The following is a 275,833-nucleotide window of genomic DNA, read 5'->3' as shown; positions in this document are numbered from 1 at the left end:
GTTTATTTTTGCATTTAGATTTTTTCCGGTGCTCTCCAGTGGTGCATGTGTTGTGGTGAATTAAAAGGGAACTTTTTTGTTATTTTTTCTTTGCTTTTCTTTCGCTTTGCTTCCACATTTAGAGAGGGCAAAGAGACGGTCGCTCTGTTTGCGTGAGTTGGCGAAGCTCATTGGCATTCGGGGCAGGCGCGAAACGTGCCGAGTCTTCGGTTCGCGAGATCTCCTCGTGTATTTGCCTAATTGATTCGAGATGCTTTTAAAGGCCGGGAAAAACAAGCCATCTTTGATGCTGCCAGCACTCAAGGGAAGCTTGCTCTCGTTCGAGTTGCTCTGCGTGTATAAATTGTTGCGAGCGCCAATCAAAAATCAAACACTGCACGCGCCGCCGAGCACTTATCGAGGATTATTGCCTTTTTCCATGTAAATGTTCGCAGTCTCCTCCGTCTTCAGCTTGAAATGATTGAAGATTTAAGGTGGTAGAAATGTAAGACTGCTATTTTTAATCTTTCAATTTAATTTAGATATCAATGAAATTTTGATTTAATGAAACAAATTTATGAAAAAAAAGTGATGGCTAGTAAAAATTACCTGATTGTGAGAATGAATTTGATTGGTTTTTTGGTGCCGAAAGATATTTTATTTGTTTAGACTGACGTGTTATTTGTGCTCGTTGAAAATGAGAAAATTATAAAATTTGGACTTCTTGATTTCATTTTTTGTTTTGGTGGCATGATATCAATTCAAATAATATTGAAATAATAACCAAATTTGGTCTTATTTGTGTTTTTATTTGTCTTTTAATTGAACATATAATATGGAAAAGTTAAACAAATTTTAACAAACTATAAGTATAAACAATGTGATATTTTAAGTATTTCAAGATGGGTTTTACTTTTCAATTTATACAATCAATAATTTAAATATTTGAACGATTTGAATTTGAAAAGAATTGATATATGTATCTGCAAGAAGCATGTAAGAATTTATTTTTAATTAATTAAATACCATGAAAACTTTTCTTCTACATTTTTATATTATTTTTCTGAGAAGTAGAAAAGAAACAGAGTAAGAGAGAACGATAAAATTTACAAAAAAAAACTCTTTATTCAGAATAAATTATTCTGCCAGACACTTTTGAAGAAGCATCAACAAAAGGGGATGATTAAATAAGCTCAATATATTAAATTATTTTCAGGCTTAGGTTTTGAGTTAAAATAATGGAGCGTGTTTAAATTTAAGACATATTGCTTTATTTGTATAGTAACATGTGCTATATATTTATTTTGTATACCCATTATAGCTATTTGATTTTTAAATTCATAATTCCCATTATTATTTTTATAATTCCCCAAAATTGTTCTTTTGATCAGTTCAGTTAATTCACACGTAGTAACAACAACAGCTTAGTAATTAATTCATTTTATCAGAAATCGTCAGTTGCAGTATCAAAAAATGTTATACAGTAACCCATGCATTTTGAGGAACACTTTCACATTTTGAAGTTTCTCTCGCTGAAAAAAAAATATTAGATACACACAAGATATAAGACACTTTCCTAAATAATGAAAAGCTGGCTCACAGACTTAAACAGAGAGCATTAATAGATATTTCTTTCATCATTGTTGAGATCTCAGTCTAGTTTGCGATGAAATGCGCGGATAAATTCCTTATTTTCACCATATTTATTTAAAAAAAAATACCAATTCTACTTGAAATAAACTTTGGAGACATCTTTTTTATGGCAGCAAAATCATCAAGGCGCAGACAACACGAGAAAAATAATGTGTCAAGAAATGTGGTGCGCACCACCACGCATATTATATTAATAAATTAATTCAGCTGCGTATAATTGACGCTCAACAGGCAGTTTTCGAGGCGCTATTCATGTATACAGAGGAGTGTTTTAGCGACAAACGTCGCTGTCAGCGGCACACGCGACGTCTGGTTGCGCGAGGAAAACGCGTCCGTTCGCACACGCACACAACTGGTAGACGTCGTGGGCGGCGCGTCCACCCTGTCCGCCACCCCTGCTCACCTCTCGAAGCCCCGGCAAGAACACGTTGGCCGCCTCCAGACGCACCTGAGTGGCAAAATTCGAGAGAAAGGTCAGCGGTCATTGAGGTTTGAGGTCAAACTCACCGAGCCGGCGACAGACTGCAACTTCAGGTCTGTCAGACAACTGGCACTGATGTCGCCAGCGCGCGACTCTATCGAAACACCCTGAGGCGCCTTCACCTGGAGGGACCTTGTGGGAGACTCGAGTCTGAAGATTCAAGAAAAAATTTCTTTTTGTTATTTCCATCTTATATTATGTTACCATAAAAATATAATTATCCTTTCACTTCATGCATAAATAAATTAGAAATAATTTTTCAAAGCAATAAACACAGACTAAAATGCTAGAATCAAATGGAGAATCTAGTATTGCTTCTAAAATTAATTTTTAAATTTTAATTATAATTCAATAAAAATATTTTTAATAATAAAAAATTTAAAAATTTTTAAAATAAAAAAATGATATTATTACTTTAAATATTATTTTTTTTTTCGATAATAATTTCTAAACTTTTTTGTGGTAAATTAAGATAAGTTATAATAATTATTTAATTATATTATATTTTACTCACCTTAAATCATAGCCTGAATCAGCTCGCACTACTGGCGTTTGGACGCTGCCCTCAAAAACTGCTCCTCCTGTGACTTTTAAGCTGTCTGCACCAACTTCGACTCCTTCCCTTGTAGCTGAAAAGAGCACCTCTCCTTTGGGATCAGTGACCTGAAAACCTCGCGCCAGGCACTCGAGCTGATCACTCCCTGCACCATAAAATAGCAAAAGGGACCAAATTAAATTAATTTTAAATCATTTATTTTTCAAATTAATACATATAACATAATAAGGATTAATAAAGAAATGAAAGCCTCATCACTCCTCAGGCAGCTAAGTATCATATTGGCCTGAATGATTTTAATTTCTGCTTTTTTTACCACACCATTTGTAGAGTTAATTATTGTTGATACCTATTTTTTTTTTTTTTTTTTTTATAAACATTTCTCCTGTTAGAATTTAAAAAAATCTGTATGAATTTTATAAAATTAATGGTAATTTTTGCTAAGTAAAACAACCCAATTGAATTGACAAAATAAAATACTCTCCACATTCGCGGGTCACGCTTTAGCTAAAGTAAATTTAAAATTTTTTTACCTAGAACAAGTCTGCTGACTGTTCGACCTAGATGATCTCGAGCACTGACCGAGAAGTTGTGCGACGAGTCGATGCTGATCGGCGCCCCTGGCCGCGAACGGATGGACGACGCAATCAACGCGTCCAAGACCATGGCGCGGCCCCGAAGCTGCAGGCCGTCCTCGACCACTTTTAATCTGCCCATGCCCTCCTGCAAGTTTAGAAAGTCACGTTTAACATTCACTTATAAATAAATGTAAATCTTATATTGAAAAAAAAGAGACACAATCATGCAGAAAATTGACTTTGGTCTCGCGAGAGACTTCTTGTGTTGTGTCTCACAAGAATGCACAAAGCGAGCGCGAGTCTCGTGTCGGCCAGAAATATGAAGCCTCAGCGGATATTCTCTCACTGCACAGGGCCATTACTCACTCACTGGCGCCAAATATTAATTACGAGGGGCCTCAACAACAGAAGTGCCGCGCGCGATATACTCATGCCCCAGTTTAATCTTGCCACTGGCAAATGGGCATTCCGCCGGTTTTACACGCCTGCGACGACTCTGATGTGATGAACCAAGCACAGCGAGGGGTCCTTTTGGAACAGATCAGAACGTATATCGTTGGAAAATTATTGCAAGTGCAACAAACGTCTCCTCATCACATTTATTCCTTTCATATTGTTGAAAGTGAGACGGATGTGCCCAAAATACGCAAAAGTCTGTGATTATCAAGTGGTTGTTTCTTCAAGTGTAAATTAATAACTAATATATAATAGTTACTTTTCATGTCTTATGTATAATGTATGAAAAGATTTCTTGATTTTTATTATAACAGAGATATTTTAAATTTTTCATCAATTATTGGCAAAACCAATTTGTACAACTCATGTACAAATATTCAGAATTTATTAAAATTTCATTCTCAATTTAAATTTCCTAAATTACAACTAATCAAATTGATTATCTGTGTTGAAGGTTCGTGTTTATTAAATTTTATCTACGCGATTCATTATTCATGATTTGTGAAAATTTATAAATTTATTATGTGGTCTTCTTGATGTTTAAGTATATAGTACAGAAAAGAATATTGCAGAGTATTGTTCTTTTCTTTTGTAATTAAACATCAATAGGAAACAATAATGATACAATTCCTAAACTTCATCCAGGAATCGCCGAGTTAAAATTAACTATTATTTTTTTTCAAACAACGAAACATTAATTAAACTTGGCAGACTTCTAAGGAAAACATTTTCGCCCCTGGAAATAGCTCCTTGAGAACGACTCCAGATTGGTTTGAAACTTAATTAGCACTGGTAAAGCACACCAGTAGAGGAAATGAAAAAAGGGGGTAGAAAAAAAGGAGGCAGCGCTCCCGTATTTACGGTTAATTTAAATGGGACAGGTGAGCAAATTCACTGTTAATTAAGCAGGTGCTTCTTCTTTTTTTTACTTTGACAAGTGTTTGCTTTCGTTCGCGTCGGAACTCAATAAGAGTGCGCAAACACGGGCGCAAATTATGATTAAATCGCGCTGCGGTCTTTGGAGCAGTAAAAATGCTGTAGAGGGGCCGCGAAATAATCGTGAAAAGGCGTAGTATCGCATCACGGCTATTGCTGCCATTATGATCTAATTTGGCCTTTTTGATCTTCCATCGAGGCGCGAATAAAGTGGATGAGCCAATAAAAGCGGCAACTACTATCACTCCGCCACTCTGGCTGCCGAAAATGCGAACACGCAGGGGAGCATAAAGCGTTGGCGCGTTTTGCGGAACGAGCCGCTTTCTGCTCTCATTTCTCTCAACCCCTGAAACGGCTGATTCATGCACTCAAGCATTCAAAATGCCACTAGGTGCTCCGCTCAATTTATCTGTCGAATGTGAAATGCCCTTTATTCGTCTTACCTGGGCAGTGAGAAATCGACTTGAGTATACACCCGCTCTCTCTCCCTTTCATACATTTATAACCCTTTTATTGAGTGCTTTTCCTGCGCTAAAGAGCGCTACAGTTTCTATCAAAATTGATGTTTTGGATAAATCTGATATAATGCTCTTAATGTCTGCTTGTTTCATTGGATTATGTTAAATTCTCTATGATTATTTTTTTATTCTTATTAATTAATAAAAGCTCTCAGCAATGTGTTGAGATGTCTTATAATCATTTCCAAACTTCGAATGGAAGAATTGGGATTTTTTTATTCCGATATTTTTTCTTCTTTGCCCAATAATAGACGAAATTGGGGAATTTCGGTAAGAGGTGGAATAAACAGGAAGTTTTTTCACTTAAAGGAGATTTTTGAGTAAATAGTAAATTTAAGTTAACAAGTGTTTTTTTTTCTTTTCAAAATATATAAAAAATTTTAAATTTTTTATGCATGAACTTTAAAATAGGTGATAAGGGTGGACAACCCCAGCTTACAATAAGGACATAAGGGCTTCTTTTATTGATTAAGAGAAACTGACTATGAAATTCGGCTTTCAGTATTTTATTTATATTTCCTTCTCTACTTGTGTTGCTTTATAATTAGACGGTTGTTTGTTTTCAATTAATGCAACGAAGAAAGCGGAAGCCTGTGTTAATGCGTGTTTTTTTTTTTAAAGATTAAAATATCCTCAAACAGAAGAATTTCGAGCAAAATGTGGAGTAAAAAACACATTTAAAAAAAGTGAATTTGCTCTGTTTAAAATTACTGCGTACACTGTTTTTGCGAGACTTGCTTCACAAAAAACCTTGGTAGCGCAGACCTAACAAACTATTAATCATTGGAGCAGTGTCGGAGGTGCCAAATTTACACACTTTTCAGCACAAGCCCCCCCTTTGTTCCGTCTCGAATTCACGCGGCCGGTCTGCAAGACAATGAAAAACCGCCTGCCCGTTCTAAATTTGCCCCTTCAACTGCCGCAGTTTATTTTGCAGAGAGCCGCTGATGTTTATTTATAAATAAGTTATTGATGAATGAAAACAACCAAGAATTTATGCGCCGGTCGGGCGTGCATTAATTCACTCACTTTGTTTGGACTGTGTTTACACTGATTCATTTTGTATTAATGCACCTGAATTATTAAACGTACACCACCGTCATATCATCGCGGCATTTACAGCAAATGAAAATGTAACACACCGGCCGAAGTATATGCAAGCAGCGTTTTGCATCAAATTAAGTTAAAATGGGTCAGTTGAGCTGCAAAGGGAACTTATTTTCCGGTCGGCACCAATATAACATCCACTTTAAAGGGTCGGTGCTGGGGCGCGTGTAATGTCATCAGGAGATATTTAACACGGGCCAATTTGCGCCTCTCATTATTGATGGACCACACAGGCGCGCATCAGCCTCCCCTCCCCGTCCCATTCGCATATATTGATAATAATGGCTGCTGTATTATGCGGCCTAATGGTTATTTTTGACTCGGTGCTGGAATACACCTATAATTATCACCGCGAGCAGGCTCTCACATTTCAGCTCCAAATTTTATTATTACAGCCCCCTTGCCTCCATGCAAAACACAGATGTCATTTTGAAGTATCGCATGTCTGTGGAAAATTAATGAACACCTACGTGGAAATGGGAGAGTGACTCAATTTCCTTAACAAGCAGCACTATCAATTTGCAAAAAATAGCAACGAAAAGAAACTTTGTGAAAATTAAATCTCATTAATTGAATCAATAAGTACCTTTTTGAATAAAAAATTCATTAGCATATTATCAAATATTTGTATAAAAAATTATTTAGAAATCGGGCAAAATCAACTTTTTTTTACGATGTTTTACATTGAGAGTTTAAAGTTTTCATTTATTTAAACTTAAAATTTAGATTTTTCGATTTAAATAAAAACAATTAATGCTTCACGCGAAACCTCACTAACTAATTTAATTAATTTTTGTTGCGAAGATTACAAATAACATGAATTATTATTTTGCGTAAACTATGAATTATAAATTATAATACAAGTCGAAAAATAATATTTAAATTTAAATCTTACCGATGAGAACTGCATGACTTTGAGCAGCCATAGGGTAAGGGATAAATTGATGATCACCACCGCCACCAGCACGACAATCAACAAGTAAAGGCATCGCTTCCGCCATCCATAGATGCCCACCGAGCCCCGGACACCCTCGCTGGGGCCCATTGCTCTGAAAACAAACCGAACACACATATTAACGCTTTCAAAGGAAAACCACAATTTTGTTGAATATTTTACACTCGGTTGATGACGCAAAAGCATAAAAACTAACTGTCGTTAATTTGGATAAAAAATATTAATGAATGTGCAGTTGTCAAATCAGGACATTGATAAATTAAGATGAATCTGAAATTTTGGAACTTGAAATTAAACACGAAAATCTATTTAAAAAAAAAATACGAGCGGATTTTTACAGTGTGTCTCGTCGCCATCAACAATTTCCAATTAAAATTTTTACACATCCCCATGTCATTAATATGCAAAATCCAATTTTTGGGAAGGAGCATGTATGTATATAACGCGACTAATCAATCATCCCCAGGGATGGCAAGCAAAAATGATGTCGACCACAATGGCAATTTACCACACCCAGCATCACAACCGAGAGCTAATTAATTGCTTCCGCGAATATCGCAAGAGCCAAAGTGAGTGTTTTGCATTTCAAAATAGGCCGCGACGCCATTAACCGAATAATTATTATTTAACGCGAGATGGCTTTAAAAATGGCTTTAATATAATCATATAATGTGTTTATCTATGTTGTTGGCAAAAAGCCATGCGTGGTCAAAATGAAATCTTCCTAAATCTTCTTTGCTCTTGTTTACGATCTTTTAATAGATATAATTTTTTAATTCATCAACTTATAAGCCCAGCTACTTTTTTTAAAATGAACGTTTGATGAAGGCTGATTCCATGACTGAAATTATGTTACATTTTGGACACAAGAATAATATAAGTCTTAAAAAAATGTTGTTAAACTGATATTTTGTTGAATAGAATTTGGTTTTTTGGATTTTTCATATCTCACCATCACACATTAACTTGTTGCAGGAGAAACGTTTGAGGCACGAAATATAATATAAATTTCTTACGTTTTTATTTTAATAATTGGTCTCACAATTATTGAAAATAGATCCACTAGCAATTATAAAATGCATATTACATGAAAATTAATTATTATTATTATTACTTGCTTACATAGGAAAAAATTGCGGAAGTTGCAGTGAAAACTGCTAATAAAAGCATATAGTGGGAACCAATGCATAAATGCAAATTTACAATTGATTTGGTAAAAAGTGCAATATTGTTTTGCGAAAAAAGCTGAAAACTAAATTGTATCATCCCCAAACACAAATATGACAACGCATCTTGTCAACAACATACTACAAGTCCCTTGTGTGTGCAAACTTGAAACTAAAAGCAGCATTATTATGATAATATGCACACAGGTTCAATACCGATGATTTTGAGCGTACCGTACGTTCATTCGCGGCTAATTATCCGCGCGTTTTATGGGCGCGGCTTTTACGAGGCCGTGAAGCCGGCCGCGGATTTTACTGCCGGCCGTAAACACACACACGCTCGCATCCGAAAAACCCCAATCGGCTTCTCTTCTCTTCTCTCCAACATCGGCCATATGGATTTCTGATCGCGGCGCGTGCGGGTGTAATTAAAAAGTCAACAAGAAGCTCTGTCTCTCTCAGTGTGTGCCATTCTCTCTTATCTGCAGCGAGACACGCGGCCTTAATCGCCGGTAATTGCCTCGGAATTTGCATTCAAATGTCTCTGTTGCGCCCTCTCGAAATAATTATCTCGCTCGCTGCAGAGTTCTGCTCTCACTCGCCGCCGCCGCCGCCGCCGAATATTTATAATATCGAGAGAAGTAGCAAGAGACTTTTTACATGCATGTGAGAGTGCTCTTGCGCTTTTGCTGCGGGGGTAGTGGAAATTTCAGCAATTCGCCCAGATTAAGACGGTGTCTGCGTGCCAGAGTGATATTTTTCGCGATTAAGCTTGACGACGACGCGCGTTTTGCATGGAAATTTTCGTTAATAATGAGTATTTAAGTTTAGTGTGTGGAGCTTCCGCGTTAATCCATTATTAAAAGTTATTTTATACTTAATCTTTCCTATGCGATTTAACTTTTAAAAAATTCAGCACTTTTAGCACTCGTTTCAAAAAATGGGTTTTTTCTTTATATATTTATGCCAGCAAAATTTTGATTAAGAAATTAAATATCAACACATGTCCTTATAAATTACACAAAAAAAATAATGGTGAGGCGAAATTAGAATAATTTTCAGGTATAACTGCTAAATTCATACTAAGCAGGTTGTATTTTTTAAGAAAAATAGTTGAAGTGTAAACTGATTTTTCAATTTCTTAAAACTTTTACAGTTTTAATACACACTTATACAAAATATAAAATGAATAAAAAATATTAAAAAAGTGAATAAAAAAATATAAGTTCAATGGAGGTACATTATGTTGGGTTATACAACAACATTATTAATGTTATAATATTTTTAAAAGGCAAATATTTTTTAATTAAAACATAAGCTTTAATTATTGTATGAATATATCGCCAAATTTGAAAACATCGACTTTTTCACTTAGGCAGATCAAAAGCATTTCAAATTTTTCTGCCCTGCTAATTTTATTTGCTTTTAAAATTTGCCTTGAAGTATTTGCTTTGGTTTCTCATCAAATAAAATACTAAGTTCAATCCAAAAATATTAATTTATGCAACAACTGGATTTCTGCAATGGGGCAAATAATACACCTTTCTTTTTACATGGGCCCTCAACCTAAAGCAAGAAGTTGGAAAGAAAGAAAAAAACTAAAAAATTCACTAATTGAGAAGAAATTCTCAAAATAGTTCATTGAGAGACGGGGTATAACTATAAAAAGTTATGCAATACATAAAATAAATCTCACGTTTTTAATGTCCTCTTTTTATTTGAAAGGATAATCAAGGATTTTTTTCAATGAGATGAAGTTGTGTGACATTTTTTTCAATTCTTTTAGTGGCACAATAACAAGTAGTTTATCAAGGTTATTAATTTTATTATACTTGCAATTAACTTAACAGAGGTTTGTAAGAATATATAAATGAAAAACTCTATAGGAGCTGCCGCAAGTTAGTCGGCGGGCACAGGCGCGCGATTGTGCGTCCGTCAAACTCGCGCCCCCTTGCCACTGCATAATATCCAATAGACACAATAATATACACAGAGAACATTATGAACAGGGGATTGTGTGCGATTAATTCGAGGGTGTGTGGGATTGCAACTGGATCTATATATTCATGGGGGTCGATGCATATCGCGCGATTGATTGTCCGAATTAAGCGATTTCGAGCGTCACGAACACCTTTTCCTGTCGCTCATTGTTTCTCCCTCCAACAGCTTTATTGCTCGCGCGAGCTGTTGTTCCGCAAACATGCAACCAAAAGAGAGCTGCGGGGAATATTATACCTGTCCTGATGGTGGCGAGACGCCATTATTATATAAGTGAGGGTGTGTTTGCAGGTCTCATTGTCACGCCGGTGTCGGGAGTAATGAAATTCCGATGCCGCCATAATTCACACACGCGGCGCCTGCCTGCTTTCGCGCGCTCACTTTTATCCGAGGAATGTCAAATTACCTCGAGGAAATATGCCTCGCCTGTCACTGCCCCTGTCTCATTATCTCGCTGAATTTTTCAACGTGCCACCCCCGTTTCCTCCAGATCCTTTTCTCCTTTTCCCGTGGCAAACCCCTTTCGCTTTCTGACGGCGAAAGCAGGTACGTGCGGAATCCAATTCGCTTGCCCACCAGCAAACGAACATTCGAATATGTTTGACTATCATCTAAACACCACAATAGTGTCCCTGGCACATTTGTACCAGTAGGTCAGAAACAAGGAAGCTAAAAAAGAGGTTTGAAAAGTGAAATTAAAGTGTTTTTTTTTAATATATAGATCGAAGAAGAAAATTGATACTCATTAGCTATACTTTTAAAGTAAAACCAAGCAAATTATTTTTGTAATAAACTCTCACCATTTTAAATTTAATAATACATAAAATACTTAAAAACATTTTATTTAATAATTTTTAAGAAGTAACCTAAATACTATTGATGTTTCTCTTTGTTCCCTTTGTCTTCTTAGTATCAAAGTAAGTCTGTGGAAATGAAATGAAATTCCATTTCAAAGCCCAATATATTTTACTAATTGTAAGAGAACTTCAATTAAAGCACGAAAGAACCCTCTAAAAAGTGATCACGTCTCCCCACAAGCTTTTTTATATGCAACTTTAAATGTATTAAGAAAATCAAAAGTACTCATCAACAGTTTCCGTTCTGCGGCGAATAATTTGAATACAAAAGCGAAAAAGTGAAGAGTGTATAAGAAAGAAGGGAGATCAAGGCTAATAAATCACGGAAGACCATGTAATTGAGATGAAAAACAAGGTCCACGCTCTTGAAACAGTCGATTGGCTCGGCACCGCTTTGAAGAGGCCACTTTTGTACTTTATTTCAGGCATATTCGAGACATTTTCCGCTCCATAAATCCTGATTGCATGTCGCTCGCATTTGCTTTTCTCCCCGGCTCGACGGTTATATGTGCACGAAAAAAATGCAAATTAGATTTTTGCCGGGGATTTGTCGGGGCGAATTAAAAGTCACAAAGGATAAGAAAATGGGCGGCTGATCGGATTAGAGCTTAAGAGGATCTGATGGAAAAATTAGAATTCGGCTTTCTGTCGAAGCCTCTGTTCAAAATGCGTTTTTTCACAAGAATAGGGAAATTACTTGAATTGCAAATTTAAAGCGGTTTTTAACCAAATATGTTACATGGGAAACTCATAATTTAGACACTTTTTTGTGGGATGATTTTGATTATTTAATTTCATTGTTTTTGTGTACAAAAATGTAACAGGTTTCTTTACTTTTTCCTAAGCAATAATAAGATTTTGCAGCTCTTTTTATAAAATAAATTTTGAATTTCAATTTGCAAAGATCAGAAAATGACATTTTCGAAATGTATTTTAGAAGAAAAAACTGATCTTGTTGAGGTTTAAAATTGGTACTAGGTCACAAATTTATTTTCACAGTATTATTCACTACATTATAGACTAACCACATACGCAGTTTGTTTTTTAATTATTTGGTGTTTGCTGTTTGCGAATTATTTTAAGTTTTAAATTTATGATTATTGAACGCGCGTCAGAAGGAAAATAGTCACTCTCCAAATGGAGTATTTGCAATTCCAGAAATTACTTTTCTTGGGTCAAACTAAATAATTCAGCGGTCAGCCGGACAAACAAGACGAAGTGGACGTCGTCGATTGCGCGCAGAAATTAAGCCGCGCGCAAATCAAACACGAGAGAAATGGGGAGCAGGCTTGTTTTTTGATTTGTCGTCGCATCTGCTACCTCGTGCCTGTTCAAATAAGACCCAAAGAGAGCCAATAAAATAAAGCTCCCGCGTGTGTTGTGTGTGTGTGTGCGCGGATAGATCGAGCCGCAAAAGGACGGACGACTCCATCGCATGTTGTCCCAACGACCGCACCAGCTCATTGATTCCTCAAATCCTCAGCAGACCGACGTGGAGCACACAGACTGTCTATATTTGCATTCACTCCGATAACCCAGAAAAACAATCCTCTTCGTCTGTAAGCATGACTCGGATCCGATTTTATTTTAATTCTTCGACTCTCATTGATTGATTTTTCACTTGAGGTATGTCTCAAAGCGTGCAAATAACAAATATAAAATCTAGAGATAATATAAAAATTGAAGTTTTACAATTTTTCTTTGAAAAATCCAGTACATAGATTTTAATCAAATATCACCAAGGAAAACCTTTCATCAAATTACAACCTGAAGTACTAAAATTTAACTTGATAATTTAAAACTGAACTATTTTTTCTGACTTATAATTATTTTTCATGTATTTTAACCAAATTGAGCTGAAAATACATACTTAGAACAATTAAAACTAGAAAAAATATTATCATAACTTTAAATTTATTAAAAAGGTTTGGTTTTTTAAAATAAATTTAATTACAAATTAAAATTATCAAACACATAACTTGTAATTATGTATGGACTCAGCTGATCTGAGCTGATCATGGAAAATAAAAATTAAATAAATTTCACATGACGGAGTCAAATGAACATTTTAAATTAGGTACAGTGTTGTAGATTTTTTTGTGCGTGGTGTCGAGAGGTTAGTTATACATTATATTAAATTTAGTATGCTGAGATGCGGCGGCCGTCTATCAGGATATTCATCACCGTACCAGCATTCCATAAATAACCTCAAACAAAAAATATGCCGCGCGCCGCTCTAGCCCAACAATGAACCCTGCCATCTGACGTCCCACTTTTTCTATTTCACTCTCACGCCGGTGCCTATTTTACATACGTATAAATAGGTTCTGTCCGCGAGATAAACCAAAAGCAAGGAGTCGATTCCGCGAGCACACACCAAAGGGCGACGCGGCAATAATAATTTATTTTCCCGCCCCGCTCCAAAGAGGTAGTGACGAGTTTGTTAAATAAACTGTTTTCTTTAACTCTTCGTAAATAAAATGCAGTTTGAAATGGCCCCGCTTTGTATAAAAATAAACAAAACAAAAAGGAACATAAAAAATTCGGAAAAATTGTTTCTAGCCTACGCTGAATTTTATAACTAATATGAAAGTGAACTCTTGCTTGTTTTTTTTTAATTTTTGATCCGAGCTCAACGAATGAGGGCAAAGATATCCATAATTCAAATAAAATAACTATATTGTTTGTCAAGACCACCATGCACCATGACTTCTAGTAAATTTCAGTTAAAATAATTTCTGAACTTCAGATTCCAAAATTACATTACCATTAATTTAACCACGATTTATTTAGAAAATAAAAGCATTCCAACAGAGTTCAATAGGAGCTCTTGAATGAAAAATAAGCTTGTTTCGAGTGCCATACTCTCTGTTGGCCCGCAATTGGAATGTTGTGCCATTTTTTGCTACGCAACTCTGCCCTTCGAGTGTCTTCGAGTACCAAATTCCACATAAGAAATATGTCCTAGGTTATTTTAATTATGCAAAATAACGTAAAATACACACATAAAATTGTGTTTCAACACGAAGCAATGTCGCTCTTTTCTGGGAGCTATCAAATGGAGTGCAGAAGTAGCACTTTGTGTGTGACAAGTCTCGAAAAGTCCGCGTGCGAAGTGTTTTTGAGCGTCTGCCACACGAGAAATAGCGAGGCACAGCTGAGTGATGTGAAATATTCCGGATTTAGTCTAGTTGGCCTCGGCCCAGCCACCCTCTCTCGGCTCTCAAAATAAACCCTCTCGAAAACCCTTCCTGCCATCACTGCCTGAGAGAACGAGCAAAAAGAATTGCATGTTCCCAACACTTTGGTGAAAAAGAAACACACCTCCAAAGGACTGCGACTTTTTCTTACCTGCGCGTGGTCTGTGCTGCGTGTCCCTCGCAGACGCCGGACTGCTTGCTGGCCGCCGACCCGCGCCACACTCGGTGTCTGCGAATTGGCCGACGGCCAGCCAGGGTGGCCAACTCACCGACGCGCTGCCCCTCTGGGCAATTTCGCGCCGGAAATTGGGCGGAAGAGGACCATTAATTGGCCCAGACGGACGACCGGCCGGTCCGACCCCTGACCTGCTCCTGCTCGCTCACACCCCACCTGATGCGCCAAAGGATGGAAAGTAGCGCCGGCCATAATGAGCTCCGAATTTCTTTTTACAATAATAGGGACCTCGGTTAATCCTTAAGCATTTTAGTTCACAGATGCCACTCTTGAAAATAAAGTGGACTTAGTTTTTCTTCTTCTCTGATTTGACATTTTCTATAAATCAAAATAAGATTTATTTTTTTCTAATTTATTTTAACGCTAAAATTGATGACTTCAAGTTCCAATTTTCATCATTACGAGTCTTGTAAATGAAGGAAATAATTTCATAAAATTTAAGTTTGAAAAATTAATGGAATTTGATTTTATTATTGTTTTCATAATTATCTTCGATGTGCTAAAATTCCAGAAATTAAAAAAGCTACATTAAGTACTATGTAAAGCAAAAGAAATTTAATTTTCATGAAGTTAAAATTATCATTAAAAAAGAAACGGTAAAAACATTTTTAAGTTTTAAAATATAATTGTGTACATTTAATATTAGTTTCAGCACTGCATTGAAATATTTATGATATATTTATTATGTAAAAAAATAAAAAAATAAAAAATAAACAGAAATGGTTAAAATTGGGTTGGAAATAATTAATTTTTACAATTTTTATATAATTAATGACATAATTTGTTAGTTAATATTACAATATAAACTTTTTTAAATTTATGTAAATAGCACTTACTTAAAATAATGTTTATATTATATTCCGTAGAAATTTAATTGTATTACTGTTTGACTTATGTGATAGAAAAACAAATTTCCTCAATATATTTCCGCACAAAGCTGGAATCTAATTTTGCATACACAATTTGCACTCGAAACGAACCTCGATACTCATTTCCTGGGGGGAAGAGCAGGTAAATGCAATTCCTAACCCCCAACGGTAAATAATGAAAAAAAAATTGTTTCCAACTCGAACTGCGTCCGGAAAACCGGAAACTTCACGTTCGTCCGTCCGGCAGGAGCAGTTTATTAAAAATTGCTGAGTTTTTTCGCAGCGCGTGGTTGAAGTAATTTTTCAGACGAGTTGTGTGCGGTGCAAGCGGCGGGTCTCGATTGGCCCATAAATAAGAGCAAACCGCGGCTAATTTCAACGAGCCAAAGTCCCGCGAGAGAGAGCGAAAGTGCAATTACGTCGGCAAAACATTCAAATTCCGCACGTGGGCGCACGAATTGCGTTGTCCCCGGGTTGAGGCAGAAAAAATTTCACTTTTTTTACACGCGGAGGAGCAACAACAACAGCAGCCGGCAAAACGAGTTCCATTCGTTCAGCGCGCGTGAAAAAGTTTGGGAATCATCACCTGAGAGGGCATAAATCAAAGCCAGCACCTCTGCAGCTCTGCGTGTGTTTTTGCAAAAACAACTCCGAGTCGGAAAGAGAGAAAGAGCAGCGGTGGTAAAAAGTCCCCCTCGCGCTACTCGCGCCGCATGAATATTTGTTGCGGCGCGCTGCGTTTTTACTTCCAAGCTGCCGTCGAACGGATGCCGCCGCCGCCGCGTCTAATATGAATAACAAATTGCTCCCTATGAATATTTACACTTACAAATTGGAAGGGTTATCGTCGTACCATCAGCAAATTGAAAAACGCTCCCTTTCATTCTGTCATTGACAAAAATTAATAAAGATAATTTTCAGAATGATCCTTTGGATTTTGGAGGATTTTTTGTAATTATTATGTTAAAATTAAGTCAATTTAACAAAAGTTGTACATACTTATTGAAATTATTTAATTGAGTTTTGTATACTCAGGGAGAAAGATTAACTATAACCAATGAATTTTGTCCAATTCAAGTTTAAAAAAAAAACTAAACTTAATGTATTTGAATTGTCATTTTTATGTTCTAAGATAAGTGAAACAATCAATCAAAAGAAGAAAAAATATCAAGAAATAAACTGTTCTTTAACTGAAGAAAATTGAATTATGAAATATTAATGAACTATAAACTTTGATTAATCATATCATTTTGCATAAATAAATAAATACATTTCGTAAACAAGTAGAAATTTTTATTTGTACGGTCACATGAATTTAAAATAAGAAAAAGGCTAAATTGTAGAATTTGAAGAAATGATTTTCAAATTGAGCGAGCAGAAGAAGGCACAACTCCCCAATTTTACTTTTAATCCGATTAGCACGAAAGTTTTGCTGCCGAATGATTTGCATGGCACCCACCTACCTACACCTTTTATTAGCAATTTATCCAATTTGGAAGCGCGTCCACCCCGAGGGTGCCTCAGGGAGAGATAAATAAAATCGGGCGTCCCGCTGAAACACATCCCTGGCACACGCGGCAATAATAATACTAATAATGATATTTCGCCCATCTGCTGCGCCGCTGCATTCGAATATATAATATCGATTGTTGACTTGGAATTAAAACAACCAAACAAACATCTCGCCGGCCATAAATTAATCGCGGACCAAACTTTGGCCGTTCATTACGCGCAATATTACACGAGTGAGCAGCCGGGCATTATTACCCTCTGCAGATACAGACTGGGGGCTTCAAATTCGCACCTGGGCCCGCAGGGATAAGATTTGGATCGCTCTAATTTTGATTCAGTGCGAGCTGCCGCCGATCGCGAAACTTTGATTGTAATTTTAGATTTGGACATGGAGCATAGGAGGATTTCATTAATTGCTAAACACGGTCGTCTGTGAGAAATATTTTACACATCTCAAAGGTTTTAAGTTTAAGCATTCAATTTTATGTGTGACATGCATCATTTGTACAATATTAATAATTACTTATACAATCGAATTATTGGCTTGCATAAAATTTAGAAAAAGATACAATTTTGAGCATTAATAAGGGCAATTTTTAGGTATATCTTTCAGTAAAATATCAATATATCATTATTTTTAACGTTTATTACAAATAAAACTTTAACTGACAATAACTAAATTGTGCCGCATTTTTTAAAGATGCGACTAATTAATAAATTAATTTCAATTTTAAAGACTCAATATCACACTTTTTCTCCCATACTTATAGAAACATTCTTCATTTTACTCCGCAGGTTCTGGCACATTTTCGATCAATGTGAAAATGTATTAACAGCTTTACATACATAATTGTCGTTATTTTTCATCAACAAACCTACTTTTATATTAGAAATATATACATTTTTAAGCCAAGATTTCCTCCCTTGTTTGAATTTTGAAGTCAAATGATCAACTTTATTTAAAAAAAAAAAAATTGACATGTAACCCTGCTCTGAATTATAATATTTTTAAAAATCAAATCTTTTACTGAATCTTCAAAAACTATCCAATGTATCAATACAACTAATAATGGGTTAAAAAATTATATTCTAATTAAAACTTTTGTTTTATGAAAAAAAAAAATAATTTCAACCCATTCAATTTTTTTATGCTTCAAGTGGAGTTGTTTATAATAATTAATTATAAATATATAACATGATAAAAAGATCCAAGATCCCATGAAAGAACTCAAGTCAATTAATTGGAAGGTTCTCAACTAGCGTTTTCAGAAACTGGACAATATTTATTTGATTATTGATTTTAATTTTAAAAGACATTATTAGTTATCAGCATAGTATTGAAAAGGATTATAATTAATAATACATTTAAACAAAACAATAAATTGAAAAAATATATTTAAGTTTTAAAAAAATAATAAAATTAGATTAAATTTATAAAAAATGTTAGTAACATATTAAATTGTGTGAAAATTATATTGCAATATTTTAATATGCAATTTAATTTGTTGTAGTCAGCAATTCCGCAGCAACATCGTGCATCAGAGCTAGGCAGCAGCAGTGATTACTGCATTAAGACGGGACAAGCTCGTGTTGCAGACCATTAGGCAGGCAATCAAGCTGCACGTGAGAGTCTGTGTGACGTACACGTTGGAGCGTATTTGCACGAGGCTTTTCTCGTTACTCGCAATCGAATATAATCTCATGAGTATATGCTGCATACCAACTTATTAGTTAGGAGTGTGTGTCGGTCTGCTGCTCGTCGCGCGAACACACACACGCCAAAAATTAAATCCGTCCTGCTCTCTCCTTGTAAATGACACTCCTGACACTTGTGACATTAATTTCGTAAGAAGCGCTCGCACACCCATTCGCCCCAAATCCCTCATCTCTGCTGTCTCGGTTTGACTTCAGGAAATTATTTTCACGCGGTGCGTAAGACAGTGATGAATTAATTAATTTCGGGAAAAACGGAAAATGCGATTTTGCACCGGTGAGACACTGTTTCAAAATGAGATAAACGAGGCAAATTTATCTCAAACGGTTCTTTAACTTTTCATCTATATAATAATTTATAAAAAGACAATTTTATAAATTCTTTAATTTTATCATTAGTTTGATTTGGACTTTGGAGGATTATTTATTTAAAATTTACTGGCCATAACATAACTTTTCTGTCCTTCAATCAATTACTTTGTATAATTTGTTTAAAGGAAATTAACAAAAAAATTTGTGAGGGGAAAATAAAAGTTTTATATTTAATTTTTTTGCCAGATTTCCCTATCTTATTGAAAAGCAGAAATCGAAGACATTATTAAAATTATGTTTTTGAGAGAATAAAAATATATAATACTGCTCAAGACTCCCTAAAGATTCATTTCAAAATGATTTGTAGTAAAATATTTTAAAGATCTGATTTTCTTTTTTAATTTTAAATCTTTTTTGTTCATCCTATTATTTAAATTCATATTTATTAAAACTGTAAGTATATTTTCCAAGCAATCATTTTATTTTTCATGAATCTGTGTCCTTGTCAGATATTTTGCAGTACAACATCATATAAATCTGTCCCTTTTCAAATGTCTCGACCTTTTTCCTAAAGTGTTCACATCAATTCATGTACAACAAACCGTGCTTATCTGTTAAAGGTCTTTTAAGGCGCGAGAAAACGTCAATCAGATGATGAAATATATCTTGGCCAGGAGTGAATTATTGCCCTCTTTCAATCTATGGGTGCATTTTAAAGAACGGCGGCGGCCACATAAAAGCAGGTGGCGCACATCGTGCAGTTTTGTGGCCGGCCTGCGTCGGGGGACGGCTCGCTGCGGACGCAAATTGAACTCTGGATATATTTATGACCGGTTAGACGACCGTCTTGAATAAATTATCCGCGATATAGAGGGGCTGGCTGAGGATTCGCGGCGGCGACTCAACTCGGATTAAATTTATTCAGGAGAGCAACACCAAGTTTGCAAGAGCCAGAGTTGCAAGGAAAGTTGATTAGATGTGCCATTAATTTTAATAGTGTTATTAATACATTTCCTTGAAAGTGAGGAAAGAGGAAAATAAACTTGAATTTAAGTTATAGAAGAAAATATGTTTTTTAAGGAAAGGAAAGTCAAACATTTAATCTTATAGGATGTTAAAGAAATAAGTGAAATAGTTTGTTTATTTTTGCATCAAGATGTTTGTAAAAAGGACCCGAGATTCAAAATTTACAAGTTAAACTTTCGGAAAGATAGAATAGTTCATAAATCATAATTATTTGCACTTCATTAAATATGTGGCTATTAGACGCAATTCATGTACAGTAACCAGGGCCAATAGGTTAACTTATGGTCACTTATTGTGAACTTTAAAAATCAACCTACGCTCAAATCAAATCTAAAAATAACAAACTTGTCTTAAAATTCCTTCCAAAATATTATATTTTGTTGTTCATTCTAAATAAGTTACAAAACTTTAAAATAATGTAGACACTCAATATCGAAATAAAAAATATGCGTCTCCGCTCAATGAGAACATCGAAAATAATATCCAAATATATGTATAGGGAGTATGTATGCATGAATTTATAGAGCGCCATAGGCATTAATAATAGTTATAAGTACCTAATTTATTATTTATATACTATATTCTGCACTATTCTTGTGTTCTTTTCATTTATTTCTAAAAACTGCACTTCTCCTGAACTTCCACACTTACAGGCTTCCTTTGTTTTGCTACCGTCCAATAACATTATTATTGCGTCGAAAAAAGCGTCTTATAAGCGTAAAGACAAAACGACAACATTTTTGCTTACGCGACGCACAGCAGCAGTAGGAATAATAAATAACCACTTTGGTCCCAGCAGAAAAAGAAAGAGAGCAGTCGATTTGGTGGATCGGATTTATTTGTGCTGACTGGGTTTTGCTGTTTGTCGATGCAAATTCATTTCGCGGCCGATAATTCGAGCGGCAAAGCCGGCCGGCGACCACTCGTAAGCGGGGGCTTTTTAAAAGGAATCGGGTTCGCTTTTGCCCCTGGGGGCCGCGAGTTGGGCTTTTTGCCGAGCCTCGCAGACAGGTCGGCTGCATAGCCACTAGGGGCTCCAGTTGGAATTGGCGGACTGATGAAATTTGTCGCCGGGGAGCCAACGCATTTGCATTTCCTGCCGATTCAATCACTTTTTAATCCGTTTCCGTGTTTGCGACTCTGAACCGGATTAAAGGTCATTACCCGAAGTTGCAAAGAGATTAAAAGTATAAGAATGGTTTTTTTAAGTGTTATTGCTAATGCTCGCGCAGACAGAGAGTTTTGAGAGTTTAGAAAGCAGGTCATTCTTTGCTAGTGTGACGAGGTCTGGGAATGAGATTTTTTATTTTGATGATTGCATTAACTCGCTAATAAGTATGGTGCGTCTGCAGTTGGAAAAGTTATAATTAGTAATTTGAAAGTAGGTAACAAGGAAAAAGTAGGATAAAATATTGTAAAAAAATTTGCAACGTAATGTTATTAATGAAATGGAGACAATCAAAAGATTTTGAAATAAATCCAACCATTTATTTTGAAAAAGTCTTAATTTCGTTCAAATTTATCATAAGTTTAATGAGAAACATTTATTTTTATATTTATTGTTTGGGGATTAGAATTGAGATTAAATAATTAAAATCATTAACGCAATTTGTTATTATTCAATCTTAAATTTAAAGTATTCTAAAAACACTTTTTTAGTTATTCATCTGGATAGTCTATAAACTGCAAAGCTCCATTTGGTGCTTATCTGCTAGGAAGGCAACCAATATTTCACGATAATTAAATAATAAAAATAAAGCACTTCAAATTTCATATTTGTATCCTGCAAACTTTTAAAAGGGTTCAATGAGATTACAAGTAAAAAATGTATTTAGATATCATTTCTCATTTATATCTACTTTTAAGATGCTAATTAAAATTATATCCGAAAAACTCGAACCGATCGTAAAATAAGTTATCATACAACACCTTTTTAACAAGTTTCTGAAAATATCCCCATTGAATTCGTTCTTTTATTAAAATTGTAAAATGATTAAATATTTTTGCAACCATTACAAAAGGGTTTTGACATGTTATGGTCAATGAGGTGCTTTCAACAAAAAGGTCATAGTCATTGTTAATGGTCACTGCACTTCTCGTATTGTACGACTGCATCTAGAACATCTTTTTTAATCTAAATTTCTCTGGGTATTTTTGAACAAATTTCATACATTCGAGTATGTACAGGCAGTATGCTGGTAAAATTGTGGTGAAGTAATATTGTGTGATAAATCGAAATATTGATAGCAATTTTCCTAACTAAGTTTCGAAAGCAAAAATGGAGAAAAAAATAATTTAATAAAAAAAAATATATATCAGACAACGCATGGTCTGTAGTGATAAATTTTGTGCCATAATTTATCTTTCAAACAAGTCAATTAATTAAATTTGAAAAAACGAGTTTCTTGGCTTACCTCTCGTGCGTGTCCATGGCGGGAATTGTCGGCGCCGCATGCAGACTCCGCTCCGGGCGGCGCTGCAGGAGCCACTGGGTGCTCCACCCTGGTCCTCGACGGTCCGATGTTGTTTTAAGGCCCTCCTCCGCCGCGCGCCAGCCACGCGGGCGCACACACACTAAAACAAGCACACGATGCATGTAGATCAGCGTAAATTGCAATCGCATGCTCCGTGTGTATTCACAGCGTCTCTCTCGCCCTGCAAGCTGCTGTGGGCTTGAAACTTTGAATGGCAAGATTTAGTCCTAAACTCTGTTAAATACCAGCTTGAGTTTCACTAAAGGTTCAGCCAATTTTAAGTCCCAAAACGGGAAAACTAAAATAATGAAAATCAGAAAAAAACAATATTCATACTTTTGTTATTATTTTTTTTAAAATTTCAATAAAAAAAATGGATTATTGGAATTTACATTGGAAATATTATATATAAAAATGTGATTAAACTTAAAAAGTATTAAAAATGACAAAAAATATGGGACATTATATTATTATTCACTTGAAATATGAATAAAAATATAGAAAATAAAAGTTGTTGATTTAAAGTTGAATAAAAATTTAACGATTTTTAATTACATATAAATAATCTGATAATAACGACGCAGCATGCATCTCCGTGGAAAATAAAAAGGAAATATATATCTTCAATAGTTTTTATTAAATTAAATCTCTTTTTCTTGTGAAAACTTTAATTTATTTTACCTTTTTGAAAACAGAAGACTAATTGAAATAAGGAATTTTATCACACCTTTCCGAATTTTGAGGATTTTTTTACCTAAATGTATTTTTAAAAATTAATATTTTTCAAAAATAGCTTACAATCGACTTTTTAATTTCCCCAGATTCTCCTATTAGTAATAGTGATAGTAAATTAGTTAATTCATTTGATCTTATATTTACAATTATTTTTTCTTTGAATCTTAATTCTTACGAGAAGCAAATTGTAGAGAAGTCTCGCACGCGATCCCTGAAATTGACGCCAAAAGTTGCCAGCAAGAGTTATGGTGTTCGCGCCGAGAGCAGATCGAATAAATTTGCAAGCGCGTAGAGCCGCACGTGTGATTTACGGCGCTGATTGCACTTTGATGAGCGCCAATTAAGAAACGGGGCGACATTCTCGCATTCTCGTCGCCGGCCGAAGATCCCGAAATCCAACTCTTGGCAACTCCAGTAGTCGAGCAATCGCTCACACTCAAAATGCAAATGGGCAATAACCGTTGTCGTTTTGCGCCAAAGAGAGGGAGCGGAAGAGCGCGTACAAGATTTTCGTCGGCGCAAAATTAGTCCAAACGGGCCCTCTTCAGCATTATAATAATAATATCACCCGACGCACGCATGTTGAAGATTAAATTTTGAATCGCCTACGACCTTTTCAAATTCAGTAAATTGAAATGAAAGCAATCAAATTAAGCGAAGAGAATCACAAAGTTAAAAACGAGCTTGTCCTTACTTTTAAATTATTTTTTCTTCTTAATTAAATAAATTGACAAAACGGGCCTTTTTAAATACAAGCAAAAAATTATTTGTGAGGAGTTCAAAATACCACTGCAGAATAATACATACATACGCACGTCATTAACAGAAAAAGCGTTTTTTTTTCAGAGTGTCACATCGGAATAATGTCCGATACTGAGATGAAAAGTTTGCTGAGTGCTTATTTTTATTTTAGCGTCAACAAATGTGGAAATGTGACAAATTCTGAGGTGTAGTGACGTGCGTTACAGGCGAGGTTAGCCAAATTTTCAGCTCTGCCGCTTTTAATAATATCAAAATATTGCACAAGGGATGTTGTTTTTTCATCGGCGCTTTTTATCCCCCTGCAAACACGCGGCGCCCCATATCGTTTTTTCCTGTTTTAAAGCAGAGACTGAAATTTGCTTATTTTCCACGCGAACCGGTGGGAAATTTGGTAAATTAAATTTGCCTCCCTCAATGTTGAATCTCTTCAGAAGGCACTCGCTTTATTTTCTGCGTTGTCGTCTCGTACATGCGTTGCCTGCCATACCTGGTGAGTGTGTCGCGCAAACCGCAAAACCGCCGCCGCCACTTTGATTCGAGCTGCACCTTATTGTAATAACGGAGATAATCACGGGCTCATAATCACGTGGCGAAACTGCGAGCTCATATTGCTTCGGAGCTAATCGAGAGGTTGTACGCAAATTCCACACAGCTAACTAATTACATTCTGATTGCTGACTTTGTGCCGGATTAAATTAGGCCTCGCGGTTTATTGGCTTATTGAGTTTGGTTTGCCTTTCAACCAACGAATCTCAACCAAATCAAACCGCAGTTAAATTGAATTGAATTAAATTCAAGTTAATTTTAAATTTTAAGATACGAGTTTCAGTGAGTTTTTCACTGGCACTGTGTGCTTATTTTTCTCCCTGCCATTTTTTGTAATTGATTTTTTTTACTTATTTGGAAAAAATAAATTAATTTATAATTAAAAGTATTTTTATTTGTTTATGAAACATTGGAAAAAATATTAGTTCTATAAAATAAAATTGAAATCACACAAATCAATTCAATTTTACGCATCTAAATTTCACAAGGACTAATAATCACAGTAACAACAATTTTAACAACTCAATTTTTTTGTATATAAATTAATAATTTTTATGAATAATGCTACAATACTTGTTTTTTATTTTATTTTTGAATTTATTTTAAGACCTGCCCTCAAGTCAATAAATTTTATCCTAAATTTGAAAGAACTCCAGATATTATTCGTGAAATCGAAAACGTGACTGTCAATTTTTACTTACTGACAATTACCGACAAACTCATAACAATTAAATTGTTATCCCAAATCCGTTTATTCAAGTAGATTTAAAAGAACAATCGGGATCATATAATTATATAACTTTTCGGAACCATTTTCATATTTTACACAACCCTTCATGAGTTCCTTTTCTTCTTCTTAAAAATTCATTTCCATGAATCTCTATGAAAAAAGTCAAAAAGAAAGTTAACATTAAATTTTTTTAACCAGCTAATGGATACTGAAAAATTGAAACAATTTAAGAATAATTTTTTTAAGTTTGCAGTCAAGTATATTTAACATCAAGAATGATTTAGTTCCCAAATATCCACTTTGTCAGTATTAAATTTATGCAAACTAAACCACAGATAATTTTAACCATATGAGAATTTCTCAGAAATTAATAGTTATTTGTTTATGTTTTCAACTGCTAAAAAAATATCTCTTATAATCCAAACTTTTATGCATATATAAAAAACGGTGACTTTTTTCCTAAACCATGCCATACTTATTGTTTGCCGTGATCTCGAGATCGCGGCGGCAAAAAGTTTTCAAATTAAAATTCTCGAGGAGCAAAACTGGGTACGGGAAATTATTATATTGCCTCTCGTCAGCCTCCTCGAGAAGCAGAGCACCCAATAGCACATGCAGAGACAGAGTCGCTGCTCCTTTGCTCATTTGTGTGTATACGTACTTGCACATATTAAAGGACGAGGAAGCCAATTTTAATGGCGGAGTAGATGGAAGTAGGAAAAAAAGAAGCCACTTGTTGTGGCGGTATGAGGAAAAAAATAAAGCACCTTACTTTTTTTATATTGGCGCAGGAAACAAGAGAAAAAGGCAATATTATTCTTGACGATTTTTTTCCTTGTAAAAATAATTTACTAACTCAAACGAGATGAAATTTTGTCTTTATATAAATTAAGATGTTTCAATTTCAATTCAAGGGGCGGTGGTTGTTGGAGTTATAAAGCCCTGCTGTTTGTTTCAGCACGGGGGACTTACTTCGGGCAGAAGGATTTGATCGAATCCACTGCGCTCGCCTACTGATTTGAATATTTTTTATCTCCTTGCAGGTGCTTGAGGGGAATAAATCAAACAGGACGGGCCCTTTATCCAATAACACAACAGTTACAGGCGCAATCTGTTTTGTGCTGCAGGTTGCACATCAAACCCCCCAAACAAATGGCACCACGCCACTGAACATTAAGTTTGTTTTAGGATCCGATTTGTCCTGGGAGGGTTTTAATTGTCTACAAAATTCCTTTCGTGTCTTCTCTGGTCTGCGTTTGAATAGCATGTGTAATAATAATTTGAGCTTGAATAAGTCATTTCATTAAACACGCATATAACCAAATTTATAATAATTTCAAACTATGTTCCTATAATTAGTGCAACCAGGTTCGCTTGGTTAAATTTTCAAAAAGTTCACCTTGAGTGGAAGCATTCAATTTATAATTAACAAAAATCATAATTTTTCTGTTGATAACGTTTAAAAATAAAAATATGTTTGTTTTATTTTAATTTAATAGCAAAATTTTTCAAAAATTTCTGGCACATTTTTAAATTTGTTCAATTTTAAACTGTATAATGCGTTTCTCAAAATAACGTGTTCATAAATATAATAATGCTATCCACACACCAATTCATGTGCAATGATAATGAGGGCGATCCAAAAGGCAAACTTGGCCCAGGCTAAATTAACCTGGCCTGGGCTAATTTAACCTGCCATTCAATTTTGCTGGTGGGCTAAGTTAGCCCAGGGCTAAGTCAAGTTAGCCTGGGCCAAGTTAGCCTTTTGGATCGCCCTCAATGTCTTCAGATAAAAACTAAGCTAACGCTCTGTCTCTTTATAGGAATATACATATATATTGTTAAGAAACATTTTCCTCACCTTTTTCTTTGTAGTAGGTTTTGAGCGCTCAAGCAAAAATTTTTTTACCTTCAATCCTAATGATTGAGGGGATGTCTCTTGATTACACTTTTCCGCGCATTGTTGTCGCACGCGGACTAAATTTAGGAATCCATTTTTGGTCTGTCTTTTATACTTTTATAGTCGGTGTAAATGTAGACATAGATGAGGTGCGTGCGTGTGTGTATGTGGGAGCCGTGATAGGCGGCGGGGGCGGCCTAGCTCCCTGTGCACATCACAGCGCGGCGTGTCATCCATCATGCTCAAATGTCGCCTCACATTGTAATTTTCTCCTTGGCGTGCCCGTGGAAATCGAGTTGCACCGCGAGACAAACGAGATTACGCCGCCTGTCAAGACACCCTTTCGCCGACGCCGCCACCAAACCCATGTATATGGCATTATACCTGCAACTATGATATGCACCCCTGCGTACACGCGTTATAGTGTGTCACAATGTGCACGGAGGTGAAACCACTCTGCGATGACAATTGTTGCAAATAGAGGAATGTCCACAAGCCAAACCACTCGCATCCAACAATTAACGATAATTCTTATATCTAGATTGTACCGCTTCAAATTTCACGTGTGAATTAAATTTAAATTTCTTAACCTTTTCCTAAAAGCTTTTTCATAGGTTTTCTCCTGCAATTGATTTTGAAGTATTACTTAATTCTTATATAGCATTTGTAAGAAATGTCTCAACTTAGGCAGAGATCGTCTTTTGATACACCAGTAAACTTAATTTGCTGCCAAATTTAGGAAATCTTATTTGCCTTTATTGAAAGTGTCATAATATACCTCGTGTTTGCCAATAATTATAATAATAATTTAACATTTAAAATACCAGTCGGGAACCAATAATTTTTGCAAATTATTCAGGAAAAAAACAAGCAGAATATCCAGGAAAGTACCTTTACTGCCTTTCAAAATTAAAAATAGAGTTAAACCGAACCTAAATAAAATTTAGTCAAAATTATCATTTTTCTTCTTTAATTTTTTTTTAATAATTCCAAGTTTTTGCCTGAAAATGCTTCTGTGAAAAAAGGTTGTGTTCAAGGATAAAACTATTTTTTTTTCTATAATTTTTTTCACAAAAGGGACTAGCCGCGCCTTTGTAAGTGGATTAATTTTATCAAAGCACACTACATCTCACACTATCATACCTGGAAGTTAACAGGATTGCGAGCGAGCGTCTCTGTGTGTGTTTCTCTGTCAGGCCTAGCTTTTCCCCGCAGCCAGCTCGGCGAATATTTGCATGCGTGTGTGTGTACCTGTGGCTCTCTCGTGTGTCAGAGGGACTGCAGCACGTAGCGCGTGTGATTTTCAATCTGGCAGCCGGAGGCGGCAGGCGGTCTCCGGGGGCGGCCACCACGGAGGCCGTTCTTTGACGAACACCCCCGGGGAAATAATTGTGCGTGCCGAGAGCTCGAGCGTCCCGGCGGCGCCTTTCGGCAAACGCGAAAAAAGTGGTATAGTTTCGGCACGGGCCAGGGGGTGGCGGGGGGCGACGAATAATTCACACACACGCAGGCCGTGATTCAGAGATGTAATTATGGCCGTACATTTAGGCCTCATAATTATTGCACGCCGCTATTGTGGCGCGCGGCCGGCGCTCAATTATTCATTTGGCCGCGCGCAACTAAAAATTCATACCTACGCACTCGCGCTCGCTCGCTCGACGGATATCGCACCCCGACACAATATTGTAATGTGCCCTGCTCAAAGGGTGCTTTTTGTTCGCTCGTCGGCGAGAGAGTGTTTGTGTGCAGCCACTTCATTAGCTCGGATTGTTGAAGGAGAACTTTGCCCCTGGTAGTGAGACTGTAATTATGTATGAGTATAAATTGTAATAAATGCAATGATTTCCATCTTTGTTTCAAAATTTAAATTTTATATGCAAATTGTTATAGCGGAAGACTAGCAAATTTCATTTTTTGATGAACTCTAAGAAAATCAAAATTGTCATATTATGTAATTATATATTTTTTTCTTTTTCTTTAATTCATATATTTTAGTTAATTAATATTTAACGGAATCGAAAAGGTTCAGTTGAGCTATGGAACTTATTAATACCAAATTAATGGTAGAAAAGAAGTTTGCTGGCCAATCGCATTAGAGACTATAATTTAGGGGCCAAACAAATAAATCCAATTGCCATCGCACAATAATCGGATAACGCGCGTCCTTTCAGGGCTGATTGCGATCGAATCAGTGGTCGCCCTTCCTTCTTTTCCCCGATCTCGTCCAGCGGCTTTTTGCTGTGCAAAAAGCAGAAATATTTGCGCGGCTGTGACGAGAAGCGATTGAGCGCTGCACGCTCCTCGGCGCTTCTAATTGATTTTGGGAGTCCCGTGAGAGAGCGCGTGTGTTTTTCTTCGCCATTCTTTTTTCTCCTAGAGAGAATAGCATAAAAAGGCGCGCAGATAAGCCTGATGGAATTGGCAAAACTTGTCAACGCAGTCACGGGATTTGCTCACGCGATCCGCGCGCGCGGCCATTTAATTGCGGCAGGTGATCTCTCGGGGGAAATTAATTGGCCCGATGGCTCGTGCAATGATTGCTAATTACGTGCGCGCGGCCACCCGCCCTTCACCCTTCTTCTTTTCTCCTGAGGAGAGAAAGCAACATGCTGCACCCAAATTGATACGCGCGTGTGTATCATTATTGCACATGCTAACTGATCACAATAAAATTTGTAAATGAAGATTGATATGTATTGAGATTAATATAAAGATTTTTTAGGCGAATCATACGAATTTACTATAACTTTTTAAAGTTGCACAGTTCATAAACCCTGTTGATGATTTTTGGTTGATTTTATTTGGATTACTTTTGATTTGGCAATTATTTTAAATTTAAGACAAAATTTATATATAAAATTATTGTTAAAAAGAAATTTAAAAATAAAAATATTAAGTATTAAATTTAGTAATGAAAAAAATTAATAAAAGTTTGACAACTTTTTAACAACATTGAAATTTATAGTATAATTAAAAAAAAAATATATTTACCCTCAAACTTAATCTTATCCTCAAGTCTTAAGTCGAAAAAAATGGGGTCAGCAGACAAGGGCGAAATCGCGAAGGCTGTTCTGCAATTTGTATTACAAAGCCCAAGAGCAGCTTTTCTTAGCTGGTTCGGAGTAGCGTTTCCTTTTCCTCGAGACAATCAGAGAGCGGCATTTGTAATCATTACGCGGCTAATGGCCGAATTAAAAGCCGTGCCGCTCCGCCAGTAATTGAGTTGTGGCAAAAAGCGTTCGTTTTTTTTCTCGCCCCTCGCTCCGAGCCCGACGTCCACCGCCTCCCAAAAAAATTGAAAGCGGCAGCAAAACAAGCGCGGCTGCAAAGGGTCGCCGCACTTATTGCGTTCCTCTATATTGGAAACCGCTCGACATGTGCCACTGAAATGCATCTAAAAAATATAACAGTTCAAACGTGTCTCTCTCTTTTAATGTCAATCCCAGATGGACGTTTTGCGATCTTGCACTTTTTGCCAGGTATTTATTTCTTTTCCTACGCCAAACGAATTTTTGCGTGTGCATTTTTTTACTCTTGTTCAGGACCACGAGAGGAGATCGATTGAGTGAGTTTTTCAGTTCGCTGACTGAATAATACATGTCAAGTGTGTGTCGACAAATAGACAAATATTGACTGAACAGCAATGCTGCAGCGCCGAGCACTCAATCAGACGCAATCAATCAAGTGATAAAGCAAAACAAACCACACCCTATCCCAGTCGAGCATAGAGAAATCAATTTATCCCGAATACCTTAAACAGTATATAAGGCAATCACATGTGTGCCATATACACAGGAAAAGGCTTCAAACCTAATTAATTCATTTATTTCCCCAGCAAAAAAGAACAAAATTGGAAAATAAATTGAAGGAAGGTATTGAATATGAACTTAAAATTAAATTTTACGATAGTGTTCTATTATTATTTGTATATTATTTAAAGAGAAAATAACTAGAATAAACTAATTTTTTCTAGAGAATAATTAAAAAACAATAATAAATTGATTTTAACTTGTTAGTTCCTGTTGTATTTAAAAAAATGTATTGCCTATAGACTGCAAATTTAAATTTATTTGCGGCGGCTGTGGCGACAAGAATTTAATTTAAAAAATATAATTAGGAAAAAAGAACTTAAGAATAAAAATATCTCAAAGTGGTAAATAGTTTTTCTAGTGAATTCATATGACATTTTTTTAAACATAGAAGTAAATCCTTGGGTTTTGCAAACGAGGAGAGTGACTTTTCGCTGCGGTAGCATAACAAGGAGGGCAGAAGTCATCCGACGTCCTTATACATGTGTGTGTTTTTTTTCCATCTGCCGCTGCTGATTTCCAGACCATTAAGCATTCGAGAAACTCACCAGGCGAAAGCAATTTCAATATTCCACGACGATAACCAGCCGGCGAAATGGAGCCGCGCGCGCCCACTTTTGAACCCTTCATTCCCCTAATTGGCCCCTATCATCGCATTCTAGCGCCCCAAATGAAAACACAAAACGAGAAAGGCGCGGGAGATGGGTTTCTTCTTCGATGGAAGAAGTACGTGGGCGACGTTGACCTCGTTTCCTACTTATTCTATATATGAAGAGATCAAAGTTTAAATACCACGTCTTTTGCCATGAAAATTAGCTTAAAATTTGTTACTATTTTATCATTGATGTACTAAGTTACGCTTTTAATAATAAGCAATTAATTTATTTTATGCCTAGAACTTGATTGGAGACAAAATGAATCGTTTACGAAATTTCTGGTAAATCATGGTAAAATAATGCAAATAAAATTATTTTATTGAAAAAAGAGACTATGGCCTTTTATAAAAAAAAGCAATATCATCAGCATTTTAAAATTAATTAACTTTTGAACGCATTATTTTTCTAAATTAAAAATATTCAAATTTAGTTATTATAATTTTATCCTGTTTCAAATATCTACCTACTCAGGATACCTCACTCTGTATTTCATGGAGGAATTAAAATTTACATTCAATTGAATTCAATATTTACAAAAATTTCACATGCGAACTATAAGTTATCTGGTTCAGAGATAAAAATTCCGATTACATATTTTAAGCGAAAGATTTTGTTAAATTTTATTTTATTTGAAATAAACAAAAATAAAATAAAAATTTTGAAATTTAGAATTTTAAAATTAAGGTTCAACGTGGTATGTAAAAGTGGCACAAACAATATTTGATTAAGTTTATCTATATAAACTATATAAGACAAAAATCTAATTAATGAATAATTAATTTAAATAAAGCATTCAATTCGAAGTTACGTGCTGTTTGACAATGGCAATGAAAAGTTTAAAACGCAAAGCACCCTCTCACGCGGTGGCAGCTGCTGCGCCTTAACGTTAAATTGCACACCGGACGACTTTTCCAGAGCAGCAGGCAAGAGACGGGAAACGGAAAGGCTGCACGGGAGAGAGAGGCACTTTTAATCGCAGCCGTCGTGTGTTCTTTCTTATTCCTCCCCTGTTCTTTGGGTTGGCGACAACGGGAAAGGTGTGTCCCCAGCTCCCTTCACTTCCTGCTCTGGAAAAGCGGAGGCGATTTTCCTCAAGCGCCGTCTTTTGAGATGAGGTCGAAAGGCACTTTTATCGCCGAAACAAAAGCCAAAATCCAAGTTTGCCGCACGCTGGAGTGGTTTTTGAATTAATTAGTCCAAGTGGCGTAATTGCACCTCTATTCCACTTTGACGAGCCGCGGCTCAATTAGTGCCGATTTCCAAAAGTCTCCCTCCCCGCGATTGGTGCTCTCGTCGTGTGTGTATTTGAACAGTGCCAAAGTTTATTTTCTCTGATTTATCGAGATCGCACCTGCCGAAAAAAGCAGAGGACTACTCCAGTGCAGTGTTTGGTTTGCACAAACAGCCAACGGCACTTCCCCGAAACACAAATAACTCGCTGGTAATCACACTAGACCATTTCCACCCATGGCAGAAGAAGGGCAAAGACAGGTGTTGGGAATTAGAAAACATTGCCGTCTTCTTAACAATGTAATTTCACCAGAAAAAAAAGTGAAAACAAACTGAATTTAAACATTAATGTTTTACAATTTCAATTATTCAATCTATTTAAAAAAAAAATGAACATATTAAAGTCAAAAACTTTTGTCTTTAAACACTTAGTAAATAAGTATAAAATTTTAAGTGGCAAATATATAATCCAAAAATAGTATTGCAATAACACAGATTAAAGTTTATGTTAACTTTAAAATAAATTTTTTTCCTAAAACGCACGAGTGTAAGGCCTTAGGCACGAGTGTACGGCATGGCTGACATAAATAAGTTTTTCTTTAAATTTGTTAAAAACAGTTTAATAAATATCTATATTTTATTTATATGATGCATATATTATGGAAAGATTCCCATTAACCGTTTAGAAAAAAAAATTGGTACCTGATGCGCGTTTTGGAATAAAAAATAAATTCAACATTTAATTCCACATTTACTTCCAAAGGCAGAAGTGCAACATTTTTTTATTACTATTAATTTAAATTTATATCTGTACCTCTATCTGTATATCTATACCTGAAAATAATAGCGTTATTTCAAAAATAATAGAAATGCAGTTGTCCCAGAGCTTCAGAGCAGCCATTTCAATTTAGAAATTTTCTAAGATATTTGCAATGAAAAGAGCTGCTTGAAAATAGTCTACAAACATCTTTATCGATAAATACCTGGGGGGGGGGGGGGCAGGGAACAATGACTGGACAAAGACAAATTCTGTTTAAAAATATAATGCACGGCATAAATTTGTTCATCAACTTCATTTTTTACTGTCAAATTTTGTTATCAGGGTAATTTCACGGCGGCCGACATATTATTTTTGCGGGCGGCGAGACGACGCAATAAATTTCAATTTGCGAAGCATGATAATTTCTGGCTGGCTTTTTGGCACCAGGCAAATGGTGAAATGGTGCTCGCGCGCGCGAATTAAGAAACGCGGCGGTCGCGCGGTGAGCGATGGTGCGCAGGTGAGGTCAGTGTGCGGACATTTGTAATCGTTAGCGCGCCTAATGGGGTTGGAATAATAAATTTATTGCGATGTAATAATGGAGTCACACGGGCTGCATTATTAGAGGGCCGCATGCTGCGATCTTCCGCCAAAGAGAATCAGAGGGGGAGTCGAAAGGGAGAAAGGTCTTTTATTTTTTGATATTGATCGCGCGGCATATTGTTCAAAGAAAAGAGATCCTCTTACACAGGTAATCCGCTCAGGAACCCATTTCTGTCCTTCTTTAAAGTTGTTTTCTACTCGAAAACACCGCCTAATGCCGACACACTCGGAAACAGTCCTTTCTCTCGGCGCTGCTTTCAACCCTCCGCCGCGCACCCACCCTCCAATCCTGCACGCTTTTTATTTTATTGAGCCCCCTTCGACGCGTCTTTCTCTCTCTCGCGCTCTAAATATTCAAATTGCATCCACGAGAGCGCCTAATATGCGCACGGGAGCGAGGGTTGTTTTGGGCTAAAGGGGCTTGTGATGCACGTTGGGGATCTGATTTGGTTGCAATTTGCAGAAAATGGTATTTTTGCCCTTTCAGAAATAAAATGCGGTGGGAAGAGAGTGTCGCGCTAGAAATTATGTGAAAATAATGGGAAATTCTCCCGAGATAGCATTGCTTTAAATGGGATGATACCTCAAGTAAATAACCTAAATATAAAAACTATCAAGTAAATGATCATGTTAATATTTTTTTTTTAAATTCATGAAATCACAGTTTTTGAAATTCGTGAACTCATATTTCTTAAATTCATGAATTCATTGTGGAGACACATTTTTTTTAAAAATTCAATAAATTACGTTTTTTTATTTAAATTCATGAAATCACATTTTTTTTTGTCATTCCGATTATGTAAAAATATTTTTCAAAATTGAAAGTAAAAGCAAGTTGTTGTTGAAACATTGCATTTGCAGAAAAATACTCATTCTTATCATTATCATATTCAAATTCTCAGAAGTTGCTTGATTGTAAAATTTCTCAGAAGTCAAAACTGCTTCATCAAATAGTCCTACAGTGAGGCAAAAAGATTAAAAAATCTATATAATTGCATAAAATATTACATCTAAAATTTACATTCAAACAGTGTCCACCTTTTTGGATTTTCAAAATTTATCGGAAATTGGAAAATTCTCAATTTTTTTTCTTCTTTTCTCTCCATCATGAGTTCCCATGTTTCGGAGGCGAACAAGGCTGATTTGCAAGAAGGGCTGGCGAGACTGCAGCCTCGCCTAATGAAATTCCGATGCCACCATAATTCACCGGCATTTATGAAAAGCACCGACGACGAATTCCTCTCTCTCACTCGCCTACATGTGCAACAATCGTCTCTGTGCAGCCTCCGCCCAGCTCTTGGAACGGAAGGCTTCTCTTGCTACTTTGTCTCTTCGGCTGATCGAAAATATTTTATGCATGAAATACCAAGCCCGACATACAAAAAGAAAGAACAACGACCGCAATTCGTCTTCCTGCACGCCGCCTCACAAAATTTATTATTTCTACGCGCATCGAGCGCCGATCTTGTGAAAAATGAAGAATTGGGGTCAAAAATGCTAATTTGGGTTGCGGGTTTTTTATTTATGGCACGTCTATCTGCCGCAAAGACGTTAAAGTGGCTTATCTTTCCCTTTAGTCTAACAACGTATTTAATTTAATATGTCAATTGAGGATTATCTGGAAGCGATTAGCGTCAAAGAATCGACAATTTTTCTTAGTTTTGCCATTTATTAACAGAGACTGCAATTCTTTGTACCGATCAAGGTGAAAAAATATGTGCGTCAAGCCAATATTGCGATTTAAAGTCTAACAATAAGGATGTGGATTTTGTTCAATTGAAGATAGGATCTTATCAAAATAATACTGCGTAAAAAATAATTCATCAGAAAAAATTAAAAATTTAAACTATTAGAAGTTTATGCTAAAAAGAGATGACAGGAAATATTGCTGTTCTCTGTTAAAAATAATGGGGCTAAAATTGAATTTTTTACTACCTATAGTCTAAATCTTGTTCAGCTTTAAAAATTAGGAATACAATTTATTATTTCCATATGCATAATTAAAAGTAAAAAAATTATTTTTAATGAAATTTAGGAAGCGAGAACAACTTAAACTTTCTGTTCTGCTTCAGTTATATTATATCCTTATATCTTTTAACCTACTCTTTAAATAATTATTATGATAGATTTTGTTGACTGTAAAAAGTTAAATTAGATTTTTATATTATTAATTTTAACAACTCTTATTAAAAATTATTGTCCATAAACTCTACTTTAAAATTGTTGTTTTCATTCTTAGCTCTACGTCTTTGCAATATTGACAAGACGAGTCCAGTAATTTCACCAGCATAATTGCCATAATCAATAAATCCAAATCTATCATGCGCTGCTGTTTTCAGCAAAACAATCTATGAATATGAACTCGCTCTCCACGTTAGCGAAATATCAGATCGAATGCCTCAAATTTCACTGCATCCATCATGCAAAATTGCTTATAACAATCAATATTATCTAATATCTGTGTAATTGCACAACAGAAATCAATTTGATCACCTCTTCATTCCTATATGGCAATACAAGTCAAAACCCTTTATCTTTTTTGTAACCGGAATAACTGGATTGCAATTTCATAAAGATTTTTAACCTGATTAAATGCAGAGCAATATACAAAAAGCGGTAGGGTAATCCCATTATAAACGATCAAGATTAATCAGCAAACATTGATAATCTGCCGGCTTTTATTACTTGCAATATGAATTCCAGGAAGTACGCAAGTCTACTACATTTTTATTCGTTCTGACCTACAAATGAATATTCCTTTGCAGTTCTTATCTCTAGACAAGATTATCTTCTGCTTAATAAATAGAGTTAACCGAAATTAAAATTAATCCATTCACGATTGAAAACTCCGTCGGTAAACTTGAGAACGATGAGAGCAATTTTTGCCTTGGTTTTTATTTTTGCAGTGGTGTCCGCCTTGCCAAAGAGAAAAGAGGGATGTGCGGTAGTTACCTCAACAACCACCACTCCAAGACCAACGACAACCCTAAAACCGGAAGACGTGGCTTGTGATCTTGAAACTCCTTTGGTTCGAAACGTAAGCAACATAACTTATTTAATAATTAAGTAAAAAAAAATAATAATAAAAAACCTTTAGAGCAATGCCGTAGACTGCAGTATTTCAGGTAAGGAGCAAAAATAAATTAAATTCCATAACAAAACAAATAACTATTTTTTAACAGGGAAGAATTTGACTTTGACAACCATGAAAAGTGGAGTGTTCCACTTTAATACAAGTGTAAAATTATTAAATTACATTAAATAAAAATTTTATATTAAGTTTATGGTAGGTTTGGATGACATGGTGTGAGGCTTACAATTTTTGCAAGGCCAACGACATGCAACTGGCACACCTTTACAACAGGACAATGCTGCGCGATGTGTTTGACAATTATTCACGTGGTGAGGGCCAGACCGTCAGAAATTTATGGTTGAATTTCTAAAATAAGTAATTAACAGCTTTCCACTCTTGGATTGGGTCCTCTGACAAAGGACGTGCGGCCGGCGACTTCAGATGGACGAGTGGCGAATTGGTGGATCCTGCTTTGTGGCTCTTTGGATATCTCCCTGACACTGTCAACTGCGGAGCTCTTTGTGCACCAAGCGACTTGCATCCTTTCAACTGTATGGATCGGAAAGGCCTCATCTGCCAGGTGCCACCGCACTGCTTTTAAACTAAATGATATTAATGTTGGTTCTGTTTTAAGCGTCAGAAAATGCAAATTTTGCCATTTATTTAAGAACTTGATAGATCTTTGTGAAACGCTTTGAACGGTTTTTAGAAAACTATTTTTGAACAAAATTTTATACAGTTATTGACGTAAAAGCTTGTTTGGCTGCCGTTTGAATACTTTCATCCAAAAATACTATTGTAAAAAAAAACCTTTGAGGAAATTCTTAAAAGTCTATGAAGGATCATCATTGTACATATCTTTTTATTTTTCAAATCCGTGAGCAATAATTAGTTTCACATGTTTGACTGAACTTTTTTCCCGATAATTTTTTAAAGTTGCTTGAGAAATTTGATCTTTTATGATACATCTATTTAACTTAAGTCATCCCGAAAAATTAATTTATTAAATAAATTTTGGTCTAAAACAAAATCTTTGTTTTCATTAATTCTTTATCCTGCCTTTAAAAAGAGAACAAAGAGAAGTTTATGAAGAAACCTTCAAAGCAATGCTAAATATATTCGTAAAAGAACTTAATTTTGGGAGCGCAGCTCAAATGGCCTTTGTTTCCGCCAGCAGTGTTGAATGAAATTGGAGCTGACACAGTATGACAGGGTTTTCAATTTCACTCTCCGGTCGGCGAGCGTGAATTCCGACACTGCTAATTGCACGGCCCATTTTGAGGCTTAGTTTTTTGGCAAACGGTAATTGGAGAACGGTCGGCGATTTTTCATCCCTGCTTTGTTCCCTCTCGCTGTCCGCGTGCTTTGCTTCATTCCACTCGGCACCAGCATAGTTTATCAAAGATGAAGAGTTGTGTGAAATATGAATTAATTATTAACTCTATTCAAACGGAACCTTACTTCAAGGAACGTATACAAAATAGAAAGGATTTAATCGATCTATAATTGAAATCTTTATAGTATAATATTAATTAAAATGTAAAATAGTAAAAATTAAAAAAAGAGGGAGATACATTTGATTGAACTAATTATTAATTGTGGTCAAGAGTTGTTCGTTTTCAGAATTTGAGCAGCGTCTTTTACTCACTCAAGTTTAAAACTTGCCATATATTTCAAATCAAAGGATTAAAAAAAACTGAAAGGTTTATTGGAGCAGATTTTATTGATCTGTAGACGACCAATTTTGAAAAAGCGATAAATCACAAATTTTTTCGCACCCTAAATTAGCCGAATTGCCAAGCAAAAAGACATTTGTTGAAAATAAGAAAAACGATACAAACAAAAAGCGACCTGCGACAATTTTTGAATTAAAAAAAAAAAATCAATAACTGATTAATTGGGTCGTGCATTTTTCTTTGGTTGGTATGATGGAATAATCTATTAAATATTTCAACATGCCAAAGTTCAACAGAGCGAAAGGACTTTTGATTAGATCTCAACTATGATGAGCAAGTGCAGTGAAATCACTAATCAAATTCACAATTACTACGGGTGAAAATTAATTAAATTACGGGGAAGAAAAGCACACACACTCGTGCATTGCATAATACATGTGCGAAAATGCTAATTACAACAAGACGGAATACAATAACGGGGCGAGCAATAACAATGTACACGAGGCACAAACAAGCGCGGAATTTGCACAAGGCAGGTATACGTGCATAATCGGTGGGCGATGAATGAGGCGAATGAATGAGCCATCGGGCCAATCAATAGGCAACATCAAAGGGCGCGCGCGTTCACGCTCCACCTGACAACTTTAATAAATTTCACCAGCACCGATTTTTAATTAAGCTGAAAGTCTAGCGGATTGAATTATGGCGCTATTGAAACATTATCGCGGCTGTCTTTTTAATTGCTTCCTGCCGCGCACAATAAATTCCCGCTCGGAGGATCTTCTCCGTCGACATTTGCAAGCCAATTGCTCCCCGGGGGCGGCTCGTTGCTTGTCTTTCTGTCTCGCCGAGATGCACCCAGAAATGGCACTTAAAAAGGTTAACTGCCTCCCGGCCCGATATCGATCGACGCTCGATTTTCGACTGTAGTCGTACGGCCGCAGGTGAAGTCTCGAGAAATCGCATTTGACCCACTCAGACTTGATGCGAGCGGAACTTTGTTTTGATCAAAGTGACTACTCTCGCGGTGTCATTCGATTTTGGCACCTGCGACGTTTTAAGTCGAACGACAAAACGGGGTAGAATTTAAAGAATTTTCGGTATTACTTCTGCTTGTTTTAAGTTTGAAGTGAACTTGCGAGTACTGTATTCATTTTCTTGGCAGCTAACTTTTTACTTCTTAAAAATTATTGGCAATCCTACTCAAAAATATAATAATATAAAATTTCCAAAATTGATTATTGTTGTTGTTTATTCTTCACAAATCAAGTCAAATGGGAAAAAATTACAAAATTTGTGCACCAAACGACTTGCGTCCTTTCGACTGTATGGATCGGAAAGGCGTCATTTGCCAGGTGCCACCGTACTGCTTTGAACCTATCTGATATTTTGTCGCTTGAATTTTAGGTATTAAAAATTGCCTCTCCCACTTGATTGGACTATTTTTTTTTTCAATATTTTTTCTCTTAAATACAATTGTCTCACTGGTCTCACTACCATCAATAAAAGATGATATAAGGTTCAGTAATAAATATTATTAATTTAAAAATGTGAATAAATTAATTCATTACATTGAAATTATTTCAATCAAGATAATTTTCAATCAATTTAGAAGCTACATTGCAAAATTTTACGCGCATTAAGCAAGAGAAATTCATTTGTAAATTATTTCGCCATTATTTTTATGATTATTTATTCCAAATTTACCAGACCACCGTCTTATTCATAATCTAATAAATTAAACTAACAAAGACACTTTGAAACTGAATTAGATTCAAATTCCTGGTAATTTTCTAATTTTAAACGAAGCACAGGGCCATAAAATAAAATTACCCTCAGGACCATAAGTTTGATCTGCGCCTTAACCATTAATATAACAACGCAAGGTATGCCAATTGCAGGCTAAACATGGTAACTTTGCAAATTTCCGCCGGCCTGCTCGCTCTCCGCGCGCCGAGACACGATAATAAATACATAATTCAGCAGCCGACCATAAATTAGCCACAAGAGGCGCACTACACAACACGAGAGCGAGCTAAGTAGGCGCCGTTATGCAGCATGCTCGACCGCCGAGTACAACCGGTTGCCTACTCAGCGCCTGTAGATAAATCACCCCCGAGAAGCCAGTGAGGTTTTGTTGGTCGAGGTGTAACAACCATCGTTTGATGGCACATCAAGAGTTGATGTAGAGCACTTCATTTTTTTAACTACTTGTTATCTATAAATAAAATATAAAGTTTAGAATTTTTGCAACTTCTAATTAGTCATATGTATCAATAATTTCTGACTCGCTGAAAACAATTTAAAAAAATCAAATGCAAAATTTGCTCCAAATGTTTTCTCCAAAAAAACTCTCAATCTCGCTCGGCAATGCTCTTTCATAATGGTTTGCTTGTTTCAGTAAAAATTTAAAGATAAAAACAATGTGATATTCGCCGCATAAACAAAATATATTCAAAGAGTCTACATCATAAATAATCCAAAAAATTCAATAAGTTAAAATTTTGTGTTTACCCACTTTTTACGTGATTACACCTGAAAAATTTGATTTCAATTATAAAAGATACAAAAATTTAACTTTGAAGTGCATAATGAAATGAGGTGCGTGTCCGAGTAGATAAATTACTCGCACTTTTGTCAGTGCCAAAATTTGCGATTCGTGGCGCGTGCCGAAAGTAAAGTGAGCCTCATTTCCGGCGTGTCCACGTGAGCGGGGCGGGACGGTGGTCCGATTGGCCCTGGTCGCGCCCGCGTGGCTCTCAGGGTGCCGCCGAGGGTGGAGCGGCAACTCTTTGATGTCTCGTGAAGCGTCAGTGGCAGCCGCGGCGCCGCACAGAGCGCACACTGCGTGCGGCGCCACACTCCAGCAGCCCGCATGGACTCGCAACACAGGTGAGACAACACATCACGCCTCACATAACACCTCAAATTTGTGGACGTTTTCATATTCTGATCAATATACGATGCATCGGATTAGTCAATATTTTTATTCTAAATTGTTTATAAATACATTTTTTAAGTTCAATCCAGCTCAATCAAAAATTAACATATCACATTATTTCTAGTTTTGTGGTGGCTTGAAAAAAAAAACTGAAAAAGGTTTCGGGATCTATCATATTTTATAAATGTAAATTTATAGCAATTTTTATAGGATATTCCTTTGTATATTAGTAAACATAATTGTGAATTTTTCAATTCATATTATCTCTCATTAGTCATTGTGTTGATTTCTTCTTCAAATATCATTATCAATGTATAACATGCTTATCATCGTAAAAATATTATGTAGTTGAAATGCTGGTCTTAATTATCTAGCAGAGAATTGGCATTTTTAATAAATACTTTTTTTCTTTTAAATTGCCAAAATACACAAAAATGAAGCATAAAATTTGAATAAAATTTAATGTTAAATTAATATATAGCATTAAATGCATTAACTCTAAAATTAATTTTTAAAGTAACAAATTATTAAAATAAAATAATTATTTAAGCTGTTTTTAATATACATATTATACAAATTGCGTGCTAAAACTAAAAAACTTTTAATTAGTTTCTTAATGTGTAATGTCATCGAAAATATCGAAATAATTGAAAAGGTGGTTTTGTATGCTATTGTAAGGAAAAAAGGCTTTAGTTTTCTGCAATTATAGCTGGAAAACTGGCCAATTGATTTTAAAAATTCATCAGCAAATTCTAGATTTTGAAATGAACATATTTTACATTATAATATATTAAGATAAAACAAAAGTGTTATTTTAATTTACTCAGACTAAGTGGATCATTTTGTTTCTTAAAATGATTTCAGCACAGTTTTGAAATAGAAATTTGTTGGGTTTTGGTAAATAAAATTATTTGCAACCAAAAGGCAAACCAAATTCTAACAGAGTTAAAAAAAAAAGGTAAATAGGTGGCTTTTAGCCAAAAGAGTACACAAGCTCGAAAGTTTCAATTATAATTTCAATGGTACAAGTTTCAGCATATATTGTTTATTTTCACTTATGAGTGCAAATAGATTACTTCGCTGATTACCAATTTTCCCTCACCTCACCTAGCTTCAGAATTGTGTAAATTGCTCAATAGCCTATGTTAGCAGAAAATGTTGGTTTGGTTCAACGATGCTCATTTTGACCGTGTTCAAAAATGAGTGACAAATCCTCTGAGCACTTTTGCGACACTAAGAATGAGAAATATTATATCGTGCTCAGCTATTTTGCCAGATAAAAAGACACTCGTAGAAAAAAGCAAAAAGGTGTCCCGGTTGATTTATTCTGGAGGCAGCGCTTTCAAATAAAAATGCTAATGGACGCGACACACACATACACACGCGGCCTTTATTTACGAGCGGCCCTTTCTTTCCCTTTTTACCTGGCGCGTCTCGTTATTATTTGCAGCTCGGCCTGCGCTGCTTAATTCCATCTGTTTTGGGCTAAACTGCGCGGCGCCTTCCGCCCCGAGTCGCCTTTAATTTGCCCTCACTGCCGCGCGCCTCCACGTACACAATGTGCACTTTGTCTCTGCAGACAATTATCGCTGCCGTAATTGACCCGGCTGCCTTGTTCCGCACCGAAATCCCTTAAGAACGTGCGCTTGATTTAGCCTCCGTGTTTTTCTTGCGCTGAATTTATTTCCTCCTCCTGTACGACACTAAAAAAAATCTAATTTGTAGCATCGCTTGTGATGGAATCTTTTCTTTAGTTTAAAAATTCTGCTCAAATGACGTACAATTTTATTAATTTAAGTAATAAAAAATAGATTTAATGTTAATGTTAAACGACCAAAATCACCAAATGAAAAAGCACTAATCAAGCATTTTGAAGCTGAAAAATCACTAAAACAGACTTAATTATTCAAATTATTTATGGCTTTTGGAATTAAATTTTTCCACAGTTCTGACTGAATTTTCACAATTTTTAACTTTTAATGTTATCATGTAATGTAACAATTTTCTATTTTTTGCCTCACAAAAGCACACCAATAATCTCAAAGATACGTTTAGATTAATTTAAACATATCCAGGTTTATTTGTACGAGATGCAGAACAATCTAATTGTAAGTGTTCAAATTCAAGCAGGCGCTAATCTTGCCAAAAAAAAAACACTCTTTGCAGAAATTCACATTAATGAAATTCGGGGTTTCCTCTTTTATTAGCTACTTTAATTCTGTAGCCAAATAAAGGCCTAAAAATGACAAAATAAACGAAAGAAGACGAAAAAAAAAATTCTCTTATTTTTCCTACAAAACTGAATGTGATTTCAATTTCTGCCTGGACCAAAAACCAGAGTTAATATATCCCTGTAATTTTGAATTTAATAATTTGAAGTTATTCGCAATAAAATTTTTCTTAAAATTAGACGAAAATAGAATTATAAGATACATTTCCTCCAAAGAGTTGTTGATGTTCCTTGCAAAGAAATCAATAAAAAAACTGCCCCATCAAAATTTATAAATATTTTTTCCATTAAGAACAATTATTATTTTATTTATTTGTAAATTTTTCCTCGGCAATTTTTATTTTTTTTATTATTCTTGCTGATTAATTTAATTTGCAGTCACAATGATTCAGCAGCCTGTCATCACTGGCAGTCTGAATGTCAAATACGCAATTCATCCGTCCAGTTGCACCGCCTTAATTAATGTACATAATTAACGCCCCGAGTGCATATCGCGATCAGCACTGAGGCACGCACACCGTACGTATAATTGCGGGCGTGCCTCGAACTCTCGTCGTCGTCTCGAACCGCGCATTTATACTCTCGCAAAGAAAATGAAGCCGCGCCGCGTCCTCTCGCTATGCTGCATGTACTGTTAAAAGTAATCGTGTTACACGCCACGTTAATAATTAAAACGCTATTCGGCGACGACACACACACACCACGTAGATCTCTCGCCTCGTCAAATGAGCCGCCGCTCGTCTCGCGCTAATAAAATAATAACCCGGCCTAGGTTATTCGGCACCACTCAAACGTGTGATGCGAGAGAAGGAGAAGCGCCATTCATGTGAGCGGGGCCCTTTCACTCGGTGATTGCAAATGTACATGTGTGCGAATAAATACACACATATCACGTTTGTATCCATCTCTATACTCCGATGGTGAAAGTCTGTTTGTATCAATTTGTAAACACAGCCGCAAGGATATTTGTTCTGTCTCGTTTCCATTTAATGAATGAAAACAATTATAAATTTATTTTGTAAATTTTTATACGTGAGGCTTTGAAAATAAACTAAGCATACTTTATTCCAAATTTAATGTTTCGTAATTGAATTCAGTTTATTCATTAATGTTTGTTGATAATATCACCGCGTAATTTCATCCCAAAGAAACCATTCATAAATTAAAAACAAACGAGAGCGAAAAAAAATTAATTTAATTGGTGCATTAAAATTTTCCTGCAAGTTTTGAATTAAAAAATCTATTTTATCTTCAGATTTTATATCAAATAATATTCATTTTAAACTACAAACTTTGATCACATTTTGCTACTCCAAACAAGAGTTTTAGGATGTTATTTTATTTATAAAATAGGCGAATATGGTTACAATTGAAAATTTAAACACACATTGTTAATTCCGAACTTTAAATAGCAAAAATGATAAATATTTAATCACTAATCGTTGCACACGCCATAATCAATTTTCACAACGCTCTTTTCAGCTTTGAACGTATTACATATGACTATTAATTTTATTTTATCTGATCATGTTTTACTTTTGAACCAGAAACCTTAAGTTTTCTTAAACATGTTAATAATTGCAGTGTAATAAACTTGTTCAAAACTCTGACGTTCGTGGCCCCCTCATCGCTTTTCTGGCACACACACCATTTCACCCTTCCTTCCCGTAATATCAAACAGCTCGCCAACACGTTCACTTTTAAAAGTTGAAAATCGAAATTTCCACGCGCCACTCACGCAAAATTATTTTTCCGCGCTCTCCTCTGCAAACGTCATATTTGGTGGCGTAAAAGACACCCTCCTGCTAACGACGTACAAGAATTAATTAAACGCACGCTATTTAGAAACCTATTTTCACATACGATTGGAGAAATATTCTGTATAAATAATTTCGAAGGCAAAAAGATGGGCGGAAATTGCTCCAAATGAAGCGGGAAAGCGAGTTCCGCCACGAATATTGCGAAATTGTTTTTCAAGATAAAAGCGAGGAACGTTGTTTGCTGATGGCAATGTTTAAATTTGCTCTCCTGTCACCCAATTAAAAGCAATTAGAAGCGACGTCTTCGTTTAGCTGCAGGAATATTCTTTCATTTTGTTAATGGCGTTTATCATTTCCTCCTTCTTCCTTATTTTCATTCCAGGAATATTTACCCAAACACAACATTGGACTAAATTCTACTTGTTTCATTTCTTTTCAGCCACTGATAAAATGTTGAAAATTATCAAATGATTATGAATCATGAAATTATAAGCCACAATTCAAAATTTTTGTGGAAATCCACATTAAATAAATGATTAAAAATTTTAAAATTTTAGATACCATAAATATATAAAAATTCTTGAAAAATTTAAACGTTACTAATATACTCATAAGTGAAAATAAAATTAAATAGAGCTTCTTAAATTTTCTAATTCTAATGAATTTCAAAATATCCGTCGGGGATTTTCGTTTTTAGTTTGAAAACTCTAATTCATATATTAACAAACTAAAATGTTTTAACTAAAATCGGGCAGTATGAGGAAAAGTAATTTTGGTTCATTCAAATGGTTTTGAATCAGGAAATTTGTTTGAGGCAAATACTTTTCGCTGGTGAATGTCATCAACGATCAATCAGTAAAACTTTGCATAATTTAATATTAGACTCACTCCTGTGTGCGTCACAATTAATATTTAACGAATTTTCACTTTGCGATAAAAGCATCTTTCGATTCAATTAAGAAAATGCGCGAATTTTACACGCTGCACAAAGTCTGTTTGCTTTTTAGCCGAAAATATGGTCGGGGTGTCCCTCTCGCAAAACTGATAAATTATTCAGTGGCGCCGCACCGCAAGTGTTTCAATTTGCGCTAATCACTTTTAGCACTCTCTCAAATATGTATCTCTGCGGGCCGGCAAGAGGCTCCAGTGAAAACTTCTTCCACTCTTGTCGTCTCTTGTCCTCTCATACATGAGAAGAAGAAGAAGAAACGCCTGAGTTTTATTTCTGCAGCCGATTCTTGCGCCGTAAAAGCGGCCGGCGATAAAACAAGACAATTAAGGCGAATTGCGCCACTTTTATTGCGCGTGCACTCGGCCCGATTAACACCAAAACGCTCAAACTCATCATTCGTCGGATACATCAGCTCGAATCAAATTCAAAATGACAAAAGCTTGGATCCTTTGAAATCACGTCATTTAAAATCAGACCCTTCAACAAACTTAAATTATTTTATATTAACTTTTAAGATATTTTAAAATTAATGTTGAATAAAGAGTTTTTGTAGCATTTAAATTTTAATAGAGGGGCTCTTCAGATGCATTTTAGTTTATCGTCTTATTTGAATTCGTGATTCTAAAAGTTTGAATAAAAAATGTCTGACTTATTGATTTGAGAAGAATTTACAGGATTTTTATGAACAAAAATCATGGTAGAAAATAAAAAAAGTATTTTGGTTTGTATCCTAAAAAATAATAATAATGAACTTGACCAAATATTTGAAGATACTTTTTTTCCCAAGTAATTTTCTATTTAAAATTGGTTTGAAATAGCCCAGCTGTTGTAAAGAATTTTTCTATTAATAGATAATAGTAATTACTGATCGTAAGATTTTCGAGATTTTCCTATGTTTGTGACCAAATACCATAGAACATCAACATCACAATTTCGTTAATAGAAAATTTCAAGGTACATTAAAAAATTAAATAAAAAGTTGTACCTACCACATAACTACAAAAAAGTTTCTTAAATTTTTATGTCTCTGTCAAATACTAAATTATTTTATTAGTAAAAATTAATAATAAAATTACGTTTGGGTTTGAGAATCTGGAAAACTATTGAGGAATAAATAATTTAATTTCCTAATTATGGACGATAGACGTAACAAAATCGGAACCTGATTAAAAAAAAGATAAGCAATGCTACACAAGACGGAAAAAGCGAGCTAGTTAATAATTTCGTGTAAATTAGAGATATCTATAGACAGATACCTCAAATTAATTTAGATCTAAATTTGTGTATTTCCAAAAAAAAGCACACATTTATAAAGCACAAATTTTTGCAATTAAAATTCGTATTTCTTGAGATGAGTCAAGAATGGTCAAAGAGAAAAAGTTTCGAATATGATTTAAATCCAGAAATACGCCGACTACAAATTAATTAAACATGAATTTATTTGACTCCTCATAAATATAAATTCAGGGCATGCCTTTGAAATACACTTTGCATTCGCGATTCGGGTTGAAATTTATGCGACCGCCGGCGGCAGCAATATGGAGCGAAGGGGATCCCTGCGGCTTTTTTCAATTACGCCTCTCGTCGGCTGCTGACAATCATCATTTTTCACGGCAACGCACAAACAAAAGTGAGACGTCGCACGGCGCGCACACCCGAGTCAACCTACCCAACACGGAGTCACGCGAGACGGAAACGAAATTATTATTATCATTCACCGTCACCGAGACGACAGCAGCAGTTGGCACCGATAATGCACTCGCAGGAGGGGTGTAATTTTGAATGCACGCCCGGGACCCGACGGCCCTCGAATGGTTTGTCAACCGGCCGGACGCAATACAATGTTGCGTATTGAAAACATGGTTTTTGTTTTATTGGTGTTTGTCGTTCTGCGGTCAGTAGGTCCAAAAATAACCCTTTAGGTGCGAGTTCAGCTCACGTTAAATCATGTTTAAAAGCCAAAAACCTTTCTCTTTATGGCAATATCTGAATTTAATTTCAGTTATGGTAAAAAATTAGAAAAAAAAGAAAAAAGGTAAAATAAATTACTCTTGGAACAGGATTAACATTTTGCAAAACATTTCAAAAATTGGTTATCAAATTCACCCAGAACTAAAATGTTGAATTTTATTGAAAATTAAATACAGGCAATATTGCCAAGATATTAAAAAAAAAGTTTTTTCCTTAATTAAAATGGTAGTGGGAATTGAGTTAATGTTAATTTCTCTTGCTCTTGAGTAATTAACGCAAGTTTCATAATCTGGTGCCGCGTTCGCAGACGACACGCAGACACACGATTGGGCGGTTTGTCTGTCTGCCTGTCTGTCGAGCCGTTTTGGAGCCGCTCCAAGAAGGAACACGATTTTTAGCAGCGCGGCGTTTGTTTTATCGCCGCCCCCGGCCGCTCCAATAAAGGCCAAATCGCTGCAACCGACCCCAAAGATCGCAGCCAAACGCCAGACACTAACTCATTCCGCAATCGTCCACCGCTCTCGCGCTAATAACCGCGCGTAAACGTTGCTTGCTTTTTTTAAATTGGACCAAATTTAACATACAGAGATAAAAATCTAACAAACGGTTCAGTAACACAAAGATATAAATAATTAGATTTTACGTACGTTACTTGATTTAAGTTATTATGACAATTTTATAGAACATATGAAAAAAAAATTTAAATAATTCTTATAAAATTATACATTTTTTTAGATTAAACATTGTATTAGAACCTCATATTGTATAAAGTAAAATAAAAATTGAATAATTCATAGTTTAACAATTTCCTAGTAAAATCTCTAATTTAAATAAATAATATCAAAAGAAAGGAATTTTTAATAATCTTTATATCTATGGAAACAAAAATGACTATATTTAGCTTGATTTGAATTCACTTTTGTTTGACTTTCCACTAGAGTTGTCCTGTTCCAATTTTTACTGAAAACAGCTGCTGAAAAATCAGGTGCACGTCGAGTAATTTATCGTTTGCACTTGGTGATAAATTCATCGAGAGACGCGCGCGCGACGAGCAAACAGTGCGAGATAATTTAATGTGCATTCAGCCTGTCGATTCGGTGATATGCAACCTGCCAGTCATTCCGGCCGAGCGGGCTGCATTCCGAGCAAATCCTCTATATTTCCACGGATGCATTCAACTACTTTTTGTAATGCAACCGGCACGTTTCATGTAGCGATATTTTGCTCTCAAATACAATTAATTACGTGACCTGTATAGAACGTGTGCGGCGACCGGCGGATGGATTTCATGTGTGCGCGCGGCACCAACAGAGTTTTCTTTTGACCTGACGAGTCCGTTCGTTCTCCGCTCTTGGAAAATGCATAAAATGGTATTGGTTTTTTGTGATATTGTGCTGCAACGATCGAGAGCAGCCACACATATCGAGAAATGAGACGGTAGAAAAATAATGGAAGTTTAGACGCGTGCTATGCTTCTTGCTTTTCATGTTCAGTCACATAACCATGAATGAAGAATAAAACAATGGTATCTTATTAAAAAAAGAAAATGGTTAAAATGTGTTTTTGTTAACTCAGTAAATGATTCAATAAGTTTAATATTATTCATTTTATTGTATTAAAAATTTTAAATTTATATTGAAAATTTTAATTTATTTATGTTTAATATTTGCCCATGCCCATAACATTTTTATATTAGATGCGATTAACATTTATCTATATTTAGAAAGAAAATCTCGAATGTCTGATTAACATTGAACTGTCAAGGTGTTTACAATTATTTCAGCTGAATATTTAATATTTTGGTTATAGAGCGTGCACATCTTTATTGATTTTTTTTTTAATTTTAGATTTAATTAAAAACATTAAATGTATACCAATTTTTTGTGTAATGTTTACCTTCTGAAATAAAAATACTTATTTCAGCGTGCTTTTTTAACGACAAAATGTCCCAAATGAATATATTTGGAAAGTGAGAGGACCCGTTGTTAGTGTGACGGTCGTAATTTCAAATTAAAACGTTCGCGTGTTTTACAACTCGTTGACGTTTGAATCGTTCATTCACAACCATAAACGCTCTCCGCCGTCGTTAAAAGCGTGCAAAGTCAACAAGCCATAAAAATCTGGAATTTAATTGTTCTGTACATCGGGCATATTGTATGAGAGAGATATATTTAGAGAAAGGGCGAAAGTTGACGGACAATAAATATGCGTTTAGCTAATCTGCGTGTGCGAGTCATTAAGCACCTGCGTCCCACTGTCACTGTAAAACCGGTCACGCAATAAACAAAACGATTGTTGCGCGAGTTTTGCGCGAATTAAAAGGCTGCAGAGTGGAAAAGTGAGGAGGGCAGGTGTGCCGAGGTCACGCACTCACCCACCCACCCTTAAGCCGGCCCAATAAAAGAACGTGTCTGCACGTCTGAAGATAACAGCCGCAACGGTGTAATCCCCTGGAACACTTTGGCTGCAGGCGTGTCGGCGCCGGCGATGATTGCGGGCCCAAATAAAAGGCCCGAAATGAATTTTTAACCGGCGCGGGCCCCTAATTGATAATCTCGGCGCGCGGCCCGGCCGGGATTACGCCGTTCTTGCTAATTAACTTTTTATCTCTGTACCCTCTCGACGCCCCGAGGACTTTTGTGTTGTCTTTTCACACTTGACGGCCTTTTCCTCTTTTTGCCGCCAGCACGTGAAATTGCGCATTTCGGGCCGAGACCGTTTAAAATTAGGCTTAACGCGCGCGCCGCCCGGGAAAACAACGCGTTTCCCTTTTTCTCTCTCTCGACGACACGCGGACCTAACTTTTTTCAATTAAACTTGCAAAACCTCTTAAGACACACGGAAACCCGTGATAGAAATCGTCTCTCAACTAAATTTTTCAAATCCTCTATTCTCTTCGTTTGCGTCGGATTTAGAATCGGTCTTTTCAGTAGAAATTGCTTGTGCACCTTATTTTCCACCATCTTTATAACGTGTTCAATTTTCGACCAAAAATTTTATGTTCACAATGTGTAAATATTACATTTAAAACATTATCTATAGATTTTTCTAATATTGTTATCTTTATGATTTTATATTTTTACAATTTATTAATTTTTTTTATTGAAGTTTTATGCTTTTTTACCAATTTTTGTACATACTTTAATAATTTTGATCTATATATCGGTGGTTAAGGTATTGTAATACATAGAGCTATAAGAGTAATTAAAACAACAATAAAATTAAAAACAAATCAAATTTTTGCTAAGGAATTTAATTTTAATAAGTTTCAAATCATGCTTATGAATTAAAAACATAAAACTATTCATACCGTTCTAGTATTGCTTTGTAGAAATTACTGGATAATTAAAAAATAAACAAGGACCATCCGAAAACTGGCCCAGGTAACTTTAGCTTTTGGATTGCTCTCAGATGGCACTTGGTCAGAGCTTTGTGCTTTAACAATTGAATTATTTTAATAAAAGAATTCTCATAATTATTTTATGATCAGTAAAAACTTTGATAAAAAAAAACTCCTAAATAAAAACCAAGAAGAAAATAAATTGGTGGGAATCAAAAATTTGTTTTCTTCACAAAATCAAATTTATCAAAATCTTGATAAAAAAAAAAAAAAATAAGAAAGTTAATTAATATAACAATCCATGTTTTACCTTCTAATAGAGTTATTGTTGTTTTTACATATTCATTTGTAAATAATTGTGCAGCTGGGAGACTCGCATCAGATTGTTTTGTGATTTTCCATTTCAGTGAGGACGCAAGAAGCCCAGGGGGCCCGGTGGGCATCTATGGGTGGCGGAAGCGGTGCCTCTACTTGTTGATCGTGGTGCTGGTGGCGGTGGTGATCGTCAATCTGTCGCTCACCCTGTGGCTGCTCAAAGTCATGCAGTTCTCGTCGGTAAGTCCTGAAATTTGTAGAGAGCTAAAGCAGAGAGTGGAAGAGTTTCTCTGCTCTCAAACCCTGGTAATCAAATTAGCCGGCGCACAGCCAGCCAGGATTATTTCATTAGCACAGTTGTCGCCGTGCCGGGCCAACTTCTCCTTGTTTCCGATTAATTAATGCCGAATCAGAATAACAAAGCCTTCCTGCCTGCCGGCCACCGTCGTGCGCGCACGCCAAAGAAACATGCAAATGACCTCGCAGAAACAATAACACAATAATCAGCACAGCGTCTCGCCGCGCGTCCCATTCAAAGGTGCACAACTTTGCTTATTTGTCACCGTGACGGAGCGAGACTTCTTGTGCTGCATTCTTTTTTATTGCCAATTATAATTCAAACAATCAGCAACCAGCTTCATCAAGCTATATAATCCCAAAAAATATGTATATTTTGAGCTTTTTTATAAGCAATTTTTCCAAAAGAAACAAAACTTCTAACAAAATAAAATTCAAATCATTGTTTAGTTTACCAAAAAATACATCAGATGTTTTAAATTTTATAGCTATTGGTATTTAGCGTGAAAAATGCAAGTTATTTATGCCTTTTGTTATTATTGTAGTGAATATTTAAAATAAATTAAATAATGACCTAATACAGATAATGATACATGTTACAAAAAAAAAAGTTCTACGATATTTTTAAATTTAGAAAAAATAATTGAACTTCAAAACTTTTGCTTTGAAATTAGGTTTATTTCATTCACTGTTGTTGAAGTTCCAAAGTTATGCTTTGTTGTAAGCCAGTTTAAGGTTTTTAAATATTCCGAAAACATATAGTACATGTGTTTGCAAGAACAACTGAAATATAAATCTAATGTGTTCAATTTTGTTTCTTATATTCCTGAAAACTGACTAAGAAATGATATTATAACAAGGAAATCAAACCGGCAAAATTTAATGATTTTTGTTTCTCAACCGATTTGAACCATCTTTGTGCTTTTAAATTTAATTTAATTCCAAATTAAAGTGAGTAAGTTCGTGAAATCGCAATTTTTTTCCCTTTTTAATTCGCAGGAAGGCATGGGCAGATTAAAAGTGGTCGATGACGGTCTTCAGCTGCAAGGACGTGCGATGGTGCTGGACTCTTTGATAGCGTCAACAATTCGTTCACGTCCCGGGACACCCATAAGCATAGACTCATCGCACAACTTCTCGGTCAACGCCAGGGACCACTTGGGTCGCACGGTCAGCAGACTTATACTAGGTCAGTTATATTTTTTTAGAATAAACTTGATATTTAACCGTGACTGGGAATTATTTTAAAAGGAAGCGACCAGTTTGAGTGTCTGGCGCGGGGATTCCGAGTCACCGACCCCAAAGGAGAGGTGCTTTTTTCAGCGACGAGAGGGGAGGTTGAAATTAGGGCAGAAACCCTGCGAGTCACCGGAGGGGCGGTTTTCGACGGAAGTGTCCAGACGCCCATGGTTCGGGCCGACTCTGGTTACGAATTGAAGTGAGTATTTAGAATTAATTTGAATTTATTATAGAATGTTTGTTAAAAAAATATACACATGTGTCCAAAAACATGTCATTTGTAAGCTTTCGAATATTGCTAGAAAATTTTAGGCCACACACCAAATAACATTTTGTTCACATTTTTTAAAATTCGTATCCTCGTAACTTGCAATTGTTGTCAATGAATTCTCAGGTTGGAATCTCCAACAAGGTCGCTTCACGTGAAAGCACCTCAGGGTGTCTCAATTGAAGCCCGTGCAGGTGAAATCAGTGCAAATTGCTTGTCGGACATGAAACTCCAGTCCGTTGCAGGCACGGTGAGTTTTCTAACTTTCCTATAAATATTTAAAGGGTTTGAAATCTTTGGAAAAATAAAAATTACTCAAAATACATTTTTCTATCAATAAATTCCTTCAACAATTTATAATTCAATAAATAAAAACATTGTTTTCCTAACGGAAGCCATCGTTTTATGAATAATTTCTATTAAGAAAAAAATTGCATATTGGGTATCTTTTTTAACGCAGGTGCGTCTGGAGGCGGCCAACGTGTTTATGCCAGGGCTTCGGGAGGCGAGCAGGGGCAGCGGACAGAGCAGTCGCGCCACTCAGGACGTCTACCAGTTGTGTGCGTGCGCGAACGGACGCGTTTTCCTCGCGCAACCGGACGTCGCGTGTGCCGCCGACAGCGACGTTTGTCGCTAAATTTCTGCAGCTTACAAACAAAGACCTCTTCCGTCAATTATTATATCAAATGCAAAAGATGCCTCTTATGTGAACGGCTGAAAGAAGTGCAAGTTCTGAAGTGTTTTAAGTCTGGATTTTTTTATTTCAAGTGAGGAAACAAAGTTTTTATTTTTGATCAATTTATTTAAGTCTAGTGTGTATGAATATAGACTGAATTTATTATTAACATATCGTTATATTATCAAAATCATAAATTTGTAAAAATAATAGAATTTCATCAATTTATTTCTTTAATTTGTTAATCTTTGAAAGCTGGATATACATATTATAGAGTTTAGTTTGTTGATGTTTTAGTTAGATGAGGACTGTCTTTCTACTGAAAATTAATTTTGAAATGTATTAAAAAAAGATGGTGCTTAACTCTTCTTTTTTACTGATAAACCTATAAATATTTCCATTTCTCTAATAAGATACACGTTATGTGAAAACTAACACGACGAACCGCTTGTTTTTATGTAAACGCTCGCAATAAATGGAAGTTTTACCAGCGGCAGTTTTCAATATTTTACTTTCATTTCGCCAGCGTGTTTTCTCCTCCACTGGAGCTGTCTGTGTGTTTGCGATCGGCTTCTTCCTTTCTTTTCTTTCAGCCCTCTCCGCAAAATGCGTTTTCTCTGGCAAATCCGCCCGTTCCATTACCAGCGCGCGGTCCCCTCGCTCCTTAAACATTTTTCTCCGCGCCGCCCCAATCAGAGAATGATCTCGTGTTTGCCGACGGGATACGTTTGTAAGTGCCTTGGAACACTTGTTTAAAAGCATCGGCACGATCAATTAGGAAAATATTCCAGCGCCATCCACCCTACGGAATCGTTATAAATATATTGGATTTTCAAAAAGGAAGATTTTTTAGCTTTTAATATTTATATTGTTTCATTAACATGGCTTTCCTATTGTAAATATCAGGTATATATTTTGAAAAACTGTTTTCAATTTTTTTCGCCTTTCTTTTAATTCATGCATCTGTCAAAAAGAAAGAAACTTCAATTGCATCTGAATAATGGGTTAAAAATTTTTGTAATTATGAAAAAATAGCAATTTTTTACACTAAAGTAAAATTACTTAATGATTAATTTTAATCATATTTTCGTGCTAACAAAGGAGCATTAAAAATTTATATTTGCAACAGAATTGCAAAATTAATACTTAAGATATTTAAATCTTTTTTAAGTTTTTAAGTAAAATTTATCTTATTGTTAGCCAAGCAACGATAAGTCTCTTTTGGTGAAAGTCTTTAATTCAAATTTGATAATGCGTAGAACATTTGTTTGTCTATAAACATTTGGAGTGAAGCCAAAAAGGAGCATATGACACCAGAAAGGGTTGTTTACATAGTGATTGCCCACACAAGAGTACGTCGTGTTTTTCGCGCGCATAAACCCCCCAATTAGTTAGAAGTGGCTCGAGGGGTTGATTCGTCAGTGTCCGGCTGGGTCGGATGGCCCATTTTTTGCCCTCGGCGTACGACTAATTGCCTTTTTGCGGGCAAAAAGCTCAGCGAGACAGATCTTTGGCGGAAAACGAGAGTCGTCGGCGGCGGCGGCCTATCTGGGGATGTGTCAAGAGCAAAGCAGCAGGCCTTATCGCGTGAGGCAGCGGCCGTGATTTACAACTGGGGGCGTAGCGAGCCGAGTAATGCGCGGCTGATTGCACTTTGACGATTTCCCTTTTGTCACCGCGCCCGGCGCACCACCAGCAAGCTCCATTTTTAACCTCACCTGACAATTAATCTGGCTCGCGTGTCACCCCGTTTTATTCCTTCGCGTATATATATTTTATCTCTGCCGGGCGTGTTCCGTTTTTCGCACCATTGTCAGAAGACGCCGTTGGCATTCGCGATTTTTTCGTGCAACTTCCTCAATGCGTTATTGATGCTAAAATAAGAATTCCAACTCAATTTTTTACATTATGAAGTTTAAAATAAAAAAGAGAACCTCTTAACAACTTCCTACAATTATTTGATTTCCTGTTCAATTAAAATTTCGAGAAATTGTTAATTTTATGTATTTTAAAACCAATTAAACAGAAACATTCCATAAAACAGGCAAATTTACTGGAAGAATTAACTTTTAATTAGAGTAAGGTGTAAGATTTCAAAACAACATGGTGGATTATTGTATTGTAAATAAAATATTGAAATTCATGGCTTCATGGGAATGTAAAAGAAATATTTAAAGAGCAGGGTTTCTCTTCGTGTGATACAGCATAAAGATACAGACATTTTTTTTTTGCTCATTATTTATTATAATTTTTGGTGAATCATAGCCCATTACAGCAAAATATTATGCATAAAATTTTAATTATACTCATTTTGTCTTTAATATAACAGAGAGTGAGGCTCTTAAAAATTTGCTGAAAATTTAAAATAAAAAAAATGACAAATAATTTTTTTTAAATTTGAATTAACATTTTATAATTTGTCGAAATATATTTAATTTTGCATAATATTATTTTAGGTTTTTTTCATTATTTTTTTTTTTACAAAAAAACGACCATTAAAAATTGATTGACAGCATTAGTGCTGGACACACGCAAGAAAGAGCAATTTATTCAGCCAGTTTGAAGCGAGAGCGGAGGCAGATAACACAATAAAATCCTTTTGTCAAATGAATAGAGTAGCGGAATCGGGGCTACCAGCGGCGATGCTTGGGCTCTGCTTTCTCTCTCAAGCCATCGATATCTCTGCGAGCTAGCGAGCGAGCGGCTCTCAACGGAACATTTGATAGGGCTTGAAGTCAGCTTAACAGGTTTTGCCGGCCTCTTTACAAGATGCTCTCGACAGAGAGCCCCTCGAGGGGCGAACCACCCTCACCATCCCTTTCTCTCTCTTACTTTCTCGCCTGCGTTTTTTTCTATATACATTTTTTCCGCAAAGAGGCCGCTCGCGTTAATCTCAATAATTCACGGGGTAAAAATCAGTCATGTTGTACTTTTGCAGCTCCTTGACCGAGTACCAGTGACAAAAGTCTGCGCGTATTAAAAATGCAAGGGTGGGTGGGGGCGCCGTCGCGGTCGGGGGTGTTTTGGCTGGTGAAATATTCACGGCGAGGACAGCTAGGGCAAAAGTGAATTTGCCCGCCGCACATTATGCATGCCAACGACACACGAGGTGTGGAAATATTGTGATTAAAAATTCAACACCGCCAGGTGAAATATGAACACACGCCTCGGGCGTTGCATAATTCACGCCGCTTCCTTCGTTCTCCACCGCCGATGCGCCGGCGGCCCGCCGGAATTCCCTCGCTCTCACGCCTACGACCTTCTTATCGCTCGCCGCGATTCGTCTCTTAATTAGTGCCAAAAGTCACACTTTTTTTCATTTCAAACTCGTTCAATTTTTAATCTCAATTTGCATTCAAAAGGGACTTAAAAGTTATTTCATAAAATTTAGAGTAGTTGTTCCAGCATTATTTTGGGAATTGAAATCGCTCTTTGCAAAATAAGAGCTATCATAGGAATTTGAAAAATTTTCCTGTGGTTTTAGAATATTTAATTCTATTTCTAGTTTTTTAACTTAAAAATATACCAAATTTTAATTTATTTTCCCGCACAAAATTTTTCAACTGAAGACAAAGTCAAATGCAGTGGAATAGATTATTCGTTAAATTAAAAAAATCAAATTTCAGTCCTTTCTAGCGCACTTCTGGAATTCAGTTAGAAGATCATGCAACCTGCATATTGTAAAAAAAATATATATATAATAAAGGTGAAAAATCGAATCGACTTTAAAAATAATTATATCTGACAAAAAATGTATTTTTGTATTTTAAATGATTAAATTAATTTCTTTCGTTCCATAATAATCTCTTTAAATAAAATTAAAATCTTTCATAACATTCTCTCCTCATGCAAATCAAGACCCTTTTTTTCTGCCACCCCATCTCATTAATGAACAATAGGCACCTCTGAGAACTTTTTCATATTTCAGTTTCCCGGAGCAAATCTCAACCCCGCTGCGCACGTCGGAAAACTTTTCCTTTTTTCGCGCTTTAAATGACAAAATCTAGTTTTAATGAGGCGTGTGCTTTTTGAAAGAATAACCTCAAAGCGTCTTCCTCTTCTCTCGCTCTCAAAGCACATTATGCCGGATTAGTTGGCGCGCTACACATTATTATATAATCGCGCGCGGCAGCATAAAAAATAAGTTTCAGATGCTGTCCTGCTGCAGGTTATTGTCGCCGTTGTTTGGAGCGGCTAATTAAAAGAATCCGGCGCGTGTTGCTGCTCTCCGGCTGCAGGCTAAATAATTAGCTCCACGACTCATCAACGGCGTCCAATTTCACGGGCTGAATTAAAAACCTTCGCGAATAATAATGAGCAACAATGAAGACCCTTTTTTGAGCATAAAGAAAAATGTCCTGAATATTTTTGAGCTCAGCAAAAGTTTTTCAGGATTTTTGTCCCTTGTCCATGTTTGAAATGAAATTATCTTAAGCTATTTTCAATCTTAAAATCAGGACAAATAAGACATTATTAAAACGGCTGATTCATTTTTTATATCACTAATAAAAGCATTATCATTCATACAAAAAGAAAATTATTTAAGTGCAATTTGTGTAAGAAACTAAAACATTTTGTTATACCCAATTTTCTCTTTTTTTTGTGAGCTTTAATTAAAAAGATCTTTAAAGAAATTTTCAAATGCGTGGCTGACATGGAGTTTTTGGCCGAGTTAAAAACAAGTAAATCAGATTTAATTGTGTAGTGTAAGCCTCGAGTAGGACAATTTTCAATTTGCAAAGCGAGAACGAGAAGGGAACTTACTTTTCCGGCGGCGAGTCTGACTGGCTTGCAAGCTGCTCTGCCAAGTCACTTCGCTGCTGCGCTGACTTGAGCCCTCCTTCGCACGTTGTATTTCGGCCGATTTTCGCCTATTTCAGGCCAAATTCGGGCTAAATCTTGATCCCGGCAAGACACGATGTTCTTTGTCAACAAAGAAAGCCAGTACTAACAATAAGCATAATTGGGCGTGTCCTGTTGTCTAAATCGGCAAGAACGAGTTTAGCAACCCGACAAAGATGTCCCGACGGAATTAATCAAAATATCGCTTTGATTGAAAGTTTTAGATTTTTGGCGATTGAAAATTTTGTATTTACAGAACAATTAAGGCATAAGGAAAATTGTCGCGTATTTTATTTTTTCGATCCGAGCAGCCATTGTCGCGCTTCGCGCTATGAGCATAATTACGAGCCGGCCTCTGCCTTTCGCTTTTTTAGAGTAAATTTCCGTTAATGCCAATCAATTTAACTATGAAAAGTTCTTTTTTCTAGATTGTTGTTGTGGAGAAAACGGAACGGGTTTGATCAAAATAGAATCAGGAAAACGTTTATGACCTTTCAATGCAAATTTAAACGTGACCGATTTTTCCAAATCTCGCACAACAACAAAGCGTGCCGTTCTCTTTTGCTTTGGCACATTAGCGGAGCGAACGGGTGGCACGAAATAATAATGGATGAGTAATTGAGGCGCGCGGGCTCGCAGTCGAATTGGCAGTAGTAATGAGAGCTCGCCAAAGACACTGCACGCCTCACTGGGTGGCACATTCGTTCGTTCTGTGTCGCTCGCTCATTATTCCTACCGACCGAGATTAATTAGAAAGGGTGACTTGTTTTGAGGCACAGAAATGCCGGCGGCTGCATTTCCAGCTGCAGAACGCCGCTTTTCGGGTGATTAAAGCCGGGCTTTGAGTTCAAAGCACGCGTGCGGATCTGATACAAATAATCATAACCATCTCTCGGTCGGCTGGCTGGCTGATTACGTTTCGCCCAGTCAGCGCGCGAGAGAGAGAGAGAGAGAGCCGGCACACAGACTGCTTTTTCGTCTCTTTGCGGCTCCACTTAATTTGGACCGAGCCGGAAAGCTGCTCACGTCAATCGATTTGCAACGACGAGAAACGCGATTAAAATAATCCCCTAGTCGTGGTTTTGATCTATTGTGCTTATTTTCCGCCCAGGAAAATTTAATGCTATTTTTTGAAACCTTTTGTTTGGTGCGCGGGTTGATGGTATAATATAAACGGTATTATACATGAAAGTTCGATCAGCTGGAATAATAAAAAAAATATACAATAGGCTCAAAAGCCTAAAATCTTTACAGAATTTAATTTTCGGTAACCTATTAATGTTTGGTCAATATCTGCACAATTAAAAGATTGGATTTTACAAAAAAAAAAAAAAAAACTGTTTATTCTGCTCTTTTGACAAATATTTAAAATTCGTCGTTTAAATAATGTGAATATTCTCTGCTTTTTACGTTGCGAACAATACAGCTCTTTTACCGGAAAAACGGAAGAAAGATGCAGTTTCCACCTTTCCTCTTGCGCGGAGAGCACACTTGGGCAAGAGAACGTAGTGTGTCACATTTGCAAGTAATGGCAGTCTTAAACATTTACAACGTGAAACTTTTCGCAGCTTCTGGAGAGCGGCAACGCACTCGCTTTCCACTGAAATTGAATGCGAAACGCAAAACTTGACACTTGGCAGCGACGTAGCAATCCGTTTAATAATGTTTTATAAGTGCATTCCACATTCAGCCCGCATACAAACGTGTGCTACGCGGAGTTAACTCGGCCGGGATGATTTATGCAACCTGCCCAACACGCCCGACTAGCCGGATGCCTATCCTTCGCCCGACTTCTAATATTCGCTCTTTGCTGTGGCGGCCCTGCCTGCTCTCCCTCGTTATTGTTGTTATTTATACTAAATAAACTTGTTATTATGCTGCGGAATTACGTATTGCGAGCATGTATATTGTTTGCCATTAGTTTTCTACTACATATGGTTTGTATGTGTGCGGGCAACCCGGCGAGCGAGCGTTTGTGATTTAAAATTTCTAATTCAGTGTGCTGGCCGGACGCTCCGCGCTGTATTTTCCCATTTGCTCCTGGTGTGCGATTAAACCGGATTTGGATCATCTGCGATTCATGGCGCACTCTGAAAGTTAATGGCCGCAGCGAAACCGTTCTTTTCAGCTTGAACTCAAGTTTATAATTTGGTAATCTTCAATCTAGAGTGCAAAATTCAGATTTTAACACTGCATGGAAAGACACACTGTTAGTTATCTAAACAGTTTATGAAGAGAAGTGTAATAAATTACTAGGATCTTCATTTCAAAATTTTCTGACCCGAATATTATAAAAATAAATATAAATTGTTTATTTTTAATAATTTGAAACCCCTTAATCACATTTTAACAGATAATTGATAAATTCACCTCCTTTTTCCTTTAGGAATTTTCCCATTTTAAATCTATATATAAACTTTATATTTTACAATAAACTAGATATTTTTTTAAATATTTAAAAATATTTTCAGTCTTGCAATAATTGCAAGTAGCTGTTTCAATAAATTATTAATCAAACCATTGTGAGTTAGTAAGGGTTATTTCGTAATGATCGGAACTTGTCAGATCCCCGAAGTCGAAATCAGACCGGCGCCTGATGCATATTTAATGGGCGCTCGGCAATAAAAAGCGGGTTCATAAAAGGCTCCTCTCTCTCGCGCGCGCGAGGAGCGAGCAAAGCGAAGATTAATTCTATGCTCTCTCTGTTCCTGCAAACAACTTAACCTTCCTTTTCAGGTTTACGGGCATGTTCTACGGAATGTTATTTGCTTGGGTCCAATCAGACGGAACGATCGCGCGTCATCGGATAGAGAGAGAGACTGCTCTTCTCGTCAGAATCGAGCTGCAATAATTCCGAGGTAATAATTAAAGCCGCGGCGGTGGCGGAGAACGGCTTTGAATACTCATTTGCATGCCTCCCCTGCCCTGCAGTCTTTTTGTGCGGCGCGGCACATGCAGAAGCAGGCAGGGGTGAACGTCGAGAGCTAAAGGATTTGTATTTGTGTTTCGCCGAAACAAGTGAGACTCTCGCAAAATAAATAATGACTCCCCTTCGTTCTTTCTCTCATTCCCTGATAATTGAGCCAAACACACAATGAGGCTGCCGCGGAAAATAAAGAAAGCGCACAAAAGAACGCTGATAATTTGATCCTTCCACTTTTGCTCGCCTCCAGCCTGCTTTGCTTTTTTCTCTATAATGATTTTACCATTTTTGTGTGAAAGCCTGGCATTTTAAAAGCACCCTCATTCGATTTTAATGAGAAGTGCGTTTCGCATTGTGCAAAAAACTTATTATTTTAAACGGTGTTTTATACAATCAGAAAATTTAAATGCATTGGATTTGCGAAGGAAAAAATGTATTAGATTCAATCAAAAGTTACATCTCTGGGGATCAAATTCATTGCTGCATTATCAAGATAACTTTGACATATATTCAAATAAAAGTTGGCCGTAAAGTGAGCATCCTTGGCGCCCTCAGTCATGGGGACGCGGTACAGATTGAGATTGACGCCGTTTGGAATAGCCTCCAGTGCCTCCACTCCTTCCAGCACGCTTTTGGTCCTGATTTTCCCCACACCGGCTGGGACTACAGAGTCCTTTTTGATGCTGTCTCGGTCGGGCAGCAGCCGCGGACAGGGGTTTCCACCTTTCGGAGGGTTGGCATCGATCAGCACGTGGCCCGTTATAACTTCTTTGGGTTTCTTCACCTGGTAGCCGACGTGAGGGCCGCGTGGCCCCTCTCCTGTATATCCAACAAAAGGACTGTCCAGGTCGATTTGCACTTCAACACTTCTAAACGTATTCGCCTGCAAAAATGTTAGAATAATTTATTTTTATTTTTACAGAGGATTAAATTTTTGTTTAATTTTGATAGAATACAGCAAGATTTTTTTTAATATCCACCTTTTCTTGTATGTTGACCGTGGCTTTCATTTCAACAGGAAAAGCAAGTCTCCTCAAATTCCCGTTGTTGTCTTTCACCAGAATCGCATCCATTCTAATGTAAAAGTGTAAATAAGCATTTCAAAATAGTCAACAACCTTTGTAAACATTTGGAGATAACAATAATAATATTTTGGAGTTTCTCAGAAGAATTCTTCACTCTATTCACTTTAATTTTTAATTTCATTTTTTTCTTTATCTAACTTCTTCACCAAAAACACTTTAATGCATTAAATTTAAAAGTAAAATATTTATTCCATTTTGACTGACCTTAAAGCTTGATAGTCTGCGGAGGAAATATGATAGTCTCCAGCTTTCTTTTGAAAGTTTCTGCCCGAAATTAGGTTCAATTCGCGTTCAATTCGTTGACGGGCGACTTTATATGCCCTGAGCACCTTGTAGAGGGTTCCCTCTCCAGGATGGTCGCCAATAAGATTATAATCAACATTAGGCTGGAATTCCCAGCCCCTGAAATTTCCAATGTTTATTCTTAAAATTTTTTATCTTCCCAACATGCTGTATAGTTATATATAAAGAAAAAAGTGTTCATGAAACTCCACGATTCAAAGCATAATTGTAATAAACTGAATATATAATCACTTTGTGAGCCCGTCATCTCTTAACCACTCGTATTGGCCCAGTGCAGGCGGAGCTTTCCCCCTTGCCGCCAAAACGTTGGTGCTTGAAAGTGTAATCGCCATCATCACAATACACATATGAAACCTCCATCCTGAGAAAAAAAACTTGTGGTATTTCATTTGATTTATAAAATTATTTGTTCATTTCATCTACACAATATATAATGGACCTGTCAAACAAACCTGTTGTCCTGCACCCCATAGACTAATAATTTTAACATTATACTGAGAACATAATATGACTTTATAGTACAAAATTATTGATATTAAAAACTAAGTTGTCAATTATTTATTCTCAATTGACGACCTGTGAATCCTGTCAACATTATGATTATTTATTTTTCATTTTTCTTTTTTTTCTGATTATAAATTATATCCAAAAATTTCTTTATATCAAACTTCAACAACTGTGTATGAATCTTTACTGTATATGTCTTTTTAATGAACCAGTCACCTTTTCTGAATCTAAATATTAATTTTAAAACAACACAAGAAAACATTAACAAACGCTTTTCTTACCTACGTACTGCCATTTTGCTCTTTCCGGTTTGGCTTCTCTCAGAAGTCACGGCGCGGAATGACTTGAGTGTTATTGTAATGCAGCATTCTCATCTTAAATACTTTTCCAAATAGACCATATAAACTTTTTGTTGTAAACTTTGACCTTGTCACTCATTTCCAAGCTGCTCAAACGCCTGCTTATCTTGTTTGATAACCTCTGCAAATTCAAGCTCTGCAAAATAATGATTTTTTCCCTGTTAAGGTCCACTCAATTAGGGAAAACCAGTGCTTCTAGGCCATTCCATCAGATCTTTGGGGATTCTCACAAGCACCAATTGATAGCTCTGGAGTTGACTGCACTTGTAACTTCTTTCTCAAATAAATAATATAATTTTTATCAAAAAAAAAATGGAACCTAACAAATTCAAAAGAATACAATTTGTAACCATAAACTTCTCACGCGATTGCTTACACTTATTGGATAAATTGCAATACATGGACTATATTTTTTTACCTATCAAGTGAAGAAGCAGTTGGCACTCGAGGAGACGTTCATTGAAGAGCGGGGTTTGTCATTGTTAAAATTTTTATTCATAAGTAAGCGGCGCAACCAGTTCTGGTAATTTTAATTTTATGAACCAATCGCTAAATAAAGATTACCTTTCCCAATCAATCCATCTTGAGCTATCTCATGTGATAATGTATTCTTTTGTATATTACTCAGCGAGCAGTGCGTTTGCTCTAATGAAAGAAATGGGTCGGTTCTGAAATTCTGTTAGTTTTAAAAAAAAATTCCGTTTTTTTTTCTAGAATTGGTGTTCCCAATTTTGCTGATTATTTTTTGTATATTTTCTTGCTTGTGATCGCTCGTTATATAAGGTCTCAGACTGTGACCTGAACTGATAGGGCCGTTTGTTTTTTTAATAAACTGGCCCAATATTAAATGAAGTCCAATGAGCCGGGCGCCAAATTTTACTCTAGTGAAGATGGTACTTTTTATTTGCTTCCCTACGCTGCGATTTTAAAAAGTTTTATTTATCATCAGTAATAATATTAAAAATGAACGTTGTAAAATTTTAGTGAAAAAAAATGATTGTTTTCTTGACATTGAGGTTCTCTCGTTGAGAAAGGAAACTCAATTTTCAAGGAATATATGTTAACCGTCGACAGAAAAATAAATGTGCTGAAAGTCGAGTGACACACGCGCGGTGGTAGACTTTCAATTTGCATGCATTTGCCGAGATGGGTCGCGCGCGATCATCACCACTCGCCATATGGCAATGCATATTCCAGTGTGTGTCGTAAAAGAAAAAAATGATGCGGCGAAAAGGCCGAATGTCAGCCAGGGATCAAACGCGTAATGTTTGGGGAGCATTTTGTTTATTGAGTTTGTTCAATCAAGCCTGCAGCATGAATAACACACTCGCAGATAAATCGCCTTTCTGCCTGACATGATCGTGTTTCGCAAATTGAATTCGGCCGAGCGCAATATGTCTCTCTCTAGATAAGCAGCCGCTGCAAATAAATGTGTGCAGCCTCTTTCCTCCTCCTTCGAATTTTTTGCCTTTTCCAATCCGTTTACGTGGCGGGGCGAGGTGTATTTATTTCGCGACCAAAATGCGCGCACGCACCCTTATAGTGCGCCCACCTATGCTGCCACCATCCCACTTGTGGCTCATTTTTTTGCGCTTCAATCGCCACTGAAAGCACAAAGAGCCAAAAGACTCTCTTGACGAGGATTCGACTCAAAGGCCGCGGCCGGAACTACTTCGACATCTTTTCCTTTCAACGCCAACAGACTCTTTTCCACATACTTAATTCCAGTACACTTATTTTTTTTTCTTAGAGGATTAAGGGAAAGAATAAAAATAAAAATTGACTTTCTTCCAAATATTTTACAAGATATGCTAAATATTATGCTACAAAAATTAGAGGTAAATTGAGTATTTTTTAACAAATATAATAATATAATTAATAATAATATAAAATATATTTTGTTCTTAATAATTTTATATAATAATTTAAACAAATATGGATTTTTCGCAATTATTTACTCTGAACTACATAAAAAATATATAAAATTATAAAACCATATAGAAAAATTCAAAAGTTAAAAAGCAATAAAATTATTACCATCGAAAGTCCTTTATTAATTTTGTCCAGTGAATCAAAGCATGACCCTGTTTAATTTTACTGCGGCCAAGGTCCCACAAGGCATGAAGAAGTTGCCATAAGTTTCACCACGCCCACTTCACAAATAAATAACCGGTTGATTTTCTCTGGGACCGGTACTTTTAGTCACTATAAAAGTGTTCTTTTTTCGTTTAAAGGGCCAAATTCTCATCTAAATATATAAAAAATTTTATATTCTATACAATGTGATTCTAAGTTTTATTTTTTCGCGCTAAAATCTGGTAATAGCTGATGAAATCAAAACTTCAAATATATGAAAACCGGTAAAATTAACTTAATCGCGACACGTCAAATGTCACCGGCTTCTGGCTCTTGACACACAAGACACGTCCCTAAAATTTTCGAAGCCGATTTTTTGCCGAAACTCGCCTTAAATCACTTTCGGCATTGAATTTCCCGCGTCAGAGTTCTCTGCACGAATTCAGGTACGTCCCTTAACGTCAAAGTTTATCTATTTCCTGGTTTTTACTTGATAATTCTTGCAGAATGACGGCGGTGGAGCAACCATGTTACACCCTCATAAACATGCCCTCGGACTCTGAGGCCCCAAATGAAATGCAGCTCCGGGCTGATTTGGGTAAAAATAATTAACTCTCTATTGACATGTTGATTTATTTCCTAAAATTTACAGAAAAGGGCGACATCAAAATTAAGATTGAGGCCCTGAAAAAGAGCATCCAACTCATCCTGGCTGGCGAACGTCTTCCTGGCTTGTTGATGACTGTGATCAGGTTTGTGCTGCCCCTGCAGGACCACATGATCAAGAAGCTGCTGCTCGTCTTCTGGGAGATTGTGCCCAAGACCACCCCCGACGGAAAACTCATGCAGGAGATGATTTTGGTGTGTGACGCATACAGAAAAGATTTGCAGCACCCCAACGAGTTCATCAGAGGATCAACGTTGAGATTTTTATGCAAACTAAAAGAACCTGAGTTGCTGGAGCCTCTCATGCCTGCTATCAGAGCTTGTTTGGAGCATAGGCACTCGTATGTGAGGAGGAATTCCGTTTTAGCAATTTTTACGATATACAGGTTGGAAAAATGAAATAAAAATTGTCCAAAACTTACAATTTTTGTTACTTAGGAATTTTGAGTTTCTGATTCCGGACGCCCCAGAGTTGATTTCTAACTTCCTGGAAGGAGAGCAGGACATGTCATGCAAGCGTAACGCATTCCTCATGCTTTTGCATGCTGACCAAGAAAGGGCCCTCTCCTATCTTGCTGCCTGTCTCGATCAGGTTGCCTCTTTTGGGGACATTTTGCAACTCGTCATTGTCGAGTTGATCTACAAGGTATTTCCACGCAAATTCAGAAGTGAACATTTTATGCATGATTTCCTTATTCAGGTCTGCCACGCAAATCCGAGTGAAAGGTCTCGCTTCATCAGGTGCATTTACTCGCTACTCAACTCGCAGAGTGCTGCGGTGCGCTATGAAGCAGCAGGAACTTTGGTCACCCTCTCGAGCGCTCCGACGGCCATCAAAGCAGCTGCTTCTTGTTACATTGAGTTGATAGTGAAGGAGAGTGACAATAATGTGAAGCTCATTGTACTTGACCGTCTGATTGCCCTCAAGGTAAATTTTCATAAGCAGTTGGTCTTCATTTTGCTCAAAATTGATATTTCATCAGGAGCACCTATCTCATGAGAGAGTTTTACAAGAGCTGGTGATGGATATTGTCCGTGTCCTTGCAAGCCCCGATCTGGAAGTGAGGCGCAAGACTCTGGCTTTGGCTCTTGAGTTAGTCTCCTCCCGCAATATCGAAGAGCTTGTTTTAGTTCTGCGCAAGGAAGTGGCCAAAACGCACAATACCATCGAACATGATGACACTGGCAAGTACCGTCAGTTGTTGGTTCGCACTCTTCACGCTTGCTGCGTCAAGTTTCCGGATGTGGCGGCCACTGTTGTGCCAGTCTTAGTCGAGTTTCTCTCCGACAGTAACGAGCTTGCTGCAACTGATGTGCTTGTATTCTTAAGGTATTAATTCTTCAAATAATTTTTTCCCCTACAAAAAGTAGATTTTTTTTAAACAGAGAGGCTATCCAACGTTTTGAGAACTTGCGGCCTCTGATCATTGAGCACCTGCTTGACGCCTTCCCATCCATCAAGTCGGCAAAAGTCAGCAGGGCTGCCCTTTGGATTCTCGGCGAATATGCCAGCACCGAAGATGACATTCAGGCTGTCATGAGCCAACTTCGACAAGCACTTGGAGAGGTAAAACTGTCCCATCGCATGTTTGCTTTTGCTTAATTCTGATTGTACTCAGATCCCACTTGTTGAAGATGAGATCAAGAAAGCTTCAGGAGAAAAGACCGAAGAGGAAGCCACATCTTCAGTGACTGTGCAAAAATTAGTCACCTCTGACGGCACATACGCATCGCAGTCTGCTTTTAACACAACCAGGTACAAGAAATGGAAGATTAAATTTTTATATTTTACTTATATTATTCCAATATTTTACCAGTGCTGCTAAAAGTGGAGAAGTTCGACCCCCGATGAGGCAAATGCTGATGGACGGAGAATTCTTTGTCGGTGCTGCTCTTGGCACAACTTTAACTAAACTGGCTTTGCGCTTTTCGTTGCTGGTCAGTGATGCCAAGAAGCGTAATCGCCTTTGTGCTGAGGCAATGCTTGTTTTGGCCTCCGTGATTCATCTAGGCCGTTCCGGCCTGCCGACGAAGGTAAAATGAAGTTCTCAGGCCAGATATATGCCATTATTTAACTCACTCAAACTATTTCCAGAACAAGTCTGCGGATTTTGTAATTACTTTATTTCAAATTAACCTTGTGTTTTTTATGACTTTTTACTGAAAAACTGAATTTCTAGGCAATTACAAATGATGACGCCGACCGTCTTTGGCTTTGTTTGCGGGTGCTCTCGAACAACGATCGTCCTGCACAAATTGCCACGGTCTTTGAAAGGGAATGCCGTCGTGCTTTGGCCACCATGCTGGCCGCCCAAGCTGATGAAGAAGCAACTGCCCAGCGAGCTAAGGAAAAGCCAGGCGCCATTGTGCAGCCAGATGAGCCTGTCTTGTTTGCCCAGCTGGCTCCAAAGGGTGACCTTGGAGGTCAAGAAAACGTTTTTGACGCCAGTCTTAGCCAGGCAATGGGTCTGGCCAGGAGTCAAGATGCATCAATTGCTGCCTCTTCTAAACTCAACAAGGTTTGCTTTTTGAGCTCCACAACTGAAGGTTTTTCATAAATTTTTTCCAGGTCACACAACTGACTGGTCTTTCTGATCCAGTTTACGCTGAGGCTCTGGTGCATGTCAACCAGTACGATATTGTTTTGGACGTGCTGGTCGTCAACCAGACTGATGACACTCTGCAAAACTGCACTCTAGAGCTTGCCACCTTGGGCGATTTAAAACTTGTGGAAAAGCCTCAGCCGATTGTTTTGGCCCCGAGGGACTTTTGCAACATCAAGGCCAATGTCAAAGTGGCCTCAACAGAGAATGGAATCATTTTTGGAAATATTGGTAAATATTTCCTTTTTTTTTATAAATTTGGATTGGTTGAAAAATAACAATAAAATATTTTAGTGTATGATGTGAGTGGCTCCACTTCTGACAGAAATGTTGTTGTATTAAATGACATTCACATCGACATCATGGACTACATTGTGCCAGCCAGTTGCACAGACACAGAATTCAGGCAAATGTGGGCAGAGTTTGAATGGGAAAACAAAGTATTTTTTAATTTATCTTGAAATATTTGGGAAACCATGAGTTTTTGAAATTTTAGGTTTCCGTTGTCACCAGTGTTTCCGATCTGCACCAGTATTTGCAGCTGCTGCTGAAGAGCACAAACATGAAGTGTCTGACTCCCGAGAAGGCCCTCTCCGGCGAGTGCGGCTTTATGGCAGCTAACCTGTATGCTCGTTCCATCTTTGGCGAAGACGCCCTGGCAAACCTGAGCATTGAAAAGCCCTTTGGCAAGCCAGACGCATCTGTTGTTGGACACATCCGCATCAGAGCCAAGAGCCAGGGAATGGCGCTCAGTCTTGGCGACAAAATCAACAACACGCAAAAGGCACCAAACCGAGCACCAGCTAATGCTTAAATTTTGTTCTGCATTTTTACTACTCGTAGAGAATTATTGCATTGTCACTTTTGATTTGATAGTGTTAATAAATTTAAGAAAATTAATCTGATGTTAAATACCTGTTGCATATCGTTTTTCACCGTAACCTGCAATTTAAATTATACTTCATTTGCAAAGTTCAGCTGAGGAATTTACTATTTTTTGGGCACAATTAGCCCTGAATTCCCTAAAATTTATTTTAATAGTTGCATTTAACAAATTTTTAGCACTTATATAAAAAGTTCAGTTTTATTTATAATTTTCTTGTCTTAATCTATTAGTAGATCTGTAGAAAATAAAAATAATGGTATCTATATATAGCTTAATTTTCACAAGCTATTCAGTTCAGAGAACGTAATCTTATGTGCTAGAAAATTTTTATCCATTATTTCCCATCATTATCATGATATTATAAACGAGCCTGTTTGGACTCTAATCAAAGTCAATGATAATCCACTATAAGTTAATTTTCAGAACAAAATTTCCTTTAGCTTGTTTTACTGCAAAAAGATGAAAAAAATAGTTTTATGATATTATTTACAATTTTGCATAATGCTTTTTTTTATCACAATGCAATACAAAACATGTATTCAATAATTAAATGTTAATGATTTTATCTGTCTGCCCAAATTAAAATTCTAATAGAAATAATATATTATGTATCACGATGTATCATAATATAATTATTGTATCACATTCATAATACCTTAATTTTTGAATATTTGGTCTTAAACGTTTTTTTTTATAGACAATAAATTTTTTTTACGCAATTATAAACATTTTATTTATGAATATGAAAAATGAAAAAAGTATTTTAAATCAGAAAAAGCAATTTTATTGTAAGCTAAAAAATAATTTTATTTTATGAAGATTTAACTCACTCTTATTCAAAACTAATTTTGATGCTATTTTATACTTGATTATTGCACCTTTTCCATTTCAACAAGCTTGTTTTAATAAAATGTTTACTTTTTCACATTTGTGCCTCGGCGCTGCTTCAATAAAAGCGCTTTTTCCGCTTTTAGTGCCAGCGCGCGCCTTCAAGGAACTCGCTGCAGTTGTTGAGACACGTTCAGAGCTGCGCCGAACGCGTCTCTCATCGTCCAATTCCTTTTTTCTCACCCCTCTCTGCAGAAAGTTGCCTGTTGCCGAAAAATAGATAGATCGGTGATTGGCCACAACTCGCATGCCTTTCTTCTTCCTTCGCCACAATCGTCCATGTTGATTGTTTTCGCTTGGCTTTTGGCGTCGCTGCATCGGTGCATCTGCAGAATATCTCCAAGCTCACCTTCCGCGGTCACAGGTCACCAATCCGTGACCTCCCGAGATACCTGTGCCCCATCGATCGTGAAAGAGCGATCTGTCGCGAATTCAGCATCGTGTCATCGTTCTGTCGTCTGCAAAATGAATTCGTCCAAAAAGATCTTGATTCCTCGAGGCCGCGGTCGACTTCTAAACCAACAGCCACCGCTCTCGAGCCACTTCGAGACCAACCAACGCACCCTGACTCTGAATCAGGAGAATTTTCCAGAACTGCCCAAAAACGAACCGTCTTCTCCAGGTACGTAATTTTCAAACTTCACACGTGCTCAAGGTTTTCCATATATTTTGCTCATGGAATCACCTTTTGTTGAATTAATAACCAAATTTTATGTCACATGCGCATAGCTTTAAGGCGACCCCAAATTTGTAATTTTATATTTAAGAAAATATTTACTTTATGATTTCTTAAAATGCGATTTAAGTTTATTGATTTTATATGTGTACAAGCTTATAATTTACAGCAATTCTCGACAAAATTATGATTTAATTTTTTATTTACTTGTATTAAAGTGAAAGGCAAAGTTTTTCTAAACGCAAATCTTGCTGCAAGAAGGTAATTTAATAAGTGAGTATTGGATTTTTGATTAATATAATAGCTATGCAGTCTTAATTGTAATTTATAAGATTTTCCAGTTATTTATGGAAAAATTATGCGTCACAGGTGTTGGTCAGCCTCGCATGATGATGCCAACCTCGGTAGTGACTGCTGTGCCTCCGACAGTCATGACCCCAGAGTGCTCTCCCATTTTGATGGTGGCTGCTCAGCATGGCAATGTTCCAGTCAGCACCGCAGTCACATCTCAGCAGCCTGCTCTGCAATTCATGAGCCCCATCATTCCTGAGGAACCTGAGCAGCTCAAAGGGCCTGCCACGTGTCAGCCGGACAGCACGGCAAATGCTTTCCCTTACATCGGCCATGCACATCCCCAGAGCCAGAGAGCAGACATGATGCAACAGGTGAATGAGAAACCAAATATAATTAATAAGAAATAAAAATTAAAATCCTTTGGAAAAAAATATATTTATGATGTTCAAAATTGAGAAGAAATTCTTTATTAAGTTTTGCTTGATTGTATGACAAATATTTTTTGTAACTCGTCATTTACAATAACCAATAACTTCTAAATTTTCTTCGTCATTAATTAAAGTATCTAAATTTAGATATTTGTTCAAGATGTTGATTTAATATGACCAATAAAATAAATACTTAAAATTTACTATAAAAGTAATTAATAAATTAGCTTAATTTAAAGATCTCTAGATTAAATAGTATTAATTTGAAATTTCACTTTTTTTTTATTTGCAGCAAAAGGACAACCGTCCAATGCTATTGATGGCAAACCAGCCCCCACCTCAGGTTGTTTACCAGCACCATCAGCCACAGCATGCACCTCATCCTCAGTACTACCAGCAGCAGCCCCAGCCGATGTACACGCAGGCTGTTTACGAAGGTGGCCCGACTCAGTACAGTCAGCCCCGTTACATCATGATTCCGCCGGGCCAACATCCATCCGCTGTCAACTACGTCCAGCCTCCCATGTGGATGTGTCCTGCGCCGCCCCCACAACACTTTGATTCGGGCTATGCTCAAAGAATGACTCCGCCCGAAGTGCCCATGGAAATCGTCCGTCCGCCGAGCTGGATGAGTGGCGGCACCTGCACCTCTGAAGACAAGGCGGTGGACGCCACCAAGACCCACGAGGACAAAGTGACACAGACCACTCCTCAAAAGGCCACTCCAACCAAGCCGAGGCCACTTCTCAAGACCACGATGAAAGACGAGGAACAGGCTGCGGCCACTGAGGTTGTGCAGAAGAAAGTGGCCATCGAGGATGATGATTGGAAGGTGCCCAATGCCAAGCCAGAGGAATTGCACGGCTGGGACACTCCCAGTCCTAGTGAGAAAAGGGCCACTTCTCAGATGGAGAGGAGTTTTGCTTGCCTTGCAGAAGCTAAGAACGGCCGTCTTGAAAACGAGGGGCCTGAGAAAGAACAAGCAATGAAGGTCGAGCCAAAGGAAGTGGAGCAAGAGCCAGCTTCCAATGGCGGTAAGATATATTATGAATTTTTTTGAGAAAATGCTTAATTTTAGCTTTGGAATGCATATAACGATGAAAATGCCAAAAATGTTTGTTTTTATTGTAATTTTAAATTAAATGTTGGACTGCTATGTGAATAAGTAATACTTTTTTTCTGAAAATGTTTTAAGAAAAAATTATTGTAAAATTGTTGTATAAAATATTGTGAACATTATTTTGAGAAGTGCTAAGCGGTGCACTTACTATTAGTATTGCAGGGATAGGAGTGTTTTTGTTACATGAGAAGCTCTTTCCTTGCATAGAGTGCGTCTTAACTTGCATAGTCAGCACAAGAGCACAAGCTGCGCGCTTGGTTTGTGATCGTTTTTAATTACAAACCATATGTTCTACCCACTCAAAATGGTCTCTAAAGTTGAGAAAAAGTGGTTTCATGAGCAAGATATATATGAACTATTATTGTCATTTTTATTTTCTGGCAAGTGTCTTCATATAAAATCCTACCCTTTTTTCCAGGAATGGAACAAAGTAGTGGCCAAGAGAAGTATTTCGGATTCGACTTCAAAAAGGCCAATGAAGAAGCTGTAAGCTCTTTAATAATACGTTTTATTTTTTTATTTAGATTTAATGTCATGCACGTACATATCCAAACAAACACTGCTAAATTTATGACAAATCAGCACATTAAAATGAAGTTATAATTCCCCAAATTAAAACCCCTATTAAAATAACTAAAAATTAAAAACAACAGCAATTTCAATTGTGTGATTTTCCAAAAATTTTAGTTTTTAAATTATATTTAATAAATTTCTTTAACGTATCTTATACATAAATTTAAATCAAATTCGTGCAACAAAATATCATGTTTTTCATCTTTTTAATGTTATCCGTCCTGCAGGAAAGTTATCGGAATGCCAAGCTTGCGTCCATGACCAAAATCATCAAGGACGTCTACAAGGAGCATCCCTCAGTTACCAATTTGACTGATGAGAAGGTTCTGGAGATCAGGTCAATAGCTTTCCTTGTTGCATCTTTTAAAATATTAAATGTGATTTTGTTTCATGTGTTAGGACTTTGAAGAATCTCTCTGTTAATCTGCCAAAGCCTGAGGAACTTTCTCCTCTGCTGCGGCCTGATACCCCTTCAGTTGAAAATGACACCCAAAACCAAAAGGCCATTCCAAAGCCTGTGACTTCATTCGAACAGGCATATGGAGACTACCCTGAGATCTTGTCGGAGGTGCAGAAGCAGGGATTTTCTGAGCCCACTCCAATTCAGAGCCAAATTTGGCCTTGCATCATGAAGGGAATGGATGTCGTTGGCATTGCTCAAACTGGATCGGGTAAGTTAGCATATGAAAAATTATTTGATCGCATAATGCTATCAAATTATTAACAGGCAAAACTCTTGGCTTCTTGCTGCCTGCCTTCATTCACATTGAGACGCAAGTGACTCCGAGGTCGGAGCGGAAAAGCCCAACTGTGCTCATTTTGGCACCCACGCGCGAACTAGTGCAACAGATCCACAAGGAAGTGTCCAAGTACAGCTACAAGGGCATCAAGAGGTTTGTGTCATTATATCCTTCTCTGTAATAATTTTTTAATTAAATATAAATTTATACAAAGTGTTTGCATCTATGGTGGAAATCCCAAGCATGAGCAAGTGGCCATCCTGCGGGAAAACCCAGAGATTGTGATTGCCACTCCAGGCCGACTCAATGACCTTGTTGCTTCAGGTATATTTTAATGAAACCCATATTTTTCCACAAAAATTAACACATGAAATTCTTACAGATCAGTTGAATCTAGCAGAGGTTTCGTTTCTGGTCCTCGACGAGGCAGATGAGATGCTGAACCAAGGATTTGAGCCGCAGATCAACAAGGCTTTGATTCGTGTTCGTCATGATCGACAGACTGTTCTCACTAGGTATAGATTCTACAAGAAATTGTTAAACCTGTATAAAAATCCCATTTGATTTATTAGCGCCACCTGGCCCCAGTCAGTGCGCCGTATGGCCAAAAATTACACCAAAGACCCGATCTTGGTCATCGTTGGCACAGTGGATTTGAGAGCTGTCCAGTCAGTCAAGCAGAATGTGGTTTTCAAAGAGGAAAACGAGAAATTCGAATGGGTAGGTTACTTTTTAAATAGAAGATATTATTAAAATTGCTTTTACCCTGAAATTGATTTTCATTAATTTTTTTCCTGCAATTTCCAGCTTGTCGATTTCCTGAAGAACAAGATGACTGACACAGACAAGTTGATTGTCTTTGTGGGCAAAAAGTCATTTGCAGACCACCTTTCAAGTGAGCTCGGCCTGATGCGATGGCCCTGCGTCTGCATTCATGGTGGTTTGCCTCAGTCTGACCGTGACAAGGTAATTTCTTATGCTCTGCATTTTTTTTATATATAAATTACTAAACAATCAAATTTTAGGCCATTGTGGACATGAAGTCTGGTGAAAGCAGAGTCCTCATTGCCTCTGATGTTGTTGCCCGGGGCATTGACATCGAGTGTGTCACCTACATCATCAACTATGATGTACCAAGGTCCTCCGAGCAGTACATCCACCGCATCGGACGGACAGGTCGTGCCGGCAAGACTGGCGAGTCCTTCACCCTGATTGCCCGTCGAGACTGGGGGTCCGCTCAGCATCTGGTGGAAATCATCTCGAATGCTGGACAAGAAGTGCCGGCCGAGCTGATCCAAATGGCTGAACGCTTCAAGAACAGGACTCCTCGAGGTGGAGGTGGACGGAACTACCACAACAACGGCAACAGGGAAGGTGGTTTCGGAGGAAGACAAGAGGGTGGCTTCTTCGGAGGTGGCTATGGACGAAGTGACAGCAACTTTGGAGGTATGCGAAACGAGGGTAGCTTTGGAGGTAGGAATGAGGGTGGCTATGGCGGTCGCAATGGCGGAGGCGGCAGCAGCTATGGAAGTAGCTTCCAGAGGTCGGCTCCCTACTCGAGCAACTCCTCTGAGAGAGGCCAGCGAGATTACTCGTCTGACAGAGGTGGCCGAGATTACTCAAACAGGGGCCAGAACAGAGACTCCTCCTCTGGTGGCGGCTCTCGTAATTTCTACAACAGAGGAGGCCAGCGTGACAACACATACAGCCAATAGGAGGATCCAACCAAGGCGGAGAACAATGGTAGAGTAGGACATTATTCAGCCCAAGGCTTAAATACTTGACTCAGAATTAGTAGTTTGCATTTCATTTTCTCATTTTCTACAATTTTGTTGTAAAAGTGGCTTCACTAACTTAATAATTAATTATTTTTCAAATTGGCATTATATGAAAAAATTGTAATAAAATTGGATAATAAAGGTTAATTTGTATACGGACCACGTCTGTGTTATTTATTTTTAAATTATTTTAGTTCCCCTATATGATATAAGCATGTGCAGCTGCAGCAGAAATAATTTTTTATTCAAAACTTGAAGTAAAATGTAGCGTTTCTGATCTCGTTTTTTTGCACTTACCCAATCAGAAAACGACTGACGTTTTCCCTCTGAAAAATTGTTAACGTAAATTTTAGAAAGTATGCAACCGGCACATTCGTAGTGTCCTTCGTGTTGCATATAAAGCAGTTTGGCGCTCTCTTAAAAGTCTTACTGCTTTCAGCTAAGACAATAATTGCAAAAGCACGACTAAATTTTATTTAAACCAAGGAGAATAGAATAACCTTAGACTTTAAAGTCTATCCATAGAGATAAATATAGAATACAAGCAAGCATAAGGAAGAAGTTTAATTAAAAGAGCCTCTCTTGTGTGTTACCAATATGTTCAAGCTAGAATCACTTTCGTCGGATGATTTGCAACACAAGCACACTGTGCTTCGAATGCGAACCACTATCATGGAGCACGATAATGGAATTTCGTTTAGGGACTACCAAATTAGAAACGTGAGTCAATATTTAAAAAAAAAATCAATTATTTTTATATAATTCTTATTATTTCATGTTTCACGTTTAATTTTTTATTACTTGTTTAAAAATAGTAACTGGCTCGCGCTGGCTTAAAAACAGTTGAAATCTTTTACGTACTAAAAATATACAAATTGTTTCAGGTGTATAGAATCGTGAACACATCAGTAAAAGAAAGATTTGAACAAAAGAAAACAAGTATTGAGCAGGAAATTGGTGGTCCGAGTGACGTTTTGGAGGCCTTCCACGGTTCACCAGACGCAGAGAAAATTGCACGGGAAGGTTTCGACGTCAGCTATTCCAAGGGCACCAGTATGTTTGGAAAGGGACTTTATTTCGCTCCTCAGTCTTCGAAGGCAAACCAGTACTGCTTTGGAAAAAGTCAAGGAATGAATCAAGGGTGTTCGACGCACAAGGACAAATCGTGCAAAATCTGCGTTCGGCGAATGCTCATCTGCCTCTGCGTCATGGGCCGAAAGTACAAACCATCGCAGCCGACCCAAAATATTCCTCCAGGTTTTCACAGCGTCGTAGCAGATCCGAAAGATTCGAGTCAGCTCGCAGCACATCTGAAGTACCCTGAATATTGCATTCTGCACGGAGACCAGGTAAGTTGTATGTTTTTAAATCTAAATGCCTAATAATTTAAAAAAAAATTATGCTTATAAAAAATTTGTGTTTATGCGTTGTATATTAATTGTTTTAACTTATTATTCAGGTCCTGCCATACATGCTTGTTGAATTCACCTTGTCCGATCAAATCGAATCGCCTATTACTCGGTTTTTGACTCTTCAAGACGCTCAAAATGGCATGTTAAATGGAGAAGAAGTACTAAATATTCATTTAAAAATTATGACACAAATACTGTCAGTCGTTTTTCCACCGCTTCGACTTTTAAATTTAAGTGGACAGAGCAATAATGATCCTTGCTCCATAATGTAAATTCCGGTAAATTCATCAATATATACTATGATCCGTTATGATAAAAATTAGATACAATTAGCAAAAAAGCTATAAATTACAACATAAATTACATTCATCAATTGGAATTTAAAAAAAAATGAATAAATTAACAATAAAGCTAGAATTGAGTAGAAAAGATTAGATCTTAACAAAGACATTCCTGTTTTAAAGGTTATAGATTTTTAAAAAGGATCAAAATTAAGTTTTTCTATAAAAAAGTAAATTATTATGATTCGGATTGTAGTCCACTGGAATTGTTCTGCATAGAGTACGATTTTAAATTTATAAATATTAAATACATTTAATTTTAATAAAATATTCTACAATCAATTGAATCACATAATTGTTTCATTTAGACTGCTCCGCCACGCAAGACTGCCAAGCAAGTTAACCGTTATCAGTAAAAATTTTTATTTTAAATGCTTATTAGTTTTATTGGCGGCAATATCTGCATTATTGATCAGATAATATGGAGATAAGATAATAATTATATTATTATGCGTCAGTAGTTACGATAGTATTGCAAAAAAAAAAAACGTATCAACTTATAAACCACATGTGGTTTATAAGTTGGACTTCCTAACGCGCCACTGACTTTGAAATATTTGCTTTTGCTAATTTTCAGTGTGAAATATGTTCGCATTAGAATCACTATCTGCTGACAATGATTTGTACAAACGCACCGTGTCGCGAATGCGAACCACAATTCAGGACCATGATAATGGCATTCCATTGAAAGACTACAAAATTACCAATGTGAGTTCACACAAACTTTGTCATGAAATTATTATAGACTTTTAGAATATTGATTTTGACATATTTATCGCTATGAAAAATTACAGGTTTATAAAATTGTGAATCCATCTGTGTTTGGAAGATTTAATCTGATGTTAGGAGAAATTGAAAGAGATTTAAATGGGTCTAGTGAAATAATTGAGGCCTTTCACGGTTCACCAGATGCAACGAAAATTGCAAGGGAGGGTTTCGACGTCAGCTTTTCCAAGGGCTCCATTATGTTCGGAAAGGGGATTTATGTCGCTCCTCAGTCTTCCAAGGCCAACCAGTACTGCTTTGGAAGAAGTCGAGGATGTCCCACGCACAGGGACATAGCGTGCAAAGTCTGTACTCGGCAGATGCTCATCTGCCTCTGCGTCATGGGCCGAAAGTACAAACCATCGCAGCCGACCCAAAATATTCCAACAGGTTTCCACAGCGTCGCCGCGGACCCAAATGAAAACACCGAACTGGCAAGGCACCTCCGCTATCCAGAGTATTGCATTCTCAATGGTGACCAGGTATTGAAATACTTTTTTTTAAATTATGCAATTTTTCAATGAAAGAAAATTTGGAAAAGCGGTGAACGTCTCATTCTTTTCAATGTCCCAAATACCTTTTTGCAATTTTCCATTTTTCCAGATATTACCCGTTGTGTTGGTCAAGTTCACAATCACAGACGTTGGTGAGGGTTCTGGCTCCAGCTTAAGTTCAGCGATCCAAAGTATGAATGTGACTCGAGAAGATATAAAAACAATGTGGAAGATCAGCGAACTTTTTGCAATGATTGCAGGTAAACTTAGTGCCAACAATTCTTGTACTATTTCATAATTTCGTATACAATTATTTTTTTAATGTCATAAAAAGTTTTCCAAATATTAGTTTCTACTCAATTATTCAATTTTTTATAAAAAAAAAACCACTTTATTCATTTAAAATGAATGTAATTGATTTAAATTTTTAATATTGTGGAGTAAAAATTCCGATTGGTCTTCAAACAGTGTACTTTTTATTATACCATTATGATTTAATTGATAACGTTTTCGACAACATAACACTTTTGTAAATGACAATATCTCGAAGTGGCGCAATTCAAAATAATCAAATCACTTTTTACATGAGAGAAAGAGAGTGTTTGGAATTGACTGTCCATCCACTTAACTTTTGCACGCCGCTGCAGATGGATAAATTATTTGCCTCTCCACTTGTGCTCAGAGGTGCTTTTTCGCCACCGAGTGGTGCAATCCGCCGTTCACCAGTCCATTTTTCTTGGCGCAGCCGTTTTGCACCGCGGCCTTCTTCTTGCCCTGGTTCAAGTGCTAAAATTAGTTGAAAAATGACACGGATTAAAATAAAGATGAGAGCCGCACAAGAGGAAGGATTCTGCCTCTTCTCTTCTGGGCTCATAAAACACCAGAAAATTAAAAAAAAGCATTAATTGATTTTAATTCGAGTCTCTTGTCTCTCAAATTCCCCTAAGCGTGGAGGTTTTTATATTTAATATAAAATAATAAATTAATATTAAATTTATCAATACAGCAATAGAAGCTATTAAATATTAAATTCATAAAATAACAAAAATTGGACGGTATTGAAAAGAAAATTGAGTAAACACAGATTAAAAATCACCCTGTCAATGTAAGCCTGGACGTAGAAGTTGCCAAAGAGGACGATGAAAGACATCATGTAGATGACGAGCGCGTACTGCATCCACAGTGGGAAGTCGCAGCCCGTCCTAATGCCGTTGATCCCCATGACAAGGGCGGTCGTGAATTGAATCTGTCATAAAATTGCAGTCAGTTCCAGATTCAAATTTGTTTGAAGAAATTGACAATCGAGGAGATGATCATGGAAATGAAGAGATCGGGCTTTTCCTGATTGCGAAAATGGTTTTTGTTCTAAAAAAGTGGCTCTACGAGTTTCGGTAACGGTCTGCGACCATATTTTATTTTTCTTGCTCTTACTCATGATATAGGGTCTCAGATCGTGACCGAAACTGGTAGAGCCATTTGTTTTTGAATAAAAACAATTTTCGGAAAAGCCCAATCTCTTCATTTCCAGATTCTAATTTGTTCCGATTAATTATTTACCAGTTGCATGATGGTCAGGTACTTTTTCCACCACAGATATTTGGCTATCCTAGGGCCCATGGCGGCCAGAGCGTAGTATGTGTACATCACCACGTGGATGCAGCTGTTCACCATGGCAGGCAGGAACGCTGAAGTTAGTTGCATTAGTTATACTTAGTCATATAATATTAATAAACATCCATAATTAAGGAAAATGTCTTAAAGAAATTTAATAAAAAAATAATAATTTTCAATGATATTGACACATTTTATTTTATTAAAATATGATAATTAAATTAACTTTTTGACTTCAACTTCAGTCATTTATTTGTTTCTAAGTGATTTTTTTAAAGTAATTTTAAGCTACGTTGTAAAAAAAATATATAAATATAACTCACTCGATCCACTAGGCACCCACTTGACTCCGATCCACCAGAGCGAAAACATGGTCGAATGGTGATAAACGTGCAGAAATGTGAGCTGGTTATTTTTCTTTCTCAAAATAAAGAAGAACGTGTCGCAAAACTCGATCAGTTTTGAAAAGTAGTACCACCACACAGCCCGCGTTATCTGCCGATGACAATTATTTTATAAAAAAATTAGTTATTAAAAAATCAACTCACTCTCATTTCGTCGATACTCGCACTCTTGCCCACTGGCTGACACACGTAGCTATAACTAAGCCTGGTAGAGGCGATGAACAGCTACAAATTTCATTTAATAATTTTAAAAATCATCGATTTTAAAGCAAAATCTAACCTCAAAGGCGATGAAGGCGTTGAGTCCGGCCATGGCGAAATTGTAGGGGATGAGAGCCCAAGTGAGTGCAAAAGGTTTGCGGTCGCGCATCAGCTTTGGGCCGAGCCAAACGATGGCCAAGTACACGGCCGTGTACATCAGCGTCGGCCACGGCGTGTCCACCAAAAGCCACCCGCGGGTTCGGGAGTCTAAAATTTTTCATCAAAAAAGTTCATTATATTGTTAGATTGAAAATAAGGAAAATAATTTACCAGATATTTTATTTGTCCACACATAGAAGTCGGAGAAGCGGTTGAACGTATCGATGAGGAAATTCATTTTGTAATCTTAGAAATAGTTCAAACAGCTACAAGAGTATATGAGATGGGAATTCTGTAACAAAAATAGAAAAAGCAATGATTATAAAAAATGCTATATTTCAAGTTTTAAAACATTGAACATCTGAAAAGAATTTTGCTTTAAATCAGGCTTGATTGATTTTTTTTTCAATATTTAAAAAATAATTCAATTAAAAACACTTAAAGCTACTTTTACAGGTAAGAACAAGTTTAAAACATTGAGTGAAAAGAGCAAAGTAGTAAAGATTTTTTTGACAAAATTTTTAATTTTTAATGTGATATTAAAAAAAAATTATGGGAGAAAACAATAAAACATAATGCGTTTCTATAATTATATTATAATTTGAAAGCTATTTATTTTGGTTATTTTAATACAAATATCGAGAGCTAAGTAAAAAATATTTTACTATACTCCAGTTGTCTTTGTTAAGAAAAAATAATATTCAATTAATAGAGAGTTAGTGCGTAAAATATTTATTTAACGCAATATAATAATGTTCCATTTGTATTTTGCCAGATTTGATCATTTAGTTAAAAAAAATCTGTGAAGGATAAAGCTGTTAAATACCTTTCTTAATAATTTAAAATTGTAAAGAATCTAATTCAAAATATTTGTTAAACAAAATTGCTCTCTCACCCTAATGAAGAAATGTGCGCACTAGACGTGAATATCACAGGGTCATCATAATTTCGCGGAGAGTTGTTGCGAAGACGAGTTTCGACTGGCGAGTGTCGCTTCCTCGCGTCGGGTCAGGGCAGAAAAGGAAAATTTCCTTTTTAATACCTCTTCCAGGGTACACAGGTGGAGACCCTCTCCACGGCGAAGGTGCACCGCCCTCGCTCTCCTCACGTGCGCACTCGAACTCTGCAAAGGGCAAAAAACTCAAACAGTTAGTTCGTCGATTTATGGATTATTTTTCCATTCCATAAAAATCTTTTGTTCTCTGATACTAGTATCGTTTCTATTGTTTGAAATTAAAGACACCCAAGGAGAAGGTGGGCAATAATAAAGCAACATAAAAAATTTTAACAGCAATTTCAGGTAAATTTTTAAATCATGTGATTTTAAATCCAGCTCACTAAAGTGTTAAAATTTTTGTATTTAACTTTTTTTTGTCAAAATCCATTTGAAATAGAAAAGAAATTTTTACGGGCAACAGAAATTGTTGCGGCTTGGCTGGAGGAGGTATTTATTAATTAGGGTGATATTAAAATTAGTGCTCAAAGTAAACGAGGAGGTTGTTTTTGTAAAATAGGTACCAAAATCTATCCGAGAGCAGAAGCTAAGAGCAGTGAAACGAGGTTTGCTGCGCGAGAGGTGCCATGCCTGGTGTTTTCGCACTGACAGTCGCCGGAGAGAACGCCTCCGCCGCAAAAATCAATACGCACAGACAAAACCCTCTACACAGCGATGGGGATGATCGGACCCGGCACTACCCCCGTGGAGCGAAAGGGAAGCTTTTGGTGCAGCCGGGAAAATATGGCGGAAATTTGATTAATTTAAATTTGGAATTTGACGCATATAGTTTTAAATTTATGCTTTCTTTTCTTTTTTTAATTTTTTTATAATACCCAAAATTTGAAAACAAATCTTGAACCATAAGAAACTTTGATTTATTATGCTGAACTGAAATGCCGTTCAAATATCGTTGTGAATTTTCATCCAAATTGCTCCAAATAAAAAATAAAAATTTGACTTTTCTAAGTCATAATCATCCTTTTTATTTAAATTTTGAGTGGCATTCTGTCCATAACAAACATATATTGATAAATAATAAATAAAAACTTTTTAAATGGTTGACTAAGACTAGATTATTAAGGAGTTCAATTGGATTTTTTAAATATACGTTTTGTTAAATATTCATTGTAATCAAAATTTCAATATTATATAAATTGTAAGTAAGTCAATTACTTGTAAAAATATTTTAAGTCTAAAAAAACGGGGAATCTAAATATTATTGCTAATAAATGATCTTTATATTATTTTTCTTAATATTTTAATTTCAATTTTATAATAATTATAAAATTTAACTTCTAACTGAAAGTAGAATGGAAAACTTGTTAACAGGGTTTAAATGTAACGCTTTTGATTTGAGATGAGAACTGCAGACGAGCTCTTTGTATATTCATTCGAAAAAAATGTTGATTGGCACTCGAAGAGAGGAATTCGCGTTTGATGCAACTCTCTCTGTTTCGTGTCTATTATTGAACAATGAGTGTTGTAACTGGAGTAGAGTTGGAAATTAAAATAATACGAAAAAGCGTGCCGAGTCACGCTGCAAATGAAATAAGAGACGCGAGCGGTAAACAAAGGCCGCGCGCGAAATTATTATTGTTGCCCGCAAATAATGGCAATTGATGAGAGGACACTTTTTCGTACAAAGGTCTCGTGATTTCGGCGGGGTGCATCGAATTTTTATTTGGCCCGCCGCGTGATGAGCGACTGCACGATTTTCCACGTAATACCGTTTCGTATTTTCTCGCAGAGGTATTTTTTCAAATAATAAGTTCAGATCGAATTTACCAGATAAAGAGAGACAAACCAAAGTGGGAATATAAGCATAAAAATAACAAAAATGACACTCACCACTGCCCCGTTGGTTCTTCAAAATGAACTGCACAGCTCGCAAAGTATAACTACTCTTCTAAAATTAGGGCGAATGCTGATTGTTTTGACGACTTTGTATTTTTGCATCGTGTGTTATGGCAACATCAATACGCGTTCATTGCTGCTGTCAGCAGAGCAAACAATTATTATTACCAAAGTTGCAAATGGATTCCTATTGTATTGAGAAAAAAGAACTAAATATTATACTTTGCAATGGTAAGGAAGGTGTCGACAAGAGTTGATCATAAATTTTTATACCCCTATGCGAGACCTTGTAGGTAAAAAATCTAACAATAGAAATAATATTTTTTAAGAGAGCTTGACAGTGACACTCAATTAGCTCAATCATTGTGCACCAACAGTTCGTACCCGGGAAGGACAATTTGTTACTAAAATACTACAGTAACTTCTCTTTATTGGTATTTTTTTAAACTATCGAAAAATAAGGGAAAAAATTATCACAAGAAATTTAGAAGGAAAAGCTTCAGTTAATGTTTAATTTAATATTTTTTCTGCTATTTAGAAAAAGAGGCTTCAAGTTTTGGCGGAAATGAAAAATAGTAAAAATTTAAGGTTGGAAAATATTGAAATTCAGATTAGACTAAACTCTAAATATTTCTTAAAAATTATTACATGAAAAAAAAATTTTAACTGCTGGTTATTAAAAAATCCATAGTTTCTTGTTAATTGTGGTCTGAAGCAGTCTGAGTGTTGTTTTGCTAAATTCAATCCCTGAAGGTGCAAAGTGATTCTATGAATTGAAATACACATTGAATAAAAAAATAGGAAATGGGTTGAATTTTTACTCCAAATTATAGGAAAGCCAGATTGCCTTCAATTCTTCCTTTTTTGCTGAGAGAAGAATGAGTGAATTTTTGAATAGATATTAATAAAAAAGAAAATACCAGAAACATCCTCCAATATCTGGGAAATCAGAAGAAATAAAACAACGCTTTGGTCTTATTGGTACAAAATAAAATATATTTTAGACTAATTAGCATATTCATGAAACATTATTCTGTGAGTATCATACTATTTTCTAACGCTTAGAGCCGGCCTTACAAACTAAAAGAGACGAAAGCAACGTCTGGATGCGGACACGATTTCAGGTGGGTCTGTCGGCAGAACTCAAATTGAATTGGTTTCAAAAAGGTGTACACACAGTTTCTTTTATCTTTTTCAAAATACCAAGAGCTACTCTGTTACAGATACGGTCAAAAATATATAATAGCAACACAAAAATTTCCTTCGTGATTATGCATGATAAGAGTGGTAAGAACTTGTCGATGGTGCTGCAATTAATCATCGCTCTCTGTCTGTCTGTATGGTTCAACATCAATAAATAAAGAGTTCAAGCTACGCAAAAACATGTTCATCAAGTTCTACTACGAGATATGATTATTTTCACTCAATTACATAAAATCTAGACATGTTAATTACGACAGAGTGGCAGCACACTCAAGTACATAGACAAATTTACTTAGTTTGCTTCGAGTTCAATAGACTATTGGAAATATAGCTCAACACAGTATTTTTTTTTTCAAATTATTTACTATGATAATAATTGTCAGCATTGATCGGTGACCCAATCGTTTTTGGTCAACCGCCAATGGAGGAAAAATAGCGCAATGGTTAAGATAAAAGTTTAAAATTTTCTTTTCCAATAAAATAAGGGGATTCATCCCTTTCCATTTAAAAACAAAAACAAATTATAAAATAATGGTACTGGGGTCATTCCAGATTCTTTTCTCTATCACAACAAAACTGAAAAAAATCATTCAAAATTATTATCTTCACACTGCTTCACACTATGGTACACTATGAATGTTGTTAGGTGAACATCGATCTATATAACTATTGTTTCCCTCAAAATTATGAATTCGATAATCAATGGTTAATTAACTCTTTTTCTTGCTGTGTTTGTATGTGTGGCTTAATCGGATAAAGTTAGCGTCTTCAATCTACAACTCTGAACTACTGTACAAATTAAATAACAACTATTTTTCAAGATCATCGTTTCAAGAGGGCAAATTTTTCTTTCAGCAACATCAAATATAACCAATTTGCACGGAGATATAAATATTAGTATGCAATGACATATGAATTACTCCAAGGTTATGCAATATTTACAGTCTAATGGGAAGGAGAGTCTAACCTGTTGCACAGATGAAAGAGAGAGAGAAGTAGAGAGAACAGGAATTCGTGTGGGACAAATTATGAACCTATAAACTATTTCATTTTTTCATTTCATGACACTTTTTAAAGCAAAACAGATATGAATCAGTCATGTTTCATTCATTTTCAGTAAATCCAAAAAGGCACTTCCATCGACGTGAATTCTGCTGCCGGCACACTCGACCCGAAAATCCCGAATTCTCATTTTTCTAAATAAAAAAAGGAACAAATTGCAAAAGATCCGATGAGAGTTGGCAGTTTTAAAATTAACAAAAGGCTCCACGCCCATGGTTCAACTTAAATTTTCTATCTACCGACGCAAAAATTTTAATGACTCGCAAAGCTGAACACAAGCCAGATTGAGATCATTCACAAGAATACGATTAGAGGGAAACTTTTGGGCTCAGAGCGCTGATTTTCTCATACAAGCAGCAGAATTCTGAACAAGTGCTAAGACTGCATTTTTCTTTTTCTAAAAAAATCAAGCAATATATACTTTTGTTTAGAGACAAATCATTTTCTCCAATTGTCTCTGTTGTCAGGAAATGCTCTCCTAATCTTTCCACAGAAAAGAATACTAGCGCAAAGTTAGACAAATTCATTGCAGGGGTATTAACTGCAGAGTACTAGTCATTTTTGCAAGTTTGAAAGAAAAGGTTGCTCACAGGATAATTTTCCCACCAGAGAAAAAACACAAAAGAAGAATCCGTACATAAATATTTCACATTAAGTACAAGTTGATATGGCAATCAAGATATGGCCAAAATGTACAATTTAATCGTCTTTCCATCAATCATCACAACAAATGCGTACTTCCAACGAGCAAGTTGAGGGATTTCCACAATCGAGTGGCAAAAGACAAAAAGACGAGCACATTAACTAAACGTTTTGTAGGGTTTCGGAAAAACCAAAAATTTCTCAAGTGTAAAACCTTTGCTTGCTTCTTAAAAAGTACAAAAATCCATGTTTCCATCTGCAGAGGCACAACGAATTGGCCAAACGATACATTATTACTTTTGTTTTCAAGCTGCCAAGGTTGGCTTCATAATTTTGTTTTGCCCTGAAGATATTTATATATTTGACTTAGCGAGAGATCAAGTAATAATCATTCAATAACTATTCATATTTTTGCGGCATGCTGAGGTTGGGGGCAGTCACTAGGCACTGTAGTGGCTGGCTGGTGTACAGGCCGGTTAATCCTTAACCAACCTGTAAATGTGGTGCTGGGCTCCGTGCTCAGAGGTTGAAACCTCAAATACGTAGGCTATACACAGTAAGGTCTCTTGGGTGTCGTAGTTTGTGACAACCTGCAAATATCAAAACAAAATTCAATTTTTACTCAAATTAGAAAAAAATTGACGTACCTGGAGGATGGTGAAGTTCTCGAGTACACTGTTCATCATGTACTTTTCTGGCAGATGTTTGAGCTTGTGGATGAAGTTGATCATGTATTCACACATAGGAGATCTCGGGATGCGGTACATAAAGCGGCCATTCTCGAATCTGGCGTACTCCTTCTCGACCTTCTCCACCACCTGTTTGCCAAAAGAGCATACCTTGGTGGAGCAAGCTATTGTCATGTTCTCATTGCTTTCATATCTGCAACAAAAATCATTCCAAAACGTTAGTTATATATTAAAATTTTAGAAACCGAACATTTTAAGTGTTTTAAGTTTGATAGCAAAAGGTTAAATTCCCTTGCTGGGGCTCTTTGGGATATGAAATTTTTTTAGTTATTTTGAAATTTTCCAACTCACTGGCTAGCAACTCCGTAAAAGGCTGCCGCCTCATCTTGAATGTTCGAGTTCAAGTCCGCCCAGAACTTGACGAGGAAAAAGGCGTTCTGTGGTCCCTTGTCATAAAGCTCCTTCAGGCCACCCTTCTTCTCGGGGAATTTGTCATAGATTTGTCGGACGTCCACTGCTTCAAGCAGGGGGTCTGCGTACGTAACAGTACCTCCAATGTGGACGAATAAGTGTTTGTGATACTGGAAATTTTAAATTAAAAACTTGGTATTATTTTTATTTAATTGAGAATTACTGTGTCCTGATCTTGTTGCTGCTCCATAAATGCAGAAAACTCGACAAGGCGCAGTTTCTGAGTGGCGATGGCTCGGCCTTCCCAAGGTGGCGGTGGCGGCGCTTGTCCGGAGGAGGACAGCAGACCAATGTCCGAGACGCCAGATGCCGATTTTCCAGGTCCACCAACGCCATACACAGACTGGGCGAAAGGTTTAACACTGCTTGGGGAAATTTTTTTGTCAAAATTTGCAACTTGGTTTGATTTTTGAAATACTCACTCTTGCGAGGTACCGGGTTGAAGACCAGGCTGCCAAAACTATAACAGATATTAATGACTGAAATAAAAACCCACCTAGCTACCACCAATAACGTTTAACACAGACAACGTGCACTTTTAAAAATAATACTCCTCCGAACGTGCAGTAAATTTGAAAAGTTTAGGACAGGATAAAAATTCTGAAAATCCTCCAGAGTAAAAAACCAGCAATTCTTTAGAAAGGTGATTTAAAATTAAAAGTTAAACAAGGTCTCGCTTGACGCAAGTAAAAAACAGCTCGATCAGCGTCTTTGTGTTAAATTGTCGAGGAGCTTGCTGCATAGTTTTTCTTCCAAACCAGTTTATTATACTCGCAACTAGGATTCCAGGAATTTACTTTGAGATTTTACGCTGGTGTACGCGACGCAATTTACTTTGCTCAAATTAATGCGCGCGGCTTTCCAACAGCATGTTTGTGAAATTTTCAGGAATGCAAGAATTGAAATTCTTATTCATATCAAGAAGAAAATCTCCTTGCATTCTTCTTCTTGCCGGTTTCATTCTTGAGGGAAAGCAGGAATTTTTATACCTGTCGAGCCACCTGAAATTGCCAACCGACCAACCAACCAACTCTTTGAGAGCAAAACCAACTTAGGGAGAAGTTTCTCTCTCTCCCTTTCGTCATTATAATTATAATACTATAGATACGCGAATTGTCTCAAAGTGCTTTATCATGGAAACTCTACTACCTTGAGTTTGGCTTGAATTTCTCGAAGTTTGCGCCTCGCCAGAACTTGGATGTGCGAGCTGACTTGCTTCCTTGTGCGTGTCTTTCCTGTGCGTAACTTGATGTAACGAGCTATCAACTCGTTTCGGCCTGCAATCAAATAAAACATTCGATTAGACAATTGCTTTTTTTCTTTCAAAAAAATGTTAAGTGTACAGTTTTTTTTTATGAATTTTTGTTTTGCCCATTTGCCGCATCCGGCATAATTAAAAGCTAAAAGCGTGTGACGTGAGTTGTTTATTGTCCTTGTGATTCCCACGCGCTGGAAAAACGATGGGCCGCAGTTTGTTTCAGCAATTTTCCGGTCAGCTTGTTATGCGCCTGGAGAGAAACATTCGGGCAATGTTGGTGTGCGGCGCAGAGAATTTTTGATTTTTCAAAATTGATAAAACGCTTCCTGCTGACAATGATTAATGCTGATGTGCAGCTGCGTGGCTCTGCTTTGAAAGCAGCTAGCGGGAGGCCATGAATATTTCCAAAATATTGTGAATTTCCCAAAAATGAGGCTCGCGTTTTCAGAATCGAGGCAAAGGCCGCTGCTTCCGAGGCTGTGGCCATACAATAATAAAATCACGCTCTCCAAAACGTTTTCCCGAGTGTACTATAAAATATTTGTGGTCGCAATGCAAATAGATTATCCAATTTTAATAACAAATTTATAAGCTGAATACAATTTAACTTAAAACTAAGTTAAAAATAAAGAGTGTAATGATTCCTTCATATTTCTAAACACCATAAAAACGATCTCCAGAGCAGAAGTTGAATTTCTGTTTCTTAAAAATAGTGAAAATTGTAGATCTTGAAAATTTATAACTTCCGGAACTAGATTTGCCATAAATTTAAATAAAATGTAATTACAACGTTCTATGTTTTGGAGCATTTTGTAGCTAATCAATTTAAATCGTAGAAAAATTTCAATTTCTCTTACCTTTTTTTGAAAAGTTTTTAAGCTTAATTAATTGTAAGTTTGCAGTCTTCATTATTCCACACCCCATTGAGACGACAACTTTTTTGTTTCTTTAGCAGAAATGAAATCAATGAAATTCCGTTAGAATTTGTTTCAATTTATTAAAGGAGGAGGAAATTCGCATTATTTGCAATCCATCCATAGACCAGGAAAAAGCTGCAACACAGCAGTCAATTTGGAGGGCGAAACGCGCAAAGAATGCCAAGGTTGCCGCCAAACGAAAAAGCATCCCCGACGGCAGGAATGAGGGCGAATTTGCGAGAGTTAATACAAGGTGGCATGTTTCCTTTAATATTTTTCGGCATTTAGATTGGCTGCTGGCGGGAAAGCGGGCGGGCGAGCGGGTGAGTGCATCAACCCCCGCACATGATGTGTATATCAAGGGGTTGCTTCAGAGTATCCCGCTCGCTCTTTGCTCCCTCTCGCTCTCACCCCACCCCTCGCTAATTGCACATTCTTTGCATTGTTTCCTTTGATAGCAGGCAGCCGAGCAGGCAGGCCGAACGAACCAGAAGTCGACTTTACAGGCAGGCAGCCAGGCAGGCAGGGGCTTTGTCTGTAGCAAAGGCCGTTCAATTATTCCGCCCTGCTCGCGCGTGTGTTGTCAGCTCCAGCGCACAGGTTAGCCCCAGCTAGCCTAGAGAGATGTTATTTGCGCCACGCCGAGGTACGCCACCGTTTGATATAAAATTATCAATGGGAAACCCGCCCACTCGGTGACTGCATGCGTTCGCGATTGACACGATAATCAGATGCGCCACATTATCACTCAGATTTGCACCGTCAAAAGTTGACGGGCCAGATCGTCATTATCACTTCGTAATATTTTTAGCTCTAAAGTATATGACTTTTATCAATTCCACTTAAATGTTTAAGGAAAAATAAAGCTTTACTAAAAAATGTCCATACAAACTTTGTGTACATAAAAAGATTTTTTAAATATTTAAAATTAATAAATTTTTATTTTTACTTATTTAATTCTAGTTAAGCCAACTTATATTAAATTTTGATCACGGTAATAAATATTTTTCTAAATTTTAGTTGAAAATTTAATGTGCCACAAAATAAACAGTAAATTGAAAATTTAGCTTTGTAAATTGTTTAATTTCTTGCATGAAATTAATTCATTTACTATATATTTAAAATTTGAGATTACTCACCATACATCTTCCCCTCATCAGAGAGAATGATTTTGCGGCGGCCGCAAGGTGGGTAGATGGCCAAAGCTTCTTGGAAGCTTTGTTCAATGTCCGGGCTCCAAACACCCTCTGCGTCCGATGCGGACATGTCCTTGTCATCCTGAACAAATTTGAAATGAATTATTGCCAACTTTCTTTGTCTTCCATACGCAGTATAAAAAAATCTAAAAATTTCTCTCTGTGGTTGTCTATTTTAAAAAGATAAAATTTAATTTATTTCCAAGTTCTTGTTAAACATGCTCATAAAAATAATCTAGTTTAAAAATCATCCGAAATAGTACTCACATCGCTGAGGTCGCCCACGTCCAATTTCGACTCCGAACCCGAGCCATTTGTGTCGGCTGCGGGTCCGGAGCTTGCTGGTGTCCACGGTGACGAAATTTTGCCGGTTAGCACCTAAACTCTCCTGGAACACACAAGAAGACGCTTTAATAATTTAATAAATCAAACGCTTTATTACTGCTGTGCCTTTTATTAATCGAATCAACTGATTCGGGTTTGCCACTACCCATTTTTGATAGAATTATTATTTATGATTTAGAATTGACTGCGGTTGGAAACGGACTGGTGTGCACGCGGCGACGAGATAAAATTGGCCTCGATTCAATAATATGGTTCAGCGTGTCTGGGATTCGTAATTTCAATATTTGCAGAGCGCGTTTCCTCTGCGGGCGGCGTTTGCAATTACAGAAGCGGCGAACCACCGTGCGAAGAGGAGGAAAAGAACAAGTCCAGCGCTCGCATCTCGCGGCACCAACACGCATGCATGATAAATTAGTCAGTCAGTCAGTTTCTTTCTTATTATTAGTCAGGGTGTATCGCCGCCGCGTGCTTTTTTCCCATGGGGATGCGCGCGGAGAGTGGGTTCGAAAAGGCCCAGAGCGTCTCTCCTCGGCTCAGGTCACACCTGAGGTGCGGTTTGGCAACAACGCGCGCGCACCACTGGTGATCGCAGGTACAAGGTCACGTGGGCGTCGCTAAGTCGACCCATCACTTGAACGCTGCTTGGCTCAGGAAAAGAACATGCACAAGAAAGAAAGAGCTTGTTGCTTGAGCGAGGAGTCGCGGCGGCCAGGGGAGTTGTTTCTCTTTCTTTTGTAAATTAAAACCGCTTCTCTTCTCCTTTTGTGATTTGTTTGTATTATTTTCCTCCTGATCGTGCACCAAGATGCAGGAAAAGACACACAAACGACAGAGAGCAGGGAGGGGCGAGACCCTTTCGGACGACCTCTTCTTTCCTTCCCTCCCTTGAATTACGAAATATAAAAAAGTCGAGGAAATTTTATGAATTTTATGTTAACCTCAATATTTAAGGAAAGTCTGTCAAATAAATTATGACAGAAAAAATAGAAAATTATTAAAAACAAAAGAGGAAAAATCATAATTATTTTTTCTTAAATCAAATAATTCAATTCTTTAATAAATTTAATTCAGATTTTGATATGAACAATTTTTCAAACATTGATTACCAGTGAGCATAGCAAGCACATGCACCTGATGATTTCATTCCAGCCCCCTCCCCATCGTTTGTGTTTGGCTGGAAACAAAGACCCGATGACCCCGAGCGAGGTGTTGCTCGTGTGTACATATATACATTTATTTATAAATCCGCGGCAATTATGTATGAATCATGCCACTCTAGGTAAACACGCGCACTGCGTCTTCTATAAACTCGCCGCAACAATTCTACAAACAACTTCCTCGACACTCTCAAAACGCATCTCTCGTCTCGCTTTGTTGTTTGAAAGAGAAATTGGAAAATCTGCGGCGGTTTCTGAATTCTGCGAAAACAAGGAACCGCAGAGATAGGAGGAAACTTTTGGAATTACTAATCACAACAGGTTTCGTCATAATGCGTCAGCGCAGAGAAAACAATTTGATTTTTTTTTTAAAAATCAAACTTGTCTTGAAAATTAATTTAGTGCTTTAATGAGTAGCGTGGGAAAAGTGAACAAAGCTGGAAGAAACCACGCTATAGTGATAATTACACGACACTTTTAACCTGACGGGTAATTTTAGAGGCCGTTTGACGGCGTAATTTGCTCCTCTTCTCCCGGCCGTTGAATAAATCTTTTGGGTAATCGCCCAGCAGCAGCTCACACTAATTAATATTGCCCACTCATCTCACGGCACAATACATGAGCATGGTTCCAGTCAACTTTCATTAACCATCAAATTGTTCATTCGATTAATTTTTCAACAACTCCGGCTTGTCACAATAAAACTCGCCAGACTTCAAACTGGATTAATGCAAAAATGATTTTAGTTCTTTAATTATTTATATAGAATATATTTGTAAGGCCTGGACTAAAGTATTATCCTACTTGCAGTAATGAAACAGAATGATTTTATATTTTAATTTTCTCGGAAGTTCTGCCTGCAGGCTTGTATAATTTGGGTAGATGAAGGGAAAAATGAGGTGTACTTAAGGAGCACGTGGCCACATGTTTTGAGTGCAGCAAATTGCGAGGCGTGCTCCGTCTGCGAGTCTCGGAATAGCCCTGCGCGCAAAATGCACTTCTGCCTCTCTCGCTTCGTCCAGTTATACGAAATCGTGCGTGGCGATTTTTCGGACGGCACACGATTAATCGGCGCTCGCGTCAGCCCTGTCGGCGCGACGAGATGCTTAATGGTGGTCGGACGGTGCGTGATGAGACACCGTGCTACCAACGACCGACGGCGGCTCAATTTCCTCGCGCCGCTGCTCCGAGCTCGATTAGTTCCGTCTGCAGCACCGTCGCCCGCCACGATCCACTTCATTAGAGACCAAAATGGGTTATGAAAAAACTTATTGAAATTTTATATGGGAAAAGTAAAGAAGCGCTTGACCTTTTGAGATTATAGGGAGATTTAATAAAAAAAGAGATAATAAATAACATCAAATGGACAGCAAAATTTGTAAAAAAATGTTATCGGCAAGATTTTTTGTAATATTCAAGTTGCTTAATATGCAATAGTTTAAATAAAAGACTCATTGAACCCTCCAACTTAGACTAGACGCAAAAACTGATTTCGCAAATTCAATTGCACTCCATCCTAGCATTACTTTCGCTCCATATTTTAAGTCTGCAAAAATCATTAAAATCCGTTCCGATGATATCTCATTGCGGCGGACAGCTGATATATTACAGCTTTGGCGGCATGATGCAACTCTAATCTTCACAATTAATCACTCTCCGACTTTGAAGTAGTGCTCCGTATTTATATATAAAAAAATTGATCCTTGCCTATATATAGCCGTCGTGTGCCGGTGGTCCAGCAGAGGAAAACAATAAAATCTATTGTGGCCAATGTATAATTATGAGCAAGTGCCGTCGGTGAATGGACGGCTTTAATAAATAAAATATAATGTAATAGTACATATGTACACCAGTGACGTCACGCGAGGCAGCGAATGACTCACTCGGCTCTTTCGCTCGCTCGCGGTTCGCAAACTCGCTTTGCTTTGGCTCTCCGACAACAGGTTTTTGTCTGCCAGCACCACCAATCAAGCGGCCGAGCCAGTTTTATCATATCGCCAACTGCACACACACCAAAGCTCTCTAGGCTACTTGTGTGTGTGTGTAAATTCGTGCGCCGATTCCTGTGCTCTCTCGCACATGGTGTATACAACCCGCCAAAACTTTTCCTGCTTGCGTAGCGAGCGGAGGCAAATTACGCGGCGGTGATTTGAACCGCGCGGCCATTAAGTATTATCATTTTACTGCCTCCCTGGAGACATTCACGGCAATCGCTCGTCGGACCCACGAAAACAAATTAAGATTAAATTGTGAGAAGGGTAATAAACTAATGCGCCGCTCAGTAATCAGGCTCGACTTTTAAATATATATAAATTATAAATACAAACCGAATTGCTTTCAGAATTCAGAGAAAAACCTCAATAATTATTTTTGTTCTTAACTTCATAAGTTCATGCTTTAAAATTTTACATCAAATTTATCCGAAAAGACCGAAAAGAAATACTTTAAAATTATAAGTCCGATTAATTTTTCAGAATGTATAGAATCGAATCAAAATAAGCTCTAAAAAAGAGGTACAATTAAATTGAAAATTGGAATTTTCGTTAAAGGATCTGGATATAATTGATTTAAAATTTAGTATTTTGTTGCTCTTAAACTCAAGAGATTTATCTAAATCCAACACAATTGTGTTTAAAGGGCAATAAATTGCAGATAAAAATCATTTTGTCAACCATTAAAGCCCCACGCGCTTTTTTGTTAATTATTGCTGTCCCCATTTTACAATTTTCCGCGTTTGCCGCTGCCAGGATGTGAGATCCCATGCACGTGAACCATTTTCAAAACACATGATTTTAACCTGCGGCTGCAGGTTGTGGGCAGCAAAGTTCCAGTTAATAAATTAGTGTGTAACCCATAGTATACAACCGAACAAAACAACAATTACACCAGATCCTTTGTGCAGAGGCGATATATATTTATTTCATACCCCACTTTGGACGCTTCCTCTCTCTGTTATTACAAAACATGTACAAGTAAATGGGAAACTGCAAAAATGTGCAACTGACCGAGCGAGCAGTGAAGACGCACAACGACAACTTCAGGAAAATAGAGCGCAAAGTTTGATTTCCACCGAGCATTTTTATTTCATATTTTATTGTTTCGCGTTACGCCGGCCGTGAAGCAGTCACAGCGCAACGAGAGAGGAGCAATTGCTCAATATCGTGCAGCATTGAACACCTGCCTTTTGATTGTGGGGAAAATATTATGAGTCAAACAGAAAGAGTGCCTTGAGTAATGTATATGTATGACTACTTGTTTTAAATTTGCTTCCGAAATATGCTCGCAAACGCATTCAACAAGTGGCACGGAAGAATATTCCGCGGGCGTATAAAATTTTATTTTGCGCGTCGGGTGGTGACGACGAGCGCAGAGAGAGAGAGAGAGAGAGAAAAGAGGCGCTCCAGGCAAAATATACTGAAGACCGTCGGCGCGAAATCCATTCAGTTTGATAAATATCTCTCCCGCGAATTGATCATTTCCTTTAAAGCTCGGCTTTTACATTTGAAAGCTTTCCTTTCCGCTATAAATAAAAAATTTAATTATATACAAAGCGATTAAGAAAGAAAAAGCTAAAACTTGCATTAATATGATGTATTAATATGTATATTTAAATGAGGACAAGATTAAAGGCTTCTTTTTTATAAATTGTCTACAACCACTGGCTAAAATTTAAAAGACTGAGAAGAAAATTTTACGTTTTAAAATTGCGTTTAAATGGTGAAAAAGTTAGAAAATATAATTTAAAAAAAAATGTATATTGAGAGAGAAAACATTTGAAGGATTTTAAATCGCAATTTTTCTAACTGATTATCGTCCTTAAATTTGTAATAGATTTTAGATTTTCTCATACAATATACAATGTTTTTTGTTAAAAATTATTTAACCAAAGAAGTAGTAGACACTATAACGCTCACTGATATAATGAAAATTGGCCTCTGGTGGTCATTTAAAAAAATTTATACCTTCGAACCGAGACAAAGGAGAAAAGTGAACCGGTGAATTAATGCGAGATCGTGACTGCGAAAATTAGTCACCGCGAGTGCGGCGGCGAAAAAGGACCGCGTGTGTTGTCGAACTTGAGGGGAAACAGAAGAAAGAAATTTATAATATAGCGTTTATGATAATGCGTCCGATTGTGTGCGTCGCATGGTAAACAGGAGAGAGACGAACACAGGGAAAGAGAGAGAAAGAAAAGGGCCGGGGAAGATCTAATTATAATTGAAAATCAAGTCAATGGCGAGTGAAAAGGCGCGGCCCCACTTCTTGTCTGAATAAAAATCAAACTGTTCGTGTGTTCGTTCGACTCGCGGCGCTTTTTTTTCTTGCTCCATCGCCGCCGGCGGGCACTACCGACCGACTACTTATATATATTTTTCTTCTTTTTATTTGCTGCTGCCTGCGTGCATCATTTCACGAGAGAGAGGAGTCTCTCTTTCGCTCGCGGAGATCTAGGCAACGCCGAATTAAGGTTCTACCTGGAACAGGTTTTGGTTCGAGAGAGAGCCCTCGAGGCAGCTCTGCCAGACCCCCCCCCCCTCCACCGTTTCCTGCGAGCCCTGGCGGCAGGAAGATGGTGTGAAAGATGGAGAAAAAAGCGACCTGCGGCACAAGCAAGACCGAGAGCAGTTTCTTTCTCAAGCCCCCCCTACCTACCTGTTGGTCGACAGAGGAGAGAGATGGAAAAAAAGCAAAAGCAGGTGCAGCGAGTGAGTGCTGTGGATAATGGAAACAATCATCCTCCTTCAAATCTTTTCAATGTGCTTGCCAGCGTTATTTACCGATGTTGGATGTTGCACTCAGCGCGCTAAACTGCTGAAAACCCTTTTTCCGCCCTTAAGCGTTTCGTGACTCATTCTTTATTGAAACTCGACAAAATAATAAACTCCATTCCACCCCCGTGTGACCGCAGCAACAAATACAGTGCTTTTTACAATAAAAAGTACTTTGAAAATATGAATGAATAGATAAAAATCATGGGAATTTTGACTAGGGAAAAAACAGCAAACAGTTTCAAAATAGAAAAACATGACAGAATTTTTAAATCCTTGTAAGGAAGCTCATTTTTATCTTCTCAAATTGAATTTAAAATTAAAAAACTCATAAAAGTCCCCACGCTTTAGAGTTTCATGACGTAAAATCGACCTTCTTACAGTGATTCATGCTTTCCATGTCAAAAATTGATACGATTCCATCTGCTGATAAAATGGCATATCAAATGGCCTTGCTATATCGGAGATGCCTTTCAAAATCTTGGACGCTTCCCAGCAGGCCGACGCATTGAGCCGCACTGGAAATGTTGTGACAGTTTCAACGTCAAAATTTTGGATCTTTTGTGGGAAGCGCAGGGTTTGAGACGCTTGTTTCGAAACGCGCCGACGGTTTTATGAAACTACCTGTAGGAGAAATAAAGCAAGTAGTAGCTCGGACCGGTCAATTCTCCGTAAAGCGCGCGTCAGGGGCTCGTAAAATAGACCACTCTACAAGGTCTGTATACATAAATATGAAGACGAAGTGTTCTCCGCGTCCCGGTAATAAAAAGCGGCGTCTTAAATATTAGAATTAAATTACCGCTCCCACCAGCAGCAGAGGAAAAAAATATATATTAAGCTTGCCACAGAGTTGATAAAGCAGGGAGAGGGTTTTCTGTTTCTTCACCTCCGAATTTTCTCTTTATATAGTAATCTCCAGTTCAAAACGATGCAGTTTGGGGTTATAAAATCAGTTTTAATTAATGAAGGTTAACAGCGATCCTGATCAGCAAATGCAATGCAGGTTGCCCATATTTTAGATCGAGCTTCCACTGGTAGAATTTACAAGTGGAATTTGTTTTTAGAGAATAATGAGAGAATTCTTATTAAAATTTTGAAAATTCAGAATGAAAGTAAATTTTTTTTCTTTTAAATTATATCTTTCCACACAGACTATCAGAAAAACCTAATTTCTTCTTAAAGGACAATAGAATTTTTCCAAAATCACTGCTGTTTCTTTGAGAAAAGGTAGATAAACATTTACTTCAAAATAATAACAATAATAATTTGACTTTGATTTTTTGAAGGGATCATTAAATCTATTTTAATTTTTATAGATAACACGTCACGATTTAACGTTGAGAGACTTTGTTATTTCAAAGTTATTTAAATGTGAGAAAAAGTAAAATTTTAAGTTCTTTATTTCATACATATTTTTAATATTCCCATAAGTTCCATGGTTAAACAATTTTAACGGTTTTTGTGTATTTAAGGGAGGAATTCCAACTATTTTTCCAACCCCGACGTTGTAATAGCGAAATTGTTTTCCTATCAGGGGCGGGCGTTTTCCAGGAAAAAGCAAACTGTCGGCGCATCTCACGCAGCAGGTTCTCGCGGGTGGAAATAAATAATAGAAACCTGCGGCGATTCCCATCTCTGCTATTTTCTCCTAGGAGAGGAGGCCAATTTGGGTCCTTTGTGTGGGGGGTTGGGGTCGTAAACACCAGAACAGAACAGGGTGTGAATACATTATCGGGATCAGGCCGTTGATTATGTGTTGGCGCATTGAAAAAGATAGAAAGGCACCTTTGAAATCTGTGCTCGGAGCCGCTTTGAGGCAGGCGATCAATAAGGGGGCTTTGAGTAATTGTGCAGCTCAAGGGTCTCTGACTTCTCCGGCGAAAAGACCTGCGCTTGCACTTTTACACGGCGTGCACACACACAGAAAAACCCCTGCACTGGAATCAGCAATTATTACTGCAATTGCGACACCCGTCCCGCCGCCCACAGGAAAATGAAAAATGCATTCGTCGCACGAAAATTAATTGCGAAAATTTGGTCGAGCGGCAATAATGGTCGCGGCCCGCGGCGTAACAAGTGTCCGCGCTCGTTAATTTGTCGCTAATTATAACTTGGCACTGGGCGCGGGAAATCCCGCGTCACCCCTTCTGCTGCGGCAGCCTTTGCGCGGATAAATTTAGATGGCCTTTTAAAATGTTCCAGTGGCTTCGGATGCTGGAGCAGATTTGACGCTGCGCGAAATTCAAAATAAACACTCTCTTTTGCATGCAATTTTCACTCGCCGCTTGAGAGATGGCCGTGCCGAGAGAACATCTTGGCTGGGGCGTCTTTAGGGTAAAAGCAAATTAATTGTTCGGTCAATTTTCATTCTGCGATCAATTTGCGTGCGGAGCGAGCTTTTTTTTTTTTTTTTTTTTTTTTTTTTTTTTTTAGAAAAAAGTGAAATTAGAACTTCTTGAAAACGAACATCAATTAGGAAGTGAAAATAAGAAATTTTAGGGGAACGATTCTACAAAGTCGTAAATAGAAAATACATAGCGAGGCGCGCACAATCACAAGTGGCGTAATTGCGCCATAAACGAAGCTAATTAGTAATTACCACACCTCGTAATACAACTTATCAGATTTGCACTCAATTTCGTGGCCGTTCATTGTAACATAATCAACACATGATGTGCAGCGTGCATTTTGAAGCGCACTTTTTTTTTAGATTAAATCTATAGCCGCTTTTTTACCAACAGGTAAATTAAATTTGTGCAATTCAAGTTTCTCTCCTTTGCATGATAAATATTTTCCTCATGACTATTCCTCCCATCGTTTCCTGTGCGCAACATTTGGTGAATCAACTCTGCGGCCGCTGAATTGAGAATAATATAAAAGGAACAGCGCCGTCGAAAAGCAGTCGTTTATTTTCAGTAAGCGATTTTGTTTCCGCGCGTCCTAAATAACACAAACCCACCTTTCCTCCGTGTTTTTTTCTCCACACCACTCAAAAAGAAGCGATAAACCTACTTGGGATTTTAAAATGAGGGAAGTTTCGAAATCAGAGAAACTTATTCCAAACGATCATAATTTTAAGAAGAGGTCATTCAGATATCATTCTGAACAATAAAAATTAAATTATATATCAAAATGATAATGTAAAATTTACATACAGTAATTTTTCCACCTCAAAAAAGTTTGAAAAATTAATAAGGACGAGTATTAGCAATTGAGTTGTGTTACTGTTTAAATTAAATACTTTCAAGGTCCCAATTAAAGAATAAAATAATCACAATGATCGATCAAGAAAAGATTCAGGGTCGCGCGCGTGTACTGCACAGTTCGTCTTCATAATTGCACGCGCCTTGTACTGAGGAATCGCGCGCGCGACAAAAAAACGTCGATGGGCTTGCAAAAAACAAATGCAGGAAGCGCGATTGATATCGAGAACGGCGAGCGGCAATCATAAAATTAGCTATGGAGTCCCGTTGTCCCATTGAGATCCGCCGCGGCGACAGATAAATTTCAATATGCACTCTAAGCAAGCAAGCGCGGCCAAGAGCAGTAAAAGTGTTGACGGCGTCGTTTTATTCAACACGTACACACTCATAAGCGATCCATTACTGTTTTCATTATCTTAAATATCCATTCGTTGTGTGGCCAATAATTTCTGGACGATTTATCTGAAAATCGAATTTTGTCATAAAATTTATGCTCAAAAAGCCATCTGCGCTCTGATTATGTAAGGCCAAAACGACATGTCTTACAGAATCAGACCCCTGGGGTATAAATACACAAAAAATTTGGTGTTCATTTACTCAAAATTCAAATTAATTAATAGATTTTTTTCACAATCTATATAATCACTCTCATAATATATAAGCAAAAATTTCAAGGAATAAATCATTATAGTAAACTCTATTTAAGGTTCAATTAACAAACTGAATTTCATTATAGCTTGATGAAGTATATTAAAATAGATGAATGATTTTTATTGTTGTATCATTTATAAATTAATTATTCAATAAAAATAGCAAAACAAGATTCTCTAAGAAAACCTTTCTGTTGCTATCAAAATTTTGATTACAAAATAAAAAACCAAACCACTGACATAAAATAAATTTTTTTCTTGTTAAAAATTTTAGCAATTAAAATAACATACTTTGAAGATATTTTACTAGCTGGCAAACATTGTGGTACATATATAATAAGATTTTTTATAACTATGTATTTTATTATATTTAAACTTGAACAGAGAATTAATTCTTGACACATGAATTAATGACCGTTTAATTTTCAATCAAATTAATTAGTGCCATTTCAGTTCTCTTTGTTTTGCAATATAAAACCCTGTATGTATCGTTCATGCTGTCCGAGGCATGCGCACTGTCGAAAAAGGCCGCACACGCGTCTGCAGGTTTTGGTCTTTGTGTGTTTCTGTACGGTCACCACACGAGGGCCGGGCGGGCGATAAATGGGAATAAACGCTGCCGCTTTTTATTTTTTTGCACGCAGCCGGTTGTTTCGCTAATAAAATCGGCGATATTTTACATCCCTGTTATTAGTTATCGAGGCGGTCGGAGAGTGAGTGGGATCGTTTGAGCCGCGTAAAACACAAAGCGCGGTAGCTGCTGGCCGGTCGTGGAAGATCTCTTTATTCCTCTCGGTGGCGCTGGAGCAACAAGAGAGAGAAAAATGGCCCGCGGCGAGGCGGGTTTTTTACTCGGCCAGCAGCAGACCAGCTTTTCTAAAACACAGCAGCCGAGGAGAAAAAGAAGGCCTCCCATGACCAGTAGCGTTTATTTGTTTTCATTAGCGCACTGAGATTCAGTCCGAGAGCTTCTTCTCCACTCCAACACATAATAAAATCGAATCAAGCCCGGCTGATTTGCTGTGCGCGGATGACACCTCCCGTATTTATAAAGAGAGTGAAAGAGTCAGTTAGTCAGTCGAGTGAGCTGCTGGGTGGATAATTTTAAAAATAGCCCGCAGCCAGCCCCGTCTATTGCTGCTTCGCTCGCTGCTCAGAGCCAGCCAGTTGCCCTCGCCCGCGTCAAAATCCACACTCGCTCAAACAAAAGCCCATCGATGTGATTTCAAAACTCACTCGCTGCATCCGATACGATACAACTGAATTTAAGGGGAAATTATTGGTCGCAAGAAAAATAAACTTTAAATGGACTTTTAAGACTTTTACCTCCCCCAAAGATTGATTACAAGTTTAATCGCCTGCGACTTGGATGCTTAAAAAATAATTTTAAATGTCATCAGCGCCTTTTTATGGAATTTCGCTGCGTGGGGCGTTTTGAATTTATGGCTCTGTTTTATTGCTTCAGCATGTAAAATAGAGCTTGATATAGAAATACAAAAAGCGATTTAACACGAAATAAAATTTAAAATAGAAGACTCAAAATTGTCGTCAATAATAGATAAAGATTAAGTTACAGAAAATTAATTTCTGAAAACGCAAGTTTTTTTTTAGTTAAAATTAAGCCAAATTAGATAAAATAAAAAAATATCTGGCCACCCTTGTAAACCTGCCAAGGGTGGCCATTTAATCAATAACAGAAAAGAGGGGGGTTAAACATATTATTTAAATTTCAGTTCTTTATATACACTAAAAGAAACCTTGAGTAATTTAATTAAAACCCTAATATTTTTACCTGACCTTTCCAATGGAAATTGAAGTCTCATCTTCAATACAAAAACCATTGTTGAGGGAGGTGGTTTAATTATCGGCCAATGACTACAAGTGGTTCTGTATATAATTTTAAAACAAATTAAACGAAGGTTGTGATTTTGACGAAAAATTCTAACCATTTATTGTTATAGTAATTTCCGCGCTCAACTTTATTCTATTTTCCTCGATTGCGTGCATAATCCTGCCATTATAAAAAGGTGGGTAATTTCTGCTGGTCAGAGGCGCTTATGGTGCAGGGGAAGAGTTTCTTGTCCTTTCACCGCGTAATATTACAATGCTCTCGCGTGCGAGTAGCCTTTCTAAAGCGGTGTTAATTTCTTTCTATCGAGTACGCGAGTGCAGCACCGGATTGCGAAACACCTCCTCTGACAATATATAAATGAATTGCACTCGAACTTTGTCCCTCCGCCAACGGCAGCGTTAATTTTCATATACTTCCGACTCTGTCGCACCCGATAACAAAAAGACTGATGCCGATGACACGCGAAAAATTCGCACACATCTGCTCTCGATTAGACGACGACAGACGTGCAGCTCGGGGCCCATACCTGCCCAGCAACCGCAAACACGCGCGAGCAGATCTGTGCAATAGATGAATTCATCTTAATTTTTCCTGGTTTAAAAATAAATGAGTCAGCGTCGTCTCTAGTTGGAAAAATCAACAGCCACTATTTTAATTCATGCTTAGATTAAATCAGCTTTTCTGTTTAATTTTATTTTAAAATTTTATTCAGTATTTCTTAATACACAAATTTCTAAGGGAACACAAAAAAAGGCCTGTTTGTTCATAAAATTATCAAGTCAAAAAAAAAGTTTAATTCACTACTAATTGGATTATTAAGAACGTAAATAATTAATTATGTATATAAATTCAATGCTAGCAATCTTTTTATTAATTACAGTGCAAAAAATTTCGCAGCATTTTTATCCCAACTCTTTATCAATCAAAACACTTTAAAAAATATAAGAGAATTGGCAAAAACTTCTATGCGAACTTTTCTTTTTTGGTTTGATGAAAATAATGGGAAGAAAAGAATTAGGAAAATTAAAAAATAAATTAAAATTTAATTTTTTGCTTTCCAACACTTTTCTGAATAATGGAATTCTTTCTTTTTCTTTTTCGAGACTCATTATTTGCATAAAAGAAAAAACAGGGTCAATCTCCTCTCTGACGCTATATTGATTCACTGGAATTCCCTGTCCCCTTTTTTAAAAGAAATTTCACATCCACAACCAGAAATAATTATACAAACGTCATCACATCCAATCTCTTATCATTACACAAATCTGAGATTATTCGCAAATTTTGTCTTTGATTCTCAATGACTGCGCCAAACGCACACAGCACGCCATCAAGGTTCAGCGCGCTGGTATGCTTCCTAATTTTTCCAGTCCGTGGTTTCGTCACTCTTCCTCATTCATTTACCTGCACGCCGTGAAAAATCTTGATTTATATAAAAGAAAAAAATCGGCGCCTTTTTTCATTTCAAAGGCTGCACCTGTTCCACGATGGCTTAGAAAAGAAAATTTAAGAGAATATTAATTCGCAGCCTGAGGGGCGCGAGCCAAGTTTCCGAGGAAAAACGGGTAGCATATTAAAATAATAATACATATATAAAATGATGCTTTTTTATCTCGATGGCGCGTCCTTCCGATTCATAAATAAGGATGGGATAGATCGCATGTGGAATAAAGTAATAAAAAAATCCACCTGTGTGCGTGCTGCCCTGTCCGTTTTTCTTTCTCTCGTTTTGTTTTGCATTTTACAGCAGCCAGGCCATTCAATCTTTTCCCTCCGCGCCTTGATTGAATTATTCATCTTCTCTGCGAAAATCGCGTTCGTTGAAAAAGAAGTGGAAATGGCTTGCGTAAAGGAGAGCGCTGTAGTGGACCGATATGAATTGCTAATTGCGCGCGCCCTGGGTGTTTGCTGCTCGCTTGCATTTCGATCTAGGGCTTGGTGCGTGTCGATTAGAATGCGAATCGGACGGGCAGAAAAAATGCCCAACATTCCTTTTATCTTATTCATGAATATTAAAATATAACAGACTTACTTAAAAACAATTTTTAAAGCAAATAAAATTTCGATCCTATCTTCTACATTAGATGCAGGAATGAATTGAATTCTGAAAATAAAAACTTGTTTTTTTTATTTCAATTAAAAAGATGCAAACATTCAAATTGAACATCATTAATGTATCCATTTGATAATTTAATTGACATAATTAGAAGTTTCCAGATTTATTTTCACTGTTTGTTTTTCTCGTAGCCAAATTCAAATGAAAGTGAGCATTGAGGCGCGCGAAAAATAATTATCGCGTTTCATTGCGGCAATCTGGCGCTAATTGAAAGCCGACGAGTGGCTTCTTCTTCTTTTCTAATGCCGACAGAGCAGCGAAACAAAATGTTTGCGTCTCTGTCGGACGCGAATCGATTCGTCTCAAAAGAAAAGAGATAAAGAAAGGACCGATTTCACGCGTAAGTGCCGACCACCGAGAGTCGGAAGCACGCAGAGAGCCGCGCGCGCGGATCATCATCATACTGCACACACAAAGCTTTATTTTCGCGACCGACGCAATGTTTGCATGAGTGTGCGCTGATAAGATACGGACGCACTCCGGGCTGCACGCAAATTTGTTATTTTTTTTTTTATTTATTATATTGCCCGTTAATTAGCTTCAAGATGACAACTATTTTATGTGTAAATAAAATTCTTGATTTTGAATATTTAAAACGAGTAATTACGCAATTATTATGCATCCTCATTTATTGAATCAAATTTAAAATATCTGCAATTGAATTAACTCTAATAATTAAATAAAAGATTAACACTCCCACTTTTAAATTCACTCATATTTTAATGCTTCTTTTTAACTAGTTAACTTAACATTTGCAGAGAATAAAAATCATTTTCATTAAATGAATTAGGATTTTCAAAGTTTTGACAAATTTTAACGGAAAATTAAATCCGCCCTCCTATAATCCAACAAGCAAATTTAAATCAGTTCATCACGCATAGTGTGCGAGTGTTTTAATTTAAATAAAATTCAAACAATCAAGATTTTTTTTCAAAATTGATTTTACAATAATATTAAATATTTCTACACAAAACTTAGTTTGTATAATTATTTTCCCATATTTTGCATGAAAGTATTTTTTTCCTTTTAAGACTAGGAAGTCCCCCCCCTAATTAAATTAAAAGGATTAAAACAAATTAGTTTTTTTCTTCACCAAAAATTAGAGTGTTTTTATAGGTAGCATAAAATATAATTATTAAATAAAGGTTACTTTAGTCTCCAAAATGCGCGTTACTTTATTTACTGTGAGGTCCGTTTTTTTAGTTTGATAATGTCAGATGAAATATACATTTGATTAAAAAAAAAATTCTTATACAATCTAATGAAGTCTGAATTTTATTTCAATTCAATTTAACTAATTTATTTAAAAAAAATATTACCTGGTCTAGTTTTTTTTACCATAAAAATAATAACAAACCCTGAAAATATAGTCGGAAGGTTTTGATAGTAAAATTTTTCCCATTATCAGAATATAACATATCGATGTCAATGGAAATATAAAAAAAAATCTGAATTTTCATTTCAATCAAAAATGTGACGTTTTCCTATTATGAATTTCTATTACTTTAAACACATAAATATCCACGGAATTAATTCCACTGTGAGAATTATTTCTTCCTCATAGCGAGCCGAAAGGTTGGAGCGAATTTTGAAATTTTTCAAATAAAATGCGTGCAAGTGGTGCTGGGGCCGCGAAAGTACATTCGTTTGGCTGCGCGAGCGGCGCTCGCTTGTGGGGCTGACAAGGAACGAGAAAAGTTCGGCGGCGGGTCGGAGCGCGGAGGCCCGTTTTCAGCGCTCGCGAGGCCGTCGGAGGCCGCGAAGGGCCGCCGCGGGTCGGCCGACGTTCGGCCGAGGGCGGGGGCGCGTCGGCCGAGGCGTCGACGCGACTGGCTAGTGGCAAACACGACAAGTATGTGAGGTATTGAAAGCATTGGCGACACATTGCCGCGGCATTTGACCGATCTGACGGCCAAACGCGCGCCGGCGGCCGCCGCCGCCACTCAAACTGGCCGCCTCTACTTACCGCTGACGAAATGCGCTGGCCTGGGCCGCCGATTTCCGCTGTTAGCACAAAATTTTGGGCCTTATTTCGAAGAGCGACTCTTCGTTAGGAATGCCAGGAATGGCACAAGAATTCTGACAACGCACCCAACGACTGCGCACTGGGCCGCCGCACACTCCGATGCACAACTGCAAACGACTCGGACCATTTTCTCGCCGCGGACCCTCGGCCTACGCCATCTCTGTGCAGCCTCCAATAATATACATACACCCATGAGCTTTCACGTCGAGCATTCTCTCGAAAATATTTTTTTAAATAAATAATTCACTGGATTTCTTTTTTTAAATAAATAATTTTGACTTGAAAAGTTTAATTATATGCAAAACTTTAAAAAATTATCCTTCTGCCTTACCACGGAGGAAAAAAATCAAATAGAAATATTTCAAAATTAATAATTCACAGGCAATTTATATGTGAAAAATAAAAATTTATTTTTCCCTTTCTTAAGCTGAGGAAAAAAAAGTGAATTCGGATAAGTGGAATCAAAATGAACTCATACGACTGCAACAACGTTTTCAAAAATTTTCAAATATTTATTATCTAGGAATGAGAACGAGTGATTATTTACCGATCGTTGTTTGAGGTTTAAAAAGTTCTGGAAAAAATAAATATGAATCTGAGATTTTGTAATTCTGGAATATTTAAGCAAAAGTTTTCTTATACAATGCTATATTCAAAATTCAATTTTGGAAACGGAAATATAATGATTACAATTTCTTTTCCATAAATTTCTAAGCTGATTTAAAAATGAATATTTAATTTAAATTTCTTATTCTTAGCTAGTTTTTTTTATATAAAATATTTTTAATTTTGAAGATAAATTTTAAATATAAGACTTTTTATTATGATCTATTTTAAAAAACCTCAATACGATCAAAAAACTAACTTCTAACACCAAATTTCTACACCAAACACCTCTGACGAGTGCGAAGTGGTATTTTATTTTTTTGTTTCATTATATATAAAAGTTTTTTTCTATATGACGTGTTGTGAGTTGTGAATATGGTGAACTATGAATAAATTTATTCAGCAATATATTTCTTATCCTATGTACTATGCTGTTACAATGTACCAGCGAATGTACTTGAAAATAAAAATAATAACGTATGTAATGCATTATCGCTTGCGTGGATTATTTAGTTCCCGGGCTGACTTGGTTCTGTTGGCCTCCCTGTAATTCCCTTTTCCCCCTTTTCTTCCCACAACAACAAGAGATTATTATTCAAAATGGCTTTCTGCTGAGTTTAAGTTAGTATTAGTTTTTTTTAAAATATTTATATTTCAAAGGCGTTTAGTGTAAATTTTAATTTATCTATGCCTTGACTCCAAGCTAATCCTAAAAAGTCTTCTGATATATTTTAAGTTTCGTCCGTGAAATTGGTACAAATTGTATACACAATTTTTCTTAGGCAAAGGAATGTGTGTAAATTTGTTCCAAAACCTTCCTTTTGTTTTGATTTTATTCGTGGGTGTAGGTCTAGACTTTTTCCTTATAAAGTCGGTTTATGAAACAATAATATTGATACAATCTAAATATAATTATGTCGACTAATGTATTATACTTTCCCTTCCTTTTTTCAGATTTCCTTTTTATCATCGGAATTTATTCAGTTTTATAATTCTATCTGCTGTCAATGAATCATGAACGGAAATTCTAGCAAATCCGACGGAGGAAATCCTTCCAGAAAAAGGTGTTTATCATCAAATCATTGTAATTATTTGTACAATTTTATTTTTGTCTTGCAGAAAAGCATCAGAAACGTCAAAAGCGAATGATGAGAAGTACTTCAAGTACATAGACTGTGATGAAGAGTCGATTTTGAACAATGACATTTTGACGTCTACGTTGGTAGACGAGCCAACCGTTATGGAACAGGAAGTGGTCACAGATATGGAGTAAAATTATAGCTAAACAGAAAAGTATTCCCTTATTAACAAAATGAAAATAATTGTAGGGACCCGTCAGACATAATAATTTTACACATGGACATAAGTGAACCTTTAACAACCCTGCGGTCACTTCTTGAAGCTAAACTTGGAGGTATCGACCTCACTGGCTACAAATTTTGGCTTCAAGACTCGCAAATGGTATTTTTTTTTCCATAATTTGCAAGCATGAATAATTTTAAATTATGTTTTCAGTTGGATGCCAACAAAACTCTCCAAGATCAATGTGTGTCCGAGGGAGGAGTTGTTCAAATTAATGTAGAGTTGCTCCAAGATCCCATTCATGGAACTAAAATAAACATAGTGGATGTTTTGAGGCCTGGAGATGATTTTCTGGAGCAGCAAGAAGCGCAGAGTAATATTATTATAAAGTGATTTTTTTTTTGCAATTTAACTCCATGAAATTTCTAGCCACTGAAGTTCCAAAGGTTCGAACTGATTCGCACTCGATCAGCAGCGAAAAGAAGGTAATGAAATGGTGCGTCGATTTAACTTTCAAGAAACTGCAGGAGAAACTCAACATTCCGAATGGTATCTCCTTGATTTATATTTTCCTCCTGCAATTCATAAATTTATTTTTAGACCCAGAAGAGTGGGCTGTCGAGCATGTACAGATTTGGCTGCAGTGGGCAGTGAGACATTTCAACTTGATCAGGATCCAGTTGTCAAATTGGTCTATAAATGGGAAGGCGCTTTTTTCCATGAAGAGGGAGCAGTTTAAGGAGAAAGTTCCCGTCGATCCAAATGATATTTTTTGGACTCATCTCGAACTTCTGAGAAAGTGCAAATTTGTTGGTAAGGCCTACACTAAATGATTTTTCAAAGTTATTTAAAAAAAAATTCTCCAGCTGTTTTGGACCAAAGTGAAGAAACAACGGTTAGTAAAATTAATACCCGGTTGACTAAGCCAAAGTACAAGTCGCAGAGAGTTATCATGTCCAAGTCTGTCGAAGCATTTGGAGCAGTCCGTCTTGGTAATACAATTTCTCAAGAAGTTCACCAGTTTCCATTCAGCTCCAGTTACAGGAAACAACGGTCAAATACAGCTTTGGCAATTCTTGCTGGAGCTCTTGACTGAGAAGCAGCACCGAGATGTGATTCAATGGGTCGGAACTGAAGGAGAGTTCAAATTGATTGACCCTGAAGTTGTTGCTCAGTTGTGGGGTGTCCGAAAAAACAAGCCCACGATGAACTATGAAAAGCTTAGCAGGGCATTGAGATACTATTACGATGGTGAAATGATTGCAAAAGTAAGATTTTATTGCAGAAACCAAGATATTTAATTAAAATTAATTGATTATCTCGTAGGTCCACGGAAAGAGATTTGTGTACAAGTTTGTTTGTGATTTGAAAGGACTGCTTGGCTATAGTGCTGCAGAATTGAGCAGATTAGTGGACGAATGTAGTGGTCCCAGCAGTGTTGACATGCTGGGGGACTCCGAAGAACACACCTTGTCGAGGCACAGACCATTGTGAAATGTGTTCAGGTCAAACCAATTTAGTAGGTTTCTTTTTTTCCATGGACTTGTTCAACGACTGATGCGAATACTGTATGCAGATTCTATTATTTCCAACGAGGAAATCATTTTTGCATCAATTATGTTTGTGTGATAGATCAGGCGAAGAGAGTATGAATTTAGTTAATGTTGTAAATAATTCAGAATTATTTGCATATTTTATGGAAATCATAAATAGAGTATTTTACGACAAAATAAATTGTGAAGTATTAACACACACGAATTTTTTATATTCAATTTTTCATTCAACTTAGCAATATTGATTTGACACTATCTGTTACTTTATTTTGATAAAATTTTATTTACGACCTAAATGACCTATTTTTGAAAAGGAACTAAAAACGCGCGCAAGATTGTGCATGTTGCAATTTGTACCGTTGATGGCAGCACCTCGATATCCTTCGAGTTTCTTCTTGCACTTTCCATATGTCGGGACGTGGTCCAATGACGTTAGTCCAGCTGTATGTGACGCGGGCCAATCAGAGCGCCGTTCGTGGCGTTTCAGCCAATGGGCTCGCGACACGCTGGGATATTGGGTTCATAAACCCGGTCTTTGAGTACCAGACCAGTTGTGAGTCGTGTCATTTATTTGAAGCAAGCACAAGAAGAACGAGTGAGTTGACAGATTTTCAAGTGAATTGCGAAGCAAGTACTGCCGACAGAGGTGAGAATACATATTTAAATCATAACCACACATGCGAGCGTCAGTAATTTCGATTTGAAATACGCTGCTCCCTTTCAAAAATCCGACTTTAAAGCTTTTAAATCCGTGCGCATGGGGGTGCAGCCCGATTGGAATTTATCATAACGGGACTTGGCTGTGCATTCCGATCTAATTGTACGAACAATTATCAGACTGAGGGACTCTAAATTTGTTTTTAAGCCTTAATATTTAATTGAACTGCAACCGGCTTCAAAAAATTTGGATTTTGGCGTCTTTTAACATAAATTTTTTCACGCCTGGCGGTCCTTTAAAGGTGGCTTTTCCCGTTGAGTGATCAGCGGTGCGAGCCGATACAATACAACCTTGATACAAGACGTCCACGTAGCTTTGCATTTTTTAGCATCTTTAAACACTTGGCTCTCGGTTTCTATAAATTGTTTTAAATTTTTAAATACCCTCATGCATATTTTATTATTTTTAACCTGAAGTGCGGTTTTTTAATCAATATTTTTTTCTGGAACATTCTTAAAATTTCAAATTTTCACCATGTATTTTCAATTCATGAACAAATTTTTAATTACAGATTTTTCAATCTTCAACTGCGGTTTAAGGAGTCGAAATGAGACTGCTCCTTCTCCTTAACACATTCTGCCTTCTGGCAGCCGTCGCCTTCGCCTCGAAGGACGACAAAAACAAGGACATTGGAACTGTTATTGGCATTGATTTGGGAACCACTTACTCTTGGTAGGCCTTTCATTACATAACCAGTCCACCTAGATTCTAACCCTGAATTTATTAATTTGCAGTGTTGGCGTGTACAAGAATGGTCGAGTGGAAATCATTGCTAACGACCAAGGTAACCGCATCACTCCCAGCTACGTGGCCTTCACTGCCGACGGCGAACGCCTTATTGGTGACGCCGCAAAGAACCAGCTGACCACCAACCCTGAGAACACCGTTTTCGACGCCAAGCGTCTCATCGGTAGAGAGTTTACCGACGCCACTGTCCAGTCTGATATGAAGCACTTCCCGTTCAAGTTGATCGAGAAGAACAGCAAGCCTCACATCCAGGTTGACACCTCTCAGGGCAACAAGGTCTTTGCTCCCGAAGAAATCTCCGCCATGGTCTTGGTCAAGATGAAGGAAACTGCCGAAGCCTATCTTGGCAAGAAGGTACCTTTGAATTAAAATTAATAATTAACTTGTAAAATTGTATATTTATTGTAAAAACAAAGTATTTTTCAATTATTTTCTAAATACTAATTCTTAATTTTTCCCCCCAGGTCACCCACGCTGTTGTCACTGTGCCCGCTTACTTCAACGATGCCCAGCGTCAGGCTACCAAGGACGCTGGCACCATTGCCGGTCTCCAAGTCATGAGAATCATTAACGAGCCGACTGCTGCTGCCATTGCCTACGGTTTGGACAAGAAGGAAGGCGAGAAGAACGTTCTAGTCTTTGATTTGGGTGGTGGTACTTTTGACGTGTCCCTGCTCACCATCGACAATGGCGTCTTCGAAGTCGTTGCCACCAACGGTGACACTCACTTGGGAGGTGAAGATTTCGATCAGCGCGTCATGGACCACTTCATCAAGCTGTACAAAAAGAAAAAGGGCAAGGACATCCGCAAAGACAACAGGGCAGTCCAGAAGTTGAGGCGCGAGGTTGAGAAGGCAAAGAGAGGTCTGTCCTCCGCCCACCAGGTCAAGATCGAGATTGAAAGCTTCTTTGAGGGAGACGACTTTTCTGAAACTCTCACCAGGGCCAAGTTCGAGGAACTGAACATGGATCTCTTCCGTTCCACCATGAAGCCAGTGCAGAAGGTCTTGGAAGACGCTGACATGAACAAGAAGGACATTGATGAAATTGTTTTGGTCGGAGGCTCCACTCGTATCCCCAAGATCCAGCAGCTTGTTAAGGAGTTCTTCAACGGAAAGGAGCCTAGCCGAGGCATCAACCCCGACGAGGCCGTTGCTTACGGTGCTGCCGTCCAGGCTGGAGTACTGTCCGGCGAACAGGACACTGACGCTATTGTCCTCCTTGATGTCAACCCTCTGACTATGGGTATTGAAACCGTTGGTGGAGTCATGACCAAGTTGATCCCCCGAAACACCGTCATCCCCACAAAGAAGTCGCAGATCTTCTCCACTGCCTCTGACAACCAGCACACCGTCACCATCCAGGTCTACGAAGGTGAACGTCCGATGACCAAGGACAACCATCTCCTGGGCAAGTTCGATCTCACTGGCATCCCTCCCGCACCTCGAGGTGTTCCCCAAATTGAGGTGACATTCGAAATCGACGCCAACGGCATTCTGCAGGTGTCTGCGGAGGACAAGGGCACAGGAAACAGGGAAAAGATTGTCATCACCAATGACCAAAACAGATTGACCCCTGATGACATTGACAGAATGATCAAGGACGCCGAAAAGTTTGCCGACGAGGACAAGAAGTTGAAGGAGCGCGTCGAGGCGAGAAATGAGCTCGAATCCTACGCCTACTCCCTGAAGAACCAGTTGGGCGACAAGGACAAGTTGGGCGCCAAGGTATCTGATAGTGACAAGACCAAGATGGAAGAGGCCATTGACGAGAAGATCAAGTGGCTGGAGGAGAACCAGGACGTTGATTCCGAGGACTACAAGAAGCAAAAGAAGGAGCTCGAGGACGTTGTGCAGCCCATCATTGCCAAGCTGTACCAGGGTCAGGGTGGTGCCCCGCCCCCACCTGCGGGCGGCGACGACGACGACATGAAGGACGAGTTGTAGACTGATCTTGCTCCCGCCTCATTGAAATTCCACACTTTTCATTTTTGATCTGAGACTTGCAAAATTTTGATCATCCATTTTTTGGTTCTCTTGAATTGGTATTTACATTAAACACCAATTCCAGCGGGCTCCACCTTTTTGTTTGTTAATTTATTATTGATATTCCATCCAGCACAAAGACCCTAACACACACACTTAGAATATGTAATGCCAATTATTATTCCCCTCAGTCTCTCCTCAAACACGACTGCTTTGTGCTAGGTTCACGTGGTCAAAGGCGAATATTTGTGTTTAGTTTAATAAGGGTGTGCTGAAGTCTTTAAAATGAGTATGTTGAATGATATGGAGAATGAAATCATTAATCAAGACACAATGTTCTGTGGTAACTAAAATCTAAATAGGATTAAAATATGTGCACTTCATTTGGTACTGTAATAAATAAATTGCGTTCAATTTTTGATGGGTGATTGTGAGAGAATGTAAAAAGTGCGAAATGTTATGAATTATGAAACAAAAGTTTTTAAAAAATAAAAATAAAAAAATAATTTGTAGCTTTTATTTACAATAAAACATTTTAAAGAATTTGTATTAAAATAAAATAAAACATCTTCTACACTTAATTTCAATTTCATACTTTTTTTAAAATAACAATTTAATTTAATCTCATACCTTTTACAATCTCAAGATTGAATTTCGGACTCGCTGCCGCCAGCACCCCTACCACCCCGCACTGCCGGCAGCCGCCTTTCGCAATCTGCATCTGCACAAGTTGCACACCGAAAGGTTTGCCGCACTGCCATACCAGGGAACTATGAGAATGAGAACTCGTTGCACCGAGAGTCCATATGATCAACGAGTTGCCTCTGACTAAATCAGGGCAGTTGAATCTCGAAACGCAGATTTCTCCGGCCGTGCTCGACACTGCAGCACTTTCAGGTAGATTTCCCACATAACTCTAAACCGTAACAGAAAATTCGTCCGGCTTAATCACGTCTTAGCGGCTCAAAATTGTGCACAATATTTCAACCCCGTCGTGTTTTGCGTCGCGACCAACCCCCAATTAAACGCTGTTATCTCGAATTCAACCCCCTCGGTCTGCTCTATTATCTCGCCAATTTTGTGCAATTTAAGGAACCCGAGAGGTACGTGAACTTTTGTATCGAAACAATCGCGTAAATTCGCTCATAAATATGCAAAGCCGAGAGCCGAGCTCGATATGAGATTGAGAAGGCCAACTATGTATGTACTTTTTTACATATGTAGTCTTGTTCCTTTTCCCAGTACAAGAGGCAGTTGTACGAAACAACATGATAATTGAAAAGTCACAGAATGAAATATTGATTGGACGCCCAAACTTCTGACAAAACTTTTCCCAGAGTAAATACAAACAAGAAGAGTTTTCTGCCGGCCTCCGCAGGTCTCTCCGTTTTCGCTTTTATATTTTTAGCTCTCCTATATTTATATTTCTCTGCTGCCTTCTTTGTTTATGTACACGCGTTCATTTTGCATATAAATATTTTTGCTTCTTTCTCACGCACATTTCCTGTGTTATGTGTTCCTTTTGTTATGTGTTTGTCAACGTTGAACTTGCTTTCAGCTCTCTTTTGCCTCCTCGAAGAAAAAGACTCGGCTGGAAAAATGGAGCTCTGCTGGGACTTTCCTCTGCTATCTCTCTTGACCCTCCTGCTGCTACTGTGAATTTGTAAACGCTTGTGCTGACCTCGACCCTTATAGACAAAAAAGAGGACAAGATGGAGCAGAGCAAATCTGTCACTAGCAATGCGGTTGTCTACTTTGCCGTTAGTTTCAAGCAATTGTGTGTGGTCACCGTGTCTCTTCCGATTTTTGGACTCTTCGTCTGTTTTGTCACTGCTTATATTTTCCAACAGGATCAAATTCACGAAACACACTGCAAAGTAAGTCTTACTTAGCTGTTTGTCAAGGTTAAAGATAATGATAAAGAAGGAATAGAATTTAATATTTAATATTAAATTTGAGTTGAGGAGGCATTAATATTTTTAGTTTCACAATACGACTGTTTTTTGGGTTCAAAATTTTTATTTATGTTAAAATATTTTTTATTTTGTTGGGGGGGCGGAAAATATATTTATATCCATGACCGTGCGTTTTGTATTTTATTTCTAGAGTTTATTTTTGCATTTGGCAAACGCCCTAATCTTGACACTGCGCCAGATTTCAATGCACTCGAGATTTAAGGGCCAAGGCCAATAATTTATTTTTTATTAAATGTATTTTGTATTTAAATTTTTGTAATTTTGCTTAATCATTTGCAGGTGTACAATGTAATACCTTCCATCAGTGCCATAACAGGAATCAGTCCCCAGCGGTACCTGTGGCGAATTTGCGTTGCCCTGCATATCGGGCCCAGAATTGTGATCGCCCTAGTGTACAACACATACTATTTGTCGCGCTTGCCGAACATCCCTGTCGAGCACCAGGCCAAGTACAAGCGCCTCCTCAGTATCTGCTACTGGCTCAATGTTATAGAGATAGCTTCCTTGCTTGGCGTCACTTATGTGTCCAACAGGGAAAATTATCGTAAGTCTAATGAAAAAAATTTAACTTAAATTTGAAATGTTTATGTAATTTTTTAATGCTTTGATTCTTAACTTTTCCTTTCATGACAAATTTATTAAATTTTATTTGGCAATTTCTTTATATTCTTTTAAATTCCCATTTTTTGAAAAATTTCAGCTCTCCATGAGAAGATGTTCATATGTTTCATGATATGCTCGTTGAGCCACATGCTGGTCGTCCTGAGGACATTCAACATTCTCAAACCGCAGTTGACCGAAAACGAGAAGCAATCCTACGACTTAAAACGCTTCCTTTTTGCGGCATCACTTGTCAGCACCTTAGGACTTTTAATTTTTTTTGTGAAGCACCGCTTCATGTGTCATGTCATGGGTAAGTTTTTTTTAAAAAGAAATCAATTATTTTGTATTTCTTTAAATTTTTTTAGCATTCAGCTGGTTCTCTTTTTGCGAGTACATAATTGCTTGTGCCAACATGGCTTTCCACTTCACTGTTGTCCTTGACTTCCCTACTGAAGAAATGATGGTGGTCAACGGTCTGCCAGGCAGATTACCACACTGTGAACTTAGGGCAGATTCGTCGTGTAGCAAGAAGATTGCGTAAGGTGTAAGTTGCCTGCAAACAGCTTCATTATTGACCTTAAATTGCTCTTTCAATAATTTTGATTCTGTTAAACGTCTAGTCGATTACGAATTTCTAATCCTTTTGAGTAGTTCGCAAGAAAAAAAGGAGCCCTGATATAGATAGCTGTGTTTTAGTCAATCAACACATAATTATTAATTACATTAATTGCAATAAATTTAATTTTTGCGTTTTACTACGCAGAAAAAAATGTATGAAATTGTACATTTGTAAAGAGCAGCTGATAAAATGAAAAAAATGTTTCTGTTATGTTTGGAAAAAGATATAAAATTTGCTTAGCTGAGATTATATCACATTCGTACTTTTGCAGCGTAATGTGCATGCTGATTGCCTGCGAATACCTAAATTGTAAATTTCCGCATTCAATGTGGAAACTCTACGCAATGCAGCTTTACTTTTAATATTAAAAAAATACTCATAGTCTTTCTCGAAATTGATCGACGTAGCTACCACTAGCAAAACCTTGACGAATAGTCTTTGAACTAATAACAGAACAATTTATCTCTCTCTTCCTGGCTGGAGAATCCAGGGAGGGATTTATTTAATAATTAGGAAGTGCACGAAATTTTATATTCCTCTTTTTATTGTACAACGCGGAGCAGTGCTTTGTGTCAATTTAAGAAAGAGGCTCTCGGCTTACCCTGAGGATCTTGATTTGCATTTAGGACCTTGTATGTGTAGCAGTTATTGTTCATCTCTTTAACACCTATTATTACCAGTAGTTGGTGTCATTTTGATCAAAGAGCTGCATTCAAATTCCTATCGGCTCCAAACTTATTTAAATTCAGTACAACTCTTTTTGAAGAAGGAATAAGGGACTAATGTGAGCCGCCCTCTGCTCTACAACATGATTGCTATGTTTAGTCAAATATGTATGATCTCCATTGGCAAAACATATCTTACCAAAAAATATAATAATTGTTCTAACACACTACTATTTTCGCCATCGAGAGCGAGTTGTGAAAGTGTTGCTTTTTTGGCACATACCAAACGTCTTTATTTATTGCCGTCTAATTAAATTTAAAATCAACCGTCAATGTGCTTTAAATTCCTATGTTTCTGCACCGGTGGAACTTTTATGTTTTTACTTACTGGTCCATCATCGGCAACACTACTCATGGGTGCTCAATACGCAATGTAAAATAATATGAATAAGATCCTGAGACACTTTGTGTATACCAGGCAAAGCGATTTGGATTATGTACTGAAACGCAATATTATTTCGATTGATATTGACGGACATTGTTTTGAAGCCAACTTTTTACGCAGTTCTGTCCAATTAAATGTGTAAGTGAGGATTCATCGAGACACTCACAATCAGTCATTGCTGAAAAGAATTCGATTTTGAATTCTAACTTGACACCGAGCAAGGAACTGACAATACATGTGTGTAACATAATTTTTGCCTGTTTAAGAATTGATTACTAATTTTTACAAGCACACCCCGTTAGCATATATTTTTGCAACAAGAACAACTACTCAACTCTCTAATTGTATGCCCGTGTATTGCTGCTACAACTATCATGTCACACAAGAATTAGATGATTCTTAGTGTTACGAAATCTCCTTTGTTTTTTAGTCATTTTCTCCTGTTTGTTCACAATAACTTGCAGCTTTTTCATTTTGTTGTGATTCATTTAATTTTGAAATAAATATTACTATTTCCGATCACGCCAAAAATTTACATGCCAGTCTTTGTCTCCTTTGTCTTAACCCTTTATCTGTTTGAATTTTTTTATTTTCTCTAAATCAATATTTGGACAGGTCAACATCAACATGTAGAAGAAAACATTATAATTTAAAGCACCACTATTGAAATTGATCTATCAGAATAATTTCGATAATGAGCTATTCCTATCCATTCAAATACAAAAAATCAATATGAACGCTAAAATTTAATTTACATTAATATTGATGAAGTGTGCCAGTTCTGGAAAACTTTGCTTCTAGAATGGTGCTTTTAGAGGATGATAAAACCTTCAATTTTATTCTCAAATTTAACTTTGCACTTGGTCTTTGGGTTCCTTTTGGGAGCTTACGTTTTCAATTCCGTTTTCTCAAATTGTTGGGTTCTTTCTATGAAAAACTAATGATCTTTATGATATTATTCACAATCTTGGCAATGGTGACATTGGAGTTTTTGGATAACTCCATCTTTACTTTGAGGGATATCGGAAAATTGATTGTATTTGAAATAGGGCTTGTTGGTTCTATCTTAAAAACCTTAATTGTTTTTAAAAACAAATACAAATTGTTGAAATTGCTGAGGAAACTAAATGAAATTTTGAATTATCCTCCCTTTCTCAATTTTCAAAAAATGGTGTTAAAAATAGCAGGTAAAAGGTTGAAGCGAATTTTGGCGGCACAAATTTCAATTTTCTTATTTATCCAATGCACGGTGATGATTTTGACAACTTTTGTGGGGAAGAAATACCTTCAAATTTTAAAGCCAAACATCACCGTTGCGGACGATGACGATTCTGAAAAAATTTTGAACAAAGTTCTCGGCGCCTCGCACAAGGGCCCCATATACTATTTAGTGTCGGGCACAAGCTCACTGACCCCTTTCAAGAGTATGGCAATGGATTGTTTTGTGTTTTATTTTCACATGATAATTACATGCGAACTCCGAATTTTAAAAGATACTCTAAAAAAAAGCTTCGAACTTACAAAAATAAAAACATATGCCTATAAAAACAATTCAATTATTGATATTCACTGCTGGCTTCACTTCCGACAACTTTTGGCAGAGTAAGTTTTTTTAATATGCCTTTGTTCAATTTTCATTAAATTTTTACAGATTTGTGGACGAGATGAATGAGTTATGGTCACCAATTTTGATTCTTGTTGTTTCTACCAGTTGCATTTCAATCTGCTCTATGACGTTTAGCGCTGCAAATGTAATAATTGTTATTACATAATATTTAATTTTATTTTATCATGTTTCTACCTTCATATTTCACAACTTATTGTAGTATGTTGCCACAATTCCAATAGTCGGCATGGCTATGTACGTTTTTTGGGTCGCGATAAAAATATTTTTATACTGCTTGATAGGACAAAATTTGATGGACAAAGTAAGTGTGCCAAATTTTTTTAATTAATAAAAAAGCTGTAATCCAATTTCTAGAGTGATGCTTTAAACAAAGAAATTTTTCGCCACTCTTGGTTGAAGATGTCGCATCGGTACGAATTACTACCCTTGGTCCACATGATCTCTGTTGACTCCAAACAATCCTTCTCGATGAAAATGGGGCCCTGCTTTGTGCTGAACTATGAATATTTTGTATCGCTTTCAGGTTTTATTGTTACTTATTTCTTCGTGTTGTATCAATTTTCTGATGATAACAAAAAAGGATAAATAATGATTAGACAAAATAAAGAAATGTGTTAGCCATATTATTTGCCCAATTGAATTAAATTTAATTTTAAAGTAATACCGCGCTGACCGCGCATAGAATCATCATGTGGCCCGCACATGGCAGGAGAGCTGAAATTCAAACTGAGATCATTTTCACCTCATCCAATCAGCGTCAAGAGATATTCCTGGAGAGCCAATAGGATGCATTGACGTCACCAAAAGCAGATCGAGAAAAAAGAAAAAAAAACACTTGGCGACGTAAACAAACACACACGTGTGTACATAGTCGGCCCGTTCTACCCAATTTTGATTAATTTTCCATGATATTTTGGTAATTTTCCAAGTTCTATAACAAGTACTGAAGATGAAGGTAAAAGTAATTTGTCGGAATCCTGACCATTATCTTCGAGAGACGAAAAATGACCTGCATAAAAGTAATTTTATTAAAAATATAACCAATTGTTTTTTTTATTTTACATTAATTTTATTCTTAGTGCAGAGAAATTACGACCCTGATTTGCACCCTTTGGAAGCCCCTCGAGAGTACAAGCAGGCGTTGAACGCCGTGAAATTGGAGCGAGTTTTTGCTAAGCCGTTCTTGTGTAGCCTAGATGGACACAGAGACGGTGTCTGTTGCATGGCAAAACATCCTGAAAGGCTCTCCATAGTTGCCAGTGGTGCTTACAATGGAGAGGTATGACAGAAAATTAATTCTTCTTTGGTTTGAAAAATATTTTTTTTTTTACATTGAAGGTGATCGTTTGGAATTTGGCCTCTCGAAAACAAGAAGTTCGAATGGTGGCTCACGAAAGGACCGTCAAAGGCATGACCTTCGAACCATCCGGAGAGCATCTGATCACTTGTGGAGACGACAAAACTATCAAAATTTGGAAAACTGAAAGAGACGACGACGAAGGAGAGATTCTTCCCTCGAACACAATCATTTGCAAAGTTTGTGAAATTTGATCAATCAAAATCTAAAAAATTTATTCATAAAACCTTATTTCAGAACTCGATCAATTCCATTACCCACCATCGAGAAGACAAGACTTTTGTCACTGCTGGCGAGGCTGTGGAATTGTGGGACAGCACAAGAGACGAGCCCTTACGGACTTTTCAATGGGGTGTTGACCCCATCCATTGCGTACAATTCAACCAAGTTCAGACAAACTTGATTGGTAAAATTTAAGTAAACTTCGAGTTTTATAAATATATCAAATTTGATCAATTTAGGTGCATGCAGTAGTGACAGGAGCATCATGATTTATGATATGAGGAATGCTGGACCGGTTCGGAAAGTTACCATGAGTCTGAAAGCAAACAAAATCTGCTGGAATCCCATGGAAGCTTTCCATTTCACAGCTGCTTCGGAAGATTTCAAGTAATATCTTGAATAATTTTTTTCTGTTATTTTAAAGCTCTTTTTAGCTTGTACACTTTTGACTGTCGGAACCTTTCGATTCCATTGACAATGCATGTTGGACACACCTCGGCGGTCATCGATGTTGATTACTGCCCCACAGGAATGGAGTTTGTCTCGGGAAGTTACGACAAAACTATCAGAATTTTTGAGTCCTCAAAGGTAACTAAAATTATTAACAAATTATTATTTATTTCTTCAATTTTAATATTCAACGTTTTTTTGTATCAGTTCAATTTTTACAAAATCAATATTTTTTTTCAGATCACATCTAGAGAAATCTATCACACAAAGAGAATGCAGCGACTGACATGTGTTGCCTACACCTATGACAGCCGTTACATTATTTCCGGGTCAGACGAAATGAATCTTCGACTCTGGAAGGCTATTGCTTGGCAGAAGCATGGTGTTGTAAGTTTGATATTGTATTCTCAGCCAACGATGCTAATAATATTTGGTTAAAGGTGAAACCGAGAGAACGAGCGGCCATGCAGTATGGAGATACGCTGAAGGAGAAATTTGCAACACATCCACAAATAAAGAGGATTTCCAAACACAGACAGGTTCCTCAGCATGTCTACAATGCTTCCAGAGAACATAGAATTATTCATCAAAAGATGAAGCGAAAGTATGTTGTTGTATTGTTTAAAATATGCGTTTAGTAACTTTGAAAATTTCCAGGGAGTACAACCGAAAGGCGCACTCAAAGAAGGGCACCGTTGAAATTGTGCCTGCTAAGCTTAAATCTGTCATTAAGGAAGATGAATAAATATTGAATTTATTTTCATTTACTCTGGAATATAAAATTTTACTTAAGTCCTTGTTCCCTTTTATTGTTATGGAATTTGAAATCAATAAGTTGAGCCTGTTCACCTTGCTTGATAACGTATCCATGAGAATTCCAACGTTTGTCGCTATGGTTACCATTTGAGCTTTACATAATTAGTTAATATTACTAGAGTAATTTGCAGTGATGGCATCGGATGGAAATAGCGCAGAAGAAATAATATTGAAAAACATAAATGATCTCAAGAAGAAAATTCAGTTATCTGGTATGTGATTACATTTATAAATAATTGCAAAATAAACAAACATAAAATTTGTAGAGGGTCAGAGAAAGGCCAAATTTGAGATCTGCGGTATCGAGAAGAAGAAAAACGCGGATAAAATAAATCAGTTGAAAAATGAGCTTAAAGAACTGTGTGCCAATCTCGGAAAACCAATAAAGGTTAATAAATTTAGTTTTCGACATTCATTTATTATAATATTGAAAAAAAATATATAAATATATATAGAGTGAAGAAATTTTCAACCAGAGAGCAAAAAGTGCAAAAGGAGATTTCTTCCCTTTGAGCAATAAGAGACCTGACGAGGCTCTAAATGTCATCGAGTACAGGATAATTGAGTTGAACAAAAAGTTAGATATGCTAGTTTATCAGTATCACAAGGTAAGAGTTGGATCATGAACTTTCAGCCACATATTTATTGGTATAATTCAAGTTCGAGGAAAAATATGAAAATTTATTGGAATTCCGAGATGAACTTAAAGCTGAAGCAGAAAAATTTCAAAGATTGAGAAGAAAAAGCGCTGAAAAAACTCCTGATAAGCAGGTAAAAATAATAAGATATCTTTTCTCCAGCTATTTTTTTTTTTTTTTTTTTTTGTAACAGAGAACAAGTGAGTTGGAAAACAAAATTCACCACACTGAGCTGAATGCAATGGAAGCAGAGACGGTTCGGCGCAAGTACTCTTCAATCAGAGTGAATTTGCTCAACGACTCTGTCAAGTACGAAGCTTCGTTGCAAAAACTTGAGAATGATATTCGAGCGCAAAGTGATGAACTTGAAAAACTGCAGGCTGGTTTTATATATTAAAGCTGAAAAAAACAATTTAAATTTTTTTACTAGAATATAAGAATTGAGGCTCTGCACGTGAGGGACGCGACCAGGGCGATGCTGGTGAGACAGGAAGAACTGGCAATTCGACAATCCAAAGAGAGGGAAAGGAAGTTGCAGGAGCAGCGGATGGTCGTCGAAGAGCGAAGGTTGGAACTGGAAAACCTGGAGCACCAACTCTTCCCCTCGTCAGGGGTGATGCCGCAGTTGCACCGCGACTCAGTCACATCCCTGGACAATCTGGGCCTCGGCGCGCCCAATGAAGACAACCACAGTCAATACTCCACTTCAGCTTTGGAGGACACGTACAAAAAGCTCATGGTGGCGACAGGTGGGTTTAAGAATTTAATTTTTTATTTTGGTCGGGTCCGGGTCAGGCCAAGACAAAGCACTTTTTTGAGCTTGCAGAAGGCAAGCTCCAATTTAATCTTATGATAGTAGTGGATTAAAAAAAAGAAACGCTCTGGTAACAGGTGAGGTGGAGCCGAGCATGGTTACCCACAGATTTGTCAGCCAAAAAGAGACACGAAATAGGCTGACTTATTTGAGGGGTCTCACTGAGGAGGACAAAAGAAAAATGGAGGCGCAAAGAACTGAGCTTATGGCCAAGTTGGAGGCTTCAAAATTTACTGCAGAAGTGAAAAGCAAGGAATTGTAATTGAAATATATACATTTTTTTAGTTTGAATTTCACTGGGAAATTTTATAAGGAATGCTGAGGAGGTTGAGGAACTTAAGATAAAAATAGTCGAAGAAGAAAAGCGATGCACTAACACTCATAGAAAAGTCAAGGAAAGGAAGGCAACTAAAGAAAGGGTCATGAAATGCTTGTTAGAAATATACAACTCTCTTGAGGTAATGAAACAAAAAATTTAGATTTTTTTATAGTCAAATTTTGGGGTCTAGGAATTTGACACGAGTGAGAATAAATTTGACACAAAAGGAAAAGACCTTGATCATATTGCCCTTCTCTTCATTGAGGATGCAATTTTGGCAGCTCATAAATTAGCCCAGCAGAAGCAAGAGGTGAATATTTTTAATTTTTAGATTTTTCAATAAAATTAATAATTAATTAACGTTAACAGGAGCAAAGGATTCGGGAGAGGGCGTCCCACTCGCGTCTGGGCAGTCGAGCCGGTTACACGCATCGCTCGTCAAGTGAGAGGACCGAGATTCAGCAAAACAATCAAAAGTCTAAAGAAGTTGAATCGGAAGAGGAAGATATACCGACAAGAAATTTCATCAAGAGACAAGCTCAGATGATTGTCGACTCAAAATCGAGACGACGCTTCTTCCGTCCTGGCAGAAGTCGCATGACGATGCAAATGAAAAAAATGTGAAGCGCATTTTGAACTATTTGAATAATTTTAGCATCAATTTATTGGAAGTTCTTTTCACATAATAAATACAAACGGGAACTAAATGAGAAAATACATATAGAGAGAGAGAGAAAGAGTGATATATTAATTAAGTGAAATGTGGTCTGCCTTCTCACCCTTTGCATGTTTCTCCCACATCTTGTAATACAGCTTTTCTAACGAAGCCGCATATGATCGACAATCAAACAAAGGCGAAGTCATTCTCGCCTGCCACACCTTCACCCTCACTGCTTTCAGGCTGAAAGTTCGTTTAGTGATTTAAAATTCAGTATTATTTGACGTAACTTACAACTCTCGATCTGTGCCCAATCTAATGGCGATATTTTCATACTCGGTTGGGGTACTTGCAATCAGTTCAGGGCATCCAAGGGTGGTGAGCTGAGAGGCGGCCACTCTTGATGCAAGAGTCTCACTGGGTAGGGTCACAACTAAAAATAAATTTTAGTTTCGAATAATTTTCTAAGTTTATCTCACAAACCAGGAGTTCCTGTCCACAACACATCCATGCTGGTTGTGTGTCCATTGCAGAGTGGGGTGTCAAGACATACATCAGCCAACTGTCCTCGCCTCACATGCTCCTCTTTGGCAGCCACGTTTGAGAAAAGAATCCTTCCAGCGGATAGACCCAGTGCTTGGGCAGCGCTATGCAGATTTTGTTCCCCAACAGCTGGGAATCGTAGCAGCCAAAGAACAGAGTTGGGAACTTTATCCAGGATCTAAAAATAATATTAAAAAAATTTGTCTTGAATCGAATTCACAATAAAAATTTAGAATCCTACCTTCACCCACATTTGGAGAGTGGCAGGATCAATCTTATAGAGTTGGTTGAAATTGCAGTAGACAATGGCGTCTTCAGGAAGGCCATACTGCTGCCTAGTAGTAATGACGATACTTTGAGGAACCTCCTCCCCAGTTGCGGCTTTGGTATTTGTCTGCGTGGTGGCCAATCCGTTCTGCACAACAACCCCATTCACTGAGGTCTGTACTTGGCCAGATGCAATCATGGTCTGAAAACATTAACAGTAAATTTCAAGGAGCCAACTATAATTTATATTCAACCTCAATGTGAGTTGTGGTAGGCAACTCGGCCACCTTCATAGAAACTTCCATTGGTCTCCCATTGAGGTTGGGATCGTTTGAAACAGAGCACACCACTTCCTTGATTTCTTTGACTTGGGTACTTTCTAAGATTGGGGAAAGATCTGTTGCGTTGATGACTGCGACATTATCAGCCAAGTCTTTCTTTCCCGTTAACTGTAATTTTTATTATAGAGATATTAAATATTACAATAATTTTCAAATATATTCAGTACCTTGTCTGTGAGAATGACGCGCTCTTGTAAATGCGGAAACATCTGTCTGTGGTCCCCGATGAAGTAGGTTGTTGGCATGAATGCCAGCTTCTCACTGTACTGGTGGGCCAACTCAAGAGGTGATGTCACCTCATCACTGATCATGTAATCCATAAAAGAAGCACCGCTCGTTCCAGGGTACCCAAGCCACATCACTTGGACAGGAGCAGGACGAAGAGCAAAGATTTCATTGCGAGCTCCCTGTTAAGAAATGATTAGTTAGAAAACAAAGCAAAAAAATCTGAACTATGGTTTACCTTAGTGTAGCCATTCATGTTGACTAATATGTGGACTCCATCGGCGTTAATCCTATCAGCTGCTTTCCCATTGCAGAGAACAGCCGAGAGGTCAACAAAATGCTCAGCTTCTCTAGCAATCTTGGATCTGAATGTAGTTCCGTCATCTGGGCTCAAAGCGTAGCAGTAAATTTCCACATTGCTCTTGTCATGCATGCCAGGAATGCTTTGCATCAAATGCGAAGTCGGGTGGTTCCCAAAGTCACTGGAAACATAGCCAATTTTCAACCTGCCCCTGTGCTCCACGGGGAAGTTGTATGGTCCCTTGTGCAAGACCTGAATCTACAAAAGGAAAAAAATGTGATATGGATCAACTGATAAGGAGATTGATTTACCTTTTCCACACACAAGTTTGCGTGTCTAGCAGCAATCATTTTTCTAAACTCGTGTGACAGCGGGTATAGCATAGAGTGATGAGGGTGTACGGAAGGTAGACGATTCTTTTCAATTTGTTCTGCGACTATTGCTACCAGTTTCTTCATTCGCAGATCGTAGTCGCTCCAGTCGCAAACAATTTGCAGACAGTGCGCCAAATTGCAGTAGGCGTCAGGGAAGTCAGGCTTCAGTTTGAGAGCCGTTTTATAAGAGTGGATAGCTTCAGGAATGCTGCCCGAGTCCTGTGGAACAAGTTAGAATGGGTTTAGGCAATTATTGAGAGTATCAAACCTTATGGATGGAAGCCAAATTGCTGTGCGCATCTGCAAAGGCAGGGTTGATCTGTATGGCCCTGGTGTAGCACTGAAGCGCTCCTTGCACATCCTGCATTTCCTTCAGCGTGTTTCCCATGTTCGAGTAGGCGTCAGCAAAAGTGGGCTGGATCCGGATCGCTTCCTTGTAATGCAGCAGGGCTTCGTTCAGCTTTCCTTGTTGCTGCAAGACCGACGCCAGATTGGAGTGGGCTGCAGCAAATTCCGGGAAGACGTCTAACGCCTTCAGGTAAAGCCGGGTGGCTTCCTCAATGTAGCCCTGCTCTCTTTTGATGTTGGCCAGGTTGTTGAGGCTGTCAGCGTGGGTAGGGCAGAGGCGCAGCGCCGTGTTGTAGCACTCCTCGGCCTCAGGCACCTGGCCCTTTTCCTTGAGGGCGTTTGCCAGGTTGCAGTACGCATCTGGGAAGTTGGGCTGAAGTTCTATGGCGCGACGGTAAGTGTCGATGGCAAGATCGATCAAGCTGGAAATAAAAAATTTAGCATCTGGGGGTAGTAATTTGGCAGTTTATGGACGCTTACCCTTGTTCATAATACACGCAAGCTAAGTTTCCGTGAACGACTGCATTGTTTGGGCTTAAATTCAATGCTCTAAGATATGCAGCTACAGCTCTGGAATACACAACAAATTGTATTGTTTCATCAAGGACATATTTGTCATTTAAAATATTTTTTGCATCCACTGGCAGGAAATTTTGTGTTACCTTTCCAAGCTCCTTTTGAAGCATCCAAAACACCCATACTCTTTCTCGCTTGGTCCGTCTTTGGGCGTTTTTACTAATATTTTACATCGGTGCTTGGACTTTTTATGGGAGGATTTGGAAAGGGAGGAGTAAGAACTGCTACGATTTTCTGAAGGATTGTCCCCGGGAAGAATTGTAATTATTGTGTAAACCATGATGCATTGATACTCCATGACTTTTTAATTTTAATTTTCAACTTTGGCAAAATTTCGTCAAAATTAACTCTAGTCTGCCTATTTATTGTAGAAAATGCAGGTTTCACACACTTAGACCGACATTGGTTGTCACGATTCTTAGTATATAGGCTGGGTTACAAAATACGCAAAATACGTGTATCACATTGATATAAAGTATAAGGCATCGACATTGAACATTGAGAATATGTTTCACCGTTTATGAAATGGAATTTTTTCTCCGTGGTATAATTTTAATGACAATGATCTTGCCAAATGCACGCTTATACGTTTCAAAATTGAGGTCTGCGCATTAATATTTTTATCAGATATTTTAAGGATTGGTTCGGCAGAATTGACACCGACGCCGCGTTAGAAATAATCTGCGGGCCACATGTGGAATATTGGACGAATTTTTTTACAACTTGCGAATCGCGGTTTCACCTTGATTTCGGAGACCATGGACGAAAAAATTGTCTTCGTTTCTTTAAAAAAGCTCTCTGTGTCAAAAATTTGAGCAATGAAATGAAATGCGAGTTACAAGAGCTTGGCTCTATCCTACTTACTTGAGAAAAAGCCGCCCGAGTGGCAACAAAAAAGCCTGTATCCTAGGAAATGAGCATGGAATCAAGTTGTGAGCAGCGAAAAAGGTGATAGATAATAATTAGCAAAGCAATGATAATAAGGGAAAAGAGTGATGAAGTGCTGTTGTCTCTCTCTCAAGGTGAGGAAATTAATGAAGAGTTAGTTCATCAAGAGAGGAGGAGGAGGAGGAGGCGAGGATGCGCAGACCTCAGATGGGCATCGCGTGTCCCGAGACAACTCGTTTTTTCACGCCACCCTAGAAGTCGTTGTGTGCGGAAACTTAACGACGAGAAGGCTCGATTGGCCGCAAAACCATGCCCGCCGAGATGGAGAAGTGATCAGACGATACGGCAAACTTGAATGAATGAACCCCGGCCCTCCTGCGCATTGGGCAGATACGGACGGGGACGATGTTCCGAGTCACGTGATGGCAACGGGAGATTATTGATTTTCGCCAACTACAGCTCTCGCGCACCGCCAGGACCTCAATTTTTGGGACCATGAAATAGGTCATGCCCAGATAACGCGGCTGGGCGCTGCGGCTTCTCCGCATCCACCTACCCCTTTGACTTTTCGCTTCAATAGCTCGGGGTAGGGGGTGGGGGGTAGTAGGTCACACGTAAAGAGTGAAACCTTGACCAAGGAATGGCAAATTTTGTATCTCCGTCTCCAACCAAAGTAAAATATCAGATTTAAAAAAAGCGAATTTCATATTTTTGGGATAAATTGCAACAAAATAAAAATTAACCTATTCCAATTTATTGGTAAATTAAATTATTAAAAAAGCAATAAATAAATAAGTAATAAGACCATTTTAGAAAATTTAAATAATTATATTGATAATTTAACTTAAATTTGATATAAAACATATAACTATAAGTTACCTGTAATTCTATTATTGAAATCATTTTACAGCTCAATTAAAAAGTTTGGGCACCCTCCTCGATAGATTTTATTGTCTAGCAATTTTATAATTTATTTGAAATATTGTCCTGCCAGTGGATGCAATTAAAAATAAAATTTTATCTACCTGTCAAAGATTCTGGCCTCCTTCAGAACGTTTCCAAGATTGATGTAGGCATCCAGGAAATTGGGATCAAGAGCAACAGCCTTTTCGAAGTGATGAATTGCGAGCCAAATTTCACCTTGTGCGTTGAAGACGCAGCCAAGGTTGCTCCAGGCGACGGCAAAATCAGGTCGAGTTTCAATTGCTTTCAAGTAGCATGCCTAGATGGGAGGTAAAAAGTTAATCAGAAATGGGACGAGGTACATTCATGTTAATTTTAGATATATTTATATTGAACTAATATAAAAACTGCAGGCATATGGAATCATTTCTAACAAGAGACAAGTAGTATTCAAATTTTGGAAAGTGTTTCATTCTTATGGCAAATGACTTACATTTCTCAGCGCCTTGAAAGGAAAAAGAATTTAATTACGCCCAAGCGCGGTGTGATCGTGGCAAATCACACGGGTGTGTCAAGCTAAAATTTTGCCTGTGACCATTTATGGAAACAATACCCTAGGAGCGAAGGGTTTTGCTTCCATCATTCAGTTATACTTTCCAATCATACTGGATTTCGGCCAAAATATTCAAATGCAAATCAAACGCCGAATGGAATTTAGCTGCGAAAATTCAGTTTTGCATTTGGATACTTGTGCCGAGAAAAGAATGGTGGTTGACTCTGAAAAACTGGCAAAACATCCTTTCCAGTGTAGGCTCATCAACAAACGGTTATTAAAAAATAAATCATATAGTCCTAATGCTACTGAAAACGTGTACGTGAGAGGAAAATAAAAATATTGATTGATAAGCCCAGCACGCAAAAGGTTAAAATTAAAAGGTGGCCCTCATCTGTAAATGTAACATACGCTTCAGGTGTAAACGGAGCACATTTTTCGATGCCGTCCGTGCCAAGATCGAAACCAGCTTGAATTGAACCTAGTCTGGCAAAACAATCGGGGGAAAGAGAAAGAAAGAATCTTATTAATATGAGTTGCCGAGAGATTTTTTCTTTTCTGGAATTGAAAGTAGGAAAGAGAGCGAGAGCACAATTTTGCTTCACCGATACTGCGGCTTGCAAACCATTTGGCCTTGCAAATTTCATTTCCATGACTGCGTCACAAAAAGTATGGATGGACTGTCCAGATCAGGCGTGTGATCATTCCACTTCTCGTGCGTCATCTGGGCGGTCCTTGCGCCATTGAAAATTACGCTGCGCTGCAATTGCCTAAGCGAAGGCAACTGCAATTTTATGTTGACTTGCCAAAGGACCACGAGTAGGCTTTTCCGGGGCCAAAGTTAGCCAAAAGGAAATGTCCGGGTCCCGAGCTTCAAGATCAAGAACTTTGGAAACTCATGATTGAGATTAACTAGGCTTGCGTGGTTTCTTTTTTATTGGCAGCCTCAGCTAAGCGACTGAATGGTTTAAAGGAATTTGGAATGAAAAGTCGCTTGAAAGCAGCTGCTCAACATGATCATCCAAATTTATCAATCTTGAGCGAATCGTTTTTAGAATAACCGAGTTTACACTTTACAGCCCACCCTTGGTCCAACTACTGCAGTATTGGCCTAACTCAAAAAAAAAAAAAAATAAATAATAAATAAAAAACAAACTTAGCAATGGTCAGGGATGAATTTTTCATCTGTTCTCCTTTCACCGATAATGCAAGGAATATTCGAAACTGAGGAGATAACGAGTTTTGAGTTCAGCCACATAGCGCACTGCAGATGTCGAGCAGGAGCAATGATTCGCGATCAATGCAGAAAATATCTGCCCATATGTAAACGAAAGATTTTTAAATTACATTGCTGCAACTCTTAGCAGGCAAGTCAACGAGACGAAAGGTTTGAAAGTAAAACCTGCAAGAATGGTTATCAATGGTCAACAAACTGCCCTCAAATTGGGGCCTACTATGGGGATTGCGACTCATTTTTTTGGGGCTGAAACTCTCTGCTGGCTTACCTTTGCCTCGTCGAGTCGCCCTAAAGCTTTCAGCAGATTACCTAAGTCACTTCGAACGCAGTACAAATCCTGTAAAAAATTTTGATTCTTGGCATAATCCTAATAAATTTTAATTGTGATCATACTGGATTGTACTGCAAGGCTGTCACATAGGCCTGAACAGCCTGCTCCATGTCACCAGCGGCCACAAGGGCAGCCGCCAAATTAATGTAGCCATCAATGAAGTCTGGTTTCAGCCGAACGGCATGTCTGTAGTTCTCGAGGGCCTCCTGCAGTTGGCCGCGCTCTTTGAAGACGTTGCCCAGGTTGCTGTAGGCCTCGGCTAGCAGTGGGTTCTGTTTAATTGCCAAAGTGCTGAAGTGAGCAGACCTGCGCAAGAAATTAAAAAAAAAAATCATTTTAGGACAAAAAGAAAATGCTTTGTCTTAGTACTTGTCTAATCTGCGACACTGGAAGTGAATAGAAGACAGGAGGAGGAGGACACCGGTGTTGTTGGTCTCCTGCCGCCACAGCTGCATGCAGTGCCTTTCAGCATTTTCATAGTCTCCAGCTTGGTACTCGCGATGCGCAAGTTCAAGGAGACCTGGAAGAAAAATTCATTTCACTCTTACAAAATTAATCTAGAAGTGCCGTGACGTACCAACTGTGGAGAGTTGCTGGATTTCGTTCATTTTAAGAAGGGTGGTGGCCGCACAAGCTCCATCACTTGCGTACATTTGATCAGTCGCGTTATGTAATCTCCCAACTGTAAACAAAATAATTTTAAAACTAATTATAATTTCAAAGAGATTTTTTAAATCATGTAATCTCTACGGCTCTACGGAATCGTCGGAATCTGATTAAAAATAATTAAAATTTCTGTTTCATCAATATCTACTATAGTTTGAAGTGATGATAAGGTAAAAAGAAAAAAATCGTTGAGTTAAAGACATTTTTTTCGTTGGACTGTTCTGTGCACTGAACATAATATATCATAGATATGATTTGGATAAATTTAAATGCTATTTATGACTAAATTTATTGGAACAAAAATATTTTTAACAAACCAATTTGTCACTCCCAACCAAAAAATTAGAAATTTATGAACATTTTCTACCTGTAGGTTATGATAATTTTGAAAATCAATCCAATAAAATTTCTCTCAACTTTCAATATTATGTTTCTTACTAGCTACATAGAACTAAATAACAATAAATATTTCTTTAAAAAAATTTTTGTATACATAATTGTCCATCAATGCATGTTGCAAGCAAAAAAGTCCCCAGGGGCCAAAAAAATGTACTCTTGCGAGCATGACAACTAGACCCCTGCAAAAAGACCTTGAAAACGAATTCACTTTAGCAAGATCGCACTTTTTGCAGGATGAGGGAAAGGGTTCATTCGCGAACAATCGAACATCCAGAGACCAACAGATATTGAAATTTGGAAATTCATTTCATAAATACCGCAATGCAAGCTCTGCAAAGTCCAGATCGTGCCTGAAGTGGCTATTTTCAGCGAAATTAAATCTTATAAATCGCTTCCGAACATCGACTCCATTCCATTAGAGGACAAACGACGACAAAACAGACGGAACGGAACATGGCGAGTCGGCAACTCGCTATTAGCCAATCAGAACGCTGGATCTCTGCTACAATGGCAGCCATGATACATCGTCACCACTTTTGCCAAGTTTAATTAAAGGCGGCAAATTTGAAATCTCCATAAGAATCAATATAAAATTCAAGACTCGCGGTCCTCGCGGAAGTTCACATCGAATGGGATTTGACAGAGGAGTGGAAATTTCCATACATGTTGCACGGCAACCGTTTCGGTACCGAGAAGCAACTCCCGTACGCACTCTCCACCAACAATACGCAATACTCCGCCCGAAGGCAAAGCGAAAGGGGAACTTAATCTGATTATCGACCAACACACAGCCAGGAAGGCACAAAGAAAGAAAGAAGGGGGTCATAGAGGGCATTATTAAGGGGTTTCGAGCTTTTCATTAACCGCAGTAGATGGCGGCAACAGTCAAACATTGGGGTGGCGTATTGCAAGGAGTCGTGCATTTACGCAACACTTTAGTTCCGTAAGCTGACAATGAGCTGCACTAGTGTGATCAAAATGGGTGCGCCATTACAGTTGTTCCTCGAGGGATGAGTAATGTTTTCAACACCGAGTGCATCGGCGAATATAATGTGAACATTAGGCCTGCCCTGGCAGCGCTGTTTGGCTCAAGTTGGACTTAACCCTTCAGCGCTCCCCGCAGAGGTGCCGTTCAACACCAGATCAGCCCAAATTGGGCCGCACGTTCGCGCCAACCGCACTCGGCCACTGCAACCCAATTCGGAACGAGTTCGGTGCACGAAGCGAGATCGTCCCGCGCAGCGGCCAGGTGAGCGGCGGCCCCCGCGGCCCACGGCCTCTACTGGCCTCCCCAAACCCCCTGTTGGTTGAATCTTAGCCTTTTTCGCCACGTCCGAGTCACGAAACGTGTTTGCACAGTCATGCAGAACGACGAAAAGAGGCGCGAGTTCGTTCACTCCTCGCTATAATCAGCAAGGGTTATTCGCACCGCCAAATTCGCACGCCGAAAACGCGTCGCGGAATACATTAGCGTGTGCATCATACATGGGCACCGAATTTAAATTATTACTGCACTCTGCTGGCGCGTGTGTGTTCGTCGGAGATGCATTTTATTGTGACAGCGATTGTGTAAATATTTATCCTCGAGTATATGTATAAAGAGAGGGGCGTAATGTACAGCTTACATAAATAATAATACGGCATTAGCCAATTGCGATAATTTATTCAATTTATTTTTCTCCTCTACCTTCGCCAGGGTCAGTTACGTGTGTAGTTCCGTTACATAAAAACCGCTTGCAATTTTTTTCTTGATGAGAGACAAGCAGGATTTTATTGCCGTTTTTGAGCCAAATCCACAAGTGTTGGTCGGCGATTTTTTTTTGCGGAATTGAATTCACGAGGCGCCCCCAGTGGTGCTGTTTTTTTTTGTTTTATTTTTTATTTCGAATGCACTCTTTGTGTGCAGTGAAGGATCGATCTGTTTTTGCAGCTGGTCGACGAGCGACGGTGATTTGAAAGATAGTGGCGGAGGCAATTATTTATTTCGACATTGATTTTCAATTTGCTCGTATTTTTACGGCTGCCGATTAGCATTTTCCCGTCTTTGAGCTGTCCGACGAATCGTGTTGATTGTGATATATCCGGTTTCAATATTTGCTCCATAATTTTTTCATTGATTTCAACTCCGTTATGCTCCAAGTTTTAACACGACCATAACACGGTTAAAAAAATGTACTTTGGGTTTTATTTTGAACACGTGCATTTGTTTAAGAAAAAATTGCACTGAAAAAAATCCCTTTTGAATTTCTATCAAAGTGTGAATTTTTAAAGCAAGAATGAATAAAACTAACTTTAACCATTTCGTCTGTTTGACAGATTAAGATTTTGTCTCAATTCGCAAATTATGATAACTTGATTCAATATCGGAATTATTATTATTGTTGTTGTTTTTAATTTTTCATAAAATTATTAATATATTCTCTATAAAATGTGGAGAAAATGAAAGCACCTTGTATTTTACGATGAAGTTTTATTATAATCATTGCAAAATTAGATTCTCAAAAAATGATTTAATTTATTGATATTGACAATTGAGCGCAGATCTTGATGGTCAAATTACATATTTTTAACTTTTTTTAACATAAATAAATTGAAATTATCAACAACACTTTGTTAGTCCGGTTCCAATTAAAAAAAAAAAACCTAAAAGCTACTAAACTTCGCTAAAATTTGCATGAAACAATCTGATTTTTAAATGGTTCATCGTGATCCAGCTGAGATATGTGGAAAGTGGGCAGTTTGCGATGCGAAATTGTAATCACATTGTCGCGTGTTACGCCAACAAAAGCTTGTTTGTTCTTTCATCTGTTATTAAATATCCAATCTCTTCCGCTTTGGAATATGATCACTGAAAAAATTCTTCATTATTGAAAAAAAATCAATATTCGTATGAAACACTTCTGGATTTCGCAAAACTAGTTTATTTTAAAATTATCACTTTGCTTAAAATAGAAATCACGGACGAGTAAAAAGAAGCATCAATTTTATTTATTCCCTCATCACAAGCAAGTCAATTTCAGCTTGTTTGATAATGAAATTGCTCATGTAACGTTTTCCTTGTCAGTTTTGGCTCCGATCAGATGCATTTGCTGTATCCTAGCAACCTTGCAAAATGATCGATAGACCGTATGCAAAAATAAATGCGCTAAAATAATCCGCTGGCAAGGCGAGGGTCGCTCATTATTTTTAAACTACAAGTGACGAAGGAATTCGCTCGTGCTTGCAAATAAATCAACCAAAACTAAGAAAGTCATGAGGATTTAGTTTTTTTCTAGGAAAAGAAAGATAAAAAATAGCAACTGAAGTTGTTTTTCTTCCCTAAGTAAAAAAAGTGATTAGAATTTAATTGCTCTTTTGTTCTTTTATTTAAATTTGTACTATGTTACTAGAGTCAAAGTAGCTATTGGAAAACTGATCCATCCTACGTAATCAGAAATTGAGACACAAAAGCGCTTCAAACACCTATTTATCCTTTAAGCGACGGAAACAAGCTCTATTTCATTTATCCCTCATGGCGGCTTGTCAGTTTGTTATTTTTGGCTGTTCAATTACAGTGACAGGTAAACCACATTCCACAGCTTTTCTGAGCGTTTCATTCTTATTTAAGTAAACAAATTTATGAATGAGTTTCTGGCCCAACTTTTCCGCATTCAGACTTTTACTGGTTAATAATAATATTTTTAGACGTTTTTTCTCATTTCTTCATATATCATGCCATTTAAGAGTTAAATTTTTGTGGATTCATACTTAAATTATTGGACCCACGTTTGCGAATTAATAAGCTAAAATCAATAACCCTGGACAAATAGGCTTTTTCCCAAACACGGCAAACTGTTGCTTTGTTTGCATTCACCCACACATTTTTACACGTGCTCGTTTGAACAATTTAAATATTGATTATGCCAGTAGCTTACAATGGGCGGTTAGTGACGTACTAGAACAACAATTTCTCCAAACAGACGTGATAGTTACACCAAGGCGATAGATTATGTGTTTCGTTATTAAAGTGAAACTATTTAGAACCTTATTTCAAGCTTCAAGACGCAAAATAAGGACAGGATTAGCAACTGAAAATAGATCATCTGTGCCGTTAAATTTGTTTGCAGTTAATTAATTAATCAGTTTTTAAAATCATAAAGTTTTTAGTTATAGTTATTTGAAAATTCACGTTCTTTGAATGGAGAATAAACAAAAGAATTAATGCACAGTATGTTGGAAACGCCAAAATGTTTTTCTCATCCGCATGATCTCCGTCTGATACGTGTCTTGGAGTATAATGAACGCTATTTTTATTATAGGCAAATTAAATTGTTGGGTTGAGATGACAAAACAGGTCCCTCACTTGTGGCAAAAAAAGGTGAACATTCGCCAATTTTCATAAATTTTATGTCCCCACTTATGTTTTATTGCAAAGTAATTACTATTTATATGCATATTTCTTGCTTATTTGAAATTTTAATTCAATGTGTGTATTCTTTTGTTGAAAGGTTTGCTGAGCTGAGCTCCTCCAAATCTGGCAGCACCGCCTTTGACCAAGTGTCTGCAAAATGCACAGCAGACCCCACCAGTGATACGACGCGATCGGCGACACCAGCGCAATAGTGATGCGCTCAAAGACAGTAAGGTCTTCCCGCGTACCACCTCCCAAAAATTCCCAGAGCCCCCTTGTGATACTCAGTAATAAAAAGAAGCCTGCGGCCGCCAAGCCAAATGCGACGCACAAAACCCGGGCGCAGCCCAAGTTGGGCCGCAGCCAGGCGCCCTCAGGAGAGAAGCCCAAGGGCAAGCTGAAGAAGATGGACGTGGCAAAGAGCCTGGACAAAAAAGCGGCACCGGACGCCCTTGAGAAGAAATCAAACATGGAGCCGTCCAACCCGCAGCCGCCGGCCAAGCAGCAGCCCAAGGGCAAGACGACTAAGACCGCGCCCCCTCCGAAGACCACCCCGAAAAAAGTGCCCAAGCCTCGTAAGGGGACGGCGCCGCCTGCCAAGAAACTTCCCTCAAAGAATGTGAGGGCGCCCAAGGCCACGCCCCCGGCAGCGCGAGGGCCCAAGAAGAAGGAGCCGAAGACGCCGGCCAAAAAGGAGCCAAAGCCATCAGGTGTTGACGAGCCGTTGTTGCTCAAGGACGGCAGAGTTCGCAAGAGGGCGCCGTACAAAAAACGGGTCAAGCCGGAGCCGGCAAGCGTTGAGCTTTCTGATTCGGCAATTGCGAAAATCCTCTCCAAAACCAAAGAACCAAGAGGGACCAAAGATAAAAAAGTACCCCAGATTAAAGAAGAGAAGAAACCAAAGGCGGCGGCAAAGGTGGTCAAGGCTGACGAGAGCAAAAAAGCAACAGTCGCCGCCGCCAAGGCAAAAGAGGTCGAGGAGAAAAAACTCAAGTCGCTGGCCAAACTGCTGAGTTGCTCGGCGGCCGTGGTCAAGGAGGCGAAAAAGGAGCCCGAAGTGAAGAAAGTGGAGCCGGTGTTGAAGGAAGCGAAGAAGCAGCCCGTGAGCAAGGCGATGAACCCACCCAAGAAGAGGGCCATGGCACCCTTGAAGAAGCGGCTTGTGGCGCGAGCGGCCATCGACGAGGCGGCCCTGATCGCGCAGGCGGCCGCCCTGCCCGAGAAGAAGGAGACCAAGAAAGCAGCAGGTACCAAAGTCACAGTCAAAGCGCCGCCGCTGCCGGCCAAGAAGGGCGGCAAGAAGTCAGACGTTTCCTCGTCGAGTCCTAGTTCGCCAGAAGCACCAAAGGGGAAGAAGCGGGAAAGCAAGCAAGCCAAATCGATCGCGCAGAAGATGCTGCCACCAAAGAAGAGGAACCTGCACGCCCTGCAGGTCACCAAGCCCAAGGCGAAGAAGGCGGCCGGGCGGCGCGAGTCCTCCAGTTCCTCGGAGGACGAGAAGCCGCTGGACGTCTTCCGCTTCTGGGGCGAGCCCAAGAAGCACAGGGTGGCCAGCTTGAACGCCCTGGCCAAAGTGCACTGCATGTACGAGAACGAGGCGTCGCGACCTGTGGAGAACCACCAGGTGGCCACCACCACCACCAGCACCACGCGCAGCAGCGTCTCGAGGACCACCAAGTCTAGTCAGTGGTACGACAGCTCAACCGAGAGCAGCACCAGTGGCTCCGAGTCCAACTCGGGCGCCCTCGTGCCCTACCGGCGAGGAGCCAAGCCGGCCAAGAAGACCAAAAAGAAGCAGAGCAAACGGGTGGAGCCCGAAGAGGAGGACGAGGAGTCGTCGCCCGCACCTTCGCCACCACCCAAGCAGACTAAGCGGAAGAAGAAGAAGTCTGACATGCTTATGGACCTGAAGGACATGGTGGTGCGCAAGAGGATGGCCAGTCTGAACGCGTCGGCCATGTTGGCGGCCAGTTATTCCTTCGAGAAGCGCAGTCCAAACAAGAACTGCACCACCACGGTGGAGGTTGTCGAAGTCAAACAGCAGACGTCGACCTCCATTGATAAAAAGGAGGACGGCGACACCGTGTCAACTTCATCCATCAACATGGTGCGCGTACGCAAAAACAAGATCCTGGCCAAGAAGAAAGCCAAGGAGGCCAAGAGCAGGGCGGACAAGAAGCGCAAGATGAAGGACGAGAGCACGACTGACGATGCGTCTGCCGATGACCCTGACGACGACATTCCACTCTCCAATGTGATCAAGCTGCGCAACCCAAAAAAGGTAGCACTCATCGTCAACGACACTGACGTCACCATCACCGGCGTCTACGTCAACTCGCGCACCACCGAGGGCTACTGCATTTCCGGGATGGAGTATCGCATTTCGTCGACGCAGACCAAGTCGACCACGGTGGTGCAGCCACCCTCGCAAGTTGCCGCCGCCAGTCCAGGCTCAGAGTATGTGGCTCAGCAGCACCACCATCTGCACCACCACCACCACCATCACAACCCTGCCGCAACTTCGGAGCCGGTGAGATCCTTGAAATTCTCGTTTTACTCACAATTTTTTTATACACTTTACAGATTCGTTTAATCGTTTGGTTATGGGGCAAGTAGACACATGTTTTTCTGGTGTTTTTTTATGCTAAATTCAGATAATTGTTTTTAAGCTGATGATTTAATTCTTTTCTTCTATACTTTTTTTTACCCCAAAATCATATTTGAATCATTTTCAGTTTCAAGCTTAAAAGTATCCATTTTACTAATTTAAGGGCTTAAAGTATTGCAAACGTTTAAAATCATTTCAATACCATGCAAACACAAATGAAATAGTGGCAGGTAGACATGTTTCTGGTGTTGTTTTTAATCTAATTTATATGTGTATGTTTATTATTATTATTATTATTGATTCTTCTCAGTCGATACAAAAAAATTTGAGATTTGAAAAAGAGAAGAAAGGGTTTACAACTAGCAGATGTCTGCTTTAACTTATACTGTTTTTAATAAATACTGAGATTTTGAAGAAAATATTAACATCTCCAAAGTAAATTAAGATATTTGTTTTTAATCTGATGATTATTTCCCTTCTTCTATACTATTTGAGAAATTCTCTGGTTACTTAACTGTTAATTTCGTTTGGTAGCTTAAAAGTAGCCATTTTAATTATTTTAGGGCTTAAATTTTGCAAACATAATTTCATTTGAATAACATGCAAACACAATTGAAATTTGAATTGATGAATCAATAAAAATCACGTTAAGAGCTCGTTAACGTGAAAGCCATTCTGTTAAATTAATGAGCCATAAAACTTACTTAGCACTACCCTATTTATCTTGTTTGTAGACAACATACTTGTTAAATTTAAATTGTCTCTGCTTGTTCATCAATCAAACGAAACGAGCGACCCCAATTAATTAATTAAACAGTCACAGATCAATTTTCAGGGGCAATAATTAATGCATTCACCGCACCAGAAGTAAGATAACTGTTTTTGATAATCGCTCGCCGCCGCTGTCCGGACGATAACGCTCTCTGCGACAATGAGAGAGCGCTCGGCCCGAGCAGTGGCGACGACGGCGGCCACCCGCCCGCCTGCCAATCGAACACTGATCGGCGCTATTTGAGTTTGGCAAACTAAATCGAGTGCTGATTTTGCCCCGACAGGGTGTTTACCACGCAGCGGGAGGCGAACGTGAGCCGGCCACCGTGTTTCTGAAGCCGGCGCCGCCGCAGAGCTACACGCCGCTCGGTGCACTGTCGAGCATGCAGCCGCCCGCCTCACTGCAGCAGGGGCCGCCTCCGCATCACCCCCCGGGGCCGCCGCCGCCGATGGGTGTGCACCACCAGCCTCCGCTTGGAAGCAGCGGCAGTGCGTTTTCGGCGCCCATTTCTTCCTGCACCGGTCCTCCGCCGACTCATGACCAGCCTCACTATCTTCAAGGTAAACCATTTTATACAAATACACGCCGCCCCTTTTTCTTCACATTTCAGCACAACGAGCGGCCGCCGAGTGCCAAACTGAAAACTAGTTCTTGCCGTTGTCCGACAATTGAGCATTTGGGATAGGATTTGTAGTCGTTTGCATGTGTTCGTTACACATAAGAATTTATATTTTTTATGGAATCCGAAATTCAGATTTACTGTCTGGATGAAGGTTATTTTATAAATTCTCTTAATTCTAAAAATAAATCTAAAAAATTCAATTAAACATGAAATACAAAATTAATTGATTTACAAAATTTATTACATCTGTCCTTTTTTCATTTTAAAATTGTTCAGTTGCCGTTTGTAAATTAATCGAGGTCTTCTTAACTTTGCCAATAAGTAAATCGACTGCAAATCCTGTCCCACCTGATCAGAATACACGTTTGGCACCATTATTTTAACTTGACCTGTTTTCCGCAATCTGCCACCGTGACCGTTTATCATTTGATTCAGAATCGCTCTCTAAAAAGTATCTTTCAATTGATCTCAAAAATTTTATGTTCCGCGCAAAATTTGCTAATTTTGACCGAATTCAAAACTCGGATTGGCTGGCCGTCTTTCTGCGTCTCGCTGGCCTGCCGATCGAGCTGCACAAGTTGCAGAGAAACTTTCAATATATAGTATGTAGCATAGTAACTACTCCCACCATCGCTGAGCTGCCTGCTGGTGCCCCTCTTGTGCTAGTTTGACGTAGTCGTTATAGCGGGACTTTGTCGTCATTAATGTTGGAGATCGGCGGCGAACGCAGTGCCCTCGGTGCGCCGATGATGTTCTTGTCGGCACCAGTGCGGCCCATTTCGCGCGGGTGGTGCGTCGAAAAGTGTCAAAAGTCGTCCGAACGAAGGGAGCTCAGCTGATCGCGGGGCCCCTCAGTAGAGTGCAGCGTGACGTCCGTAAATCGCCCAGCCAGCCTCGCAGCCGAGTTTACCGTACACAATCATGCATCCATATTTCCATTCGGATTCGACGTAGCAAACCTGCCGTGAGAGCGAGATTGATCCTCTTGGGGATTTTTGACATTCGGCCAGAAAACACGCGCTGATAAAAGAAGGCGCGCGCGCCTCGTGCGTAGTTAGTTAGTTAGTGTGGGAAAATGCGCCGTTTTCGCTGAATTATTTTGGTGCCAAGCAACTTTGTCCGCGTGATGCTGCGGGACAATCGGCGCTAGCCAAAAGCACCAAAATGTCATCGAGTTTCAAGCAGAGTTTGCGGGACATGATGGTGACTGCGATGTTTTTCAGTGGTGAGTACATTTCAATCTGTATGAGCGCGTGTTTGCTCAATCGTGGCGACCACATGTTGTGGTTTATCACTCGGAAAATTCAGCGAGGAGATTTTGCAACGTCGGCGCTCGCGCGAGTCGTGCCCCAGCGTTTGTATAATTGATCAGGACCTCGAGTAATTTTTAATGCCGCAAAGAAAGCCGGAGCATATGCATGACCTGAATAACTCTCCTACATCACACTCCGCCACATTTTAGCGGCTATTCTGTCTGAAAGCGCGATCCGAATTAATAACCGCTCTCGCTCGCTTACACACTCTCATACACGCGCTCGCTCGTTACCTGATTGTGAGTGCCAAACTCCAACTCGATTAATTTTAAAACAACTCAACAAACCTCTAGCCAGAGCCAGTTTTTGAATAAGGAGCTGAAAAGTTTATAATTTAGACGCACTCAACAGATTTTGAACTATTCTTAATTCTGAAACGCAATTGCGACAGGTGAATTGAAAACTGTAAAAATTGAATTAATATTTTATTAATATTGTATAGAATTAATAAGTGGCAATCTTTCCGATTTCATGTATTTGGATTTTCAACAAGTTCTAGGGGAAAAAATATAAAGAATTAAACTGAGAAAGTTTCTTTGGAAATGTAAAAAAGTATCCAAACTTCATCTCAAATAAACGGAGCTTGCCGGAAACATTTTGAAACGTATTAAATAAAAAATAGCTATGTTAAATTATGTTAACAATGATAGTAAAATAATGAACAAAATAAACAGTTTCAAACTATCACACTGTTAAATAAATGCGGGTAATGTGGTGAAAATTATGACCTTTTTATTTCCACAGTACTTTGCCATTAGTGTAAGGACTAAAATTTGTATTAACTTTCCATTTTGAAAATTAATATATAACTTTTATTAATTAATCCCTGAATAAAAATGGCATTTTTAAACAACTCGACTTTATAAATTCGATTCAAATTAAATTTTATCGAACAAGGTGTGAACCACTCTCTAAATCTCGTTTCTGACAGGGTGTAATAATATTGAATTAAATTAACGGCTAATGTGCGTTGTAAAACAAGAGTGGCTGCTCGGAAGGCACTTCTTGCTTGCATCGCAGCGGCCGCAAGTGGCATGAATTCGTTTGTATACTTGCTGGCAGCCAACGTGCAGCAGCGCTACTTAAAATTCAGCAGCGTGTAATTTCATACGAGTGCGTTGTGTACGCCAGCAGCAGAAGGTCAACTCTTTTATTTTGAAATCACTTGGCGTGCATTTGTTTGATGCAACGCACCTCTCTGGGAAATAATATTATTGTTTATGTGTACGAGAGGCTGGAAATTGGAAGATCAAATATGTGTGTGTGAGCGCGCAATATACACTTGTTGCTCGGTGCGTGTGCCCGCCTTGGCCACCGGGAGACACCCAAACAAACAGCGGGATTTGTTTTACGGCTCATAAAGCAAACGGCGTGCGAATTAATTTTTCACTCGCTCTCGTTTTGGTCCAGCCGGCGCGGTATATAAAAATTTAAATCTCGTCCGTCTGTGCGCCGGGCGTTTCATCTCTGCCACTTTGCAACGCGGGTTAGGTTTTTTAACCTTTCAAATGTGCTCCACATAAAAAGTGAGAGAAGGGAATATTTTGATCTGCTTTTATTGATAATTTTAAATTCGAGTTAACATAACTTAAAGGGTTTCCTGGTCAGTTTTTTTCCAACCGTTGTTCACGGAAAACAACACTGGGGGTAGGTATTGATTTTGCTTCTAAATCAACGTCATTCAAAAAATGCCAACTGTGTATTTACGCAAAATGGAACTTTCTACCCTGCCTCTACATTAACGTTTTCCATTATTTTGTTTTATTTCCCCTGCAGTTGAAAGGTATCAATTTGTTTTCTGGTTCAAGTTCTCCCAAATCATAATGTTGAAAAAGAAAAGAAAAATGGTTCTGCTTTTTCTAGTTTGTGCTGGCTTTCATAAGTTTCATAAGATAATGCTTTCATTCAACGTTGTATTAAATATTTCTTTTCAAAATACTATAAAAACAATACTAATGTTTACCAATTTATTTAGCGTTGCCAATTTACAAGTTGAATTTCTAAAAATTCGCGATCAATAGCAAGGAATGTACTAATTTGTTGCCAATTAACAACGAGGCACGATTCCACTCTCTGATACAGAAACCAACACTCTAGAATGGAATAAAGCAGTGATCCGGAAAGCTCTTTGCGCGCATCTATGCTTTTTTTTAAACTGAGAAGCAGTCTGACCTTGTCGGAAACTACGAACGAATGCTTTTTCCAAGCGAGCGACCTTTTTCAGTTTTTTTATCGAATAAAAAATAGCATAAATAGTATAGTTTTCGCCTCTAGCGTTGGAGCAATAAAATGGCACCAGGAATTTGTGCTGCTGCTTTTGTTTGCAAAACACGCACACGCAGAGACACGGAATCGAATGAAAGAAAAAAATAGATCGAATAATGCATACTGCGAGGAGTGTTTCTAATTGGCTCAAGGTTATTAAAGTGGATTATGGATGAAAAAAAACATTGAAATAAAGAGGCAGATTGCTAACTTGCTAAAATGTAAAAAAAAATAGGAACTGGTTTTCAACATCAGATTAATCGGAATTATTGATTACTAGTCGAACTTAAATCTCCCTTTTTAAAAGAGTTTACAAAATGGCTTATTAGGCTTTCATCACAACTTAATTTTGTGACACGAGTATTTTAATGGTGCATTGCTTCCACGTGTATCAGCCATATTAATGTAAGAAAAAAAACTCTAGTAGAGCTAATTTACAATGCTAAATTTTAAGAAATTTATAGAAACCTGTTATATATTATAGCATATTGTTTTATAAACATATCGTCTCTATCATCTCTCCGATGGTCTTAGCCCTCGTCAATTGTTACTTCGATTACCACTCAAGCAGGACTTGAAACCTCGGTCCATTGATAAAATTGTATTGTAATTTAATATTATGATAATAATTATTTATTTTTCTTCCAAAACACATTTACCAATCCTCAACTGTTTGCATCCACTCTACTAACCGCTGCTCCTGGTGTTGCAGGTTACTACCAACCGGCAGGACCACTGATCCACGCCGGGGCAGAGATGTGCTGCGCGCCGCCTAAGATCGTGCCGAACCACTCGGCCGCCCCCAACTCTGCCGTCAGCCCGCTGCTGATCGCCACCTCGTCCGCCGCCACTTCCTCTGCGGCCGCCGCCGAAGTGACGTCGACGTCGTCGACCCTTCCGTCGCGCATCGTCTCGTCGCAGGTGTCGCCCTTCTCCACCTACCAGCCGCAGTACGCGCCGCACTACATCGCGCACTACTCGGCGCCGCCTCAGTACGCCAGTCCCCAGTACTACCATCCGCAGGCCAACCACCAGTTGGTGGCAGCCTCGCACCACCTGGCGCCGCCCCACCACGAAATCTGCGCTTACCCCCCGTGCTACGGTCCTCCGCCGCACTACAAGTACCAGCCGCAAACGTACCACCCCCGGTACGCACCCCCCGCGCAGCACTTCTTCCCACACGCCTCAGGGACCATCTACTCGGCGCCCCCGACCGCCTCCACCTCCAACCAGAGCATGCACCTCCAGTCTATGCCCTCGACGAGTGGGGCCAAACTGCAGGCGCCCTCCACCTCGGCCACCCCCACCACCATCTACCATCCCCCGCCACCGCCTGTTATTACGCAGCATCCGCCGGAGCCGCCACATTACCATTTCTACACAGGGTACAGCCCCGGAGGACCAGTGGGGCCTTGTTTGCCCCATCCGGCCACCAGAGGAGTAGCTTATTTGGGTAAGTCCCATAGCTTCAATTTCTTTATTCATAATAATTTTAATTGTTTCCTGGAAATGTCTTGCAAACTGCGCCATACGTGTTCATATATACATTCAAATTTTAACGCGCGGGAAAACTACTACGTACATTGTCAGAAAGTACCACTCTTTAATTAAAAACATTTTAAAATAATACCGAAGTTATGGCAAATATAATTATTAAAAAATTGATCTGTAACAACTTAACTATTTATGACGCCTTTATTTAAGAGTGGTTATAAATTGTATTATATATTGTGCTGATACACTTTTAATAAGAAATACATCTTCTATCCAACGTCATAATATTACAAAAGATCAATAAAAATTAATAAATTCATTCATTCCCACACAATATCCTTCAAAGTCTGTGTTGCTGAGGAGTGGCGATCGATTGTCATTCTATTTATGCACTCGCAATGGCAGCAGCTGCACTGCGATTGCACCACAATATTGAAGTCTTACAATTCGCCAAGTCCAACTTGCTCGGGATGATGAATTTTTAGCCAGAGTGAGTCAGAGTCACTCGCTGTATTATCTAGTCTGCCCCTGTAGTATATACTGCCGCAATATTGTGCAAACGCAGGCCAATCGGCAGTGAATGTCGCTCGTCCCACAAGGAAAACGAGGAAAACGCTTCTCTCGCCGTAAGCTGATTGCCGTCACTACTTCCAGTGCTCACAGGCTATTCACTGAACACTTGTTTATCTGCGCTCGTTTGCGTTGCAGCTTCTTTACGACTATTTTATACCATTTTTACTCCCGATGCTTTCCACTTGGAGAGGTGAACATAACTAATTGCACTCCTCAGCAACAGTATCGATTTATTAGGCTTATTTATTTAGTGTCGTTTGCCCAATCCGTTTTACTTTTCCACGTTATTTTGTAATAATCTACATTTTGGAATGAATTTATTGTTAACTATAGTTGATTTAAAATTTAAGGTATTCACTTGATGTATTTCATTTCAAATCTTAACATCAGCCCTTCAATAACTGTGAAAATAGCAAAGTATTGTAAAAAAAAATATAATTCTCGTTGAAGACTCAACAGCTTTTGTCCTTGAGAGGTCATTATTATTGCTCATTAAAATAGATTTTAAAGTTTGAAGGCTTCACGTTTTTCAAACGCAAATTAAGAAAGTTAAAACCTTTCACAATGTATATTCAAATATTTAAGCCCCTCATTATTATTTTATTTGTATTCATTTTCATGATTGTGAAATGGGAATTTAAATAGAAACAGGAAAAGCCGACTCCGATCGCTTCATGCGTCATCACAATCGTTACATTATGGCCTAAAAATAGTTGAAGAGTCGTTAAAATTAAATAATGAAAATCGTGTTAAATATTTAAATTTCAAGATTGAATGAAGTGTAATTTTATTCAATTCTGTTTAAAATGTGCATTTTTTTCTGTTCGCAGATTCCACCTACCAAACCACCTGTCCATGTCCAATGCAGTCCTGTCCAAAAAACGTCCATACTGGGCCCCTTACTGGTGACAGTAAGGGGCCGGGACCTCAGGAGTCCCTCTTTGTATTGCCGACAGTGGCCGCCGCGGCGCTGCCAGGGGAAGCCCTGGCTCCGGGCCATCCCCCGAGTCCAGCACGGGGGAGCTCCGGAGGCCCGGCCGCCGCTCACGGTCCGTCACCCTCAGTGGAGGAGGAGCAGATCACACCCCCTGCGTGGGTGGCAGCTGAACCAACGCCGCCGCCCTCGGACGACTCGTCGGCACCCCGAGGAAGCTACTTTTACGACCAGGTGGACAACAACACCACCGACGTCAATCAAAACTACAACTGCAAAAGGAAGCACACCTCGAGCTCGACCATCACAAGCACCCCTCTGGCTAGCAAGAGGTCAAAGTTGATGGAAAACAACAACTTGAATTTGAATGAGCCTCTGCTCATTACCACCACCATGTTGGCGGATGCAAATAAAGTTGGCCAGTTTGACAATTTGTCGGCAAAGTTGCACTCGAAGGGCGGCACCCCTCAAATGGGGATTTTGCCTCTGACCCCGCCAACCTCGTCAGACACCTCGCCTTCCATTAGCAGCACTGGCTCGTCGAGCAAAACCAAGCATAGTAAGCAGCCTGCAGAAAAGGCAAAGAAGGTGCAAAGACAGTTGAACACACTGAGTCCGAGTGAGAAGGACAGCCCGACCAAACTGGAGTTTGAAATGTTGAGCAGATCTCTCGATTCATCTGAAATCGAAAACACTGGGACAAAGTTTAAAAACTCCTGTCTTGTCAACGGTTCTCCTATTTTGGAGCAAAGTGATCCACCTGAGGAAGAGAAAATGGAAAAGCTCGAGGTTTCGAAGAAGGTTCGAAAGCGGTCGGGTCAAAATGTGGCGCCGAAGAAGTCTAAAAAGGCAACGTTGGCAGCTGAGAAGGAGGCTGAGGAGTTGGCCCACAATGATTTGATGACGAAGGTTAGCTTGAGAAAGTCATTTGCACCGAAGTGGTCCAATGGCTGGTCTTGGGAAGGAGAGCCATATCAAGCAAAAGTCTTCCTGAGGGTAAGTTCGGAATTTAATTTAAAAAAAATATATATATTTATTTTCAATTTTATCCCAGAGTGATGATCCGCCTGTGCTTCGGTACTGCTACCCAGCAATGAGGCATGAAGAGGGTGACATAATCATGCCCCGAGACTGCATTTTGTTGAAGTCTGGCACCAGGAAGGGTGACCTGCCTTATGTAGCAAAAGTTACTGCTCTCTGGGAGAATCCTGAAGATGGTAGCATTTAAAAAAAATAAAAGTTTAGTGTGCCTGAAACTTAATTTTTATCAGGTGAAATGATGTTGAGCCTTCTCTGGTTTTACCGCCCTGAGCATACCGAGCAGGGACGCCTTCCAAATCACATGGCTGATGAAATTTTTGCCTCAAAACACAAGGACAGCAGCAGTGTGGCCTGCATTGAGGACAAGTGCTATGTTCTCACCTTTAATGAATACTGCAGGTAATTTCAAAATCATGATTAAAAAATATTAAAAATTGAGATGAGAAAATTTAATGTTTTTTGAATTTGTCCTGAAATTATATTATTCATGTTTTTTTTTAGATATCGAGCAAAAGCCAAGCAAATAGAAGTTGGTGTCTCGTCCAGAACTTCGATCGTTCCCCAGCAGTCGCAGGATGATGTTTCTGCTCAACGACGGATCCGCCAACCAGCCTGTCTGGCAGCACCTGAACTGGTCTTCTTCTGCCGGCGTGTCTACGATTTCCGCTGCAAACGGATGCTGAAAAATCCCGGGGCCTAGACCACCATGTTATCAGAAAGTGCAAAGGCTGTGCAGTTTTAGAGAAAACATTTCTAATATCACTGATGATTTCCTGTCTAATTCTGGACCGAACTCAACTTCAAGTAGAAGTGTTGCCATGTCTTTTTCTACTCACTAACTGCACTGTTGCTACTTTTTTCAACTTCCTACCTTTTTTATATTTTATTTTGTTTCTTATTTATTGGACAAATGTACAGCAGTTAGTTAGTGATTCCTACTGCACTTCATTATTTTTATGTTAATTATTTTGCAGAGCAGTGCAAAATGCAACTTCCGTAGAAAATGCACCTTTACAATCAAAAATTATTTCAATCCAGTTGATATACTAGTGTAAAGTTGATTTTGTTGTTATGTCCTTTGTCATCGACGCAAATTATCCATCTGTTGCATTCACATGGATGGTGCCATTGGGCATGTAGAGCCAGGGAACTAAATTGTTAATTAATCAACTATTCTAAAGCAAAAATTATGCTTGCGAGTTGTGTGTTCCAGGCACCATTTTTTATATTTCTGTGTTTGCCCCTGTGAAGCGCACTTATTCATTGGATAGTGTAGATTTAGTTGTTAATCTTTTTTATCATGCAAACATAAGGTTTGCAGTTTCGTAAACTGAAGAAGTCTTAGCTAATGTGGATCAGAAGGGCTCACAGAGTCCTTCCAAAAGCAATTAGTCTTTTAAATTTTAAATTTTTGTTTCACGTTTTCTAACAAGACCGATATTTAGTGATTTTTATCGTTACTGAGAGGTGTGCCGAATTAAATTTTCTGCTACTGCTGAATTCCATCTTGATACAAGAAAACAACTGTATATTCTTCTACTACTGTATGTTATTACGATAGAGAGTATTGCAAATGAATGTTCGTTTTATGTACAATGAACAGGGTTCAAAACCCCTTTTACTATTTAACTGTGCAAAAATCAATACTTTGTGCAGACGTCATGTCTTTTGAAAAAAACGAGTAAAAAGAAATAGATTCTGTCTCCATGACACTCGCGTTGGTCCTTTACCTGATATGAGAGCACATCATTTACACAAACACACAAAACCCAGCCTTAATGTGACGAGAGGGAGAGTTATAGCGGAGGACGATTAGGAAAATTAATACAGTTTTTATCCAATTAATGAAAATTTAAAAAATGGTGTGCATTTTAACCTGATGTTCATTTGCCTGCATTTTAATGGAGAGATATGTATGAACCACACTCGTGATCAGTGTCTTGATATAAAACAATTATAATAAAAATAATTGCATATATAACGGTTGAATATATTAGTTGAGTAACTGCTGATCAAGATAGGTCTCATTCCGAAACAAGCCAAACACACGCGCATAATACAAAATATTAGGAATCAATGGTCATTATTCATTTTTGTGGAATATCTTGGAAGAAGAGTGTTTGAATGTAATGTTGTATACAATTACTAATCACCAATTAAAGAAAAAAAAATATTGCTAATATAGTGAATAACTTCTGACTTAAACACACAAAAATTATTTGGTAAATGCAGAAAGAATATTAACTGAAAAATGTGTATCGAGGAAGCATATTTATGTGTATGTAAATATTATTTATGCCTTCATATAATGTCATAGTCGCAGTAGTTGTAATACGCAAGTACACACACAATAATATTGAAACAAGATGAAATACTGAATAGAATTTTTAGAGTTGGAAACGTGTAATAGTTATTGATACTGATAAAAGCTAATTTTTTGAAATATATATTTGATTCATTGGGAATAAACGAGCCCTTACAGTGAATAAATATTACCTATTTAATTGATATTAACACACAGCCCACTCTTTTGGTGAAAGGTGTATATTTTATAATATGTACCGAGAAGCATAAAATGTACTTTGCTTTTTCCGGCCTTTAAATTTTTTTAAGGTGTTACAATGGCACATTATTATGGAGGACGTGACGGCATCAGGCAGGCTTTTACAAAGGAAGCCTTGAAAGTGCTTTATAGTGATACGCGAGAGCATCAGTAGAATAAAAAGTTCTCCGCTCTCCAACAGCCAAAGTAATTTGATCACTTGAAGCTCCGAGCGAGCGGAAACCACGAGTTTTTACATCCAGCCGAGCAGCGCAAGAGAGAGAGGAAAAAAGTTCAATAATTTTGGTGAATGGCTTGAGATTTGAACCGAGGAGATGAAATTTCTTTTTATTAAGGCCTAGAAATTAAACAATGAATAGTAATTATTTCATCGTTCTCCATCATAACACGGCCATGAGAAAATTTAGTCACGGGGTCAATAGACTAGAGACAATGCAATAGTGGCAATGGCAAGCCCGTCAAGTTGGCTGCAGTCGCAGGAATTCTTTGCACCTATTTCACATCCTGCCGTGGGTTGGCACAACCTGCGTGAAATTGTTTATGTCTGGCAGTCGGATCCACCTGGAATATTTGTCTATTTTCTTTGCATTTGTTATGATTTCGGTGGGCCGGATTTTATTTTAGCACAGGCAGGTAACCCACTCGCGGCAGAAAGATCGCATTCCGCGACTTTCTGTTCTTCTGGAGCATTTTCGAGGCGGAAAATGCAACCGCTCTGGAGCTGTCTGTAATGGACGACGGTTGACCATTCAGGTAAAAAAACGATAACAAAAAGCACACATTCCAGCACCTGTGTCCATTGTCTATTTCCTTTCATCTCTGGCTTGTCCCGTAATTTGGTCTTCAGGTGCGAAAAAAAGCGCACGGAAATCTAGAAGAACTAAAGGCGTACTTTTGCGGTTTGTCAAATGTCAAAAATCCTGTGGGAAAAGAGACGAAAGGCCAAATAAGAGGCACTAAACTGGTTTTTCCTGTTGCATTTACACAGAAGTTTGCCCAACCTTTCATGTACCTTTTTTATTATTTTTCAGTTGACAATATAAATCGTGCTGCTGCTCGATCAACATGATCTGCCGATACAGCCAGATATTATTTGTAACCCTATTGGCGCTTCCCTTTGCAGCACCAGGTGACTGTCAAAATTTAAAAGGCTGTTGTTGAATTAATTTTTTTTCACCAATACAGCAGAAAATCTTCAAGCTCCGAGATTCATTTCTCAGCCAGCGTCACCCAGTAGCATAGTTAGTGAGGGCAGAACAAAAATTTTGCAATGCCAGGCTCAAGGTATTTGAAAAATTATTTTTACAAGGAGAATTCAATAAAAAGCAATGTGATTATAGGCAATCCACGACTGGAATTCCGGTGGCTCAAGGATGGCCACCCGTTGACTGATTTTTTGCCAGAACACTTTTACAAGATCCAAAGCTTGAGACGAGAAGACGCAGGCAACTATAGTTGCATAGCTCGGAACGAAGTCGGAGCTATTTTCAGCAACAAGTTTGACGTCTCTGTTGCTTGTAAGTTATTATTTTCTGTTAGATCAATATAAAAGCCAAATTATTTTTCATCTCATTAATTGCAGATATGGGCCAGTTTGAAGATGTGGAGGAGAAAACTCAAGTTGTTCAGTACGGGAGTGCGGCTATTTTAGATCTCCCCTTGATCGAAAGCCACCCACTTCCCTCCGTCACCTGGCAAACTGAAGATGCGCCGGTGCCATATGATAGGAAATATGTCGTCACTTTGAAAAACCAGCTTGTGATTTTGGCAGCTGACGAAGAGGATGAGAAATCGTATCGGTTAGTTTCTATTAATTTTTTTCTAGGAAAAATTAAGATTTAAAATTATGATTCATTTCTAGTGTCAGGGCCACTAACACTCAGCTAGGAAAAGAGGAGAACAGTGGCTTCATTAGACTAGCGGTTGACAAGGACAGCGCCAAGGGCTACCTCGATGAAAATGAGGATAACGACCAACCAGCAATTATCATCGGGCCCTCGGATCTGCGCATCATCAAGGGTCAAAGTTCGGCAGACTTGGAGTGTGTGGCCAACTCTAGGTACTTACATGAGCTGAGCACCATTTGGCTGAAGGATGGAATTCCTCTGGAAAATGCTGGGATTCAATTCAGCCTCAACGACGTATGGAATCGAACTCTGTCTCTTTTGAACATTGAACCTGGACACGGAGGCCAGTATGTCTGCAAGGCAATGCTGAGGAGCAACAGAGGCAATCAGCCCATTGAAGTTGAAGCAAGCGCAACCATTTCTGTGCTAGGTAATTGTACATTTTTATCAGTTGCGAAAAGAAAATTCTTACAAAATTATTAATTTTTCAGAAAAGCCCATTTTCACGGGCAATCTCCGTCCAGAGTTCTACAGTGATTTTGCTTCCTCTGTGAATCTGCCCTGCCACGCAATTGGCGTACCGACCCCTCAAATTGTGTGGTACCGCAACACTGAACCCCTCAGCATGCAAATCGGCTCCAGATTTGAAGTCCAGGACGATGGATCTCTGATGATTAAAAGCGTAGCGGTTGAGGACGCAGGCATGTTCCAGTGCCTGGCCAAAAATGAAGCTGGAGAGGTGTCCATGTACACCTGGTTGCGAGTCAAAAGTGAGTTTTATTCACTTTCAATCAGAGCTTCTGTCTGTCCCACTAATTGTGCTGCTCCAATCCTGATTGAATCATATTTGTCTTATTTCTAACTTCACAATAGGCTTGAGAATAGAGAGGTCTTCCGTATCTTCGGTATTCAGGTTGCGCGAACCTGACCTCAAATTTAAAATTAGTGAGTCCAAGTCCAAGGTTTTCAATTATGGCAATCAAGGCACCTGAGTTTGGCAGATTATTTCATGCTTTTGCAGTTAAGCACAACCACTGATGAAATGTATCACATTAGCACTAAACATGACATGTTTCACTTTATTCAATGCAATCAATTACTTCGACACAGATTTACGTTGTTTGAAAATAAGTGATCATTATGCAGTTGATCAGCTTTCAGAGCTAAAAGCAATGCTTGCAACGTTTTATTTTTGTGACTGTTACAATTGCTCTTTCCCAGAAGTTTGACGAAAGAGATTGTGTAGGCAGCCCTAGTTACAGGAAATAAATATGCCTGATGAAACGAAGTGACTTTGAGGGTAAAGAACTCGATAAACGGGGCTGTATAGCGGTTCGAGGCGTTCTCCGATGCTCATAACCATGCGAGACGTTCCGGCGCGTTCTCCGATGCCCGTCACATCTGCTCTTTTATTTTTTTCTCCAATTGATTCCTCGCTTATACACAAAATTTTCCGGGAAAGCAAGGTGTCTTTCAGCTCCGTTTATCGAGTTCTTTCTCCTCAAAGTAACTTCATTTCATTTGGCATATTTCCTTAAGTTTGAGCCAGCAAGCTTTTTAAATTAAATTTAGCTTGTATTTCGATACCTATAAATATCTTGTACAGATTTTGACATTGTGTACAGTAGCAATTTTTAATTTTAGTAAAAAATCATCTGGAGCATTTGAGTTATAATAATTTGTCCAAAATTTTAGCGTCGGCTCCGACTTTGACAATGCCGCCGACAAATGTGACAGTTCTGGCTGGAAAAGATGCTACAATCAATTGCAGAGCAAAGGGCGCTCCTGCTCCAACAACCACTTGGAAATTGAAAGGTACCCTTTTTTTAATATTGAATAAATCAGCAAAACTTTTATTTTCATTATTAGATGGAGAAACTTTGCGTGGAACTCAAGATAGATTTTCAGTGCTTGAGTCTGGAGACATTTTGATCTCTTCAGTCCAAAGTGCTGACGCTGGCGAGTACACTTGCATCCAGTCAAATGAAGCGGGACGGAACGAGAGCTCTGCTTGGCTGATTGTACTCGGTAGGCTTAATATGACTTAAATTAATTGAAATAGAGAACTAATTTTTCATTTTTTTTTTCAGTGCAACCTCAAATTTTGCAACCACCTGCAGACACCAAAATCATACTTGGACACACGGCCACTTTCCAGTGCAAAGTATCCAGTGATCACTCTCTACCGTTTTCAATAACATGGAAGAAAAACGGACTGTGAGTTTTTGTTGAAAATGTTTTAAAATATACAAAATAAATTGTATTTTTTAAATTCAGGCCTATTGATACATCTCGAACATCAAGAATCCAACAAACTCCCAATGGCACTTTGGAAATAAAGGAAGTACGAGCGGGTGACGTTGGCGAGTACACTTGCTTCCTGAACACAAGTGGAGGAAATGACTTCCGTTCGGCAAAACTGATGGTCATTGAGCTACCCTACGCACCTGGTGCTGTTGCAGCCTACAAAATTGAGGGCACCAAGAAGGTCAACGTCTCTTGGACGCCTGGTTTTGACGGAAACAGCCCCATTTTGAAGTACATCGTGCAGAAACGAGAGGTGCAAAATAATGAATTGCTTCCACTTACTCATCACTCTTGGACAACTGAGTTGACAAACATCAGTGCCACCGCAAGATGGGTGGTTTTGCCATTCTTGAAGGCAGCTGCTTCATACCAGTTTAGAGTGAGTGCCATCAACAGCGTCGGAGAGGGAAATCCGTCTGATCCCAGTGGGATCGTTGCTCTCCCTCAAGAACGTAAGTTATTAGTATAACGGGGAAAATATTTCTACCTTATTTTTTGTTAGGTCCCTCTGGCCCACCTCAAGGTTTAGTTGGATCGGCTCGTTCAGCTTCGGAAATCATAATCCAATGGCAGCCACCTGTCGAGAAGCATCACAATGGTATTCTGATGGGCTATTTGATCCGGTATAGACTGTACGGCTACATTGACAGCCCCTGGTCTTACCGAAATGTGACCAATGAGGCGCAGCGTAATTATCTCATTCAAGAACTGATTACTTGGAAAGACTATGAAATTCAAGTGGCAGCTTACAATGACAAAGGCGTTGGTGTTTATTCAGACAGCATCAAAATAAAAACTAAAGAAGGAGGTAAATATCTTACAAAACTAAATTTTCTGACTTAAAACATTTAATGATTTGTAATAGTCCCCGAAGATGCACCAAGTAAAGTTCGAGCAACGGCATTGAATTCGACAGCTGTGCAGGTTTGGTGGACGCCTCCTGACCCTCAGAAAATCAATGGAATTAATCAAGGCTACAAACTCCAAGCCTGGAAAAGTGAGTTATTCCTTAAATTCTGTTGGCTTTATAATTACTTAAAATTTATTACAGATACAATCAGTGATACTTCGGAACATATCATCAAGACTGTGCCTCCCAATTTGCTGGACCCCTTGGCCGAACAAATGACGGTTTTAGAGAACCTAGATAAATATGCACTCTACCAAATCACTGTACTTTGCTTCACTGACCCTGGAGATGGAGACAAAAGTGAGCCTATTCAAGTTCACACCCTAGAAGATGGTAAATACTTTCATGATTCTCTTGTCTCAAACTCAACTAAAAATCATTTCAGTTCCTGGGCCTGTTGCTAAGTTTCAGTTTGATGAAGTAAGTGACAGAGCGGTGACTGTTTCTTGGGGAACTCCTCCGAATCCAAATGGAATTCTCATTGGTTACACCCTCAAGTACATGGTGAAAGATAAGGCAGAAACTGAAAAGGTTCTGGAACTCCATGACAACACTACTTCTCTGAGAATTGAAGGATTGCAAGTAAGTATAAGCATTGATTTTTGTAACTTCCTTGTCATTTCATTATTAAATTTGCATTACAGGCCACCACCCACTACCGCTTTGAAATCAAAGCACAGACCGCTGTAGGTCTTGGAGAAGCATCCTCCGCCACAATTCAGTCTGGCATCGAGCCGGTTTTGCCCACAGCACCTACGCATTTAGCTGTAACGAATATTGAAGCATTTTCCGTAATGCTACAATTTACCCCCGGATTTGATGGAAACTCTTCAATTATCAAGTGGATTGTAGAAGTACATTCAATCTTCATTTTAATTTACATCGGTAAATTAATGTGCGCTTTCTTTTCTTAATAGGGACAAACTTCAAGAGCAACAACTTGGAGTGTGCTGCAGGAAGTGTCTGATCCAGATGCTATGACAATTTTTGTGAAAACCCTGCTGCCATTCATGCAATACAAACTGAGACTAACAGCTGTGAATGTTGTCGGAGCTTCACCTCCATCAGAGCCAACCAAAGATTTCCAAACCATTCAAGCACCACCAAAGCACTCTCCTAAGAATGTTACAGTCCGTGCTGTCAGCGCTACAGAGCTACGAGTGCGTTGGATTGTAAGTTTTCGCAAGGAAGCATTATTTTGCATTTTTATATTCATTACTGATAATTTTTTTACCTCCGCAGCCGTTGCATCAGCTAGAGTGGTTTGGAAACCCAAGAGGCTACAACATCACTTGCTTTACTTTGGATGGAATTGCCAAAATTTTTATCATTGAAGACCACACGGCCAACTCTTATGTTTTATCGCATCTGGAAGAATTCACTGAGTACTCAGTTCAGATGAGTGCATTCAATGACGTCGGTGCTTCAGGATTAAGTCCACCTGCCAGAGAACGAACTCGTGAAGCAGGTTTGTTTTCATATTTTCTTTAAAGAGTCATTTTTTTTTTTAATTTTCGCAAATTGTTAGCCCCTTCTTCCGGTCCAAATCACGTGGAAGCTAATGCAACCTCGTCAACTACCATTGTAGTGAAGTGGGGTGACATACCAAAGGGAAATGAAAATGGAATTATTGATGGCTACAAAGTTTTCTATGGAGCACCAAAAGTACCATTTAAGGTATTTAATTTACGCAATTACGTTGTTTGCAATACTTTATAAATTTCTCCATATTATCAGCACAAGGTAATACCCAAGAATACTACACACACTACAACATTGACGGAGTTGAAGAAGTATGTGTCATATCACATTCAAGTGTTGGCCTACACTAGATTGGGTGATGGCGTTTTGAGTATGCCACCAGTTGCTGTGAAAACTTTTGAAGACAGTAAGCAATTTTTTATTTAATCAAGAGCAACTCTAAATAAAATTATTTTTGCAGCGCCTGGACCTCCGTCTAATGTCTCATTCCCTGATGTTTCCTTTTCAACGGCAAGAATTATTTGGGATGTGCCGGAGGACCCCAATGGAGAAATCCTGGCGTATAGAGTTTCTTATCACTTGGAGGAAAACATCAGCTTCAACTATTCAAGGGAATTCCCACCTTCAGACCGGACATTCAGAGCCACAGAACTGGAACCCGAGCAGTATTACTTGTTCTCCGTCCGAGCACAAACTCGTCTTGGCTGGGGTAAAACCGCACAAGCTTTGGTCTACACCACCAACAATAGAGAGCCACCAGAGGCACCATCAATGCCTCAGATCAGCCGAAGCCAAGTTCAAAGTGAGCAAATCATCTTCAGTTGGACACCTGGCAGAGACGGTTTTGCTCCGTTGAGGTACTACACGGTGCAAAAGGCAGAGGGAGCTGACGGACCATGGCTCACTGTTGGAGAACGAGTGGATCCACAACTCACCTACTATACAGTGACGGAATTGAAACCCTTCACAGCCTACAAATTTAGAATCCAATCAACAAATGATCTGGGACCGAGTGGTTGGAGTCCTCCGTCAGCTCTCTTCAAGACTCTCCCTGCAGCTCCTAGCCAGGCAGTGAAGAATTTGAAAGTTGTTCCAATCACCACCACCAGTGTACGAGTTCAATGGGAACCCATTTCTGATACTTTCTGGAGTGGAGATCGCCAGACTGGTGGATACAAAATTACTTACCAGCAGTTTTCGCATTATCCGACAGCGATGCAAGCTTCACCGAGTATTCAAGTTCCAGGTGTTTCGGTTAGTAAAAGTAATAGTAGCAATTAATGTTGATAATAAAACGTGTTGATTGCAGACTAAAGAGGCAATTCTTGATGACCTTTTGAGAGACAACACTTATGAGATCATTGTTATTCCCTACAACTCTCAAGGATTGGGCCCTGCCTCAACTCCTGCAACAGTCTATGTCGGAGAGGCGGTTCCAACCGGCAAACCTAGAGACATTACTGCAGAGGCAGTTTCACCTACAGAAGTACATCTCAGTTGGAAACCACCTCCTCAAGGCCAGCAAAATGGAGAGCTTCTGGGTTACAAGGTACTTACAAATAAATCAATCTCAACGTAATATAAATTTAATCGTTATTTAGATCTACTACGTTGTAACTGATCAACCAGCCCTTGAAAACACCAAGGACTACAAAAAGCCAGTTGGTGCCGAGCAGGAACTGGAAGTGGTCGCAGCTCCTAGTACAAGCCACAGTTTGGTCTTCCTCGACCAATACACCACATACCAAATCAACATCGTCGCCTTCAACCCGGCTGGAGATGGTCCTCCCTCATCCCCAGTGACAGTCACTACACTCGAAGGTTTGCCAGGACCGCCTGCCAACCTGACGTTTGTTGATATCACAATGACAAGTCTCTTGGTGACCTGGGACCCCCCAGTCAACAGAAATGGAAAGATAATGGGCTACGTTGTTTCTTATGAAACTGCTGAAAATGACGAACGTGAGTCCTTGCGATGGTATATTTATTTCTGAAGATAAACTTAATGTATGTAAATAAGGTTACACCAAACAAGTGAAACAAAAGGTTTCCGACGCCACCTTTTTGCTTATACAAGGGCTCGAGGAAGAGGTCATGTACACATTCACTGTCAGGGCTTTGACATTTGAATATGGTCCTGCTGCCACTGCAAATGTCACCACCGGCCCTCAGGATGGTTCACCTGTCTCTGTGCGAGAACTCTCGCTCACCCGAACACTGGCATCAGTAGAACTAAGCTGGGTGAATGGGGTGTTTGTTAAGCAGCCTATCCTAGGCTACTATATTGAGAGCCAAAGGAAAGGTAGCCACCGATATATTCTTATTTTGCTTTTTTTTTAATTAATCTTCTTCTAAAAAGATGACGTCCGTTGGCAAATAGTGGCAAAAACGAAGGGTGGCCCTTCCAGAGAGTTTTCTGTTTCATACCAAAATTTGCTCCCTTCAACCTCTTATAAATTCAGAGTGATTGCTTACAACAAATTTGGAGTCAGCTATCCAACCTATAGCAAAGAAAATGTATGTTCTATTATTGTTTTATTTTGGAAAAATATTAAAAATCTTTATTTAGGTCATTACGCCTTCAAAGCTCTACCTGGAGTATGGTTATCTCCAGCTGAAACCCTTTTATCGTCAATCCTGGTTCATGGTGGTTTTGGCAGCTATGTCAGTTATCATCATTGTGGCGGTCATTGCCGTGCTCTGTGTTAAAAGCAAGAGCTATAAATACAAACGTAATTTTTAACTATTTCTGTTGTTGTCATCCAACTAACTTTCTTGGGTCTTTAGAAGAGGCACAAAATAACTTTGAAAAGTCTATTAAAGCAGACGGTGATGACATAAACGATCCTTCCATGGAAATGTCTACAGATGTCCCATACCAGGCATACTCCCAGAGCCTTCTTGGGTCAACTAGAGGTAAAGAAAATTTCTTCATTTGTTTGCTAGTGAGCTATGACGTTGATCAATTGCAGGGAGAAATAGAGCAAGTGCCGTCTTTGGTAAAACTCCGCCTCGTCCGCGACCAGCAAGTGTTGCCTACAACAGCGATGATGATAGTGTCAAGGGGTATGACGAAAACCCTGATGACAGCAGTGTCACAGAGAAACCGTCTGAACTCAGCTCAACTGACTCACAGGTAATTTTAAATATCCTAAAACAAAGTAGGATACTGATAATTTTATTAGGAAACTGAGAGTGACAACGACAGTGAGGGAACTCCTCCGCCCTCTTTTGTGAACCACTACGCCAACATCAATGACTCTCTGCGGCAGTCCTGGAAGCGTCAGAAACCAATCAGGAATTATTCGAGTTACACCGATTCTGAGCCCGAGCCGTACATTTCAACTCAACCGAGGGGCTCGGACTACGAGGCGGCTTCTTCTTCTGCGGCAGCTTCGATACTTAATGGCGGCCAAATAGTTATGAATAACAAAGCCAGGTCAAGGGCACCCTTGCCTGGCTTCTCATCCTTTGTATGATAAGGTAATAGATCTGCTAGACTTGATACTACTCGAAGTGCTCTTAAATTAAATGCCTTTCGATCGCACCGCACTCACAATCTGAATCTCAACGAGCTTGTGTCCAATAATGTGCATTTTCCCAATTTCTTAACAATAAACGTGATCTCTGACCAAAATAAAACGAGAGCGAGTGCGGTAGGTTTATATTTTGTAAAGTCGCTTTACATAAAATGTGAAAGAAAGAAAGTCTTTTTATCCTTTCTTCTCCGACTCTGTCCTTTTAAATAACTCCCAAGAATGCGATGTTGATTGAAATAACAACATTCCGTCCTTTTCCCTGCATTTCTTTAGTTAATGCAATATTAGTTTCTTAATTTTATTCAACCCCAGACTGAGGCAGCTATTTATGTAAAACGCTACTTTTTAAGTTCTTGTAGTTTTTATCAAGATGATTTTATGTGGCCATGGCTTACGTACTTTTGTATCGTCAGTTTTAAATGTATAGAAACTTGAATAAATATAGCATTGACTTTATTAGAAACTACTTATGATCTTTTGTTTCCTCTCTCTGGGTCCTGCAAGCGCAGAATTAATCAACATCTTTACCGGTTGATTGAAGCAAATAATAATTAATCCCAAGGCCAGTGCTTCCTTTCACTTTGTACAAGCGCCTTAAGGGCAAGAATCCCACAGCAGCTGTGTGAGCAAATGTGCGTGTTTTTAATTTATCGCAGTTGATTTTCAAGTTAGCTTGTGTGTTGTGTGGGCTGAAAAACGAGTTATGTGCAAAAAGCGTTAATAACTCAACGTCTTCTTGCCACCGGCGACCAATTTCTAAAGGATGAAAGCTAAAATTTGCATATTTGGTGTTAAAAGGGTTCAAAAAGCTTCCATTAGTGATACTAAAAAGTTTTCCTAATATTTTAGTTACACTCATAGATGGAGAGTGCTTTGCATAGCAAACAATTCAAACAAATATTTCCCAAAAAGCTCTTCGGCGTCCCAATTTTATTTGCATATTATAGTGCTCTTAAATCAGCAAAATTTAGTGTTGTGGACTTTTTAAGTGAAAATGATTTTTCCCCTCTGCTCAAAACTCACGTTTAGGCTATTGTGTAGTAAAAAAGTAAATGCCCGGCCTCCCTCCCGTATGTACTTGCTACAAACTTTCTGAAAAATCTTACAACATTTTATTTTACGCCTTTGAGAATTTCCCATTGAATTGTCAAAAGGTCGGCATTTAAATGCAAACAGAGGTGAATATTTTCATGTGAAAAATTGCGAATGGTGAGAGAAGTACTCCACGTGGAGGTCGCCGCTGTTTACTAATAAGCTTTTAATCATCAGCACTTTTTGCGTACATTTGCGTATATGCGTAAAAAAGTACAATTGAAAAAGTGGTTTTCTGGCATCTAATTTAATTTCACCGTTATTTTTCACGATAACTCGGAATTCTGGATGCTCGCATTTTATGATCTTCAATTTTTTTATGCGGAATTAATTAATTAAAAATCATATATATCATTAAATATTTTTAGGATTTTTATATTACAAATAAAAACACGAATTTTCCCTCTCAAAAGAACAACCCATTATGAGAAAATAGAAAAAAAGATAACATTTTAACAATTTTATTCTTTGCAATCTATCAGTATGAAATTTTATGTTACTAGAGATAGAGATAAATGATATTTTCCATGTATAATTATAATTTACATATAGATAATCTTTCTGATTAATTCACCTCTCTAAAATAGGATAAAAATTTTCTTTTGACCGCTGTCACGGCCAATAATTTATATTTTATTTTCAAAAAAGTTTCCTGGTTCGAAGGCAACCGGTCAAAAATAATAATAAATGTAAAAGATTAGATGCGCATCGCGGCTGGCCGGCCGACAGTTTAAATGAGATGAGCCACCGCTGGTTTGAGAACCAAGGTCGATGCGAATCTCCTGGAGCCCCCACCTTCCGCTCGGCGTTGCTATATTAAGGAGAAAGTACATGTTGTTTGGCTTTTATTGCCGGTAGGACGCCGACCGAGCAAGGTACGTAATCTCTGATTGTGTTTGGATAATATCACACACCTATGTCAGTAATGGTCATTACTATTCATCGATTGCACCTGCTGCATATGTCATGACACAGATATAGGTGCGCGAAATTATCCAAGCGGAATAATCGTGACTAGCTTCGTTTCCCGTTTAGAAAATGCAACGTTGGAAAAAAATTGAATACTTTTTGTTCAATTATTTCATGAAAGCAGTTGAATTATTTTAGCTTCACAAATCTAGTTCCCTCTGGTTTTATATTGATATCGGAACAAGTTTTTAATTGCAAAGTAGACTACTTGCCCACTTTCTTTTATGACACATCAAACTTTCAGTTTCATTGGAAACTTATTCAAATAGCTTGCAACTGCCTTAAGGGTTGTAGCAAACTAATAAACGCATTTTAATTGATAAATTTAGAATGAAAGTGCCAAATTTCTTTTTTTACGATAAATTACAGGAAAAGTTCCTAAGGTTATTTTATATTATACCTATTGTTTGGTTTTTTTTAATTCTTTTAACAATTTGTTGTTTATATACTTGCAATTTGTTCTAACTGCGCCAAATAGATTTTTTTTTTAAACTTTCTCCCAATTTACATTTTTGAGCTGAGCCTTCAGCTTAAAACAGCAAAACCAGTTAAAGTGAAAATTTATTGAGAATTCACAACTCGAAAGTGAAGTTGCTTTCAAATTTCATTAAAATTTGCACACGTTTTGGTCTAGCGCCTGCGGGAATTGAGGTTAGGCAAAAAATATACCCAAATGTCGAGCTGGTTGCATAAATCAAAAGTTTTAAGGGAACTTCACATAGTTTTATTATTCATTTTTTTTTTTTAATAATTTTTGAAAGGAAAATCGATCAAAATACTTAAAAAATTACTGATTTTTCTCAAAAAATAATCTAGAAAAGTTGATAAGAGAGACACGTTCATAATTTTTTTTTTAATCTCCTCATTATATATAGGAGAAAACGAAAATGCGTTTTCTGTGGGCACTTTGCGTGATGGCCTTAGCGCCAGGAGCGCTGGCCGAGCTTCAGGAGGTGTTTGCCTGGAAGCAGGTCGACTTCAACTTCTCCAACAACTCGGTGAGGGAAGAGGCGCTCAAGTCAGGCACCTACGACCCCAAGCAGGCGCTGCCGCTGGGCATCGCCTACTACGAGGGCCGCGTGTTCATCTCGCTACCAAAGTGGAAGGCTGGAACCCCAGCCACCCTGACCACCGTTCCCTTCGATGCCGCCAAAAATACCGCCTCCTCCTCGCCCCTCCTCAACCCCTACCCCAACTGGTCTTGGCACCAGCGTCCTGAAGGTGACTGCGACGGACTCACCTCCGTCTTCAGAATGGAGGTGGACCAGTGCGGCCGCCTCTGGGTTCTCGACTCTGGCTTGGAAAAAGTTGCCCTCGGAGGCAAGCAGGTAAATGTTTGAAATTAAATAAAATACATGCACATCCTTAATTTAAAATTGAAAGAAAATAATATATTAAGTTTTGATTAAGATTTCACTTTTTCTCAAAATAATTTAACTGCATTACTTTTTTGTTGTCAAATTGCTTTTAAAGAATAAAATTAGAACATGAATTTTGAAAATATTTGAGGAAATGTAATAGTTTTATTTTTATCAAGAATTGCAGTTTAAAATTAATATTAATATTAAAGGAACTAAACTGAACAAGCCTGGAAAAACCGCCGCTCTAAAATAAAAAATTAAGATTTCAAAATTTAATATAATTTATTTATTAATCTACGTAAATATCTTTAAAAATTAAATTTATAATTTTTTTTTATCTTATTTTGCGAATTATATTTTGAAGATTATAGTTAAGTCATAAATATCTTTTATTTAAAATTAATTCTATTAAATAAAATAATTATAAAAAAAATACGATTTTTATTATAAAAATGGGCTCTCTTTCGAATATTAAAGAAAATGGTTCTATTTATTTTTATTTTTTTAGGTTTGCCCACCCCAACTTTTGATCTTCGACCTCAAGTCTGACACCCTGCTGCGTCGCTACCGCTTCCCGAAAACTTCGCTGAAGGATAACTCGTTCCTCACCGGGCTGACCCTGGACGTGTCCGGCGATCAGTGCAACAGTGAACAGGACGACGCGTTTGCCTACATCGCCGACGTGTGGGCGTTCGGCATGATCGCCTACTCATTCAAGGACGACCGTTCGTACAGGGTGGAACATCCGTACTTCCTGCCGGACCCGCTCGCCTGCGAATTCAACGCTGGCGGCATCGACTTCAAGTGGATCGACGGACTATTCGGAATGGCCCTGACCCCCTTGGACAAGAACAACCCTCTCAACCGCACCCTCTACTTCCACCCCATGAGCAGCTTCCACGAGTTTTCCGTTCCGACTCACATCCTCCGCAATGAGACTGCCGCTGGCGAACCCGGGGATGCTTTCAAGGTGAGATAATTTTTTATAATGACAATTATTAAAAAAATTATTTAGATGGTTAATTTTTTTAAACCATATATATATTTAACTTCATTGGTATATTGCGACGTAAATTGAAATTCAAAGGAAAGCGTTATTTAAAAACATATTTATAAACTTCTCAAAATGAAACATTACAGATCTCAGCTCATTATTATCATAAAGAAATAAAATAATTTTTGTTTGATGAATTTGAAGGAAATATTGTTTACAGTTTGAAAAAAATGATATCTTTAAATTTTTAAGGAAAAATGAATTTCTTTTGATTTTTGCTTTCATTAATTTAACTAAAAACATTTGGAATTTTCATAAATTTAAAAATTTTCCAATTGCAGGTTCTCGCTGAGCGACGTGGTCGCAAACTGTCTCAGGCCTCTGCGTCAGCCATGTCCAAGGAAGGCATCCTTCTGTACAACCTCGTGTCCCGGAACGCCATCGGCTGCTGGAACACCCACCAACCGCACTACGAAGGTCTCTGCGGTACCCTGTACCAGGACGACGAAAAACTCTCGCTGCCCAACGACCTGACCATCGACGACAATAACGTGTGGGTCTTGTCGGACAGGCTGCACAAGTACCTGTACAAAGAGCTCAGCCCCGAAGAGGTCAACTTCAGAGTGCTCAGGGGAGACATCATCAAGGACGTCAAGGGAACCTCCTGCGACCCTGAGTACATCCCCAAGCCTGAAGAACTGCAGCCCAAATGCGTACCTTGAGAGTCTGATTAAAAATTTGAGCTGAAAAATTGCGTAAAAAAACAAATTTTCAAATAAATATAAAACAAGATAAAAAATTGATCGTGTTTCATTTTTAATGTTGATTCAGGGATAATAATATACAATAAATTAATGAAATTGTAAGAAGTTGTTTTAAAATTAATATAAAAGTCTTTTATCGTCGTGAGCAACAAATTCTTGATCCACGAAGAGCTTCAATGAAGCAAATGACCGCCCCCATAATGAACGTCACCGCTGAAAACCAAATTGCAACAATGGCCATTTGCAGAGCAACGCCCGTGTTAATGAAGTTGGCCGAGTAGCGCTCTTTGATGGGCAGCAGGTAGTCCATGAAGTCAAAAACTGCCTGGCAGGACAGCCGGTCTTTGATGAGGGCGGCCATGTATCCGTCAGCGGACAGGGTCTCGATCAGGTTCTCGCGGTACTGCTGACATGACTGGACGGTGCCGATGGTGATAGTGACCGCCGACGCCAGGCTCAGGGCGCCGACCACCATGACCACAAAGAAGACGGTCAGCCAGGTCACGATTCTGACCACGGAGGGCTTCTGCACCACCTCCACCCTGTGGACAGTTTCGGCAAACCCTGGGATGTCGTCTTGGGCGTTCACTGGACGTCGTCTGAAATGAAATTAGCTAATAAAAATTTAGAAGATCATAAAAACCAATAATATTGATTTCATAAAAAAAAAAAAAATAGAAGTGTTCAATTATGACGCGATTTAATTAATTTTTTTCATACTAAATAAAATAATTTTATAGAGAATTGGAAACAAATGTATAAAGAGGACAAAATCATGATATTAAAAAAAGCCCTGCATGAAAATTATAACACGAAAGAGACACTATTTCTATAATATACATATAAAACAATCCAATCCTCCACATAAAGCAAATTTAAAGGAAAAAATAAAAAATATGATCTACTTAAACCATTAAATCTGCATTAAATTAATTAATTTTAAAATTTTCGATTCAACAAAAAAAAATTGCGAGTTTACCTGTATCTCTTTGGCTTTGGTGCTTTGTTGAGGACAAATGCCACCCTGTACCAGTGCCAGACGGCCATGATAATGCCGACCGCAATGCCAGGTATGCAGGAAAACTCGACGAAGTGACAAATCCGCGTGTCACCGCCGATGAGCAGCCGAGTCGAGCTTTCGGTGAACAAGAGGCAGCCACAGTGGCGTTGGTCCGAATTGGGGTGGCCCTCGCACTCGTCCAGCGTGAAGTGCCAGTAGCCGAACGAGACGGCCGTGCAGATGAGCCCGATTATGGAAAAGCAGGCGCCCAGGGCGTAAACGTAAATCAGACGGCGCTCAGCGCGCAGAACCGGCGCCCGCGGATTCTCCATGCTCGCTGCCTGGACGCGACTCTCGGTCTCAGCAACACCTGACTAATCGGACAGGGTGTGCGTCTGATAAGATAAGACAAGGCGCTAAAACGCTCGGCTACGTTATCGCCTTTGTTTATCACGGAATTGACTAACATATTTTCAAAACGTGAGTAATTCTTTGTATTATTGTTCTTGGAAAAATACTCAATTATTCTGCGCGTCTTGACGGTTAATCTTTCAATTATTTGTGAGTAAAATTAAAAACATTGAAGATTCGATCCATTTTGCTTTAATTTCAATAAAAATAATCAGTCAATTTATATATATAAAAAAAAACATGTCATTCTATAACCCTGAATCGGCAAATGTCTCAAAGGGACATAATCAATGGCCAGCTCATTTAATTTGGAGCACATAGTGCTCAATCATTATCAAATTTGTTTCACAATAATAAAATGTAGCATCGTTCAGTTTTAGAATTTTCAGTTTCATGGAAATAGTAAATATTTTTGTTTTATCTTCTCTCAATTCTTGAAATAAACCAAAATTTAATCAAATTAACTAGAGATGAATTAATAATATTATTTCCAATTAATTAAAATTTTTTGTTTTATGATATTTTTGTAATCACATTCATTTTAAATGTGGATAAAATTTTTGGCATTTAATTCATTTTCATTTACGTAGATTTTGGGGAATTATAAAATTATGGTAGACACAAAACTCTTAATAAATTATTATGATAACAAATTAACTTAAATAAAAATTACCTGCACTGACAATGAACAGGATTGTTAAGGCAAATTACAGTCACGTGAGGCCAACTCTGCTGAGGTGGTCGACTTCAATCGAAAGGCACAATTGACAGATACTCCTCAAGAACACCGCCATTACTTCTGTGTTGGAAATAAGGAACTGAAAATATTAATATGAAAATTTAGAATCCCTAACTTCAATATTGTGAAAAATCTACCTTGCCAGAGTTGTGGAGGATAATGCCCTGGAGTTTGAATTTGATCAGTGAACATCTGGACAGATTCATTTTGGAGTTTTCTCTCATTCCCAAATAAAAATTTTCAAACAATGCCTGAGATCTCCGCTGCAATTCTTCCTCGTTGCTAGTTTTTAATCTGAAAATTAAATACCATTCAAATTATTGGTCAACACAATTTTTTGATAATATTGTTACATTCTCTGGAGGTCTTTGAAGTTTTCAGCAAGGAGGGCAAGCTCCGCAATCTCGTCATTTTTGAAGTTGGGAGCGGTGACCCCTAAAACGATTGTTGGCTTGTCTTCCGTAGAGACTGTCAGGCACTTAACTAAAATCTGCTCCATGTACTCTGAACAAAACTCGAACGGCCGCACGATGCAGTCAAACAAAACCTAAAAATTTTTTTTAATGCTGTGTACAGTTTTTTCCTTAAAAAATTACCTCTAGAGTCGAATTGATTGACGACACAATTGAATTCGTGCCTTTGAAACTGAGTAAAACAGGCAGTTGTGCTGCATATTTATACGCCTTGTCTCTGCCTCTGCTGATGAGGTAGCCCAGGTAGACTGACTTTGCGTCCTCCACTCGATAGACCTCGTCGTTATCCTCTTCTGTCGGAGGTGTGACCACCACTTCGATGCAAATCGTGTCTTCGTCATGTCTCGTTTCTGCCAGCCCTTTTCTCAATTCAAAGATCGCGTCGACTTTGTACGTTGCACCAGTCCTGGACGCTAAAACACCCCTGATGCGTTCCCTGATGGTTTTCTTGTAACTCTTGATGGCCACCTCTCGCACGTCCAAGTTATGCAGCCGAGACACGGTGAAAATTTTCCCGTTCCGCTTAGTGTATTCTACCGACAATGGATTTATCAGAAACTTGCTGATTTCACAACTTAAAATTTACCTGACAGATTTTTAAACCTTTCTTCGATTTTACTTTTCTTGTTTTGACGTCGTCGTCCAACAGAAGGGGGCGATTCATCCGACGGATCGTCAGTCCCCGCTGATCCGCCACTCGATCTGTCGCTGCTGCTCATTTTCCGAAATTTTTGCTTCCGTGCTTCACTCAATTTCAGGTCAAATTCGTCAAATTTTGGATTAAAAACTTAAAAACTGAGCGGCGAATCAGTTGGTTGGCGCCAAACAAGTTTGTTTTTGTTTGTTATTGCTGTGTTCCTGTGGCGCTGCAGTCGCGTCCAGGTCCAGGATTTGTTATTCGTTCATTTCGTTCCTTGTTCAAATTTCAAACCAAAATGAACCAATGACCAAGCCGACCAAGCAGGCAGGGTGCTTATCAACAAGATTGTTGGTGCTTATGTTTTGTTTCGATTTTTTTTTTATGAAGAATAAATTGTAATATTTTAATATTTATTTCATTTATTTGATCTTTGAACAATTAAATTTATTAATTAATTATATTGTGACCTAAAATTATCATTTATCATACATAAATCTAATTAACAAAACGGTAAGAACGGACCACGTTCCCTGACGTACCCTTGCAAAAGAAGAGAGCCGAAATGCCGGTCACTTTATTCCTTGGCCGGAACTTTTTCGTGAGTTTTCTAAATTCCAGTGAAAATAATATGTAATAAAAACAAAAATTAAAGGGTTCAAAAAAGTGAAATTAATGTACCATCAATAATATATTTGTTACTGATAGCATTATTGAAATGATCACACAATAATAGCACCATTTTATTAACTGTATTCTTAATTTTTTTGGAGTTACAACATTCACTTATATATGTTCATAAAAATAATTAGGATTTATTTATAATCGTCGATTCACTTTAATGCGATGGATTTTACTCATTAAATGTGTACTGTGCATTTCCATCTTTTAATCACCAAAGCAGCCTCTTCTATTTAAATCAAATTCAATTGGGTAACTATCTGAGGAGTCCAGTGTCAGGTCCAACTTCCCAAATGATTTTCTGCAATTCTCTGAACTTTGGGTGCTTTGAATCCTGGGCAAGAGCAAGAACTACCCCCTCACAGGTGTTGAGAATTGCGCCAGCCGATTCCAAACGTTTGAATGCGTATTTCCTACAAGAAATGTTTTAGGAAAAACAATAAAAATCTTTTTTTTTTAATTAATTTTACCTATCAAGCATGCTTCTGGAAGAGCAAGCATCAACCACCACATGGACACCATAACCTTTTTCGAGAAGGTCAAGAGCGGTCTCATGGATGCAGGCGTGGGTTTCGATTCCACAAAGAATGACAGTATTCACCTGAAAAATATTATATTAAAACAGTTTATTGTAGAAATTAAAACAATTATGCATAAAAATGAAGCAACCTGGTCGTGGTTTCTCTTGAGATTGTCTAGGATCTGTGGCAAGACCATCGAAAACTGTGTTTTCTCAACAGGCACAATTCCGAATTCCTGAATTCCCAATTCGGGCACAGTGGCTCCAAGACCTTCATGAGAATTAATGTGAATAAAACCCCCGTTGAAATTATGTTTATATGTGCTAACCTTTAGGGTATTGCTCAGTGCAGACAACAGGCATGTCTAGTAGTTTGGCTACTTTCAAGAGCCGGGACGAGTTGAAAACCACTTCGTTGAAGTATTGGATGCTGGGCCGGAACTTCTCCTGCATATCGCAGAGGAATAATGTCGATCGAACGCTGCTCAGCCTTGTAGCAAGTCTTCCTGCCATGATTTAAATGCAACTGATACGAGCTATCAATTAAAATTTCCAAATAAATGCGTGCCGGTTTAAAGAGCTCTCGCTGGGAGATGAAACAAATACATATAAAAAGGCGAGACGACGGGGGCGTAACGTTCTCACTTTACAACAATAGAGGCGCCAAAAATGGCGCCTTTGTCAAGGCTGCTTAATTAAATTAGTGCAGCGCATGTACACGCAAGTGTTAAAATAAAAGACTTATTATTATTAATATCTAGCTGCACTAATTTTGTTTTAAAATAAGGATTAAGATTGTACAAATTTGAAGAAGAAAAAGTTGTCACATATCTTTGAAAAATAATTTTATTCTAGATATTATTTATATTATCAAAAAAATAATATAGTTTTCTTTATTATAAATTCACCAGAATTATTTATTATTTCTATGCCTGAAAGTTTCAGAGTAAAATCCTTAAATTAACTCTGTAGGTGACTATATTTTTGACTATATCAAAAAATAATATGGCACATAATTAAAAAAATATTTTCTTGCCTCTAAAATTAATCTATGTATGATCTAATTTTTAACTAGAAATATATGAAGAAGAATTCAAATAAATTCAATTAAATTTCTGCCTCAAAGTTGCTGCAGCTTTGCTACCTCTTGGTTTGTATCTATTTCTTCTTCGACGATGGTTTCTTCCAACTTGCCAAGAACACATCCAACAAGGTGCAGTGAACCTACTCATTTTAATTTTATTAAACATACGTCCATGAGTAAACCCTATAACAAAAACTAACCTGTCACTAACACATGGACTTCTGATAAAGTAGAAAGGTTTTGAACAAACGCCAGTGCATCATTGATGCAGTGGAATGCTTGAGTATCACATTTTTCGTCAGACTCGTCTTTCAAAAGATTCCAGGCTGTCAGGTGGGCACACGCTCTTTTCAGCTGCTGCTCTTCAGTTACCATGAAGTTGCTTTGGTCTACAAAATAAATCTCAATAAAAAGAGCCGACTTCTATATTAAAAATAACTGACCGGTCTTTTGATTTTCCTTGCTAGAAACGATGTTGGGACAAAATATAACTTTGGAAAATACTTTTGCGTTGCTTAGTGGCCTGAGAAGATTGGAAGGGTCTCTTTCTCCAGTGGAGTTGAATATGAGCACTTTCGTTACATTGCCAGAAGACGTCTGCCTAGGTTAAAATTAAATAAATTTACATTACACAAATGAAAATAAGACGCACTTCTCTGAAGCAACCTGGAACCATGCTAGACAGTTCTCAATACTTTCTGTTGTATGGGCCCCGTCAAGGAATATTTTCAACTGAGGCGACTGAATCAAAGTCTGGGCTCGACCTGGCCAACTGACGTTCAAAAGACCCTTGGCTGTCAGTTCAGGAATTGCAAGAGTGCGTTTTTCTAAATTTATAAAATTTAAAAACAATTAAAAAATGAAAGTTGATTTTACCACTCTTACCATAGGGAAGACCATTTTTAATTTTCAGCCAAGTGTGAGCTAGTTGAATTGCAATGGAGGCGTTCAACTTTTGCACATTTGAATCAAGGCCAAGGACAGGCTTTTCGCCGTTGGGCCACTTGTAGTCTTCAAACGCAGGAGCCAAATATAGAGGGCACTGCAAGAAAACAAAATAATCAAGCTGCCTAATTACTGCAATGGAATAATTACCTTAATTTTCTCAGCTCTTTGCCTAATTACATTCAACGAGTCACCAGGTTGGTTGTGCACAGTGAAGGCAGGGACACCTTCTTTTAAGATACCTGCCTTTTGCCAAGCAATCAATTCGACCGTATTACCAAGTAACGTTGTATGGTCCAATCCAAGAGAAGTGATCCCAACAACAACTGGCTTTCTAAATTTAGTTTTGATATTAAATGGAAACAATTCTTTAGCTAAAATACCTTATGACATTAGTGCAGTCGAGCTCACCTCCGATGCCAACTTCAATCAAAGCAACATCAACCTTTTCTTTTATAAAAACGTTGAAAGCCATCACAGTCAAAAATTTAAAGTAAGGAGGCATGTCGCTATCACATTCCTAATTAAATGGAATAAAAAATTAAAATGTTCTTTCGAAAAATATGTTATAAGAAACTTTTTTCAGTGCCAAATTGTTGTAAACATCCCAAAAATAGTGGGTGAATTTTTCCATGGACAAAGGTTTGCCATTGATTCGAATTCTCTCTCGGACAGCTACCAAGTGTGGTGATGAGTAGAAGCCAGTTTTCAACCCGTGGTGTCGTAATATACTCTCCGTAAATGCACAAGTTGAGCCTGAATTTTTTTTAAATTTAAGTGATAATTTATAGGGAATAAAATCAACTCTTGCACCTTTTCCTTTGGTCCCAGCAACGTGAATGGCAGATAAACAAGAATCAAGTGTGTCTTGACTGATACCCGACCTCTGTAAATATTTTCTTGTGTCCTCGACATTTGTGTTTGGTTGGCCGATTCTCTTCTTTGATTGCTGAAGGACCGATGCATTTGTTTGGAGAGAGTTCAGTGCACTCACTGCATCCTGAAATATTTAATCCAAAATAAAAATAGAAATTAATTAAAGAAAGCAAAAAAATAATGAAAATTTTTACCAAAAACATTTTTTGAATATTTTCTAACATTATCAAAGTATAAATCTTAAGAGCATAGACTGATTTACAAGTTAAGTGCATAAAATTGAACATCAAATTTAATTTTTAATCGCATAATGTGATGTATATTATGCGTTCCAGTGCAGTTTATCCCGCAATTAATCACCAATTGACATATTTAACATGTCAAAGTTTAAAGCATCCGGCAAACCCAGGTCAAAAAAATCTTGAACGCGCTTAAGATTAGACCATTATATCATGATAAGAAATAAATAAAAACCTCGTAGAAATGCTGTGCGTCGCCGTTCATGTCGTGCAGGCACCTGTTTACTTTAACCATTGTGACCAGCAGAAGTCGAGTTTTCCTGCTTGAATCGAGAAAACTCAAGGCTCTCGCGTGATTCCTAAATAACATGCTATTTTAACGATATTGACCTTGTGCCTCGACAGCGTGTGACTGGTTTCACTGCTGGTCAAAGTTTATTGCGACACTTTTTGACCAGCGTGATCGTCTCATGGTCAAAGTCGCAGGAATCACAATCACAACATGGGTTTTCGAAATTGGCGCTGCGTCACGGGGGCGTAGCCGCTCTGGCATCTCCGTGGCCAATCACGTCACTCTACAATTTTCCCGGCGCACGTTCCGCTAATGTCAACACGGAGGAAAGTTCCAGGCTTTTGAAGGGCGCAAGCAGGGCACAAGGGCTGCGTAATTTTGCAAATTGCAATTAAATTTTGCTTGGAGAATGACTGAAGAGGCCACAGCTCCCGTCGTGACTGCTCCGGCGGTCCGCATCGATTGGTATCAGACTGAAACACACGTCACCGTCGAGGCGATGGCCAAGAAAGTGGATCCGGAAAAATCAGTCATTCAAATTTCTTCACAAACAGTAGGATTGATTACTCATTTGTGTCAGAATTTTTCTTATTGGTATGATAATTTTCAACAGGTGACTATTGATGCCAAGCTGTCAAATGGAGATGAGTACAAGAAAGACATTCACCTTTCCTTTGAAATTATCCCTGACCAGAGCTCCTACAAAATTATGTCTACTAAGGTTAGTTTTTTATTAAAAATTTGTTTATCCAACCATTGAAAAACTATGTATCGTAGATTGAGCTCAAATTGAAGAAAAGAGATGGTATTCGCTGGGAAAAATTGGAAGGAGACGAGACTTCTAGACCAATGCCAGCACATCCGGAGGCCAGTGGGGGCTCCAGTGGGCCTCCGAAGTACCCTAGCTCCTCAAAGGCAGCCAAAGACTGGGACAAAATTACAATTGAGGATGAAAAGGAGGATGGCATTGACCAACTTTTCCAGAAAATCTATGCCGAAGGTTCAGACGAGATCAGGAAAGCCATGAACAAATCATTTGTAAGCTCATTTTTTTACAGTTGTGTTAAAAAAAATTTGATTCCTTTTTCTAAACGTAGACTGAATCAAATGGCACTGTACTAAGCACAAACTGGAAGGAAATTGCTGGTGGAAAAGTGGAAATGAAAGCTCCTGATGGACAAGAGTTCAAAAAATGGGAATAGTGTCAACCATTCCTAAAATACTTTTTCATTGATTGATTATTCAATTCTGTTCAACGGATTTCACCACTTGATATTGTAATGATCCCCCATCCTATCATCAGTATTTGGAAGTGCTCACCTGGAGAAGACAAGCATAATATAAATGTCAGAACGCGCGCATTCAGGAAATCAAAATTATTATATATTTTTTTTTTTGACAATTCTTCATCACTTGCTATAGTTTTTAGAATTTCGATGATTTCAAAAATAAAATAAAATTTAAGTAACGACAAAAAAGAATCTACTAAATATTCTTTTATTTTCGTTTATTAAATTTGACTATTTAATTAATAATTCTCCATAATTATTCATTATTATTTAACATTTGAATAAAATCAAGCAGTTTGAAACTATTAAATTACAATTTCTGTGTTGGATTAAACCGTAACTTGATAAGTCTCCCACGGAGGGCACTTGCCTCACGTCCCAGTCCATCTGCCAGTCGAGGATTTTAATTCCTGCGCCCACGTGACCCCGAGCTGGCGCCGCGATTGGCCACAGCTGAAGTGATAGCGTTCTGCGAGCATATCGGCTGCAGACAGAAGTTCGAGCTCGGGTTCAAACGTTGTGCTTGTGTGTGTTTGCGACCTTTTCGCAGGCCCGTCGTATCCGAACCGGGAACATTTGGCGGTCCCCGCCAGCTCTCGATAAATTTTTCACTCGAAAGGGCCCTTCGAGGCAGTGGCGTCGACCTGCGGGGCCACAGCAGCGACCTGGCCGCCGACAAAGAAGCAGAATTTTGGTGAGTCCAACTCTAACCCTTTCGGCGTGAATCGTGTTTTGCAGTGTGGGCGGGTTATTTGATTGGAAATTCGCACCTCACGGTCGACACCCCATTCCTAAAAAAATCAATTTGAAATGTAAAAAAGTATTAAAATGAAACAAAAAGTTTCAAAACTTGGACCGAGCCTAGCTTGGAAGTGAAGGCTTAGAAAAATTAGCCGATCGCTCGAGGGCATTCACTTTTCACTTGCCCTTAATACGCTTATTGTTGTTTTTCACCTGTCTCTCGGTAATTTTAATCCTTTACTTACGCGCCGACACGTTCTTTTTTACTTTCAACTTGGGCAGCCGTGCAAAATTTATTTCGCAGGGGAGCAGGAAAAGACACCCTCTCTCTTTGCTGGCTGGCTGCGAGAGCTGGGGGAGGCTGCACGTCGGCGGCGCACGGGGGTTGAATAATAGCCACCCTTGGCAGACTTCTGGCGCCGGAGAGCAACCATGATCACGTCGAGGCGCCCCAATCAATGAGAGCAAAAAAACACACGTCTGTCTTTCTCTCTTTATTGCTTCGAAACTCTCATAAGAAATAATTCGGTTCGGCGCAGGACACAGACACGAATTTGCATTCATTTGTCGGCGCCCTTTTTGTCATGCAAATCCACAGACACGATAGTGCAGGAGGTTGATTGCGTCAGAGAGATCATTATTCCGTTTGCATTGTAGTCAAGTGGGTCATAATTCCGCTTAATTGGTGATAGCAAATTGTTTCACAACTCCATCGGCTTGAAAATATATTCCCGCATGTAGTTACAAAAAGTGCGCCTTATAAATTAAATTATAATGCAATCGCAGTGTGTTTACAAAATAATACAAAAATATGAACGTGGGATTGTATAAGATAAAGATTTTGAAATTAATTTCAAATCTAAAAAAAAATAGCTTTAAACGAAATTCAAAAGTTTTTCAAAAATAAGTTGGTAAAAATAAAATTCAATTTTCTTTTTTAATTCCTGAAAAGCTATCTAGGGCTTTTTGTGAGTGTAGATAACTTTTACGCAATTATGTGTGTATGTTTCACGAAATTGCAGATATAATTCAAATTTATTTGATCGATGCCTATTCAATTAAACCATATCTACAAAAGTAAAATTAAAATTTTTTATAGAAAATTTAACATAAATGATTTTTTTCATAACGCTGCTTTCACTGGCACAGGAAACTTTACGTTTTTTTATAACAAAAATTTTTAGAAATTTTACTTTCAATTATGCCATGTGCTTTCTTAAAATAAAGTAAATAACTCAAAGTTTGCTCCACAAAAGCTAACGCTGTGTTGGTCTGTTTAATAATACCTTGAAGAACTTGTGCCTATGAGTGTAATACAAGCAGAACACACGCACTAGAATAAAAGTGCGGGAAATTATATTAATTACCACCTGTCCTGCACCCAAGGCACTTTATGCACTAGGTGAGACCAGTGTGAGTCATCATTGCCGCCGGCCACTCATGCAACGATAATTTCATTCTTCTTCTTCTCACGTGTCCCCATTTCCGATTCCGGCGACCAAGTCACATACTGACTTTTTATAAGTAACAAAACAACGAAGAAAGGTGCATAAAATATACAAAAAACGAAGGTAAACTCTAATTGCCAAAGACAGAAATAGTATGAAAAAATTTTTTTATTGTTGTCATTACTAGGGTTTATGGTAAAATTAAATTTAAGAGATTGCACCCTTTTCAAAATTTTTTTATCATGATTAAACTTAGTTGAGTATGTTTTGGCCGGAAAATTTTTGTACAAATAGTTAAAGATCTATTTATTGATATGAATACGTTAAAAATATTATACAAATTGATTTATGTGATAAATAGAAATAGAATGATTATTATTTATTTCCCGCAAAAAAAGTAAGTTCAATTGAAAAAAATGAACAATTTTTTATCCAACTTGTTTTGCTTTTCAAGATGACAGATGAATAAATCTTAAAGGTCTTTTTCTAATTTTTTTTAGCGAGTGTTGAATAAAAACTCATCCAGAAATGAGCAGCTGCAAATTCCAGCTAGCGAGACTTCTTTTTCATAATTGGTTCAATTATTCGCGAGGCAGATGGAGTGGCGCAAAAATGGTCTATTTCTCTTTGCGAGTGGAGACGTACTCGACGGATGTGATGTCATTGCATAAATTTGTGCGTGCCAAAGTGAAGTGCGAGGGCTTTCCTCAACTCTTGGCTTCGACGGCGACACTCGATCGTCTCAGAAATAATGTCGAGTGTCTCTATACACCATGAGAGACAGACTCCTCTCTATCTGCTGCACCCACTCTCTCCAAGTCTCAAACGAACGGCCCTTAATTAACGAGGAAAGTGTTTTGTGCCGCGCTCAATTCAAGTGCACATAATGCCCTCGACCCAACGGGCGCGACCGCGTGATGAATCAGCTCGCGACAACTTTCGTAATTGCAAAAAGTCAAATTTCAAGTGCCAGAATTTATTGATCAGATCTGATGCAAAACAAAAAGTCAACAAATCAGTCTGGAACCGTTTTAAATCTAAACTAAAATCAAACAGGAATTTATTTCCAAGTGAAACGTTTGTCCAAAATAAATTTTTTTCATAATTTTCATTCCCAGCACTTTATAATTATCTTGTGTTTGCTTCCTGGCTAATCAATTTGAATTTCAAGTTGTTGTTATCTGAATTCTTTAACGATCTCTAATTTTCTTCTTAAAAATTTATTAACCAACCTCTTCTAAAGGAAATTATAATGAATGAGAGTTAAAAGTTAAAAAAGTCGCTACAAAATTTAAAAAAATTCTCTCTAATTGAAAAAAAATCAAATGTATAGAACAATATGTTTGCTAAATTCAAACAGAAGATGATTCATAACTATTTTGAGCAAATCAGTCGCTCGGCAATTCCCAGCCGGCAAGTTTTGCGTTGTGACAAGAGTCTTCATTTACATTTGAGAATTTGGCGAACAGGTGCGTTTTCGCGCCCTTATTGCAAACGCGGGACTCCCTCTCCGTCTGTCGTTCTTGGCTCAGGTGCTAATTAAACAGAAGGGTTCGTCGACCAGAGAGGAGATTGGTGCGAAATGAGATTACGCGCCCCCAGGTGAAAATCTCGGCGCCACACTTGCGAGTGTCAGCAACAGCTAGGGGCAGCACCGCAGAATGAAAAATTTATTTGCATTCGCAGCATTTGGAGGGCCATTTCCCAGGGGGAGATTCAAATGATTCAATTCTATCCGGAATTCGCTCGGGTGGAAAATAAAATGCTCTGCTTTCGGAATTGAACAAGTCGACGAAAAGTTTGCAATAGGGAGGTTGAGTGAAGGCAAATTATGTAATGGAAATTTTGCCTCAAAATGAAAAATGAAATATATATTTTTTTTTAGAGAAATCAATAATTTGGATTAGTAAAAATGTACAATAAAAATTGTAACCAGTTATGGGAGGTGATACAATAGCAAAATACAAACCTATTAATTACCTATAAGTCTTAAAATTATTTACAAAAAAAGTATGATCAGTTTGTACATTGTTGAAATTTTTTTATCATCCAATCAATACTTTTTTCTTCAAAATTTTCATAAACTCATATAATATTGAATTTAACGCATTCACGTTAAAATAATTATTTTATCCTTTATTTTCTATGATGGTCAATTAATTTATTTACGATTTCTTTCATGAGGAAAGTTTGTGAAACAAATAATTTAAAAGATCTAATTAATTTTGTTTCTGTTTAAAAAAGAAAATTAAGATGTGTTGAATAATCGAAAGCCAGGAGGTCGATTCCTTTTATTTCCACATCTCAGCCTCGACCCGACCAAGTGCAACGAGGGGCTCTTATTTTCTTGTGCTCGCGCTATTTCACAGACAGATAGAAATCAAAAGAGGCATCCATCTCGACTCCATTCATATGCCAACGAGCGGTGCTTTATTATCACACGACTTGGGCAGACACTGGCCGAGAGAGCCGCCAGAGCTGCAACTAAATTTAGAAGAGCCCGCGTGGCTCCTTCGCTCTCTGCGTGTCGCGCGCGCGAGAGATTTTTTTACTCTCTTTCACTCATTTCTCTACCATGTGTATGTTTACCCAGCACCAGGGGTATATAGAAGGTGAGAAAAACGAGCTGCTCTGGATGAGTATTACGAGGTGCAAACAAATTGTAAACAGGTGCAGCCAGCAGCTTTCCTTTGGCAAACAATTAATTCAGCTACACGGAGCTAATTTGCGCGAGGACGCTTTTTGTTTGCAAGATCGATCGTCAAGTTGAAACGCAGGATGTCGGTTGTAAATAAAGTTTTTAGTGTCGACTGCAAATTAATTTCTTGCTAATTTCCAATTTCCTGTCAAAAGGATTACAAAAACGAGAATTAAAATTAAGTGATAAATGTAAATAATAAATTTTATGAAAATATTCCTTTTGTTAAAAAAAAAAATTATAATGTTTCTTAAAAGAACTAGAATGAAATTTCAGTTTAATTAAATTAAATACTGTAGAACAGCTTGCATTAATTTATCTCCCACTTTAAGCGAAAAAGTTTATTTATAATCAAAGCGGGAAGAAAAGTCTTGTTGGGAACGCCGTCGATTCGAATCAAAGTCCCCGAGCTAATTTACATTTAAATTAAACCGAGCGCAGACAAATCCGCGGCGCCTTATCGTGTGCGAACGTCTCTGCCAATCTCTCACCTGCCTTTATTTCTTTACGAGGCGCGAACCACAATAAAAGTGGCAAATTAATCTAATTGCTCCCCCCGCGCGCAAGATTAGAATGGATTCTTCTGACTTAATTTTTGTTTACGCTCTGCCACGGCGCGAAACTCTTGGCGGCTGTGAGAAAAACGAAAGAGGAGAGAGTGAAAGAAATGAACACGCCGTCCTTTATCGACCGCGACGCAGAATGTGCTCTCAGGTGTGGCCTGCAAAAGCTGTTTGCAAAACCGCCACAATGTATTCAAATTGAACAGAAAAAGACTGATTAAAAATGGTGCGAATTCACGATAAAGAGATCAAACATTTTACATTGAAAAAAGTAAAAGTTCTAGATCCAATATAATGAATTAAAGATTATAATTTACTTGTTAATTCTGAAAAGAACTTTTCTCAACATTATCTGTATTGTATTACATTGAAAATTTTGAGGATTTTTGTGTAAAGAGTCAATTTTTTTTTTAAATTGTGTTAAATTAAAACTGACAAGAATTTTCTCTACTTAAAAAAAATTATGAATTCACAAACCGATGAAGAATTATCATTTTTTTAAAGAAACAACACAAAAGATAAAAATAATTTCTGGACATAGATTTAAATGAAGGAAAAAAATTTTTATGCACCAAGAATTGTTAAAAAAAAGCATTGGTTTACCTGAAATTTAAAAACGTTTCAACAATATATGTGTATGAAAAGTATTTAGTTTAAAATTATGAAAAAATATTATACAAAAATTTATTCCGAGTTTTCCTTCCGAGAAGAGGTTAGAATTTGCAGACATCTCAATTTGAACCATCACGGTTACGTTTCTTTCGCATGTGCCTTTAGTTCCCATAGCCAGGCCGGAGGTCATTGCTGCCGACGGGCATCCGAATTCATTGTTATAAATGGCTGCGTCGAGTTCGCTTTTCTTCCTGCTCATTCAGCAGCCGCAAATTTAATAAGGCACCCACGGATGCTTTTCTTTCTGTCCGAATCCCTTACTCTGTAGCTCTGCGAGAAATCAACGAGGCGGCGCTTTTGGCGAAGGAGCCGGAGGAGTTGCGCCGGCCTTGCGCCGATCTCTCGTCATAATTCATGAATTGCGCCGCGCCGTCCAATATGAAAGAGAAGAAAGAGATCTGATCTCGCACTGTATCTATAATTGCGCCTTTGTTTTGGCCGAATCTGTGCTGAGCTGGAATAAATCTGTCAGCTCCACTCCTTCCTGATTTATACAAGAGCAAACGCAGATCCTTTTCTTGTGTACAAACTAAAAGAGAGGAAGAAAAATGGGTTGAAAAGACTGCGTTTGTAAAACAAAAATTTTACAATGTTATGTTATTTAATGAAAATTTTGTCCTTCAGCAGAAAAGAAATCCCGTGGTTAGTCTAGCAGGATGTTTTATTATAAGACTAAATTTTTTATACGAAATTAACAAAAAATCCTATTCATGTCTTAAATACTCTGCTCCATTATACAAATATTTTGATCTCACGCCCACAGAAGAAAGCGGATTAAATCGGCAATTTTCATTTTAAATGAGTCAAGAGAATAATTCCGAATAAATTTATGGCGCGTAACAAATGCCGGCGTTATTTTGTTATGAGAAATCTTGCTTTTTCAAATGCGCTTCCAGCACATAAAATATGAAAGCCGCCAGCGAGTACAGTTAAAAATAGTTCCCATTTCAAACGCATAAAAGTGGGCTTTAACGGCAATGCCCTTATGTCGTGAAAAATTTTATTTTCGACGCACCAATTAAACCAGCGTCAATTTCACACCCAAGACTAACTTTCAAAGTGACACATGTTTATTACTATTATTTTGACTGCGAAGATCAAAAACAAATTTTCACTGAAAACTAAAAAATATTCCTCTATATAAACTTCTTTTGATTATTTGTCTCCGTTTCCCATTTTATTTATACACTCTGCAATAACGTAGTCCAACAATAATATTCTCTTCTTGTGCCAACGCTTGTCCCGTTTTTGACACACACGTTACACTCAAACACACGCGCGCGCTGCGCGCTCGCTCGCGAGCTCAAGATGAATTCATTAGCAACTTATACTGAGCTTCTCTTCTGAAGCAGAAGAAGCAACACCTCGCTGGGGGCTGCGGCGGAAAATAATAAATGAGAGAGAAGCGTTTCTGCCGCTCGCTTGAAAGAGGCTTTGTGCAAATATAAAAGCACGAGTTGAAAGTGTGAGTGCCCTTCTCACACACGATGGAAATCATCTCGCGTAATGGGCCAGGGAATTGCGGCGAGATCGCCTCTTTTCGCGCCCAGATTCTATTTTGCAGCGCGTCCTTTGACGTGCACCACACAGGCGGTGCAAAGAAGGGCGGCAAACAAAAGCTGTGAAAATAAACGTCCTTGCCTCTGCTGATTGCACGATGTGAGCAGCGCTTTCTGCAAAAAGTCATTTAGGAAATTAAAAGAAGATAATATATAAGGAATTTTAAAATTAAAATTTTTAAAAATGTAAAATAAATAACCACATTACTGCACATTATTAAAAACAGTTTGGAGACTTCAATAAAATGGTTTTGCTATTGGTTCATAAATCTATGTAGTTAAATTTAATTATAAATATAAAAAATAACAAGAAATAATAAACTAGATTTGATTTTTTTTTTTAATTTACTCCGTCACTGTTAGCTACTTTAAATATTATAAAGAAATTTAAAAAAATCATAAAGAATAAACGCCTTTAATAAGAATAGTGACATTAGTACACTCATTTTGCTTTTTTAAAGAACCTTTTGTCAATTATATAGGATTTACATTTATCTTGTGAAGCACAGTATAAAGTTTTTTATTGGATCAAAATTTCCTAATTTCATGATTTATGCTAATTTGATGATTTCAAATGACCTGTAGTAAAAATTGTTAATTTTATCATCTAAAGGACTAAACAATTTGTTTTATCTCTTCTTTGGGATTTATATTTCTTATCGCTGCAGATAAAGAAAACATTAATTGAGGAAGTCTGCCGTGCATTTAATTGGCAGTCTAGATTATAATTTCGTTATTTCCTTATTGAATAACAAGATTCAATTTCCCAAGTTCTCCTCGTATAATATGTGACGCAGATTATTTCAAGCACGAGATAAAAAAGCTTCAAATCAACACTGACCGCTTATTCGAGGAACCATTCTGGAACCATCTCGCTTTCCCTTTCAATACCTTCAAATAGCGAATTCGTTCGCCGCAAATAATAAATTAATAATTTCCCTTCCATTGCTCGCAGGCCGTTTTTCATTTTACAGCATGGCGTGCACACGGAATAAATCATATTTATTGGCGCGCACTAAATGCCACGGCTTTAAACAGCAATTAATGCTCGTGGCCCTGTTACACACACCCTAAAGGCCCCTCTCCATTCGAAGAGATTTTCACAACCTGCTCATTAGCATTTAGAGCGCCGCCGTGTAATGAGAACAATATTTATATACACGCGCCCACCTTACAAAACTAATTAAGGCGTGGGCGGTGATTACAAAATGCAAAATTCGCACAATTGTGTTACACAGTTATGCAAATTCCTCCCTACTGAATCCCTGCCCCTTGTGGACGTCTTAATTTGGAATTACTTTTTATGCGGAATTATTAAGGTTGATTAGAATAAGAGCATTTTTAAGACACTCTAAAGAGCCATAAGTTAGAAAAGGAAAACGAGTACTTGCAATTAAACAACACACCTAATTGAAATTATATGACTGGGTTGTACGTGATTTTAAAAAAAAGTATTGAAATTTCAATTATCGTCTTTGATAGAAAATTATATTATTGTATAATCGCTTTTTCGGGAAAAATAAAAAAATTATAGAATATTTATGGCTATTTTTGATATAGTGCATTGTGAATTTAAAGTTCGTCGGCAATCTGATGGGTTTATTCATTATTACTTTATTTTCATGTAATCTTTTTGTAACCATTTGGGCAATTGAAAAATACAATATTGTTATTGTTATGTGTATTTGTAACTAACAATGTGAAAAACATCATACAATTTTGAATTATCTTCTGTTCATATTATTGTTTATTTAGCAAACCACTTTCAATGGAAACGAATAGAAGTTTATGTACGACAGAAACCAAAAGGCAATAAAAGATTTATCCCAGATGTACTGATTGGCTAAAAATTGCCCTCAATTAACACACTCATGTTCACTTCTTGCTCTTGTCGATCGCTTTTGACAGTAATTCAGGTTGGCTAACTTCCGAAACCCACAATTTTTTTTTTGCATTTTTCCATCGCACTGCATTTATTTTTGGCCCTCTTCCCGTCGGAACCGCTACGTATTTCTCTTTTTACTCCGCTGCTGTGAGACTAAAACACGATTTGTCGTCTCCGGACGCAAGTAGTCCCGCATGATTTGTCTGTCGCATGACGGCAATATTGGCAGGCTAAGCCGCCAGAAAAAAGACCGGCAATTGGCCAACTCGCGCGGCTTAAACAGCTCCATTGAGCGCGCCGCGGACTCTGTGCAAGAAGAAGTCTCATTTAAAAAACGTCTTACGTGGCCCTCCATATGATAAATGATCGTGTCATCCGGGGACAAGCTTTATTTTTCTCTCTCTTTGTGAAGAAGAAAATCTCGAGAGAGAGGAATGTTGTGCTCACTGCGTGTTATCCCTCATGTTTGGCGGGGCAAGATAAAGATTTTCCGTCGCCGACACTTTTATTGGATTTTTAATAAATCGCTCGCATTACTCTCGCGCAAATCGCCCCAGAAGCAGCCCATTTTTAACCTCTGCGTTTTTCATTTTGGCCCCTTCAAATTTTAAACACACAATATAATATGATGAATGTTAAATTTTCAAAATTTTCTAAAAGAAAGCGTTCGCTTAATTTCAAATATAATTAAAAAATTCTTTGAAAGGTATAACGCAAAATATTTAATTAGAGATAATTTATTCTGGTAATTTGGTGCTTAAAAACGATGAAATCATTATCATATTCAAATTCTTTATCATCTGAAAATCCAAATTGCTAAATAATATTACAATTGCTTTTTTTCAATTTTAACTGTTCAGATTTAATTAAGAACTCTGAACTGCTTTTTTAAACGAAGACTACATTCTAAAGCTATTAATCATGCTTCAAAACTGTTCTAGAACTTTTTCAGATTTTCATTATTGAATTTTTTTTATCCACGAATAACGAGATTTTGATTTGTGAAATCATGATTTTTCTTTCTTGAATTGTACGAAAAATTTCTTTTTCTTGCGGAATTTCCAATCAGAATGATATTATCTTTACAATTTCGAGAGGGTCCTCTAAAATCTGTCGATCGATTTTCGTTCGCTCCCTGGTGGCCGGACCAAAACCAGATTTTGCGTGGCCAGATTTCTCCTGAGAGAGGCTGCGGCGAATATTCAGCAGCAAAATGTGATTATTCCTGAACACGGCACCCTTCTTTGTGGTTTTCTCCCCCGTTTTTTCCTTCTTTATCTCGCTGCAAGTACGTGACGCAAGAGCGAAAAGAGCCGCAGGTACAACATACACTGCACAAGTGGCAATCCATAAATTTGCGTCCACATCATTTGCAAACAGAAAGTAAATGCGAAGGAAAGATATAAATACGTGCTCTGTTTCCCTCTCGAGGAGAAGTACTTGCAAATGCCGTTCCATCTGCTTTTCATAAATAAAACATTTTGTTTTGGTCTCATTCGCGCGCGCACGAGACGCGAAAAATGTGCTGAAAACGAAGCGGCGCGACGACGAGTCTTTCTCTTTGCATGTGTCGCGACTCTCTCCGCGTGTGCCTTCGTGTATAAAAATATACATTACGTGCACTCTCACTAATACTGAAACTGATGCTGGGTGGCAAACTCTGCAGATGTAACAAACAAAGGGCAGAGGACAGTGGAAAATTTTGAATCAATATCCATATTCAATTATTTTTTGTAATAATAATGCAAATTTTAAATTTCAAGTTAAAACTATCAAAACAAAAATTTATAAAAGGTGCAAAATGTGTTCATAAAAGTAATAATTTTTGGGAATAAAAATTATATATTGAAAGATACATTATACCTTTTTTGCAATATAAAATCTTTATTTTTTAATATTTTAATTCATTCACTACTGAATAAAAAAGCAACTTTATTTATACATAAGTAAATACACCCTTCAAAATTTAAACCAGATTAATTATTGAATATTTAGATAACGGTTACTTTTTACATCTTTAGAAGCACTATAAATTAAATTAAATTCTTGTAAATAAGGTTAGACTTGGAATTAAATATTTTACTGCACCGTCATTGATGAGCTTTGAACATTCAAATCCCTAATTATAGACAATGTCAATTTTTGTCTCACTTCCCTGAGTTGGTTCGCAGACGGCAAATGTGCTGGTGCATCCATTATGTGCGAGGCCCGCCGCCGATGATGTGAGCAAAACAATGGCACCAGACTCTGCTCTCAGCCCTGTTTTGTATGTACGTCTGTTGATTGTCATTACACTCAAAGTGCTTGGCTCGGCGCATTGTGTATATCAATGAGGCGTGCTGATGTCATCGGCCAAACTAATTAGAGCTTTTTCCAACGAAAAATGCCACCCCCGCATGCAGAGAACCGAAATGTTAAAAAGAGTGGAACTTCGCAGGGGAGCTATTTTATTTTTGGCCGCTGGAGATAAAAGTTTGGAGAGAAAAGTTAGTTCTTCTCTAAGCGCACCGAGAAAATTCCACGGTTTATTTGCAACGTTCCTCGGGCTATAGAATTTTTTATCAGAGGCACCGTCAAAGAAAAGTTTGTGGGTGCAATTTGAAAAGTTTCGACGGTAATTGACGAGGTGGCCGGCGTCAGGGAAGGAAAAATAAAGTGCAATGCAAGTTTTGGGAATTGTCTGTAAAGACGATGAATATATATAATATAGACGCAACCACTTCACAGTAAAACTTTCTATACAATTTTATTTGTTTTTACAAACGGCAAATTAAAGAAACTTTTATTTACAAGAAAATTTATAATATAAATAGCATTATTTCAATCCTATAAAAGAAGAATGAACGAAATAATTTTCAATAAATTTATTTTGCAATCAAATTGTCTTTGAAAAGTATTTTTATTGCTCTAAATTTTCAATTATAAGAAAATATAATATCTGTTCAAGATTAATGTTTAATAAATCGAAGTGCACTAAGAAATATATAGTTTTCTCATAGTAAACGTGAGTTAATGATTTGTAGTTACGCAGTTAGCTGAGAAACCTTATTATATTTATTTAGATTTATTATTTAGTTTCAAATCATGTTTATTAATGTATCACCGGGCATTCTCTGCCCAAATACATCATCCATACATTCAATATTATAAATTACATTGATTACAAGTTATTTATGTGTGTCAACTGAAAAGAATGCAAGTAACTTAGTTAAATTTAAATGAGTAAAATTAGTATTAAAAATTGCTCTTAAATGCCTAATATTTGTTAAAAACAAAATAATTAAAATAAGTTTAAGAATAATATTAATGATAAAAATAATTTAAAAAATGTAATTTTTTAAGATTTTTAGTTTTAAATCCGCTTTCAACTAGTTTTTATTTTGTTACCAAAAATTATTTTCTGCTAAAAAAATATACATTAAAATTGCTGTATTCCCAACAAAGTTAAAAATTTAAAACAATAAAAGAAAACGAGAGTAAACCAGCCGCAGCGAATTTCCATTAAAACATAAATTTTCCCGGTGGTCAAGGCGAGCGTGGCCGGGGTAAGCAAATTAAGTGGTTGGTGCTCCGTAGTTGGCTGGGGCGATATATTTCACGCTGTCAACTTGAATGGGCAACTATTGAAGAAGACGAGGTGGGCGGGAGTCTCTGGTTGCGTTCCGCGGTCAACCGAGCGCCAGTCCTTTTATCTGTACATTCTGGTGTAAGCAAGGGCCCATGTATATATACACGAAAGCTTCTTTGGGCCAACTGCACAAAAATTAATTTGACCTCCAGAGCTGTAGCGCTCGGATCGATACGCGCCGAGCAGAAATACAATTCGTCACTTTCCTTGCTCCGCGCGCGCCGTGCATGATGATAGTATGTATGTACATGTAGAGAGAGAACCACCCCGTTAAATAATGCAAAAATGTGTGATACATTCCGGCGGCGGCACTGCTGGCCCTGCCCTGTTATGGTCGTATTGATTGCGGTTGTGTTTCACATCGGCCGTCGCTGCGTAATTTGCATTTCTTGTTAAAGCGGCAAGCAAAAGAGCTGCTACCGTCGATCCGTTAAAGGGCCACGTTGAAATAAACTAAAGTTTGATAAACTCAAGTAGTAGATGCTGGTGCCAGTTTAATTTTTGGACAAACGCATATTTTTTAATGAGCATTATAAAAATTTTATTTTGGGCTTAAAATATCTCAGCAATTTAAACTTCTTAAAAATGCTACATACGGATGGCCCGGTTTAGGAACAACGACAAATTTAAGAATTTAAAATTATAGAACGAAATCTTGCCATTTATCAACTATTAGATATTTTAAAGAAGAAACCGAAGGAATCCAAGAAATTTTATTTTAAAATTAATGTAGGGCACGAGGAGGTTAAATTAATTAAATATTTGATTGCTTGTTAAATATAAAATAAAAAAAATCTTTAAACACAAAACCTTTTCTTTATATTATTGACTTAAAATTAGCTCAGTGAAATTCTTACAAAGATAAAGCTCATTGAACGTGATTTTCTGATTTTGTTTTGGAATTTTTGTTCTTGTAGTTCAAAAAATAGGAAGCTTAATTATTATTATTATGAAGCTGAGCCCTGAAAAGATAATTAGGCTAAAAATTTCATAACAAAGGGCTAAAAATAATATATATAGCATAAAATTAGTCTTTCTCACAAAAAGAAAATTTCAAGAAAATGCTAAATAAACTTGCTTGCAAAAAGAAGAAATACCCACAAATTAATAGTACCATTAAATCGTTCAATTCCCAATAAATGTTATACCTTTCGAGCCCATTTGAATATATTTTGCGCAGCGTCGGTAGCCGTTCGACCTTTGAGAAGTGAACATTACAATTAGCACTGTAAAAGCGCCTTCCCTTTTTATGGCCACTGCTCGCTCGTCGTCCTTCCCATTCGTTTGATTAGCGCCGTGCCAGCGATTGTACGTATATCCCAACGTATACATTCAGCTTCTGCACGCAGACACCTAAAGCACAAAAGCTGCGAGCACTTGGTGCCCAAATTGCGAGTGCAAACACCAGATTTGCGGGCAACCACAATAATACACTCGCGCGAAAGCCGCGGCACAAATCACGTGCGCAGCCCTCTCAATATTTGCACCGCTCTGTTAATTTATTTATTTATTTGCTTGTCCGGCGGTGGCTTTCTTCTCTCTCTCATTGAAATCAAAGGACAAGAATGTCAAATAAGCGAAGCGAAAGGTCAATGCGGTCGGTGATATCACTAAATGTCTAATTTCCACCGCTGCGGTATGGAACTAAACGCGGGTCGAGCGGCAATCTCAGATCTCTCACAAATGTGTCGTGTAAGTGGGCAATTAAAGTTAATTCCCATCTGTCGCCTGTGCATACGGGCGCCGTACCAACATTTTCACTGAAAAACGTACATTTTTTGTTAAGGCAACTGGCTGTTGACATAATCAGTTATGCAAAAAATGCGTGTTAGGTATGGTGGCTTATTTTTTACACAAAGCAGATGGGTTTTGATAGCAAAATTATCAAGCATGTGAAACAAGGATTTTTTTAAAGGAAGTTGCGCTTGATTTTGGATTCTCTATTCTTAAAAAAACCTTATTAATAATTTAAGATTACAATCAATTAAAAAAAAACAATCATAAAAATAATTATAAATAAAAGATTTTAATAAATATTACTTTAGTTATTTAACATTATCATATAAAATTACAATATAAATAAGTAATTTTAAAATTATCTCTAGAATCATTTTAACACTGATTTTATTTCTAAAAATTTAATTATAAATTCATTTGGAAAGAAAATATTTACAAAAAATTGTAAAAAATATTAAAAATATGTATCTTTTTTATAATGAGGCACTCTCACATTTTAAGTTGATTTTCAACAGAACAATTATTGTCGATTGTTCTGCAACGTGTGTGCATCTGTGAAATTGTTTTAAAGCCCTGTGGGCACAACAAATTTCCATGCACGGCAGCATCTAGGTCAAGAATGTGCCAGAAGATAGAGAGAAACAATCCCCGAAGAACGAGCGTTGCAGAGTCTCTCATTCAAAATTCAAATGCACACAGATGCTGTTTGCAGCCCTCCTTACATAATGAGACAGAAATCACAAATGCATTCCGTCGCAGTGTGTGTCAGTGTTTTACAAATGAAAGGCAATCAATAGAGCTATGCGGGGCCATGTGGAGCAGCCCGACCCCGTCTGGGTCTCGCCCGCCCCGGACCGATTGTCCTCTCGGACGTTGCGATTGTTTCTGGCGACGGTGGTGCGAGAGGTCGAGGTTTCTGCAAATGGGGCTCGTTTGGAAGTTTGGCACAGCATCATGTGTGTAGAGCGAGAGAGAAGCGAGTTAGATAAGGAGAGCGAGTCGGTGCGCGGCTAGGAAATCAATACCAAGAGGCGAGCCCCCTCGCATCCTTTTCGCCAGCTGGCCCGGCGTGTCCCGCTGCAGCACCACTACTTTTTACAACCCGAGGATTTCGACTAATTGCTGCGAGCTGAGGGATATTTAATTGGCTGCGGCTCCACAACTGATGTGGTCACCAACTTGGGGTGCACCGACGCAGCTTCAACGGCGTTCAAAAACGGTGCGCAGATGAAAGAAGTAGCAGGTCGGAGAACAGTTTGTTTAACAATTTCTAGATGTTTTCTTTTTAAATCTAAATTAAATTTGGAAAAAAAAACGAGATTCATAAAAAAATTCACATGAAATAAAATCTCAATAAATTTTTTGATCTAAAAATTTGAATAATCATCGTACGAAACCTTTATTATTATTTTTTCTTTAAACTGTGTAATTTTTGAGGAATAAGTCAAATCTTGACGGCCAAGAATATTAAATGTCAAGAATCAATGCTTGATGTTGACCCTTTGTATTGATTAAGAGAAATAAACATAATTTTCAGTAAGTGCTCCATATTATAAATTTTAAAGTCCACTTCCCTAAATTAATAATTTTTGTCAATACAAAAAACTTTGTGAAAAAGCAAGGAAAATCCATTTTCGGAAAACCAAACGGTTTGAAAACGAATTTAATAATAAAATATTTGAACCAAAAAAAATCATTTAAAAATATTGATTTTAGATTAAAAAAACGTGCTGAATTTAGAGTAAAAAACTCTCCCACTAAAGAAGTTGGTTTATAAATAATATAATTTTTATTAGAAAATTGATAAACAGATTGAATTCTCTTCAAAAGATTTTTAATAATTATACTTAGTTAAAATCTGCGTTTCAAAAAATATTAAAGGAATAAAAAAAGAAACATTTAATTTAAACATAAAAAAACAATACTTTATCGAGGATGTCCAAAATCTCAAATTCCTAAAACGAATATAAAAGTAGGGATTTTGGATTCTGATGTAAAATCAAGCTTCCGTGGAAAGAGAATCATCCTGTTTCCTCTCTTTAATTATTTAACTCGTATTTAAATTTTGTCATTGGTAAGCAAAATTCTCTCAAAAAAATTAAACCATTCAAATTTATGTAATTATTTCAGATTTATAACTGAAATTTAATGTATTAAAAAAAATTTATTTCATCTTTTTTTACTTATTCTGTTTCATTTTGTGGAAATAATAATCAAAAATTTTTAAAAATAAACCCAACAAGAACCGATTAAGAGGTAAAAAAGCCACAAAAGAATCTATTTGAGCGACGCAGGAGACAGGATGGATTCATTTTTTGTATATCGTCGCGAGCAATCCTTGCGGCTACGTCTTGATATTCGCAGGAAAACATCTCAATCGTGAATTCCATGTGTTGCCCCTCAGTGCGCAAATCCTTTTGATCCGTTCCGAGAAATAAGAAGAATCGCTATTGCAGTCATGCGTCTCATTGTCAGCGAAATCCCTCCGGTCCTAGATGAACTCGCAAGATTGATTTTCTCGGCTGTTGCATGACACGAATATTAATTTGATAGATTGCAACGGGCGGCGGCTCTGCAACATGCGCATGTAAAATTTTCACAGCGCCTCTCTGATACATTATGTATTATTGCTCCACAACTAGGGCCTCTATCGCCGAGATGAGCTCACCACGTTAAATATAAATTTATAGACCATTTGTGCATCTCCATTATGAAAAAAGCGGATATTAAATGGCTCTATTAATAAGATTGTTCTTTGCTTTGCTGCTGAAAAAGCTTTGGTTCGTTTTGATCGGCTATTGTTTGGACTGCTCAGATTGCCAGCCAGCTGCAATATTATTTGTCGCTCTAGATAGGATTCATGATGCATTTTAGTAAGAACAAATGAACAAGCATCCTGTGCGATAAATAAAATGAGGCATTGAGTTCCGTTTTCGATAACAAACAAATTGACCCAGAAGGATCAAGGTTTAATAATTAATTAAAATCTAACTTTGGAAAAGAAATTTAAAAGTCATTAAATACAAATAATTAATATATTTAATTTATATTGCATTTATGTTGTTAATTTTTAATTTGATTAGAAATGTAATTATACTTGTTTTATTATTATTTTTTGGATGAATTTTTTATTCATAACGGGGACTATTAAATAATCGTTTAATCAAAAGTAATTATTTAATTTAGTAACTACAGACTTGTTGAATTAAACTGATTAGGCTAAGCAATAAAATTAGCTGTTTCAAGGTTGGCATCTCTCGTTATGTGAATCTATATTCGTCTGTATTATTTATAATAATTCTTAACAATTTATAAATAATTTTTTTAAAACACTTAAATTTAAACTCTAATAACGTAAATTTAAAAAACCATTGCAATTAAGTTCCATGAGATTCTGTATCAAACTGCGGGTTTATTCAAGATTTTGATAAAAATTATTATTATTTTTTTTTTTTTTGCTTATGGCACCCGTGAGCTTATTAGGCTATTGGGTCGGTCTCTTGCCGAAGTCGAGCACCCTTAGCACATTTGTGCTTCCCAACCAACCTGACCCTTGTTCGGGGGCTTTCTAGCAGATTTGGTGGTGCTCGCATGGGCCCCCCACCCCCCTTGAGACCTTGCCCCTTGCCCTGGCCTTGCCACGAAGGACTTGAAATGAAACGCAGGCATTCGCCACACAAGCTGAGTTCTTCCAGCTTGTGGCTCGGAGGAAACGTGGCAAACCTCCGAGTGCGAGTCGGTACAGCCATACCTCCCAAATTCCCGACGTGTCGGCCGAAATGTTATCAATGATTCGCATACCAGAGACTATTTGTTTCCACAAAGAGCCTCAGGCTGAGCATTGATCCCATGACGGCCAAGGAACACACTGATTAGAATGCAAGCATTCTAACCACTGGGCCACCAGGCTTGGTATAAAAATTATGCTTTTACAAAATTGAAAGAGGAAAAAATTTCATCAGAAATTAAAGAGACTACATTGTTTTTTTTTGTATTATAATAGTGTAAAAATTCCCCAACATTTTTTGTAAATTAAGTACTCTTTGATTGTATCCTTTATCAAGAAAATATAATTTCAATTCGTCAATTTTTTGCAAAAGGAAATTTTTATTAGGGCAAAGAGTTTTGATAATTATAGCAACGGATAAACAAGTGCTAAAGTTGCTGTTGCTGCAAAGTCAGCAGGTTGTTAAAGCATATTTTGTTTGTGTACTCTCCTCTTTTTTTCCAGTATATATTTATGCAATTAGACTTGCAGCTTTGAACTTTTATACATTATTTATTTATTTTTGAGCCAAACGATTCAGATTTTTTTTATTCCTGAAAGGAAATCTGGCGCTTTTGATTAAAGAGCAATCGGGCGTGTGATTCTCGACGGCACTTTGCGCGCGGCCTCGGTGGCGCCGCGACCTCCTCTTATCACCCCTCATTGCATTCTTCCGAGCCAGTTATTGCGGTAATTTTCCGCGACAGTACGGCTTTGAGCATCTGCATGCATCTCGGTCGGGTAATCAGGCTCTGTTGGAAAACGGCTCGTTATTACGCCAGTCTGCAATCAGAGTGCGCCAAGTGAGATGCACACCTTCCGCAATTATCTCGACGCCGTCTTGCTTTGCAGAAGAGGGTGAACTAACTCGGCGGGTTATTGGTCGCCTTCACCTCTCATTTGAATAATAAAGCTTTAAACTTCAATTAATTTAAATAAAAATAGTGTAGTTTCATTGTCAAAGTTAGGTGGTTATTAATTTTGAAATTTCCTTTGAACTTTAATTTTTCAAGAGATGAAATAAATATTTTGCAATTTTCAGATTGTTTCAGAAGTATTAATTTCAAATTTTAGCCGTACATAGATCCGTTTGTTTGACAATTTTCATAATAATTCAAACTGGCATTCATTTATTATTTTGCAAGCATTTTTTTCAACCAAAACATTTTAATAAAAAATAAATATTTTTTTTATTTAATTAAAACTTAAAATTCCTTAGAATTTTCAGTAAAATCCTGAAAAATGCAAACTTCTGCGCATGTAGGCGAAAAACTAATGGCACACCTCTTGCTGTTTCCTGCGCTCCTGGCACCAGTCAGAGCAAGAGAAGCTCTTACTGCCCCTTTTCTTGCTTCAATCTAGCTTGGCTTGCTTGCTCGCTGTCTGCTCGTTCTTGCTTGGAAATCTCGCTCACTTCACAACCGAGTATTCAGATGAGCAGACAAAGACAAAAAATATTTTACACAACATTTATCAAAGATTTTCGAAAATAAATATATTCAAACTCTTAATTTTAATCTAAATTGGAAGTAAAAATAAACGAATAATGATTAAGTAAATCAAGTCGTTGAAAATTTCGCGAGGATATTTTAACTAATTGTGTTTATTAAAACTGTCGAAAACTGTTTATTTTGATGAGCTTTGCTGGTTCTGTTTTAATATAAAACTGAACTGAAGGAATTAATGAACGATTTGATAATAATTTCAGAAACTTACTTTTCACCAACAAAAAAAAAAGACCCTAGTGTTTGTAATTCTTGGCTTGATCTTGCGAAGCTCTCAAGCAAGCAGCTGAAAAGAGCAAGAAAAGGGGCAAGCTGCTTCTTAAGCTCGGAACGGTATCAGGAGCGCAGAAATCACTAGGACGTGAGTTGTCAATTTTTGCAGAGAAGGATTTTTTAATTTTTTTTTTTTACATAAAGTCGGGCACCGACAGAACATTATTTTTATGTTAAAATGAGAATTAGGTTTAGAACTAACACATGCATTTATAATTACGAAAATTTATTTTATTATGCCATTAATTTCAAATAAAGTTAAATTTTGAATTATAGTTTATTATGTACATCTCTATTACCTATTATCTAACTTCTTTTAGGAGTTCTAGGTTCTAACTAAAAAAATAAACGTTTTTTTGAAGTGAATTTTGTTAAGTTTGAATGAAATTTAACTGAGAAGATTTGTTTAAAAAATTAAAGCCCTTTGCAACTACTCCACAGAAATCAATATTTTTTTGTTTTTAAAATTTACAATCAGTTTTCAATTAACTTCAGCATGAACTATTCAAACAGACACTCAATGAGAAAATCATAAAAAACTAAACAATTCATGAATCGGAACTTTTTCTGATGAAAAAACAAGGCGCAATAACGACGATATTGTCTCCATTTTATAAACCGAGCCGAAAGTTGAGAAGTTAGTTGACGGGTTGAGGCGATAAATAAATTCCCTCACGTGCCCCAGAGCAAACAAATTAATGCCCAATAAATTGCATCGGTGGTTCCCGTAGAGTCTGGTTACAAACTAAACAAACTCAAAAAGGCGTCTCCGAAAAAATAATTTGCTCGAGCTTTAATTTTGTCCCCGCCGATGCTACATGATACGCAATCAATAAAAAGCCGCCGGATTGGATTTCACCCTCAGGAGAGAGTCTGTCTGTCTCTACCCTCGCAGCAAAAGCTGCAGCGTCAGGAATAAAAAAAGAGACGCGCACATGTGTGAGACGCTTTTTTTGCAATAAAAGTGGTGCTGGTGTTTGTGCAGATGCGATGAACGGGCAATTAGTCGCTGGGTGGTGTTTGCGCGCGGCGGCCGCGATTGATTGGCGAATGATTTGCTTGCACAAGCCATTGACCCTCGGCGGAACATAAAAGAGGCAAAGGGAAACAAACGGCTCGCCAACAAAAGCACCATCCGCAGTCGCTCTTTCACCGCGAACAACCCTTGCTACACCGAAAAACCGTTCCGCTCAATTTCACACGATCGAGGTCAGCTTCCTCATTGCTGATGTTCTTCGCCTTTGGTCAGTTTAACATGTTGTGTTGAATAATGAGAGTCCTTATTTGATTTTTCTTACCATTTTTTTGTCCACTTGGCTTTTATCTTTTATTTATTTTGCTTTAATATCTCCAAAAAACTTTACGTTGCTATTTAATAATTAATTTTAAACATTTTAAAGTTTAATGATAAATAATATAGATAACATTTTCAGATCACTGTAAAATCTTTTAGTTTCAAGAAATGTTTATTGGGTTCGAAATGAAGGCAACTTTGCCTCATTCAAATAAACTCATCCAAATAAATGACAACAAACAAAATTTTAAAAACAAGAAAGAATAAAATGCTATTACTGCAAAAAAAAATTGCTTTTTCATTATTGCTTTAAAAGATTAAAATTATTTCATTTAAACACAGATTTGAAGGCAATGCATTCCAGAGTCTATAGAATTGCACTCGAAACGTAAAAGGCACCAATATTATTTGTTGTTTTCTCTGCACATTTCCGTGATCAATCACTTTTATTAAACTTACAATCGAGTAACGAAGACGATTTTTTTAAATCAAGAATAAGGAGCGACAAAAACAGGTCAATCTTTTTACTGCCACCTATTTCCACATCTGCCCATTTTTCAACTCAAAAAATTTTGGGAATCGCACAGGTTTGAATTTCGTTCCAGAAATTATTTAAAAAAAAATGCAATATTTATTTTGCCAACATCAGCGGTAAAAAGTCATTGGCCACGCTGCACGAGTGAGCGTCATACGAGCTTTCATGCAGGGGGATTGTCCGAAGCTCCTGTTTATTTTTTTTAGCTAGGTGAAATGTATCAGGTTAATTTTTGTAATTTTATACTGCCAGCACGGCAAGCATAACGTATAGTACAAAAACAGTACCGAGGAAAAAAACAGCATTAGTCATTTCCCGCCACGGAGGCGAAAATCCCACGACAGCTTGATAAAATATTTTTTTCAAGAAACAAAAGTAAAAAGGAAGGAAATACGACGTTTAATTGCGACAATAAGTTAGAAATCGGGTTCAGTTAGTGGCCGAACGAGCAATTATATAAATCTTTGTGGAACGCAATTGAGGCCGTTCAGCTCTAATTTATCGCGATAAAAACAAAGACAATGGGCGAAACTATCGCGTTTCAATTTATTAGTCAAGCCGTTCTCTTCATCAGATAGAAACAATAACGAATGACAAAAAAGAAGAACAAGGAGAGAAGCTTATCTCTGGAAAGCTTTAATAACAAATAAAAACTCGTCTCTGCGTTATAAATGGGTCGCCGCATTTTGCCAGAAAACTTTTCAATTCTTTTATCCTCTCACAACAAGGTGACAAATATTAACAAAGTGAAAATTAAACTTGAAAACTAAAATGATATTAGGTATAAACTTTGCAGAATCTGCATTTATTTTAAAATTATAATTAAGATTTAAGAAATAGAGCAAATATAAATAAAGAAGAAGAAAAGAAATGAAATGACTAGAAATTTTGCGTTCAACATCCAGAATGTATACAGACAGCGAGTGATAGAAAAATCACACTTTTGTTGTGATAATTTTTTGACACATTTAGTGTTTTCAACACTGATAACTGTTTTGATATAATTTTTTCACACAAAACGTGGGACCCCGTTTAATCTGGCCGCGTTCTCGGAAGCGAGGCGCGAAATGACATCAGATATCAACCGGTCCTTCTTCTTCTTTTTAAAAGTTTTTCCTTTTGTTTTGGCATTGTTCTGCCTGCTGTGTCGGCCCACTTCTCTTTTTGACGCTGGTTGGTGTTTGTTTTTGTTGCAGAAATGATTGTCGAGTGCAAGCAGGGCCTCGGCGGCTCCGCTGACGACTAGCACCGGACAGAGGATGGCCGAGTCGCTTCTGCACGGCAAACGCTTCTACTGCCGAGAATGGGCCTTCATGAAGTTGTCGCACTGCCTCGAGCAGCGCCACGCGTCCAAGGCCGGCGGCGCCCTCATTCTGGGCGGCGCCGGCTGCGGAAAAACGGCCCTCTGCAGCGAACTCGTCTGGCCCTCGGTCCACACCGGACAGGGTGGCTATCGGCAAAGGTCGCTCCACCGCAGACTCCTCGCCTACCACTTCTGCCAGGTCAGTCTCAAAGATTTATACTAATTAAAATTTTATTGCATAATATATAATTTAGTAATATTTTTTATAATCATTAATTATATTAAAATTCATAAAATAATAATTTACCAAGTTCAATTATTTTAGTTACAAATCGTGTTTATTAATGTATCACCGGGCATTCTCTGCCCAAATACATCATGCATCCATAAATTCAATATTATAAATTTCATATTTTACTAAATATTTACAATTGAAAAATATGTTATTTCTTAACTTGTTTTTTTTTTTCATTCAAAAAATACTCTAATATAATTTTTCAGAATATATTTCAAGTATTTCAAGTATTTTAATTTTTTTTTTTTAGCCGTTTTGAACGGTCCTTAAAGAAAATTGCAGATTTTTTTAACTCACTGAACAGAGTTCCTTAATGTAATGTTTGCGAGTGTTTTAAATTTGATATTTTGCCTGTTGAATTTATTGCTATATTCTCTGAAATGCCCTGTCTGTAAGGTTGATCTGGAGAAGATGAGAGGATATCATTCAAATAATGTAATTATGTTTAATAAATACAGGCAATTTTTTGATAAAGCATCTGTGAAAGATAGAGATGTTGAAAATGAGATGTTATTTTCAAAAAATTGTCCAGAAATATTCAGTGTTTAAAAATGTATATAGTAAAAGCGTGATACAAGACGTTATAAAAATAATTTCATTACATAATTGAGCTGAAAATTCTCTACAAATAAGAATATTTTCTACTTATTAGCAAAAAAAAAAAATAATAATAATAATAATGCTGTTTATATAATCATTTTATTTTTAAGTTTCCATCAAACGCTTAAGAAATTTTCGAACTTTGGCTGATAGTAAACCATTGTGTAATTTTAATTCATCTAAACATCTTTCCAATTTCAGCAACTGCACAAAAAAAATTTGACAAGTGATACAAGTCTCAATACCTAAAAACGGGATATTATTGGCGATTTAATTCTCAATCTGAAATCATTATTAGGACAATTAGGGTAGCTTTGATTGAGTTTGATAGTTGAAATGTCGAGAAATTTAACCTCTTATGACAGTTTTCTAAAATATGTTTTTGTTTAAAAATCTGTTAAAATTGAAAAAAATTAAATTGTAAATCAACTGAATCACTCCAAATAAATTTGCAAAATAAAATTATTGTCCGTAAAAATTTACACTGAACTTATGGGCTTGGTTTTCGTTAAAATAAATTAGATTAAAAACTAATTTATGGAAATAAATTTCAAATTTGAAATTTTTAGGCGCACGACGTGTCATCGCTGTCGCCGGCCGACTTCGTGCGGCACCTCGTGCAGCAGCTCAAAGTGTCCGAGTTGCTTTCGCCGCACTTTGAGGAGAAGCTGCGCGACCCTGACATCGCGAACGCCCTTCGACCCGAAGTGTGCGAGCGTGACCCTGACGAGGCGTTCAAGAAGGCGGTGCTGTTTCCCCTGCTGGAACTGGACCCTCCCAAGCAGTGCTGCTTCATCCTGGTCGACTCGATCGACGAGACCAATGTTTCCGGGCCCGGCGAGAAGTTGGAGCGCGGCGGCTCTTGCGGCAGCGCCGGCTCCTTTTCCATGGTGGCCGGACGCAGCAAGACGGTCGGCGAACTGCTCGCCAACCACCACCAACTGCTGCCCCAGTGGATTCTGCTCATCTGCACTGCCAGGAGATACAACAGGTATGAAATTATTATTTTTTATACAAAAAAAATTTGTCTGGACTTTTTTTGTCGAATGCATTTTTGGTTGAATATTTTTCGCTAAATTTATAGGGGGTGTTCATAATCTAACTTTCCAAATTAAAAAAAAAATTCATGTAGGAATTGTTGAAGTGATCAAAAATGTAATAAAAATATTAATTTTCCTAGTATAAAAAGTGATAAATAATATGAAACATATTTTAATACATAAAATCAACTGAAATTTCAAGTATTTTTTTTTTTTAATTTATGGTTATTTATCAAAATCTTTGTAAAAGAAAATAATTTGCAAACACTTCAGAATCTCACTTTCCGTAGGTAATTAATGTCTAACAAAATAAACAGAGCATCTCCGTTTTGAATTAATTTCGCTGGCACACTTCCTGCCCTGCCAATTTTGCACCTCCATCCTGCTGCGTCTGCTCAGACAAGATATTATAAACAATCGGCTAATTTTGGCGTTGTTCGCACAGGGGCATGGCGCGGATGTTCGCCGGCTTCCGGAAACTGTCCCTGGACGAGGTGCGCAAGGCGAACGTGGTCAAAGACGTGCAGCAGTACATTCTGGCGCGTCTCGACTCGGAGTCGGCGCTCAGGGCGCACATGGGCCGCGACGACACGGCCGAACTGCTCAACCAGCTGCACATCAAGAGCCACGGCTGCCTGCTGTACGCCGAGCGGATCCTGGACGCCGTCGCCGCCAACTCGATCGTGCTCAGGGAGATCAGGGAGATCCCGGGCACCCTGAACGGCCTCTACCTCTGGCTGTGCCAAAGGATCTTCACCAGGAAGCAATTTAGCCGCGTTCAACCCCTAATCAACGCCATTCTCGCCGCCAGGTCGCCCCTGAATGAGTCCGAACTCCTTGGATGCGTCAAAGCTTACCAAGTAAATTAAACTAAATAATTATTAAATTCAAATTTTTTAAACAACTTAGATTCCAACTCTATAAGTTATTTAAAAATTAAAAGTTCCAAAATTTTTTTGAATTTCATTATAAAAAAATGTGTTTAATAAATATTTGATTCATTGATTTAAAACAAATTAAATATTCAAGAAACTATTTTTTTCTTATTGTAATAATTCATGACATTTTTCTGACTCTTTTATAATTTTTTTTTAGCTATTTTTATTTTATTTCTATTTTTCTTTTTCAAATAATTAGATATCTTTTATTGTTGTTTTTGGTTTTCGTACAATTATGCGTTTGTCACAACGCGGTTCATAAACATTTTTAACCCGCATTTTATTCAAGAAAATAAATTACTCACTTGCAAATTTAATATTATACTGTTCTTCATGTTCTTGTATGTAATAGATTTTTTTTATTGTAATAAATATTTATATAATTAATCGTATCTTTTAAATTTTCCCTTAGAATTTCTTAAAGTTAAAAAAATTTCAACTGATTTTTCTATTTTGATTGTATTTTTTATTATTGATTTTTTTTCAAGTTGCAATGAAATACCAATTATTATTATTTTGCAGGATTCAATATCCCGAGAGGAATTTAGCAAAAGACTGAACGTGCTGAAGAGAGTGTTGGTGGAGCGAAACGGCCGGTATCTGTTGTTCCACCACAGCTTTGCCGAGTGGCTGGTCGACGTGAAGCACTGCACCCAGAAGTACCTGTGCAAGACGGTTGAGGGACACGCGCTGATCGCCAAGAGTCTTTCCAACCGAGGCTCGGACACCACGGCCGAGGAGGTGCAGACCCTGGCGTCGCACCTCGTCCGGCTTGAGGGCATCCAGGACTCTAACAGACCCGAGCACACCACCGTCGACCGGCACACACTCGCCTTGTGGCTGGTCATGACTGACGTACCTGTGGAGGACTGTCTGCGCAGTACCGAATCTTCTCCGAAGGACCAGCGCGCCCTTCGGCTGTTGCTTGAGGCGGGCGCCAAACCACGGGTCAACGAAATTGATGACATTGTTCAGGTACTTAAAATTAAATTAAATTCTTAAAAACTTCATTAAGAAAATGTTAAATAAACGGCCCTTTTATCATCTAAAATTTGAAAAAATTAAACAGGTAAATTTAAAAAAAAGTTATGTAATTTTCTAAAAATTCACTTTTTCAAGGCGTTCTAAAAATTTTGCTACGTAGAAATCTAATGATCAAATCTCCTTAAACCCTCTTTATTGTTGAATTTTTGATGATTTCATTTATATTTTAAATTTTCTAGATTCCATCTGACGAGTGCAGCCCTGAGGGTAGCGATCTAGACCCGCTGGCAGACCTGCTGAGGGCGACGGCCTCAGGACTTGGACAAGACTGCGAAGGTGGTGGAGAAAGCTTGACTCTGAGTGGGTCCAACTCCGGAGGTTCCTTATTGCACGCTCTCTGCGCCGAGGGCAACTCTAGACTTGTGGCTCTCCTGCTAGCTAGGGGAGGTATTGACCTGGAGGCGCCGGACAGGTACTTTCCAAATAATTCCATGCAATCGTAAATCTCATTTGATCCAATTAAAGCAACAGAACTGGCCAAACTGCTCTGAACTTAGCCGCTCGACACGGGCACGCAGAAATAGTCACTTTGCTCCTTGAGGCGGGAGCTGAACCTGACCATGCTGATGTTGACGGCTGGACGGCCCTCAGGTAATTTAAAAATTTGTGTACTATGGTTATGACTTGTGTTTGTTTTGTTAAAAATAACTTAATTGAATGTAAAAATAAGGGTACTCAATAAAATGCACACTAATATACACAATCAAAAGTTTATTAATATAATATACAAAATAAATTTAACAGATCTGCTGCTTGGGGCGGTCACGTTACGACAGTGGAAATTCTGCTGAAAAGGGGCGCTGACGTTGAAAGGGCAGACGCAGAGGGTAGGACGGCACTAAGAGCGGCAGCTTGGGGTAAATTAAAATAAAAGTTATTTTAAAATAGGTAGATTAACATTTGTACTTTGTAGGTGGCCATGAGGAAATTGTGTTGCAACTCTTGAGAGCCGGCGCCAAAGTTGATGGCTGTGATGCTGAGGGCAGAACGCCCTTAATTGCCGCTGCCTATATGAGTCATGCTGAAATTGTCGAGCACCTCCTGGAATTCGGAGCTGACCCCGACCACGAAGACTCAGACGGACGAACTGCCCTCTCTGTTGCAGCTCTCTGTGTTCCGGCAAGTGAAGGATACACCAAAGTGAGTGAAAAAAACTAAAAACTAAATATCTTTTTGAATTTACCAATTAATTTGTAGGTTGCCAATATATTGCTTGAGAAAGGCGCTTCTGTAGACCACGAAGATAGAGATGGAATGACACCCTTATTGGTTGCAGCTTTTGAAGGTCACAAGTGAGTGAAAAAGTTTTTTTTCTCAATTTGACTGTTCTCTGGATTAGAAAATTTTCAATACACCTAAAATTATCAATTAAGACATCTAAATTTACAAAGAATAACAAAATATTGTGAAAAACTATTATCCTCATCTGAAGTTTAAAAAAAAGAAGCAATATTAATATTTAAATTGCATGTTTTTCTAAAAGGAAATTAGGGAAATTAGGGGAATTTGGGGAATATGTCAATATTGTCTTGAAAATATTTCTTTTATGTTCAAAAATTATATCTGCATAAATACAAAATTTCAATAAAGATTGAATTGAATAAAAAACCATCCTCATTTTTTTAGGGAAGTGTGTGAACTTCTTTTGGAATATGAAGCAGACCCTGAACACTCGGACAAAGGTGGGAGGACGCCTCTGTGGGCTGCTGCGTCCATGGGCCACTGTGGAGTGGTTGCCCTCTTGCTCTTCTGGGGCTGCAGCGTGGACAGCATTGACAATGAGGGCAGGACTGTTTTAAGTGTTGCCTCTGCACAGGTGAGAAATCAATAATTTATTTTTATGAGCAAAGTAATAAAAATAAATAATCTCATTCAGGGAAGTCCAAAGGTCGTCAGACTTTTGCTTGATCGTGGTTTGGACGAAATGCACAGAGATAATGCAGGGTGGACGCCCCTCCACTATGCAGCCTTCGAGGGACACATCAGTGTTTGCGAAGTGTTACTTGACGCCGGCACTAAACTCGACGAGACGGACAATGACGGCAAAACACCACTTATGCTTTCATCTCAAGTAAATATTTACAAATTTTTCTTTGATCTATTTTTTATTGCAAGACCCTTACAATTAGTTGACCTAAATTCAGTTGCTTTTACAAATCTTAAAACACTTGCTCTTCAAAAGGTGACGGTAGGTGAAAAAAAAAATAAGAGGTTTTTCTACTTTGATAAATTTATTATATTACAAATTGAAAGCGCTTAAAAACAGTTAAATTTGAAAACAAAATTTGAGGATAATTTTAAATAGGAAAAATTTTAGACCCACTACTGTGAAGGGGAATTTTTATCATCTCTTTGATTTTGTCTTCCAGGAGGGACACATCAGCGTTGTGAATTTAGTTTTGCAACGAGGAGCAAACGCCAACCATCGGGCGCACTGTGGCAAGACGGCTCTGCGTCTGGCTGCCGTTGAAGGTCACCGAGAGGTGGTCAGGTCGCTTGTCAAGGCCGGGGCTGACCCTAGCACCAAGGACGCAGACGGCAGGTCAACCTTGTATGTTTTGGCGCTGGAAAACCGAGTGTCTATGGCGCGTTGTCTGATTGCCGAGTCGGCTTCGTTCGGACCTCCAGCGCCTCCTCCGAGGGGAGGAATCCTCACCCCTACCTCGATGCCACTTCTGCTCGATCTGGAAGGTGCTGACAGTGAAGGCAGAACTCCTCTCCATGTGTCTGCCTGGCAAGGACACACAGACATGGCTGCTCTTTTGCTCGATGCTGGCGCCGACGTCAATGCCACTGACAGGGAGAAGAGGACAGCATTGCAGTCAGCAAGTTGGCAGGTGTGTATGAGCTTAATTAAATATCAATAAGCGTCAATAACAAATGTTTGAAAGTAAATATTATATAATAAAATCTTACTCAATAGAATCATTTCCTTAAATTTAAAATTTATCTTTTTTAAGTGTGATACTATTTTTTTTCAAATGAAGAAAAAGTGATGTGATTTAATTGGTAAATATTTTTTTCAGGGCCACTCTGCGATTGTAAGGCTGCTGATGAGCCGCAGCGCCAAAGTTGACCACACTTGCAGTCAAGGGGCCACCGCCCTTTGCATTGCTGCTCAAGAGGGTCACGTGGCCTGCGTCAAGGCGCTTCTGCAAGGTGGAGCGGATCCCCATCACTCGGACCGATGTGGGCGCACTGCTCTGCGGGTTGCGGCCAAATCTGGTCATGAGGAGATTGTCAGACTTCTCGAAGAGGCTGCCGCCACTGGAGCCATGCACCACAGATCCAAACATGGTCAGTTTTTCAAAGATATCAAACAACTCCAGAATCTAATCAGTTAACTACTTTATTTTGATGAAAAAAGTTTAAATACAGTAGTTTAAATTTTTATAATTATTTCATTTTAAAAACGGTAGATATAACAATCCTTTTAATATTTTTTTAACTGGAAACTGTTAAAACTTTGTTTTATAATCAGTTAATTAATTAAATTTCTTTACAGGTGGAAGTAGTAACACTTCGATGGCGTCAACAGTGGAGACAAAACCATCCTCCGCCGTTCTCATGCCTCCCTCTTACCGCTCCCACTCCCCGGTTGGAGGTCAGGACGTCAGTCCGGACAGCACGTCTGACCTGAAGAGGAGGTCCTACATCTCGGTGGGCAACCAGTCCTCAAGCAAGAGCAGTTCCAACTTCACGGGTTCCTCCACCAAGTCGGCCCACGGAATCACTCTGGTGCAGCAACCGCCGGCTCGGACGGACCTCTCCTTCACTCAGCAACTCCAAAGGGCCTCCAAGCACCGGCCTCTCAGTCAAGTTTTGTTGCTGTCGCCCCTCAGCGAGCCGCAGAGTCCGATTTACGCGTCGCCTCCGCAGTCGCCGCTCAGCGACTCTAGTTTAAGAAATAATTCACCGCCGCTGCCTGGCAGCAAAAACAACCACGAGAGACCTACGTTGGCCAACTCGACGGCCATCAACTCGCCTTTTCCGGACACCATGCCCGTGTCCCTGGCGCCCCTTTCCTTCACGCAAGACTCGCACATGAGGATCATCCTCGGCAACCGACCTCTGGACAACTCGGCCAAGGTCAAACGAAACGGCATCGTCACCAATCCCAATCTGAAGACCAACAGTGTGGCGGGGGGAATCAAGGTGGGCCTCAGAAACGGCTTTGAGGCGGCCAAAAAACAGGTGACGGCCAAGTGTCAGGCCACGCGCAGCAACGGTTTCCCCTGGAAGAAAGAAACACCGCTTTAAATCAATTTTAATTAAGTGTAAAATTTCGCGTTTTTATCTCTGGGTGTCGTCAAAAAAAAATTATACCTCTTGTTGTTTCGGAACTTAGAAATTCAATTTCTTTTGGGACTTCGAAATTTGCTAATAATTTTGATAGAAGTAAATGGTCATTATTTGAATCAGGGCCCAAACTATAAAGATTCTTTCATTTTGAGCATTATTTGATTGACTTGTTTGAACGATAGGTTTATTATTGTGCAAAAACGATTTTAACAGTGTTTATTTTGGATATTTTACTTGATTTTTTTTTCTCTTGACAAAAGAGCAATTTATTTATTTTATTCATGTCTGATGGATAAATTTAACATTGCTTCAAAATGAAAGAATGAATTTATCTTTGCCAATCTGCAAAAAAATCAGTTGTCCCAAAAGGAGTGCCCAAATTATTACTATGCGTGTTGAACCAAAGTATTGAATTACTGTGCCTCTTATTCACTCACCAGCCATCAGACACGTTCCAGCGCCATCACGTCATTGCCAAACTATAAGTATTCGTTAAGACTTGCAGATTGTAAATAATTGAGGTGTTAGAAGAAAGAAAATTGCGCATTTCGTCTCTGGATCGATTATAATTTCCCGTTTTTCTTGGTTTGGTCGGCACCACTGTACGGAGAATAATATTACCTAGACAAACAGATGTAAAATTTGTCTTGCAATAAACAAAGGAAATTAAATTTTAAGGCCTAGCTTAGGAAAAAATTGGGAGCCTAAGAATGCGTTGCGTACGTGCCCGTGTGATATTAATTGTCTTGTGGAGATTAACCTTGTATTCCTTTTTACAAATGTGACGTCAATTATGTTTTCTCTGAAATTCTATTGTTCTAATTTTTGAGTTTGAGAAAATTTTAAAAGAATTATTCAAGAGTGATTATTATTATTATTTTAATTATTTCCTAATTATTAATAGTGATACTCCTTCCACCCGTTTATGATATAAAATTGATAGAAAATATACTTTTCCCACGTGTAAGAAAATAACTGTGTATTGAGAATGCCTGTTTGTATAATGTGCAATAAGAGCCTAAGCAGAAACTCGAGAGCTATTATAATACCGTGCACAGGACGCGCACACTGTTCGAGGGTTTAGTTGTGATCTCATTAGTTTTCTTTTTTGTGCAAGGACATTTGATGATTTTTGCCGAGTTTTAATTAAGCAGTAATTATTGTATTCAACAAGAACCACCATGCTATTTGTAGTTGTACATTTCAGACCCTTTAGTCAACTCACTGCCTCCTTTTGCCATTGCATAAATAATTCATTCAAAATAGACGCATAATTAATTATATATATTATAAAGTTTTAAAATATAATTCGTCTCTGCATTTTTACTGCTAATTAATTGATTGAGCTACTATTTACAAACGCACTGTATCACGGAGCAGTTGATTAGTTCCCCGTCAGTGTATTATACCAAGAAACCAAAAAAAATAGACATTGAATTTTTCATTGTTCCATAATATTGATGCACCGGTATTTTCTTGTATTAATTAAATGAAGTATTACTTACGCCTTTGAAAGTAAATTATTAACCTAAAAAAAGTTACGCAACAGTACACATACACCTGAGGAATGATATATATTTATGTGAATGTAAAATTAGAGAATATTTAAAAATCAATAAAAATGAACCGAGAAAAATAAATCAAAAGTTTATTATTTCCTCCTTAACAGTTGGATTTTATTTTTGTGTATATTAAAATGAAATGAGTGTGTTTATTAAAACCTCATTTTTATATAAACACAAATAAAATCCAACTGTTTGAAACCGTTTTGAAATAGCGGCGGTACCATTATAAACTGACTATTTGACCACCTACATGGGCTACATGCCTATAAATTAATTTAATTTTATATTCATTATTTGATGTTTGACTAAATTATATTATTATAAAAAATCCACTAAAATATCTAAATTATATAAAAACTACTGAAATAAATTAAGTATAATGAATATTATTGGATCATTTTTTTTATAATTGTTGTTAATTATTAATTTCATAGAGAATTTTATAATTTTAAAAAAATGTTTTAAAAATTTGATGATAAAATTTAAAACACTTATTATGTTTTAATATAAAAAAATTTTATGAAAAAATAACATCAAATTAAGCCATCTTCTGGCACATACTTTAACTAAAAAAGAGGACCACAGTGGGCGCCGCTCAGCTGCTCAAAAGCTCTCATGCGCCTCATCTGTGACAAGAAAAACTTTATTCCAAAAGATAGAAGATAATAATTATTGGAAATCAAAACAAACTACAGCTGTCAACGGATTGAATTTTGGCTTGTCTTCCTATTTTTGCACAAGGGTATGTACTAATATTCTTTGATGATTTTGCATAACTTAAAATTTATTATATTGTTTTTACTTTAAACAAGCAATAAAAATGTCCGGAATAATCAACTGCGCCCGGTTCGGACGCCTCGGACTTACCCTGCGGAACGATTCGTTCGTCCTCACACACCTCGTCCGATACTCCTGTCTGCCAAATTCAAGCAAAGTCCTGCTCTTCAAAAAAAGCAACAACATTCACACCTCTTGCTGTAACACCGGCGCCCTTTTGCAAAAACAGAAAGCGCTGTCCGAGCATTTGGACAGCGGCGACAATGTCCCTTCCATGTCGGTCAAAGAGAAAGGTTGGAATATTATAAATTTTAATTATTATTTAAAAATGAAATCTCTTCAATTGCAGTCAAGGAAACGACAAAAACCGTGGGCTACTCGGGCATCGTCCTTGGAGGGCTGGGAGTGACGGCGATTATTTTGTACTACGTCTTCCGAGAACTTTTCTCCAGCGACAGTCCAAACAGCGTTTACACCGCCGCCCTGGAGAGGTGCATCAAAAACCCAAAGGTGGCCGACCTTCTAGGAGAGCCGATCAAAGGCTTCGGAGAGGAGACGAGAAGAGGTCGAAGAACGCATGTTAGGTATTTTATTTATTTCAACCCTTGAATTATTAATTAAAATATCAAATAAAATTTCAGCCACTTGTTGTACGAGAAGGATGGTGTAAATTATCTCAGGATGAAATTCTACCTTAAAGGTTCAAGAAATCAAGCCACAGTCAATTTAGAAATGGTCGAAGTACGTTTTTAAAACTGAAATATTAACTTTTGTTTGTCTAAATTCTTATTTTAAATTTTCAGAACAAGCAAACGGGCCACTTTGACTACCGATACTTATTTGTCCAAACAGAGGATTTGGCGCGGAGAGTTGTCATTTTGGAAGACAACCGAGCCAGCACTGAACCAAACTCGGCCCCGTCAACTGATCTCGGCTCCCTTCCTGCCCCACTGTTTCCGATAGAAAACTTGAAATAAATAATTATCCCACCAAATGTACACACAATAAATCAAATTTAATAATTTTAAGACGGAAATCAACTGAGTTTTATTCATATATAATATATTTGTGTTAAAACAGAGATGCTATTAGATAACATCAAAAAAATAACAATTCATGATTCAATCATGAATGGCAGCTTTGAAATCACTTTTTGTACTAGTTGCGTGAATTGGAACTGTTTGAAAATGTTGATCTTGTGGCTCATCTAAGAATCGGCAGCGTACTGGACGCCCAAAATACGGCGCAGCTGGTCCTCGAGGGAAGCTATGGCCAGTGAGTCCTCGTGACTCATTGTTTTGCTCTCGAGCTCCCCTATAGGAAAAAATTAGTTAAATTTTTATGTATTTAGTAACGTAAAAGTGTTATTATTTATTTTGATAAAAATTTTACAAAAAAGGCCAAAAGTACCAGCGAGTGTATTTTTTTAGTGTTTTACTTTTTATAGCTTATTTTTTTATATTTTTTTATTATGAAATAATTCTTCATAAAGCTATAGACTCTAAAATTATTGTTAATTTTTTTAATATTAAAATATTTATTTATAAATTTAATAGTACATACAAAAAAAAAATAACAAAATTCAATTAGTCTAATTGATATTGATCGGCAATATTATATCACAGGAAGGAAACTTAGTTAGATAGATGCTGGGTTTACTTAACCGTCTCATCTTTTGTGTAAACATAAGATGAGTAAAACACACATGGCGCATTTATCTCAATTTCCTGTCAAACACCTTGTGATGTATTGAAAAGAATTCAATTAGAGCAATTGAACTGATCCACTGTTAATTTTGCTACCGTTACCATTTATGTTTCCTAGATTGGAAAAATTATGTGGCAAAGTCTGTCGATAAAAAAAAGAATATTTTATAATTATCTCACCAGCCAAAATGCAGCGCCTCACTTCTTGGGCCTGGTGGCGCAGCTGCACACTGTTGGTGAAGTTGAACTTGTTGGCTGCGTTGGGCAGCTCAACCTCGAGCACTCCCGACGGTGACTCCACTCTGGTCGGAGTCCAGAAAGGGTTGCACACCTTTGGTTATTTTATTCAAAAAACTTTTTTTTATAAAATTGAGATTTAATTTACCTTGATGGTGCCCTTTTCTCCAGTGATGTAGGCATCGTTCTGCAGCAAAACTTTTCCATTGATGGTGAGGGTGGCCATTTTTCCTCCCTCGTAGAGCAAAACGACGCCGCAGCTCTCGTCCACACCCTCGTTGACGCTCACAGTTCCGGTCGCAGCAACTTTGATGGGGGCGCCGACTCCGTAGATCATGGTGCACAACTGGAGGCAGTAGATGCCAATGTCCAGGATGCAACCACCGCCAAGGTCACGCAACCTTTGGAGGTTAAAAAAATTATACAAAAAGTTAACATTTGAATTTTTCTGCCATTTAAATAAATTTTGAAACTCTTGGGAACCAATCTGGGAGATTTGGGTTGGTTTATTTTATTATTTTTAATGATTTAAAAACAAATTTATTATTTACTTTAGGCGTTCCTTGCCCATGATGGGAACTCCAAAGGTGACGTTGAGGTTGATCGGCTCTCCAATGACGTTATTCGCAATGTCCTCCCTGATTTTGTTGTAGGCAGGGGTGAAACGAGACCAGACGGCCTGCATGATTTTGAATTTGGAATGAAACTAAAAATTTTATTTATAAATTTCACCTCCATCAGGAAGACCTTCTTGGCTTTCGCAGCGTTGATTAGTTCGGTGGACTGGCGTTTATTGACGGTCAGTGGCTTTTCAATCAAAACATGCTTATTGTTGTTGATCATCAGCATGCCCACCGAAAAGTGATCACAGTTGACGTTTCCAATATAAATGACGTCTGAAATTCATAATTTAAATTTTAAATTGTAGACGCCAAAGCGAGTGAGACAGAAAAATAAGATTATCTCTAAATTTTTTAATGAAAAATAGTTAATAAATATCTGTTGAGAGGTTATCTGAATTTACAACGAAAAATTAGTTTATTAATAAAAAAAAATAATAATAATAAGATGGAAGTTTTGTAATAAAACAGATTATTTAAAAAAACTAAATAACTTTACTTGAATTTTTAATATTCAATTATATTCAGAAATAAGAAAAATATTATATGAAATGTAGAAATTAAGAAAAGAAAAACTCCAACCTAAAATTTTTTATTTTTTAAATGTTATACCTAAATCTTTATCGTTTGCAAGCTCTTCATAGCTGCCGTAGGCCTTGGGGATGTTATGCAACTTGGCAAACTCTTGCGCCCTGGCCACGTCCCTGGCAGCAATCGCCTTGACCTGGTGCTCGTCCTGCGACAGCACCGACAGGGAGGTCACAAAGTCATTGCAGATTCGACCGGCGGAAACGATTCCCCAACGAGTTGCCATTATTTTTTTGTCAGCTGAAAGTGATATTTTTAACTGAGCTGCGTGGATCACGGAAAAGGGGTGAATTTGCAGATTCCTCTGCTTTTATAAGTGTTTTCTTGTATGATTATAAAAGATTAGATAATGAGACAGACGAAAAGAGTGAATTTAGAGGAGATTGATGACGGACGCGGACGGGATACTTTTTTATCTTGTCGTTTTTATGTTTGCCTTGCGTAATAAAATTATCAACTCTCTTGAGATCATTCTTCAGCTATTCTTCAGACAGTGATGGTGCAACAAATTTTTGAATCAAAAACTTAATTGATAAAAACCAACATTATTAGAGGTTTCCAAAAGTATTATAAAGTAAAAGAAATATTAATTAATAAGAGCTTTTCTACGTATTTGTTATAATAAGTTTAGATTTCCATTTCACAAGAGGAGTTCAAGAAAAACATACTTACGTTCAGATGAATTTCAATTAGCAAATAGATGAGGTACTTTCAAAGTAAGGTTAAACAGATGGAAAGCACGTGAAGTGCAAATTGATGAAGCCAACAGAAGGCGAATTTATATTTACATTGAGCTTGAGGATCGAGGACTAGAGGCGCTCGAGTTCGGCCCACAGCTCGACGCAAACGTCATCTTTAGCTTTAAAATAGAACTTTATACAATATAAAATTATTATTTTATAATATAATATTTTCTGAATTATTATTTCAGTTTTAATTTTTAATGTGTATATTTAAAATTTTTATGTTTTATGTATTAATTAAAATAATTTTTATTCATTTTTAATTATTATAATTATAGCTAAAGAATAAGATAAAGCGGATTTTAATTTTTAATTGTGTAAAATTAATAAAATAAAATTTAAATAAATCAAAAAATATATTTATAGCTCTAAAGCAGGAAATAAGAATTATTTTCTGATAGGTGTGACGTTTATTTTTCTTTCTGAGGTTATTAATATCATGATAAAGAAAGATTTTCCCAGAGTTTCCTGTAATAGCTTTATAATAATACACACATGCAGAATAAAATGTTCAGATTTAGAGTAAATTAATGCAATAAGGGATTAAAAATTAAAAGCTGCCCAAAATTCTCTCCATTAAAATAATAAATTTTCCATTATAAATTTAAAACGCTTTTTAAATTTTTAATGAACACATTCAGAAAATGAAAGCAAAAAATATTGTGAAAAATCCAGCCTTAAGTAAATTAAGTAAATATATAAAATGAAGAACTTATAGTAAGGATTGTAAATTATGAATATTGTTGGAGAGGCTCTCGTTTCTTTCGCAACAACAAAGAACGCGCCTTCTTCTTGTTCTTTAATAAATGGCAGCCCGCGGCTGTTTGCTCGGACGTTTTGGATGTAATAGGAATGTCTTTAAAAAATTTAAATGCGCATTTTCTCTCGTGCATGAATTATTTGATATATTTATCTCGCTCTACCAACTAATAATAATACACGAACGTGTGTTGAATCCCGTTAGATGTAGCGCTGGGATGAAAGGCGATGGAAAAAGAATACGGAGAGAATCGTTTCAAAAGAGAGGCGATCGCGTTGCAATAATAATCAGATCGATCCGCGGCGCATAATAAAGAAGAATAGAAAAAAAACAAGGCCGTGTGTTAATTCTTATCGCCCCGTGAGAATGAACGGAAATACATTTAATTGTGTCCGACTGATCAAACCTCTAACATGTGATATAAAATTTTGCTCTCATTGTCAATATGCTGCACGTGATGGAAATGGAGCATAACTCTGTTCTTTGCATTGTATGCGTTTAGCGGTTGCACCGTTTTGTAAGGAGCAGGATTGATAATTTTTGCTGACAAGATTTTATTTCATCCCATTGCTCAGGTTTAATTCAGTTATTATATTTTATTATTGCTATTAGATAAGCGGTCGTCATTCAGTGAAACTGTTGCATTATTCCTTGTTGAAAATTAAAAATTATTAGAATTATTAATTATTAAGCTTGATATAAGCATTACCTTAATGCATTGAATTGAGATATATATGAAGATTTTGTTGAATGAAGCTGATAGAATTATCAAAGGACATATATAACCAATTTATTATATTTTTATATTTAGTTGGCTTAAAAATAATTTCTATCAAAATCGTATTTTTTAATTAGTAATTAACAACAACACAGAAAAACAAAAAATAAATGTTTAAAATTATTAAAAATATATTAAAGTTAATCATAATGTGTAAAATATAATATTATATTTATGTGTTTAATATTATTTATTAATTTATTTATTTATAGGTTGGAAATTATCTTAAAATAAATAAAATTACTACATTAATTTTTTTTAACCAGAAATGAGCAAAGTAGTTGTAATTATATAACTTTCTAACGTTGCTTGTAAAAAATTCGCATTGAAATGTAGTCAACTGTTGAAAGTTAGGAATTGGAAAAGAGATAACACTAAATCTGCCCTGCTTCTCTGCAATTTGATAGCAGTTGTATCGAATAAGTGTAACAGTTCATCGGGCGCACAAAAGGTATTCTTCTCTCTTGCTGTTTGGTAATGTAAAAAGGATAAAAAAAAGAGGGCCATGCTGGCGTGTTGGGCGGCGTGCGGGCATTTTGCTCCTTAATTGGCGTTCTGTGCAAGCGCCGAGAGATGGTCGTGATCTTTTGCTAACTGTACAGGCCATATTTTGCCATTTATCTCCGATTAAAAAAACACAACACAAATAACACCGACGCACAAAATGCGAGAGATGAGGCAGTGTGGATTTAAATGGGCTAGTAACAAACTCCATTATTTATGTTCCAAATATCTCAAAAGCCAATTTACACTTTAAAAAAGACTAAGCTGAACCGCAGTAAAAATAATTGTTCTTCATGTTTAATGAAATTGAATTTTACTATAAATATATTAAAGAGGTGAATGTTCATTAAAAATTAAACCAATTTAAGTAAGTTCTATATTCAAAATGAGAGAAAAATCGTCAACATGATTTATTAGGCAAAAATTTGTATAGTATGAGATGCAAGACAAATTTGAAGTGTGTTGTTTATTTAATTATATTTTTGTTGTTGTAAAATCAGGAAGTAAACGTGCAAAAAAGGAAGAGGATCACAAATTTTAACGAGCAAAAAGAAAATCTGCACTGATTGTAAAAAATTTAAGTACGTACTTCTTGGCAGCAATTTAACAATGGTATTTAACGAGTTCGCGTTAAAGCAACAAGAAAAGTAACCATGGAGTTGCAGTCCACCTGCCGAGATTTATTTTCTTCCTCTCCGACAAATGCGGTTTGCGCTTGATCACTTTGTAAGTATAAATATCTCTGCAATGCGCGGTGGATGCACGCAAAAGCGGCAGTGCATCTCGCCATAATTGATATACACTCACATAAGGGCACTTCGGAAATGAGAAAAAAAAAGAGTGGCCAAGCAACAAACCGAGAAAAGCAGCAGCTCACGCGAGATCCGCGGAAAGGAGAAAAATAAACGCGGAGATAAATAAATGCTATTATGGTCATCAGCCTGGCGAGAAACTGAAAGTACATAAATATAGTTGTTGTGCGCCTTGTTATGTAGCCATTCTTTGGACTATTCCTTCAAGCAAGGGCAATGAAAAATAATTATTTAAGCCAAAATTACAATTCTGTAAATATGTTAATTTTGAGTCGTTAAAAAAAAATAATGGTTGATTGTTTTAAATCAGTTTCCTCTCTTGTAAGATTTAAATTGATAATTTCTGGGCTATTTGGGCAGCAATTGCCTGATGAAAAATCAATAGAAAAACTTTGCAACTATAGATAATTAAATTAAATTAATTTAATTTTTATTTATTCTGCTCAATCTGCGCCCATCTTCATTACAAGACCAAAAACGGCTGATAAGACTCCACCCTTATTTTTTTCTAATCCTTTTTTAATATTTTTATAAAATGTATAAAACAAAATAGTATATAAAAGAATATTTATTCAACACAGGTATAGGTGTACAAAGGAAAACGATTTTTAAATTTTATCATAAATTTTAAATGCAAAATAATTAATTAGTTTATACATTGATTGAGTTGGTTGATCCGCATATTGATTAGTTAATTAGTATTTTAAATTTAAATACTTTATGGCATTAAAATCAAATTTAGTCTGTTGTAATTATTTTTAGGCCTAATTCTAATAGAAAATTGTATTTTTAAAATATTTAAAATTACAATTCTTCAAATTAACCTTGCAAATTGAGTTGATCTTAAAGATAAGGAGACTAAAAATTCGTGAACAGGATGGGAGAGAAACATTAAAGTAATTGTTTCCTTATTGTGGATTGTATCATATTCATTTAGATCGAATTAATAACTTTTTCGCACTGCCCTTCTCAAAAAGAGCAAGAAAACGATGAAATGCCTGCGGCTAGTGAGGCCTACAGAGCCGCAGCTAACTCTGTTGCGGACGAATTAAACGACCTGCAAGAAACTCCTCAGATGAACGAACTACTGCCATCACGCCTTTTTCCTATTCCTCTGCTCCTCTCGGCATCTCATCGCATCTTGAGCTGCGTATATTTTAATTTCCACGCGGCTTTCCAGAACTCCTGATGCTTCATTAATAGGAGGCGCGAGTTCAAGGCTGCCTTGGATAGATAAAATTTATTTTAATGGCTTTGCGCGGCCACTTCTGCTACATAAGTACTCATAATTTTTCAGAGAGATGCTCGCCGCGATTATAATAAAAAAATAGCTTGCCAACGGTTATCAATCATGAGCTCTTATAATCTTAAATCATCGCAAGTGGGAATGAAATATTAGGAAGCCACTGGAATGGATCTTTTAGAATGCAGCATAAATTAAAATGAGGCACCCAAGAAGGTTAAAACTTTTAAGTTTTGCAGTTAATGCATAAAAAGAATTGCATTTTTGTTAAAAAAAATAAAAATAATAATAATAATAATCCAATAAAATTTTAAATAAAAATGCTTCTTCAAGAAAGAAACAATGTCTTTTATTTTTACTTTACATCGCTTTTTTACAAGATTTTGAGAGCTTTAATAAATACTTGACTTGAATTTGCAACAGCAGATATGTTAATTAGGGGTGAGGCACTATTTTTCCTTTCTTTAAACATAATATATTTGACTGAAATAGAATATAATATTATAATATATAATCCATATAATCGTTAAACAACTATAAAATCTAGCATTGAAACGCAGATATTTTTATTCGTTTTCAGTAAAACATTTTTATGTGCACTTATTTACAAAAGAAAGAAATCAATGAAAAAATAAAATTACCATTGAAGTTGAAGATCAAAAACGAAAGAAGTTGAGAGTACCTGATAGGGTAGATCGCCTTTCATCCGAAAGGAATTTGTCCGAAAATGCCTTTTCAGACTTCATCCGAAAATTTGGAAATAGTCCGAAACGGAATTTATCCAAAAGGAAATTTGCGGCGAGTTTTTTTTTTTTTTTTTTTTTTTTTAATTTTTCAATAAATTTATTTATTTATTAATAAAACGCTAAAAGCTTGCAAAGACTTAACTCTAAGAACAGAAATTAATTCAATTCAACATAATCGCACTTTTCATAGTAAAATAAGTTTTAATTTTAATTCCGCATCTCTAAAATTTTAGCGCGCGCTTTCTTATTTTCCGTTATCTATTTGCTATGAGCTTCTGAAAAATCTCACTTATTCATTTATACTCAATTTGGAATTTGCACTTAGCATCTCTTCTTGCCAAATTGCAAACATGTTATTTTAGCACATATCTGATTGTATAAAAATACTGTATGCTCTTGAATGTGAAATGCAGGCCTGTTTCCCACACCCACATTGGGGTAACAAATTAAGGACTCCTTATTGCAATGCTAAGAGTACCAAAGAGGTTTTTTTGATCTCCCATATGCCCAATGCAAAATTTTTGCCCCATGAACTCCCAATTTTTTCTGATTATCTGTTTAGGGTCATTCAATTATCATTTTGTGCAATTTTGAGCAAAAAATTTCGGGCAGATTTTTTTTAATCGCCATTAACAAAAATCTCCATAAAACGCCATGTTAAATTTCAAAAAATCATATTTCAAGATTAATCCACGCGACCCCCCATTTTTCTTTGAGCAATCAACTCCACTGGTGGGCAGGAATCTATAAAAAAATCTGGGTCCAAAAATTTCGGGCCGATTTTCCGCAAACAGAAGTTGTAGATGTCAATAAGGAGGCCTTAAAGCGCCGCTATTATTTTCTTCTTCTTCTTCTCCTCGTCATTCTGCCACTCGTCACGTCCAGACAAATTAACTGGGCTGCTCGCTATTTGGCACAGGTCAGTTCAGCACGATTTGTCCATTTGCAGCAGAAATTTGTGCCAAAATGACGCTCTCCAAAACTGACATGAGTCAGTGGTGTCTGGCTTTTGACGCGCGTGTTTGACATTTTACTGCCCAGAAAGCGACCATTGATTAGTGTTAAAAAATGTGTTGTGAGAATTGAAGACATTGCAAAACTGTTCTTGTATTAAACAGAAAAATGGGTGTGTTAAAACTTGCAAAAAATGCTAACTAAATTTAATAAATAAATCTATAGTATTTATAATTTTTTTACTTTCTTAATTTATAATTATCTATTCATCTACGAAGATAAATTAAAAAAATAACACGCAACTCTAAGTAAAAAATTTTTGCTCATATTATTGAATGTGGTTTTTCTCCTTTTTTAAAAATTTTTTCCGTTCAGCTAATTAATATTCTTCCTGCAGCGTCTGTAATATGTATATCACGAATTAAGCATTTTTGGTATCCAATCTATTTTTTTCATGTGGGTGGTAAATGAGTTATTTAAAATTTTTAAACAACGTCAATTATTTTAGTCTATTTAATAGACGAATTATATGATTGGATGACCGCGAATACTTGTTAATTTGTTCTAAACTATTTCTTTAATTAAATAATTTATAAATATTATTATTGACGCTCATTAATTCGTAATTCTGGCCAAAGTGATTGCAGTTGTTGTAAAATTAAAGATAATATTTAACATGAACAGGTTCGAATTTATAAAATATATTATGTAGTGTAATACATTTTTAAGCACAAACAGCATATTTTGTAGTATACATATATTTTCACCGCACGCAGTACATGTATAACAGTTAAAATTAATAATTTGAATTGAAAAAAGAAAAAAGGTATAAAAGAACTTTTTTATAAAAAATTAAATTAAATTTTTGTTTATAATAGCAAATAATTATTATATTTAAATGTTTTTTTCTGCATAATAGCAGTAATAAATTTTTCCTATGTATTTGCTTACATGCATCTGTATGAATTATGTTATTCTAGCTCAAATTACATTATGTGAGAATAAAATTTTTAAAGATTTTATTTCACGATAAGGATTTTTTAACATTTATTAAAACATTGAGCCCTTATTTTTAAAATGATTTCCTTTTCTTAGAAAATCACTTCAGCGCCTTAAAAAATTTTAGAACAAAAAGAAAATTAGAGTATTCTGCATTCTTAATAATTTAATTACTTCTATCAAATGTGAATAAAATGACTCGCTAAAATAGTTTTCCAAGATTTTTGCTTAAAAAATCTATATCTTGCGATTTTTAAAGGCAAAATTGAGTCTATCAATTATAAAGTCTGTTTATAGCAAAGAAAATATGCAAGCATTCTAAAACTGCAATGAAACGTCAGGCATCTCCTGAAGGCTATTTTCTCGCATCACCGAAGTAAAATCTCTGTTTTTCTCTGTCCGTGATTGTGGAAAATTACACGTGTGTGAGTGTGTGGAAGCTGGCGAGTGCAATTATAACGAGCAAACGCGTCGAACGAAAGGGAAATGGCTTTTGCGCTCGGCCAAACGAAAATGTATAATTTCATCGCGAGTGTTATTAAATGGGCAGTGAAGCAGCGCGAAGAAGAAGCTGAGCCGCGAGTTTTACGGCGAGGCAGCCAGCAGGGTCGAGGCTCTAGCCAGGCAGTTTGTTGACCTCCGCTGGAAGCTGAGGAGCTGCGCGACTATAGGCTCCAGCAGGCACCGTTACCTCGCCGCGGCATAAATACTCAGCGCAGAGGAGGCAGGCGTGATTTTCGCGCCGACTCTCACATACAAAAGAAGGTGAGTCTCTCCTCCAAACTTTTCATTTCATCCCAGCATTTCAACTTCCGAAGGTTCACAATATTCCTAATTTACTTTAAAGCATTCATCAAATTTTTACTTTAGATCCAACGATATTCTATTTCTTATGTTTCAAAATTTTTTAGACCCAAAATTTATTTAAATTTAGTTTATTATTTATTTAAAAAAAAAAAATACAGACTATTTAATTTAACATAATTACAAAATTTCTAATGAATCTTACTAAAATTAGAAAAGAAACATTAAACCACAGTTTTACTCTTTTCAAACATTTCTATCTTTTTCTAAATTACACACAAACTACACAAATTTTGTTATTAATATTGAATTTTTGCTCACATGTAACATAATTTAACCTTGAAAAGATTCTCTTTCTTAAATTGAATTTGCACTTTTTGTTTAACCCAAATCTCCTAAACCACAGCAGCTTTTTACTGCTTTTTACCCCTCGTCAAACGTTGCGGCTTTTTCATAAAAAAATCTCTTCTTCTCGTTGCTTCTGTTAGGGATGGCGCTGAAGCTGATTATTTTCGCCGGCTTGGCCGTGGCCGCGGTCAACGCGCAGATCCCAGGATTCGGCTCCTGCCCCGATTACAAACCAGTCGCCGATTTTGACATCAGCCGCGTGAGTATTTGGACGGGCACGCCCTGAGTGCCAAATTTTTTATCTCTCCCAATTTAATTTTTCCATTTGTCCTTGAGAAACTTGACGCACGTGTAGGCAGTTTTTTTTTGTAGAAGGTGCACCAGACTGCATTTAAAAAAAGCAGTTTTCTTTCAATGAACGGTGCACGAGGCGTAACTAAAGTAAAAAAAAAAAATATGAACAAGAGTCATGCACCTGAGCGAACGGGTGTGTGGAAAAAAAGAAAGATCGGAGAGAGACTTGAACGCTCGCAAGAGCACGACGACCCGCGAGAAACAATGAACTTGGCTCGAATTTCCGCGACACCGCCCCTTCTCCTCACTTCTGCTCGTGGCAAATTTATTTTATTCATTTGTAAAATTTCGAATCGTAGTTCTTGGGCACCTGGTACGAGAACCAGCGTTACTTCACCCTGTCCGAAGTTGGCACCCGTTGCGGCAAAATCGAGTACTCCTTGGCACCCAACGGCAAATACGTCGCCGCCAACACCATCACTAGCCGACTGTGAGTATAATAAAATAAATTATAGATTGAAAGATATTTCCATAAAGATGAATCTTACAATTAAAGTTTTATTTCAATTAATTTATGAAGAACTGGATTTATTTTATTTGGCTTAATAAGTATTTTTGATTTTATAATCAATTTAAAATAAGGCTGTTTTGTGAAGTAATTAAGAAATGGCAAAATGCCTATTTCTAAAGTTTTTGTCTATTTTTTTTCTCCTCTTAAAATTCAATTTTTCTATTCTATTTTCTTCTCTGGACTTTTCAAAAGCTTTAGATAAATAAATTTTTAGAATCTGAAGTACACCCTTAGTGGTTTCAAGGTCTTAGCAAAGCGTTGTTCTTCTTTGACCATTTGTTTGTCTTAATGTATTATAAATAATGCAAATGCTTTTAGTGGCGACGCATACCTCACTCTAGGCCCCTTTCCAGCTAGACTAATAGCCCAATAATAATTAACTATCGTGGCGAGAATAAATAAGCCCGAAACTCGTCCTGATAAATATTATTTGATTCTCCCTCCCCTCCGTGGCACCACCTTAATGGTCGCTTTAATTGCAGCACCGGCGTCACCCGTGTCGTCAACGGCGAGCTGAAGGTGGCCTCTGACTCCAAGGAGGGCCGCCTTTCCATCCGCTACGACCAGGTGCCCAGTAAGTCTTGACAATTTCCCTCTCCCCGTCCGACCGTAGGCTTCAATTTTGGTTTCTGTTTCCAGTTGTTGGCTACAACACTGAGTACAACGTCGTCGCTACTGACTACGACTCTTATGCCATTCTGTGGTCGTGCAGCGCCTACCTGCCCTATGTGCTCTCCACCCGTAAGTTCCAATTTTTATAATTGCTTAAATTGCAAAATTTAATTTGTTCAATAGTGACATTTTTACCTTGCAATAATTGAAATTTTGAGTTTAAAAAAATTTGGCTTTACAGAAGCTTTCAGGGAAATATTTTAATATTGAGCGGGAAGCGTCAAATTAATGAAATAATTATGTTGCTTATCAGAGGAGTAATAATGATTTAAAAATGGGACTCCTGACAAAATTATATGATATCAGGCAAAGTTTTGTTGGTTTCTAACAAGTGATTTAAAAAAAATACTTTTTTTCCAAATAAAATGAAAAATTTGTGATTTTTGGGTGAAATAGTTTTTCTCTCCGAAATTAGTGATTTCGAAATATAAATATTGAGTAATTCAATTTTTTTTTTAACTTTTTTATGTCATTGAATTTTTCGCTCGATTTGAAAAGTGAAGTAAAAAAGCTCTATTTGTTAACAAAATAATAATTTTGTTGTTGTAATTTTGTGTCGGGAACAGAGAATGCTTGGGTGATGACTCGCGATGCGGTGCCCGACCCCAAGGTGCTGACGATCGCTTCGGCCCAACTGGAGAAGCTGGGCCTCAACTTGCGCTTCATTAGCAACGTCGACCAGGAGGGTTGCAACCAGGCGGCCGAAGCTGCGGCCGCCGCCGCTGCTGCCGCCGCCCCAGCCACAACCACCGTGGCCCCGGCCGTGCGAAACGCCGTCCACGACCAGCAGGTGCATGTCAAGAATGTGCAGGCCGAGCAGAACCAGGTTGAGGAGAAGAAGCCCGTCGCTGAGGCCTTCGCCGCCGAGGCCAAGCCCGTCGTAGATGCTGTTAAGGCCGAGGTAAAATTAATTTTTATCAATTACAAAAAGTTATAAATTTAAAATATTATTTCCAAATTATAATTACAACTTGGATTGAAAATAATTTATTTTTTAAGTTTATCTAAAATATTTTATTGAATAAATTTTTAATTTTAGCTATGTACATAAATATTTTCTTACAAATTAATACTTTTTAACGGTTTTACAGATTTAAGAATGAAAAAATCGATATAATTTTGTCAAATTCTAGCAATTTATGTTCCTTTAGTTTGTTTATTTAAACAACTATTAATTCAGCCTTTGCAATTATATAATCTTGAGAAATGTCAATATCACATTAATTAATTAATCTGCAAAATTCAATAAAAATATCCTAGGCTTTATGTTTATATGATTTTGACACACTAGTATGTGTGTGTGTGTGTGTGTGTTTTTTTTTTTTTTTAATATTTTTAATTCGAATTTATAAATTAGGTCGGCATTTTTCTTTCTTAGAAGTTTTAAACCAAAATAATTCAACTTTGATCAATTTTCCAGCCTGAACCTGAGCCTGCAGCCGTTGAAGCTGAAAAGGAAACCGTCCCTGCCGTCGCCGAACCCGAACCCACCGTGGACTCGCAGAGGGTAGTCGAAGAGGCCAAGCCCGTCGAAGAGGTGAAACCCGTCGAGGAGGTCAAGCCCGTCAAGGCTGAGGCGTAAACAAGAAGATGAAGAAATTCACACACTAAATAAAACGTAAAATGCAAAAAAAAAATTGTTAAAGGCAAAAACAAGCGCCTTCTGTTGAAGTTGGACTCTAACATCGACAACATTGGTCACAATGGTATATTTTTTTTGTATGCTTCAACAAGTGCGTATACCTCCCCATTGAGATAAATGTTAGCAGCAGTTAATAGACTAACTTGATCTTGCACTTCCAGTCACCAAAAATTATTACAAACCAACTCCCACGGTGTCTGTCGATTTAGTCAGCGCACACTTTAACTTCAAGTTGCATTTTTTAAATGTCCACGATCTCCTTTACTCTTGCGTGTGTTTATTATAATTTTTTAGCATACTAACATTTTATATGGGCTTATGCATGCTCTGAGACGCGTATGTGTTTTTTATTTAATATAATTTATTTTTTTACTCTCTTTGTGACCACGTGTTGTCGTGTCAGAGTGCCACGTTATTTATTTTCCCCCAAAAACAAAAAATAAAAAAAATGTTGTTTTCCCAAATTGTATGTTGTTTTCTTCTATTTGATATAAAACATCTTCGCTCTTGTATATCTGTGGTCGGCAAGGATTAAAAGCGAAAGGATTTGTGGGAATTGTGGCGGAGCCCACAAATTTCAAGAAGCCACACGAAATTATAAGCTTGAAAAGAGAGAGAGAGAGGAATGCTGAAAATAAACACTCACAAATTATGCCGTCGCTCTAATGGACTGGGCCTCAGGGAGAGGCTATAATAAAGAAAACCTGATTTGTCCAGGGAGGCACCGCGAGAGGTTTAGGACACTGACCTTTTTGACTCTAAAGCTCATTTACATTTTCTCCTAAAGCAGCTCAAGATGAAAATATATACAACTCTAAACATTTGCTGCTTGAAAAATAAAAATAAATTTTTAAAATTAAGTTTGATTTTATTGAAAAAAAGTTGCACAACTTTTAAAAAAAGGTCATCAGTTTGCAAAGATATAATAATTTTTTCTTGGTGGTGATTTATTTTTTAATTTTAATTCTCTTGCTTTTTATAAAATTGTCGTATTTAAAAAAAAAATTAAAGCATCAGCTATTATAGTTCAATCTTTCTGAGAAAAAATTAATTTTTTATTAATATCAATTCTATGTCCGATTTTAGTTGATATAAAATATAAATATTAAATGATCAATTCATACCACATTAAAATTTTATGCTTCACTTTAGTATATAAAAAATGTGTGTAACCACAGACCATTCTGGAGTGTCTTTTTTTCAGCACTATAAATAAAACACCTTTCCTCCCGCTCTTCTAAGAGGTGGAGTAGGTCATATACTGTATATAAAACATACGCATCAATGTGTATAATTATATTATTTATGAGTGCATACATCTCTATAGCACTTCTCAAGTTCACGGTCAACAATGTGCAAGCTTTAAGAAATCAGGATCGCGGTACAAAAGAGAGAAGGAAAGAAGCTTCATTTGGTGCGATGAACTGCAGCATCTCTCGTTGTTTCACGTGTATTTGACAGACCAATTAACAGGTGTTTCGTGACGATGAGGAAAGAAAATCGGCGAGACGCAGAAAAACACTCGGCGCAGTGAGAGGTTCTTGACCTGCTTCTGTTAACACTTTGCCGAAAGTTTGCTTAAAAAAAATTGACAATATCATCCGCCTTGTGCCCTCCTATTAACACATTTTTGTTCCTTTCTATTTGTATACACAATTCAAAATGGAAATGAATATTAAAAAAAGTTTCCTCTGTAGATGTATAAATTTCTATATGAATAATAATTGATTTTTTTCTTAATATTCTTCTAATCAATCATATAACTTAAATTCAGTGGAAAGAACCTACAGTATTTTTGACATTGTAATTTAATCTCTGATATTATACTTTTTGTAATTGCTAATAATTTTAATTTACTGATTAAATTTTAATCAAATTAAAAATAATAATTTCTGTAAAATTTATAGTAGTTAAATTTATTAAATAAAATTATAAAAATTTATTTAAAATAAAAGGAATAAAAAAATGTAGAACATCATTTTAAATAATTTTAAAAAGTTAAAAATAATAATTTTAAGTTTAAGTATGTACATAATAATTAACTTTCAAGCTTTGCTTGCAGCCAAAGTCAATAATTTTTTTCTGCGATTTGAGCATGGTTTTATCATAAAATCGGTAGAATCATGACCACCTAAAATCATCCTAGCGATATTTTCCAAAATCCTGTTCAATCCTGTTGCGCATTTTGTTTTTGTCCATTCGTTAAAATCGTTGATGAAATTATTAATTTTATGTTCTCTACATTTAATTTGATACTAAATTAAGCATACCTTTTACTCAAGAATAATAATAGTTATTTCTTTGAAAATAACGTTCCGCTGTTATGATTGTAGGGAAATCCCTCAATCAAGAGACAGTTACAGCACGATTTTTTTTGTGTGCACATCTTTCCGCCTCAATATTTATTGTTTGTCCGCTTGGGCTTGTTTGAAGCAAACAAATAACACGCCTATTTGGGTCCAAATTGAACACATTAGGAAAAAAATAGATGCACCGTAGTCGTCGGCGATCGATTGTGCTAGACCCGGTTGTGCACCGAGTGAGTAAGTAAGGAAGAAGGAAAGAGGTTCAACTCCTTGGTGTACGGTACCATTGGAGGGGTGACCCCAACCTTGGAAACCCGCAGCCTTCACGAAGACTCACTCAGGCCAGGCAGTTGTGATCGGCGCACCGCAATACACTCTACAAAGAAAGCACCGGCTCTCCACTGCAGTTCGTTCACTCCATATTCGCGCACTTGCAGGTAATGAGACAAAGTACAGTTGTTGTTGCAACCGAATTATGGCGCGCTCGCTCTTGGGGTCACTTGGATAAAAAAATGGCAATTTTAGCAAATTTTGCGTAATTTTATTTCCAACCGCATTATTTACACTTTGATTAAAATAATACATAATTTATTAACAATAAAATAATTATTTTTGCGAATATGTTTCTTTACACTCTTAAAATTTGGTCAATTTCATATGGTTATTTATCTTGTATAAATATCACGCTATTCATGTAATTTTAACTTAAAAAATATCAAAATAAATAAATGAAGTTCGCATCGGGCGTCATTTTACATTTTCTCCAGTCAATTATGTATTTATTATATTTAGATTCATTTATTCCGTTATATTAAATTCCTGCTTCTTTAAAAATTTTAATTTCAAACCTTACACTTCCATCAATTTTTATTTTCTCGTTTCTTGCCTATTCAGGTTAGTAAGCATCCTTTCAATAAAAGTTTGAAAGTTTTAGGCCATCAAGTTTTTTTTGTCGTTTGCGAATTGAGGATAGTCACTGTCATCTTGAACTCTCCTTCGCTCTGTGTACTGTATATTGAGTTACCCTGGCCATGAATCAGCGGACCCTGATTCAGGTCAGACGTCCCTCCAGAGCAATGTAATATCGTGTAAAATCAGGTTCGCGTGGCGACTAAAGAAAAGCTGAAATATTGCAAGTAGGTCTCATGCACACAAATTTAAAAAAGTAATAAACGCAACTCTATAAAAAAATTAAAAATTTCATTAAAAGCAAAGTTCTACTTATCAATTATCATAGTATAACATAATTATTTAACAATTTTATTGCTTTTTTAAAAATATATTTTAACTTTTAAAATTATTGTATTTTTTAATTATTTTATATTTAACTTTAATATTTGTATTACAACCAAAATAAACATAATATATTATTTTAACTACAGAATAATTATATATTCTACGCGACTTGCGTTATTATTTGATGAATTTCAATGTGTCAACATATTTTCGCAAGCTTTTCTTTCAGGCTATATTAAGAAAATTATTTATCATTTCAACTAATAAAATCAAATGAATATATTATCAAGTAATGGTATTTACTGACAGAGAGCTGATTAAAATTTAATTTCCAATGCGAAAAAGTCATAATTTTTTGAGACGGGATAATAGGCCTTTGATCCAGATCAGGTCGTGTGCCTTTCAGTCGAGTGTGTCACCTAAGCCCGCGTGTTCCGTTATAAAATTATGGGCGTGCGGGCACAAACTCGAGAAGAAAGAAAGAGATGCACCACTTGATATGCAAGCGCAGAGAGAAACACACACATTATTAAACCCAATATCGGCGCGGTTGCTGGAAATGGGACGCGAAGATACTCACGGACGGTTTCACTAACAAGCGTTCCCAAATGCGGGAGAGCCAGTTTTTCTCTCTCCAAAGCTACATATAAATAAAATGCACCGTGACTTTGACGGTTAGAAATTGCAATTCTTTTTAAGAGAAATCTGCGTTTGGAAGAAAAATTCGAGGAAAGTTTAGTGACACCTGTCAAAATTCCAGCAGGCCTAGGTGCCAATTCCTCATTATTTGTCATTCCAATCGCAGCTCCTTTTGAACAAATAAAGGATGTCCCATTTCGGACAGTCCACGTTTCGCAAGAATACTAATGAGTCTGTTTGACAATTGAAATGACTAATCGAGGTGTTTATTTTTCCGCATCAAATTATTGTTGCAGGTTTGAAAAATGGCCCACCGAGCAGCCGTTTTAATCACGATCGCCGCACTCATGGTTGTGGTTACGACTCAGGTGCCTTCCCTGGGTCCTTGCCCTGAAATGAAAACAATGGCCAACTTTAGCATCAGCAAGGTACACAATATTTCATATACGTGCCCGGCCGCGTAGAAAGCACGCCTCAAATTAACTGTAAAGAAAACCCAATTTGATGAATCAAAAGTTTGTACTTCCTGCTAACGACAGAAATACGAAATCAATAATTTAACGTAAAATTATAATTGGTGAGTAATTAATTATGTTCATGTTTCCAGTATTTGGGACGGTGGTACCAAGCCGAGCGATACATTTCGTTGTTCGAGTTCGCGTCCAAATGCGTGACATCGAATTACACAGACGCTGGCGACAGCAGATTCTCGGTTGTCAACAAGCAGACGAGCTCCTTGTAAGTCTTAATTATCTCCTATGTAATTGCCCAACGATAAACAAGAAAATATTATCGTTAGTTTGTTTTTGATATACTAATGAATTTTCTTGATTTGACTCTGCCATGTATTCCTTATTTTTGTATTTTCAACAAGTAAAAAAAATTACAAATATTATTAAAAAAAATTTTTTTTTAACAGTTGAATTAAATAAACAAATGATATAGTATAAACAAACCAGGGAGCAAACATTCCGAATTTTTTTTATCAATTAAAAAAATTTTCAAGCAAAAATTTGGTCTGTTGTAGATGAATTTAAAACTGCGCTCTTTAAAAAATAAGATGTATTTTAGCGATGTAAAAGTTTTATTTTAGGCTGGTTATTATCACGTCTAGCAAATTAAGCCAAAATTGGCAGCTCTAAAATCAATAAGGAAAAAAAAACAGCGTACCATAAACCTATACTTTTTTTGTTATATTTTTTTCCTTTATTTATATTTTATATCAAACGATCTTTGGGTTAAAAATATATTATATTGTTCTTATTCAGGACTGGAATCCAAACTGTGATCGATGGAGACCTCCACGTCATGGGACGATCAGATGAGAGCAAAATGACCATCAGCTTCCCCTCCATCCCCAGTAAGAGAAAATATTTCAAATTTTAATAATTTTCAGAGTTTATTAAGTACATATATTTTTTTTATCCCAACACTCATTGAAATGATTTTGATTTTCAGTGCCAATGAACCTTCCCTACTGGATAATGGATACTGACTATGACAACTATGCCGTCGTCTGGTCCTGTACAAACTTTGGAATCTTCAGTGCCCGTAAATATTTATTTTCAAATTCAATCAAAATTTTACACAAGATTTTTAAGTAGTGGAATTTTAGTTAATTACGTTGTTTTCTTTTTAACTATTGGCTTGCGGTGGAAAAACAGTGACAAAAAATTTTTCTGCAGGCAACGCTTGGATTCTGACGAGGTCACCGAACGCCTCTTTGGAGGTGATGCAAAATGCGTACAACGTGATCGACCGAAACCACATCAGCCGGGCCTATTTCATAAGGACGGACCAGAAGAACTGCAACAAGAGCTCCCGCCGCCACTAATTTCCTCCTCTACGGGAATCTTTGGTCAAATTTAATTTATTTATATATGAATGAACTCTGAAAGTGTGATTGAGTGCCTGCCTAATTTGGTAAACCAGCAACAAAATTGCTGACTATGTAGTTGATGTGAGAATCTGTAATTATATATATTTATTTCCGTCTCTCTCTAAGGTTACAAGAGTAAAACTTTGTAAATAATAAAGGCGTCTTTTGTAAAAAGCTGTTCTGGCTTCTTTTATACCATACAGAAAACTCCAATCTTTTTGTGTAGGCAACCTGCAGACCTTTCAAATGCTGCAAATTGCATACTTAAAACTTCTTTTCTTTTGTCTTTATAAAAGATATTAGGCATGAGTTTAATTCCATCAAGAGTCCTTTAAAATAAGTTCAAAGTCATAAAATTACATAACTGGCGAGGCAGGTTGCCAAATTATCACTAGTAAGTGACAACAGAAGTTAACGCTTTCCACTATTTTTCACAACACCTTGCAGATAAGGCGGCAGTTTTGCTTTTCAAGAGCACATTTTACTTTCAGCACAAGAACGCAAATGATGTTTAAAATAATCCTTTTAGTTTTGACCATTAGTTTTTTCTCCAAAGGACAAGTTTTACGGATGGGAAATTGTCCCAACGTCACCGCAGTGCCCAATTTCAACATCAAAAAGGTCAGCTACGAATTTTCAATTTTTCAAATTACGTAAAATTTGATATAGTTTTCTGGAATTTGGTACGAACAAGTTCATACAAGAAGGGAGTTAGGCGTCGATTTGCGGTGCAGCATTGAGCATTTTTGGCAGACCGGACCGAGATCGTTCAATCTGAACAGCTTCACCTTCAGCCCCAGGTATAAAACAATGGAGATTAAAATTAATGAATTAAATTATAAAATTTATGATTTCAGTGCCAATCGAAGCTATCACATTCAAGGAAATGGCACGATCAAAGGAAATAACAGCGATTCAGGACTCTTGGATGTTTTCATTTATGATATGAGTAAGTTGAAGAAAATTTATATAAATTTTTTAATTTATTAATTGAAGTACTAATTAACAGATTTGCGAGGAGATGTTTTAATTTTGGACACCGACTACAAAAGTTTTGCTGTTTTTTGGAGCTGCATAAACGTGGAAAAGAGTTACTTGGGTAAATAATTGAATAATAATTATTTCTATAGTTACAACTTACAAATGGTTTGTTTTAGAAAATATAATAATCGTCACAAGAGACAAATACGCAAAAAACAGTACTGTTCTAAATGCGCTGAACGTGTTGACGAGAAATAAAATAACCAAAGCCAGCCTGAAATACACAGACAATTTTGCATGTCCAAACTATGAGGGACTTTTTGGTATTATTATTGAGGTTGATCCAAATAACCTGACCCAGGCTAACTAAACCCTGCGTCATGCAATTTGAATGACGGAATAATTTAGTCAGGGATGGGTCAAGTTATTTTCGGATCGCCCTAATTATTTTGCAACATTATCAAAAATGAAACTTTGATTTTTCAGTTGAATTGAAGAACAGTCTGAGTTCAGCGCCAAATGTAACAGGAATCAATGTCAAGATATAGCTGTGCAAAAAATCTGCAACTCATGCTCGAAGATCTTCGCACATTGCCTTTTGAAGGTGCTAAGTGAGGATGTGCCGTTAAATATGGGCACACCAAAGAACATTAAAATGTCTACTTTTTTTCTTTGAATAAATTTTTCTATATTAAAAGAATATAAAATAGATGGAGTTTTCATAATGAAAAAAAAAATGAAACCACAAGCCTTTCAAAACTCCAGTTAATTATAAATTCAATTTTTTTTTTAAACATTCAATTTGCACCATTAATCTTGTCACATGATTATTTGAATACATTTATTAATAATTGAGAATGTTTACCTGGACGTTTCTGGTGCGCGAAAAATTAGCTCTAGTTATCACCTTAGACCGTTGAGGCTGCTTAGCACTAACCCAGAAATCGCACTTCGTCATTTCTTTCCTAGAGGATAAAAGGGCGCCTACGCGACAAAAGTCATTCAGTCCGTCACGATGCCTTCTTTCGCAGGTATTGTACTTTTTACGGTCGCCGTGACCTTTGCGGCCGCGGACAAATGCCCACCAATCAGCTCGATGGCCAACTTTAACGCTTCCGAAGTGAGTTTTATTTTTTGATTCTTTGTGATTGTTCCCATTAAATTATTTTAGATGACTGGCGTTTGGTACGACATCGCTCACACACACAGAAGGACCGGACTTAAACTCAAGTGCGACCTGGTCAAGTTCACCTCTGACCCCACTTCGCCCACCAGGCTCGACTTCAACAGCTTCTCCTACAGTTCAGCGTAAGTTGCATTTTAATTAATAAAATTTGCAAAAAAAACTTCAAATAAATTCCAGGACGAAAAGCACAGTGTCTGTTGCTGGAAAAATTGTCCCTCCTACAAAGAAGAGTGTCCCTGATGGAACTCTGGCTGTTACCATTCCGACCTTAAGTAAACATATTTAGTTTGAAATGACAACCAATTTAAAAAATTCTAAATTCTTAAAATTTCAGACATCGAAAAGGCCGAGCTGAAGGTCTTGTCTACTGATTACAGGTCATTCGCTGTTTTTTATGCCTGCCAAGAATCGGAAAACGGAACCGCCATGCGTAATAATGCATTATTTTTTTTTATTGCTAGAAATTTTTAATAATTTTTATTTGTATGATTTTAATTATTATAATTGTTTCAAATATGTATTTCGTTATATACTCGCAATATTTTCAAACTTAATAACTATATTTCCATTTAATCCTTATTTATATCGTCAAAAGACGAACCTGACTGAAAAATGTAGCAAAATGAGCTACAATAGGTTAAAGGACTGAGAAATTTTGTTGCAATGAAGTTGTTAAAAGTTTTCAAATTGAACTGGAACCTTTCAAGGGTACGGTAAAAATTATAAATGGACCAAAAAATAGTCTATTCAGTGGCGCAATAATCATTAAATTGTCATAAAATTTTAATATTATACGTTGACTCATTTGAAATTTGGAAAACAAGTAAAATTTATGATTTTTATTTTAGAGTTTGACAATTGACCAAATAGTTATATAAAAGAAATTTAGTAAAAAAAATTGCAAAAGTTCAGAGACATTGAAAATAAAAATTATGAAATGTATTTATTTATTTTAAAGATTTAATCTCATTTTGCAGCCACCGCTCTGATTCTAACCCGCGAACAAACCCCCAGCTCAAAATTGAAGCATGCTGCTTTCAAAGTTTTGGAAAACATTAATTTCCCCAAGAAGAGCCTGAGGGAGACGATTCACACCAGTTGCCACAGCTACGACTTGGCTTCCAAAGTTGAACGTAAGAAAAAATTTAATCTCCTGTTATTTTCCATTTTAAAAATTCTACTGCATCTGTCGATATTAGTTAGGTCAAAATACGTATAACGCTAAATAATACTAATTTGCAGAGCAAGCGTCCACTCTCGGTCACGCAACAAGCATGGCGGGAGTCGTTTTGCTGTCAAAGGAGGATCATCACAGCACCGGATTTTCATCGACTGCCAAGCCTAAAGGTCTGGTCGACAAACTTCAAAATATCAAACTCTTCTAATCTATATATATTTGAATTATAAAAAATAAAAACTTCCTAATTTGTTGATAAATAATTTATTTCCTACAGTAAAATTGATATTCCAGAGGTGAAAAAAACAATAAAATTCATCGACAATACGTTGAAGAATGCCATTTTTAATTATTGCCTTGGTTTCTGGGAGGGCTGCCAAACACGTGCCAAAGCTCAAAAATAAAATTTTAAATGAACAGGTTTCAGCTAAGTTTGGGCAAATTTTGAAATAACTTAATAGCTGCAGATGAAATCGTATAATAGGTGAAGATTAGGTGGTTAGAAGTGACAAAAGAATCTAAGCGTGCGTGACACAATATTCTGGATAACGCGGTTATATAACAGAGGTGACTCGAGGTTTTTTGGTGCTCATGCAACTGACAAAAGAGGCAGCACGGTCGGAGGAGGAAACGACGGAAAAGCACCACAGGTGCACCAAGGCTCCTTAAAACCTGACTGACGCTCAAGATAATAACACACAGGTGAGAACAAGTTTTATATATTCTCAGACTTCACGTTTTATCTTTTTAAGATTATATTGATGTTCAAATGTATTTTGTTTAAGAATTAATTAAAATTTTGGAAACAATTAGTTTTCAATACAATAATGTAAAAATGTTTTTTATAGCATATTATAATTAGTTTCTCAATATATATTTTTTTAAACTATTAAATTATATTTTTAAATTAATCAAGATGAATTTTTAAATTTATATTCAAATATATATTTCAATATTTTATACCATTTAAGTCATATTTTATTTCTGTTTTTATGAAATTGTAATATTATATAAACACTTGACTTTTATGATATTGAATGCACTAGAAATGATTAAACAATTTATTGGATCAAATGCTACTTTGGTCTCTCCTCTAATCCATTAGTTCAATTCAACGTTCCACAGAATTGTTGAAATTTATATTATGTCATGAATATTAATAAATTATATGAATTTGTAATCAATTATAAAATCTCGATTCAATAAACTGTCAAATTTGCACGCATGGTTTCCTAATGAGCCTTCACGCTCTAGTCGCGGCTCTCTCGAATTATAAAAAGAGTACTGCGTGAAATACCGTCAATAGTGCCAAGGATGGGGAAGAAAGAGTTGCAATTGTTTGTGCCGCCGAGCGCGGAGAAGCTGCAGTGATGCAATTGCAGCTCATTATCCGCGCTCTGCATGCAACGCCAGAATTTTAACGATCTGCAATTTGCGAACTCTCACTCGCGGTGGTGGTGCAGATCTTTTTTTGTCGATGCTGCTGATCCGCAAATCTGATTCAGTCTTGAATTTTTCGCAGCACCATGAAGACCCTTCACTTGGCTCTGTTCGCCCTCCTGGCTCTCGCCTCTCAGGTCAGCGCCCAACGGGTGGCGCTTGGACGATGCCCTAAAGTCAAAATCATGCCAAATTTCCAACCTGCACTTGTAAGTCCGGCTAACACATTTAAATTTAATAATTATTTGCAGTTTTTATTAAATCTATAAAATTGAATCAATTATATGTTTTGTATATTTTTTGGTTGTAATTTTTACTGTCAAGATCATTTTTTTTGATTTTTTTCTTTTCATTTGTTTTTTAACTTTTGTTTAGGGTCTTTATTTAATTATCTTTGATTCTGGTTTGGCTTCTTGAATTTGATTTCGTCGAGTTTTGAGGTTAGTCGAAATAAAATCACAACTCTATTGAATATAAATTAAAAGATTCAGTCAAATCAAATTATTTTATCATCAAACCCATTTCAAAGGAAAAGCATGTAAAGATCTATTTGTTATGAAAGTAACCAATGAAATAAAAATGTGTTCAAGTATTGTGTATTTAAAATTTTTATTTAGTAAAACCATTGAAATGTCTTGTTTTAGTATTTAGGTGACTGGTACGAGTACAAAAAATACTTCGCAATCTTCCAATTGGGCGGAACTTGCACAATTGCCAAATACACTGATAAGGGCAATGGAGTGATCGGCGTCATCAACAGACAGTTCAGCTCACTGTGAGTCACATACTAATATTTGATCAACGCTTTGTCATGCCCAAAAAAATATGACCTTCGCCAAACACAGGAAACCGCGAAATTTTTTGTCCGATTCAGTGATTTCGGTGGATTTAAAATTACAAAGCGTCTTTTGAACCTAAAATTAAATGAAACCGGATGCGTCAGTGTTTATATCTTTATGTTTACAAATTTCAAATTAATCCACAGGTTATCGCGGTACAACACAATTATGGGCACGGCCGTTTTGAAAGGCGAGCATGGAGAGGCCAAACTTGGAGTCAGATTCCCGTCAGCAGGTAATTACTCTTTCTCTTCTCGACAACATTCTCTTTTGATTGAATGTACGTCTGTGCGTCTCGGGCCTAAAAATTACAACCGTTTTCTGACATTCCACCACGTTTTACTCGGAGAACAAAATAAATTCAATACTCACGACGGACATAATCGAAGAACCATCAAGGTCAAGGAAGGTCGTTCCTACATTTACACTTAATTGATCACGAAAGTCGGTGCACAATTCAGTGCACATTGTCGATTTGATCGAGGAAGAAAGAAAACAAAAATTTTCTTGAAAAATCAATGAAAAATGTCTTCTTTAATTTTGAGACACTATGTAATGTGATTTCAAAGTTTTTTCAAGTTGAATTTTTTCACTCTGAATTTTCCGAGAAGATTTTAGGACTGGGGAAAATGGATCTCTTTGACTTAAAATTTAAACTGTTGAACTACGGCAAAAAAAAATCAATTTTAATTTAGCCAATATTTGGGATAAATACAAACTTCCTTGAATATGCAAAATAGAACTTTACAAATTATTTTGTAAGTGAAATAATTTCTAACAAACGTTGCACACATTTAGATCTCGACTTTATAATCATGCGAAGTTGAATTAAAATATTAAAAATATTATTTTGAGAATATTAAATTTGTGATTTTCAGTGTTAAAACTTGATTTTCCACAAAATCAACAATAATAATCCTGTGCAAGAAAATAAATTAATTTAATTTTTCCCCATCCATATCCATAAAAGATTAAAATTCACAATTATGTATACAAAATCCATTGAAATGAAAAAATATATTCTTTATTTCTTGAGATCAAAATTTTAAGAATTTGGTAAATCCTTTCGCGATTTTCTGTTTGCATCATTTACCTTAATTAGTGTGAGAAATTTGTTTTAAATTACCCAATCCTAAACATTTTAATTACAATTACTCAATAAATTTCAGGTGGTTTTGAATCTCCTTACTGGATTTTGGACACTGATTACGTCTCATACTCCGTCGTCTTCACTTGCAACGACTTTGGATTTTTCAATTACCGTAACATTTCCTTTCATTTTTTGCAACTTTCTTTTATAAATTAAAAATCTCCCAAACAGAATTTTCGTGGGTATTGACGAGAGAGCGTTTCCCCTCCGAGGGAACAATCAGAGCTGCGGATTATGTGTTGAAGGCGAACGGCGTCGATCTGCAACCGTTCAGCAAGACCGACCACAAGGACTGTCCCTGACCATTGCTTTTTCATGCTGCACCCACAATGACACGCAGCCCATCATTTGTTGATTCATGCTTTCATTTTTTCACATCACCATTCAATGATTTATTGTGAGCAACTTTTTACATTTTGAAAAATCGTGGTTTTATCATTGCTAATATTTAATCCATCATCAAAGCCAAACAAATAAAAATAATTTTCGTGCCGCACTAAAATATCTTTATACTTTTAATCTAATTCCAAATTTAATATATTTGAAAAATATTTAAAAAGTTTAAGAAAAAAAGGTTAAAACTTATTAATGGCTATGTACATTATTTTCAATTATTAATTGTTGATTCTTGTAGAAAGTAAATTTTAAACCATAAAACTTAGGCATGTCACCGTAAAGTACATCAAACGAACTTTACAGTTTAAATAATTGATGTATCCGGATGTATCATTAATTCATCAGTAGAGAATAATTTTTAATTTTTTTTTTATTATCTGTTGTAAAAATCGATCATTGAAGTAAAAATACGGTGCAAATCCATTTTGGTAATGATAAAAATTATAATAATATCATAATAATAAGCATTAATATAAAAGAAAAATTAAAAATAAAATATTTATAATTCCAACAACTTAGCTCAAGGAAAAATTTGTAGTAGGCAACGTGCTTATTATTGGCGTCAAGCCGGTTGCCTATCAGATGGGCGCTTTTCTCTCTGGTCTACTGACCCAGTGCGCGGCGGCTCCTTGAGCGAGGTGTGTGCTTCTGATTCTGGGTCTGTAACGGGAAACGGTCGGAGAGGAGCGTCGAGTGAAGAAGATCCATCCGAGACGCACAAATAAATGCCACACACATACACACAACCGGGCACATTGTTAATACACACCTATTTGAACAATCGCATTTGCATATAGCGTAATTAAAGAATGAAATGCCAGAGGATATATTATTCTTTCTTCTGTATTGAGTAACAATTAAACAAAGAAAGGGTTGTCGGAAGAGATCGTTTTATTGCTTCACAGATTAAAAGAAGGAAAGAAAATGCAATGGACAAATTTATTGAACAGTTTTATTGGGGCGCAGGAGTAAATAAAAATAAAAATGTAGTCGATAATGAAGAGGAAGAGATTTTTTTCTTTATTTCTGTTTATATAATCTTCTTCTCCTTAGGGTAATAAAAAAGTGATGCTGGCGATCGATTACTGCAGCGTGCGTCTCAATTATCTAGGTTAAGAATGCCGATCTGCTGGTCTCTTCATTAAAATTTTACGACGCCTGAATTCATTACGATATATAAGTGGCTGAACTACTTTTGAATTTATAATTCATTTCACCTCTCTTTCTCTTTTCTTCTTGGTCGTGCCGATGCTCAAGGCGGAATCGCCGCTCTCAAGAGAGAGAAAGAAAGATGCTGTGTTCCACTTCCAGCTATTTCCTGCTTGCCGGCCATTAAATTAGTCCTACTGACCAGCAAACCTTGAATGGTCTCGATCGTTCACAGGTCTCGAAATCAAAAGCGTCTGTACTTATGGAATATATTTTTGTGCACTTTATTATTTCGTAAAATATAGTCACAACAAGAAATAATAAAATCTACATTTTTGCAATACACAATTTGGAGCGTTCGGCCGAAAACATGATCTTTTTTTATCGAATCGGTTTTGACATTTTGAATAATACCCGCGTCTCTTTTTAAATAATTTAATAACAAATTAGATTAAGAGAGTAATTGATAGAGAATAAATTAAATTAGTAAATTTCGTGGTTAGTAGAAGAGTATGCTGCGGAAATTCGACTTTGTATTTTTGTAATAAAGAAAGCGGAAAAGCTTTGGATTTAATTTGTATGGGCATTAATAGCTCGGATTACTCGAGCCTCCGTAAAAAAGCGGAGGGAATCGCAAGCCGAGTTATTTTACACTCGTATTTTAATATCAATTCATATCTCGCTGGTGGGCGCGCGACTTTGACAAAATCAAAATCGGGCATCCACTTGTTGCAAATAAATTTGGACACGGCGCCGCAATAATAGGGCTTACTTTAACTAAAACACAAAATGAGCATTTCAACTGCGACAATTGAATATAAATCATAATAATACGTAGTTTAATTGTTATTATGTACACACGCAAATCTTTTTCTCTTCTCCGAAAAATTGACACCGACTTAAATTCGAATGCCACGGGGAGAACGTTCAGCCGTGTTTCCATCATTTTTATTAAATTTTTTCATACCCAGTAAATAATTACAAAAATATATAATTCGGCGACGAGCACCCTCCCCGCAGATTATAAATCTCTTACACATTTAATAAATAAAATTACGCACTCGGTCGCCGCATTCACTCGCAGTCTCTCTCTCTACATGCACTACAAGTCTTATGGGAGCTGCACCCTGACGCAATCCTCGGCAGTAAGGCTGACTCGGCGGCGGACGAGCAATCAGGGCTTGCTCGGCCCGAGCCCCAGGATGCTTTTTTGATGAAATGGCGTTTGCTGCACACACGTCTGACTGTGGACTGTTTTTTCGTAATCGTCTGCGTTTAGTTGGCGACTTTGACGAACTCGGAGGGTCCGTCGAAGTAGGTGGTGGTGGCGGTCTTGCGGTCGACGGCGCGCACCCGGACGAAGAGGAAGGCGGCGACCAGGCAGGCCACCACCAGCACCATCAGCAACATGGACAGACCGGCGACGAAGCTGGCGATGGACAGGCAGATGTGCTCCTGGTCCGTAGACGGCGCCGACTGGATGACGACCGTCTCGTTGTTGTTTGCGGCGGCGCCGTTCAGGTTGAAGTTGACGTCTCCGGGGGCGACGACCTGGATGATGCGCTCGGTGTTGACATCAGTCATCTCCTGAGCCTCGCGTTTGTAGATGCGGGGCTTGATGACAACGTCCATGACGTCACGACGGCGACGCACGCCCTGCAGCTCGGCGGGCAGGATGGCGCGGGGGCGTCCGCCGACGATGCCCTCTTCGCCCTTGCGTCTGATGGTGGTGTAGACGGCACGAACGCCGTGCGGGGGAGGAGGACGCACGCCCTGGATGTCCTCGCTCGGGGCGTTGGTCGGCTTGGGCTGCTCGGACACGGCCGGAGACTGATCCTGGGCCGGCTGCTGGGTCTGGGCTGTGGTCTCGTTGTTGTTCTGCTGGGTCTGAGCCTGAGGGGCGGGGACGACGTCAGGTTTGGGCTCGGAGTAGGCTCCGCTGGGTCCGGCGGGGTGGCGAGGGTCAAGACCGAAGGCGGCCAGTCCGGGAGGTCCGTACTCGGCGCCGGGGCCGGCAGGGACGCCGTACTCGGCGGCCGGAGGAGGACCGTATTGTTCGCCGCCCAGAGCAGGGAAGTCGCCTCCGGGCAGGGCGCCGGCGCACTTGGGCTCGGGACAGTTGTACCTGCAGACCTGGATGACGCACTGGAAGTGCACGTTCATGGAGTCGGGGAACTTGAACGCCTGGAAGTATGCGAAGGAGACGACCGAAGCCGAAGGGCCAAAGTTCTTGATCTTCTGGAAGCGGGACATGATCTTGGGTCGGACGACGCAGCCGTACTGATCAACCAGTTGGATGGGAGCGCGCTTGCCGTCGTGGGCGACGCAGTTGCGAACAAGCATGTCAAATTTGTTCTCGTCGTCCTTGATGGCAAGGACCATGGTCATGGTCTGGCCGATCTTGACGATTCCGGACACCTCGGAGGCCCAGGGGCCCTTGCCGACCTGGATCTGCATCCAGCACTGGAGGTTGTCGCCCAGGAAGTTGGCGGTGACGGCGTGCAGCATGTCCACTTGGAAGGGGCGGAAGGTGACGGCCTTCTCGTAGAAGTCGTACCATGTGCAGCGCAGCTTCCTGGCCTGATCCCAGACCTCCTGGACGTAGGGGTCGTACTGGATGATGATGGTGTTCTCGACATAGCTGCCGCTAGGGGTGGGTGGGGCGCCGTAAGCGTTGTGCAGAGAGACGCCGTTGCCGCCGCCAGCGTTGGCCGAGGAGGTCATGCCGCAGCTGTTGAGGAAGATCTCGAAGGTGGCGCTCAGGTGGCCAGTGCCGGGCTTGAGGTGAACGCAGTGCGGGTCGCTGTAGAAGCCCTTGGAGAAGATCATGCCGTAGAAGGGCCGGTCGAACTCGATGTTGACGCGCATGTGCGTCTTCTCGCACTGCACTTGCAGGTGCTTGATTTGAGGCATGTCAGGTGCCGACAAGGGCCAAGGGTCATCGCCAACGGTGTTCAGAGAGCCGAGGCCGGGTGGCCCGGGAGGTCCGTATCCCCCTGAGGGAGGTGGGGGTCCGTAGACGGCGCGGTGTTCGAGGGGCAGCGAGGCAGAGTCATGTGGCGCGTCGGCCAGAGCACTTCCCTGCGAAATCGAAATGATCATTAGAAAAATACAATTATTTAAAATGAAAAGTGATTTTATTTTAATTTTGAATAGAGAGAGGTGCATTTCGCAATGCACCAGCAGAAATTAGTGGGAAAATTAAGATTAAAAAAATATGCGGATGTGCATGTGATAGGGGCCGTATCGCGAGACGAGTTCATCGTTACACTTTCCCAACGATGGGAGCCAATTTAATTGGAGGAATTTACTTAGGGCGAGATATAATGCGACTACTACTGACTCGATTATCATTGTGTCCTCGCCGGGTTTAATCACACATCTCATTGGTCCCGTTCACCCGGCACGCAACTAAACGCGGCGGCCAAACCGATGCAATAAAAGCACACACTTCTTATTCCGCGGCCGACCCACAATGATGGAAACGCAGCGCCGCCGGTTCACAACATTTTCGGCTGCCAGTTATTAATGGATTTACAGTTAATCAAAAAATAATAATTGTTGCCTAATGATCGCGGCGGAGCAATTGCAGCTGCGCGGTTTTGCGGGCCATCGTTTTTTGCGCAATGTGTGCTGGAAACCGGCTTTTGGCACGGGCGAATTCGCAAAATTGCAAGGAGCAAAACCACAAGAAACGATTTGCTCTGAGTAGATCTATTTAGTAATGGATCAAAATGATGTTTGGAAAAAAACAACGTACTTGCTATTTTTAATGCAATTATTGTAACTTTAAAAATAATTAAAGAAAACAAAAGAGCTATTCCATTAAACTTATAAAAATTATTAAGAAACGTTTATTAAATACGAAAAAACATAATTATATATTATTTTTCGTAAATTTTATCCTATTCATTCAATTTGGTTTCGGTTTCACTGCGATTTGTTGTAAAGTTGCCAATTTCCGATTCAATTGAATGGAATTCATTGCTGCTTAATTCACGCCCAGCACGAGACCAATGAAAGTCGGCTCGCCAACAATGGAGCCAGCACGATCGATGTCAGTGCAAACACAATTTAGCGCAAATATCGACGTGCGGCGGTGCTCTGCGGGACAGTCTAAGTGGCCGGGCGCTTCGAGAGTGGGTCACTCGAGTCATGCGGGCGCGGAGAAATGCCAAAGAAAGAACGGGCGCCCTCGGGCGCATCCTTATTTTCGTACGTCTTAAAAAGTTGTGTTGGATGATCGCTGCATCCACCATTAGCAAACGAGAAATAATGCGGGGGTTTTAATTCGCCGCACTCCCGTTGGAAAGTGAATCAAAAAGTGTGACAAATGCAGAAGGCGGTAATTGTGCTGCAGAGTCAGTCGCGCTTGAAACAATTTCTAATTACGCGCCGCTGCCGCCGCACCGAACAAAACATTTTTAATTATCGTTCTACTTTTTGGCGCCACGCTTGCTTTCTTTCTTCAACACCCGAACAAACTATTCTTTCTCCAAAAACTTATTTTAATTATCAAGGTTAATTTAGCGGGACAAGAGAGACGGCGGGGGAGAGAGTGACAAAGAAAGGACGTTGCCGGCGGCGGACAAGTGCGACTAATTGAGATGTAGAGCAGGGAATTCCGAGTCACAAATATCAAAAGTTCTGAATTATATTTAACCAGTGGAAAGTGTAACAGATGAACTCGTCTCAAACTGCAGCTAAATCAGCAGTGAATCGAAACTAATTTAATATTAAAAAGATTTCTTACCTTGATTAACAGCACTCCTAGCAGGCACGTGGCCACGAACAATTTACACCTCTTCATAGCTTAAATTTTGTGGGATCCTATCTAAACTTTTTGGCAGCTGATCTGAAAGCAGAAAAGTCACACCGTTAGAAAAAGGTACAGAGGAAAGAAGAGAGGCGCAAATATAAAGAATAAATGGGAAGGATTTAGTTGTTTTCTGTGTGTTCGAGATTATTTCCATCAACATTCTTATTTTCCTTTTACGTCTCCATCGATTATGGCAAAAAACAGAAATAGTTCGCGTAACTCGTAGTGGGTAATTGGTCGTTTCTTTCTTTCTTTCTTCCGCGAGAGATCATCAGAGAAAAGTATACGGTACTCTGTGTTAGTATGTTCAAATTGTGCGTGTGTTTGTATGTAATTTGTGGTCGCATTTGTTTGTCGACGACGAGTATCGAGGGCGACTTTCTTTCAGTTACTTTTTGTCGCCGTGTACTTGCTAATTAATAAACACAATTATCACGTGTACGTGCTTTCGTCGTCGTTGAGAGAAAGAGGAAATGGATTCTTGTTTTCGTCACGGAGAAAAAAATATTAACTAGAGATTTTTTCAAAACGTACGGCAAGTTAAGATTTACAACTGAAGAGAAAAATCATGCTCTAATTGATCCCCGCGTGCACAAATGAAATGAAGAACTTGATAAACCGGCTGTACACAGTTAAATCCGCCAAATTAATGCAAATCTCAGAAGCAAAACCAGTGTTCCACCACAGATCAAAAACTTAATTGAAAAGTTGTGTTGTGAGCATATTTATAAAATAATAATTTTAGAATTCAGAACATATTAAAAAGCTTTAAAATGTTATGAAATTTTCTAAATAAAAAATTTTGTTTGGTATAAATAAAGGAAAGAAGAAAGTTTCCCCAAGAGTCAATTGTTTTATACATGCGAAAATCGAACGAAAAATCTGACTGCTTCACAAACTGGCTGCACTGGGCCGGCACACAGCACAATTTTGGGACACACTCTGTCGTCGGCACTAACTTACAAGTCAGCGAGCACTGTAATCCTAAGTACGAAAATCACTGCACCGCTTGATTCACCACCATAAGACAGATCCGCGAGGCAGTCGGCACGCAACTAACAAACCCACCTGCCCGTCACCATTACCTTCTTCCCTCTACCTCAGTTGACCGACTTTTTACCTGGCTCCTCCTCCCACTTTTCTACCTTTGCATCCTCATCACACACACACGCTCGCTCGCTATACGGCCGTAAGAAAACAAGAGCCGCGCCGCTTTCATAATAAATGCCGCTAAATAAAAAGGAAGGAACCAAATTAACCAAGTCCGAGCGAGGCTTCAAAAAGCAGTGACGTCACACCTGCCGGCCGCGCGCAGGCAGGTACCGTTAACTCTCTCGCCTCACCAGGGTATCAAATTAAAATGCGCACCCCTTTTGCACCTGCTGCAAGAATGCCTTTCGATTTTGTCGCTGCTAGTTTCCGTGTGAAAAAAAAGCACCGAGACCTCGTTTCTTTTTATATGGAATGTCTTTGTTGATTTATTCAACCACCAAGGACACATTTTGATTTATCCCTGGGCTAATGAGCAAAAGATGCAGGCTTATCTCTTCGTTAAAGTAAAATTTATAAATTTAATGCTGAAAAGGCAATAAAATGTGAATGGAATGAAATATTGTATACGAAATCCCTTTTTTTATACATCAAAGGAATGCCAGTACAACTAACTCTTTTGCCTTTTTGAGTTTTTTCTCTCCTCGGCAGATCCATCATTTCATCCCTGGGCCGGCTGACACGCACGCGGTCGCATAACCACCCCCGGAGGGGAGGGCCATATTTTATTTATATTCACGGTTTTGTATAAAGGTGATCACTTTAGGCTGCTTTATAATGAGTTGAAAAATGATTACGCCGAAAATTGATGGTCGCGCCACATCAAAAAGGCTGAAAGCATCCGAGGGGCGAGAACAAATTACAGCCCTGTGTGTTATTATCCGAAACATCGCCCCCGAGGGAGGGGATGAAAAGCAAGCGTCCCTAATGCGTTCGTCGGGCTCCTTTTAATTTCACCTCAAATATTTGGACTTAATTTTTATATTTTCTTCCTGTTGATTTTTACGAGAGAATTTTTTACAGTCAAGGTTTCACATTACATACTAACCGGAGAAAGAAAGAAAGCTCGCGAGAATTTGATGCACCCTGAGAGAGACGACACACCTGAGGGATTTTCGTCTCGTGTGGCCGCGCAGGGAAAGGCACACAGCTGCCTTGCATATGCTGCGTATTCAAACCCGATTTATTAAATTTCCTGTCCTTGCAAGGTACCGTTAGCTCAAATTGTAATTGTATCCCGAAACCCCTTCTGCCGGTGGAGAGAAGCGCGTTTGGCCAGAAAAAAAAATAATAAAACTGGCAGAGAAAAGAGAGCGTCTATAAGAAACCATTATTCAGCAATAAAGTCTCTTCCGCCAGTCCAATCAGCGCTCTTTTTTGTTAAATTTTTGCAACAGATTGCATGACTTTCGCGAGAAATTATTTTAGCAAAAATAAGCAAAAAATATTTTTTATATCATATAAACACGTATTTAATTGCTTTTTTGTTTTTTCTGTATCATATAAAATAGCGTAAAATAGTTTTATTAATTATAAAATATAATTTAATCTTTTATAAATATACATTTTTTTTATTAAATCTCTAATATATTTAGAATAGGTACTGACGAAACCGTCTTCACGCAGAAGAAATTTCAATACGTCCATTGAATGTTTTTCTAAACTTGTATGATTGTAATCTTATATAATTTAAAATTAATAAACCAAATTAACTAAATTGAAGAGACCTGCAGTGGCAGATATTTACTTAAATTTCTATAGAAATTTTGACAATGTAAATTGATTTTTTTTCTCAGCGCATTAGAAAGAATCGCACGTTAAACTTCTGAAGAACTTTTCAATTCAATTTATTTTGTGAATTAATTGGCAGTGGTGGCGGCGGTCTTTGAATGGTACACGACTCTCCGGACTTTATATAAAAGAAGGAAACGACGCGGAGATCGCGGTCGAATCTCTCTCATCTTCTGGTGAGTGTTATATACCCATTCTTTCTCTCTTTGCCCATACATTTGCTTATTGGATCGATTGAAATGTAAAGCACGTCTGTTTTCTCTTGATCATCTCTCTCCACGCGCGCCAGACCAGTTCTCATGTCGTCGTCGTCGTCGTCGGCTGGCGAGAAGAGAAAAGGTCCAGCCTGCTAAACTGGTGCGTAATATATAGTTCGAATGTAGCGTACGTCCTGACACCATTGAGCATCCACTTGCCGCCGCCGCCGTTCATTATTCCAGATCCGGCCTTTCTCAATTTCCAAAGTGCACATAAATCACGCGGCTGGAGATGCACTCGGGGGCACTAAAAATGTTCCTATCTCTCGCTTTGATTTGAAAACATGTGTATACATAGTGGAAAGTTGGATTTATAGAGGAAATGAAAATGTCCGAGCGATTTTAATAATATATCAGTCACTAGGTTAGAAGAACTTTTCCCAGGCGTTTTCGAAAATAAAAATAAATGTTTCTCTCACGCCGCGCGTTTTCTAAGTGTTTCTCGGGTAAATGCATATTTCATGAATGAAACAAGACAATGCAACCAGCATTTGCGGGAAAAAAGTAAAGGAATTGAAAATTTTCGGCGGCGGAGATAAGAAGCCTCTTGGGAAAATAATCCAATCTCCTGCTCACTCTTTCTCTTATATACTTTATTTTGATCTCAACGTGCATAAATTTGAATTTTTCAGGGGCCGTTCTAGGTCAACTTGTAACAACTCCGTACACACCTGCGACTCGAGTGCATGAGTGTAATTGCACCGTGTTCTTCCTGCTGGATGACAACTCCCCTGAAGCCATTTGTAAATTGTCATCCATTGTTTTTAGAACTTTTAAGTTGCCGCCAGTCATCACGCCGCCGAAATTCATCCCTCGAGGGCGGCGGCATTTAGTATTTTTTGATTCTTTTTTGCCAATAAAACCACTGCCAGGAGTTAGGCAACCACCGTTAGTGCGCTGCTAATTTTTTTATTACACCTTGTTCGCCGGAAACTGTATATTTGTGAAGCAATCGCGTTCAGCACATGATTGGTAAGGAATTATTTCTGGACCAAACCGCAGAGGCGCAAATTGCATCTCAAAAAATTGTTAGGTGAATCTCTGTGACTCACGAGAGGAAAATGTGATCAATTAATATCGTCTGCTTAGTCAAAGTCTACAAGGTTAAAATTTTTTCATCAATTTGAGTTTTTCTTTTCATTTTTAAAACACATTTAAAATTCAATTAATCATATCAACTCTTTATGTTTATTAATTTACAACTAGCATTTATATTTTTTCTTTGCATTTTGGATTGTATATTTAAAAAAAATAATATCATTCAATGCATTCTTGATGTCATTAATGTTTAATTTCAATCCTAAAGAAAACCGCAGAGGCAATGCAAAGTAATTAATTTTAACCCAATTTGAATCACACCATGCAAAGCAATGATGTAATATATTAAATATTTTGTATAAAGTAAAAGAGCAAAAAGTTTAGCAGAAAAAATATGTTCAAAAATATTTTTTTAAAATTTTAAATTGAATAAAGCTCAATAAATGCTTAAAATTGTTTGTATAAATAATAAATGAATTAACATTTTAACTAAATTACATTTATGCATTCATAAATATTTTTTATTATTTGTTTATTAAAATTTTAACGAACTATTAAAACTTGTATTATAAATCATCACCAGCAATGATGAGTTCGTGATTGATTTCAACAAGCTGCATCTCATTTTCTCTCATGCACCTGTTGCATCTCTCGCACAGCAGGGCACTTTTCAAACTGCATCTCGCTCTATCTGGTTACTTGAGGTCGAGGTGCACAAAATTTTTCTTAATATCAGAAGCTAAAGATCGCACCGTTTCGATCTCACTTTGTTTTTCAAGGATCCTTCCGTTATGTGTGCGCCTTTGTTTCAACGAGATATTTTCCCGCGACGATAAATATATTGAGGCACCGATAATTACATACAGGAGCCTGCCTCGGCAATGATGAGCGAGGAGCCAAATTGAAATTGGATGCAAATTCAGCGTGTGAATTTCAAGTGTGCAAGGACGGTTACGGCGTAATTCAAGTTTCTGTGCTGGCTAATTATTGGTTGAGAAGCAGAAGAAAGCCAGAGGCAGCATTAAATCCGTTCAGGCCTGATTCCGGTACTTAAATTTGAAAGGCAAGACTCGAGCACTGTCATATTGATTTGACAATTAAGTTTAACAATTATCTTAAAAAATTAGAACAGAATGAACGATGTGCTTAATTAACAAAGAATCTGGTAAACACTGGAACTTTTTATTTTAAAACAGTATATTATTTATTTATTATTTTATTTTTTTAGTCAATTTTTTACTCTTAATTTATAATATAATTTTTTTTATAAAATATGTTTGTTTAAAGCAAAATTATTTTTATTGTTTAATTAATTTTTGTTTAAAAAATTTGAAAATCTTGAAGCTGTTGAAGAGAAAAACTGGATGTTTAATGAAAAGAAGGATTTTTTTTTTTAATATTTTAAACCATGTGTATAGGAACCAAACGGAAAAATATTTTCAAAATAATTACACAGCTTCTTTTTTGTAAATTTGAAATTAGGAATCTAGTGATCTACTCATGTCTCAAGTTAAAGATTAACGACTTCATTGTTTCAATTATGTACTATTGTGTAAGGTTCAATTCATTACAGACATAACAGAATGTGGCGGCCGATTAAACTTTATCAGGCGGGGGTGTGTCTCCATTTAATTTATGGACGCCTCGATCTCGCACGTGCACGAGCCGAGAAATTTCCCACAGCCGTTTTTCTCCTCTCTAATATTTATTTTCGGCCGACTAACGAAAATTGTTTTCACAAATATGGATTTTTGTGAGTGTGTCGGCGAAGGAAGCGTGATTTTTTTCACAGAAACCCGCACGTGGTGAAAATTAACGGTGTGGAGTGAAAATTCGGCGCCCGAGGGACGTTCGTGAAATTCCAGAAAATAGAGAAGAATTCGGCAGCACATATATTTCCCGTGAAATAATTTGTTCTTTCTCTCTGCGTGGCAAAAGAGTGAGTTTGAAACGCAGAACCGGTTTGTCTGAGATGATGGATAATTTATGCTGCTGGGCGATGATGTTATTTGACATACTGCCTTGCTGACCGAGAAAGTTATACATAATTTCAGAGGCATTATAATCTCTCATGTATCTTTACACCACTTACTCTCTTATTCTTAAAATTTTAACGGCAAGACCAACCAAGAAAAAGCTCTAATTAACGTGATAAAATTTTTTTACTTTGTCTTTTTTTTTTTTGGAACGTGATTCTAAAAAAAGACTAATGAATTATCAGGTTCAATATTAAAATAAGCTAACTATAAATAAGCTTTGCGGTTTACATTTATTTTAATCTTATTAATTCTGGATCCGATCACAATTAATTTTTTGAATATGCATAATGTTATATCATCCCGATGTCAAGCGAGTCACAAAATTTTAATTTTAGATAACATTTGCCGGAGTACTAGATTTATTTATAATATTATGTATGCATGAATAGTGCAGTATACTCAATTTTTTCAAACACACTCTTGATTAAATGGCAGCAATAAAAATTTTCCAAATTTTTTATTAAAAAAAATTAAAATTTTAAATGATGAAATTATTTTAACGTTTAATCATTCAAATACCAAATTTTTTACTAACAAGAATAACCTTTAAGATATTATAATTATTATTTTTTTGCTCTGCGCTGTGTTTGCAATATTGCAGCTACAAATTCTGTTGAAGAGATGAGGCAATTTTTGACCTGGGTTCAAGAGAAACCAAGGGATCAGAAGCGGCTTTTAATATTGCGCTTTATTGGCGGTTCCTCTCTTCATTTTAATTCGCGCAAAATTGATGCCTCCACGACTGTCGGCGTGTGTTTTGCACGGCACGACCACCCAATTCCGCGAGCATCCGTAGCCTACTTTTCCAATATTGAATACAAATATCTGCAGTGTATCCCCGTGCGCCTCTCTTTCTTTCTCTCTGCTTAACCAGCCGGATAGAGATATTATCTGAACATATTTTTGTTGTGTGCATATAAATCAATTGATCGAATGTTAATTTTTTTTTTTTAATAAAATCGTGCACGTTTCTTTTGTTTTGGCAAAAAATTAAAAGGTTCGCTTGTACAGTTGGGTCAGTCGGGGAATGTTAATGGAGAAATTATTAATTAAGTATACGAAAAGGTTCTCGCTGCTCAACGAGCTTCCTCTCTTATGCAGTTTTACAACCTATTAGAGAGTCTGGAGCACTGCACTTTGAGTTAAGAAATAATTATTTGCGGTGCTCACGCACCTTTTATGGCGGTTTCGTAATTATTCCAAATTGCAAGCCAATTATTCGCCACAGTTAGCGTAATTCCGTAAGAGCGGAGTTTTTCCTTGTTTATACACAATTTCATCACGCTCAAACTAAATTTAATAACATTTCATAACCGAATTTTTTTTATATTAATCAATGAGCATTATTTTTTTGAGAAAAAAACCAAATTACATTAAATAATTAAATCTTAACTTAACTTAAGATTGCAAACTCAAGATTACAAATCAATTTGCAATAATGTATCTTCATATTTTGAAAAATTTGAGCTCTTTATATTTCAAACAATTATTAATTAAATTATCTCAAAACTGCACAAAACTTAGTTCTTTCAGCTGACGATAAACAAAAACACTTATTTAATAAGATTTACTAAAAAAATACTACAATTTGCATTTTATTGAGCGGCAATTGGAGAAAAGCATGTTTCACTTTTACAACACATCCGGCTTTTTATCTCATGTCGAGCAACAATTTTTCATTTTATTTTTTGAATTGCGCGTGAACTTTTACTGAGCAGCGGCGGATCTCGCTCTTTTTAACTCGACGGAAAATTGAGCATTTTTTTCGAAACCCTTTTGTGGAACTCACGCAACAAAACGAAAGCTCAGAATAATGATATTATGCGTCGACTCACTCGTCTCTCGCGACGACATAAAAGCATTGTGTGCACCAAGGGATGACACATATTGTGTTATGAACAAGAAAGAAAGAATGAATAAGAACGGCCGTTCCACTTTTCTCGTGATGCTGCACCATTGTGCCGAGCAAAAAGTCGTTTCATTCCGGAGACAATTCATTTTGTGTACAAGCATTAGTCAAATTGCCGCAGCTTTGTTTTGAAAAATTTTTTTTTTCGGTTTCGCAACTCGCGGCTGATCGAGATTAATAGTGAGGGATTCGAGGAATGTTATTGGAACAACTGTTCATCCGTGTTGCACAACATCATATCAAACTAATGGAGCTGACGCAAAGCCATTCATCTCTCGCGGGGTTCAGCAAAAGCGTGACACTTCACAAGCATTTAGGCCTATCGGTGGATTAATCACGAAAGGATTTGGTTGGCCATAATTAATTATCTAAAATATTTGGTTCGTGTCTTGTTTGGACGACGCCCAATTAGAAGACGATTGATTGACGAGTTTTGAATTAATTTTCTAAATATCGTTTATTCAAATCAATTTTCTCATATAACATGGTTGCAAAGAAAATAATTAAAAAATTTAATTGCAGCAGAGATTTGAAAATTGAGTAATTTTAATCAAGCTTTTTAAAACAGACATTTTTTAAAAGAAGTGATTTGCTCAGTAACCACTTAATTATTTAATTATGACGGCGAAACAAGTTACTTTTCATATTTTTGTGCGAAGAAATTCCTCGTTATAATTATTTCTGTTTGCACCAACATAAAAAGTTAAATTACCGGCGACTGCCAAGTTCAACCACGCTTTTTCTCATTAACGACAGTTGCAACGCAAATGGAGCGAAAACCACTCGAGCAAACAGAAATTTACCTCTCGGTACGTATAATGCTCTCGCCTCTCATACGCCACGCATTTGCGGTTTCATCGCCTTTCTTTCACGATACATGCACCGCTCTCTCGTACGTACATGCACATACTTCGCTTGTGTGTGGGTATAAAAAAATGAAACTCGGCCCAGATGCAGTTGCAGGAAGAAATCGACACAAAGCGCGCGCGATATCACACGGTTTATACATATTATAAAGTCTGCCATATTTACAGCCGCAATTAGCGCCGTACCATCTCTTTTATGACTGCAGACGGCCTTGTTGTGCGACCAAGCTGTCAGAAAATCATTCTGCTCGCATGCGGCAGATTTTGCGCTCATTTCACCAAGAAACAGATGCGCTTACTTTATTCTCGTCAAAAATCACACTCACGAAAAAAGTGGAGAAAACGAGGAAAAAATAAGACGTAAAACGGAACCGCAGAAATGTCTAATTGTTGGTTTAAAAAAAGGAAATGAGTTTGAGAAGAGAAACGGTTTAAATTATCAATTGTTTCCTCTTTTTTGAGTCTTTAAAAAGGATACAAGTTATTAAAAATGTTTTTCCGTTAATTCATTTAAAAAAAGTTGACGCATTTCAAGACATTAATTGAATGAATGCAATCAAAATTGTGCGCGTTTCAATTCCAGCCAATTAAGACAATAGTCAGCTCATTAAAATTATACACTTAACGTCTCCTTTCTTTCTTCTTCAAAATAACAGCTATGTATTTTTATAGGTGCTAAAATCTCTATTTGCAAGCTCATATGTGCAGTTCCGCGTGAATTGTTTCGCTAGACAGTGTAACATAATAGGCCGGCTGCGAGTCACGACCTTCTCGGTCGCAAGTTAAGGCCAAGGCTCGTTCGCTCGCGCCTCTTCCATTCACGCAGCCGAGAAGTTGGGCGTGCGGCATACCTGCCAGGCGTCCGGTCGGTTGACACACTTTCGATCGTTCCCGAGACGAGAGAGATTTGAATGCATGCAAAATTTATAAATCGCGCTACGGGTGCAGAGAGATGACTTGCATCGGGCCTAATTGACAATGATTGGGCTGGAAAATGGCCCAGAAAGCGAATCCTAATTCAATTTTGATCGACGGCCTGCTAATTTGGCACAAAGAGAGAATGCTGCTAATTTGTTAAAAATAACCGGTTAAAGCACTTTTGAAAATTTTCTATCGAAATAAAGTGTTTTCCCATAATTTTGTTAAATTTGAACCTTGACATTATATAGGGTGAAAGCTATTTTCATTATTTTCAAACTCACCGGTGTATCCGTCAGGAAAATCCCAAAACCGGCACCAGGAAAAATCCACCTCGCTCGAATATCGCGGCGCCGAGTGACTTGGTTGGTGTGCACAACTGCGAACGCGCGCTTTCTACTCGGCCTCTTCTTCAGAAGCGTCGCGGAAGAAGAATAAAACGCGGACACCAACACGCAGCCGGCACTACCGAACTAGAAATCGACTAAATGGGTGTCAGCGCTCGCTCCGAGGCTAACAGCGGCTCGCCCCCCTTATGCTGACCCTTGCTTGCACCTATCGCTGCGAGCGCAGCTTGAAGATGCGTGGAAAAAATATATTAAACCTGAGCTACCCTTCGACTTTTTTGTGAGAATTTGGACGTGCACGCGAGAATGGTGGTTGCTTTTTTCCCAGAATAAGACATTTTTCATTCTATCTCGCGTAGCAACCGAATGGATTTTTATAGGGGATGCTCTGGTTGAATGAGAAAAAGGATCAAAGATTTTTTCGTTGTCTAATCGCTTTTTCAAAATGTTACTGAACAAGTTTTTTTTTAATAAATCTTACAGAAACAATTAATATTTAAGTTTATTATGTTATTATATTTTTGTATTCTATCCTCTACACTTTTTTCGTTTACTTTTATGGGATCATTTGCAATTTGATGCTTTCCAATTTGTAAGAAATCATATGAGCATTTCGATAAAAATGCAAATGATATATGTCGTAACAAATATTTTAAAAATAGCCAAATGAAATAGATTATATCATGAGGTTAACCAGAGAGTTTAAATTAAGTTTTCTCCTGAAAATATTTTCAAATTTAAAATAAAAAATACATCCTCCCCATCGTCTACTAAAAACGCGTTCGAACTTTTGCAATTCTTAATAATTTCTATTTTTAAAGCAGAGTATTGAATTGAAACACAAGTAAATTCAGAAGTTGATGGAAATTTCTCAAACGAAAAATTGAGACAAAAAATAGAATTGGTACTTACATTGTGTGGGGTCCTGTAGAATTGCAATAATCCAGTAAGGCACACTTTCTTTTGGTAAGTTCACAGAGCTGCTGTCGAGCGCAAATGACTGCTCTTGGTTCGGCGTCAGAGTGCTATATAGACTCGAGGGTTGTCAGATCGCTCGAATATTTCCACAGAGAGGGAAATCCTGAGAGTGAGTGCAGAGAGGGGTGATCCTGCTTCTTGTGCCTCCACAGCCGCGCCGTGCAGCAAAAGAATGAATGTAGGTCTCTGCGTGGAGGGAGAGAGTAAAGATTAGCAGCGGCGAATGCAGGTTGGTTTCCTGAATCCACCTGAAAACGTGACGTCACCTTTCGGATCTATCTAGGTGGATGCGCGCGGAGAGAGTTTTTCACCCGTGCTAATGCATTCGCGCGACGTGGGCTGCTGTAACTAACTGTACACTTTATACGTACATAACGAACGCGCCGGCAAAAGGAATGCAGCGAAGAAAGTTCTCATTTTTATATGCAGTGAGAGGCGCGGATTAATTCAAACGAGAGTGACTTGGACGCTTGCAATTGTGTGACACAAGGTAAAGCAACGCGGCCTCAATAAAAAAGGAGAAAAAAACAAAAGGATATGAAAAAAGTGAGGGTTGAGCCGGTTGAGAATCCAGGTTTAGTTTCGTAACTTGTGACAATCTTAAAATTTAGCTTTGCAGGATAAATTTGGTGGTTTTGTTTTCAAAATTTTAATGTTTGAAGCAAAATATTTAAATTTAATGCAATTCTGTAGATTGTTAAATGATATAATATTTTTGTTTTAAACGTAGCAGCACTGGGGAACGTTTAGTGCATATCAGAGGGGGGCAATACATTTTACTGTTTTTTAACCCTGGTTAGATTAATTCCGACAAATTAGTTCTCTCGTTTGGTCAGGTGCGTCAGTATCTTAAGTTTTGTGTTATATTGAAATTTAATAATGCAAATACTCTTAATTTAAAATATTACAAACAACTCACATTTTATTAATTAATATAAAACAATTTTAAACTTAATTTTAATACTTTTAAAATGAATTAGTTTATTTGTTATATATTATTTTCATTTATTATCTTAATTCATAATTTTGTTTAAAACTTGTATTTGGGCATACATTTCTTAATGTTTTTTAATTTGTTACTTTCATAATAAATAAATCTAACGTTGTCAGTATTTATTACCAGAATGGAGATTATGAAGATAAAATCATCCGTTTTAGTAAGTTCTTCCGATTGATATTTGTTATATTCATACTTAATTACATGCCATTAATGACGATCAACAATTCTATATTCCCCTTAAATTTTGTATTACAGATCTGACCTGAGGATTAATATGTAGGAGTTGTGAATTTAAGGCGCTTTTCAATGATTAAATTAGCTGATGATCTATGAATTTATTTTAAGGGTTCAGAATAGATTAAATGTGAATATTTGATGATATACAATAACTTAAGCCTGGATCATTAAAGGCCACAATTTTGATAGTTTTTGTAACTCCCAAAACTTTCAAAATTATAATAAAAAAATTGTCGTAAAAACTGGTCTTTATTCTGCTTTAAAATTCCAAAGCTGTCGATCTAAAAGTCCAGAATTTGAACTCTCATTCTTGACGTTATGCAAATCCCGATAACTATCTGCATTTCGTAACAACTGACAACAACGTGACAAGGTCGGGTCCCATCAGCGCGAAATCGGCGCATCATTGTTGGTTTTTTTGGAGAGAGTACGCGGCGCGCATCCTGTTCCGAGTTGAATAACACCCATATTCATAATCACGTATGCAAAGCGTTTCCCCGGCGCGACCGCTGCCAATAAACGCTGAAGTGAAAAGTGCGAATGACGCAAACAGACACACACAATTTGGTCATTGTGTGTGACTCACGACCGGAATCAAAGGGTTGGCACTTGTACTTTCTTTCTTCATTGGGATTTTGCTAACTCAACTGCACTCGCGCGCGGACTTTCCTTTTCGCTGCAAGTGACTGCACGGCGAAGACATGAAAGATTCATGACAACTAATCAAGTCGCGTGATGTGTTTTATAAGCGAGTGCACGCAGACGTACACGCATGAGAAAGGAATTAATCTGCTAAACTGCTCATTAGGTTAATTGTGCTCTGCTGGATGTCAGAGAGATTAATGTAAAACAAAAGACTTTTGTTTAAATAAAAAAAAAATTACAATAATAGTATACAATTTTAATTATTATTTTTATGTCAATATTTACTGCATTACATTCACTGTCTGTACTTTAAATAATTTATATATTTTTTTATAATTACAAGTATTTTTTAAATGTACTTATTTTAAAAATTTGCTTCAAACTTTAATTTTTTACACATAAAAATTGCTTTTTTTATTATACAAATTCTTATGCAAATCTGTTTTAAGTGATAGGTTGCGTTATTATATATAATTTCCTTTCTCGACAGCTCGGTGTGTAATTTATCGCCTAAAAATCAACATCAAGATTGCAATTCTAGATGATAAATATAAGAAGTTGGAAACTAAAAACAAATGCGTATGATTATGAATGAGCTTGGCTGGATTCATTCCCCGTTTTTCACTGATCGAGAGATTCTAGCCCTACACGCAAAACCTAAGAAAATTTGATTTTGTAATTCAACTCGAGCGCGCTTATTTTACATTGAAACTCTTTCATATTTGGCATTTCAGTAAATAATGAAATTCTTGAAAGAGATTTCATCACTTAAATTTCATAAAATATAGCAGATCAAGATATGTTCGGTTTAGAAAGTAACTCTTCAAACCTCTAGTTGAAATTTGGATTTCGAAACAATTGGCGCATTTAAAATAAAATAAAAAATGACAGAACTCATGAAAATATATTTAGCTTCCAAAAAATTTTATTACTTTATTTGTAATAATTATAAGCAACAGTTCAATCACGGAGTCACGATTTTGGTGTAAGGCGAGCCAAAAGACCTGCTTTAAAAGAAGAAATAATTCATTAAATTTTTTAATTTTCATGAAATATCAATTTTGTATTTTGAATGATATATGACATCATATTATTTAAAGTACATTGTATTTTCAAACATTGAAGCCATTTTTGTAAAGAATTTTACTCTTTTTCATTTAATACCATGTATTTAACATTGAAGGAAATTCAATTTCATGTGTTTTCAAGAAATTACGGCTCCAAAGCATTTTTCTTACAATTTTAAAGAATGTAATTCCTTGCGAAGAGCAGCTAATAATTGTTAGAATCTTAATAGTGTGCATAATGTAGCTCTCATTGGCAAATAACTCAATTTTAACCTCCTATCAGTTTATGTGCTCCTGTTACCAGTTGGAGCTGCAGAATCTCTTTCTGCCCCTTTCTTGCTTTTTCTAGCTTGGCTTGCTTGCTGGCTGGCTGGGTCGAGCAAGCTTGCATGGAGCTTGCGGGCTGGGCAAAAATCTCTTATTGCCCTTTTTTCTACCAAAGACTTTTACTGCCCCTTGCTCTTACTGCCCCAAGGTGCATTAAGAGAAACTCTTACTGTACTTAAAAAATATTTTATTCTTAATTTCCCTCTAGAATTACGATTTAAGATGTAATATAAAAGATTTTTTTTTTTAACTTATTGATTATTGTTAATTCAAACTGATTCACACTACCACCTTTATTTTATCTCAGAAGCTGCGATTTAATTTGAAATTTATAATGTACATATTTTTCAAAACGAGAAATTTTTGTTGAAAATTCAGAAAAATAGAGAGACCGCAAGCTCAATTTTAACAAAGAAAACTGTATTGATTAAGAAAAAAATTTAAGATTATACAATGAACTTTTTACTATATTATTAATACTTTTTTAAATTATTATTATTATTATTATTACTATTATTATTTATTCTTCTCGGTCAATACAAAAATTTTAAATTGGAAAAAAGAGAAGAAAGTTATTTAACCTTAAAGCTTTAGCAAAAATTAAATTTCCATCACACGCAGCACACATAAGCTGTTAAGCAGTTAAATAGGAGCAATGTTGAGAAATATTTTATTATTTTTTTCTACTCCGGAATTTTTCTTAATTCTGTCAATAAAATAATCTCAAAATAAACTCAAACAGCATTACAAATTGAATTGAATAATAATAAGATACAATACGAAAAATATATTCCGAGGTTCCAAGTTCAAATATCACTAAAGAGGTGAAAAAACTGACACTTTGTTGAATATTAAAATGCTAATTGTCTGCCAATTTTAGTTGAGCAAACGTTTCTGTTGGTCGTCTAACAAAACCAAACGAAATTAAAGCCAAAATTAAAATTGAATGATTTGATTATCATTTTATGAAACTTATCATTAAACTCGTTTCCGCATGAGCCAAAAATATCTATTCACTTAAAATATGATTATTTTCCACCAGGTATTGTCACGAATTGTTAACTGCCACAATTAATGAAGCGATCCGTGCTCTGCGAGGAAAGTGTTTCTTGCACGCAAGAAGAATTGAAGCGTAAAATGTCCCACTGGCGAAACTGTGTGCGCCGTCCTTGAGGGTTTGAGGTCAGCGTTAATGCTATTACGGCTTTTGTGTCATCCACTTATTAAATTATCGTGCCGAGATCCTGTCTTCTCTTCTCTCTCTGCATAATGCGAGCAGCCGCACACGGAGAGAGCTCTCTTCGGCAGGATAAAGAGCAGGAAAAAATAGTAGCATCGATCGCTCGCGGCAATCGCGCAAAAATAAATTCGTCAGTGGTCGCCCCACTTTTCTAATTTTTCGCATCCGCACTCGCTCCTTGATTTATGCGAACAAGCATCTCTAATGTGCGATCAGCTCTGCTTAAATTTGACATGTTTATCGACTTAAGGGTCCACAGGTTTATTTTTTACCATGATCGGTAATAAATTGCAGGTGGAGTTTTCTATAGACGCAGCCACATACTTCCGCAACCTTTTTATTTATTTTTTTTTTTAGAACAAAACATGTTAATTGTTTCATTATATGGGTGAGGGAATACATAAAATACTGCTGAAAATCATGTTTCTTTAGTTTTTGTATACATAAATTTTAGTAATTACTGTATTATTTCATTATGTTTTTGTTAAAATTCAGTTTAAAAAAATTTATTCGTTTAATGAAAACAAATTCAAGTGGTTGTTGCACCTCACAACTCACAATCTGCATTTTAAATTTGAATTAATTTAAGCTAATTAATGTAGTTGTTACAACACTACATTGTTAAACTTTTATTTTGAATATTTTTTAGTGAAATTGTTTACTCATAGAATTCTATATTTTTTTTTTTTGCAATTGATTAATCTGAGTAAATCCTTTTTTTCTTTTGTCTGAGCTAGTAGATTTTTGATTGCTGATTTTATATTCTGTATAATTCTTTTAGCTTTATGGTGAACACATTCAAAATTTAGGACTGTGAAGAAAGTATAAAATATTTTCAAATGAATTAGTTTCATGTTCTGCTGTCTACATTTTTTTTTAACTGAAAAGACCAACAAAAATCTTAACTGACAGCTCAGCTAATTATAATCGGGCTGTGATTTATTAAATGCAATCCATTAGGTCGAAATTAACCTCGAAAGTACAGAAAATGGCCCAAAAACGAGCGTCCATTTGGGAAATAACCCATGGCGACGCGGACAGATTGAATAACCCAAAGACGTGAAGAGGATTTAATTGCCGGTTAGCAGCCAGTTTCGATGTCATAACCGAGAATGTGTGTCAAACATCTCGTTTCCTGATTTTTCTCTCTCGCTTATCTCCGACCAAGAGAAAGAAAAAAAGATACAAATTCTAACTGCTGGTATTTTTACCTCGTTTGATCAAATTTATTTGATAATAAATTGTAATTCTGTCCTTTGTGTCACGGGAAGAAAAATTAGATTCCCATCAAAAAGCGGAACTTGTATAAATAGAGAAAACAAATATCTAAAGATTCCTTATAAAAAAAAAATACTAAGGTCTTTTTATTTAAAAATATCATGGATGTGGTAGCGATTTTTTGTTTGCTGTGTATTTGAAATCCATTTTCCCACAAACTCATCTCATCTCTCGTTTGGCCGCAAATTGTTTGCCCTCTGAGCGAAATCCATCCCATTTCGAGGCGTTTGATTGAAATCACAGAAAAAATCTAGGCTAAGACAATAACGGCAGTTGTTGTGTAAATATAATAATGCGCGGCGGCCACTCTGTAATTTGGATTGTGTGTGTAAACATAATGAAATGGTTGGAAGCTGGAATTTCATACGTGAGGAAAGGAGGAGGTCTTTTTTACCCAGGCTATAGGTCCGTAAGAAGTAAGTAATGGAAGAACGTGTGTGAGTATGAGATGAAGATGATGATGAGCCTAAATTATCTCATAGCAGCTTCTATGTCATATCTTGCTTAAAAGTATTCTTGTATACAAAGTTCTCATCACAACGAAAAAAATCTTGTTAAATATAACTCTAAATTAAATTACAGACTTTTTGTTTGACCACAGATAAAAAATAAAAACAAATTCTCACCCAGGTATGGTATTTATCTTTTTAGAAGGGTCTCTTTAGCTCAGAATGAAATTTTTTTTATTGGTCTTTATATTTATAAAATATTGTAAAATATAATGACTGTAAATTATATTATATCGTTTTGAGCAGACTGCGTTTTGATCTCTTTTCCTAAGTCAAGAAAAAGTATTTATTATTTGATATTTTCTTTCTTCTCTTTTGAAACTTTAATACTATCATAATTTAAATAACAAAAATTTTTATTATCGTATTAATTATTTTTCAGGTGAAAAGAAAATGCTGTGTAATAAAACCATTAAAATTTAATTTTATCAATGACGTTGAAAATGTAATAGGACGTTTATTACATATATTTATGAAAAAATCGATAGCAAATTTTTGCAAATGAAAGGAATACTATCTGTGTTTATCTAAATCAGACTTGAAAAATGGTTGTTTTATATCTCTTTTTAACATTTTGTTTTTCATGCGAAAATTGAAATAATACACATACCATTCAAAATGGATTTGAAACAAAAAACTTAAATAATGCACATAATTATTTTATCCTCTTTTTAAATTTAATTGATATGTAAAAAAGACATACATGGGCAGAGCGCACTTTGCGCTCTGCGATCTGCACTCATGAGCGCAGAGCGCGATCGCACGATTTTATAAATCGTGAGCGTGAGCGCAGAGCGCGAGCGCATTGGTCGCTGAGCGCAGCGCTCAATTGCGCTCATTTTGCGCTCAAACCAAAAGTAAAAATTCTCGAATTTGATCAAAAATTATAATGAAAAACAGTGTTTTTATACCAAAAACTTCAAAACTGATCCCAATTTTGGTGATTTAACTTCAACTTTATCATTTCCAATTGCCGATGTATTTTTTGTTACATTAAAAAATTGTCTTAAAGTCGCACTTTTTCTTCGGATAAAAATATTTTTGAGCGCAACGTGTGAGCGCAACATTTTCAAAATCTTGAGCGCGAGCGCAGAGCGCGAGCGCACTGTTGCCAGTGATCGCGAGCGCGAGCGCGAGCGCAAAATTGTTGAGCGCACCCATGTATGAAAAAAGATCAAAACTTTGTATGAGTATTTTACAAAATTTAAAAACCTTAATAATAAACACCAAAACAAATTAAACATTCTATTTGTCAATGATCTATTTCAACGTCTTTTTGCATCGGTCAACCCAGTTTTGATTCGCTAAATTTAGATGACGTCGTTAATATGTCTATAAAATCATTAAAGGCCCATCACACAATTTGTACAAATGAGATTTGTGAGACTGAATTAATGCCTCGTCGTTTCAAATCCAATCCAGGCCGAACCGCAGTTATATTTTCGCTCGCCGCTTCTCTCCTTGCAGTGTTTGTATGTATTTGATTTTTACGAACGGACCTCGGCCGCTTTTCATTCATATTCTAATTCGAGAGAGTGCCTGCTGCGTTGATTGGGCTCTTCATCCTCCTCACTTTTAATAAGCCGTTTCGTTTATTTGTATGCAAATTAATGATTTGGCGAGAAACGAGGTCTCCGACCAACACCTCTTGGTCTCGGGTTAAAAATAGTCAAAATTTGTTGTGCTCGCGTGCTTCCCACTTTATTTATGTTCTTCGCCTTTCCACCTGCCGCTCTTTCACATTGGTTGTTTATTTTTGTTTTCTGTCAACGAAAGTTGCTCCGAAAGTGGACCAAATGTCAAAGCGAGACGACAAGAAGCGTGAATTATTAGACATAAAAATAAACAAAGGTTATTCCACCTTTCAAAACACTGAAATTACCTTTCATTCAAACTGTGAATTAAAAAACTGCATTTTTAGAAATATTTGACAAAGTTGCAGAGTTTTAGCAAAATTCTTGTTAATGTTGGAGACGTTTCGTTTTATTTGTTTTCATCCTGTAAATAACATTCTACTTTGTGTGCTTATAAAAAAAAATTTGAGTGAAAGGAACTATTAAAATAAAACCTACTAAAAAGTGATAGAATCATCCGTGGAGAATCTAATTATGGTTTCACGGTGGGCGCTTCTAATCCATTCTCACCGTTTCCAGCCACACTCCTCTCTGCTTTTCTTCATTCTGTATAAAAAACTCATTTTATATTAGTCCACTTTCTGCCACAATTTGGTCGCAGTCGTCTTGGAACGAAAAAAAATTCGTACTAAATGTGCTTTTGTGTACATGCAACGGCGCGGCGAAAAAGCACACGTCCCCTTTCGCGATGCGTGGAAACAATTTTATTTTTTCTCACCAGCCAACCCATGGACGGTTAATTTTGTAATTATAATAATAATGCTCTCCAAAAAGTGAAATTGAAAAAATCGTCCGGGTTAATTTTCTGAAAGTTTTCGAAAGAAATAGTGATATCTGTGTGGTTTCATGGTCAAGTGAGCCTAATTAGAATTTCTCTGTAATTGAGAGAATGCTGTTCCAGATTCTCAACTATTAAGCTATTTAAATTGCTAAAAAATTAGTTAAATTAATAAAAAAGTTTTTCAGACAAAAAAGAGGCCAAAATTTTAATTTATCTCCATTGATTAAAAAATATTAAGTACTATCAAACTCGATTTGCATTGCATGTTCAATAAAAATTTCTTTAGCACAAATTTTTACTATTTATTCCCATTCAACACGCGAAATATTTCTGTATATTTTTGCCGACCTGATTTAATAACTAGAGGCACATAATAATCCAAGATAACTCCTGTCTTGGATGGCACACTTGAGTGGCTCGCATTTTCAACAAGGCGGCTGAGCAAATATAAAAAAACAATCGGCGAGTTACAGCAAACGGCGGAAGGCGCTCACCGAGAGCAATTGTTTGAGCTGCACCACTCGCATGTCCTTGACCCATAGTGGAAAATTTAGAGATGGTGCTCACTCGCCCGCGGCCCAACCTGCCTGTAAGAATCTGGGCTACTATGCAAGGAGGTGGATCACACACACACTCTTTCTCTCTCACTCGGTTGGTCCTCTCGAGTGCTGCTGCCCAAAGGTGTAAGGTAACGGGAGATGACCTCCCTGGTCCTGCCCTCTCCAGCAGAACAGGCGTGCATGTCTATAGTCTTATGTTTCTATACAACACGCCAAATTGCTGTGATTTGTAAAAAAAATATGCCAATTGATGGATGATGAAAAGAAAAAAAAACAGGATAAATTTTTAGAAATAAGAAAAAATTTGGCCAATTTTCTAGGTCATTTTTTAAGACAATAATAAATTAATAAATTATTGGTTGGATAGTAAACAAATGAAAGGAGAGACGTTTTATTTAATTTTCTTTTTACTCTCTAATAGAAAAGATCATTTTATCATCGTCTGTGGGAAAGTGCTGCGATGAAAACCCACAGGGAAACTGCGTTGTTGACGTAAGGAAAGGCTGCCACCGCAATTCCGAACTCAATCTCTGCGTCTCGCAAACTGTGAAGTTGTGTAGAAAAAAGGGTTCTGATCACCTCTTTGTCGTCGGCGTAAGTTAAGTGCAATGGAAATCCAATCATCTGAAACAAAAATAAAAATTATTATTAAATTATTGAACCAAATAAACTAACTTTTGCAACTAAATTAAAAACTAAAAATAAATTAATCTACATTAAAATCATTGGTCACAAATTACTACCAAATTTATTTTTATATTTTCATAATGTGTTGAAATAATTTGTGATTTTGCTAGTTTAAAACCAATATTATTAATTAACAAACCTTGTGTGCAGCGATTAAAGGCTGAAGTTCCCTCATCGCCTCTTTTTTACTGTGGCCGCTGTTCTCCAAAATAGGAAGCACTTTTCTTAAAACAGAGCAGCAGTGCCGATTCCATCGAGTTCTGAATAAAACTTTTAATGAAATATTTTCCGTATCAAAAATTCTTGCTCCAACCTGAGATTGGTTCTCCAGGTCATAAAGTTGTCCTTGAGCGAACTTTCCAGACGCGCAACGAGCTCCTTACACGAGTCTTCCGGTGTTCTGGTGAACTGCACCGTTTCCGGTTGCAAGGCCGCTTCGGGCCCCGGCACAGCCACGATGCTCGCCGGTGCAAAAGCGGCCAGCCAGTCGGACGCACGGGACAAATCGAATCTCATTCTGCGGGGCGCACTTTCTCTTTGAATATTTGCCCAGATCTGGATTTAAGAGAAATTAAATTTAAATAAAAATATTTTCAGTTTTTTTACACACATTTTCATGATTTACAACGGCCCAAGCGAGGGTTGCCGGACAAAAAGGGTCGTCCAGTTTGAAGTTCTGGCCGGTGCAAATGTCCCATATGAGCATTTCGTTCGGGGACTCTTTGTTTTTCGTCAGGACAAAGTACGCGGCCCCTCTTGTAAAACCCCAGCCGACCAAAAGCCATGCATCCATATTCAGACTTTGTAACAAACAAGTCAGAAGAATCGCATTTGACATAATGTCGCCATAGCAAAGTTTGAGAATTTCCTAAATTTTAATTAAACAAATTTTATAAAATGCATTTTATTAAGAAAAATTATTACTTCGGCTGACAAACAGACGCTTGAACTTGTCCGAGGAATGAGAGAAACAAAACGAGACGCTAATTCCGCTGACGATCTTCCGTGACTTTCTTTTAATTCTAAAAATTTATTTATTTAGCTTTTAAGAATTTAAAATATTTATATTTGCCTGGTGGATTAATAGGTCGGAATAACCTCGTCACGCAAACCGTTTTTCCATTTGAAGTGGCGACCAAAGTCGGAACTTTCCGATCGGAGAACAAAGCAGTGACTTGCGAATTCCAGTTTTCCAAGTGACTCTCTAGAGCGCTACTCTCCAAACACTCTAATCTCTCCGTCTGGAATTAACAAATGTCAAGACCACCTCTTAAAAATAAGTATTTGCAATGAAAACCGTTTCTGGTTCCGTGGCAACCATGGGCGGCTGCAAGGTGACGAAAAAATTGAGAAAAGTGCAGCTCGAGCCCCTCGGCGAATCCAACGGACCCAAAAGTGGACCAAATTGTCTGCTCTGCTCCTCTTGCTCATAGCCAAGCAATAATTGTTGCATATTCAACGGAAAAGTTCCGTCGATCTGTGAAATAATTTTTCATTTTCAAAAGTAAAATTTGAAATTTTTGTAGACCTTTGAAGTTCGTTGGACGGCGGAAAAAGGAATGTTTATCGCGCCGAGCCACGCTTTCTCATGTCTTGTGTGAACGTCAATGTCCCGCAACCTTTCGTCATCCAAAACGTCAACAACTATTTCGTCAAATAGGCGAATGCTGATCAAATCGTGATCAAAAACCTCCTCTCTATAATTAAAAAAAAAAAAATATACATGGTTGATTTATAAAAATGTTTAAACTAATGAATTTTACTATTATTTAATTATTTTCTTCTTATTTTTAATTTTTTTATAATAAATTTTAAATGATAATAATATTAAAGATGAAAATTGAAACAACTTAAAATTTCTTTATATATTGAGAATGAAATATGCTAACCAGTAGGGCAAGCATGATTTATTGCTGTTAAAAATCCAAATATCAAATTGGTTTTTTTTTGTATTTTTTGTTTTTTCTCTTTTTTTATTAATAATTTATGTTGCTTAAAATAAATGGAGTAAAATTTGATGGCAAATGAATAAAATATTTTACTGTATGGGAATTTGCAGTTCACTATTCCACGTTGGATTTGCACCTTCGGCAGCCCTCGTTCTGGCGGTCGCACCCTTAAAACTGACCTCCACAAAGGGCCGAACGGCGACCGTGTTAAAAGTGGCGTTGGTGGGACTTGACTCGAAGAAGGCCCCTGCAGAAGAGGGCTCCAGGTCGAGATCTTTGCGCGTCGGCACCTGCAGGGCGCTCACGACGTTGATGATCAAAGTGGTGCTGAGGGCAGTGGTGCCCGGCAGGGCAACGTGCGGCCGCGGTTTTCGCATCGGACGCAAAGGCCGCGACGGTTGGAACCACGCCATCAGTGTGAGGCCCAAAGTTCTAATTCAAATCATTTTTAGCAATATAGATTTTTTTAAAGAAATTACATTGGAATTCCTCACATATCTAAGTAAAAAAATCAAACGCCTAAAAACTTTGCCCAAAAATCAGTAATTGTAACATAGCTAAAATGAGTTTTTGATTTCTTTTGAATCAATTTTTTTTGAACAAAAATTTTCGTAGAATCCTCTGTGATCTTTGGAATGTTGAGAATCTTTAAAATTTTTTAATTCGGATATTAAAACTATTAAAATATAATTCCAAAACTGGTTCATGAATTTTTTTTGAACAATGAAAACAACGCGATAAAAAAAATATAATTGAAATAAAGTTATACCCTATGTCTGGAACTAAATCTTCAGTCACAAGTTCTCTCATCGTTTTCCTTCTACTCGAAAGTCGTCCTTGTCTCTGAATCTTTTCTTTGATTTCTCGAATCGAGTTCAAGGCCCACGCCCTGTGATTCGCCAAAGAATCGTCTGCTTCCTCCTCAATGAAATTTGACTGGCGTGACTGCTGCCAATTCCGCTCTTTCAATTCCTAAAAATTCTGAAGATTAACTTTTTTCTAATTTTTTGATTTTCCAACTTTTAAAAGTCCTTCTGGAAGTTCCCTCGCGTTTATTGGCACCATTTTCATGTTGCAAAAACCAGGGTGACCCTGTTCTCTCAATTCCAAAATTTTTAACCTGGCGTCGCCTTCTCTGAATTCTGCCTCAGTGCAAAAATTCAAGTCTGACGTTAAAGGGTCTGCGCTTGAATCGTCCAAGGCGTGTTCCTTAATTTATGTGTGTAAAAAGCTATAATTTTAATTAACTTCTCACAGTACCTTAGCTTTGGAAATGATTTCACTGTTTGCAGGATTGTTTGGATCGATACGTGATCTGTCTATCCAAACCTGTAGTTCCTCGGAAGATTTTGGCACTTTTCGAGTCGAAACAGTACAGCTTGTTTCCCAAAAACGACCACTTGGTTGGTGCAAATTTCCTTCGGCGTCGCTGCCCCAGCCCGTTTTGCACAACACGTACCCTGAATGTGTTTCGCTTCCGAAAAATACTTTTTCCACTTGAGCCATTTCTCGCGTACATCCTTTTTCGGGCAATGGTAAACTAACCTTGAAAATTATATAAAAAAAGTTAAATTTTAATAAAATATAACATAATATTGTACCTCTGATAGAATTGTTCTTTTGATGGCAGATTGCTCCAAAATTTGGATGCTGAAATTTTGCGGCCAATGCACTGCAGAAAGTGGCAGCATTATGCCCATTTCAAAACTGAAAGTCTGGCTATCCAAAACATAAGGCATGGTTTGGCAAACTTCACTGTTGTTGTACAAAACTTTGAGACAGATTTTTTGGCGTTGCAAGTGGTTTTGAAGACGATTCTGAGCCCTTAGTTAAAATTTGTTCGTAATAAGTTAAATCTTAATTCAAATTAAAAAATAATTATTACTTAAGGCTTCTTGCATCGCTGCTAATTTCAAGATCTTGCGTCAATAGAAGTGTCATTTCAGGTTCTCCAGGAGGCTTTAAAGACTCCTTTAGCAGTTTAGCAGCTTTTTCGACCAGATCAGGACCTTCACTCTCTTCATTTTCCTCCTCCTTGATAAGAAGAAATTATAAATGGGTTTGAATTTTAATTTGTTTGCACCGTTTTCTCTCTGCGTAGTTCGCGAACTATTTGTTTCAGAGTTTCCTTCCAAATTTTTTCCTCTCTTTTCCTTCGCCCATCAGAAACAGTGCCCTGATTAACTGTGAGTTTAGTAGGGCACCCAACAAATCCTTGCCTTTCCCTCAAATCTTGCATTTCCTGCCAAACGGCGAGGACTGCGGACAAAACTGATCTTTCGGCGGCACCTTCCAGTAAAGTTGTGGTCCGCAAGTCTTTTATTTCCAACTCGTAACTTAATCACCAAAATATATTAATTAAAATTTCATTCATTAATTCTATTTTATTTGAGTTAAAAATACCGTTTTATTTTTTCTTGCATTTCTTCATCTTTTTTACTGCGCAGCAATTCGTATGCATGTCTCAAAGCTGTCAACCTTTTTGACATCCGTTCGAACGACCTGGCTGCCAACTTTTTCTGGTAGCAATAGAACGTCTCCGTCAACCTTTGTGCCAAGGAATGCTCGTTGGTGAAGAGCGGATGCTGCGTGAAGTGCAAACTGTTCAGCTGCAGTTCGAGCAGGATCATTGTGTCGCTTGAAGGGATGAAACTTTCAATATCTTGGTTGCACTATTAATCATGTTTATCTAATTGTGTAATAATGATAAAAACTTTACTACGTCTTTGAAAATGGTGCCAATTGTGATATTTTCTTCGTCAAAATTCGGTCTGACGGGATTGTCAAGCATTTCCTCCTCGCAACTTTTTAGTTCTCCATCTTCTTGAAACCATTTGCTAATTTAACAAATAATTATTAGATTTTTTATTATCATCTAAATAGAAAGGCAAAAAGATGTTCGTGTTTATAAGGAAGCCAAAAGTAAACACGTATTGCGTCGTGATTTGCTTGTCCGGGAGGATAAAGTTTCCAAGAATATGTAAATAATATCAAATGTCCTGTTTGAATTGCATACTTGTTAGCCGGATTATCCGTCACGAGACGTCTCTCCATTTTGCTCCTCATCTTCCACCTCACGTTCGGCAAAGTTGGCACATAAATTCCCTCTTCCTCCAGAAATCTGACCCGGCCACTCGACCCCAATTTTTCCTCCGTTACCACTAAACTCGATGAATTTTATTTTATTTTATATTTTTCAATATAGCATAAAACTTTAGACCTGCTTGTGATGAAGGGTAGTAAAGGATTTGCGACAAATCGGCCACATTTTCCGGACTGGCCTCTTTAAATTCGGCCACAGAGGCAGAGGCACCCAAGAGCTCTTGCAAATTGGTGACATGAGGAGGGCTCTCGGGAGGCTCAGCTTCGTCCTTAGCATTCAGAGATCGGCGACTTTTTTGCACGGCCTCTTCCATCGTTCACTTAATAGTGTGTCGTGGGTTTGTTTTACACGCGAATGGTGTTTATTTTGGCCGCGGTTACCATGGATTCACCGGAGAGGAACGAGGGAGGACGACGAGGGCGGCTGGGACCACTTGAGCGTAACGATGACCACCAGTAATGAAAACGGTTAAAAATAAGCAATTCTTTAAAAGATGAAAATAATGAAACTAATATTTTATATGTATAAAAAAGTGGAATTAATAATGATGCAGGTGTAATTGTCAAAGAGCAGTTTGCACTGGTACTCAAGAGCAGTTATGAACATAATTGTAATAATATAATAAATTAAGGTATACTAAAAATGAATAATAAAAATTTAATTTTATAATCTTATTCCTAACTTGTAATTTTTTGTATTTAAATTATTAAACAATAATAATTTTAAACAATACGTTTGAAATTCTCATTATATCAAAAATAAATACAATTAACTAGTGTCAAATTGATAAAATTGAAATTTTTTAATTTAAATTCGTAAAGAGGAGGTAGAATAAGACACATGAAATAAATATTCAATAATTTTAAAATGATTATCAAGCCAGAACATATAAGTGAATGCAAAATTAATATTAATCAATTTTTCCTGACAACTTCACAAGCCAAATTTTTCCACAAACTAGAGGGAATTTCTACACTTTAAAACAGGTATTATTTAAAAATATTCAGCAATTACCTCAATAAAAGTTAAGAGCCATCAGTATATAGCAAATTATTAATGTACAGTTAGCGTTACTATTGCTTTAAAATATTCCTCCTAAAAATGCAATGCTCGCGCAGAGTTGCTATTAATTTTTTTTTTTGCAATTGAGCGAAGCAATAAAGGTTCTTTTTCATCGCAGCCGAGTCCTACTTCTTATAATGTAATAAACTTGACCATCACCGCGGCATTTAATTATATAAAGGAATCCAGCTCTGGTATTCGGAGAGTCGAATTATTAGAAAGTTGGGAGAGCGGAAGAAGAAGAGGAGAGAGATGAATATTCATTCATTTTGTATATTATATTTGTACCAGCTATCATAAATTTGTATAAAAAAAGCAGCAGGCCGGCTAGTCGTAAACAAATTCAGCAGATTGCGCGTGAAAATTGGATCATCTCGCACACACGCACCGCGAGAGAGTGAGCTTGTAAAGTAATTTGCGCACGAACGGGTTTCCGAGAGGAATAAGGAAAGCAAAGAAGCAGAAGACCTGCAATTAATTTTAAGAGGGCCACACACCAGCTGCATTGATTAACATCAAGATGGATTCAAAATGAGACCATATTAAATTGCTTTTTGGTCAATTAAAATATTTAAACAGAGGGAAAGAAAGAGTGAAAAAATGGATTGAAATCAGCGGAGATCAGAAATAAATAAATGACGTAAAACCTGAGAAACAATGAGAAATTTCCACTTGAGAAGACATTCATGCTGAAATGGTTGATTCTCATTTTTATTTATTCCTTCTAACTGAAAAAATCGGCATATGTTTGTATTAAAAAAGGAAAAAAAAGTTGGCATTATAAGTTTGATTGATTTTTAAAATAAAAACTATGAAACTTTTTTATTCTTTAGCTAATGAATTTTTGACTTTCAGACATATAAAATTTAAATTTGTAGGCACTTCTTTCTTGTGAGCCATAAAAAAACCTATTAAATACATAACATATAAAAAAAAATTCTAGCTGGTTCTAAATGTGGCTTTTCTTTTTAATTTGACGCCCGCCTGAATAGGAAATAAATCAGAATAAATCAAAAGTTTGAAGTGTCAAACAATCAAGATGCACCAGCAGGCGCACGGAACCAAATTCTCTTGCGCTTTTATCTAGATTTAAAATCGCTGGGTCACTCTGAATTCTTCTTGAAATTTGAATGAATGTTACCTGCTGGTAACATGGATCAGAAAAATGGGCCAGATATTTCAGATGGAGGTGTTGTTTAGATTGCTTGATGACAGGCACGATACTATTAGACCGGTTAAACCCCTGAATCTTGACCAAGAGCATCATATCGAGGCCACCTGGATAACTTTTTTTGAATATAATTAAGAAAAAAAAATCAAAATTGAAACAAATTTACAAATTTTCTATGGATAATTTCAATATATTTCAAAGTAGGTCATTTTGATCTTATTCTCATCATGATCATGCAAATTCTGACAATATGCTGTTGCCAAGAGCAATTTTTTTTTATTCATTTATACGAAAAATGGTTTTGGAAATTTGCCG

General features: G+C 37.4%; 34 protein-coding genes across 50 annotated transcripts; 22 read left to right on the top strand and 12 right to left on the bottom strand.

Annotated features, from left to right (window-relative positions):
* Positions 1–1,233: 1,233 nt before the first annotated feature.
* Positions 1,234–59,829, bottom strand: LOC132200343 (delta-sarcoglycan-like). Its single transcript, XM_059625744.1, has 7 exons — positions 59,815–59,829; positions 22,522–22,681; positions 7,160–7,313; positions 3,203–3,392; positions 2,628–2,814; positions 2,140–2,263; positions 1,234–2,080 (listed from the first exon to the last, which is right to left on the bottom strand). Coding segments are annotated over exons 1-7 (993 nt in total). The 5' UTR covers positions 59,816–59,829; the 3' UTR covers positions 1,234–1,903.
* On the top strand, positions 37,157–38,371 carry LOC132200924 (uncharacterized). The gene is made up of 5 exons (XM_059626713.1): positions 37,157–37,349; positions 37,410–37,437; positions 37,495–37,550; positions 37,603–37,714; positions 37,772–38,371. Exons 1-5 carry the CDS (start codon positions 37,182–37,184, stop codon positions 37,984–37,986), a joined length of 579 nt encoding a protein of 192 aa, XP_059482696.1. The 5' UTR covers positions 37,157–37,181; the 3' UTR covers positions 37,987–38,371.
* Positions 41,887–55,526, top strand: LOC132200925 (delta-sarcoglycan). The gene is made up of 6 exons (XM_059626714.1): positions 41,887–41,953; positions 52,663–52,810; positions 53,867–54,056; positions 54,119–54,305; positions 54,501–54,624; positions 54,835–55,526. The coding sequence occupies exons 1-6, from the start codon at positions 41,937–41,939 to the stop codon at positions 55,009–55,011; spliced, it is 843 nt and encodes a 280-aa protein (XP_059482697.1). The 5' UTR covers positions 41,887–41,936; the 3' UTR covers positions 55,012–55,526.
* A 3,402-nt stretch (positions 59,830–63,231) lies between the features above and the next one.
* On the bottom strand, positions 63,232–65,126 carry LOC132200710 (uncharacterized). The gene is made up of 5 exons (XM_059626382.1): positions 64,992–65,126; positions 64,435–64,564; positions 64,105–64,302; positions 63,796–63,889; positions 63,232–63,698 (listed from the first exon to the last, which is right to left on the bottom strand). Exons 2-5 carry the CDS (start codon positions 64,548–64,550, stop codon positions 63,258–63,260), a joined length of 849 nt encoding a protein of 282 aa, XP_059482365.1. The 5' UTR covers positions 64,551–64,564; positions 64,992–65,126; the 3' UTR covers positions 63,232–63,257.
* A 2,308-nt stretch (positions 65,127–67,434) lies between these two features.
* Positions 67,435–71,356, top strand: LOC132200709 (coatomer subunit beta). 2 transcript variants are annotated; one of them, XM_059626380.1, is made up of 14 exons: positions 67,435–67,591; positions 67,652–67,743; positions 67,798–68,197; positions 68,250–68,457; positions 68,512–68,739; positions 68,795–69,141; positions 69,198–69,378; positions 69,431–69,567; positions 69,629–69,845; positions 69,907–69,924; positions 69,992–70,330; positions 70,381–70,645; positions 70,709–70,854; positions 70,911–71,356. In XM_059626380.1, exons 2-14 carry the CDS (start codon positions 67,653–67,655, stop codon positions 71,226–71,228), a joined length of 2,895 nt encoding a protein of 964 aa, XP_059482363.1. In that variant the 5' UTR covers positions 67,435–67,591; position 67,652; the 3' UTR covers positions 71,229–71,356. The 2 variants fall into 2 exon arrangements, with proteins under 2 accessions (XP_059482363.1, XP_059482364.1); XM_059626381.1 differs by lacking the exon at positions 69,907–69,924 and having other exon boundaries at positions 70,911–71,350.
* Positions 71,357–72,374: 1,018 nt separating this feature from the next.
* LOC132201055 (uncharacterized) lies at positions 72,375–77,956 on the top strand. Its single transcript, XM_059626930.1, has 12 exons — positions 72,375–72,810; positions 73,234–73,529; positions 73,879–74,620; positions 75,125–75,192; positions 75,507–75,616; positions 75,679–75,950; positions 76,007–76,172; positions 76,234–76,343; positions 76,402–76,534; positions 76,592–76,739; positions 76,827–76,985; positions 77,045–77,956. The coding sequence occupies exons 1-12, from the start codon at positions 72,468–72,470 to the stop codon at positions 77,732–77,734; spliced, it is 3,237 nt and encodes a 1,078-aa protein (XP_059482913.1). The 5' UTR covers positions 72,375–72,467; the 3' UTR covers positions 77,735–77,956.
* Positions 77,957–78,359: 403 nt separating this feature from the next.
* LOC132200933 (poly [ADP-ribose] polymerase tankyrase-1-like) lies at positions 78,360–79,780 on the top strand. The gene is made up of 3 exons (XM_059626727.1): positions 78,360–78,517; positions 78,682–79,146; positions 79,257–79,780. The coding sequence occupies exons 1-3, from the start codon at positions 78,395–78,397 to the stop codon at positions 79,479–79,481; spliced, it is 813 nt and encodes a 270-aa protein (XP_059482710.1). The 5' UTR covers positions 78,360–78,394; the 3' UTR covers positions 79,482–79,780.
* Positions 79,781–80,025: 245 nt separating this feature from the next.
* On the top strand, positions 80,026–81,955 carry LOC132199954 (poly [ADP-ribose] polymerase tankyrase-1-like). The gene is made up of 3 exons (XM_059625078.1): positions 80,026–80,258; positions 80,345–80,797; positions 80,919–81,955. The coding sequence occupies exons 1-3, from the start codon at positions 80,136–80,138 to the stop codon at positions 81,105–81,107; spliced, it is 765 nt and encodes a 254-aa protein (XP_059481061.1). The 5' UTR covers positions 80,026–80,135; the 3' UTR covers positions 81,108–81,955.
* Positions 81,267–86,104, bottom strand: LOC132199952 (elongation of very long chain fatty acids protein 4-like). 3 transcript variants are annotated; one of them, XM_059625076.1, is made up of 9 exons: positions 86,030–86,104; positions 84,080–84,307; positions 83,356–83,476; positions 83,105–83,292; positions 82,969–83,049; positions 82,744–82,915; positions 82,367–82,494; positions 81,906–82,055; positions 81,267–81,595 (listed from the first exon to the last, which is right to left on the bottom strand). In XM_059625076.1, the coding sequence occupies exons 3-9, from the start codon at positions 83,420–83,422 to the stop codon at positions 81,488–81,490; spliced, it is 894 nt and encodes a 297-aa protein (XP_059481059.1). In that variant the 5' UTR covers positions 83,423–83,476; positions 84,080–84,307; positions 86,030–86,104; the 3' UTR covers positions 81,267–81,487. The 3 variants fall into 3 exon arrangements, with proteins under 3 accessions (XP_059481059.1, XP_059481060.1, XP_059481058.1); XM_059625077.1 differs by lacking the exon at positions 86,030–86,104 and adding an exon at positions 84,703–84,840 and having other exon boundaries at positions 81,267–81,583; XM_059625075.1 differs by lacking the exon at positions 86,030–86,104 and adding an exon at positions 84,703–84,837.
* Positions 86,105–87,010: 906 nt separating this feature from the next.
* On the bottom strand, positions 87,011–94,446 carry LOC132201567 (protein scalloped). The gene is made up of 9 exons (XM_059627806.1): positions 94,363–94,446; positions 93,741–93,851; positions 93,417–93,555; positions 91,252–91,379; positions 90,525–90,562; positions 90,266–90,467; positions 89,983–90,212; positions 89,590–89,824; positions 87,011–89,532 (listed from the first exon to the last, which is right to left on the bottom strand). Exons 1-9 carry the CDS (start codon positions 94,444–94,446, stop codon positions 89,419–89,421), a joined length of 1,281 nt encoding a protein of 426 aa, XP_059483789.1. The 3' UTR covers positions 87,011–89,418.
* Positions 94,447–109,226: 14,780 nt separating this feature from the next.
* Positions 109,227–113,202, top strand: LOC132201833 (DNA-binding protein Ets97D-like). 4 transcript variants are annotated; one of them, XM_059628335.1, is made up of 10 exons: positions 109,227–109,426; positions 111,152–111,261; positions 111,317–111,466; positions 111,526–111,658; positions 111,713–111,872; positions 111,929–112,048; positions 112,100–112,312; positions 112,366–112,491; positions 112,532–112,767; positions 112,826–113,202. In XM_059628335.1, exons 2-10 carry the CDS (start codon positions 111,212–111,214, stop codon positions 112,991–112,993), a joined length of 1,356 nt encoding a protein of 451 aa, XP_059484318.1. In that variant the 5' UTR covers positions 109,227–109,426; positions 111,152–111,211; the 3' UTR covers positions 112,994–113,202. The 4 variants fall into 4 exon arrangements, with proteins under 4 accessions (XP_059484318.1, XP_059484320.1, XP_059484317.1 ...); XM_059628337.1 differs by lacking the exon at positions 109,227–109,426 and adding an exon at positions 110,747–110,818 and having other exon boundaries at positions 112,544–112,767; XM_059628334.1 differs by lacking the exon at positions 109,227–109,426 and adding an exon at positions 110,747–110,818.
* A 347-nt stretch (positions 113,203–113,549) lies between these two features.
* Positions 113,550–116,855, top strand: LOC132201832 (endoplasmic reticulum chaperone BiP). Its single transcript, XM_059628333.1, has 4 exons — positions 113,550–113,698; positions 114,282–114,442; positions 114,505–114,871; positions 114,982–116,855. The coding sequence occupies exons 2-4, from the start codon at positions 114,318–114,320 to the stop codon at positions 116,461–116,463; spliced, it is 1,974 nt and encodes a 657-aa protein (XP_059484316.1). The 5' UTR covers positions 113,550–113,698; positions 114,282–114,317; the 3' UTR covers positions 116,464–116,855.
* Positions 116,856–117,238: 383 nt separating this feature from the next.
* On the top strand, positions 117,239–121,345 carry LOC132201834 (post-GPI attachment to proteins factor 2-like). The gene is made up of 5 exons (XM_059628338.1): positions 117,239–117,399; positions 118,061–118,379; positions 118,758–119,022; positions 119,179–119,391; positions 119,447–121,345. The coding sequence occupies exons 2-5, from the start codon at positions 118,215–118,217 to the stop codon at positions 119,620–119,622; spliced, it is 819 nt and encodes a 272-aa protein (XP_059484321.1). The 5' UTR covers positions 117,239–117,399; positions 118,061–118,214; the 3' UTR covers positions 119,623–121,345.
* Positions 121,346–123,259: 1,914 nt separating this feature from the next.
* Positions 123,260–125,248, top strand: LOC132200401 (DDB1- and CUL4-associated factor 13). The gene is made up of 9 exons (XM_059625839.1): positions 123,260–123,456; positions 123,517–123,716; positions 123,776–123,973; positions 124,032–124,200; positions 124,256–124,403; positions 124,451–124,604; positions 124,707–124,853; positions 124,907–125,070; positions 125,124–125,248. The coding sequence occupies exons 1-9, from the start codon at positions 123,387–123,389 to the stop codon at positions 125,209–125,211; spliced, it is 1,338 nt and encodes a 445-aa protein (XP_059481822.1). The 5' UTR covers positions 123,260–123,386; the 3' UTR covers positions 125,212–125,248.
* A 167-nt stretch (positions 125,249–125,415) lies between these two features.
* On the top strand, positions 125,416–127,932 carry LOC132201563 (outer dynein arm-docking complex subunit 3). The gene is made up of 10 exons (XM_059627798.1): positions 125,416–125,494; positions 125,549–125,670; positions 125,738–125,890; positions 125,943–126,053; positions 126,114–126,299; positions 126,351–126,669; positions 126,812–126,992; positions 127,048–127,192; positions 127,244–127,363; positions 127,423–127,932. The coding sequence occupies exons 1-10, from the start codon at positions 125,416–125,418 to the stop codon at positions 127,675–127,677; spliced, it is 1,671 nt and encodes a 556-aa protein (XP_059483781.1). The 3' UTR covers positions 127,678–127,932.
* LOC132201831 (UDP-N-acetylglucosamine--peptide N-acetylglucosaminyltransferase 110 kDa subunit) lies at positions 127,700–136,141 on the bottom strand. Its single transcript, XM_059628332.1, has 16 exons — positions 135,981–136,141; positions 135,176–135,280; positions 134,968–135,118; positions 134,661–134,904; positions 134,536–134,604; positions 132,600–132,796; positions 130,591–130,680; positions 130,031–130,532; positions 129,700–129,981; positions 129,326–129,646; positions 129,030–129,269; positions 128,776–128,970; positions 128,496–128,723; positions 128,195–128,432; positions 128,006–128,144; positions 127,700–127,954 (listed from the first exon to the last, which is right to left on the bottom strand). The coding sequence occupies exons 2-16, from the start codon at positions 135,249–135,251 to the stop codon at positions 127,801–127,803; spliced, it is 3,126 nt and encodes a 1,041-aa protein (XP_059484315.1). The 5' UTR covers positions 135,252–135,280; positions 135,981–136,141; the 3' UTR covers positions 127,700–127,800.
* A 437-nt stretch (positions 136,142–136,578) lies between these two features.
* LOC132201830 (bromodomain-containing protein 4) lies at positions 136,579–153,927 on the top strand. Its single transcript, XM_059628331.1, has 8 exons — positions 136,579–136,912; positions 140,151–142,583; positions 143,717–143,993; positions 148,346–149,086; positions 150,531–151,630; positions 151,689–151,851; positions 151,906–152,074; positions 152,177–153,927. The coding sequence occupies exons 2-8, from the start codon at positions 140,268–140,270 to the stop codon at positions 152,373–152,375; spliced, it is 4,965 nt and encodes a 1,654-aa protein (XP_059484314.1). The 5' UTR covers positions 136,579–136,912; positions 140,151–140,267; the 3' UTR covers positions 152,376–153,927.
* Positions 153,928–154,736: 809 nt separating this feature from the next.
* LOC132201629 (protein sidekick) lies at positions 154,737–164,789 on the top strand. Its single transcript, XM_059627933.1, has 28 exons — positions 154,737–154,991; positions 155,270–155,367; positions 155,424–155,522; positions 155,579–155,755; positions 155,821–156,037; positions 156,100–156,515; positions 156,577–156,855; positions 157,781–157,900; positions 157,955–158,113; positions 158,176–158,302; positions 158,363–158,844; positions 158,895–159,200; positions 159,258–159,635; positions 159,688–159,884; positions 159,947–160,156; positions 160,220–160,474; positions 160,545–160,770; positions 160,831–160,979; positions 161,040–161,190; positions 161,245–162,038; positions 162,094–162,333; positions 162,386–162,746; positions 162,805–163,086; positions 163,144–163,301; positions 163,354–163,516; positions 163,572–163,700; positions 163,757–163,920; positions 163,970–164,789. The coding sequence occupies exons 2-28, from the start codon at positions 155,304–155,306 to the stop codon at positions 164,261–164,263; spliced, it is 6,597 nt and encodes a 2,198-aa protein (XP_059483916.1). The 5' UTR covers positions 154,737–154,991; positions 155,270–155,303; the 3' UTR covers positions 164,264–164,789.
* A 1,345-nt stretch (positions 164,790–166,134) lies between these two features.
* On the top strand, positions 166,135–169,538 carry LOC132200439 (protein yellow-like). The gene is made up of 4 exons (XM_059625903.1): positions 166,135–166,290; positions 167,260–167,712; positions 168,254–168,715; positions 169,081–169,538. The coding sequence occupies exons 2-4, from the start codon at positions 167,272–167,274 to the stop codon at positions 169,459–169,461; spliced, it is 1,284 nt and encodes a 427-aa protein (XP_059481886.1). The 5' UTR covers positions 166,135–166,290; positions 167,260–167,271; the 3' UTR covers positions 169,462–169,538.
* Positions 169,539–171,727, bottom strand: LOC132200441 (uncharacterized). Its single transcript, XM_059625906.1, has 3 exons — positions 171,588–171,727; positions 170,483–170,877; positions 169,539–170,102 (listed from the first exon to the last, which is right to left on the bottom strand). The coding sequence occupies exons 2-3, from the start codon at positions 170,833–170,835 to the stop codon at positions 169,637–169,639; spliced, it is 819 nt and encodes a 272-aa protein (XP_059481889.1). The 5' UTR covers positions 170,836–170,877; positions 171,588–171,727; the 3' UTR covers positions 169,539–169,636.
* LOC132200440 (uncharacterized) lies at positions 171,091–172,981 on the bottom strand. Its single transcript, XM_059625905.1, has 5 exons — positions 172,713–172,981; positions 172,250–172,659; positions 172,007–172,200; positions 171,791–171,947; positions 171,091–171,732 (listed from the first exon to the last, which is right to left on the bottom strand). Exons 1-5 carry the CDS (start codon positions 172,843–172,845, stop codon positions 171,628–171,630), a joined length of 999 nt encoding a protein of 332 aa, XP_059481888.1. The 5' UTR covers positions 172,846–172,981; the 3' UTR covers positions 171,091–171,627.
* A 445-nt stretch (positions 172,982–173,426) lies between these two features.
* On the bottom strand, positions 173,427–174,592 carry LOC132201631 (isochorismatase domain-containing protein 2-like). The gene is made up of 4 exons (XM_059627937.1): positions 174,294–174,592; positions 174,114–174,235; positions 173,915–174,045; positions 173,427–173,857 (listed from the first exon to the last, which is right to left on the bottom strand). Exons 1-4 carry the CDS (start codon positions 174,475–174,477, stop codon positions 173,701–173,703), a joined length of 594 nt encoding a protein of 197 aa, XP_059483920.1. The 5' UTR covers positions 174,478–174,592; the 3' UTR covers positions 173,427–173,700.
* Positions 174,593–174,794: 202 nt separating this feature from the next.
* On the bottom strand, positions 174,795–177,611 carry LOC132201166 (folylpolyglutamate synthase, mitochondrial-like). 2 transcript variants are annotated; one of them, XM_059627112.1, is made up of 10 exons: positions 177,344–177,611; positions 176,807–176,993; positions 176,571–176,749; positions 176,377–176,513; positions 176,144–176,327; positions 175,934–176,090; positions 175,701–175,875; positions 175,492–175,649; positions 175,249–175,437; positions 174,795–175,188 (listed from the first exon to the last, which is right to left on the bottom strand). In XM_059627112.1, the coding sequence occupies exons 1-10, from the start codon at positions 177,476–177,478 to the stop codon at positions 175,085–175,087; spliced, it is 1,605 nt and encodes a 534-aa protein (XP_059483095.1). In that variant the 5' UTR covers positions 177,479–177,611; the 3' UTR covers positions 174,795–175,084. The 2 variants fall into 2 exon arrangements, with proteins under 2 accessions (XP_059483095.1, XP_059483096.1); XM_059627113.1 differs by lacking the exon at positions 177,344–177,611 and adding an exon at positions 177,064–177,213.
* A 67-nt stretch (positions 177,612–177,678) lies between these two features.
* LOC132201167 (protein SGT1 homolog) lies at positions 177,679–178,883 on the top strand. Its single transcript, XM_059627114.1, has 4 exons — positions 177,679–177,953; positions 178,014–178,121; positions 178,178–178,438; positions 178,498–178,883. Exons 1-4 carry the CDS (start codon positions 177,810–177,812, stop codon positions 178,600–178,602), a joined length of 618 nt encoding a protein of 205 aa, XP_059483097.1. The 5' UTR covers positions 177,679–177,809; the 3' UTR covers positions 178,603–178,883.
* Positions 178,884–179,177: 294 nt separating this feature from the next.
* Positions 179,178–212,149, top strand: LOC132201630 (ankyrin repeat domain-containing protein 50-like). 2 transcript variants are annotated; one of them, XM_059627935.1, is made up of 15 exons: positions 179,178–179,383; positions 202,190–202,495; positions 203,761–204,182; positions 204,677–205,091; positions 205,692–206,144; positions 206,393–206,625; positions 206,685–206,804; positions 206,958–207,070; positions 207,127–207,353; positions 207,411–207,505; positions 207,840–208,029; positions 208,090–208,284; positions 208,583–209,050; positions 209,240–209,510; positions 209,719–212,149. In XM_059627935.1, the coding sequence occupies exons 2-15, from the start codon at positions 202,253–202,255 to the stop codon at positions 210,471–210,473; spliced, it is 4,200 nt and encodes a 1,399-aa protein (XP_059483918.1). In that variant the 5' UTR covers positions 179,178–179,383; positions 202,190–202,252; the 3' UTR covers positions 210,474–212,149. The 2 variants fall into 2 exon arrangements, with proteins under 2 accessions (XP_059483918.1, XP_059483917.1); XM_059627934.1 differs by having other exon boundaries at positions 206,679–206,804.
* Positions 212,150–212,670: 521 nt separating this feature from the next.
* On the top strand, positions 212,671–213,887 carry LOC132199615 (mitochondrial import inner membrane translocase subunit Tim21). Its single transcript, XM_059624466.1, has 5 exons — positions 212,671–212,822; positions 212,893–213,150; positions 213,207–213,441; positions 213,499–213,598; positions 213,661–213,887. The coding sequence occupies exons 2-5, from the start codon at positions 212,901–212,903 to the stop codon at positions 213,832–213,834; spliced, it is 759 nt and encodes a 252-aa protein (XP_059480449.1). The 5' UTR covers positions 212,671–212,822; positions 212,893–212,900; the 3' UTR covers positions 213,835–213,887.
* Positions 213,872–216,840, bottom strand: LOC132199614 (trans-1,2-dihydrobenzene-1,2-diol dehydrogenase-like). 3 transcript variants are annotated; one of them, XM_059624463.1, is made up of 7 exons: positions 216,681–216,840; positions 216,033–216,248; positions 215,533–215,696; positions 215,352–215,479; positions 214,949–215,201; positions 214,744–214,894; positions 213,872–214,171 (listed from the first exon to the last, which is right to left on the bottom strand). In XM_059624463.1, exons 2-7 carry the CDS (start codon positions 216,232–216,234, stop codon positions 214,065–214,067), a joined length of 1,005 nt encoding a protein of 334 aa, XP_059480446.1. In that variant the 5' UTR covers positions 216,235–216,248; positions 216,681–216,840; the 3' UTR covers positions 213,872–214,064. The 3 variants fall into 3 exon arrangements, with proteins under 3 accessions (XP_059480446.1, XP_059480448.1, XP_059480447.1); XM_059624465.1 differs by having other exon boundaries at positions 216,677–216,780; XM_059624464.1 differs by lacking the exon at positions 216,681–216,840 and having other exon boundaries at positions 216,033–216,316.
* Positions 216,841–224,184: 7,344 nt separating this feature from the next.
* On the top strand, positions 224,185–228,342 carry LOC132201183 (apolipoprotein D-like). 2 transcript variants are annotated; one of them, XM_059627147.1, is made up of 7 exons: positions 224,185–224,312; positions 224,840–224,958; positions 225,353–225,483; positions 226,047–226,138; positions 226,204–226,305; positions 226,803–227,137; positions 227,657–228,342. In XM_059627147.1, exons 2-7 carry the CDS (start codon positions 224,842–224,844, stop codon positions 227,816–227,818), a joined length of 939 nt encoding a protein of 312 aa, XP_059483130.1. In that variant the 5' UTR covers positions 224,185–224,312; positions 224,840–224,841; the 3' UTR covers positions 227,819–228,342. The 2 variants fall into 2 exon arrangements, with proteins under 2 accessions (XP_059483130.1, XP_059483131.1); XM_059627148.1 differs by lacking the exon at positions 224,185–224,312 and adding an exon at positions 224,342–224,365.
* Positions 228,343–230,464: 2,122 nt separating this feature from the next.
* LOC132201184 (apolipoprotein D-like) lies at positions 230,465–234,122 on the top strand. Its single transcript, XM_059627149.1, has 6 exons — positions 230,465–230,621; positions 232,356–232,487; positions 232,667–232,797; positions 233,328–233,419; positions 233,518–233,610; positions 233,745–234,122. Exons 2-6 carry the CDS (start codon positions 232,365–232,367, stop codon positions 233,891–233,893), a joined length of 588 nt encoding a protein of 195 aa, XP_059483132.1. The 5' UTR covers positions 230,465–230,621; positions 232,356–232,364; the 3' UTR covers positions 233,894–234,122.
* Positions 234,123–234,424: 302 nt separating this feature from the next.
* On the top strand, positions 234,425–235,614 carry LOC132201000 (apolipoprotein D-like). The gene is made up of 6 exons (XM_059626851.1): positions 234,425–234,559; positions 234,608–234,738; positions 234,796–234,887; positions 234,948–235,037; positions 235,096–235,242; positions 235,406–235,614. Exons 1-6 carry the CDS (start codon positions 234,443–234,445, stop codon positions 235,465–235,467), a joined length of 639 nt encoding a protein of 212 aa, XP_059482834.1. The 5' UTR covers positions 234,425–234,442; the 3' UTR covers positions 235,468–235,614.
* A 288-nt stretch (positions 235,615–235,902) lies between these two features.
* LOC132200364 (uncharacterized) lies at positions 235,903–237,605 on the top strand. The gene is made up of 6 exons (XM_059625776.1): positions 235,903–236,039; positions 236,091–236,227; positions 236,283–236,377; positions 236,440–236,535; positions 237,083–237,238; positions 237,348–237,605. The coding sequence occupies exons 1-6, from the start codon at positions 235,935–235,937 to the stop codon at positions 237,488–237,490; spliced, it is 732 nt and encodes a 243-aa protein (XP_059481759.1). The 5' UTR covers positions 235,903–235,934; the 3' UTR covers positions 237,491–237,605.
* A 187-nt stretch (positions 237,606–237,792) lies between these two features.
* On the top strand, positions 237,793–241,202 carry LOC132200365 (apolipoprotein D-like). Of its 2 annotated transcripts, none has more exons than XM_059625777.1 (6): positions 237,793–237,984; positions 238,805–238,931; positions 239,367–239,497; positions 239,708–239,796; positions 240,731–240,823; positions 240,883–241,202. In XM_059625777.1, exons 2-6 carry the CDS (start codon positions 238,809–238,811, stop codon positions 241,011–241,013), a joined length of 567 nt encoding a protein of 188 aa, XP_059481760.1. In that variant the 5' UTR covers positions 237,793–237,984; positions 238,805–238,808; the 3' UTR covers positions 241,014–241,202. The 2 variants fall into 2 exon arrangements, with proteins under 2 accessions (XP_059481760.1, XP_059481762.1); XM_059625779.1 differs by lacking the exon at positions 237,793–237,984 and adding an exon at positions 238,528–238,739 and having other exon boundaries at positions 238,788–238,931.
* Positions 241,203–242,516: 1,314 nt separating this feature from the next.
* On the bottom strand, positions 242,517–258,358 carry LOC132200745 (uncharacterized). Of its 5 annotated transcripts, none has more exons than XM_059626424.1 (3): positions 258,203–258,358; positions 247,010–247,111; positions 242,517–245,337 (listed from the first exon to the last, which is right to left on the bottom strand). In XM_059626424.1, exons 2-3 carry the CDS (start codon positions 247,064–247,066, stop codon positions 243,532–243,534), a joined length of 1,863 nt encoding a protein of 620 aa, XP_059482407.1. In that variant the 5' UTR covers positions 247,067–247,111; positions 258,203–258,358; the 3' UTR covers positions 242,517–243,531. The 5 variants fall into 5 exon arrangements, with proteins under 5 accessions (XP_059482407.1, XP_059482408.1, XP_059482406.1 ...); XM_059626425.1 differs by lacking the exon at positions 258,203–258,358 and adding an exon at positions 257,228–257,383; XM_059626423.1 differs by lacking the exon at positions 258,203–258,358 and adding an exon at positions 248,039–248,198.
* Positions 258,359–267,981: 9,623 nt separating this feature from the next.
* LOC132201562 (coiled-coil and C2 domain-containing protein 2A) lies at positions 267,982–273,598 on the bottom strand. Its single transcript, XM_059627797.1, has 19 exons — positions 273,403–273,598; positions 273,199–273,343; positions 272,905–273,019; positions 272,586–272,854; positions 272,266–272,518; positions 272,068–272,216; positions 271,784–272,006; positions 271,443–271,727; positions 271,203–271,391; positions 270,952–271,154; positions 270,276–270,614; positions 269,762–269,930; positions 269,531–269,710; positions 269,306–269,474; positions 269,158–269,255; positions 268,844–269,101; positions 268,547–268,788; positions 268,373–268,493; positions 267,982–268,170 (listed from the first exon to the last, which is right to left on the bottom strand). The coding sequence occupies exons 1-19, from the start codon at positions 273,596–273,598 to the stop codon at positions 267,982–267,984; spliced, it is 3,792 nt and encodes a 1,263-aa protein (XP_059483780.1).
* Between the last annotated feature and the right edge of the window lie 2,235 nt (positions 273,599–275,833).

Source organism: Neocloeon triangulifer, unplaced genomic scaffold (genome assembly GCF_031216515.1).
Source record: "Neocloeon triangulifer isolate White Clay Creek 2 clone unplaced genomic scaffold, ASM3121651v1 ptg000014l, whole genome shotgun sequence".
NCBI lineage: Eukaryota > Metazoa > Arthropoda > Insecta > Ephemeroptera > Baetidae > Neocloeon > Neocloeon triangulifer.
This window is presented reverse-complemented; position numbering and strand designations above follow the sequence as displayed.

Bases quoted from the DNA above. Each gene is read 5' to 3' on its own strand.
- LOC132200924 (XM_059626713.1), top strand. From the start codon at position 37,182: ATGAGAGCAATTTTTGCCTTGGTTTTTATTTTTGCAGTGGTGTCCGCC. The intron at 37,350-37,409 runs GTAAGCAACATA...AAAAACCTTTAG, and splicing joins AAACTCCTTTGGTTCGAAAC to AGCAATGCCGTAGACTGCAG. The intron at 37,715-37,771 runs GTGAGGGCCAGA...AGTAATTAACAG, and splicing joins GTTTGACAATTATTCACGTG to CTTTCCACTCTTGGATTGGG.
- LOC132200925 (XM_059626714.1), top strand. The intron at 52,811-53,866 runs GTAAGTCCTGAA...TTTAATTCGCAG, and splicing joins AAGTCATGCAGTTCTCGTCG to GAAGGCATGGGCAGATTAAA. The intron at 54,625-54,834 runs GTGAGTTTTCTA...TTTTTAACGCAG, and splicing joins TCCAGTCCGTTGCAGGCACG to GTGCGTCTGGAGGCGGCCAA.
- LOC132200343 (XM_059625744.1), bottom strand. The intron at 2,815-3,202 runs GTAAAAAAATTT...TTTATGGTGCAG, and splicing joins AGTCAGCAGACTTGTTCTAG to GGAGTGATCAGCTCGAGTGC. The intron at 2,264-2,627 runs GTGAGTAAAATA...TTGAATCTTCAG, and splicing joins GATTCAGGCTATGATTTAAG to ACTCGAGTCTCCCACAAGGT.
- LOC132200710 (XM_059626382.1), bottom strand. From the start codon at position 64,550: ATGTGTATTGTGATGATGGCGATTACACTTTCAAGCACCAACGTTTTG. The intron at 63,890-64,104 runs GTCAGTCAAAAT...CTTTTACATTAG, and splicing joins GCAGACTATCAAGCTTTAAG to AATGGATGCGATTCTGGTGA. The intron at 63,699-63,795 runs GTGGATATTAAA...ACATTTTTGCAG, and splicing joins CGGTCAACATACAAGAAAAG to GCGAATACGTTTAGAAGTGT.
- LOC132200709 (XM_059626380.1), top strand. From the start codon at position 67,653: ATGACGGCGGTGGAGCAACCATGTTACACCCTCATAAACATGCCCTCG. The intron at 67,744-67,797 runs GTAAAAATAATT...TAAAATTTACAG, and splicing joins GCAGCTCCGGGCTGATTTGG to AAAAGGGCGACATCAAAATT. The intron at 69,568-69,628 runs GTACAAGAAATG...ATATTTTACCAG, and splicing joins TCTGCTTTTAACACAACCAG to TGCTGCTAAAAGTGGAGAAG.
- LOC132201055 (XM_059626930.1), top strand. From the start codon at position 72,468: ATGTTGATTGTTTTCGCTTGGCTTTTGGCGTCGCTGCATCGGTGCATC. The intron at 74,621-75,124 runs GTAAGATATATT...CCTTTTTTCCAG, and splicing joins AGAGCCAGCTTCCAATGGCG to GAATGGAACAAAGTAGTGGC. The intron at 76,535-76,591 runs GTATAGATTCTA...TTGATTTATTAG, and splicing joins CGACAGACTGTTCTCACTAG to CGCCACCTGGCCCCAGTCAG.
- LOC132200933 (XM_059626727.1), top strand. From the start codon at position 78,395: ATGTTCAAGCTAGAATCACTTTCGTCGGATGATTTGCAACACAAGCAC. The intron at 78,518-78,681 runs GTGAGTCAATAT...AAATTGTTTCAG, and splicing joins GGGACTACCAAATTAGAAAC to GTGTATAGAATCGTGAACAC. The intron at 79,147-79,256 runs GTAAGTTGTATG...CTTATTATTCAG, and splicing joins GCATTCTGCACGGAGACCAG to GTCCTGCCATACATGCTTGT.
- LOC132199954 (XM_059625078.1), top strand. From the start codon at position 80,136: ATGTTCGCATTAGAATCACTATCTGCTGACAATGATTTGTACAAACGC. The intron at 80,259-80,344 runs GTGAGTTCACAC...GAAAAATTACAG, and splicing joins AAGACTACAAAATTACCAAT to GTTTATAAAATTGTGAATCC. The intron at 80,798-80,918 runs GTATTGAAATAC...CCATTTTTCCAG, and splicing joins GCATTCTCAATGGTGACCAG to ATATTACCCGTTGTGTTGGT.
- LOC132199952 (XM_059625076.1), bottom strand. From the start codon at position 83,422: ATGAATTTCCTCATCGATACGTTCAACCGCTTCTCCGACTTCTATGTG. The intron at 82,916-82,968 runs GTGAGTTGATTT...TGTCATCGGCAG, and splicing joins CGAGTATCGACGAAATGAGA to ATAACGCGGGCTGTGTGGTG. The intron at 81,596-81,905 runs GTGATTTTTAAT...AACTAATTTTAG, and splicing joins TCCAGGCTTACATTGACAGG to CACTTGAACCAGGGCAAGAA.
- LOC132201567 (XM_059627806.1), bottom strand. From the start codon at position 94,446: ATGGGTCGACTTAGCGACGCCCACGTGACCTTGTACCTGCGATCACCA. The intron at 93,852-94,362 runs GTGTGACCTGAG...AGGAGAGTTTAG, and splicing joins GTTGCCAAACCGCACCTCAG to GTGCTAACCGGCAAAATTTC. The intron at 91,380-93,416 runs GTGAGTAATCTC...ATTTGATTGCAG, and splicing joins TGATGAGGGGAAGATGTATG to GCCGAAACGAGTTGATAGCT.
- LOC132201833 (XM_059628335.1), top strand. From the start codon at position 111,212: ATGAACGGAAATTCTAGCAAATCCGACGGAGGAAATCCTTCCAGAAAA. The intron at 112,049-112,099 runs GTATCTCCTTGA...ATTTATTTTTAG, and splicing joins GAAACTCAACATTCCGAATG to ACCCAGAAGAGTGGGCTGTC. The intron at 112,768-112,825 runs GTAAGATTTTAT...ATTATCTCGTAG, and splicing joins ATGGTGAAATGATTGCAAAA to GTCCACGGAAAGAGATTTGT.
- LOC132201832 (XM_059628333.1), top strand. From the start codon at position 114,318: ATGAGACTGCTCCTTCTCCTTAACACATTCTGCCTTCTGGCAGCCGTC. The intron at 114,443-114,504 runs GTAGGCCTTTCA...ATTAATTTGCAG, and splicing joins TTGGGAACCACTTACTCTTG to TGTTGGCGTGTACAAGAATG. The intron at 114,872-114,981 runs GTACCTTTGAAT...TTTTCCCCCCAG, and splicing joins AAGCCTATCTTGGCAAGAAG to GTCACCCACGCTGTTGTCAC.
- LOC132201834 (XM_059628338.1), top strand. From the start codon at position 118,215: ATGGAGCAGAGCAAATCTGTCACTAGCAATGCGGTTGTCTACTTTGCC. The intron at 118,380-118,757 runs GTAAGTCTTACT...AATCATTTGCAG, and splicing joins TTCACGAAACACACTGCAAA to GTGTACAATGTAATACCTTC. The intron at 119,392-119,446 runs GTAAGTTTTTTT...AAATTTTTTTAG, and splicing joins CTTCATGTGTCATGTCATGG to CATTCAGCTGGTTCTCTTTT.
- LOC132200401 (XM_059625839.1), top strand. From the start codon at position 123,387: ATGAAGGTAAAAGTAATTTGTCGGAATCCTGACCATTATCTTCGAGAG. The intron at 124,201-124,255 runs GTAAAATTTAAG...TGATCAATTTAG, and splicing joins AGTTCAGACAAACTTGATTG to GTGCATGCAGTAGTGACAGG. The intron at 124,605-124,706 runs GTAACTAAAATT...ATTTTTTTTCAG, and splicing joins GAATTTTTGAGTCCTCAAAG to ATCACATCTAGAGAAATCTA.
- LOC132201563 (XM_059627798.1), top strand. From the start codon at position 125,416: ATGGCATCGGATGGAAATAGCGCAGAAGAAATAATATTGAAAAACATA. The intron at 125,891-125,942 runs GTAAGAGTTGGA...GTATAATTCAAG, and splicing joins TAGTTTATCAGTATCACAAG to TTCGAGGAAAAATATGAAAA. The intron at 126,300-126,350 runs GCTGGTTTTATA...TTTTTTTACTAG, and splicing joins ATGAACTTGAAAAACTGCAG to AATATAAGAATTGAGGCTCT.
- LOC132201831 (XM_059628332.1), bottom strand. From the start codon at position 135,251: ATGTACGCAAGTGATGGAGCTTGTGCGGCCACCACCCTTCTTAAAATG. The intron at 135,119-135,175 runs GTACGTCACGGC...TTTTTCTTCCAG, and splicing joins CCAGCAACTCTCCACAGTTG to GTCTCCTTGAACTTGCGCAT. The intron at 132,797-134,535 runs GTAAGCCAGCAG...CCTCCCATCTAG, and splicing joins GGCGACTCGACGAGGCAAAG to GCATGCTACTTGAAAGCAAT.
- LOC132201830 (XM_059628331.1), top strand. From the start codon at position 140,268: ATGCGCTCAAAGACAGTAAGGTCTTCCCGCGTACCACCTCCCAAAAAT. The intron at 142,584-143,716 runs GTGAGATCCTTG...TTGCCCCGACAG, and splicing joins CTGCCGCAACTTCGGAGCCG to GGTGTTTACCACGCAGCGGG. The intron at 151,631-151,688 runs GTAAGTTCGGAA...ATTTTATCCCAG, and splicing joins AAGCAAAAGTCTTCCTGAGG to AGTGATGATCCGCCTGTGCT.
- LOC132201629 (XM_059627933.1), top strand. From the start codon at position 155,304: ATGATCTGCCGATACAGCCAGATATTATTTGTAACCCTATTGGCGCTT. The intron at 155,368-155,423 runs GTGACTGTCAAA...TCACCAATACAG, and splicing joins GCTTCCCTTTGCAGCACCAG to CAGAAAATCTTCAAGCTCCG. The intron at 158,114-158,175 runs GTAGGCTTAATA...TTTTTTTTTCAG, and splicing joins TGCTTGGCTGATTGTACTCG to TGCAACCTCAAATTTTGCAA.
- LOC132200439 (XM_059625903.1), top strand. From the start codon at position 167,272: ATGCGTTTTCTGTGGGCACTTTGCGTGATGGCCTTAGCGCCAGGAGCG. The intron at 167,713-168,253 runs GTAAATGTTTGA...TTATTTTTTTAG, and splicing joins TTGCCCTCGGAGGCAAGCAG to GTTTGCCCACCCCAACTTTT. The intron at 168,716-169,080 runs GTGAGATAATTT...TTCCAATTGCAG, and splicing joins AACCCGGGGATGCTTTCAAG to GTTCTCGCTGAGCGACGTGG.
- LOC132200441 (XM_059625906.1), bottom strand. From the start codon at position 170,835: ATGGAGAATCCGCGGGCGCCGGTTCTGCGCGCTGAGCGCCGTCTGATT. The intron at 170,103-170,482 runs GTAAACTCGCAA...ATTTCATTTCAG, and splicing joins CCAAAGCCAAAGAGATACAG to ACGACGTCCAGTGAACGCCC.
- LOC132200440 (XM_059625905.1), bottom strand. From the start codon at position 172,845: ATGAGCAGCAGCGACAGATCGAGTGGCGGATCAGCGGGGACTGACGAT. The intron at 172,660-172,712 runs GTAAATTTTAAG...CATTGTCGGTAG, and splicing joins AAGGTTTAAAAATCTGTCAG to AATACACTAAGCGGAACGGG. The intron at 171,948-172,006 runs GTAACAATATTA...TTTAATTTTCAG, and splicing joins TTCAAAGACCTCCAGAGAAT to ATTAAAAACTAGCAACGAGG.
- LOC132201631 (XM_059627937.1), bottom strand. From the start codon at position 174,477: ATGGCAGGAAGACTTGCTACAAGGCTGAGCAGCGTTCGATCGACATTA. The intron at 174,236-174,293 runs GTTAGCACATAT...ATTCTCATGAAG, and splicing joins CACTGAGCAATACCCTAAAG to GTCTTGGAGCCACTGTGCCC. The intron at 173,858-173,914 runs GTAAAATTAATT...CATTTCTTGTAG, and splicing joins TCCAGAAGCATGCTTGATAG to GAAATACGCATTCAAACGTT.
- LOC132201166 (XM_059627112.1), bottom strand. From the start codon at position 177,478: ATGTTATTTAGGAATCACGCGAGAGCCTTGAGTTTTCTCGATTCAAGC. The intron at 175,876-175,933 runs GTAAGAGTGGTA...TTATAAATTTAG, and splicing joins TAAAAATGGTCTTCCCTATG to AAAAACGCACTCTTGCAATT. The intron at 175,189-175,248 runs GTTAGTTTTTGT...TAAAATGAGTAG, and splicing joins AGTCCATGTGTTAGTGACAG to GTTCACTGCACCTTGTTGGA.
- LOC132201167 (XM_059627114.1), top strand. From the start codon at position 177,810: ATGACTGAAGAGGCCACAGCTCCCGTCGTGACTGCTCCGGCGGTCCGC. The intron at 178,122-178,177 runs GTTAGTTTTTTA...TATGTATCGTAG, and splicing joins ACAAAATTATGTCTACTAAG to ATTGAGCTCAAATTGAAGAA. The intron at 178,439-178,497 runs GTAAGCTCATTT...TTCTAAACGTAG, and splicing joins AAGCCATGAACAAATCATTT to ACTGAATCAAATGGCACTGT.
- LOC132201630 (XM_059627934.1), top strand. From the start codon at position 202,253: ATGGCCGAGTCGCTTCTGCACGGCAAACGCTTCTACTGCCGAGAATGG. The intron at 207,354-207,410 runs GTGAGTGAAAAA...ATTAATTTGTAG, and splicing joins CAAGTGAAGGATACACCAAA to GTTGCCAATATATTGCTTGA. The intron at 207,506-207,839 runs GTGAGTGAAAAA...TCATTTTTTTAG, and splicing joins GCAGCTTTTGAAGGTCACAA to GGAAGTGTGTGAACTTCTTT.
- LOC132199615 (XM_059624466.1), top strand. From the start codon at position 212,901: ATGTCCGGAATAATCAACTGCGCCCGGTTCGGACGCCTCGGACTTACC. The intron at 213,151-213,206 runs GTTGGAATATTA...CTTCAATTGCAG, and splicing joins CATGTCGGTCAAAGAGAAAG to TCAAGGAAACGACAAAAACC. The intron at 213,599-213,660 runs GTACGTTTTTAA...TTAAATTTTCAG, and splicing joins TCAATTTAGAAATGGTCGAA to AACAAGCAAACGGGCCACTT.
- LOC132199614 (XM_059624463.1), bottom strand. From the start codon at position 216,234: ATGGCAACTCGTTGGGGAATCGTTTCCGCCGGTCGAATCTGCAATGAC. The intron at 215,480-215,532 runs GTGAAATTTATA...AAAATCATGCAG, and splicing joins AGAAGGTCTTCCTGATGGAG to GCCGTCTGGTCTCGTTTCAC. The intron at 214,895-214,948 runs GTAAATTAAATC...AAATAACCAAAG, and splicing joins GAGAAAAGGGCACCATCAAG to GTGTGCAACCCTTTCTGGAC.
- LOC132201183 (XM_059627147.1), top strand. From the start codon at position 224,842: ATGGCGCTGAAGCTGATTATTTTCGCCGGCTTGGCCGTGGCCGCGGTC. The intron at 226,139-226,203 runs GTAAGTCTTGAC...TTCTGTTTCCAG, and splicing joins CCGCTACGACCAGGTGCCCA to TTGTTGGCTACAACACTGAG. The intron at 227,138-227,656 runs GTAAAATTAATT...TCAATTTTCCAG, and splicing joins TAGATGCTGTTAAGGCCGAG to CCTGAACCTGAGCCTGCAGC.
- LOC132201184 (XM_059627149.1), top strand. From the start codon at position 232,365: ATGGCCCACCGAGCAGCCGTTTTAATCACGATCGCCGCACTCATGGTT. The intron at 232,798-233,327 runs GTAAGTCTTAAT...GTTCTTATTCAG, and splicing joins AACAAGCAGACGAGCTCCTT to GACTGGAATCCAAACTGTGA. The intron at 233,420-233,517 runs GTAAGAGAAAAT...TTTGATTTTCAG, and splicing joins CAGCTTCCCCTCCATCCCCA to TGCCAATGAACCTTCCCTAC.
- LOC132201000 (XM_059626851.1), top strand. From the start codon at position 234,443: ATGATGTTTAAAATAATCCTTTTAGTTTTGACCATTAGTTTTTTCTCC. The intron at 234,739-234,795 runs GTATAAAACAAT...TTATGATTTCAG, and splicing joins AGCTTCACCTTCAGCCCCAG to TGCCAATCGAAGCTATCACA. The intron at 235,038-235,095 runs GTAAATAATTGA...GGTTTGTTTTAG, and splicing joins CGTGGAAAAGAGTTACTTGG to AAAATATAATAATCGTCACA.
- LOC132200364 (XM_059625776.1), top strand. From the start codon at position 235,935: ATGCCTTCTTTCGCAGGTATTGTACTTTTTACGGTCGCCGTGACCTTT. The intron at 236,378-236,439 runs GTAAACATATTT...TTAAAATTTCAG, and splicing joins TGTTACCATTCCGACCTTAA to ACATCGAAAAGGCCGAGCTG. The intron at 236,536-237,082 runs GTAATAATGCAT...CTCATTTTGCAG, and splicing joins GGAAAACGGAACCGCCATGC to CCACCGCTCTGATTCTAACC.
- LOC132200365 (XM_059625777.1), top strand. From the start codon at position 238,809: ATGAAGACCCTTCACTTGGCTCTGTTCGCCCTCCTGGCTCTCGCCTCT. The intron at 239,498-239,707 runs GTGAGTCACATA...ATTAATCCACAG, and splicing joins AACAGACAGTTCAGCTCACT to GTTATCGCGGTACAACACAA. The intron at 240,824-240,882 runs GTAACATTTCCT...TCTCCCAAACAG, and splicing joins CTTTGGATTTTTCAATTACC to AATTTTCGTGGGTATTGACG.
- LOC132200745 (XM_059626424.1), bottom strand. From the start codon at position 247,066: ATGAAGAGGTGTAAATTGTTCGTGGCCACGTGCCTGCTAGGAGTGCTG. The intron at 245,338-247,009 runs GTAAGAAATCTT...TCGATTTCGCAG, and splicing joins TAGGAGTGCTGTTAATCAAG to GGAAGTGCTCTGGCCGACGC.
- LOC132201562 (XM_059627797.1), bottom strand. From the start codon at position 273,598: ATGGAAGAGGCCGTGCAAAAAAGTCGCCGATCTCTGAATGCTAAGGAC. The intron at 272,007-272,067 runs GTAATAATTATT...ATTTTAACTAAG, and splicing joins AGCGATGCAAGAAGCCTTAA to GGCTCAGAATCGTCTTCAAA. The intron at 271,728-271,783 runs GTACAATATTAT...ATAATTTTCAAG, and splicing joins AAAGAACAATTCTATCAGAG to GTTAGTTTACCATTGCCCGA.